Raw genomic sequence first — 216291 nt, 5'->3', positions numbered from 1 at the left:
CAACATGTATAAAAAGGATGATGTGATCAAAATACTCATTTGCCTAATAATTCTGCACACAGTGTACATACTCTGCCTGTGATCAGAGGGGCTGTTCCTGAATCGGTTTAGGCTTTTTAGCTCATTGTTAGGAAGATCAAGATTGACACAATCTGATCCAAAGTCAGCTGGATGTTATCTTAAAGTGAAAAGTACAACTTTACAAATAAATGCATGTGTTAAGTACCGTTTTGGGTTTTATTCATTTGTTCAGTTGAACACAACTAAAATCATCAACATCACGGAACTTCTTCGGCATGTAAAACTGCACACCTTGGAGGGAAAAAGCACATGTTCTCAAGCATCTTCATAGGCCTTCACACAATGGTACAATCTGAAAAAGCCGATGACATACTGGATTTTGACCCCATCACATTAGCCATGCTCCTCCTCATCTACATATATGTGATGACGTAATCATTCAGTGAGGGGAAAATTATGTGAGAATTTGGACACAAGCTGGCTTTCACTTGCTGTACACATCATAAATTAACAAGTCATTAAGAAGGAGCGATCAGTGCTCAAACAACGCTCTACACGACAGCTAAAATAACCAGTCCATGCTGTGGATTCTTAGATTACAGATTTTTGTGATGAAGCATCATGGCATAACTTTCAAATGATTCATGACAGAAATGAAAAACCTTCACTTTTTTTTTTATAACAGACCCATGCTTGTTTTCACAGCTTTAGGGAAAACCTTCAAAATTAACAAGCATCTCATTTACTGTTTATGCCTTTGCTGTTTAAAGAGAAAAAAAACAAAAAACAAAAAAAAACAAGCACCAGGTAAAATTAAAGCAACAACAACAAAAGACAAGGTGCCATCCAGCCTTAACATCTGGAAGGTTCTGGCTCTGTGGTGAATATATGAGGTGGTTTCAGTGTCCTCACAACTGTGAAGCCCTGGTTAGATGGCTAGAAAGTGAACATGATGACACTGTACAGACGTCACATCGCTCAGTACTACTCAGTCTTAAAATGCTCTGACGCACAACAAAGCATTTTTCCTCTGCACATTAGTGTTTTCTACACTGTTGAAAAAGGTTATAGATTCCAACCTGAAATGCACTGCAGTAAAGCTCCTGATGCTAGCATGTAGTCACCTCAAGTCAACGCTGCTTTCACAATAAGAATTGATAATTCTAGAAGAAACCAATGGCTGAGATGTTTGAGCGTAAATCATTTTCAAAGAGACTGCCATGAACACTGTACTTGATTATTTGTTCTTTTCTTTTTTTTCTTTTTTTTTTTAAACAAAGCACCAGCAACTAAAAAAAAAAAAAAAAAAAAAAAAAATTAAAAACGACAGCACTCTCAGCACTTCCTTTTTCCACAAACATCACTCAGGGTTAGTGGGTAAGGAAGTATGCTGTCCACTAAGCGGACACTGATGAGTCTTGAAGGCCTTGCCTGTATAACCGTTATGCCCAATCGCTTCCAAATGATACCGGACTTTGCTACACGTACACCATATTGCACCTCGTAGTGTTTTGCTCTGTAATCCAGGGTTACAGGCATGGTGTATTAACATGCAGTGCAATCGAGCAGACTAGAGAACTGTTATACACTATATGTGGTTTTTCATTTCTTCAAATTTAGTTGAATTTAAGAAGTCATATTTTGGATCAGGATTACTTTCTTTATAATTCTGTTATTTTTTTTGTGTTGCAACACACCTGACTCAGTTCCTTATTAAACCATTTTATCATAATTAAACCTGACTGGTTTAATTATGATAAAAATCACATTTTTTCTTCTTTTTGTATTTTAAAGCATATCCTCCTTCAGGCCACACTCAATTACACATACCTGCAATCACATCAACCAAAACAACCACCGCCTGTCCCCAACACGCACGGCAGAATTACGCTGTGATGTGACCCGATAAGACAACGCAAAAGTGTTGACTTATTGCTAATGTGCCGACCACAGTAGTGCAATAATTGACTGTGCAAAGGAGCAGAGTCTGAGTGCAGCTACTAAAGGCATTCCTTCTCCACACTCCACAGGATGGCTCCCACCCTTTGGATTCCAGTCGAGATCCAGTTGTGCGTGTCTTTGAACAAGAGTTTCAACCTCAACACTTGCTAAACTACCCAGCCGGTTGGTAGAACGAGCCAAAGTACCTCCACCAGGCATTTCCAGCTTCCGTTCTAACTCCTGGCAACTGATTTGGGAAGAATCCAGACGTCTCACCCAGAAAACATGCAGTTTCAATCTCTGTGTTTCAAAGTAGCATGGCTGAACAATCAAAAGGGACTTGTCTTTTTCTCAAATGAAAAGATTTAAATTGTCCTGAGATTTTAATTGTCAATGAACTATGCATAAGAGTCAAAGGAAAACAAATGCTTAGAAATAAAAGATAAAAAGCCCTTAATTTGGATTTGTGAGGTACTCAATAAATGCTACCTAGACACCCCCGGCATGGCAAAGCATTAACAAAAAAGGTAACAAACATCTTCAATCCAGTTCAACTTCATTCATGCTTGGATTTCGGGCTCAGGTTTCGGTACTAGAGTCAGACAGAGATATCGGATAATTCACAATATAGATGGAAAATGGTCTATAACCGTTACTGATCCGCAGACAAAAACAAACAAACAAACAAACAAACAAACAAACAAACAAACAGGCTCAGTTAACACAAAACTAAATTAAAAACAAACTAACAAAACAAAAAAATATATATACCAACTGAAAGTGTCCATGTGTCCGCATTTTGACATTCAGTGATATGCAGCTGCATTTGGTGAAAATTCTTACCTGTAAAGTTCAGCTATTACAAAAATGTTCTTGGTCAGTATTAGAGAAGAGTCTACAAAGCACAGCTACATTGCTGGTTATAGTCCAAACCAGCCATCTACAAAGAATTTGGCCAGATAACACAAAACAAGTCCTCCCTCTAGTTACAAGTAAACTAAAAAAAAAAGAAAAAACTGTGGAGTCTGAAGTGATGCTTTGTCAAAAAATCAGATGAACACAATTTTCTCTTTTAGCCAACACTTGCTTTCTTAGTTTTATAGTAAGAGGTGCAATGCTAATGGAAGCTTGTGGCCTCATGTGGTTTCTGGTAGTACATGACACTGGTGTCTATTAGGGATGCATAAACCACACAAAAACTCCATCTTTTGCTGTTTTTGACTTAGAATCGGGTAATTGTTCTTTAAAGCATGTCATGTTTTCATGATAAATGGACAAACAGAAAAGCTCCAAACTGACTTGAAAATAAAATGATTTTACAGAGACTTCCAATGAAAATTAGGAAGAAATTTTCCTTCTCCTATACAGTTGCCATTTTGGAGAAAATTTCAAAATACAGTGTTGTAAAAATGTATTTTTCCCCTTCCCAATGTGTCACTTTTGTAATTTTTTTCAGTTTATCCAACTATTATAAGATGAAGTAAACATAATTAAACACACGATGCAGCTTTAAAAATTTCATTCCATTTATTGAAAATAAAGAATTATTCAATACCTATATTACCCATGGGAAAAATTAAGGTGGGGAAAGTAAACCTAATAACTGATAGTGCCACTCATGGCAACAACTGCAACCAAGTGTTTGCAGTTTGGTTTCGATTACAGTAAAGGATTTTCTGCCCACTCTTTTTTGCTGAATTGTTTTCATTCGGCTACATTAAATTTTTTTGAGCATAAACTGTCGGGTAATAGGTAGCCCTAAGTGTCCTGATGGCCTCACACATTAGTCTCCTTTTTGCACGGTCCCTCAGTTTGTGAGGACGCCCTGCTCTAGGCAGATTTACACATGTGCCATATTCCTTCCATTCCTTCTCATGCATTGAGCTATACTCCAGGGGATGTTTAGTGACTTGGAATTTTTTAATTGTAACCATTCTTTGATTTATACTCTTCAATAAGGATTTGAGTTGTGTGGGGTGTTCTTTTGTGTCTTCTTGGTGTATTTGTAGCCAGGAATACTGATTAACCTGTGACTGGACCTTCTAGACAGGTATTATTAATTAATACATTAATACTACATTTAGTTGAGACACATTCACTGCACTTAGTAAGACCTCTGTTGACTTAGATCACAATTTTTATGCAATTAATTATTTACAAGTATTTTTATTTAATGGTCATTACTTTGTAGAAATCTGTTTTTACATTGACATTAACAAGTTTTTTTGCCACATTATACTGACCATGATTCCATTTACAAAGCAATTTCAAGAGAAACCATCCAAGGTGGTGAATACTTTTTATAGGCACTGTATGTTTTGAGTAAATCTTTATCTTCAATAAATGGAATGATCATTTACAAGCTGAATTTTATGAATGTTCAATCATGTTATTTTTTTAATATATAAATTTAAATTAGTTAAATGATTTGAAAGAAAATGAAATATATATATACACATACACACACAATTACATGTGATGCATGCAATGCAATTGTGTTGCAGATGTACTCACGGTGTCCACAATGTTAAGCATATTGTGACGGCTAGAAACAAGAATACAGGTATCCTGACACATACATTTTGATCATACGTTCAATCTTTAGATTACAGAATGTCACATAATACCGGAAACCACATGCACAATGCTTAATGGAAGCAAAAAGCTTCCATTATTTGTCAGCTCCAATGCAACGCTAAATAAGCACTTGGGACACTAAACATGTCTTTGTTATTCACTTACATCTGGAGTAAGCAGAGTAATGCACAAGTTTGATCTTTCGCCTAAGCATCGCTGTAAGAGGGAGGTGGAAGTCCTGCTTTCAGGACACCTCAATGATCTCCATGCTCCCAGAGAAGCTGGACTGGCTACCCACTTTGACCAGCTCCTCCCTGGAGCGGCTCTCTGTCATGCCGTCGCCAAACTCCATTTGGCAGCTGCGCCGCTTTAGCTGCTTCTCAAAGCTGCTCTCCTCATGCCAGCTGCGTCGCGAGTCTCCAAGGTCTCCGCTACGCTGACGTCCCCGCCTCCTCACTGCCTCCAGCCCCTGGCTGCAGCTGTACGCTGCTGCAAAGCTACCCTGGGTGCCTCCGCTGCTGCTGCTAAAGATGGCTGAAGTGGAGTAAAAGCGAGCTGACTCAGAGGAGAGGTACCAGCCCCCTCCGCTCAGCGAGGACGAGGAGACAGCCATAGAACCAAGGAGGATGTCCGAGTGCCAACCCTTGAGCGTTCCCAGTCCACCTTTGGTCAGCTTCTGCTGCGAACATGACAGGCCCAGCAGGAAGCTGGCAGCGCTTGGGGTTTCCTCCATGCTACCACTCCTGTGCAGAAGCTGTGGGCGGGCGGCAGGTGGAGGAGGAGCAGGAGGGGGCTTAGAGATTGTGGCTTGGGGTTTGGCAGGCGGATTAGTGTTGCTTGAGTTGCCATTTGCTGGGCTGTCTGCCTGCTCCTTATCTGGACTTTGCTCCGGCGTCGACTGCTCTGAAACCTCTTGCACTGGAGAGAACTGACAGGGCTTGGCTGCGGGGTCCTTGAAGGAGGACTGTTTATAGTAGTCCGGAGTGTATCCGCCACCCTCCCGGAGGATGGCTCCAGTGCTCGGCTCCCCAAACGACTTGATGTCCAAGGAGAAGGAGCGCTTCAGGCGGGTGTTGTCCTCCAGGCCCTCGCCCAGCTGCAGGCTACACAGAGCCTGAGCCAGCAGCTGCTCCTCAGGAACCCCAGCTAGTACACAAGGAAGGGTCAAAGGCTCTAGTGGGGCCACCATAGACAAGGTCTCTGTCCTAGCTGTGCTAGGCATGTCTGGAGCATGCCCCTCTAATTCTTGGCTGTGCTCTTCAGCCAGCTCTACCTGTTTGCATTGGGCCTCGATTTTCTCTGGGCTCTTAATCTTCTTCTCAAAGTCTAATAGCTGACCAAGGAAGTTGAAGTTAGGTGAGATGGTGGGCCTCTTCTCTTTTACAAACCTAGGGAGGTAAACATGTTGTTAGCCATTTGTGTCATGGTTTCTCATTAGCAAGCCTCACAGCACAAGCTTTAATTGGTGGTGACATTCATTTTAATGAGGGGATGCCTCGGCCAGAACAGAAAGTTGGACTTCATGAGACCAGAAAACCTGTCAAAAGTGGAAACCTTTAATAGAAATGTTCACTTCTGAGATTGCCCTCAATCACAGATGGTTAGTGATGGTTATAATCATACCTGTAGGCCTCATCTAAGGACATATCCATCCTCTTCATGATATAGGCAATGGCAATAGTGGCTGATCGCGAAATTCCTGCCAAGCAGTGGACTAGAACCCTGGCATTGCAAGCCTTTGCTTTTTCTGGGGGAGAAACATGAAAGTAAGTAGGCCACAAGTTAACTGGCACACAGCAAGGCTATTCTTCCAGCTTTAAATTGAGCTTTGGAGAGTACAGTGTTGCAGAACTTTGTAAAGCTATGAAATTCCTTTCTTAATGAACACTCTGATGTAAGCACCCTGCATTTAGATTCTGGCTACAGAAAATCCAAATGAAAGAAAGGGCAAAGAAAAGCAATGTCTCCGTATTCCCATGTGAGAATAGTTAATTATTCAATACTTATTCAAAACTTGTGGTTAGACAAGACCTGACCTATGAATTCCACTGATTTGTCCAGCCAGGGCAGGATCTTTTCGCAGAAGCTGTCATTGACTGGAACACGCAGGAAGTGGGACTCCGGAATGAAATCAGGCTTGGGACAGGTGTTACTGGCATTGAGCACGTATGCAATGTCGTTCTGCTGCATAAGGTCCTGCAGTAGGGGGATTAGACAGTGATGTAGTTTTGTGAGCCTTCAGTCATTACACTTTGTATTTACAGATTCACATCCTCATTTAAAATAAAAACAAAAATAAAACATTTCCAGTAATTGCTAACACCTAGCTGAAAGTCCCTACTAAAGGCTATAGGCATCAGCTAATTTAAGGCTTAGTAACTGCTTTCAAACTAATGCAAGGAATTAAGTTGATGCAAATGAGGAACTGACATGTTGCTCACATATGAACCATAGCAGCCTTGAGGACTTGAAAACCTGGCCGTAAAGCTTGTAACAGCCTGTGGCCTACAGTTGTCTGCATAATAATAATTGCATAATAAAAAAGTCTTATAAGCAAGTTGTAGACATTATGAATATTTGAATATGAATAAGTACCTGAATAACTACCTCAACCTACAGGATTGCGACAGGAAATTGTTTTGCAATATAGCTATGTCCTGATACATCTGCTAAGAAAAATGAGATAAACACACCTTGTTAAGCACGTCCCTCTGGCAGCCCAGGTACAGGTGGGGAAGAATGCGAGTGGGGCCACTGCTGTTGATAGGAAGGCAGGGCTGTGAGATACAGGATGGAACCAGCATGGACTTGCCCTCACAGAGGCCCGGAAACAGATGTGAGAACTCTGCAAACCCACCTGGAACAAACAAAGAATGAGACTTATGATTACTACACAAATCAGAGCAAATTTGGGTCCCTGTTTTACTGTTTGTTGGAGCCATGTTGTGGTAGTATAGAAAACTAATATTTACTAATAATACTAATAACAGCAATTTGACAGACAATTAATTGCTCTAACAACTTCATTTAAATGAACCAGGAACCAGCACAGGTTTGTAACTCTTAAAAAAGTTACTGCACATGATGAGCTCTAAAAAGAGGAATGTTTGTATGTGTAAAATACAAGACACATTTGGTATTTCAGACAATTATGAGTGTTTATTTTTTTTGCCATAGTATTATTTGGTATCAGCCATTGTGATACTACACAAAATTTTGGTATTGTGACATCCATAGTAAAATTACATTGTCTATATTTGCACAAAGCCTATCTTGAGAATAGGTTTTATGACATATTACTTATATTATTATAAGTCTTTATCTCAATTTTGTTAATTAATCAGTGCCATTTCTGTTTGATCATGTTTTTATGCTTTGTGTCACTGTTTATCATATCTTGTAGACAGTGTTTTTTCATATGCCTTTCTACACCTATGTATATTGGTAATGTTACTTCAAAAATATATAGAAATTTAATTACTTTTATTTTTTAAATGAATCAGCAGTTATTTAACAATTCTTAGTGAAGCATTTTGGAAAATGCTTAAATGCTTTGTTATTGTTCAGTTCAGTACATTTTTATTGTTTGGCCTTTAAATGACAGGATTAATCATCTAAGATGTTTCAGCCAATAAAGGAATCTACATAATTCCCTGTATCTCAAATGGCAACGTCACAGGATAAGGAGATAGCTTTCATAACTTTCAATGGAAGTCAATGGCTGTGACAGAAATGCATCTCTGCTCCCTAATTAGTATTGCACTATATTAAACATTAAACAACCACATTGAGCATTTGTGACTGGCACATATGGAATTTGGCTTCTGCATGTATCCCATTCGTAAAATGAACACACACATACACACCAGTGAAACACACATTGGACAGTGAGCACATGTGCACGAGTGGTGGGCAGCCATTGCTACAGCACCTGGGGAGCAGAAAAGGTGAAGGGCCTTGCTCAAGGGCCTAACAGTGGCAGCTTGCCGAGCCAGGGTATCGAACCCACAACCCTGTCATCAACAGCCCGAAGCTGAGCCACCACTGCCCCTTAATAGGGAGAGACTATTTTTACAAAGTAGTAATAGAAATACAAATTAATTCAGACACTTCCTCATCATCACAGGTTGCATAAACAAACACCAGAGTGGCAGAGCAGTGTTTAAACTCCATACAAAGACAAACTAAATTCTGAATTAAAGTTAGTAAAGCATTGCACTGTTCATGGGATAATATTTCACCGTTATGTTGTTAAGATACATAATCCTACCATGGGACTACACAGGAAAATAGGATCCTTTTCGTTCTATTGTCTGTTGCTTAGTAACAAGTGACTTGCAAAGCATTTTGGTCCACATTCAGCTCATGTTTACTGGGTTTAATGTTTACTATAATTTGTGTGCACTGTGGGAGATTATAGTGACCTGAAAATCATGATTCTGACACTGACAAATGGCCAACATACTCATCAGTGCCCTAAAATGTAAATAGGGATCCATTTCGGTCATTTTGAAGCATTTCTATTAGCCCATTTATCATGAAATGTATGTAGAAATGTAAAGAACTACCAGATTCACATTATATCAAAAGGTGAAAAAAAGGGTTTTGCGTGACAGCGACATGTAAGTGCATTTGTGTGTGTACCCTATAAGCTGACATACAATACTCCACCACCTGTGGGTGCCTGACAACCCACCTTGCTGTATCTCATGTTTCCTGGCCAGTTGCTCATATATATGGATACGTTCTTTGGCATTTTGCCATGCAATTTTTCTTCCTTAATATGAGAACTGTTTAGATTTTGATGATGTTGAAAAATAAATCTGTTTGTGGCTCATCAAATGCTTTGGATAAAAATATATCCAGTGGCAGAGGTCTGGCTTAATTTTGTCCTGCCTTCAGTAACCTTGTCTTTCACCTACTGCAGAGTCATCAGAGCAAATGCCACTGTTTTGACAGCGCTGTTGCCATAGCAACCAGTGCTCATTGTCAACAGTGAAGGCATTAAAACAGCAGTGACGCAGTAGTCGAGGCTCCTTTGACTGAACCGCTCTCCAAAACTGGCTGCTGATCACTCAGCTTTGCTATAAAACAGGGCACAGAATATGACATGAAAAGACAAAAGGCATTTAACACATAGTCCTAGATTTTATTTGACTTTCAAAGGGAGAGTGGTACACAGTGTTTTTTGGATTTTTTGGATAATTGAAGAGTTAATACTTAACTACAAGCAACCCACAAAAATCTGCTAAAAATGAAAAGTTTTTCAGTTCCTGCTGCTTATGAATAACTCAACAACTAATCAATAATGCCACAATGTCTTACTAGTGTCCTCCCAGCCAAGGGTGGTTATTCCCATTTATATTTATATATATATACATATATATATATATATATATATATATATATATATATATATATATATATATATATACGTACATACAGTGCCTTGCAAAAGTAATTTTTTTTTTTACATTTTGTCATATTTCAGGCTTAAAACATAATTATATGAAATTGTAATTTTTTGTGAAAAATCAACAAGTGGGACACAATCATGAAGTGGAACGAAATTTATTGGATATTTTTAACTTTTTTAAGAAATAAAAAACTGAAAAGTGGGCTGTGCAATATTATTTGGCCCCCTTGCGTTAATACTTTGTAGCGCCACCTTTTGCTGCGATTATAGCTGCAAGTTGCTTGGGGGTATGTCTCTATCAGTTTTGCACATCGACTGAAATTTTTGCCCATTCTTCCTTGCAAAACAGCTCGAGCTCAGTGACGTTGGATGGAGAGCGTTTGTGAACAGCAGTTTTCAGCTCTTTCCACAGATTCTCGATTGGATTCGATCTGGACTTTAACTTGGCCATTCTAACACCTGGATACGTTTATTTGTGAACCATTCCATTGTAGATTTTGCTTTATGTTTTGGATCACTGTCTTGTTGGAAGATAAATCTCCGTCCCAGTCTCAGGTCTTTTGCAGACTCCAACAGGTTTTCTTCCAGAATTGTCCTGCATTTGGCTCCATCCATCTTCCCATCAATTTTAACCATGTTCCCTGTCCTTGCTGAAGAAAAGCAGGCACCAAACCATGATGCTGCCACCACGTTTGACAGTGGGGATGGTGTGTTCAGGGTGATGAGCTGTGTTGCTTTTACGCCAAACATAACGTTTTGCATTGTGGCCAAAAAGGTGATTTTGGTTTCATCTGACCAGAGCACCTTCTTCCACATGTTTGGTGTGACTCCCAGGTGGCTTGTGGCAAACTTTAAAGTAGACCTTTAATAGAAATCTCTGAGAAATGGCTTTTCTCTTGCCACTCTTCCATAAAGCCCAGATTTGTGCAGTGTACAACTGATTGTTGTCCTATGGACAGAGTCTCTCACCTCAGCTGTAGATCTCTGCAGTTCATCCAGAGTGATCATGGGCCTCTTGGCTGCATCTCTGATCAGTCTTTTCCTTGTTTGAGCTAAAAGTTTAGAGGGACGGCTGGGTCTTGGTAGATTTGCTGTGGTCTGATACTCCTTCCATTTCAATATGATTGCTTGCACAGTGCTCCTTGAGATGTTTAAAGCTTGGGAAATCTTTTTGTATCCAAATCCGGCTTTAAACTTCTCCACAACAGTATCTCGGACCTGCCTGGTGTGTTTCTTGGTCTTCATAATGCTCTCTGCGCTTTAAACAGAACTCTAAGTCTATCACAGAGCAGGTGCATTTATACGGAGACTTGATTACACACAGGTGGATTCTATTTATCATCAGTCATTTAGGTCAACATTGGATAATTCAGAGATCCTCACTGAACTTCTGAAGTGAGTTTGCTGCACTGAAAGTAAAGGGGCCGAATAATATTGCACGCCCCACTTTTCATTTTTTTATTTCTAAAAAAAAGTTTAAAATATCCAATAAATTTCGTTCCACTACTTGAGTGTGTCCCACTTTCTTCACACAAAAAATTACAATTTCATATATTGAAGCCTGTATTCATACATATATATACATATGCGTGCCAATATAGATATTTAAATCAACTTCAAAAGATGACTGACTTTTTGTTTTGAACAGAAATGTATTAAAAACAGTAACCCTGTCTTTGTAGGTTTACTTTAAATCTGATGGATACAAAAATTGCCCAGGAGTCCTTGTGAAGCATGTGTGCACCAGGATGAATTACCCAGCAATAAATTTCATAATGTGCTTTTTTGTTGCCTAACGATATTACGGCATGTGAGAAACAGATTATGTTGAGGTTATAAAAGGTTCTGGAAGTCGGTTTCATTTCCTTTTGATTAAATTGCCCAGCCCATATATAAGTAAACAATTAACAGTGATGTGCTAAAAGGGATGTGCTGATCTGTTTGATAGGCTATTTTAGGCCTTTATTATTTAAAGAATATCCAATGTTCTCTTGGCTTATTTTGCGTATTTAGCATTTTTACGTAAATTAGGATATTGCTGTTGCCTATTACAGTTTAATGATTGTGCAATGCATAGCCTTATTGCTTTTTTTGCGTTTTTGCACTTAACATAAAAATGTTCATTTGTTCAGAAAGTATTTTATATTCCTAAACCTTGTTAAATTATATTAAAGTATAGGAAAGTAATTGAGACATCATTCTTATAACCTCATTCTTGTTTTAATCATTTGGAGTTCCATTCTTAAGAAACAGCTTTCTTAAATAAAAGGCCTATGCTTCTTCCATGTTGCACTGTTCATTAACATCATTCTGAACAGATTTCGGTCATTACAACTCGGAATTGTAGTAAAAAATCAGGATCAGACAGAATGTGCACAGGCTCGGGTAGGGTATTTTTTGGGCTCTACAGTCTCTACTGCCCAGGGTGGTTGCCATTTCTACTGTTTAATCTCTTCTCCTACATATCCCCAAATGCCTCACTGATGATACTGCATTTACTTAATATGCATGTAAAAGGTCAATCTGTGAACACTTTGGCATAAGTCTTAGTGGTAGAAATAGCATAGTGGCTAACAGTGTTTTTTGCGTGGCAGGCTCATTTACCCAATAAACAACAGTACTTGGGAAAGAGTTCTAATGCTACATCCTTCCACCTCTGTAAAAGGATTAGACATAATGGATTAGTGTGTGCTAAATGCCATTAATGAAGTTTGTAAGAATATTTCTTAATGTAGTCAATCCATGTGTGTTTTAAGACGTTTGACAGATCCTGTGTATGATGTTTCTGTGGACCTTCTATTTAATAATATTTACTGTTAAAAGTGTTTAGACTTATTCTTCATCTACTGTGGCCATTTTGCCACTTTTTGTCACTGCTTGAGAAACTTTTACAATATGATGTCTAAAACTGGGCTTATTTTCATATCCTCTATAGTCAACTATAGTCACTTTCCTCTTTTTTTTCTTTTTTCCCTCTTTTTTCTTTTTTTTTTATGCTGTTTTGGCATTCTGTTGTTTAGCCAAGCTTAAAACGGTGTCCCTTTAACACATGTTCACACACACACATACAGTTATGCAATGATGATGTAATGGCAAACCATTGGCTCTACATATAAAAAATTTTCACTTGTTAACTTGAAAATTTTAAATTTTCATCTTGGTTGGCTTGACTTCAAAAAAGACATTCAGAGTTTGTTCCTAGAATAGCCAACTGTGTTTGTGTAGAGAGAGAGAGAGAGAAAGAGAGAGAACATTACACTATGACTTTTGACAGCAAAAAATACTGGTTACTTAGTAACAGAGGGGTTATATTGGGTTTGCTAAATAATTCAAAAATAAAACACTTGGCCAAAGTGGCTAGACAATTTCTGACTTTTCTATCATAAGCATTTGCTGTATCTTCTGGCTGAAGAAGGAAATAGAACATTGGCTGTAGTAGTGATTTCACTGTATGTCAATGTGTTCACTTGGACATTTCCAAACCTCTCCTTTAGAAAGCATGGTATTATTTGTAGTTGTCTTACATTATTTGTAACTGACATTTCTAGCTCCTGGGTTTTCCCCGACAGTCAGGAAATGGAATTCATGCTTCGAGCAACCTTTAAAGGACATACTTTACACATGCATTTTACAAGTGCAAACTTAGAAATACAAAGCCCTCTAGCAGAAATATTCTCCCTATTACAGGTCACTGGAGCATCAACACAATTTTAAAGGTGTTATTTTAAGGTAAAAATGCTGATTTATAGCTTATGTGACAAACATGCATGTGCTGTCATAGTAAAGGGGGCAAATCAAACCTGAGAGCAGGTGGACGGAGGGAAAACACCTCTCTAGTTTAGCCAATAAAACGCTGAGGAAGGCCTCTGACGACAGAGAGGAGAGGTCAGATGAACTTTGGTCATACACCACCACTTCCTGACCTTGCAGTTCCAACTGAAACACACACACACACACACACACACACACACACACACACAATCAAAAACAGTCACAGAAACAGGAGAAATTCGAAAAAAAAAGTCTTACAAAAAGTCTTAAAAAGTTACAAAATGAAAAGGACCATGTAACAGGATTAATATAAGATATATAAGATTATGATATGGATAGTGTGGACTTAAACTGTTTACACAAAGTCACTTATTTTCTGAGATGGTTATCATACCATGAAAATCTCACTGTTACAACTCCCCTGTGGCTTTTTAAATCTTGTAATTGCATGTGCATTATGAAAACTACTTATGAATGCCACCACTAATATTATAACAGCTGCAGCAATCTGCCAGAGTGCTATGAAAATTGGAAAATGTCCTTCCTCTATATTCGCTCTCATGTCCACATTAAGAACTCTGGGTTCAAGGCCCTATTCGGATTGAAATGGTTTACCAGGAGGACTTTGTAATAAGATAAAAATAAGATAAAAAAACATATCTGGGCAGCAATAAAATTACCACAGTCCGAGCATAATTACTACCTGAATTGGACATTGGCTGTGTATATGAACATTGTCACATGTTCAAATACACAGCATTTTCATCCAAAAATTAGATGGCAATGTTGTAAAGCATGTATCTACTGATACTAATAGGATTCTATTATCACTGTAAATCCTTAAATTAAATGGCTATATTTATACTTATATATATATTATTACAGCACTATTTATACACTAAAAAACAGCTGTTCGCAGGTTATCAGCCTGCTCTTCATGTCACCACAACACATCAAGCAGAACATTTTTAATCCATTGCTAGCCGCCCAGGTGTGTCATTGACTGCTTTATTCAACTCTGACAAAAGCAAACAACAACAAAATACTTCGCAGAGACCACACACAACTCTCCAGGCTCAATTAGTGAACTCACTGTGGACTAAGCACACTTACAAATATTCACGCATGTGTCACATGAGTACTTTCTAGAATATTTATAGAAAGTACGGATTATGCACTCCAGCCACTCAAATCATAACATTAGTGCAGTAAAAAACACTGATTATCTTCATCCACAGTAGCATCTGTCATGGGGTGGGTCCTATTATGCAGCAAGTGAACAGTCGTTCTTGAAGGTAAATGTGCTGAGGCAGAAAAAATTAGCAAGCATAAGGATTCCCTTTAAGGAGTCCCTTTGACAAGGGTTGAACTGTGACAGTTAGACAACTGGGTGAGATCTCCAAAACATCTTGTGGGACATTCCTGGTATGCCGTGGTCAGTAGCAAGAAAGTACAGTATGTTCCAAGAAAGGACAACCAGTGAACTGACAACACAGTCATGGGCACCTAAGGCTCATTGATGCAATCCATGGAGGTCCCACCTCACAACTTACTGGGCTTAAATGAACCTACTGCTGACGTCTTGGTGCCAGATTACACAAGACACCTTCAGGGGTTATGTGGAGTCCATGCCTCAAATGGTCAGCTTTGTTGTGGCAGCACAAGCGGGCCGAACCCAAAATTAGGAGGGGGGTGTGTATACATATTTAGCAAAAACACATAGGCCTCAGAAAACACCCACACTTAATCAGAGCAGATCAGATGTCATAAGCATAAGATGACCTACTTCTAGGTTAGATTTAACCACTCAGACAGCATGTATTCTCAGCTAGGCTTTACATCTCCAATCAGTTCAAAACAGTTCTAGAAATGTGAAGCTCTAATGCTCCAAAGTCCCTCCACTACCTGTGAAAGTCTGTGGACAGTCAAAGTAGCATTAACAAAGCCCAGCCAGCTGAGATATACGGCATTGGGTTTCTCTAGCTTTACACACATTCAGACTGCTCTCTGCCCTGTGGCACGCTGCCACGTCTAGACAACGTAATGGAAATTATTGATTTATGAGCGGCTGGTTTCTGGTGTAGGCTTCAGGTGGAGCTCTGCCAGCTTAGTCCTACAGGAGCAAATCTGACCCACATAACTAAAGCTGATGTCCACACCTACAACATAGTTTAGTACAGGAGTGCGAACAAACTAAAACCTGTCAGGTTCTGCAAGCATTACCAACATGTTTATTTTGCCTGATCATATTGCAGTTCACTGATCATAATTAGTTTCCAACCCTGGTCTTGTAGTGGTCCTGCATTGCCCATTGTACTGTTCTCCCTGGTCTAGCAAACTTTCTTCAACACGGGAACCCAGTAACTCCTTTACCCTTAAAAGAATGTGTTAGTGTTTATTATTGCTTAGTTATGCTACTTAAAATCTAGTAGAATTAACTAATAACACGGACAGTTACATAACAGATTTTATTTACATTTGACTTGTATTCTGTATTCACAAGTTTGAGTCTGCACAATTTTTTCCATTTGTTTTTGTGTAAACTGTGACAAAAACACTGTACATATAACTTTATACCATTATAACTTTCCTACAAACATAATGTGATATTGATTAGTTTATTTTTCATAATTACACTTAATTGCATTTGATGAACTGGCTCAATGTTTTACCATTTAAAAAGAGGAACCAGTCACTTGGCTCCTGATGTCACGCATTCCAGTTCCTTCACTCAGCTCACAGGCTGTTTCACTCACAGGCTCTATTTCCCATAATGCATAACCCAATCATGTGATGCCAGCCATCAAACCGAACACAATTACCCCTCCTCAGTTTTCTTTGTCAATACCAGGCAATTCAGTTAGTTATGACCGTCTCTTGTCAGTTTCGACCCTTACATGTTTATTGAACTGCCCTCTATGCCTTATCCCATGTTTCGAGTAATGGTTCTACTGTGTATGATCTGGACTGGACTACTTCTTTTTTGGACTGTCCCACTTATGATAAACCTTATGGTTTAAGTGGCATAGCCATCAAAGCATTAGCACTATCGTCAGGGTATCATGGGTTCTATCCCTAGTGATGACAGAGCAACATAGCAGTCTAAGCAGTGTGAGTGTCTATTTGCTGATGTAATGCTATTTAGTACTGGCATTTAGCATTCTCCTTAAAGCACACAGAACTGTCCAATGACATTGTGCTAGCAGCAGTTTGAAAGAATGGGGTATAGTATAGTGTAGTTGGGCAACGTTGTCTCCTTGATTGTCTCGTTGATTCAAGGTGTGGGTGTGTGTGTACTCACTGCCCCTAGTTCACTAGTGTGTGTGAGTGTGTGTTCACTACCACAGATGGGTTAAATGTGGAGGACACATTTCGCTGTGCAGTGTACACTGTACAGTGACAAATACGTGCACCTTTACCTTTACCTTTACCTTTTATGTGTCAGACTTGGGTTTGATCTATATAACATGATATACTGGAGCACCAACCTATGTATTGTCACTGTCAAATGCAAAACATGTATCTGGTGACTTTACAGGAGAAGGAAAAATGGTCTTAACTTTGAATGGAGGTTAATGTAAAATACGATTTTCTATCCAAAATTATTTACACAGTGTACAGAGCAGCTACATGGTTCAAAAAGTGGAAGGGGGGAGTAAAAACAGGCAAAAATTGGAGATGCATGTTTTTCATTGGATAGCAGCAATATACATTATCTAAATGTATATACACAGCACTTAACATTAAAATACTGATGAGTCCTCTTATGAACATATTATGTTATAACTGAGATGACATTAGAAAAATGATTTCTCAAGCGTCAGGGTCTTATTACTGCCATACTGTCAGCAAGGCATAAGGGTCAGTCTCCCCATCACTCTCTCTGCACAAAATCTCTCCCACTCTTATCTCTCTCTCTCTCTCTCTCTCTTCTCACGCATTCCACAAAACAGCACAGTTCTGGCTCTGATGTCATCCATGTTGAGCAACTCTGCAGTGCTCTGTGTATCTGACCGGGAGAGCAGGACGTCTTCTGGCCTAGATAAGCGAGCACTGGCCAGGTGCCAAAAATACGGCTGAAATAAAGTCAAAACTCCCTGCCCCATCCTCTCACTGTGCAAGAACGAAAGAATGAAAGAAAGAAAGAAAGAAAGAAAGACAGACAGAGCTAAAATGACTATTCAATGACACTTGTCAAAATTCTGTTTACTTACTAAAACACACTAAAACATTTAACATTTGTCTGCAAGTAAATTACCTCTGTTCTGATTAACTGCCCTGTATTATTTTTTTAGAAACATTATACAGCTATCAGATGTCTGGATCCAGTGGCATATTTCTCAAATATTCAGCACTAATAACTCCGTTACAGACTTTAGCAACAACACTCCGCATCACTTCATCGCAAATGGACGGTCATATTCAAAGCTGAATTTCTGTCAATGTTCAATGCAAGTACTTGCTTCCAGGAACATTCTTAAAAAAGAGAATCTTCAAGGGTTCTTTAGGGGGGGACAGAGACAGATAGCACTGGGATGAGGTCACTCAGAAACCTGTTGCTAGGCCTCACAATGGCCCTTGTGAGAGGGGATGGCTTATTTAACTCCCATGTTCGCCTCAAACAAACTCCAACACCCCATTCTTGTCTGTGGTAAGGTCAGAGATACTAGGCCTCATTTATCAAGCATGATGTAAAAAACTGAAAATGTGAATGTATGAAATAAGAATTTAGAAAGGGGGACAGACTTGTATGATAATGCATTTCAACCCAGGTCTACAATTTATTTTGCTTAAATACTTGAAATGCATGACTTAGGTCAGTGCTACTAATAAGAAAGGAGTTACTGAACGTACAGTGCAGCACAGTTCCTCTTTATATTGGCCTTGAGTTTTATGTTTCATCACCCGGAGAAGAGGTGATGAACATACTCTCAGCTTTACAACTGACTATGTCTATAACTATGATCTTAAACAAATCTAGTCAGTGGCAACAGTGTTTTTGTGTAAACAATATCCCACAAACTCCAGAGGTAAAAATCTTTACTGGTCTGACATTCCAAAGATGACGATACCACTTCTTCAGCTTGTTCAAAAGTAGACTAATGTACACATGCTAATGTACATCATAGCACATTTACCCCACTACAAACAGTTTCTTCACCTCAGTAGTCCATATCAGTTCAGATATATAATTTTAAATGAGGTACCAGCATACACATCAAACACACCGTACCTAAATTGTGTGCCTGTATTATTTATAGAAACATAAAGATCGGCTTAGATTGCTATCGGCCCATACTCAGCATTAAGTTACCAGGATTGGATAGGAAGAAGAAAACTGAACTGAAACTAAAAATGAGCTAAAATACAAAATATATATAGTTTTGCACAAATACTCTATATGTACCCCTTCCTGAAGGGCAGTTAAGTATTTGAGCTGTTTGAGCCTACTTTAAGGTGGCATACTAGTTTTTTCTATCATGCTACCTCATTGAAACCTTGAATAGCCTTAAACTGAGCTTCCACAGCATCAACTGGACACTCTTCACCAGCACTCTATATTCCGCCCTTAAGTGAGAGATATTAAATATATTATATATAATATTATATATTATATTATTTTCAGCAGGCTGTCACTAATCAGCCTGCACTCAGGTGCAAAAGATTCAGGTGTAAGTGAGGACATGATGATGGCTGGAGGCTGGAATCAAAAATTAAGTAGTTGCAATGTTGGATGTTATTGGGAAAACAATAACATCGCAACAGTTCACAAGACATTTTCACTACACAATGAGGCACATGCTACATATAGACACATAACAGCATAAATTGTGTTTAGTTGTTCTGGGGACACACAATTTCAGCAAAAAAGTAATGCCACATTTACACATTCACATCCAAATTCATAGTCATATGCAAAACATTTAGGCACTCCTGTTCAAATCATGTTTTGTCGATCTCTACAGAATTCACTTCAATACAGCTTTTCCAGCTAATTCTACAGATACTTTTTACTTATTTGCTGAATTAAAAAAAATGTTTCATAACCTTTGCACATACCACATTTCCAGTTTTCCTTTTTTGTGCATTTTTCCCTTTTGAATGTGCATTATATATGTAGAAACTTGTTATCTGAAGGAGTAGTGTACTTAATTACACTTGCACAAATCAACAAAACCTACAATGGAGCAGGGGTGCCCATGCTTTTGCATACAACTGTATACCCACAATATGCTCACTGTGATAATGACATCATGTCATCATTAACCCGCCATAAACCTCTCAGTCACAGATCAGAGTAGGGAGCACAGGAATGACTAGTGGGGATGTCCCAATACCTGCTGTGTTCTTACGGCCTCACTAAACTGCTCTAAAAATAGGTAAAAACAACATGCCGCTTCTAGCAGTCAGATGACCGGAGCTTAACCATTCTAGGGGTTTCTGTTCACACAGCGTGCTAATATCACTTGTTATGAGCAACTGCAGTATTAGCTTAAACAAGCTAATATTTGCCTTTCTGAACAGAATCACAAGAAATTATGCTAATGTGTCAGGTATAGATTGTTTCGCTCACCTTAAATTCTGTGTACAGACCTAGATCTGGGTCTCTGAGGTGCCAAGATAAGTTTGGGGTGTTTTCCTCCTTTTTTCCGGATGCTCTGTGACAACGTTTTTTATACTGATCCCTATCATCCAACTCAACTCCTGACGCCATTCCACATATTATTGTTATGGTTACCTTCCTTCTTCTTCTTCCCCCACGTGTAGGCTTATTATGCTGCCCTCGTCAGTTCAGGAGTAATCACAGTCTTGTGGATCTACAACGGCTGCAGTTGTTTGGGTTCCTTTGTTACCATAGAAAACAAGTACTGTCAAGTTTTTAGAATGTTGGTATCGATTTGGCACAGAAGTGTTTGTTCTCATGACAGAGATGGCTAGATATTAGAGATGGCTTCTCAGTATTGGTGGGGTGACATTGGGGTGCTATCAGGCGAAAATGCTGGATCAGATATCAAATGGAAAAAAACAATGAATCCGATCTGATCCTTTACATGTCTATTCTGAAACAGCACACACTGGCATCACACACTGATGTGAGGTTATCTGTGTATTTCTTCCTATGGGGTAGTCTAATGTTTGAGTAGTTTGAGCATAGCAGCCTACCTTTAGATGCTCATGTTAAGTGAGGGTTTTTATTTAAACAGCATAGTAAAAACAGCTTCTGTATTGGAAAATCCTAAAAATATCAACAGTATATTCGATACTGGTAAAGAAAAAACGCTATTGCGTCATCTCTGGCGATGATGTATTCGGAACTTCCCACTCACCTTCTTCTTGGCTGAATGCTGCAGAAGCTCAGTGATCTGCACCTTGTCCTGCTGCAGTCTCCTCTTCATCAGCTTGGAGCAATTTACATTGACCGCCTCCAGGATGTGGGAGGCGTTATAGTCCACAAAGGGCCGACTGTCAATCAGAAGCACACGGTCTAGTCCACCCTCCAGCAGGGCCACCAGACCTTCTGGCCCGATGATTCTGACTGAGGCCAGTGCTGCCTCCCCAGAAGGCTCTGCCATTTCTACCACCACCTCTCTCTCCCTCTCTCACTCTTTCCCCTCACTGTTTCCTACTCTCTACCTTCTCCTTCTTTCTACCGGTCCCGTGGGCCTGGAGGTCCGGAGCAGTGACGCAGCCAGCCAGCGAGGGCCCTCAGGAGAAGAACGACCCCATTGTGACGGCAGCCGATGATGTCACCCTCGTGGCGTTTGGCTGGCGGGCCCAATGCCCGGCCCCAAAAAAAGCAAGTGAGTGAGAGTGAAAAAAGACAGAGATAGAAAGAAAGGGAAAATAAAAAGAAATTAAGCAGTCCTGAAAGAATGGAAAATAAATGGAAGGGTGGGCCCTGTCCACTATCTGTGCATGTGTGCGTGTTTGAAAAGACTCTGTAAGTGGTCTGTAAGGTATGTAGTTATGAAGTGTAAGGGGCACTGTCCTCGCTGCTATTTGTGTGTGTGTGCGCTTGAGAGAGTATGGATGCTGTAATGGGGTGTCTGTGCCAAACAGTGGGTCCACTTCAGCCCAATTTCAGTGGGCAGGCAGGGGGGAGGTGGCTGGCCTGTGTTTTGGGGGTATGCCGGGGAGAGAGAGTGGGGGGCTTTCTTTCACACCATTGCAGGGGTGCGACAAAAGAGGGCTTTTCTCCCTGGCCACAGCACCATTACATCATCCTTTGCCTTGCTCCTCGTCCTCATGTTCAAGCAGTTATCTTGCTGCAGACAGAGAAAGGACAGGGTGTGTTATTCAGGCTGCTCAAGATTCACACTGATGCAATTAACTTTGTTATGGAAAGTTAAAGTGTTAACAATGGAAGTTTTTTTTCTAACTCGACTGCTGGACATCTACTCTACTACAACATCTGGACATCTACTACTACTACACATTTCCACACACACATCATGTAGCTGTTAGGATGCTGGTCTATAATCGGTTCATGGACATATACTGCCGCTTAAAAGTACTGGGACACCTTCTTTTACATTTCTTTTTATCAGAGTTGTTTTTTGTTATTTGTGTTTTGCTGTATTGCTTGAATGTAATTAATTATGAATCATGCAGAAAATCAAACTGTGTGCTGAGGGATGAAGGGGTTGAAATTTCTGGCATTTGACATTATTCTCATTATTCCCCAAGAATTAAACCTGGCTATTTTTTATGATTACATTTTTAGCTTGCGGTGTAGAAGCACAGTTAAATCTCCTTTTAGACTCCACAGCTGCCTGTGTGATGCAATGCACTGACAAGAATTTGAAAAGAAACAGATTTTGTCAGAATGACACTTTAGTCAGACTTTATGAAAATATCTGTTTTTGACCTCCATCATAATGTTACAGGCTGAGAGGATTTTCTGATAGAATTCCTGGTTATGGTAATGATGTTGTCCAGTTCCTGCAGAAGCAAAGCAACCCAGACCATTACACTACCATCACCATGTTTTACTGTTGTAAAGGTACCCATGTTATTTAAAAAGTTCCAACATTAACTCACAAGTACACAGAATATTATCTCAAAAGTCTGGAGGGTCATTTAGATGTTTTTTGGCAAATGCAAGATGAGCTTTTGTGTTGTCTGTGCCTCACAACTCTCAACAAAGCTTTTTATAGCCTAGTTTTAGGTTCATTGTTGGGTTAATGGTCTTGAAGTGGAAAATAACACTTAATTGTTGTCAGTGGTGGACAGTAACAAAGTACTTGCCCTTTTTTTAAAGAAAAGGAAAATTAGCTGACCTACTGACCTACTAGACCAACTTGCGGTCAATTACATATCCTAACTTTTGTATTAATTCTTATTGTTAATCATCTACATGTCTTTATGTAATAGGCTAAAATGTAAAAAAAAAAATAACACAACATAAAGCATTTAAATTATATAATTTAAAATTTTAACTTAAATTTATGATACTGATATCGGCCACAGAAAGGTGTTAGTGATCGGTTAAAATGCCTTCAGATATGTTATCAATATATATAGTGGACAAAACACAATTTCTGTCTAGGCGAATGAAAAAAATGTAATGTAATGTAATGTAAATGTAAACTGAGCTCTGTGTGTGTCTGTGTGTGTTGAGTAATTTGAGAGGTCTGAGGTGTGTGTGTTTAAACACTTCAAGACATGTAAAATCTACGATTTAGGGAACGCTTTCTTCCTAGTAATGATGTAGATGGCAATGAATACAGCACTGTGGAAATTCCCTCAGCACTCTTCTCCTAAATGCAGTCATGAAAAAAATCCCCAGCACCAAGTTCCCTCTTCCAACAAGGCCCACACACAAAGACAATAAAACAAATTGTGCAGTAGGCTCCGTCAATAGCACGTGCCAAGACAAACTATCAAACCAGAGAAGCACTGGCCTTGGTGTGCTTCAAAACCCTGGGATACAACACCTTCCTACTGCCACTAGCGTTAGTCAAGACTGTTTAGTCTGGGAGCCTTGCAGTCTCTCAGTCTCAGAGAGCAAAATTCCAACCATGCTAATAATCAATAGCCAAGTTTCCCATATTTTGTGTGTGTGTGTGTTTGTGTGTGTGTGTGTGTGTGTGTGTGTGCGCGCGCTAGGGAAAGCTACTACATCACAGCACAGCAAAATTCAAATAACAGACGTCCAAATCAGTTACATGTAAATTGAGTTTTTGAAGAAAACAAAAAGTGTTGACTGTTACAGAATGCAGAATAAGAAGCACTAAGCCAGATGCAACCACTGAATATATTCTCTTTAGTGGCATTTACAAGAGCGTTAGTGAGGTCAGGATATTGGATGATCACCCCACCTCATCCTAGTATTGGCTGGAGCACGATCATTTCAGATAACACAGTTCCACTGCTCCACAGCTCAATGCTGGGGGGGTTATACCCATCTAGGCACAATGATTGTCATTAGGCACAGTGCCAATAGGTTCATATTTATCTGCTTCAGAGAGTTCTATTCTATTTGCAGTACTTCTTTACAGGGACTAGACAAGCTATGTGTGTGCATTTGCACATCTGGATCAGCAACCTAAAATAGCTGAATATTTTTATTAGAATGGGTATCCACAAAGAAAATAAATAGACAACCTTAAATCGACTCTCTATTCAACTTACAGTGTTTGCCATTGTTGGATGTCTTGTGTGGGATTCTTTCAACACAAATGAATTAATATATATATATATATATAAACATTTAGGCAACTGCTAAGATACAATTAACCTGGGACTCACCTACAGTTCTGGTCTGATGTGCTCACATTTCATAGTGAGGCAAATGGGGGAAAAGAGTTCATACTCAAGCCGGGCTATTCACTAAAGGAATTTTCTGAATGAAACTCAGTGGGTAGGAAAGAAGGATATGGCCCCTTTAAAATGAAACCAGCACTACCAATTAAACAGTCAAAATGTAACAGGCCACATTAAAGCAACACTGTGTAGCATTTCTACTTTGAAATAACATCTTTAAAATCATGTAAATGCTCCACTGTAATAGGTAGAATAGTGACACTGATTTTGACATTGTTTGCGAGAACTGCATAATGCTATGTGTCTAAAATGTTTCTGTAAAATCCTGTTTTGTTACTTTACTGTGACAGTCGACAAGATCCCTTACCTTCAATGACAGTTCTGTATCTTTCAGCTTGTCCAGAAATGCATCTGAAAGCGTGTTCTATAGAGGTGGCTCAAAGCGCATTACACTTCCCGACTCTATGGGGAAGCCAGGAGCAACAAATACTCACATAATGCTGCTTTAAAATAACCAAGCCACTATTAAAAGACACTACTGTATAAAATACCTTTAAGGTAGTGTTTTTTTTTCCAAGGTATGTACTGAAATATAAAACATTTATAAAATGCAGATCAACTGTTTCCCTGGTGACTAAAAATGTGAATGCAGAGTGTGCTAAGACCATCAAGCAAGAACAGCCCGGCCACAGAGGTATATTATAGTAGATCTGCAGAAGGAAATCCCTCATTACAAAGACCAACAACCACCTGAGAGTTCAGTGGTGTACAGACTGCAGGCACTTCTCTACAGAAATGTGGCAAATTCTGGTGATCTGGTCAGAAGAGTGAACCAACATATTCTCCACAGTGGGCAAGTGCATGTGTGGCGTACATAAACAAAATTATACAGGCCCAAAACCCTTATGCTGAGGTAGTCTGGTGGCTCCATTGTGCTATGGGAGAGCATTTTACTGGTATGGACTGTGCCCACTTGTCCCCAAAGAGGGAAGAGTCATTACAAATCAAAGGTATACTGACTAATTAATCCTGTGTTAAAAACACCTAAGGGAGATTTTTGACTGATGTATCTGATGGCACTCTGCACCAACTTCATCAAAACCAGTTAACATATATCCTTATGTGTTTTATATTTTTTAAAGGACTTTTTACTATTTCTATTAGTATTATTTTATGTTTGTATGCATGTCTACTTTAACACTTCGTACCTTCTGATTTCACCAAATGTTTGTGAAGCATGTTGAGCTATCAGAGAAGGTGCTATTTAAAGAAATGTATATGTTAAATGTATATTCTAGTTTTTGTTTTTTTAGTTTAGTTTAGATTAGATAGTTTAGATGTATTATTATTATTAAACAAACTCATTAAATATGTAACAGGACAGCATGTTTTGAAGCATGTGGGTAAGCATGAGATAGCATGAGAAGGTCTGCGAACCCCTGCTGTTGCTTTTAAAAACATTCACCATTATATTAGAGACTTATTAGAGACGAGTTACAGATAGGTACATTCCAAATGACATAATATCATCCTTAGATTGGGTAGTTTGGATGTCATAAAGTACAAGCTGTTTTATTTATGCTTAGCCTGTGTTTACAAATTGCACCTCTGTTGACCAGCTTTGTTAGATCACTAAGGAGATTGTTCTTTGGAACTGATGCCCCCAGTCTACATCCCTATTGGGTTTTAGTTTTTTTGTCCTGTAATTTTTTTTGTCAACTGTGTCTTAAACACAGTTCAGGACAGATGGAGAAGAAATATAAAGCGACATCATGCCACTGCTCCAAGGCATAGCCAGATAGCCAAACATGGCACACATAAAAGATGTGAATGGCACATGCAGAGATGAGAATATGCAATGCAAAACAGGTGTGTATTTTACATAGATGCTCAAGCAGAAGCCACTCTTAGTCAGGTTTTAAAACCACCCACACAAGACCATCCTTTAGCAGAGAGCCTCCTCAGAAGTAGCAAGGATTAAAATGTGTTCCTGTTCATTGTGTTTGTGTTGACAATAACAATAAAAATTAACAAATTGTTAATAAAAATAAAATAAAATAAAAAAAATATATATATATTTTTTAATTAACAAAGTGGTTGGTGTGGCGCAACAGATAACACCACTAGCTGTCTGTGAGCTACCACACCATGTGGGAGACTGGGGTTCGATTCCCAGTCTGGGTGACTATGCAGCGCTATACCAATAAGAGTCCTTGGGCAAGACTCCTAACACTACATTGGCCCACATCTGTAATACGTGTGACCTTGTAAGTCGCTCTGGATAAGAGCGTCAGCTAAATGCCATAAATGTAAATGCAAATGCAATTATAATGTTTAACTATTATGTACATCTAAATATATTTCATAGTATATATTACACTTTAATGAGTGTAATATTTCATAATGTTGTGTTTGTAAGTGGTTATTAATTTAAATTGTATTTTTTTTGTAATGTGTATGTAACAATTATGTAATTATTAACCATCTCTAACAACTTTTAGTTAATGATTATACTGCTATTTTTAGGGGCCTGAAAATCTCAGATCAAACATGGGTTAATTTTCACATTTCACAAGAGGGTTTAATTAAAAAACGTTTCACGTGGAGTATTAGTACAATTACTGGCAAAGGCAAGAAAACTGAATGGTTTGATTTTTAATTTACACCATTTGAAAATACACTGTGTGAATATTTCGTACTGAATGAGCCAATTAAACTAATCTAAACTCCCCTATAATACAGTCTCATTACTTTAACATTTTACATATTTTACATATCATTGCTGTCGGACAAACATCTTATACCTCCAAAAACTGTAACTTTACAGGATAATAAAATGCTTTCTAAACTTTCAAGGGAAGTCAGTGCTACAAATTTATTCCAAGTAATTTTGGAGCATTTCCATTGAAATTTAACACAATGTAAAAAAAAGAAAAGAAAGAAAAAAAAAAAGACTCATTGACAACATTGAAAAGGGACAAAATGGAGAAGTAAGGTTTTTGCGAGACAGTGGCAACATTAGGCATTTTTTCCTGATTCTATATAACCCTAATTTTAGATACAAAATACAGATACATTTGTTAAAAATTTGCATTTATGTGGAAATGATATTCACAACTGAATCAAGTATATTTAGCATATTACTGTTTTTCAGTATTAGTACTTGCGTCTGAAAACCTAATCAAAGCTGAGCTGTAGTATTCAAGAACATTTGCACAGAACATGAAGAATGCAATAAACAGTCCCACTGCAACCACCTAAAGATGTTTATCTTTTCAAACTCAGTTACAAAATACAGCAACGAAAAGTTCTAATTGCAAGTCAAACAACTCAAAGAGGTCGTGTTTTATATTTTATTCATCATTACAAAGTCAATAAGTCTAAATGCCAGTGTGACACACCATTTTTTCATATGTATTAAACAGGGAATTTGTAGTTTGTAGTAAGCCTGTGTAGTTTAAAAGCAATTGGTCTGCTAAACTTTGTGCCTCTCACAGTGAGGAAGTTACCCTCCTAATTTGCAATCCCCGACCTTCCTCTGCTTGTTTACAAAGGCAGAATCAATGCACAATGTTTGCTCCACGCTTTTGAAAGGTGGTGGAGTCAAATGGGCCTGGCACAAGTTTTCACTTGCTTGATTGAAGGCCCAGCCTGTCTAGCAGAGATAGCAACTCTAAGCAGACTTTACTCCATAGACTGACAGCCAGTTCAAAAGGGTGTAAAAAATTAGAACTAAACAAGGCTCAAAACGGCACCAGGCCGGCCTCTAATGTCAGCGCTGACCAGTGTATTATTCCAGAAGGTCAAGGAGACTGCAGAGTTATTAAAAATTCTTACAAATTTAAAAAACTCTCTTGGCCATAAGGAAAATGTGTGGGTACACAGTTGTTTGCTTTTATCAATCAGTGTATATTTATTTGCAAGAAATGGAAAGAACTTACAATAAAATGAAGTTTGACCACGGTGAACCTCCCAGTTTTAAGAGGGGGAAATTTTTTAATTCCTTAAGACATAACGGCTGAACATCACTTATGACATGCTACAATTTCCTCCAAGCAAGATTCCCAACCACAACAAACAGCTTGTTCAAAGGCATGCCCTTTACATGTGCTGCGCTTGCCAGATTGTAATAACAGCTCCTTCTCCAGAACGGTAGCAGGCTCTTTTTTTTTTTTTATAGCGGTACGCCATGGCTGATTCTGCTCAGGACCAAGTTGCCAAGTCTTGACAGATAACCCATAAAACCCCATGGGCCCTTGTCTAGTGTTACGGAGTGTCCTGTGTTCACCTCAAATGATCACTAATGTGGTATGGCAATATACAAAAAACAAGCCTGACTAAAATGGAAAGAATCCATAGATCTAAAACCAGCATCACATGATCCACGGATCAGAGATACCTAACTTAGCTTTTATGGCCTCCAGCAGAAGGTGAGATTTAGGGAATGAGTCTGGCCAAGAAAGGCATGGAATATAGCTGGAACAGATCTCAATATAAATACCTGGCATGGCAAATATCCCCAATGCTAAACATAGCAAATGACACTGGATATTCAGAAGCCTTTCGCAAAGATATTATAAATGACACATTACACAATGTTATAGATAAGGAGACTGAAAGCTCTGAATTTTTTTTTTTTTTTGTGGTTTGGTTAGCCTTAAAGCAGGATTTACTTTTACAACTTCCTCTATAGTGTGGCCTCTTTATGATCATGGATCTCCAGCTGAAAAGTCTTATGAGGCAATAAGGAAAATGTTAAAGGCGTCAGCTTTAGAAGCACAATTCGACTGCATAAAAAGGCAAATTAAAAATGAAACCTTTTAAAGGGAAGTTTGTGACAAACAAAAATATGTGAATAAACAATACTAAAACTTCCTCTTACGGACTCACGGGGAAGTCACGAACATGACAAACATGACAGTGCTGCTGGACTCTCCTGAAACTTGGTATACAGACAAAATTTCTTGCCGCATGTTTTTCTGTCCTAACACCGACTCTGATCAGACTGTGATGGCTCTACACGAGGCTACATGTACTGAAGCACACAAACCCTTCTGCCATACCCTACAGCGGCAGCCTCTGCTTCCACGTCACACAAGGTAACATTTTTTTTTTTTTTACCTTGTAGGCTGCATGTGGCCCAGAACCTGTTAATTCACACAGAGCACACTCCATCTACTTCACAAATACCATCATGAGTATGAATGTGTTATCTGTTAACCCTTAAGTCTTGAGTTAACACTGCTACTATATTAAAGACAAATGTTTCTAGTATGAGGTTCACATATGATGTTTGTGTGGTTTTATTTACCAGAAATTAAATTGTTTAAAATACAGAATTAATTTCAGATTAGGTTTTTCAGCCTTTCTTTATCCACACTATATGGACAAAGTATTGCTCATTCATCGTTTTTTTCCCTGAAATTCAAGGGTATTAAAAAAGAGAGTATTCTACTTTTTTAGAGTAACTATCTCTACTGTCCAGGCAAGGCTTTCTACTAGATTTCGAGCACTGTGGTGAGATTTTGTTCATGTGATTTTTGCTTCATCCAAAAGTACTGGATGAAGCATCATCATTCCATAGAACACAGTTCCACCGTTTCACATCTATTAAGAATGATGATGCTTCATCCAGTACTTTTGGATGAAGCAAAAATCACATAAACAAAATCTCACCACAGTGCTCGAAATCTAGCCATGCCTGGACAGTAGAGATAGTTACTCCAAAAAAGTAGAATACTCTCTTTTTAAATACCCTTTAATTTCAGGAAAAAAAAACGATGAATGAGCAATACTGGCGGGCTTCTTACCTCTCTAGCCCACACCTAGGCATTAGGCATATATGTGACTATTTTTATGTTTTTCTGCTCCAGAAAGTTCCATTCTATTGGCAATACTCCTCTACAGGGACTACATGACCAATGTCAGCAATAGGTGCAACATAAAGTAGCAAAATGCATTACTTAAAAAGGATGTTTTTGGACATATTGTGTACATGTGAATAAGCCCTGTTGCAGTCCGGGTTGAAACACTTTTTATAGCTTAAGTAAGAGTGAGTGGGGCTAAGATGCTGACCACACAGATAAATATAACAGTATTGTTTTTTGTCACATCACATAAACAATCATTTCAAGAAGAGCTGTTTTTGCAGATTAGTTTTGTAAATTGTAAACATTAACAAGTGTTAACAGCATTTACACTTAACACATAAAACTAGAAAAACATATGATCTGGGTTTAACAGGTTGGAGTGTGCACTTTTTTCTGCCAGTATCAAACAATGTCAAACAATGACGGACATATCAGCTGTATCGGTTGAGTGTTCATTACATAAAATTTTATATCTTTCACTTACAAATACAAATGTGTTGTACAGTAAAAGTGTAGAATCTGGACTCTGAATCTATAAAATTTCTCCTCTAGTTTTAACAAGCGACAAATAAGACAATAACTGCTGTTAAATGAATCAATGTTACTCAAAATGATTAAATAAAAAGATGATCTAGAGCTTTAAATGACAGTAAACAGAGACAGATAGCACCCCTTACGTTTCAGCTGCTCTTGGGTGGACACAGGGGTGCTGGTGGGTCTGCAAGTAGTTCTAGTCTGCCTGTCCCTGGTTGGAGACATCCACTTTTACTACAGCTAATTCAGGAGGTGTCACCGGACGCCTGGATACAATCTTCAGGCAGGCTCAGAGCTTATATAAGTGAATCAGACCAGTGAATTAAAAACGCAGTGGGGGGGGGGGGGGGGGGTAGCTGAGGCGGGGTGGTGAATGGTTTAATTTGGGAAGTGCTCTTTCACTGCTATGTCACACGCCCATGTGCGTATTAAGAGACCCAACTTCCTTCCCTCGACTCCTTGTCTCAGAGGCCACTTCCAGGACCATGAGGGGGAGTTTGTTTTTGTGTGTGTGGGGGGGTCTGGGGGTTCCAAAGGACAAGTTTGAGAACCACTGAATGAAAGGTAAAAGACTCAAATTCATTCTTTGCACAAAATATCAATAATATAATGTGCAAGATTCATCAAAATGTTTGCTTCAGCTCAAGGAAATCTGGTTTATGAGTGCTTTAATGTTAGTCTTTCACTACTTTAAATGCTGTAAAGGTTACTGTTCAAAAACAGACCAGTTATTAGGTCTAATTTATTTATTTTTTTGTTTTTAGAAATATTATATAGATTTTTGGTCAAATGATTCTCTTTCTTTTAAGCAACCAGTTGACAAGAAACAGAAAGAAAACTTGACCATCTAAAAATACACTGGAAAGAGGAAGGCACAGTGCCTGCCAAGAAAACACACTAACATTTTTCTTTCTAGACACTGCATGTTTTGGACCTCTGATAACAAACTGCAATACAGGAAATTTGCCAGTGTTTAAATAATAATACAAAAGTCATACATGTACTCAAAATTCTTAACGATTTGATAGACTTAAATTCACTACTTATCCAAACATGATTTAGTTTAGTTCAAAAGTGGCCAGACGTGCGCTCTCTCGTCAAGTAAGTATATTCACTGTCGAGCAAGTTGTTTTTCTTTTGAATGCAAATTAGACCCATGTCGATTAACTGAACCAATTTTCCCACTCAAACTGTTTTTTCCTCTTACATCCCTGTGTAAACACTACCAGGCTTATAATTTTTTTTTAAATAAGTGAAGCACTTTACACAAGAAGAGTATCTAAAAGTAGGCCATCATGCTCAAACTCCACTACCACACACGACGAAACAAACACCTAACAACATCACATCACACAGTCCTGTGGGCTAGATTTTTACAGCATTTGTTCTTTTTTCTCTTCAATATCCTTTTTTTTTTTTTTACTAATATCGGTCCAATAGCGATCCAGGCCGATGGGCCATTTCTATTGATAATCACTGTAAAACAGACTTTTCCGACATAATCAGTAATATCACCATAAAATCACCGTAAATCCATTGCAACAAGCCATGACTATTAGCTTACACATTATTGTTTACACATTATTTATAGATTTATACATCATAATGTCAATTGAAAACAAAACTAGGAGATAAATTAGTACACTGATGAATTAGGTAAGTTTTCAATAGACGTGGGAGTAAACTGACCACTCACGTATAACTGCATGTTCAAGTGTAACGACAAAGCTCAAGCCTTAGATTTAGAAATATTTCAAAATGATAATGTCAGTACTATGCAGCTAGTGATTTTGATGGACTACAGAAATTGCAAAAACTACCTGTAGGTTTAATGTGATGATGTCAACCTTAGCCTTGGTGATGTCATTGCTTAAATTCTGTTGTAACATTTCCTGGCTGTAGCATAATGTTTAAACACCAGTGATGAGGATGATGACTACGGGCCTGATGTCATATTGAGACACTGGGCTGAGCAAGAACGTTGGCAGCCCCACATCTGTTTCGCAGGCGCCTGTCGATGCGGTCATGAGGAGTGTACATGGCTGGTGACTGTATGACTGACTTCACACCTACTATTCTTATCTCCCAGCATGTGGACCAGACAGCTCCTCAGGAGTTAACCTACGACAACCACTGTTAGTACAAGAGTCTATTCGTCACAGAGCTTGTAGCTATATTCTGTGTAATGTCTATGAGTCAGGAAGTGGAAACGCATCATGACTTACACCAGTACAGTAAGAGACCATCCCCTATGAAGGCAGTAGCTGTCCATCTCTCAGTACACTGGTTTGCTACCGGTCATCTCGCTTACAGCACATTTGCCAGTGTTAAATCAACATAGTTAGTGTTAACACTTTGAGTGTTAAACTTGACCACTCAGTGTTGATTTAACAGTGGCATGGTCAAGCTGAGTCAAGTTTTTGCTCTTGTAAGGAGACCAAAACATCTGCTTACATGTTACAATGGCCTAAGACAGGTGAATCCATAGAGGGCTATGGTGTCTACTAACTGGCAAGAGGAAACATTTACATTTAACATCTGACCCACCCACACCATGAGCATCAGCAGACACCAATAACCCTCACACACGCATACATTTCTTTAAAATCTACTAACGTTGGAAATGAAGTACTTCGCTTAAAACAAGCATTTCAAAAAGTACTTCAAGCACTCAACTACCCCAGGAAGAAGTACACAACTAAAAACAATGCAGTGTGAGTGGGTGGGAGGAACAAACCAGGAAACTTTAGCTACATTTATGGCATTTGGCAAATGCACTCATCCACAGATGACAGTCCTAACCATGTCACAGGGCCAGGTGAAGACACTGATCATGTGTTACTGCTGTTTTTTCTCCCCTTATCATTTATCTCTAGCTCTTGTATGTTTTCAGGCACAGGAGGCTACTTCTCATCACCATTATTCCCTGATAAAGGCTTTAATTCTTTTTAATTCTTTTTCTAATTCTGTTGTCACCATTTAATGCCTACTAAGTTTGAAATAAGTTTTAGATAACTGCTTTGAGCTGCGAAACATTCACTGACAGAGAACTAAAGAGCCGGAGTTTTATAATGGGAAGAGTCTAGAATAACCCAGAACGGTTCGCAATGATAGCAAACACACTCAACCTAAGAAGCTCGATTGTCGTTAATACCCCAAAAAACATCAACGCTATGGTCTCTCTAGCTCAGCTGCCTGTCGCCTGAGATACAGTTGAGGGATTGGCTTTCTGTAATGTTGGTAAAACCCCACTTTTTTCAGAAAAGACACTGAAAGTGACCTTTTAACAGAGTGACAGTGTTTCGCGACCGTTAACCAGAGACGCACATCAAGTGTTTACCGACAGGAAAGGTCAGAGCTAAAACGGAAAGATTTAGCTACATACTATAACACTCCATAACGTGTTAATAAACCTAGCTAGCTAGTCAGGTTCGCTTTGAGGCATAAACAGGTCGGTCTGGTGTAGCGACTAGAACATGGTGTTACTTTCGCCTCTCCCGGGCTTCGCTAACTTAGACATTTCGCTAGCTAACTTCACTTACCGCCTCAGAAAGAGTCCAGCTGAGAACATTTCCGAAACAGCGTCTTCAGCTCCTGTTTCCAGAGACAGCGTTTTCAGATTTTCTTTTAAAGGTTCTATAAAACAGAAAGTTTTAAAAGTTTCCCTGGTCACTAAACTTCATCTTGACGATGAGGTCATCGGGTAAAAATAAAGGGATGGCGTCATTCGAGACCAGTCCCACAACGAGTGAGCTGAAGGAAAAGGCCTTCAAGAGACAACGACTAAACGGAGAACTTCGTCGACGAGAACTTCGAGTTGGTTTTCATGGTTTTCAATAACTATTTTAAAGAACTCTGTATCGTCACTGGCTAAAAACACAGAATCCATGTGCGAGCTTACTAAAGTAGTCTGTAAATAGTCTGCCCTGGTTGTGATCTATAGGCCCATTGGCTAGCATGGGTTTAAAGTTGGAGGCGGAGCTTCAATGAGCGGCGCAGTCAGTCATTAGGCTGTAAACCGTGAGCTTCGTTCTTAAGGTGATAGTTACTAGATTTATATATCCTATGGAAGAACTGTACATCAGTGAAGTGAAGTGGTCACTGGGTCAAAATCTGAAGTGTGGAGCATATAAAAGTAAATGCAAATTGATGTACGGAATGTATATCTTGGCACATTTTAAGGCTGTTGATACCAATCAATCATTGCAACAATTCCACAGCCTGTTTTAGTACTGTTGCTGTCCATGATGATCCCTTAATTGCTACAATAATCCCTGATAATCCCAATAATCTTCTAAAGGCAACCTCCAGCATGATAATGCACCATATCCACCATACCAATAAGCATTAAACATCTCCCTCAAAAGAACATCAGAGTCTTGTGAAATAAAGTTTTTCAGTGAGAAGTACCAACTGTGAGGAGTGCCAAAACTGCTTTTCTGGTGTACAGGAACTGAAGCATCCAGCATCTGTACCTTTCTCCTCATCTTCTTTCTTCTTGTAACCTTTTACAACTTAAATTCAGAAGGTTTCTAAATAAAGATTGTTTTATGATTTTAACTTGTTCATTTTAATGTTTGAACAGTAATGTATTTTTTTTAAATAAGCAAATGTGGTAAAATAACAAATAATTAACAACAATAGATACTGTGCTGTGTAATAAGGCACAGTGGCCAGCTGAGAACACAGACTGGCTGTCAGATAGGCTCAACGGGTGAGACAGTGATGTGATAGACTGTAGCTAGTATACTATAGTATGCTAACTTAACTGGGGAATGGAACTTTATTTTTCTGATCTCTGGAGGGGTGGAATATATCAAAGTGTGAAGACACCTAGTAGTATACTTTAAAGGGAAATCAAAGTAGTACACTGTGTGTAAAACCTGCAGTATAAAAACTATTAAACTACTAGTTTACATGGAGTATACTTGAAAGTGTACTTTTATTGACCAAAACTGGGGGCCAATTTACACTTACGAGTATATTACCTGTACACTGATATTAATACAGTAGCTATAAAAGGTTTACTTATATAATATATAGCTATATATATATATATATATATATATATATATATATATATATATATATATGAACTTCATTTAAGTTTACTTTTTTTTACAAGCGGTACAAATGGCATTTCTCAGTTTTCGACACCACTCAAACGCAGCATTAGCTTAGCTAATTATTGCCCTTCTTTCTGCGCAATTTTATGTGCTGTTTAATAGACAGTTGCAATTGAAGCGGTGTGGTTTAAGCTAACTTTGCCGGACCTAAACAATTACAAACAATTTAAATAAACAAATTATTTTTCTGACTTTGCTCGAAGTACACACTCCCGAACAATACCAAGTCCCAGCAGGCTTTGCGCGCAGAAGGCGTGACTAGTTGGTGAAAACAAGAAGTCTCTGGGCGGAAACGATGCTAAAAACATTGCCTGAACTCAGGGCTTGTTACGAGCGTTTTAAGTCTGAGTTTAAGAGAGATACAAAGATACAGAATACAGTAATCGGGACTATCTGATATTTACGCAGTCATCTACCTGGTCTACATACTGCCTGAAGAAAAATATACTTGTGAGTGTTGGTTGGTTAGCAAACAAGCTAGTGCTAGCTAGCTGTTTGGTTTCCCAGACGTGGGTTAGTCATCCAAAATGGATGACAGCAAGGTAAGCGAAACTTTACTTAAGCTAAGTAGCATTTGTGAAAATTGGTAATTAATATGTCGTGGTTAGTCACAAGGTTTGTTTTGTGCTTTTGGTTTTACTAGCTAGGGTGAGGTTAGCCAGCTTCTAGCTAGCTAATATCCTTCGAAATGACTTTCGTTTACTCGCCTGCTGTCTAAAGTTACTAAACGTTTCTTCACCTGAACATCTAGCTAGCTAGTTAAGAGCCCAAATAATGATGTAACCTGGTCCCTAACATATAATGAACGTAGCTGTACTTATTTTAAGACGTTCTGACTAGCTAATTAGCTAACAAATAACTAGCTAAATTATTCATGCTAGTTAAGCTCGTACACTATCTAGAGTTTTATCTCTTTAAAAACTATAGTTTTATTATTTATACTGCGAATATAATTAGCTAATAGATTTATACTTTTTCTTCACAGATGGTAGGTGGAAAAGTCAAGAAACCAGGAAAACGTGGACGTAAACCTGCCAAGATTGACCTGAAAGCCAAGTTGGAACGAAGCAGACAGAGTGCCAGAGAATGTCGGGCCAGGAAGAAACTGCGCTACCAGTATCTAGAAGAACTGGTGTCCAGCAAGGAGAGAGCCATCTGTGCTCTGAGAGAGGAGCTGGAGATGGTGGGTGTCTGGTTGACATATTCTTGAGGTCTAACAGCTGTTTCAAGAACTGCTGTTTTGTGTTCATCTAGGTTCTCTAACTAGTCCTCCCAGACAATCTGGGGGTCCCTGAGGACTGGTTTATAAACAACAATTGAAGAGATTCATTAATGTTGAAACAATGCCAGATTCATGCATTTTGATGTCTGTAAACCTTGGAAATATGCTATTGTAATTTGCTGTCTTGTTTTAAACCTCTAGTACAAGCAGTGGTGCTCTGCCATGGACCAGGGGAAAATCCCTTCCGAAATCAAGGCTCTATTAACAGGAGATGATCAGAAAACCCCTCAGAGTACCAGTACCAAAACACCGAAAAATGGGAAGTACAACTCAGCAGGTATCAGCCAGAGTAAGTCAGCGTAGGTTAAGTCAGACACATGTTCTGACAAGCTCTCTGTATAATGGAGACGATGAAAGGTGACATTAATCGTATAGAGCTGATTTAGGGGAAAGCTCACTTTATATGAAGGTAGGCAAGTTTTGGCTCAGTCAATATGTATGATTCATAGAACACCTGATAAAGAACACTAAACCTCTTGTTGTTAAAAATCACAGTATTGCCTTTATAATGCTCATTACTTGGGCCCATGCTTACCCAGAGAATTTGCAGTTATTCCCCTCAATTATTTCAGATGTAGAACAAGCTGTTAGAATGTACCTACATGTAGAAAAATAAAGTGTTAAGTTAAAAATTCTTCAAAAATTTCAATTAGTTGTGAGAAAAGGTTATGGGTACTTGGTAGCGAAAATGTGCAATAACTCACATACCCTTCAAAGACAAAAAAAAGGTGTGCACACCTTGGGTGTCGCCAAAATGACTCAACTTTGCTCTAAGCACTTTAAAGAATTCTGAAGATTTGCATAGCACTGGTTAAAGATCATATTTTTGTCTTTTTATTTTTTAAGGAGTGGCACAAAGTAATGGGTTGGGATCTATTTTTGGAGATATTTATTTCTTTAAATAAAACAAAAAGCACTTTCACTTTTTTCCATTTGAACTGAATTTGTATATTAATCCAACTGGCATGCTTGATGAGAAATGGCTCTGGCTTTGGTTACATTCTTAGAGAAGATGTATTTGCAATACAACAATGTTTCCTTATGTGAGATGACCATGAACCTCCTATCTTCAGGCCACAAAAATATGTAGTAATATGTAGTTATATTGTAGTTATACCACACCAACAACTGTGTGTCTGGTCTTTGTATTGTAAACTGTGTATTTACTATCATGTATTTTGTTTTGTCAAATTATAACTGCTTTCTCATTTAGACTGAGATATACGTTTGTTTGTTTTTTGTCTTTAACCATGTTTTAAAACTTGCCAGTCATTTAACCACTTCAAAACAAGTAAAATGAACAAACTAGTAAACCGTATTTGTTTCTGTATGTTCATTCACATCAGGGATGGTCAGACCTGGTCCTGGAGATGTACCAACCTGCAGTGTTTTGCTCTAAATTGATTCTCTTTAGAAGTATCTGAATTTTAGAGACAGACCCGTTGAATTAGAGCTCTTCAGGGTGGTAGATCCCCTGGACCAGGATGGACATCCTGTTTCACATCAATGTTCAGAATTTATTTGTATAGAATCTGCATATTCCGTGTGAACAGTGTACTGAAAGAGACTCTTGGCAGATACAGTACCATTCAAATGTTTGGAATCACTGTTTTAAATGATATAAAGACAATTTGTAGCAGACTCAGATAAAATTTCTGTGTTACTTAACAACTTTATACACTGGTTGCTTGGTCATGAGCTATAGTTTCAATTCAATAGAAAATTCTATTCAGAATGCTGTGTAGTCCAGGATGTTAAAATAAGATGTTATTTGATGTTTTGCTGAAATCTCAAAGCAGTTGACTTCTCATGGATTGATTGTAAATAAATAATTGTAGTTTATTATTTATTTTTCTTCTTGCTGTTCCCAAAACCCTTATGTTTTGATGTTTAGAATATAAAAATTTCATCTGAAACATACAGTCTTGCAAAAGTTTTTCATGTGTTTTGATTTTATAATTGAAATGTTCACATCCTCTGCAGAGAACACACTATGGCACATTCTTTATTTAACATTGAATGTGATATGTGTCAAATTAAAAGTTTGCTTTACTTTTCTTTTTTATATGGTTGATATAGACAATAAATAGGAATTTTGTCCAAAATCTGAAGAAAATCTTTAAATTTAAGGTGGTTTTCTTTAGATGATTGGTTTACTTGTTTAAATTGACCAAACGTGTCATTTGAGCAGGGGTGCCCAGACTTTTGCGTATGACTGTATATGTTCATATGAAATGAAATGGCAACAATTAATGGGACAAGTGATTCCAAACATTCGAGTGGATAAGTACTTATTCTTGGCATGGCCATTAAAATGACTAAAAAAATACATCACATCAACTGAAGCTTAATGACTGTGACTATAATTTGGCATCCAAGTACATAAAGATATGTGTGTTTTTAGATGCGTTGTCCCGTTATCATGCCTGTCCAATTCCAGCGATGTGACCTTGTTTAGCACAGAAATGTATATTTTTATATTTATATCTAGAGTTGTGTATAGATATGTTGGAGGTTGCTTAGAAGATTTGTACATGGAACCGGAATAACATGTTTGTGCAACTGCTTTGTTACCATAAAATCTGTCTAACTAAGGCTTTGTGGCTGTGCTTCTTTTCTCTGCTGGGTTTGTCCCTCTGTACAGAATCAGTTGGGTGCACCAATTTAATGTTAGATGTGCTCATATACACTGAGATGGTATGTGCAGCTACACTTACTTGGTATATTTAACTTATCCTTGCTCTGTTCATCAATGGGAAAAGACCACACCACTGACCAAAGGTTATTTGTGTAGGGGACTGATGTCACAGCAGCATTGCTGGTGGTGGTTTTTCCACACATCAGTTGCACTGCTGGATTGAGTGTAGTCCACCAACTAGTCAGCTGTGGTCCTGTTGTCAGAAACTGACAACTGAATCTGGAATGGTTGTTTGTTTATATCACTCTACTAACTGTACTCAGGATTTGTAAACCCACAAAGTGTGCCTATAAGGAAAACATGGACTGAGCTTAAACCCTATTCTGGAAACTGACCCTGTGATCATTATAAGCTCATTACATGATAAGTCTTATTTATTAGCGGAAAGCGTGAGAAATATAAAACTAGACTAATTGGACTGTTAAGACCCTAGGAATAGGAATATCACTGTCATATAGAGAGCTTTTTTTTCTATAATATGGAGAAATTGACCTTGCAGCTGATATGTGATCAAATTCTTTATTCATTGCTTACCACTGTTCAATGCAAAGTCTTGCAAACACAAATGTGGACATTTTCAGGACAGAAAATAATACTCTATGGTATTTAATGACCAGTCTACCTTCTGTTGGAATGTTGCTCAATTGTAATCTGTTGCCCAGTTGCAGTTGGTCTCACAGTCCAGACAAAATCCTAAGTTTAGAACACAACTAGACTACATGTACACAAAAACAGACATTGGCTCTAAATCCATTAAAAATAAATAAATAAAAATCATCCAAAATTCCAGATGTGCTTTGCATCATGAGATGACCTGTATGATCACAAGAAATGCAAGCAGTTTCATTTATTTTTATTTCCTACAGACAGAGACAACACAAGACAACACTAGCTGTTTTAGACAATTGGCTTCTTAACTCTGTCAAAATGACTGCAGTTCATTAAAGTACTGTATAACATTGGTGGTTGTCGATGCTAGGTTTGCTCCACAATGTCGCAAGTTTGAACCTGAGTTAGCATCATGCATTGTGCATTTACCATTTTGCTGATTTTGAGTTTGCTGTTTTGTTAAAGAGTCACCCTTGAAGCTTGGGATTCCAGGTTATACAAATGTGTTTGGTGGATTGACGCTTATAGGCCATGCCAGTTTTTTCTCTTTGGCCTCTCGGTCAAAAGTGTCGTAGACAGAATCTTTGATCAGAGTCTTTGCTGGCAAGTCTACAACCCCCACATAATTCTTTTTGGCAATTCGTGAACTGGCAGTGATGGTGTATGCATTGCTTCGGTAGCACTTCATAGATGACATGCAGAACGTCTCTCTCATGCCTCGCCTGAAGTTGGCATTGTACACTGAGTACAGTGTGGGTTTCGAAGCCGTGGAGCTGAATGACATCCAGGTGATTGCCACGAAAAAGAGTGCCCCCTGCCTGCTGGATCCAGTGGTCCCCTTAGGGTGCCATAGCTGGGCTACATAGAAAGGCATCCAGGTGAGAAGGAACACAGTATTGAGCATCAGGAACATCTTGATGGTTTTCACTTTAGTCCTGGGGACAATGTTCATGGTCCTGCGCACCGTGCGTCCGTCAGCACTGATCCTCCATATGTACCGTACTACTCGCTGGTAGAATGACAGAATAAGGAGTGATGGCACCAGGAACCCAAAAAGGAGGTGAATCAGAGCGTAGGCAAGGCCATCCCAAGAGTCTGAAATAAAAAAGTTGCAGTGCTTTTCTGCTATGGATGAGGACGAGCCATAGAAGAAGAGACATGGGGAGACAAAGACTGCATCGAAAAGCCAGGAAGCCAAAATCATGCGCTTGGCTTTCTCCCGGGACACTTTAAAGCTCAAGGGGTACACGATCGTGTAGAAGCGGTCCACGCAGATTGAGAGCAGCACATAGACCTGCACTCCTGGGCACAAGTGCTGGATATAACGCACTGCCTTGCAGGCCGCCGCACTCAAAGGCCAGTGTCCAGAAGAGACCTGGAGCAAGATGAATGGAGCACAGCCTAAGCTCAATAGCAGGTCTGCACAAGCCATGGACACCACAAAGTAATTTGTTGTGGACTGCGTTCTGCGGCTGCGGTGGATAACTAAACACACCAAGGTGTTTCCCAGGACGGAAACCAACCAGAGCACTCCAAAGATCAGCCCAAGAATGGTCACCTCCGCTGGGGTAAACTCATAGGAGGGCTGCGTCCCATTGGGCTGGAAAGAGAAAGACGTTGCGTCCAAATTGCAAATGGGTGTCAGTGAGCTGGCCAAAAATGCTGAGGAATTGTCTTTCTCTGAATTGTTCTGCATCAGGTATGAGAAGAGTCTGGAGTGCAGGGAGGGCTTCACTGCATCCATTGGCAGAGCATACACCATTTCTGTAGCTGTGTCAAATCACACCTGAAATGTAGACAAAGAGGAATGTCATTAATAAATGCCTTTCTGTTAAAACACAAAGCAAGTTAAAAAAAAAAAAGCTTGCTCCATATGCAAACACACACTGGTCTTCAAAAGTATAGCATCACTGATGTCAATTTGTTAACGATACATGTACAGTCAGGTCCATGCATTTTTGGACAGTGACAATCTTTATGATTTTGCCTCTGTACCCCACCTCAGTGACTCTGAAATGAAGAAATCATTGACTGTAGACTTGTGGACTTTCAGTTGTACTTAAAACATTTTTTTTCATAGTTTCTCCATTTTTTACAAGCCAATTAATTGATGAACAGTTTCAGGGCCATTTGTGGCCTATTCCCCCATTATTCTGGTCTGGAGTTGATTCCTAAGCTATGTTCCATTCACTATCGTCTACATGTGAAAATACAGATAACTATATAGAGCGCTATAGTGGCAGTCTTCGACAAGGTAGTGAACGATTTTAGGCATAATGTCATTTGAGTAAACCGCATAGACAGATTGAATGCTGGTCTTCTTCAGAGAAGCTGCAAGGAAATCTTCAAAGCAAACAACGCAAGGAATTATGGGTATTCAATGTACGTTCAGTGTTTCTCGTTTGTACACTACATATTAAGCTGCAATATGGGATTGTTACAGTGCACTGACAATTCGGAACTACATTTTCAGACACCACTACAAAATGGTGGATCCCCCAAGGTAATGCACTATATAGTAAAAAGAGAACAGCTGAAGTGTTGAGTTTGTATTTGGTAGTTGTTCATGGGAATTCTGTATATGTATAATTTAGTAAAGGCACAAGAAGGAGGCCATTATTAGTGTGCAACAGGGTCATTGGTGCGATCCATGAAAGCCCCACCCCGTAACTTACAGGACTTAATGGACCAACTGCATTCTGCAGCTTAGGCCTGACATGGCATTACAACTAACCCCACTGTGTGCTACATGCCTCTATTGTTATTAAAAATATATATATATATATAAATATATATATATATATATTTTTTTTTTTTTTTTTTTTTTTTATAACAATAGAGGCATGTAGCACACAGTGGGGTTAGTTGTAATGCCATGTCGACCTAAGCTGCAGAAGCTGCAGATTTCTCTCTCTCTCTCTCTCTCTCTCTCTATATATATATATATATATATATTGCAGTCACCAAGAGGATGATTACATTAATATAGTGAATCAGAAACAAATCAGGAACCTGACATATGTACATACACACACACACACACATATACATACAGTCATACAGTCAAATATGACAGCCAAATATGACACTCTTAAAATGAGTAAAGATGTCTCTAACAATCCTATAATGTCATACAGGTAGCTCTTGCCTGCCAGCTGAAGTCAAAGTACAACATCTACCATCAGAAAGAGACCACACACGTGTGTGTGCAAGGTGGAAACTCTTGCTGTCAAAACAAAACACCAAGACTAAAGAGCAAGACTAAAGCTTTCCAGAGAACACCTAGACCAAGATCAGGACCTCAGGAACAATGTGTTTTGGACAAATGAATCCAAAGTTTAATTATTTGGACACAGTAACAGATATATCCTAAACCATAAACATAAACCAGACACAAAAACCCATATTAACTGGGAAGCATGGAGGTGGAAATGTCATGGTTTGGGCTGCTTTTCTGCAGTAGGGCCTGGATAGCTCTCCAACATAGAATCTACCAACAATTCTTTAATGCATCAGGGGGCTGTTTGAGAAATCATTAGTCTAATATCTAAAGCTGAAACTTCAGCTCAAATAATTCTGCATGGAGGAGTGGGAAAAACATTCTCCCAGCTGATGTCAAACACTGGTAGATCATTATAGGAAACGTCTGTCTGAATTTATTTCTGCCAAAGGGCAAAGCTATTAGGCTATACAGGGTGTAACTTTTTCCATACAAGAAAATTGCATTTTTATTTAAATGCATTTTACAAATTATTTGCAAATGATTTAGTTATATTTAGTTTGACACATCAGTCAAATGTAATTGTCTATAATCATGTTTCTGCCCGTAACAATATGGTGCTAATATCAACATGCATTCCTAGTTGCAAATCCATTGCAATCAACGATGACTGTCTACAACCCATGTACACATCACTAAATCCTGCAATCTTCCCAGCTGCTTCCTGTTGACTTCTGACAGTTTTATTTGGTAATTTATTTAGGAATCAAATATTATTTAGCAATCACTGAAAACTTTTTTCAGCTTTTTAAAAATGCACTCCAGGGTAAAGATTGTTGTTGTATGGACGGGCAAAGGCTTTATGAAAACACCAACGTCCCAATGCATACATATTTTTAGCTGAATCTCTAATACCTTCTTATAAAACTACAATGTTTACATATGGACATATGGATAAATGTAAAAACTAGGGATGCATGGACCCATCTATCGATACCCGACGTCGATCAATACCATTGTTGAATTAATAAACCATATGCTTAAGACCTAAGGCATCAGGATTGACATTATCATTACTTTACTAACTTTGTAAAACAAACTAGAATAAATGAACACAGATATTAATAAAACCAATTTCTGTTTATTGATCACTAAAAGGAATAACTGTGCTGGACCTCGGCACAGTTTTTGTCTGGGCTCAGGACTTTTATTTTGAAATTCGTAGCCTGTGAGACTAAAGAGGAGCTAGCAGCTCTTTCCTTCTTGGCTCTCCTTATATGGAAGATAAGATGGATTACTCGCTTATAGTTGATGACAGGTCGAGGGCATGCTGGTTAGCAACCTAGGCCCTGGACCACATGCAGAACCTGAGTTTAAGAACACCCACTTGATCCACTTATAGGTGTATCATAGTCAGTGTCTGCAATCAAGAGATAAAATACACATGGGAAGTAAATACAGAGGGCTTACAACAAGATGTAAACATTGAAGACCAGGTCAGATTGGACTGGAACAAGATTCTTTGGACAGATGAAAGCAAGGTCAACTTTAGTATGGAGAGAGAAAGAAATGGTTAACTGCCAGTTGACTAATAATAAAAATATTAGGATGAATTCTGAAGTGTATAGAGCTCTATTTACTGCTTAGATTTAGTCAAATACTCCAAAACTTGTAGAATGGTGCTTCACAGTTCAACTGGATAATGACCTAAAACATAGCATGAAAGCAACCCAAGAGCTTCTCAAGTCAAAGAAATAGAATAATCTTAAATGGCAGAATCAGTTACCTGATCTCAACTCAATGCGCATGCTTTTCACTGACTGTAGACTAAACTGAAGGCAGAAATGCCTACAAAGAAGCTTAGCATTTGGTAATGTCTATGCAGGTTTCACAGAAATCAGTCCTGATTACCTGCATAGAGGCTGTAATACAGTACTTTTTGAAGCATGTAAATAACTCACGGTGAGAGCTAGCCAGGCTAAAGTACAGCCTCCACACAGATGTAGGCATTCACATGGCACAGATACCTCTGGTCATTCAAGTCTGTGGCAAATCTCAGTCATATCCAGGAAATGAGTCAAAGGCCTCCTCAGAGGTAAGTCATTGTGTAGTGTAGCCTATAGCTTACATATTTGTTATGGACATGTAGCTGCTATTATCCAAATCAAAATTTAATTATTACTATGAGTAAGATCACGTTTTTGGCGGTGACCGCAGTGCACAAGTCGAGTAGTCACTCCCATCTCATCCCATCTCAAGATTTCTTATCCCGTGCAAATCGGTCATAAGGCTGGAAAGTTCATGTGGCTGAAACAACATGGAACTGGGCTGAATGAATTGAGCTTGTATCAGTTTACCAGATTTGTAGTCACTTTTACACGTAGCCTCTCTAGCTGTAACAGTTAACCCTGTGAGGTAAACTGTGATGTTTGTGCATACTTATGCTGAATTCTCATAAATGAAAGGAGCCAGGAACAAAGTATATGCTTTTATTTGCAGCAGAGACATGCAAATTGCTTGTAGCTTTATTTTTATAAAATTAAAAAAAAAAATTAGATTAAAAAAAAGAGCTCTTGTCCACACCACACAGCGTTGAGCAAGCCATGATACACAGTCACCTAAAAAGAATACCGTGCCTAATGCTTGCGTTTTTCACAGGCAAATTTTACATTTTGTTACCCTAAATTACAAAACTGTGTGTCCATGTACTGTAGCAAAAACCTATTGCTCATTATTAGTAGTTCCACCATTTTCCCTTAAAGGGACCGGGCAAAATATGTTTCCATGGCAATAAAATACAGGCTCTATGTTGCACGCAGAACTGAACAACATTAGCCTTTTGAGGCCACAGTACATCCCACTGAGTCCTCAAAGTCCTTAAACTAAGCAGCAGCAGATCTGTAATCAGGACAATGTTTGTAGATCTTTTCGGTTAAGATTTCCCTGTCTCAGCTTGCTGCGGCATCTACTCATATGGGAGTTTTGGGAATAGAAACGTCAGGAGAAACTGCTTAATGAAGTTGTGCTGACACACTCCAGTAATGACTTTTGGGAAAAGCATGCTACGCTTCCTTTTGTAAATGTACTAATTTAGATGTGGAGACGGTGTCAGCACAAGCAGGTGGTAATTTCCTGTTGAAATCATAGTCGTTTCCATACTACAAAAAAAAAAATGTAAATTGCAGATTACAGATAAGCAGATGAATACATATAGGAGGAATTATTGGAAGTCTTCACATCTTTTGTCAGTGTAAAGCACCATGCTGAATGATTTTAAGGATTTAATAATGACATTGGCAAGTAATTTCATGATTTCGAATTTCTTTCGAAGACTTATTGTCTTTTTTTCCCCTTTTCTTTATGCTGCTGATATACAGTTGTATTTAGTGACACAGAGTTCAATCACAGAGAAATAAAGTAATTAACAGTGCTTTGGTGTGAAATGGTTAATTGTGGAGAAACATATGATCAAACTTAGACTCGGATTTCATTGATGATGATGAGATAATTTTAATTGTGGTAAAATAGTAGTAAAGTTTTATTTGGGGACTATTTTTGCTTCCAACAGCCTGCATGGACATTTCTGTAATTAATTAATTGTAATAATTAATGATAATGATTTTTTATTTTAAAAATCATTCTATGGAAAAACAGACATCCCAACATTTGTTCAATAAATAGCCTCTACATCACTAGATTCTCTGAGTTGTTTAAGAGTCATAATAAACTGTTCATCAGTTAGACATCAGTAAGCTACACTGATGTAAGGCAGGCTATCACCATTTTTGTAGTGTATATAAAACTGATTTTAGTTTGGTCATGTTAAGCAGTGTAGCCTAAGTGCATGTCAACTTGTAGGGCTTGTCAAAGCAAGTATTAGATAAAGAACAGATAACTGCCCTGTAACCTACATTACTTCCCAGATGAAAAAAAGCAGCTCAAGACCAGCTTATAGCTGGTTATAGATGATCCAAGCTAGTGAAGGTGGTCAAAAAGCTGGTCATCCAGACAAAAACATACGCTGGTAAGCAAGCTGGTTAAGATGATCTAGCAGCTTAGCTCTTGACCAGCACAGCATATTTTTTCATTTGAGTTTGATGGTCTATCAGCATGACCAACTTGACAAGCCTGATTGACCAGTGGTACTCAACAGAAAAAGCAACATCTTTAGAACATTTATGATTACCACAGAATAACTTTCATCATTTATGTTGTCATATAAATCTTTAAGAACTCACTGGAATATCATTCTTTATTTGTTTTGTTATTGTTTTACAGACAGTATAGGGATGCTGATCCTGAGCACAAAGCAGGGCTTTGCCAGAGAACTAACACAAAAAGGAAGAGAATAACCAATGTAAGTCCAAGGAGAAGAGAGCTGATTGAACTGTTACAAACCCAGAAATCTATAGACAACCAGAATTCAATATTACCAAATGTACACATACCCACATCGTTATGGTGGGACGTTTACATACACTTTACATAGACGTTATGGCAAAATGTGGTTTATATTGGAAACCAACAAACTGATTTGAAGTCTACCAGAAGCTTGTTGATGGCTACCACAACGACTGGCCTAGTCAGGGTTCAACCTGCTAATAGACTGTCAAACATTAATTGTGCTGTGTGTACTCTTACTATTTCTGTTTTCTGAGGGTGCATTGCCCAATCAATATCCATTTGCCAATGGAAACAAATTAAACTCAATTTAAATTAGTTGATCAACTCAAAAATCCAATTTGAATGTAGAAAAGACATATGTCATATGTGGGATATCTCCAGACTTACAGTGCCTATAAAAAGTATTCACCCCCTTGGATGTTTTCTCTTTTAATTTTCTTTTATAAAGTTAATCATGAACAATATAATTTGGCTTTTTAAAAAGAATGTACAGAGGAGTATCTGTGGCTTTGCCGTGTTATAACGGAGAAACAATTTTTATATTTCATTTTTTTTTATTGTTGTACAAAATACTTGGGTGTCCAACTGAACAAACAGCATCAAGTCACACTTTTAAAAAACTTGGATAAAATAAATAAAATCTCTTGATTTGTTCCAGAAGTGGAAATTTCTGTAGAATGACCCAAAACTTAAATCATTGCAGGAACAAGACAAGAATGGAACATTTAATTCTAGACCACTTTGTTTACATCCATCCAACAATTAAAAGTATTTTTAAATGTTCCCCTACTTATATATTTCAATTTAGATATCAGTAAAAAATAATGAGAAAGTGAAGACTTGCATTGAGTAAAGTTTCCCTTTACTCAGTACTTGAAATATATAGGTTGAGTAGGTTGAAGGACCTTTGGCATTGGTTACAGCCTCCAGTCGTTTTGGGTATGATGCCACAAGGTTTGCACAACTGGATTTGGGGATTTCTCTCAAGTTCTGTCAGGTTGGATGGGGACTGTCGATGGAAGACCACTTTCAGCAATGTTTGAATGGGTTCAAGTCAGGGCTCTGGCTGGGACATTCAAGGACAGAGTTGTCCTATGCCACTCCTGTGTTGTCTTGGCTGTGTGCTTATGGTCATTGTCTTGTTGGAAGGTGAACTGGATTTTCAAGAATATCACTGTACTACTCCATTCAGCTTTCCTGCAACCCTGACCAGTCTTTTCAGTTCCAGCTGCCCCACAGCATTATGCTACCACCACCATGCTTCACTTTAGAAATAGTATTGGACAGGTTATGAGCAGAGCCTGGTTTCCTTCAGACATGATACTTAGAACTGAGGCCAAAAAGTTAAATCTTGGTTTTATCAGACCAGAGAATCTTGTCTCTCACAGTCCTTTAGGTGCATTTTTGCAGACAGGCTTTCATGTCTCTGGCCACTTTGACATAAAGCCCAGATAGGTGGAGAGCTGTTGATGATTGACCACCTGAATTTTTTCCCCATCTGCTCATAGGATCTTTGGAGCTCAGCCAGAGTGGCCATTGGGTTCTCAGTCACCTCTCTTACCAAGGTCCTTCTCCCCCAATTATATAGTATGGTTTGGCGGCCAGCTCTTGGAAGAGTCCTGGTTGTAAACTTCTTCCATTTAAAAATTATGGAGGCCACTGTGCTCTTGGAAACTATGCCTTTGCCAGATCTGTGCCACCACACAATTCTGTCTCTGAGCTCTACAGACACTTCTTTCCTCCTCATGGCTTTTGCTCTGATATGTTCTGTCAGCTGTGAGACCTTATATAGACAGGGGTGTACCTTTGATTAGTCAACTGAATTTACTGCAGGTAGACTCCAATCAATGTGTAGAAACATTTCAAATATGATAAAGAAAAAAGGAAATCCCCCCAGAGCATAGTAAATTCTGTTTTCACATTGTCATTATGGAGTATTGAGATCGGATTGCTTGAGAAAACTTGACAAGAGAGACATCCCCAACTTCCCAACAAATCTCAAATGTACTGAAAGTAGCGCCATAATTCCAGAGAACATAGTTCCACTGATCCACAGTACACAATGAGGGGGGGGGGGGGTTATACTCCTCTAGCCCATTCCTGGCATTAGGCAAAGTGTTTCTTGTTTATCTGCTCCAGAAAGTCCTTTTCTATTGGCAATACGTTTCTACAGGTACTAGACAAGCTGTATGTGCATTTACACATCTGGGTCAGCAATGGGTGCAACTAGCTACATTTTTCATTAGATGGGGTTAAATCAACTCTCTATTCAAACTAAAGTGTTTGCCAATAGTGGATGCCTTGTGTGGGATTCTATAAACACAAATGAATCCAGGTACAGTTCATCTGGAACTCACCTTAAGTTCTGGTCAGGTGTGCTCATATATCACAGTGAGACAAACATGGACTAAAAATAGTTCATAGCCAAGCTGGTCTACTTACTGAATGACATTTCTGAATAAAACCAGCGCTCTCACATTCAGTATCTGTACTTTGCTGTCTCCTTACCTTCTCTACTAGTAATGCTGACCTTACTCTATTTATTCTATTAAGTGTCAGCGCCAAGAGAAAACGCTTATTTCCCAGTGGCATTGTCATCTGTGTTCGTGTGTGTGTTCCACATACACTTATGCATTTATCGTAGTGCCATGTTTACACGAGTGGCCCTCTCTGCTCTAGTCCCCTGGCAACCTCTCCCAGGTCTCCCAGCATGTCACATATTAGCAGCTCTCATTGGAGCACAATGTAGTGATAGTTTAACACAGCTGTTCCATTGGACTTAATGGCCCAGTTGAGCTCTTATATATTATCATTTTTTCTCAAAGGTTTAATTCAAGATTCACACTGAATTAAGAAATTCAGTTATATACAGAACAGTAAACAATAAGAAAGACACATAAATAGTTTTTGCCTGGTTTGTCTCTATGTATATGATATTTTTAAGAACCTATTTCCCCAAGTCAAGAACCCCTTTTTTTCTAAGATTATTGGTGACTCACATCCACCTTTAAAATAGTTGTTCTCCAAGGGTTATTTAGTAAAGACATATTTTCTGTATAGAAATAAACAATTTAAAGAACCCTTTGGGCACTTGTTTAAGTTGTTACTCTTTTCCCTGTAGAACTTTGACCACTCAAAACTGCTTAAACTGTTTTATGGTTAAAATGGCTGTTCCCTGTAATGAATAACTTGTAACATGTTGTAACATGGTTATTTACACCAAAAACAGGCTCCACTATTGTATTAGGTCAAATAACCTTTGTCTACTACTACTATTTAGAACCATTTTTGATAAGAGTATTGGTTCTTTACACATACCCTTTAAAAGGTAGTTCCTCAACTGTTCTTCAGTAAAAACAACAGTTACTTATAGAACTATGATAATTCAAAGTACCATTCAAGTAAGTAGATGCTTCTTCCCTGTGATATATATTGTGCTGTAGGTGTTTATTTTAAGAACATTTTAAACAATTATTCTATACAGCACTAAAAGGTCCTACTATCCTTACAAGTCAAAGGACCTTTTTTGGTACTACACTCTTTAAAACGGTATTCTTCAAAGATTGTTCATTAAAGACAATGACTTTATATACAAAACAAAGAATCATTTGAATACCTTTTAAGCTTTTACAATCTTTAAATATTTTCAAAAAGGGTTGCACTATTGTCATGAGCATTTTTTTCAGTACTACACAGAACCTTTTTGCTTAAGAGTGTGCCATTGGCGATTCACTATAGCTCCTTTTTTATTTGAACAATTATGTTTTTTGCTGTTTTGTTTACCACCTTGTTTATTTACCTTTGACGATCTACATGTTGTGTACAAGAATCTCTCGCCTCTTTTAATAGCAAACTGACCCTCACTAATGAGATTCAGAGCATTGTTGAGTGCGATCCTTTTTGGGGTTCAAATGTGAACCCCACTATGCATAGCATGATTTACGGGGTTTAAAGCAGGAGCTGCAAATGGTGTCATTTGGATGTGCGTGAATCCTGAACGTTCTTGGAGCCCCTTTGATATGGCCTTGCTTCTCCTGTCAGGTGAAAACGGGATGGAGCGTACGTAACGGGCCAACAAAAACGCGCAGCCCTTCATTGAAATTTTTGTAACAAAGAAAAAAAAACGCTGGCTTTACTCACCTCACCTCGTGGAGAAAGCCTCGTCTTTTTTCTCCTCTCGCGCTCTGGTAAGGCCCCTCGCTGCCGCGTCGTCTTCCCACAGCTTGCTCTCGTCTGCGCGCTCCACCATGCTTGGAAAATAAATCTTGCTCGCAACCTCAAGACGTCGACGATGCTGCGGTTGTCTCGCCGTCGATAGAACGGTCACTTCGTGGAGGAAGGAGTCAAGAGTTGTCCTTTTTTAGTGGAACGGCAGCGTCTGGTTAGTGGGTGGAAGCGGACGCGTCGTTCAGCACCGCGGACAGCGCTCACGCACGACGCGCCTCTGGGAGACAATGAGGGTGGCAGCACTGAGCCAGCCGCTCTCCTCATGCACAATTAGAGCACGGGGCCTTACCGTTTCACCTTCTTTCAACCTGCTTTCCTATACACTGAATAACCGAGCTGCTGAACATGTGGTAAAATAGCATTGAAGTACTGTTTACTTACAGTACACATACTGCTCATTAGGACGCATTAGTTTTAGAGGCGCAGAATAAATTACTATGGGGGCACAACTGCCCTTACCTAGTGAATGGCTGGCTGCTTAGCTTTAGTGCACACTCGATCCACTACCACACTGGCGAAAAGGGTTCTATATAGTTCTGGAAAATTTACTTTATACTTTTATGGCTTTTGGCTAAACCTCTTCTCAAGAGCTACTTGTGAAGTAGTGTGATATGCAAAAGGCATATTGTTTCCCCACTACTAAATCACACATCAACCTTTAACTCAGTTATTTATTTTTTGGTGCTATTTAGAACTAAACTTTTCTACAGTGTTAGGGAAGGGTTCTTCATGTAGGCATTTAAAAGATTATTTGAGTTGTCACTGTTCTATGCAAAACCATTGCCTTTATTTAGGAACTCTTAAAGAATTATTTGTCTTAAAACATTCATCTAGTGAACATCATTAAACAGACACATGTAGCAATAAAAAGGAACATGATAAAACATGACTATAACTAATAACTAATGCTTGGTATTTATTGCATCTAACATCAAACAACCTGCTTGTTTAGCAGATTAGCGCAATAAGCTTTCAAGTAAACATGTCTATTACAGGGACGGGGTTAACTTGCATGCAAAAGTGTTGGCACTCCTGATGATTAATTCTGTCCAAGATTGGTTTTGTTAGATTTTTTTTGTTTTCTATACTTTGATTTGAACTCCCAGATAACTTTTACCATGACCTTAATTAGCTTGTTCAGGTTGTTCACAGTCATTATTAGGAAAGGTCAGGTGATGCAAACAGATACATATACTCCTAAAACATTGTCTCAACAATTAGCAGCCATAGGTGAAAACCACCAAACATGATATAAAAAAAAATTGACTGCAAAAGATTGAACAGATTCTAGAGTGGTGGTGCACTGTTCTACTATGCAGCAATACAAATGTTAGCTTCATGGAAGAAACCTTTCCTGTGACCTTACCCCATAATTCAGCATCTAAACAGTTCTGATGCATTTTTAATTTCAATTAATTAACATTGTCCTGTGGACTAATGAGATTAAAATAAAACCTTTTGTACACAATGAGCAAATGTGTTTGGAGAAAAAACGGGGAAGGATTTCATGAATATAATACCTCTCCAACTGTTAGCATGAGAGTGGATCAATCATGCTTTAGGCTTCTGTTGCAGCCAGTGGCACAGGGAACATTTCATTAGAAGAGGAAAGAATAGATTTAATTAGGTACAAGCAACAAGAATGTTAATTCTCTTAGCCAAGAGGTAAAAGAAATAGCTCTAGTCATTTAGAAAATTATTATTTAGCTCCTCAGTTAACCCAAAACAAAAACTCAGTTCCTACTTCTCAGTGATCCATCTGAGGAGCTTACATAGAGATTTCAGTTATTTTGAGTAGGGTTGCAATATTCTGGAAATTTAAAATTAACCTGGAATTAACCATCCATTAATTCCAGTTTACATTTACATTTTCGGCATTTAGCAGACGCTCTTATCCAGAGCGACTTACAAAGTGCTTTGCTATTTACCCAAGAAAAACCTCAGCTAGTTAGAATTGACTAATAATACAAAAGATACCTCCAAGCTTAGACATTACTAAACAGTACAATAAGGCGACCATAGAACTATTCGTCCAAGTACTCTCTGAAGAGGTGGGTCTTCAGTCTGCGTTTGAAGACAGCGAGCGACTCGGCCGTTCGGACACCCAGGGACAGCTCGTTCCACCACTTTGGTGCCAGGACAGAAAAAAGCCTGGACGCTTGTCTTCCGCGGATTTTGAGGGATGGCGGGTCAAGCCGAGCCGTACTTGAAGCTCGAAGGGCTCTTGGTGCGGATCGGCTTTTGACCATTGCCATCAGATACGGAGGGGCTGGTCCGTTCTTGGCTTTGTAGGCCAGCGTCAGGGTTTTAAATCTGATGCGGGCAGCTACAGGAAGCCAGTGGAGAGAACGCAGCAGTGGAGTGACATGGCTAAATTTTGGGACATTGAAGACGACCCGTGCCGCTGCATTCTGGATGAGTTGCAGGGGCCTGATGGTGCGCAGAGGGAGACCAGCCAGAAGAGAGTTGCAGTAGTCAAGTCTGGAAGTGACGAGAGACTGAACAAGCACCTGGGTGGCCTCTCTAGAGAGGAAGGGTCGAATTCTCCGGATGTTGTACAGGAGAAATCTGCAGGACCGAGTTACGTTTGCAACATGACTTGAGAACGATAACTGATCATCCATCACTACACCAAGGCTTCGGGCTTCAGTAGAGGGAGTGACCAGTGAGTTCTCGAAGATGATGGCAAGATCGTTTCTTACCAGTTAATTACCTGTTTATTCCCATGGTAAACGTATTTGTATTGTTATGCCTTCATGTGTGCTGTTGACAAAAAAAAAAACCATTGATGATAGTTGGACGCGAGAGAGAGCTCCGCCTTAGTATTGCGGGAGCGCGGACGACACGAGATCGCAAACTGGAACCTGGCGAAGAACAGGGACCACCTAGCTTGCCGGGGGTTCAGACACTTGGCGTTTCTGAGGTATTCTAAGTTTTTGTGATCAGTTCGAACCATGAATGGTTGGGCAGCACCCTCTAACCAATGGCGCCATCCCCATCCTCTACCCCGTAGTTCCGTTCTCCTGAACTCCTGAACCCTTCCTTGCTCTGTGCAGCCGGACCGGTCTGCCTTCTGGGCCTGGCTGCAGAACCCCCAGCTCTCGGGGACCTGGGGTTAACAGGACGACTAAAGAGCTGATCAACTCCCGCTGCATACGTGGGTTAAGCCCATTGCGGAACAGGGCCATCTATACAAGGCCGGCTGGTTCCACCCACTGCCCGCGGCCAGAGTACGGAACTCTAGCGCATATTGGGCCGCCGACCTAGCGCCCTGCTCCATCCGCAGCAGGAGGTCGCCCTTCGTGAACCCTTCTCGGGGGTGTTGAAACTTTAACTGTTTAAGGTATTCTACGAAGAGCTTCTTATTGAGATCCTCCCAGGTGGCTGTGGTCCAATCGAGAGCTTTACCCGCGAGACTGGATACAAGGAAGGCGATCTTTGCCTGGTCAGATGATTCTTAAAAAAGACCGCACACTGTAGCAAGAACCCCTCGCAAAGCTCCGGATCGCCATGATACGTTTCCGGTTTAGCAACGGGATACGGGCTAGGGGAAGTCGTGACAGGGCTGGGGGACTAGGGGCCAGGGATGAGCCAGAACAATAACGCTAACCAAAACCTACAGGCCGTGCCTGGGTGAAACAGTGAAACACCCAGGCACGGCACTTCTGAACTGACTTGACTCCAGAGCTGAGGGAACCGGTACTACAATAGGGCTAGCTTCCCTGAATACAGGCGATACCTCGAGCCTGTACTTGAGCTAACGACGTGACTAAGCTTTGAACACGCTTTGAAGCTTGAATCACTCACATGAACTAGCCCCTACAGATCCTTACGGTACACTCTGTCCTTAGATAAGAGAGTCAGAACGGTTCGGCAGATACACAGGATTCCCTAGGCTAAGGAGGTTTGCCTCTATTCCAAAAGGCCGACGATGAGCCCAACGGATCCAGTCTGAGCAATGGCACACAAGATCCACCACTGAGTCAACCTGAGTTAAACAGAGTTAATTCTCGGCACTGACTGCTGGCGCTAGCCCTCCTTAAATACACCAGCCACAGGTGGAACGTATTAACAAAGTGTGAACATAAACACATCAACCCAACCATGAATCGTGAACATAACATGAATGTAAACTTCAACATAAGAGTCTGTAGTAAAACATGACGTGACCGTGACTGATAGACTGATAGTCTCATGAACTCCTGCGCGCTGCGGCTCGGCGCGGCAACGCGGGCGTGACGATAGTGTATGATATAGTTTAATTTAAATTACTTAAATGATCCAATATTTCCTACTAAATAAAATAAATAAACTAACTAAATAAATAGATGTTTAATTCATCTTAACAGCTGCTGACTATCAAGTGACAATTTTAATAGACAAACAGATGCTGTAGAATTGGTTGCACAGAAGTGCTCAGAGACGTCCAATGATGCGTAGGGTAACAAAGGCTCAACAATGAAGTGGTAAATCATACAAGCTCACAAAACACTCCACGTCCTCTAGAGTGCTGAATCACGCTTCACCGTCTGGCAGCAGAATAGGTCAGACAGATGCCAGTAGAAAGCTAACTTGAATGTAGCGTGCCAATTGTAAAGTTTACTGAATGAATAAGGGAGCGGCTGTGTGTTTTGAAAAGAAATGTAAATGCTGCATGAATTAAGATGCATGAAGTTGAATGTTTACTGTGAGGCAGACCTTATCGCCAAACCGCATTAACGCTCATATGGCTGAAAGGAAAAGTTTTATATGTTGAATATTGGTAAAATATGGCAAAGGGAACACTTGGAAGTGTGAAATTGTTCGGGTTGTAGGTTTGTGAGGGAAACCTAGTATGCTATGTTTCAGAGGGAATAGCATACTCTTATAATCAATAAATTACTTAAAATCAATAAAGTGACATAAATGAAATGTCAAATAAGTTAAATGTTAGAATTAGTTCACAAGTTTTGCTTGGATGTAATATGGAAATAAGATGTAAAACTACATTAGATTTTGCAAATAATCTCGAATCATGTTTTTATTCTAAGCATATCTGCCCCTGTCCCACTTATCCAGTAACATATGGTGTAAATAATAAGAGTATGACCTGGAAACTGGGACAGCCGCTCATATCGTTTAAAGGGGGCTCATGGGTGGAGGTCTCCTCAGAAGTAGATTGTGCTTATGTTTAAGTTTTCTGAAATAAACAACTGGAGCTGGACACATTTCTTGCCACACACAGACATATTAGCCATGTAAAATAATTTAAATATATATATATATATATATATATATATATATATATATAAACATTATGTCAATTATGTCAATTTAGAGTAAAGAAAACACATGAGTTTGTTTTTTTGTTTTGGAAAAGGATAAGACTGGTTGAAAGCCTTTTAGAAAGGTTCACTGTTTGATCACATGATGTATGGATTATGTACATAATGATTCTCCTTTAGCAACATTCACCCTACACAACAAAACAGTTAGTAGCAGTTAACATGAGTAGCAGTGTTTCAATAGCTAAACTTGTTCTCATTAAAGTTTGGTACAGTACCTTGTTACGTGACTACACTCCATGCTTACCTTGACGCAACTTCAGCTCTATTCTATCCCATCTGTTAATCAGTAAAACCACAAGACTGACTCATTGCTGGGACATCTTTGATGTCATGAGTTCAGGCTTACCACATTACGTGGCTGTGATCATCTGTTTCACTGTAGTCAGCAATGAATGGCCCTGCAGTTATAAGTAATGAAAAAATGGCACACAAGCAGCAACTTTTACACAATGCCTCTAGGGAGCAGACGTCATTTATTGAAATATGTCATCCTCTGGGTAGCCGGCCCCTGTAAAATGTGACGTTCTTGGCATGCCAAGCTTTTTATCATGAGCCTCTATTCATATGAAAAATGACTGAGAGGTATTTCCTTTATTTAAAAAATTGGTAAGATGGTATGGGACACCATCAGTGTTTTAAAATGGCTTCCAGCAGCCCTTTAGGCATGAGTGTTGCTTTATGCTTTAACTGAAGAGATTGTTGAGTTATGGGGTTTATACTGCGCTTGTACAATTATAGACTCTCCACGTCACGTGACGTTTCAGAAGTTCCCTTGTCATTGCATTTGTGTGTGTGTGTGTATTTTAACATCATAAAGCACTGATGTATCAAACCAGGTGTTGGATGATAGTGATGCAGTATTATGGGGCCACCATGATAAGAGCTTTATACATGGTTAAACAAACACAGAGATACATTTATAATATTTATTTATGATGTATATGTATGTTGTTAGATGTTATTTGTATTTATTCATATATTTGTTTTTACTGTTTACTTGTAAATAAACACTTGCTGCCCAAATAAGGAACTTTTTATTTATTCTTAATTAGTACATACACACACACACACACACACACACACACACACACACACACACACAATTTTATGTTCTACATAAAACATGACCCTGAGACCAAAGTGTCAGTAGACTATATATAAAAAAAATAATTATTATTTTTAATAATTTAATAATTTTTCCAGTTAGGGTGAACAAAAACACTGTTTTGTGTAACAAAATTACCTTTACTGATGTTCAATATAAGACACCATGATCTGTACTATGCTAAAAAGACACTCACGGCAGACCACATTTAAGTGTTTTAATGTGCATCAAAAAGAAAATCCTAGCTTTCTTGTGCCAGTCACCATTTAGAAATAACGGATGGAAAAACCAGACTATACATCTTCATTCAGAATCCTTATCGCTTTGGATAACAGTACTAGTTGGTTGTAATAGTCAAATCAACAAACAAAATCTCGTACTTCATAAGCAGCCTTTTTACCTGATTAGCTGTCATACCTTGTGCCTTTACATAAAAAACTATCACTTCTGGCGAGTCTGCAGTTTTTAAATGGTGGTTATGTGCAAAATTAAAAGGTGAATATAATAAAGTCCAATTCTCTGGAGGTCCTTTGTTGTCTACACAAATGAGGAAAAAATTATGACAGAAAAAAGCATTACATGAACATAGGTAAATGTAAAGATAAAGATAAAGGCTTAAAAGCAGGCAGCTCCTATTTAAGTTACACATATAATTAGAAACAATAAAGTAGATGAAATAAAAACTTGTCTAACTGTCTTAAATCAGTATTTACATTAACATTATATAGCATATATACAGTCACATATATTTGGCAATCTTCTAAGGTCTTGTTCACATCTGGACACAGCCCAAGGGACCTTGGCCTTAAGGAGTGCCATCTCATATCTAACTCTTCTCTCAGATTCGGTCCACATTTCTCAGTCCACCGTCTACTGTCAAAGTGCCAAACCTAAAATTAATCACACACAGCTCTAACTGAGTTATTCGGTAGCTTGAAGTGTTGACATGATGTGATGAGCAAATATGGAACAGTAAAGATGCACTTTCCAGAACAATTAATTACTAATTAATTATTAGTAATAACTAATTACCTCTCCAGGAAGAGATTGTTTTCTGCCAGCTCTTTAACCACTCCCTCCATCTCCTCTTTCAATTTCTTCATCCTGCAAGCCAAACATTAAATTGCAATGTGTTTATGCCGAAGTATCTGCCTATACTGATGATTTGTAGTTTCATCAGGATCAGTGGAAATACTGCATTGTGACACGGTTTAAACTTGTGATAATAGACCACTGAGAAGAACATATTACAAAACACATTTACATTATTCATATAAGTCAGAAGTAATAAACAGAAACCAAAAGTGCAAAGAATTATTGGTAGATTTGCCCCAAGTCTTTAGGACTGTGGGTTTCTGACAATTATATCTGTGATATGTAGGATAAATATAACTGTTTAACAGTGCACTTTCTGGCAAAATCAAGGGAGGAGGCCTGTACTGCTTATAGCTGCGAGCAAACCTTCAATTTGAATTCAAATTACGACAAATGTTGTCACAAAGCAGCTTTACAGAGGTCCGGGTCCGAGCCTCTTTTCAGCAAGCTAGTGGAAACAGTGGCAAGTAAAAAAAACCTATTGAGAGTAAGAAACCTTGAGAAGAACCAAGATGCTAAAAGGGGACCCATCCTCCTAAGGTTGACATCAGATAATAACAATAATAAGCAAAATAGGAATAAAAACAATAATAAAACAAAACTGAATAAAGAAAAAAAAAAGGTAAATGTGCCGTCAAGCCATACAAGATGAAAGCGTGAGCGAGACCGCGTGCAACAGGGTAGGGAAGAGCTTTCTAGACTACTACAGCAGTTTATTTAAGGCATAAATTCTTCAGCCAGTCAATTATGTTAGCATCACTTGATGTTTGATGAGCCTTCACAACAAACCAGACAGCATTGCATTTAATTCCAAAAGTACTGTTTTCTGATAAGTACAAGCCCAGGGGTACAATGTAGGATTACACACTCACCCCAGGGTCATCTCCACTAGAGTGCTCTGGCTGAGGTAGGCCTGGGGCTTGATGCTACTCGGAGTCATGGGAATGACCTTCTGTGGTAGCTGCTCTTGGAGCTAAACACACACACAAACACACATACAGGCTCCACATCAGATATAATTAGCCTTGCTTCTCCTTCCCTCCCCTTTGTTCCTTCCTCTCCATTCCCCCACAGTTCTTAACTCTTTCTCCTTTTCAACCCAGACAAAACAGATCATCACCATCACACATTCATCACCCCGTTGCCTTTACCTTGTAAATGCGCTGCATGATCATGGTTACTTCCTGTTCCATGTTGATGAACTGACCAGACAGTGACAGCAGCTGTTTTCTAACATGGTGTACCTTCCTGTGATGACATCACAATCATTAAAACCACTATTGGTAGGCGTGTGCATTTAAGAAATGTTATCTTTGCTCCGTATAAAAGACCTTCAGAAGTAGTAGCTCAGATGTCATTTACAAGATGGTTGTGTCTGAGGTTTTTGTGTGCGGTACTATGCAGAAGTCTTAGCAGTATTAATCTTAGTATTTGCCAAAAAAATCACTTAATTGCATTAGAATAAATAACAATAAGCATAAACACAGTATGTAGAATGTGTTGTTCTAAACAGCCATGCCCTCATTGCCAGTATCTCTGACTGATTGGCTCCTTCTGTACAATCGCCCCCAGAACATCTCTGGTCCAGTTTCCATGGCAACGGGCCAGACACGCTCAGCAACAGAAGACTAAGGGAGATTAAATGGAGGAGTCTCTTATGCAAGAGTGCCCTCTCACTCCCCTCTCTCTATCTCTACACTCATCACGCATCCCCATTTCTCTCTGTATGCCTCTTTTCTATTTCTGCATCCCTCCTGTGGTTGCAGCTTTTTTGCAGTCCTTAATAATTCACTGACTTGCTGATTTTCAGTCAGTCCTGTCACTAATTAGCTCATTAGAAAGGATGTCCTGCTGCTGATTTAAGCTCAGTAAATTTAGTACCTCATCCATTCCTCGCTCTTGGAGATGAAAAGACGGTACTTCATTGCACACTCGTCTGTAAACAGGGCGCGTGCTTTGGTGGCATGGAACACCAACTTCTGCCTTGGAGTTAAAGGGAAACGGAAAGATGTTACAAAGAGGGCAGAAACAATGTGTTCTGAAGTCTGCAGAAAGAGAGCTTTCCAGGAGCAGGGTTAGAGACAAATGAAGTAGACATAAACAGTAGGCACAACACTGCAACAAGGCTTACTTGTCAAATTTGTGGATCTGTTCTTCGTTGTAAGGTAGACCTGGAGAGAGAAACAATGACACTGTAGGGCTATAGTTGTTCTAATTGTGTAAGTAGCTCTAAAAATAAGATCAGAAGCTAAACTGATAAGGGACAGAATTGAGAGCTTGAAAATGATCTGCTGTACTCACGTCTTTCAGCTTTGTCTTTCTTAAACTGCTGGTAGATGGCCGTAATGGCATCAAGAAGAACTTTAATTTTCTCCACACTAGAAAGAGAACAAGTCAGAGACTTTGAATTGACGTCTCTTTTTAACAGGTCATTGTCAGATAATGGTCTTGTTTTCTTGATACTACTTATTCATGGATTAAACTGGCTCTCCTGAAGAACTGACACTGCTACAGTGTCATTTCTTAAACGAACAACAAGCCAAGTGCATACAGTATATAGACCGTTACACAGGAACAAAGATTTGTACTGGTGTTGACCCTGGAAATTCCTACACCACCACTCACTTTCTGTCTTTAGGGTGTGTGCCCACTTGCTGTGTCCACGTGTCGGTCAGTGTTCCTCCAGAGAGGAACTTGTTTTTGATGTCTTGCATAGTCTGATCCATGGAGGCCAGTGACCCAGACAGCTGGACGGAGAAAGTGTGAGAATGATAAAGAATCTTGTTTATTGAGATGTAACGCGAACCCATGTTTTTGTTCTAGCCAGCCCTTTTCAACACTGTATTAAACAGATGTGTTGCATTCGGCAAAGTGTTAAATGTTTTTCAATGGTTCCCCAAGACTTTTATTTCTATCTCTATCAAAGTATGTTTAAAATACAAGTACACTATGCACACGAATACATGCATGGTTTACATTCTCTACACATTTACAGTGCAATTTTGATTGGACTTCAGTTAAAGTTTATACTGTCAAAAATAATTCACATACAGCACTGTGCAATGGGCTCATGCATCTTTAAAGGATTAGAATTAGAATTAAAATGTTTCAGATCAAACTGTGATATTATTGAGCAGATACAAGTAAACACTAGGAAACAAACAGTAGTAGTCCATTTACACACCATGTCCTTTTCACACACATGCTAACCTTATAACATTATCACTAATGTTAGGGCTCACACATGGAGCCCTTTAACTGCATTTGACCAGGATGCATGCATTCAACATGAAAGTTCTGTTAAACAGGAAATACATCTTCAGCTTATGAATTTGTGTACAAACACATACAATAACAGTTTTGACTTAAAAAAAAATACAATAAAAAAAAAACATTTGCTCAAGGTTTTCATAGGAATTGTACTTTGTGGTCTTGTATAGGTAAATTGCCTCATCAATTTTACTAGAACGCTTTCATTACTAACGTTAAACTGCAGCAAAGTGTATGAAACAGGCTTGAATATTTGTATCTATTTAACTGCTGAAGGAGCGTTGATTTTGAGTAGATGTAAAATCTGAAGAAAAAAAATTGACAAAACAACAGTCACCAAATAGCATCTGTAATAATAATAGAGAATAATGCACTCTTACTCTCATGGATTTCTTGCGCAAGTCTGAGATTTCGTCATATTCTGTGGATAACATGTTTCCCTGCATTAACACTTCACACCTAAAATGAACACAAACATTCATTACTGTAACAGTCATTCAGATTACTTACACATGCAACATCACCTCATCATTTTATATGGTCAGTGCCATAAATGGCACATTATAGTGTATACATATATTGGTTAAGACAATAATGAGACAAGGTCTGGGGTTTCTTACAACTGTTCAGTTTTCTCCAGTGTCTGGTTGCAGTGGTTACACATGTGGAAAACCTCTGCCTTCTTATGTGCTGTCTCATTGAAGTCCTCCTTCATCAACTCACTGTGGAAACAGATAACTACTGATGATGTTTCAACTTTAGGTCATTATTTATTTCTTATTTGGCTGTAATTGCATAAAACAACCAGGGCTTATGTTTAGTATGAATGAAAACAAATGCATTTTTGCTTTCATTTTAATTAGATGTTTTCTTGCAATCCCTATGGAATACAGTTAGTTGCACATTGAGTTGGAAATTAAACAATGAGGTTAAAGTTCAGAACATCCCTAAGTGTTTCCTTTCAAATCTAAATGTGCTACAATACAGAGCGAAAATAATAAATGTGGCATTGACTGAGTGGAAAGACCCAAAGCTTGAATCCTCTTAATGGCTAAGGCCTAAAAATAAAAAAAATGTATACAGTAATACAGTTGGAAACCAGATGTTTACATACACTACATAAAAAGACACATATGTATTTTTTTCTCTCACTGTCTGACATGAAATCAGAACTAACTTTTTATGTTTTAGGTCAGTTAGCATTACCAAAATTATTTCTATTTGCTAAATGCCAGAATAATGAGAGAGTGATTTTTTTAAAGGCAATGTTTATTACTTTCTTTAAAGTCAAAAGTTTAAATACACTAAGATTACTATGCCTTTAAACAATTTGGGACAGCCCATATGATGATGTAGTGTCTTTACCAGCTTCAGTCAGAATCTTCACAGGGTCTTTTGCTTTTGTTCTTGGGTTGATGCACACTTTGGACCAAAGAACGTTCATCTCTGGGATACAGAACCTGTCTCCTTCCTGAGCGGTATGATGGCTGGACATTCCCAGCTTGTTTGTACTTGCGTATAATTGTTTGTACAGATGAATGAGGCACCTTCAGGCATCTGAAGGATGACCAAAGGATGAGCCAGACTTGTGAAAGGCCACAATTCTCTTCCTGATATCTTGGCTGATTTCTTTCGTTTGCAAATGCACACACGGACAAAGACCTTAATTTTCGGAGACATGTCCTGTGGTCTGATAAAACTAAAATTTAACTGTTTGGCCATAACGACCATTGTTACATTTGGAGGAAAAAAGGGGGAAGCTTGCAAGCCTGAGAACACCATCCCAACTGTAAAACACGGGGGTGGCAGCGTCATGTGGGGCAGTGGTGGCTCAGCGGTTAGAGCGCCGGGATATCGATAACAGGGTTGTGGGTTCGATTCCCGGGCTCGGCAAGCTGCCACTGTTGGGTCCTTGAGCAAGGCCCTTTACCCTCTCTGCTCCCCGGGCACTGGAGTTGGCTGCCCACCGCTCTGGGTGTGTGTGTACTCACTGCCCCTAACACATGTATGTGTGTGTTCACTACCAGATGGGTTAAATGCGGAGGACACATTTCGCTGTACAGTGCACACTGTACAGTGACAAATACGTGCACCTTTTTATGTTGTGGGGTTGTTTTGCAGCAGGAGGGAATGGTGCACTTCACAAAATAGATGGCATCATGAGAAAACAACATTATGTGGAAATACTGAAGCAACATCTCAAGACATCAGCTAGGAAGTTAAAGCTTGGGCGCAAATGGGTGTTCCAAATAGACAATGACCACAAAGTTACAAAAGGTTAAAGTGGCTTAAGGATAATGAAGTCCATGTTCTGGAGTCGCCGCCACAAAGTCCTGATCTCAATCCTATTGAAAATTTATGGGCAAAGCTGAAAAGGCATGTGCGAGCAAGGCGGCCTACAAGCATGACTCGGTTACACCAGTTCTGTCAGTAGGAATGGGCCAAAATTCCTGCCAACTATTGTGAGAAGCTTGTGAAAGGATATCCAATACTTTTTGTAAATTTACTAATTTTGGTAATCCTATGGACCTAATTTATCTACCTTTTATTCTAATGTCAGACAGTGAGAAAAAAAATGCATATTTGTCTTTTTATATAGTGTATGTAAACTACTGGTTTTAACTGTATGTCAGATTGATGAACGAGCATGTTGTCAGTTGGAACTCTTAGGACTTACATGAGACCCCTTACTCCTTTTCTCACCAGCTCTTGATAGACCAGTAACAACTCTGAGGTTTTCCACAGGTGGCCCACATCACCTGCGAATGTCTGAAGAAGATGATGGTCAAAATTAAGTTGGCACATTACTGTAATAGTTACTGTGAACATTACAACATTGCATTACACCTCCTGTCTTTTTCAATTAAATGACCAGCACTGCATTAAAATGGCTTTTTTATTCATGAAATGACTAAACAACATAGCAATCCATAATTATATAAAAAAATGAAAAATTAAAATTAAACCTTTTTCTTAACTCTGTTCAGCCTTTTATATTCTTTAACAAACAGTTTTGTCAGTCTTTCTAGTAAACTACTTTCTATGCGGTAAAAACAAAGGGCCCTTTAAGAGTTTGCATGAAAATTCATGAGCTATTCTAATATCAAATCCATCAAATCGATCTGGTTAACTGAGCTTACATAACTGATGCACTTGTGAATACCAAGACACACTACAGAGCTTCTGCGTCAGATGTTCAAATGTTCTTGGAACTGCAGCCTTTGTGTCTAGGTTTTAATTAAGGTATTGAGAGCTCCCTGCCTGTTGTTTCACACAGGCCAGATGACTCATGAAACGGGCCCAGTTTGCTATCGCCTTATGCAGTGTTTATGAGTTTGATAATGAACCAAAACCCTTGAAATTAAAAAACTTAAAATGGAAAATAAGTTCTCTGATCTAGTTTCATTAAACTTGCAACAATGCTGTCTTATTTATTCTTTTCTTACCTTAGCATAGCTGGCATCCAGGTCCAGGTCATATCGTGGCTGTACTTTGGGAGGGCTTGCTGCAGAGACAAATGTCCTAATTATAGAACAGCAATTGTTGCATTTTACAATGAAGTACATCTATTTACAGTATATGTATGGGGTCGACATGCAATGCTGGTTGATTTGAGCTCAAAAGCACACTTTAGAGATTAGATATGACTAATTGTTATATAGTTGCCACTAAAATGACTAAGTGCTATAGGTTTGAACGGCCAGAAAACATGAATGCTTTGATGAAACACTGACAGGTATGGTGTTTGTCAAATATTTATAGACGCATACACGTTTTGTTCAATTGTTTGTTGAATTTTGTACTGCCAATTTACCCGACCATTCATAGTTTCCTTCAGCATTAGCAATGCTCCCGACACTACATGCAAAGTCAGCCACCGCCTCACGACACACTCAGAGGAAAGAGCTGGGTCCCCAGTTTTACCGCAAAGGCTAACAGACATCAGACATTACAATATCTTTTTACTTGAAACTTTTATTTTTACCCATGCTCTCCCCTATTTGGATTGCTAAATCACCCAACCCATACATATTCTCCCCCATCATATGTACAGGAGGGTAAAGACCACAAACGCCTCCTCCAACATGTGCACAGCCAGCCATCACCTATTTTTCCAAACTACGTGGACTACCGCTGCCAGTGGACGCCAGTGCCGGTCAGCATTGCTGGGAAGTGATGTGGGGAGAACATGCCATCTACCCACCCTGGAGAGAGCAAGGCCATTTGTGCTCTCTCAGAAACCTGGCTTCCAATGGCTTGCAGCTAACCGTGATTCAAACCAGCCATCCTCTGGTCATAGTGACAGCATCTATTCCATTATAATAATAAAAAAAACATTCTGAAAAGCTACTGATATATGATGCCCTGAGGCAAAATGAAAGAGTCTCACGGTCTTCAAAGATGAGTCCGACAGTGGTGACCAGTTCTCTGCTGAGCAGCATAATGGGATTGTCCCTGGTGGTGCGGGGGAATGTCTGTGCCTGCCGATTGGGGTCCAGGATCAGACGTCTGCCCTCGTACAGTAGCTCCTGGTTGGGAGGGCAGATGTTGGTTCGTCTGAAGAGCAACTCTTGAAAAAGCGTAGCTCTGGAATAAGGAGGAACATGATCTGGGTCACAATATGAACAGTTTCTCGATGTGAAACCTTACTTTTTCTACTTTAGAGTATTCCAAGAAAAGCAGACTGTTACGGAACAAAAGACAGAACAAACTATGCCTGTACTATTGATTTCAGAAGAAACATTGAATAATGTCTTTTAATGTCTTTTTTCAAGGGTTTTTTCAACTTCTTGAGTATTGCTGTCATTAAAGAAATATTGAATTTGAAGAAGCATTAAATGTACACAGTTCCCCCACTGCGTCAAGTTGTCTCAAATAAACATGCGTATGCTTCATGATACATACAGGAGTTCCTTTAGCTCAGATGAAGCAATGGCTCTAGAATGTGACCATTACACATGAAAAAATTAATGGATTTAAAGTTCTTTCTTAAAATGGTACTCCAGGTACCTGGAACATCTGCACCATTTAAGAATAAAAATGGCGAATAAGAAAAGATGCTGGTCAATAAAAAGCTGTTTTTATCATGTCATAAATCACTTACTTTAGATCTAATGGCAAAAATGTTGCACTGAAATCAGATGACAGGATAAGACCAAATTATTACAACTGTGAACGGCAAAGCTGAACATTTCTGTGATGGTTTTTAGCAAGTTACTAGAACCAGAAACAGACAGCAATGTATTTTGAGCATGCTTCCTTAAAACACACGTAGCACTAACGAAAAGGACAGCTGTGCTCAACTGGTCTGAAAAGCAAACTTGTGACAGTTATCAGTTCAGTGTTTTAGGGTTATGTATACACTCAAGTAATGACGAGAAATAAAGCAACAAGATACATGCTGAACATTTGAATCCCACTGGTAGACCAGGTCTAATGGAAACAGATCCTGGAAAATCCTAGAAAATTAAAATTAGAAAAATCCTCTTCTGATAATGTGAGAGGTACAATTCACAAGTGATCTGATTTAAAGAGGAAGTGCTCGAGAGATGTACGTCCATGAGCACACTTGTGTTGTTGTGTTTGAAAGGCTTATTTTTCCCCACTAGCAGGCGACTGCATAGGTGAGATAGCAGTTGTGGCCTTGTCTACCTGTCCTTTTTAGACTGGGACAAATGTGTTTAATACATTTGTATTCAATTTATTCTATACATTCCTGTGTAGAAATGTCCTCGTACATCCTTGTATAGTCTATGTACACTGTGTATACTATTGTTCTCTCTATATTGTGTATTGTCTGTAAATTATATGTAGAGTGGTTGTATATTAGTTGTATATTGTGAGAGAAACTAACAACCAGAAACAAAATCCTTGTGTGAACACACTTGGCCAATAAATCTAATTCTAAATATTAATTTAAGCAGCATACTCACGTGTTGTATGTGTGAATGTAGACATGATGTAATGTAGCTTGCTGCAGACTGAAGACGTAGACCACAGTGCGGTGCAGTATGTCGCTGGTCTCAGCAAAGAACTGGTCGAAGCCCCAGCATTTTTCTTGGTCTGCTTCCAATATGTTTGCCAGCACTGGAGTTAGCAAACTCTGTAGGCCTCTGAATCAGTTGGAGAGGAAATATTTAATGCTCCTGTCTCTGCTGTACAATAAAACCTTAGACTACAGGACAGTGTAAAACAGGACCTTCCCTCAATAATTCTCAAGGTTTCTTTTTTTCTTTACACCAAAGCACAGCACAGATTGAAAGGAAGAACATTTATACTTGGAGAGGCTGCAGGACACTGGCATCTCTGTGCTCCACTCGATCTTGCCATTCTCAAACTTCTGGTGTCCTGAAATGGCCCCCGATGGCTTCTCTGTAATAATCTTATACCTGTGATATACATATATATTACATCAGTCATAAATAAATAAATTCATGAGATATGCAGTTTGACCTCACCTCAAGATTAACATCACACTCTATTGAACAGCAGTACAAGTAATTTAGCCTCTGCTAATTACTAATGCTAAGTGGCAGTGAACACACACAGCAGTAATTAGGGGCAGCGAGTGCACACACACACACACACACACAGAGCAGTGGCCAACAACCTTGCAGTTTGGTGGCTTGCTCAAGGGCACCAAAGTCGTGATTTTAAGGGGAACAGAAAGTGCTGTTCCTTCGCTGCACCCATCCCCCCCCCAGTTCCTGGTGGGCCAGGGAATCGAACCAGTGACTTTCCAATCACAAGCCCACTTCTCTGACATTTGGGCCAGAAGTACTTTACCTTACCTATTTTGTGCTAATCACATGTAGAGGCCTTACATGACTTCTTTGTTCCTGCGTGGTCCTTCAAAAGGTCTAAAGGGCAGGCTGCCTGTGGCCGCATGGTAGAATGTGACGCCGATGCTCCACAGGTCTACTGTGGCACCATACTTTTTCTGGTGATCTTTTCTCAGTACTGCCCGCTCGTACATGTCTGGGTGCTATTTCACACACACACACACACACACACACACACACACACACACACACACACACACACACACTAAATTCAAGGGATTACATTCAAACATATACATTTTACAATGCAATTCATTATTGAATATTCTATTATCATATCCCTCCTACCAATAATGCTGTGAACTGCCCTCATTTATATACCAGGATCTCAGATCCAACATCCTCTACATGTCTAGAATAATCAGTAGTCCACAACATATCATTAGTCCATGGCATTAACATTAGTCACTGGTTTAATTAATGGATATTTCCTGTATTTGATCTTACTGCCTGTCCGATTCAGGCTCATAATGTTGTAGTCTGTGCACAAAAGACCCCATGAAAATTTATGGAACACACATTAGTGTCACTGTAGAAACGAAACAAAACAGAAACCACACCCACAGGTACCATACCTGCAGCATTAATAATTAGAAGAAGCAGAGTTTATCACTTACCAGATATTCCTCTGTACCATAAAGCGACACAAACTGTTCATCATCTTCCAACTCTCGCGCTGCCCCGAAATCTGTCAGCTTGTAGACTGAGCATCCATCTTCACCTATCACACGCATGATGTTCCCCGGCTTAATGTCCCTGTGCACTATTCCGTACTCCCGCAGGTGGTTCATTCCAGCCACTGTGAACATGACAGCACAGAGATCACGTTATGGTTATGTTAGCAGAATGCCAAATAGATGAAAATAAACAAAATATTTAACAGAGAACAAAATAAAAAAAGACCACAACCTCATTGTATTTTACAATGTGATTCACCAATTATGGTTCTAGCTCATGTTCCCAAAATCATGGATTAGAAAAAAAAAACTTTATTCATTTTGGTTTACTTTGAACAGAAATTCATTTTTTTCTGCCCCATCGTTGTATATGACCGATCCACTTTTCAACAGGTAAGACCAAAATAAAAGAATGATAATAAGAGTCTTCTCATACAACATTAGGCCAGATAAACCACACCACGGGATTTACCATCATGTTAAAAGGAATAACACTTACATACATTTACAAACACAAGAACTGTTTGTGTGTTTTACTGCTTGCGTGAAAAGTGGTGCTATTGCACTTTTCCCTCATTTTCATGGTATGTTGGTATGTTGCAGTCAAGCATAAAGATCCACCCCATGTGATTGTAAATATACCAGCAAGCCAATTTATTGACCTTTTCTATAATGTTTTTAAATGCTTGGTTTAAGCCTGGTTCAGCTGATTAACTGACATATTTGAAAGGTTGTTTCTAATAATTATGAGCATTAATACAGATTAATACAGAGTCTGGAGAAGGCACAGACATATTTTGTTTCTGTTTGATGTTCTGTAAACATCTGTGAACTTTTGCTTTTAAATTTTGTTCTTAGCACACATACTAAAATAAACAAGACAAAACAATCTTCTGAGTTGAGGTAATAGTTACCGACATCCTGTAGCACAATCAGAAATTCGTCTTCAGGCAGTCCGTAAGCATTTGAGGGTTCCTCCAAAACTGTGTACAGACTGCCATACGGACAGTATTCCATTACCAGCACCTTGTGACGAGAGTTTGACTGCCAGGAATAACAACACATCAACAAATTGTGTGACTCTTTGAAAAAGCAGGTCTGAATTGAGTCTGAATTGAGTATGAATTACTCTGCGCCTCATAAAATAAAAACATGTTTTCAGATCTGACATTACTTCATAGCATTCATACTTACTACATACTTACTACATACATATTTACTACATTAACATGTTACACTGCTGCAAAATATCAGCCAAGACCACTTCTGTTTTAATTTACACAATACTTTGTTACAAGTGTATAACCAATTATTTTGAAAAGGCTCATGATTAACTGTCCAACAAATAATAAACAGTCTTAAGAAGTTGTTGGAAATGGATCCTTTCCACATTTCCATGTTCTTGCTTCCAATGGTTTCAGGTTGAACCAAAATAAATGATGCAGTCCTGCTTAAAAGCATTCTTGCTGTGTTGCTCAGTGCTCACTTGCTTGTGTGTTACAAAAGTGCACACTGTAAACCAAATAAACTAAAACTACAAACGATTTCTTAACAGTTCTGTTAACTTATCTTTGCCCTCCGACACAGTGATTTAGGCTATCCAAATATCCTGCCTGTTTCTGAAGGCAGCGCTACCTATAAAGATACAGCATGGTAGCACACATGACCAGGTAGCCAGGTAGTCTTTCATGGCTGCAGCCGTCACTTTGCAATAAGTGATGTCTCTTAAGAGTCCTTCAGTTCGATTCATGCTCAGAGGGTTCAAGCCCTGCCGTTTCTCATGGAATAACTTCAACATCAAAGAGGATGTAAACATAAACATAGACTGTGCGTCTCCATTCATTAGTACTGCAGCAAAGAATTGATTAGTTTCTAAAGATGCTCCACATATAGATATGCTAACCGGGTGTGATTTTACCTGTTCAGTCACTATTTCCTATTTCTATTTTCACAGCAATGGCATGTGAAAAGGGTCCATAAGCTTTACAAACAAGACATTTCTTAGCAACATTATGATTATCATCAAAAATGTTTTATATTTTGTGAAATTATATTTATTACAATGTAATGCATAATACCATAATGTTTAGTTGCTTTATCTCAACTGCTATAAAAAAATAATACATCTCTCATGACCTGCACTTTGGGTGATAATTATGGTGAGTCTAATGGCAGAATACTTATTTTTTCCTAGTGTGAAAAACATAGTGGCTTACTTGGCTGACCATTCCACTCAAATACTCTACCTCCTCCTCCACGGCGAAGAGTTTGACAATGTTCTTGTGGTTGAGCTTTTTCAGCACCTCAAACTCTCTCATCTGCACATCCAGAGGTCGCAAAAAGCTTAGGTTGTTGAACACTTTGACGGCATAGAGGTCACCTGTCTTCTGCAGGGGGAGAAAGGGAGAGACAAGTGGTGGGGTAAAGATCTTTGATCTAATTCAGTATTTCACTTGAACATTTAGCTACCCCTGATACACAGTAGGGTAGACTGTAGGGTTAACATGTTAAATTAAAATCACAGATTTTTCAGCATCACCATTTTCAAGGGCTGAGTCAAAGTTGGAGACATTGTTTCCAGCCACTGCCATGCTATTAATGCATTAATGTAATAGTAATATCAGTAACTTCGGCACTGGAGGATGCCTTCAGCAAATTATACTGAATAGCACTATGCAGCATAACTAGGAAAACACTACAAGCTGCAACAAAAAAACAATAGCTTTTAGGAAAGGAAAGGAATAAAAGGGAGAGACTACAATATTAGAGGAGCTAAACTACTGACAGGATAATATGTATGATGTAAAGTCTGGTAAATAATGGAATTATACGACTAAAAATAAGAAATTCTGATTATTCTGTCCACTCATACAGCTATAACAAAATGGTCTACTGTTGTCAACAACTTTTATTGGAAAGTAATTAAAGCCTGCTCCACACATGACTAATTAGCTAATTTCCCACTTCCTTCCCTGAATATAACATTAATTAAGTTTCATCTGCCTTGTCTGCTGGAATAAAGTACAATGTTTAGAAGTTTAGCAACAGGAAAGAAGTAAATCTCTGTGTGATACTGAGCAATTAACCAGTGATGACAAAAACTGCATTAAATCAAATTAAATTGTTAAAATTAAAACAAAGGAGTAGAAAACACTACAGATCAGTGACTGGACCTTGGCAACACTGTTTGCACAGAGTAGATGCAGAGAGAAAGGTGTGCCTCTCACTCACAGGGCAGTTTTGGTCACCATTTACAGAAAGCAGCTCTTACAGAAAGTGCAACAACTGTCGCTTGGAGCTATTTTTAAAAGCTACCAAAGTTGACAAAATAGACATTAAATCAGGCAACATAGTTGTTAAGTTGGCAATACTGAAATGCACTGCTTTTTAAATTTGAGCAAATAAAACAAATGTTTTACAAAATACACAGAACCTAGAGATTGTACCCTATGCCCTATATTCAACCACCAAATGAGTAGTACATATGGGAGATATAATTGGTAATATACAAATTGATGTCTGTAACGACTAAACTGATATTTAGGATCACAGTGTTTCTAAATATCCTCTGTGTTATAGTATCAGAGTGGGCAATATGTTTTATGCATTATATTAGATGATTAGATTAGATGAGGTGCAGCAGATTTTGAATATAAATGACTGTTCTCATTATGGGACAGTCTCTGGTTTGCAGTTTTTAAGGATCTAATGCTACTGATGCATTTTGTCTGCATGACAAAAATATATCACAGTAAATATCACATTTTGAAACTGTCTCTCAATATATTGTAATACAAATGTTAACCAGGTCACCCAACCCTACTGTAGTATTTAATCATCTTTAGAAAAAAGGCCCTTGACGCTGTACAAGTCAAAGTGAGAAAAATAATTACTGCAGCTAATGAAATAGCTTCTGTGTATGTCAACCTCATTAACATATGCTTTACATGTTTCAAGAGTGAGCCAAAAAAAAAAAAAAGGATTCTGCAGCTCTTCCTGATGACATAATGTAAAGGTAATGTACACAGTGTAATATCCCTGTATATGTAATGCTATGTCTTAGTGTTTGTGAACTAGTGTGCATGTAAAAAAGAAAGCACATCCATTTCATACATACTATTCGCGTGTTTAATCGTACAGATATGGGAAAGATGAATTGATAAGTGAAAAAAATGGCCATTGGATTTTGTGCATTCATTTTATCAGATTAGACCATACACGAATAATGACATGCAGAAATGATTTGAGCTGCAACAACACAACAGTTTTTTTTTTTATTCAAGATAATGCTAGATCCTTTTTGGCTGCACAGCCCTAAAATTAAACCTTCTTCATACTGCTACACATGTCCAACAGCTTAGATCATTATGCAGGCCATGAGAAGCTTTCAGCTTGCCCTCACTGTTGCATATATGTGCATCAAGAGGATATCCTACCAGACCACTTCTCTGTGGAAATCCCCCTTCAGTATATGTCACTACTGTTGGTTTACATGTGCCAAGGACCACATGACACAGCAGTACCACAAATGAAATGCATGTCTGTTGTGCACAGTCTGTGAGCTAGTCTGCCTATGAGGACAGATTAGCATGTCTTTTGCAGAGGCTATTTAAAAAAAGATTATATCAGATTATTGTTCATAGCAAGCTGTGTGCTTGTAAAAAAGTTAGAAGCATGTTATACATAAAACAGTTTACAGTATTGTGCACAGTTCTGAACAATAAGAATGCCCAGATAATGTATTCTTCTGTAATGTATGTGCACTACTGTACTCATTTACTTATTTTTGTAGTTTACTGTTGAAAACTTGACACAACCTGACACAATTATGCCATTCAAATCATTGCATTCTTAATAAATCAGCTTAGCTTGCAATTTTAATCCACCAGTCAATATACAGAAACAGTCTAAACATTCTCCACACAGGTAGCGATATTAGCCCTCAAACTGCTAAAGCCACTTTAGTAGCATCTTAAGAATTTATGACTGTTTGTAATTACAAATCGCATGTATAGGAAGTAAAAACTGAACATTTGCTGGGTGTAAGTGAAGTAAAACTGAATATGAAGTCAGAGGTTTTATTTACATAGACTGAACAGTTTGGAATTAAGCTAGAAAGAGTAACATTCAGTTCACTTTACTAAAGAATTTACTATAAAACACAAAATAAAAATATTTAACATGTATTAATGTATTTGTGTGCTAAATGCTTGGTGCTAATTATTACCACAACAGTGACACACAGGTTTTTGCTTTTGTTTAGCCTAAAAAAAGAACAAATTACTTGATGAATTGTGTAGACAATGAATACCGATGTACTTAGAAAACTGTAAGCATTTTAATCAAAATCTTCAAATCTTAAAGAAAATATATATCTTGATAGACTTGAAAGACAAATAAAGAATGAGGCCATAGATGAGCCAATGACTGTATAGGATTCATGTTCATTTCCTTTATATGACAAATAAGAAATGTCTGTATAAATCACAGAGATAGAATTGACTCCTGTATTCTATGCATCCCCATCACGCAAAATGAATTCACCTGACAGTTTAGTGCCTTTTCCATACTTAAGAAACCAGCAAAAACTCGCAGGATGTGATGAAATATTTACCGTTTACCGTTTTTATTTATTCATTTGTATTAATTACATTACCCAATTTTCCATTGTAAAACTAATCCCCTCCAAATAGGGCTTAATTCTGCAAGGCTCTACATGCTGATAAGTAGTGTTACAGCCTCCTGTTCTCCTGTACACCCGCTTACTGCGAGATGAAGTTTCCTTACGTGGCTTTCCTACCATTGATGTGCTGACTTAACTCATCCTTTCTTTTACTCTTTCTGGCACACAGTCCCGGCTCAGATCTTAGCAGGCCTAACTGAAATTTCATTGTGGATGGCATGTCTTCACCTAAAGCTCAACACAAGCAAAACAAAACTGCTCTACATTCCATAAGCTACAAGTCTTCACACTGATCTCTCCATTGACTGAAGCACATAGCCTTGGTGTAGTTGTTGATGACCACTTATCTTTCTCTATTATGTTGCAAACCTAGCCTACAAAGCTTAAAATGGTCAAGCTCCACCATGCCTGAGGGCAACGGTCAAAACCCAATCCATACTAAGAGCTCTTCATGCTTCAAGTAGGGATCGACTTGACAGAACATCTCTCAGGACCCATGAAAGATGAAGCACCCAGATTATTCTCTGTCCTGACACCAAGGTAATGGAACAAACTTCCTTTGAGTGTCCAAACAGCCGAATGACTTTTTTTTGGTTATTTTCAAATGTCAACCAAAGAACTATCTCCTTTGACATCTTTTGAGAATGCACTAATGTCTAATAAAACTGCACAATGCTTCGTTCTTCGCCACAGGTGTTGCACAGTCTAGTGATCTCTATATTCATGTTTTGGGAATTGAGAATTTGGGAACTGTGTATTGCCTCCAATTGGTTGCATTAGGGTTCCTGTGCTGCGTGTCAGAGCTCAAAAGTTTGCAGTCTATCAATAGCAGCTTTGGATACTCTGAGTAAATGACTACTTATGTAGGTCACTCTGGATCAGAGTGTCTGCTGAAGGCTGTAAAAATATAAATGTAATGTGTACAGTGTGTCACCTACTTTGCTTATCTCTACAAGCTGGATCTTGTATAAAGACACGGATTGGATGTTGCTAAGGAACACATGCTTGCGGTTTTCTTGTGTTCTAAATCGGGTTTGAAACATACAAACTCTACTGTCATTACCACATTCAGCAGCTGTACGCCACACAAACCACAGTAGGCTAGATTATCACAAATCCTGTTTGTGTGTACATGGTGTACAAAAGCACATGATCCGGTCTGTGCCTACCTTGTGCCTACCGCGGTACACATTGGCTGTGGCACCTTGCCCCAGCAGGTCTGAGATCAGCCACAGGTAGTTAGTTGTACTCTGCATGATGGCTTCAAGGGTGTCTGTAGAAAAATAACATAATTATTAAAGTCATTAGTGGGTATAGTGGCCTAAACATGTTCTAAAGTATGTAAGTACAAGTAAGTCTTGGTATTTCAATGAACAAACACTCAAGGAGAAGTAAATGTTGCTACTATCCAGCATCTATGATTTTTATTTTATTTTATTTTTTATGGGAAGAGTCAAAAACACTTAACGTGGCTTAAAGTACTTAAACAACAACCTAGGAGCATAAAATGTGGCATTTTATTTCAGAACAGACAAATATTTACAGTTACTGTTACAGTTACTGTTACTGTTTATGTTTATATGGCTGTTTAAAATGGAAGGATGTGCCTAATTCCTAATTCCAATTGTGCATAATATGCAGTTCCTATAACATAACTACAGTTCACATTCGCATACTGGGTACATTCTGATGTGTAATTGCAGTATCTTTGTTTATATTTTGTATACTAAATTAAAAACCATATTAAAGGTTAATGGTTAGAGCACAGGGCTATTAATGAGAGGGCCTTCACCCTACCTACCATTCCAGGCATATGTGCTCACTGTCACTGTGTGTGTGTGTGTGTGTGTTTGATCAATGCAAGAATGGGTTAAAGGCAAAATTCCAAGAAAAAGAACAAATGAACAAAACAAAATGAACCAGAGTGAACGAATGATAGTACATTCTAGATTCTCCACACTAATCTATGGTACGGAACACCAAACAAATGTTTTTGTTCATGATGGTGTAGTTAGGTAGCTGATTAAATAATACTACAAAGTAATGGTTAAGTACGAGTTAAACTGGTTTTGGGAAATAGCTAAATACGGTAAAGCTGATTAAAAATACAACCCTTTTCCTAACGGGAAAATGGTTAATGTAAAAATGGGTTCTTCCATTTAGCAGTAGAGAGAAATATAAATAGTAATTGCAAGACATTTGGTATAACTAGGTCATTGTTTACATTATGTTGTACATTAAGTCATGTTAAGCCTTTTTCATGTAAAGCGTTTTAGACTCTCCCAAAAAATGCCTGTTAGATGCTGTTCATCTTCATTTGTGATTGTTCTAACCTAAAATATAATGCAAACGTAAGATGTGTAAGCAACCACAAAGCAGTCCAGGAGCTGAACCTACAGAACAGAATTAAACACAAAACAATATTTAAAAGATAAAAGTAACTTGCTGAAATGTACTTTCAAAATCTATTTATTTCCTCTTAAATCCACTCTAGTAAAAATAAAAGTATAATCTGATTAAATGTAAATTAAAGATTGTGCTCATATTCTTGGAATTTTGTTGTGATGGTGACTATTGCTGCGACTGCCAGACTACTTGCAGATTGCTATCGAGACTTATCTTTGTCTCCTGCTAGACATCTTAGTAAGGCAATCAAATACAGGAGACTCATCAATGGTAGCATTTTGCTACAGTCTTCACTTTAACACGGGTAAAGACAGAATCGGTAACATTATCATATCCATCAATCTCCCCAGCTATAGTAAACATATTAATAACAGTGCGTGTTTTTGTTATTGTAACGCTACCGCTTACAAAAGTGAGAAATTATCACGCTCAAACTGAGGAACCTAAGGACCTTCGAGTTTCGATGTGACGTCACGGATGTGGGAAATTCCCACTGCAGCCAACATAAACTACGAATAAACTCGGTGATATAGCAATGTCGGTTTACCCTGGCTCTGATACTCAGTAAGCAACGAGTCTACACGGTTAACGGAAGCAGGCAGGAGTGTGTGAACCAATTCTCTCGCGGTACGGACTACTAGTTTTCGCTCAGTGAAATGAAAACGAAAGCTTACCTTTCACTAACAATACCCCCCCCCCCCCCCCCCCCCGGGAATAATGCGTGTCTTGACAATGAATAATAAACTTCACTCCGCATGTGCGAGAATTTATACAAGTTGTCATTTATCTAAACAAAGACACTACAATCACTGTCCAACTCGTGTCGTGTTTATGAGCAACAGTAGCGACTGCATACAGATACTGTCATGATAGCATGGACGTGTTTGACAAGAGATTCTGGCAGTATTCGTCTGCGTGCGTTCTCAGTAACAGTTAAATGTTGTCAGGTCGTATATATCGTGTAAATATCTATATACAATCACGACAAACCACATGCGATGTCAAAATCTACCATTTACAGTACAATGTTTTTTTGTTTATTTCCTTACCCGGAGAGCCCGAAACCCTCTTCCGTTCTGCGCAGTGACCTCACCAGGACACGTGAGATGAACGCTTCAATAGGAGAGCGGCCGCTTAACACTTACCGTACAGTCTACAATAGATGAGCACTCGCTAAGGACTAAAACACACAACGAAAATATTAGTTTGCGCCATATATACCTGCACATGTTGCCTATTCTTTGGTTAAACCAATGTAAATATGTATATACATTTTTATTGTAATTATTTTAATTAAAAATGTATTTATATATTAATGCAGTTTTATCTCAGGTAGCTAAATGCGCTAAAAACTGCGAACTGTGGATTGCAGAATGATCGGCATGGGCACCACCATGGTAACGGTGTGGGAAACCGATAGGTGGACAAGATCAGATCATGAACCTGGTGGTACATTTTATGATAATAACCGTTTTTTTTTTTTTGATAGTGTTAATTGCGTATTGACAGTTAACGTCGATTCATATATTCACTGATATAAATGTAAATATATTATTATAAAGAAATGAACAACACCTTAAAGTCACCTTCTGCTTCTTGTATATTATGAACCATTTAAGGTGGAACGGAACATTTCAGTAAGCAGCCGGAGAACTTGTTGGTGCAATACACTGCCACCTTAACCTACCACTGAAGGGCCGAAATGTTAAACTGAGGTCATGTGACAAGATCGATGAATTTCCAGAAGCACGGGTGACAAATCAGAACATTTCCGCATTGTTTTAACGATTGACGAAGGAAAGACATCACATAGGTGTATGTTAAGTGCAGAGCAATGTGCCTAACTTAGCACACAAATTTTTTTGAAGTGTTTTATGCTAGCTAACCATACACTAGACTAGACTTTACTCTGAAAATACTTTTTAAAGACTAGGGTCTGACTCTATTTCACAGCTAAAGACAATCTGTCATTAAGGTTTTTAACCACATAAAGATATTGTAAAGACAGATTACTGTCAATATCTGAAGATCCGAAATAAAAGTGACAAAGCAATGGTTCATGCAGCAGTTCTGTTCCATGCAAATGCAATTTCAATCGGATTTGTTCATATGCATTTCAGTCTGGTCGCTCAAATTGGATTTCAAAGTTTCAACAACCATGTCAAATCCTCCTACTTCCACATACACACACTCAGTTTTACTTAGTGCCTTCATCATTAGCCGTTAATTTTGTTAGTGCCTACGTCATTACCCGAACAATTCAAGCAGATAGGTTTATGATGTCCTGTGATTCGATCATTTCCAAATAACTTAAGTAAAATAATATTACCAGATCTGATTTGAGAAAACAAATCTGATTTACCTGCAGTCTGAACATAGCCAAAGTAGCCCAGATTCAGTGTGTTTTTGCTGTTTACAGATAACACGTCTGTGTCACAGATAACAAAAAAGATCAAATGTGGGTCATGTTTAGATTGCAGGCAAATCAGTTTTGTTTCCCAAGCAACACGGAACAGAATACAGTGTGTCCAACAAACAATCTGAACGTCGGTCTTCCACAGAGTAGCTGCGTGGTGCATTATGGGATTGTTAGAGTGCACCAAAAATTTGGCACTACGTTTTCGAACACCACTACAAAATGGCATAACCACAAAGTAGTGCACTATAAAGTGAACAGGGCACAGTTTCAGACACAGCAACTGAGATGCATCCATATACAAAGCCAGAGAGCCAGACACAGGTGTAAACCAGCAGTCCCAAAATGTACCATAGGTTTAGACATGCGCCACCTAGCGCCATGGGGTGTAACAGGAATGCTGTGTTTTTTAGGACGTTGGAGCAGTGTTTGCATTAAACGATAAAAGGGACTTATGCAATTGCTTGGTGAAGATACTGCTATCTCTCTATTAGAAATTGTCCAAATACCATTGTTAAAGTGTGATCAAATCTTTATCAAAAGTCTTAATTCAACTTTTCCCTTTTTGCCCAAATCTGAGAGTAATATACCTTGTTTGACTATAGGAGAATCTTAGGTGTTGTTACGAAGCGTAATTATAATAATCAGTAATAAAAAATTAGCTAATTTTAAATGAAACGCAAAATAGGGACTGCAGAGCATTCATTAGGAGGCAGAATGCCTATTGATTTGGTTTGCAGCTGACCACCTTAAAAAAAGAAACGACCTCCTGCAGAAAAGATTGAGTTATTTGGCCAAAGCTAGAGGTATGTTTGGACGAGTAAGGTGACGTATTTGACCTGCAGAACTCCAATAAACATTGTGATTGCATTATTTTACTTCTTATGTTACTGGCTCTCTTAAATCACTAACACAAAAATCCTTAATCAGCAAGTCATTAATAGGAATTAATGTGACTCAATATGAACTAGAATTACTATTTAAAAAGCTTGATTGTATTCCATTGTTTGTGTGTGTGTTGTCCTGCTGGAAGACTGATTAACTAATTCTGGCAGAAGCAGTCTCTGTATTCTATCAACACCCACTCTCTCGTGATTCATCACTAGGGGGCACTATAAGCACTGCAATAGAATGACGCTTTGCATCAGTGATCTTTACACAAATAGTGCTCCTCATATGAATATTAATGTTCTGTTTATGACAGAACTCAGATAGCAAGATGGTGGTACACCAGAGTCTGTCACTTGTGGTGCTTTTGCTCATTATTTTCCAAGTGGTCCGCTAGTGATTTATTTTTCAATGTTCATCTTTAACAATTCATTTACAATAAAGATTATAATTTGGGTGGCCTGAGAGTGGGCCATCAGTTGTGCCCTCCTTGTTAAATCCACAAATAAAACAACAACAATAGTAATAGGTGTGGGCCAAATTCTTTTACACACATCCTTTTATGGATTCTCTGACTTTTCCCATATTATAGATAGAGTGAAGTAGAGCCACGGCATATAGTATTGTACATAAGTGCAAAACCGATGTAGTATATATAAGGAACATAGGGGTACCGTTTAGGTCATTGACAATGCTATTTTTAAATACACCCCCAACACACACCCACACAAACTTGCTTGCCCAGGGTGTCAATAACTATGGAGTGTGCGTTTCATACACCTCTAGAGGGCGTTAATGGCGCGCCTTGCGGAAAGGTTAGACGGAGAGCTCTGAAACCCAAAAGAGTCAAGCTCATTCGCTCCTCATCTCGAGCGGTGATCGCCACGTTGTACCAGACCTTTTTTTTACTACTACTACTACACATTTTCTTGCTTAAATAGAAGCTTCGACTTCCCCGGAAGGCGCGGAGACGTTGACCGATGACCGAACATACTGGTTTATAACCATGAATTAACAGTTCTTTGCGCCATGATGCAGGAGTGACAAGTTGAGAAATAGCTTCATGTCCGTGTAGTAAGTACGCGTTTTTAACTACTCTGGAAGTGAATCTGTTACGGGTCTTGTTAACAACACATGTGTAGGTAGATCTCTGTTATGTGTAGCATGCCATAGGGCTATAGAGGTCATTTTCCTCCAAATGATCGCAAAACTACCTTCATGTTTTTTATTGCATTAGTTGGGATTAACAGGCGACGTATGAAAAGATTTGGTTAGATTTTGTATTTTTTTTTTACAAATGTGAGCAGTTCATTGTTTGTGTGAATGTTTGCTAGCGGCTGAATGGTGAGAACGGCTCACACACACCTGCCTAATGGTAACTAGCTCATCGGTTGCCATAGCAGAACCAATGCCTACTTCTCATTGCCCACCTGTTTTCTGACAAGTCCCGCCCTTCTTCTGTTGCAATTGGCTAGGAGCACCCCGCAAATAGTCGGTGTTTGGCTAATAGTTAACGCTCACGGGCACCAGCCAATCACAGGTGCACTAGCCGGGGTGTTTTATAAAAAGGGGTGGGAAACTGAAAAATAATCGTTCTCGTCTTCATTCGTAGTTGGTTGCGATCATTGGTCTCTTTTTGCTGGTATTTGGAATGGACTGGTCATCGGTTAGGTTCTGTTGTCTTAGGCAAAGTAAAATGTTTTCCTGGGGTTGTCAAATCTCAGTCTGTCACGTTAAGCAGGTGTGGTTTTGAACGCTGCTGCCTATAAGTTCTCATCTTAGATGGATAGAGGGGAGAAACGTGTCCTGCGTCAGTAATAGCCTACATTGTGTCTGTGTGACTTACCACGGCGTCTCGCTAAAGCCTCTTTATATCCACAGACATTTTAATTACGTACATTGCTAAGAACTGTTAACTTACTATTGGTATGCACGTGTACAGTTGTACACCCACTGTACTGTACACCCAATGTGGTGTCTGTTCTCTATTTAATGATTGTGTAGTCTTTTTTTTTTGTTTACAATGTATATAAATGTTCCAGTGTTTGTCTATATATGTCTTAGTCAAAGATACCTCTCACTACCATTTAGAGCTTTTCCCTCTTCTTGCTAATGAAAAGACGAAAGTGCTTTATGGATTTCCTGCAAGATGTGTAATGAGCAACTTAATAAGCCTTAGCAGCCCACTGTCAGTGTGCTGCTATGTTAAATCACTTGTTTTTTGGAAGCATAATGAACATAAATATCACTCACATCTTTACTAAGCAGTCAGTGTAGCCTATTTAAAGTTAGTTTTGTACTTCGGTCTTTATATTTTAAGGTCTTGTAGCAAACACTATTGGTTTATATACATATATATATACACACATAAGTGTTAGAGATACATTTGTAATAGTATAGGGTACTCCTAAGTGGCTTAACAATTTTAACAGTCTTTAGGCCTATTAGATGATGTCTCTGGTGTCCTCTCAGTAATTGGTGTCATGTGCAGGTTGGGTCCCAGTGGAAGAAGGTTAAATATGGAGGCAATCTACACAACTTGTGAATTTCCACTGTAGTTGTTCATCATTGCAGTATATCATGTCCTTTTAAAATGTAAAGAATTCTGTGAATCGGAATCCTGTGGATTGAGGAGCGCATTTCTTACATTTTATTATCCTTCCCTAAAGTTTCACTTTTGCATGGATTTATGTAACAACCATAGTCATACCGTGGATATAACTTCTCTCTTTATCTATTCGTTTTTTGTTACTTTATGACTGATACATGTAAATGAACTCTCTTATTTTGATTGACTGACTATTTTTTGATTATAGTTCAGCAGTAGTTCATAGTTACATAATAGTTTACATAATTCATCAAGTTCTTTTATAAAAAAACAAACAAACCATTTTTTAATATGTGGGCCCTTAAAAAAATAATTTTTAGGAGCCCTAAAGTCCAAAGCCCAAAGTTTTTTTATGTTTTAAAGACTGCAACAGCACAGTCTTTGCTTTTAGTGGATAATCAGCTCCCAAGATGAATCACTGTAAGACAAACAGCCAGAGCGGTCTCAGATCAGTGGCAAAGAACGCCTCCCACTACCACCAACACCACGTGGATGCCGAGGGCAATGAAACCAAAACCACAAGAGCACAGCTGTATGTGAGCGTGTCTCATCAGGGAGTGCAGTTTCCATGTGAAATCTTCATTTGGCCGCAGTCCCGGTATTCTGCAGGAGTATTTTTGGTTGTTCCCAGCTTTATTGTTGACAAACAAGATGCCCTTCAGAGCACTCCTCTCGATCACTATAACACAGATCTGCTGGATGCAGGAGGAGGAGGGGGTTTGTATTAGACACAACAGGGAAAAGCAACAAAACCCATCAAATGATTTCTCTTAATTTATTATTTTGTAAATTCAGTCAGGCAATTGTTCAACATGGTGCTGGATAGTTCTCCCTGAGGCAGTTTGTACAAGCAGTAAAATGTTATCCATAAACATACACTCTTGCATAGGATTTTTTTTTAAATATAGGGTAATGATACAAAAAACAAAAAAACAAATTAGCTCAACCCTCCCGCAGAAAAGACAGCACCCTTACTGTACTGAAAGAAGCAGGCAGGTCTACTAGAGCCGGTGTGTCATTTGCACTTACCGTAGTCAGATGCCAGTCAGCTTGAGATAAGCATTACGGTCATCAATCTATGCATATAGGCCTCTGTGTATTTTTTTTATAGATGCATGCACCAAACTGTAAAGTCTGTACTGTCAAGGTTCTGGATGAAGACATGTACTGTTAAACGCTATTTTTAGGGCTAGTACTTATAAAAATAAAAGAGAAAAAATACTAAAAATGTTAATATTGTTATCTTGGTATGATCTTCTAAATGAGTAAGAATTGAAAAGTAAGAAGTGTTCGAAGTTCTGCCTTTGCTGTTAATACTGGATTGAAGAATAGAAGCACACCAAGTTACTCGGGGAAGAAAAGCTGCTTTAGACACAGCACAAGTTACAACTATACTTGTCACTAACCCTAGTCTCATGTCCTGATTGGTAATGACCTTAATACGTGTTGAACACAATGTCCTCCTTTTTATGTCCATTGTGAAACCATATCTGACCCAAATATGACCCTAATATGTTTGTGCCTAAAGGATGCCTTATATGACAAATTTTGCAAGTTATAAGAGGCTAAATGAGCTAAAGCATAAATGAAGTGTTGGAACAAGAGAGCGATGGGTTTGTTACCCGAGGGGCTAAGAACTGTGGGTATTAGCTGAGGAGCAGCAGCCCTAATCTGCAGTTTACACAGAGAGCAGATGGTGTCAGGGAGTGAGTTTTGCTCGTGGCTCAAAACAAACAGCCATGCGTTCGTGTGCACAGACGTCTGCTGAGAATTATGCAACGCTCTCAACTGAAAAACCTGAAGTGTGTGTGTGTGTGTATATATATATATATATATATATATATATATATATATATATATATATATATATATATATATATATATATATATATTATTGCTCATTACATAAAATGTTATTTCTGAGTAATACTCAAGTTCCTGCTCACCTCCATGGCTAAAAAAAAAAAGCTTTTCTGTGACTAGATGATTAGAGCTAGAACTCATTGAGGATTAAAGCTCGGCACACATTGCTGTATCACCCTATGTCACTTTTGGCATGCATAAAAATGGATGTATATGCATTGCTGGTTTGTTAAGGATCAGGAAACTCATTCAAAGATGAAATCTCATAAACAACAACTGTAAGACCTTCTGACAACCATGATTGTTTTCTTCCTGTTGCCCCACATCGTCTCCTATTAGCTATTGCATGGGTATGCCAGCCTGTGCTCTGTCAAAAATACAATTCTGGTGAAACTTTTAAATGGATGACCGTAATGTTAATGCATTGCCATGCATTAGTGTTCGCTGTCAGTGCATCGGCCATTTTTTAGATCCATGGCAATTGAAGCATATTGATGCATACAGAAATGTAATGTGATTAACTAAGAACTTACTCCTTAAAATCTTTTTTAAATGTACATTATTTTGTAGTTTTTAGTTGTTTTATATGTTTTAACTTTATACCAGTAGTCTGCATGTAATTTCTGTAGTATCCCTAACAGTGTTAACACAGATTGTTCTACTGGAGGTATTGTTTTACGACCATCTCCATGGACGCCATTGATTCTGTTGGGTTTTACATGGCAGCAGAAACTAGGATTGGCTGCAGCCTTGGAAAGAAATGGCCAGACCAGATGTGGTCCTATTCAGGGAGTTTCCTCTATTCTTATCTTTGGTGTCATATAATGATCTTTATTGTTTTCTATTTTTAGCACTGCTGGCCTTTCTGTAGGTGATGGTGAGAGAGCACAGTCCTTTCTTTCTACTTCCTGTTGGGTTTGTGTTGAACAAAATGAAAATGTTAAAAGGGGCCCACCAGTGGGAGTAAGAGAGTGAGAGAACATTTAGGCTTCTGTCAGATCCATTTGATCTAGGATAAGCCATTCTGATGCGAGTGACCTGATGAAATTCTCTTTGTTTGGCTACTGTTAGCTACATTTTTGTAATTTCTGTCCTGTTGTTTTTGGTAGCCTATAACAAGCTTCTGGTAATATTCTAGTTAGATATTTGACCACTTCTGCCAGAATTGGTAGGGTTCAAATGAATGTGTTGGTGTGTTGTGTTACCTGACAAATGTTGTGTTACCTTACAAAGACCTGACTTTTAAGCACATTCCACATTTTTGAGGTCAGGACTTAGGAGGGCCGTTCTGAAACCTCAGTTTTGGTTTGCTTTATCTCATTCACAACCACTTTTGATGTTTTGGGTAATTGTTTTGTTGAAACACCCAGTTGTGTCCAAGTTTTAACTGTCTGTGTAATGGTTTGAGATTATACTGCAGAGGTAGTCCACATTCTTCATTATTCCATTCACTTTGTTTAATATACCAGTTCCACTGGCGGCAGAACAGCCTCAGTTGCTACCACCACCTTTGTCTCATGTGATCATACAACATTTCTCCAGAAGTCTTTTTCTGTGTCTGTGTGGTCATCTGGTCAGCCATCTACGGCAATGAAAAGGCCTTGGTGGTTATTGAGTGGTTCCTAACCATCCGAACCAGTTTTCTCTCAGCGGACCTTGGCAAAGAGACTACACCTCCCAATAACTTGTACTTACATTTGTGACAAATTATGTTACAAGTTACAAGTTTACAAGATAGCTTTCATGAAACATTCCATTCTGTTACCATCATTCTCAGATCCTGATTATGAGCTCCCACTGTAAAGTGTAGAGGTCAGTCCAATGGGTGCTGTCAAAAGAACCCTTTCCATGTACCAGCTGTAGTCAGTCATGATCACTAACAGGAGGTTAAGAGGCCTCGGCTTTAGCCAGTTAAAAGACATTCTGGGAATTTGCTGTGGGGAAAATGAAATGGAATGTTGTTTTTTGTTTTCTTTGTCGGACTCGTGCAGTAAAAAGTATCAGTACAGCTTCCAAAGAGTTTTCCTTTTTATTACTGCCTGTATGTTACTCATATGTCACTCATGTCACCTAATTAGATTTGACCAGAGCAATGACAAATTTGCATTTGTTGAACTAAGCTGTGCAGCTCATGTCAAGCCATGTCAAACCTATATACCCAAGCCATCTGCTTATTACTTGTGCTTATGTACTGACTGCAAGATAATGCAGTGCTGGCAAAACACTCTGAACATATTATTTGAACCAGGCTCGTTGAATAATGTATTACAATGCTTGAGGTGTACAGTGCCATGCTAAAGTTTGGACACCTCTGGTTGAAATGGGTTTTGTGAATGGCTAAACGAGTTAAAGATAACCTGATTCCCAAAAAGGCAAACAGTTAAATTACATATTTGTTTTAAGCAAGAGATCTTGCTAGCATAGAAAAATAGAAAGGGCATGAAGCCAAATTAGGGCACCCTGCATGGTATGTATTTAGTAAATTAAAATGCTTTTTTTTTTTTTTTTTTTAACCAGAGTTGGCTAAGAGCCTCTACTTTGTTTGAGGGATTTTTACCCGTTCACCCCTTTTACCCTTCCCTGCAAAAAATAGTTCTATGAGATTCTATATTGCGCTTGATGCCTAGTAAAATGTTCCCTGTCTGCAACACAAGCATGATCAGTCCATCCCTGTGGTTAAGGGTTGGAGATTTCTTTCCATGAGAATTCTTCACTTTTGCATGGTATTCCATTTACTAATATTGATTAACATATTGAGCACTTAATGGCGTTTATCTTTTGGTCACTTAACTATTCACAGTAACAAAAAGTTTTACATGGAGTGTTTGCATGCCACTGCCATTAGGATTGAAAAGCATTGTTGTTACAGGTGGTAAACCTTTAATTGCACGTCAGGCTTTTTTTTGTAACATTAGTATCATATACAGTGGGTTCTTTGGACTGCTGCCCTTAGGGAGTGCCAGTGGAAACACAGTGTGTCTTTTTATGCCCTGTTGCCCTTCCTTTGTCCTTTGGACTTCTGTTGGTAAGAAAACAGGCAGCAAGCAAACAGATAAAACCCCATGTGCAAATAGTTTTAAATGTTTTTTTGACAACGTACTGTTCCTTCCAGACATGTTCCCGACCCTGACCCTGTCTTATCCGAACCTAGACCTGTAACCAATAAACGAATGAAAAATATTTAATATTGGAGGACTGTTTTTTTTTTCCCCAGCTTCATTTCTTTGCCTTCACAATATAGTTTTATGGTCCAGGAAACTCTTACACCAATCACATGCGTTGTAAATATCACAAGTGACTGTGCCAATCAAATATGTGCTCAAGAAAGTGAGTCAGAGGAAAGTTAATTCACATGGCGTGTTCCAAAAAAGAGAAACATGGAGTGCGGAAACCGAATGAAAAAGATAGGCCAGACTCGCACCTTTCTTCTACCCACAGGCAGTTCTAAACCAGTATGTCTCAAATGCTCTGCTGAGACAGTGGTGAGTCCCAGGTCTCGGTCAGATTCAGTGAGCTGTTGCATTATCCAATCAGCAGTTCAAAGCAGCAGTGTCAAAATTAAGTTATTAATCACACTTATTTTTAAAGCATCCTCCTTTTTTAAAATTTACTTGAAATGAAAGAACATTAATTGAGAGTATTTATTAATAATTTGTCCTGTTCAGTGTGAAAACTGGCAATAACTATTGTTGAAATATAATAAATTGTGATTGAACTTGTAATTTGATTTGACATACACTTGTTGACTACGCAGACTTTTTATATAACTACTAGGCTACTTCAATATACAGGTTATTTCACTAAATCATAATGCAAGTTAGACGTCATGATGTTCCAGACCTTACTAGATACCCCATACTAGATAAATACCTTTGGCCAGGGGCCATTTGTAACAGTGTACTTAAACCACTGACAACACACTTGCACCAGCTGCCCCTGATAGACCTGATAGAGGTTTAAATAGCCTATAAATTCACAGCTTTATCTTTTTTACACAAAGAGGAGTTTGATGTAGAATGTAAACAGTATGTTCAAAACATATTGTTCACTCCATGCATTTGAAATATGGAAACTAAGCTATAAAATCAGCCATGTTTAGTGATGTCACAACCTACCTATAGTTCCACCCATTCAAGTGTAGGTTAAGCAGAGCGCTGAGCCACTTGAAGCCCCTACGTATCTTTTATTGAGGAGCTTTTTATAATGCTTTATAGCACCAAAGTAAAAGAACTTCTTTTTTGTTACTGGTGAGTTTAATGTTAATAGTATTGTTTTACAGTTATAGAAAAGAACAATCTATAACTATTCTAACCGAACAGTGTTTTCTATTGTGTAAGTGTGTAAGAAAAAATAAATAAAGGCAAAGACCTCACCGTTTAGAGCTTTATTGAAAGTGCTTTAATACTTTGGTTGTGTTCTTATTTGCTTATTCTCATATTATCTTATGACATAATTACTGTGTAGAGCAGCAGTTAGCACTGTTAGATATTTTTTACTCTCTCTCTCTCTGTTGGGCGTTGGTCAGTCACATGGCTGCAGTGCTGCAGTGAGAAAATATCACAGCACAACATGGAAGGTTCCATTTAGTCTCTCACTGAGCAGCATAGGTGGAAGCACTGTAGTGCATGTGTCCTCTACCCCTCTGGAGCTCACACAGACCGAAATGTAATGGTGTGTTTCATGCTGTGTACATGTGCATTCAGTGTAATCTGGTTGTATGAGGCCACCGGTAGAGAGTTGAGGGGGTGCAGAATCCTCTTTATCTCTCCTCTGTGGGTAGGCCTGCACACAGCAACGTGGTCATGAAAATTGGATCATGTCTTCAGTATAAAGGCTCATTTCACACCTTTGCCTTCCAGCTCCCGAAGGGCTTTCTGTCACACTGCTCTAACTAGCAGAGATACTCCAGCCACAGAGCGGAACAGCAAGCTTCTGGTATCTGAGAGAAAGCCAGTCTAGGACTGCTCATCCCTTCTTAGTGAGAGCCATGATCTACACCAATCAGTCATAACCTTCTAATGAATGCGTTCAGCTACTTTAAGTTACGTCCATTGCTGACATAGATGTGCTATAGCACACACAGCTTGTATAGTCCCTGTAAAGTCCCTGAGTTTTTCCAGTAGAATAGGACATTCTGGAGTAGATAAACATGAACCTTTTGGCACCTTGCATAATCCCAGGTGTGGGCTAGAGGGGTAAAAAGCATCCTTCAGCATTGAGTTGTGGAACAGTGGAATTGTGTTCTCTGGAATGATGTTGCTCCATTTAACACTTTTTGGATGAGTTGGGGAAGAGGTGGGGTGGTACATTAGTGCTATACTGTACTTGTCATATATCTTTTGGATGTGTGGCTTCTTTTGCTTTATAATTGAACTATGAGGCTAACGTAGCTAAGGATGCTTATACTTTACCAATTTGCATTTTGCCTACTGCATACCTAAATTAAGGTATAATAATTTTGTCTCTCCTTTGCCCATTTCTGTAGATGGCACCATGCCATACATTAGCAAAACAAAAACCAACAGACTTTAAACACCAAAATTATTATGACTGATTGACTACTTTAAGTGTCCCATAAAATAAATACCACAATAGGATTGTTCTTTTCAGTTAACGAAACTGGTTACCATACACGTTTGTTTCTGCTGCACAACAGTTATTGCTTGTTCAACTCTTTGTCATTGTCTCTACCTTGTTTGTCTGGTTTGCTTTAACATATGATTGGCTATTCTTCCAATCGTTTGGTGGGCCATAGAGCATGTACTGGTTTCAGTGCACCAATAAGATGATGCTCCAATGATGGCCCACTTTTACAGTGGGACTTGACATCTACAAACTGGCATGTAGGTTCAAGGTAAGGTGAATCAGTGTCCATTGTTCACCCAGATGCAGAGTTTATTCTTTGTCACCACACCCAAACAAATCGTCTGGTAGTTTAGGACATATGAAGACTGGGCAGGATAGATTAAAATAAGACTGTCACCATGCAGATGTTTGTATTCGTCATAGCTGTAAACCAGACTGCAGTAGCTCCATACACTGAAGTCACAAATTATTTATCCTTGGGATTTGTCGAAGAATTCTATCCAAAAGAAAATGCTTCCAGGCGGTTCTGCCATTATTCTCCCGTTTCTATGCAAAAAAAAGACCATGTCCCTCCAGATGATTTTATTAATCAATACAGTTGAACTGTTCAAATGAAAGTACTAAAGGAAGTATTTGCCCAATGTGGCTAAACTACCACCCTTTTCTTATTCCCTTTAATAAGCGTCCTTTGTGCTTTTGTGTATGAGCAGCAGTGTTGTTGACCACTGCCTGTCCACATGTATTTTGCTCACCAGCTTTCCTTTTTCACTCCCTTAAATGGTTGAAGTACAGCAGTGAAGAAGCATCTGTTTACACCTTGTCATTTCATGTGACTAGTATCTAATGTGTATCCTGATAAGATTTTGTCAAATGCGTTAGAACATGAACTTCTGTGTACAGTACATGTGTACATGAGACTATACTGGGTAGGGCATTTATTTGCTGGGTTATTTATATAGCCATTGGAAATGAGAAATGTGGATTAGTTGATATCTCTTAATTAAAAATGGCTTTATAGGCTTTGAGTGGCTTAAACCAGCAGCTGTTAAGGAAGTGGAGAGCTCTGGTCTGTTCTCTGGTTTGTAACCTCGCACTTTCTCTACTTTAGTTTAGTTTTTCTAAAGATTGGCTGCAATATTAAGTTTTATCCTCCTTCTGTTTACACTGTTTAATCATAGATTGAAAAGTATACAGACATGGTGAACAAAGTCTACTGACTATCTGACTTGCTTATTAAGCCTACCGTTTAATGGTCATGTGCTTACTGAGTGTAGTCACTCACCGCTGGGAGCTGTTTATGATCTTTAGGAAATGCTTGATGGTTCTAAGAATCAGTGAATTCTTTTGAACCCTTTAAAGACCTTTTGAAGACTGCACCCTATTTCCTCCCAAACTCGCTGCAGTTCAGGCTTGCAGGAACCCATTTGGCCACTGTTCAGATATACAATTATAGACAAATAATTACTGTTTGCTGATTTTGAATTTATGTACTGTTAAGTTGGATATACACTGACAGTCTATCACAAAATTCATTGATTTTTTTACCAATCCTAACAACTTGTGTTTCTTACTATTTTTTTTGTTTTGCAGACTCATAAGGGTTTCCACTATTACAACTAGGGCTGCAACAAACATCTATTTTAATAGTCAAATAATCTATTGATTTTGAAACATTATGAAACGCTCACTTACCAAGTAACTTTTACATATCTTATGTATGAGCTTTTATATTTAGCTGAAAGTTGTTTTATGCATTTGCTAACTAACAATGAAGACAATAAAATAACGTATTCAGTGGTTAGTCACTGAACTTTCCTATTAATAGAAAATATTTATAAAATGATCTTTTTCCTCTTCTGGCAAAATTTTAAATGATAATGTGCAAAATAGGAGCCAAAAAATGTAACAAAACGAAATCAATTTCCCCGTAATCAGTTTTCCATATTTTTTGTGATCAGCAAAAAGGAAAAAAGGGAGACAATGAGATGTACTGCAACATATGTATTAGTGACTTTTATTTGTGTCCACATGAGACCTCACCATACCTCACACTAATAAAACTCTGCTCTCCACTTGAACAAGGGAATTATTTTTGCAAAAAGTATGTATTCCAAAATGTTAAGTTTGGTGATTAATCAGTGGTTCATGTGCATCTGATCCATTCCAATTAGTGTGATGACATCATCAGTGATTAAAGTAGTTGCCAACTAATTTGGTCGTCGATTGTAGTCGACTAAGTCAGTTAGTCATTGCACCAATAAGTACAACTCTGGTCCTCGTATTAACAAACAGCAAACATAGATTCTATTGATGAAAAACTGAGACTAGACACATTTTGACATGTACAAATGCACTATTTGACCTATTGTCTTGTTACTATTATGCTGGCACTTAAAAACCCACATCTTTGAAATCTACAGAGTAAAGAAAAAAAACTGGCAATGTAAAAAAGCTGGCAATGTAAAAAAAGTTACCAAGTAACTTAGTAAGGTCTGGGAACATGATCTGGTCTTACTAGGTGGTGGCAACAACTTAGGATCTTGGGCCCATACCTTCATGGCCAAACTATGGCCACAATGTAATTTTATTTATGTGGGACATCACCAGCAGGGCTCTATACATTTGTAATTCCTACCCACTAGTCAGGACTCCTCTTGTCTCACAATGCTACCAGTGCCGGGAAGCGAAAGAATTGCATCCAACCCACAACATTTTTAGAACTGCTGCTAATGTAATGCCATTGGACAACTCTGTGCACTTGGAGCAGAATATAGGGCTCTATCTCTGTAATGAGGAGCGATTTACGCAAGTGATGAGTGCCTTGGCATATGCATCAGCTTGTTGGCATATCAAATTATATTTTGTGGCTATCCTCCAAAAACGGAGCGATAAACCCACCCAAAATAGTTTCATTGTATAAACATCTGAGCAACTCCTTTTGACTGACAATGTAAATATAGAACCCTTTTTGGATATAGAAATAAGTGCCTTATTCCAAAGGCCTTAAAACTGATCAGCAAGAGAACAAATGTTTCGACTATATTTGTTTTATGAAACGGTATCATTTTTCTGTGCAGCCAAGGACCCACCTTTTGTTCTCATGCTTGGCTGGCCTCGCTATCCGTGGCAGTGTCAGTTTCCTAAAGAATGCATAATTTTAAAGTACTTCACGCTTTTGAGACTGGAGCCATGTGCTGCCAGTGTTAGCTCAGGTCAGCCTCACTGCCCCGGCTTTCCACTCTGACAAGGCCTCTAATTAACAATCAAGGTCATAGCCATTTATTTTTTCTTGCCCATGTACACGCCAGAAGAGCACTGAACCATTTAACCGCCTGAAAGAATTACTCCTTCATGTAACTGCTTCTGGATGTACTTCTGACACTGACCTTGAATGTTCTGCAAATCATAGTAGAACAGTTAAAACAAATCGAGTTCATTGGCAGGGCTTGATACTAGGGATGCAAAAATGAGAGACAGAAATTACTGATATTTCAAACGTATATTTGTTGTTTTCATTGCACTTTGCAAGAGCAGAGAGTCCAGGTGATGTTGGATACTTTTTACTGCATTTATAACACTCGAGAAATATGTGTTATATTGTGTTTGAGTTCTCCTCCATGTTGCTTCCATGTTGCAGATTGGATGGGGCGGAGTCACATGACAACACCAATCGAAATAATTGACATAATCCACATGATGTTGATTAGAGGTTATGAATTTTGGTTTGTTAGTTGGGTTTGTTAAAGAGAATCAATCACTGTCTTTTAACAGCGCCTTTATTTTGAAATATTAAGGCATGGCTAATGCCAGCAGCGTTTGGTAGCTTGGTCAGTACTTGATTCAGAATGTAGAAAAACACATGAAGATGAGAAACTTGGCAGTTATGTCTCAATAGACGTCTAGGAACAGCTATTGATCATATTGACCTAAAACAACCCTTTCTGAGTTGTTCCACAAATTCTTCGTCTCTCATATGGGGCAAAGGCACTTGTGAGGCTGTAAAAAGTGCTTTTGCCTTTCACAGGCGTTCGTTTGCTGGTAGTCATGGTGATCTTTGTGTGTGTGTGTGTGTGTGTGTGTGTGTGTGTGTGTGTGTGTGTGTGTGTCAGCCTTCAGCACTGGCTTAAGTCTTTCACCAGTGTAGGCACGTCCACAGGCGCTAGAAGGCTTCGCTGTCCCCCGACTGCGTAACGAGGTAGAGGATTAAGTCCACTGATCTTGGAACAACAATAGATCCAAATCCTGAGAGCCGGCGCACTCTGGAGAGAACTCTGCGTCCGTTCAGACAGAGCTCAAAACTCTTGCGACTTGTTGGGTTTACCGTAATGGCGTTAGGACAATGTTGCTGACACATGCTGGTGTGTAATTAGCAAGCCCCTGATACTTACTGTTTCTTCACTGACTGTTCAGGTAAGCTGTAACTTACTGCATTAGGACATGTTAGAGTCATGTTAGATTTGCATAATAGGATCACATTGGCACATTGCCCCAGATGCTCATTAAAGTACATTACAATGAAATCTAAAAGTAGCTTGTGTTCTCATGCTAGAACCTGACATCCTCTTGTGCTTGTCCTAGCAGGGCTTTAAAGGTTAGTGTTAGGACAATTGGGGACACTAGGCGTCATAAACGTCATTCACCTTGACATTGTAAAGTTGACACATGCACACATTTTTTAAAGGTGGGGGCATGAACTAAAAGTACCTCATATCTGAGCTAACCTAAACACGACATGTGGAATCATTTTTACATACAAAAAAAAGTCAATGCATGCATGTCAACTGTGTGCACAGACACAAATCTCTAGATACATTAAATCTTATAATTCCTGTAATACTATGAAACTGATCATATGGGTTAATGCTAATGACTGTGTGCATAGTCATGGCGTTATAAAGTTCATTTTTGTTCAGAATTTAATTGATTTAATTGAATTTAAAGGTAAACTGTCACATATTTTATATTCACTACATGTGAAGTGACATTTCAGTTGAAATTTGTTTTACTTGTGGTCAGTATGGCTTACAGCTCCAATATAAACATCTAGAATAACTAGATAACTAGAATGTATATGCAGTAAATCTCTTATTTCATTGCCTGGAAGGGGAAATGTGGTGCAACAAACAAAAGAGATGGCCATAGCCGTGAGAGGATTTTTAAGAAAAGTCGACTCAAGCTTAGACTGAGGCTGGTGTCAGTGCATCAGCCACAACACACAGATCCAGCAAAGGAGCTACAACTGCTGCATTCCTAATATCAGGCCAGTTCTGAACCAGAAGCTTCTTTCCTGGGCTAAGGAGAAAGAGAACTGGACTGTTGCTCAGTGTTCCAAAATCCCCCTTTTTTAGATGAAAGTAAATTTTGCATTTCATTTGTGAAATCAGGGTCCTAGAGTCTGGAGGAAGAGTGAAGAGGCACAGAATCCAAGATGTCTGAAGTCCAGTGTGAAGTTTCTACAGTCTGTAATGAGTCTGGGTATCAAAACAAAGTGGACCAACAACAGCAGAGGAGTTGAGATGAAGCCAAAGTCAACATTGTAGCCTACCGCAAGATTCATTCTAGAGCACTTCATTCTTCCATCTGCTAACAAGCTTTATGGTGATGGCGATTTCCTTTTCCAGAAGGACTTGACACCTGTCCACAAAACCAAATGATTTGCTGACCATGATATTACTTTGCTTGATTGGCCAGATAACTGTCTGAACCGGAACCCCATGGAGATTTTATGAGATATTGTCAAGAGAAAGATGAGAAACACCTGATCCAGAAATACAAACAAGCTAAAGGCCACAGTCAGAGCAACCTGGGTTTCAGTAACATCTTAACAGTGCCACAAGCTGATCCAAGCCTCCATACAATGCCATGTCAATGCAGTATTCATGGGAAAGGAGCCCCAACCACATACAGAGTGTATAAATGAAGGTACATTTCTGTATTGTACATCATTTTCTGTTTGATCTATGAAATAGAAATGAAATATTCTGAGTGAGTTTTTTAATTTCAGAAGCTATACTGGCCAAAAGTAAACAAAAAAAGGCTTAAAATGTTTCTGCTTGAAAAATGTCACTGTATGTGTACTGAATATAAAATATGATAGTTTTCCTTTCCTTTTACATTTCATACTGAGATGCCAACATAAACATTACCACAACTACATTCTGTTGCTTTGTGAGGACAGGACTGCAGTAAAAAAAAACAACAACAACAAAAAAACAGGTTCTGGATCATTAGAAATCAATAGCTTTGCTCCAAATAGTATCAGGGCAGAGCTGGATTTAGAAGAGTGTGAATCAGGTCCATCACTTTGTTTGCACCTCTCAGACATGTGATAGCCTGATCCCTGATGGGCTTGCAGCAGATGGGTTTTCTGGTTAATGTTATGAAGGAGTCTTCTGGTTGCTTTTTAGGTTCTTAGGTTCTTTAATTATTATTTTCACAGTTTTTCCATGGTAAACGGTGGCTCCAGCACTGTGTAAGTGTGTAGCTTAAGCTTGTGTGATTTGTTGGTCAGTTCAGGCCTCCATATGGTACCTTTTCCTAAAAAAAAGGGTAAGAGAAATGGAAAGTGGTGCAGATTGACATGAACAGAGGGGTCCGTACCTTCATTGACTCAAAAGGCTAATCTCGGCCTGACATAAATGTGTGTGTTTATGCATGTATATATTTAAAACGAACTGCAACTTATATATTTACAACTTACAACATTTCATATTTAAAATTTAGAAGGGTATAACGGCATCCCTCAATTTGCATCATCTCATCATGCACAACAGAGATCAAGAGGAAATGAATATGCCCTCAGCATTGCTGTGTCTGTGTTCTGTGAGCAGATTGCAAATCGACTGTGAACAGAGGCAAATTTTCACGGCTCGCTCAAGATTCCCACACATAAGACGACGGGAGAATTTTAAAAAGCACCTCTCACACACATCCTTGTGCCTTCTCGGCAGGGAACGAAGACTTCCTGAGTACTTGTAGATTTAGGCTGCTGCATTTGGCAAGGCGCCACCATGTTAGTTTCTGAAAGGCTAGAGGAGGTGAAAAGGGGTAAGATGGTTAGTTAGTTTGGTTACAGTGAAAAATTAAAAGGGGAATTCCACTGAACTTTCATAATTTTTCAATCTAAAGTTTTTATTTCTTTTAAATGTATCATAGGTTCATGGCTCATTATAGAGAACCATTCCACAGTAGGGGTAATGGGCATGAGAGAGCAAGAGGGCCATCCAGAGAGAACAATGTCAGTTATGCTCTCTTGCACTCCTGGCCATGGATGGCTATGCCATAGTTTGGGGTTGCACTCATACTCTCCTGATGATGAGGCCAAAGAGCAAGACTCAGGAGATCCCAAGAATAGATGAAAAGAAAATCTGTTTTAGGCCAAAACTTGCACATAGCGTAAAACACTGCCTTGGACATTAGGTAGTGTATTTATAATCAGTGACAATCATTATGTAAATTTTCTGTGTTGTAGCTTTTAAAGGCATTCAACTCTTCACACTCTGGTTTCTGTGACCAGCTCTGTGAATAATTCTCCAGAACAAAGCATTTCACTGTGAACCACCCTGAATGACTGTTTATATACTGTTTACTCATATTTTAAATTCAGGGCTCCACACAAAAAATAACTTAAGGAGCCAGTGGCTCCTAAAACAAAACAAACACAAAAAATACAAATAATATACAAACCACTGTATGATAATGACACATCTTGTGCAGAGTTTATAGCTTTCAATATCTGTACTTTGACCTGGTCAGTGAAACCTATGAACTCTGCACAAGACGTGTCATTATCATAAACCCTCAATGCATCCTGTTTTTTTTGTGTTATCATGTAGGCTGCATTAAATTTCATGTTTCAGTTTCCATGTTTCAACTCGGTTTTTTTCTTATCCCTTTTTTTAAATGTATTTTTCTGCTACGTCATTTCCAATTTTTCATACTATGTTTTTTTTTGCTTTTTAACAGAGTTTGCAATATATGACCTGCTTTGTTATCATACCTGAGCCACGCAAATTCCTAAAGCCACAAAATTTTAAAATGTCCTGCTGTGGTTGTACTGTTGACTGTGGACTGTTGTTTAAAGTAGATCTTTGTCTGTGTCTTTTAGAAGTCCACTGGTGATGACAGAGCCATGTTCTACATGGTGATGTTCATTGCAGTCATGTTTTTAGTGGAAATTCCACAAGCACGCAGGCAGTTTTTTTTTAATGGTTATAATTTACCTTTTAAGATAAAGACATAACAAACACAAAAGTATTAAAGAAAGAGAAATAGAAATAAAACATACCCATAAAAATAATAATAAGTTGTCATGTATAACCAGTATTTAATTTATTAAAATTTATTAAATGACCAACTAGTATTTGGTTGCAATTGTAACCTTTTTAGTTGCAGTCAGGAACTCTGAAATTGGTGAAATTCCCTTTACTTTGTGATTAAGACCAGGACAACTCGAATTTCCGGATCACAGCTATGCAGTATTTGTTATTTGGACCCAGTACACCATGTAGTACGTCACTGGTTCTGTGCATTCGGAGTCACCAAAACACAGAGGTCTAAATGTATTTTAGATTATTCATTAAAAAAGGTTTCTGAAAATCGGAAATGTGACCCTCTCTCCCTGCACATCAGATATTGGCAATAGGCAAGGCTGAGAAGGGGGGGATAATACAATTAAGGATGATTACGCTTCACTGGGATTATGCTGACAGTGTAGATTCAGAATCAGCAACTGTGGCATTTTTGACGGCAACAGCTATGCATGTGAAAGAATGTCATGTCAAAAGAGAAGAGGATAATGATTGTTAGGCAGGTATTTGGACCGTTTAGGCCATTTCCACAGAAAAGCAATGTTTCCAGTTAATAACAGGACAGTGTTTCATCATGGCTGTTTGGGTTACACATTAACTAAGGTTATGAAGGTAGGGTTGGCTGAAAGCATACTGAAATAGTTTAACTGAGCGGCCTATAACATGCCTCTGGGGTACAACTGTGCATGTAGGTAATTGATTAGCAGTGCTGTTAGTTTGAATTGACCTGAACTAGCCTTGCCGCTGTGTTCATGGAATTCACTCAGTCATGGACTTGAGAGGTACTGTTACACTTATTTCGTTCAGGGCATCAGATATGTAGCATTGCTTTTGGGCAACACTTTACTTAGATAGTCCATTGTAGATATATTGTAATATGTAAATATTCAGTTGAATGTCAGGTGAGAAACTTCGAGGCACCTATGATGGACCATTCAAGTAAAGTACCCTTATTTGAATTTATAGTGTTTAGTATAGTATTTACACAGGTAAAGTTTCATTATGGTAAGGTTTCACTATTCTAACCGTAAACCAGTGAAACCAGTGCAAGAGGCAAGAAAACCCATAAATGTTTTTACCGAAAGGCACTTTATACACTTGGTCACAGTTTGTGTTCCGCAACGTGTTGAATCTACTAGTGGCAGTTACTTTATTCATTTTTCTGCTACCTGAAGAAGGTAGGATTTGGTGTTCTCACTTTTATGGCTCAGTCCCTCCTGTTCACATTGAACAGTGAAGAAGCACAATAAAACATTCACCCTGCACCCTTGGGTGAAAAATAAGACGAAGCTGCTGCAGGTAAACTCTACAAGCCCTGCATTACTGTTTTGTACAGGAAAGCTGTACCACATGACCGTAAAGCAGTTAACCATTGTAAAGTTGCACTTCTGTGCTGAATTGTGCTCTGTCATCTCATATCCCATTATCCTTTACTCAAGAGGAATGGGGTGTGGATTATCACAGACCTGTGTGTGTGCGTGTGTGAGTAAGTCTTCTTGCAAATCCTCTTTAATGTTCCATGGAACGAGGAACAGAGAAAGAGAAGAGCTTCTTCAGGGGGAGAGGAAAACTGCTTCTTTACCCTAAGCCCACCCAGCCCAGCTTTATTAGAGTTTGGAGCTCACTAGTGCTGCACTGAACTTTAGAAGCCTTAGATGTGCCCCAAATGTAGCATTTCTGTTTACACAAGGGTCAGAAAAACGAGTCCCAGAACTTGCCCTCTTTGTTGCTTTTAATGTTTAGCTATTTACATTTTATTTTTTTATTTTTATGTTATTTTATTTATCTATTTTTTCTCATTTATATCTAAACTTATTGTAAAGCACTCTGAATGACCTGTGTGTATAAAATGCTGCATTAAGTTCTATACTAATAAACGTTTCATACCTTTGCCTCAGCCAAGCAGGGCTGTGTACATAAGAGCAGCGCACCACATTCTATGCTCCTCTTTTTACAGCAGATTAAAGGTAAGGTTTTGTATAATTATTGACCTAGTGGGGTGGGTTGACATTTCTATGTGCTATAGACTTGGCTTTCGTGATGAATCATGATGAATATGTGAACAAATTCTAAAGATTCTAAAGAGAACAAAATCCAATTGAAATCACTGTGCAGGCAAATTCAAGCTCTTAATATTGTTGAATATGATGAGTCATGTACAGTGTAATGTACTTCTGTAGAGGTACAAATAAGTTAACATATTTTGGCACAGTAGTCCACTGTCACCACTATCCAATGGAGAACAATAAATTCATCAGCAAATACGGGCTCAAAATCTGTCAATTCGAAACATCTTTCCAGTGGCTATATAATTCATTCGTATGATCTTATCATCCTTAGCCTATTGTCCTTTTTGACTGGCAGTCTGTAACTAAGGTGGTATCGGGCAAGTAATTTGACTCTCGTCATGCCTGTAGTACGTTTCTTCCACATAGGTTCAACTGTTAGGCCTGGTTCTGTATTGTAATTGTTTTCTGTGCTGAAGCTTTTTGTGGGTGAAGTAGATAGCTTTCTTTGATGTCAGACACAAAGGCTGCTGTGATTGGGATTTGTGTTATAAACCTTTGCTCAAACAGGTGCAGGTAGAGTGTACATTACCTTTTAGTCAAGCCTGTCTTATATAGTTTTTGGGTGGGGTGTGAATCGTACTAATTCATTGTACCACAGCATAAGCTCATTTACAGACTTGATGGTGTTTTCACACTTTTTGAAAATGTTGGTGATTAAATTAAGATAAAAACACAGTGTTCCTGCATTAGGCCTGCTGTGTCCAGTCATTCACTGTGTGGGTGATCATCAGTCGTTCTGTGAATGAACTCACATTCTCACTTCATGGCTGAATTGCGCTGCAGGGGACCGTCAATAAGTAATCTGATTACTGCCCCATCTCTGATATTGGCAAACAGTCTTTGGAGAGCTGATCAAAACACTGCTTGTTAAGGCATCCAGATAAAGTGGATTTAGTCTGTGCTTCCTCTGCTGTATTTAAGTTGGCTGAGACTATTTTGGGAGATGCTGATGTCAAGTAATCCTGTGAAATAATCAGAATTCAAGTGTTGATGCTACATTGCCTGACATTGTGCCTATCTATCACTGAGTTGAGTTTAATGCATCTCTTTCAGACACAAAGTCGAGTGTTGCCTTGTTTATATGGGCCAGGCTTGAAAGATCCAGTGCTGAAATCTACAGCATACGAACAGTGCTGCAGTCAGTGTAATGGATGGGTCTTCTCCTCACATGGTTTCAGTTGCCATAGAAACTCTCCACAATGGCTCAGTCACCTGCTTTAAGGCTCCTTCTTTCAGTCACACACTCTCCCACTCTCTGTAGCACTAAAATTTCACACACAAGGAATGAGCACAGTTGGTTGTTTTGTTGTTGTTGTAGCCTCTGTGTCCAGTGTCTGTTATCCGAACAGTGAGATGTGACCGTGGCCCCATGGAAGCATCAATATATTTAAACAGTGTTTCCTGTACTTAGGTTTGGGGTCTGCTACATGGTCTACACCTCTGCATTTAGGTGTGCGTTGACTGCAGAAGAGTATTTTTGATGTCAGCATGTCACTGGCAGCTTTTCAATGGGAACCTTTTCTTCCTAAAGCATTTGTAGTCACAAGAAGCACTCGTATCACAAAACTTCTCGCAATCACAACTTGGAGTGCTGCTTGTTTTTCTTATTTATTATTTCCTTGTTAATGTGCTGTAAAAAGGAAACGTGTGGCATGATCAAACAGTGACACTGCTGTTTTCTAAGAACAGCGACTGTTCTTGCTTATTACCATGAAAGCAAATCTGCTTTTCACACTACCTCAGCGGCATGCAAACATGCACACTCCCGTGTTCTGCTGCAAATTTAGCATTTTAAACAATTCATATGCTGTTCACATGAATATTCATACACAGAATCCTGTATTTCCTCCAAATACGGCACATCAACAGCAGCTCAATTTCATTTTTATGGGACAGTCAGACCTTTGCCAAGATACTGCAGGATTGGAAGTGGGCCAAATTAACCTTTTTGTGCCCAGAGTTCAGTCTTAAAAAATGATTAGCTACATCAATCAGCTAATCAAGACAGCTAATAAGTTAGTTTTTACCTGAAACTGATGTAGAACACCTTGATTTTTTTTGTGGACTGCCGTAAATGCTATAAAAGCTTACATTATCTACTACTATTTGGATAGTGATGCTGGTATGTATATGTACAGGTAGTAGAGTCTCTTGACTGGCCTTGTAAGAGACCTTAGGTATGGAGGAGGTGATGATAAATGGAAATAGTTTGCTTTACTACAAGCATACATTCCTACTTGCCAAAGAATGCACTTGTTGAGTGCATTCCATTTTCTGTTGGGAAAAAAAGGCTAAGCTCTGCATTTATTGGCTGGTTTACGCCACCAAAATGGCTTACAGATGCCACGTTGCATAGCACAGTTTTTACAAAACTGTAACAAGAGCACAAATTATTTTTGTAATTCTAAAGTCAAGTCAAGTCAAGTCAAATTTATTTGTATAGCGCTTTTTACAACTGTTGTCGTCACAAAGCAGCTTTACATAATTAGTACTTAATAAAGAACAGAGACAGAGAAGAAAGAAGGAATAACATGAAGCGTCAAAGACCCCCGTGAGCAAGCCAACGGCGACAGTGGCAAGGAAAAACTCCCTCAGAGCTGGAGGAAGAAACCTTGGGAGGAACCAAGGCTCACAAGGGGGACCCATCCTCCTCTGGCCAGACTGTTTTAAACATTAATGATAAAAATTACCAAAGCAGATACAACAGAAAGTTAATAGTGGTGATATTAATAGTGTCAGACAGGCACGAGTCCATCTAGGTTTCAGCACGGCCACGGGGACCTCAGCGGGCAATCTTCCTGCAGATCGGGCTGGGTGGCCATTTACTCGGGGAAGGTAAAGAGAGAGAAGTTAGTTCTAAGAGGAATTTTATGGAGTGCAGAGAATGTTGAGAATCAGCATCTGGGTATGTCTGACGACTCCGGCAGGTCTGATTATCACAGCATAATTAAAAGGAGAGAGCCAGAAGGTAACACGGACACGGGCGTACCCTGAGAACACCTATCTATCTGCTCCACCGTCAACAAACCTAAAGTTATGCCAGATAGTGTTGCTGTCTCTTTCTGAATCTGAAGACATTGTAACCTGGTTAGCCTAGCACCTGCATACTTCCTTGGGTTTACCTTTGTGTTTGAGGTTTGAGTAGTATGTCACTTTCATGGACCAAATTCTCATTACTTTCCATTATTGAACCTTCTCCATTATTGTAGTGTGAGCTTGCTGCATTCCCATCAGTATCATGCACATCACAGATGCAGAGTACTGTGGGTCTTTGGCGAGGCACAAATGAGATATTTCTACTTGAAAAAAAAAACACTGGTTACTGCTCGCAGTCTGAGCAAGGATTTTGAATGGGTGTTGGCTCTGTTGACCTGTGTATGGATAGCGATAAGTAATGGCTTTTGTTTGAGATGCAGTAATTGTTCAAAAATGAGGCGCTAATAAGCCCTGTTACATAGATGTTTGTGCTGGTAATCAGGTTGTTGTTTTGGTCTGTCTGATTGGTGATGTTGTGGCGCAGTGACCCGCACATTAAAGGTGAGCCACATCCTCATCAATCTTTCAGCGGCCTCTATCAAAGTGTGCTAGCCAGGTGTCTTTCTCTCTCTCATTTCCTCTGGCCTTTCACCATGTCGCACAGCTTGCTGCACTGGTGCCAGGAGCTATCATGTGTTAAACTCTCATTAGTAGCTGAAAGGCTCAGCATTCAAACAAACTGAGAATTGATAGTTCTGGTCAAGCACTGTGGTTGATGTCTGGATGACTGGAGTTGCACTTTACACTGTGCTTGATGTCGAGGTGATCTGTATAGTGAATGGATCATTCTATGTCAAAGTACTTACAAAAACCAACAGTTGTAGATACTGGATAAAAAAATCAAGTAATCAAAAACAGAAAGGCACCAGAAAGGAGAACATGAACCAGTGGTAAAAAAAATAAAATTCAGAATGTTTTCTTCCAAATGTCACTTGATCCTCTGAATTATATAGCTGTTAAATGACAAAATTAGGTGTTGCTTCAAGTGAGATAACACTGCATAAGACTGGCAGCCTTAAACAAAATACCTCAAGAAAACCATCAAGCTTTGTGAAGTAAGGTTAGTGAAGTTGTCTGCTTGTAGCATGGTTGTAGCATCATTCATATCTGGCAACCTTAACAGTCTTGTAAATCTGATGATCCAATGATAATCTGAAGAAAAGTGTAGAAAGTGTAGATAATCTGAAGAAAAGGCTGTGACAGACACCATCACATTTTTCCTGTCTGGGAAAAATGCAAGTTAGACCTGACGTTTATTAAGACTAGCAAAACTGAGAAATGAGAATTAACAATATCAGATCAGCAGTACTATTTAAATTGTTTGTGGTGGGTAAGTTAACATATTGTGATCATCGGATATTGTGATCATCATATTGTTAGCTATTTCATCCATATTTCAGCCCTAATGGAACTTTCAAGTGCAGTTTTTGGGCAGTGGTGGCTCAGCGGTTAGAGCGCCAGGCTATCGATAACAGGGTTGTGGGTTCAATACCCGGGCTTGGCAAGCTGCCACTGTTGGGCCCTTGAGCAAGGCCCTTTACCTTCTCTGCTCCCCGGGCGCTGGAGTTGGCTGCCCACCGCTCTGGGTGTGTGTGTACTCACCCCTAGTTCACTAGTGTGTGTGTGTGTGTGTGTTCACTACCACAGATGGGTTAAATGCGGAGGACACATTTTGCTGTGCAGTGTACACTGTACAGTGACAAATACGTGCACCAAAAAAAAAAAAAAAAAAAAGTTTGGTTTGACCGCATTTTCTGATCCAGTATCTTCAACAGCTGCTTTTGTAAGACATAAAATGACCCATTCCCCATAGAGAAAAAACTCTGCTTTTTCTGCTTTTTCCCCTGCCCCCCAAATGGTGCACCTGGTAAAAGCTCAATGCAGCAGTGCAAAGCTGCTCTGTTCTGCAGGGATTAAGAATTCAGCTGCTGTCCCTGTGAGCTCCTCAGAGAATGTAATTGTCAGTGTTCACATAGTCTCTCGTTCCCACAAGGCTGAGCAATGTACTTGCCAACTGGATGCCTAAACAGTCCCATGACAGACAAGTGGTTAAACCTTCTCTCTCTCCTTTACACTCAATAAGCAGTTCAGATACAATACTCTGTGGCTGGTAGCTTGAAAGAGACAATGGTTTTACATAGATCTGTGTATGTATCCCTCATCATCTGTGACTTGTAGTGTGGATGTGAAATGGAATGCATTGAAAGACCTTGTAGCCCTGCAGTGTTGTGCACACAGTACTGTAGAATACATAGCAACAGTAGGGATGTATGTTTTGGCAAATGCTGTGACTGTATAACATGTCATATATTATATGACTGTGTTTGTCAGTAGTTTTATTAGTAGTATTTATAGATATTATCATTTCTAACCCTACAGAAATGCTATATTTCTAACCCAGAAATGCTGTATCCAGATCGATGTATATCCAGATTCTACATTTTATTCTAAATTTTATAGTGCTGCAGCAACTAACCCCATTATAGTGAGATTGTAGATTTGATGCCCATCTCTGTCCAGGATCCCAAGGCAGCTTACTCTCTGGCTACTTAATGGCTTAATGGCTCTTAATGGCTACTTTACTCTCTCTAAATTAAAATGTCTATTTTTACACAGTTGTCTCCCCAGTTTTAAGAGTGGCATTACTGTAGTGTTGGTGTAGTCAGCAGTATACCTGTATCATTATAGGATGCAGACAGTCATCAAAGTTACGCAGTGTGAAACAAGTAACTGGTTGCCTGCTAGATCATCTTGACCTGGACCACCTTAAACTTCTGACCTTCTGATCCCAGGTTTAGTGTGTTGCTTCCACACTGCTTACTTGATAATGGCATCACTCTGCTTCAGTCAAGGAGACTAGTGGCTTATTTTCCAAAATATAAGCTCTTCAAATGAGCTCAGCCTTTGACTAAAGGTTTCTGTCACCACCCTTAAGTTCTCCATTGAGTTTATTGTACTACAGAGTGTGTTTAATTAGCTGATCTTGTGGAGACCCGGATACAGTCTCTCACTATTTACACCAAGATCAATTATTCACTTATGGTACTGGTTGGGTTACGGAAAGGTGAAAGGCACGCTCTGGGCTGAATCAGAAATCTCTTGGAACATCAGAGCGTCGCCCCTGCCTGGGAAATCTAGAGCTTGAGCAACACCATGTCCAAGGTGACTCCTCCCAGTGTTCTTTGTGGGGAAGTGATGTGTCAGCTTGTTTAGTCTTTTGGACTCATACAATAATTTGTGAACTATTGGCAGAGACCTCTAGAGAAAAGTACTAAGGAATTCATTATTTAATTCAAAATTATTTAAGATTATCTTTAAGGACCTTGACTTACTTTTAACCTGGCATGAGTTTTTAAATAGTACAAATACTATACACTCTGCAGAAGATGACAATCTGGCAAGATACATTTTCTTGATAGCAGTCATTTATTTATTTATTTATTTATTTATTTGTCTTCTTATTTTCTTATTTATTTTTCTTATTTTGAGACCATTGTGACTGTTTTTGTGCTTTTCTATACATTCTACGTTTACTTGTTTTAAATAATTGAAAAAAAAATGTATTAACTATATTGGAAATGAGCTACATTATCTACAATGCCACAGAAATCCATTTAATACACCAGTTCAATCCATTTAATGCACCAGTTTTAAACAACACATCTTGTAACATGCTGTACACTGTACTGAAGGGCAGTGTTTGTAATGCTACATGAGGCCCATGAGAAGTCTTATGTGAAGTCCAATTTTTATTCCAATATTGCTACACCACCTGCAGAGGTAAAGATGTGGCACTGGGAAAATGTTTAGTTGGACTGTCTAGTTGCAGTGCCTTGTTTGTAGGGGCAGTGGTGGTTCAGTGGTTTGAGCCCTGGATTATTGATGACAGGGTTGTGGGTTTGATACCTTGGTTCAGCAAGCTGTCACTGTTGAGTCCCTAATCAAGGCCCTAAACCCTCTCTGCTCCCCTGGCGCCGCAGTGATTGTTGCCCACTGCTCTGGGCCTGTGCTCACTGTCCTCATTGTGTATGTGTGTTCACTGCATGTATGAGTTAAAGTTGGAAGGGACTTTAAGGTAAAATAACATCAACAAATTTAATTGACAAAAGCAGCCTTGTCTTTAAGTATGTAGGTTTATGTCAGTCATAAAAGGGGTGTAACCTTATAAATGCTCCCATCAGGAAAGTGTTACCAGATACATTGTTTTCACTTCTCATTATATTCTTTTGTTTGCAGTGTTAAATAAAAACTCATTACACACCTGGAATAAGAGGAAGCACCACACTGTTTGATGTTTGTGATAATAATCTTGTCCTGCTCATTATGGGTGTCTCAACATGGCTCAGTTGTGAGTATTTGAATATTTATCTTTGGCTGATGGAAATGTGTGCTGCCGTTGTGTTTGGTGGCCCAGCTTTTATTGCTGCTCAAACTGAAAATCCACAAACATTGGATTTCAGAAGTGCAAAGTTCAAAACGAGCTAATGGCAAATGCTTTCTTTCATTTAGCTCAAGGCAAAATTTCAGTGGTTCTCTTTAAGAAAAGGTGTCAGCTGTAGTTTTAATCCCCAAAGTGGATTCTGTTGTCGGACAGAACCGATCAGGTAGTACTCTCAATTTGGAGCACTGAAATCTTAGATGTGTTGGGATTCTTGCAGCTACTAAAATGCCAATCTCGCATGTTAATAGAAATGACAAATGTTTAGTTCTTCTGGCTCAGAAAACTCCTTGAAGAGGTGAGGTTAAGCAACTCTCTTAGAAAGGCTCTGCTGTTCATTAGGTGTCTTGCATGTGTCAGCAGTAATGGTTGAATAATAGGTCATTCCAGTCTCATGTATCCAAGCGATGTTACAGCGAAGGCCACAGAGCTGGTTCATGCGGGGGTGAGATTTCCTGCTTTAGAAAGAAAAAATGGGAGAAAAGAGAAGAAAAGCGCAGCCATGGGAAAAGTAATCACAGAGCAGAGAGACTGTACATTTGCTGTACACTTCTGATGAGGCTCCAGTATTTAAACCCATAGAGGATCCCCCACAGGTTAATAATACTTTTCCTCCTCCTCTCTGCGCCTCGTGTCCTGATTATCTTGCCCTGCAGGAGATTTGGAGGAGGTTTCATCAGGAAAGATTCATTATTTATTATATCATCAAGCAATGGACATATTTTATACAAAGTTCTCTGTTTATTTATGCGTTTAACAACTAATTTACTCTCTTTCTGTGTTTAAAGCGTGCAGGGGATTTGAGCATGTCACCTTTCTACTTGGATCTTATCGACACTGGAAGCAGGCCCGAGCTTAATGGCTACTTCAGTTAAAGTCAACATCATGGGGTTACCAAAATGGGCCTTAATGATTATAGGGCTGTGTTTGGACAGGGAAACCAAGCAAAATATCTTCATGTAAGATATCGCAAACAAATGGGCTTAACCTCTTGACTGAAACCAGTCACAATCATAGACACACAATCTAACTAAATTAATAACACAAACAGTTGTACTAGTCATGTCTTAATGAGCACATTGAAAAAACATCCACAGTGCAGGCTAGAAAAAGTAAGTAAAGCTCTGTGTTAATGGCTTCTCCAATAGCAAGTTCATAAAATATTTAAATGAAGTACATGAGATTAAAAGTGCGGATTTCAGGTACTGCCCATTAAATAAAGACACGCAAAGCCTAGTTACTGACTACTCTGTTTTTCTTAAGAATGGTTGGTTAGTGTGGACCATGCCTCAATGCTTTTAGAAGACCTCAAAAGATGTTATAGAGACGCATGAAGCAGGAAAAGGCTACAAAAGCATTGCTAAAGACCTGGGTGACCATGTCAGTCCACACAGATTTTTGGTACTGTACTACTGTGCCTAGGAATAAGGGGCCTGTTGAGATCCCTCCAAGAACTAAAAGAGTCAAGAAGGGCCAAAGGCTATCGAAGACTTGGGTATATGCAAACTCAACATTTGTTCCTGTGCAACACGATTGAAGGATGCGTTGTCTCAGGACCTGAAATCTTTGAGAGGGAATAGCGAATTCAGGTGTATCAGAACACTCTGGTTATCAGAACAGAAAACCGGAGAATGCATTTGGGTTATGCAACAAAACAATGGCCAATTGAACCCTATTGAGCTCTGTGGCATGATCTAAAGATGACTGTGCACACAAGGCTTACCAGAAATACTGATGCACTGGAACACTTAAGAGAATGGGGGATAATTGGTTCAAAAGTGTTAGTTGATCGATACTAAAGGTGGAGCTTCTTCAATATACATAACCTAAACTAGCCAGCTAGGGGAGCTAGCTGATGTTTGAGAAACATTCTGTTGGAAATATTTAAACATCTAATGTTTGAAGGAAAATGTGCTTGCTAACTTCTGTAGCGTGTAACTAAGCTAGTCATCCTTCAAGAGTTCAGATCCAGCAATGCTGGCTCTAATTTACATGACCTGGATCAAGTGCATTAGATTATGGTTGCCCCTGTTTGTATATGATATGCTTGGATATATGCAAGCAAAAGCTACTGTACATCAGTTGTTTGGTTAACTTCTAAAGCAACAAAATAATGCAGATATAACAGTTATTGTTTTTAACTGCAATTGGAAGGAATGCTGGTATGGTGGTGTAGTGGTTTCACATTATATATGTAGTGATGTCATCAGTTATGCATGTTTCTGCTATGTATATACCCTTTTAGTTGTGGCAGTGTGATCCAGTTTTGTTCTCTGCTGTTCATAGCATCCTGTAATGTTAGTCGTGCTGCCCTTGCTCTTGGAAAGACTTTTTTACTCTTCCTTGATTGACAGGACTTGCCCTTGAAGTCTGGGTTCAGATTATAATTAGCTCACTTGTCCTCCTGTGTGATTGCTATTCTGTGCCTCAGTTCACCGTATTTCCTGCTCCAGCTATGAGCCTCTCCTCTAAAGCTATTTTACCCTCCGGTCACTTGCTTCATTTGCCCTGATCCACATATAAGGAGCATAAGGCTCCCCCTAGCTTGAGCTCTCACCTCCTGCAGTGTACAGGAGCACAGAAAGTAGCTTAATCCTCTTTGCCTGTTTTAGCTTGGACTGGAAAGGCTGTTGCTGTAGTGTGAAGTCATCATTATATTTTATCATTATATAATTTACATGAGAAAAGCAGGGTTTCCTGCTTGTTTCCTGCTTGCTGATTTTCTGTAAAGACAGCTACCATTGCAGCATTTATTCTGTCTGTCCTGACCAATATAGACAGACCTGGATAAGGTGACTTCCAAGAATGCGGTACTATCTATAATACAGTTAGATTATTCATCATTTAACCGATGATCTTGTGACAAATTGCAGGATAAAACCCAACATGACATGTCTTAGAAAGTTGTTGGACCACTAGGTGTAGATTTCACAAGTCTCTGGCACTGACCTGATAGGATGCTTGTGGGCGGCACGGCGGCTTGGTGGTTAGGATCTCAACGGGTCTTGGATTCAAGTCCCTATCTGGGTGGAGTTTCCTCCGGGGAACTCCCACAGTTCAAAAACATGGAGATCAGGTGTATTGGTTACTGTATAAATGGTCTGGGTGTCTGTGAATGAGTGTGTATGTATGTTTTTAAGAATGAGTGCATGTCTGTGCTCCTAGATATGGCTTGGCACTCTGTCCTGGTAAACCACAAGTGCTCAATGCAGTCCTCCAGGTGGACGGTTGTTTCCGGTTAAGAGTACGCTGTTGTGTCTTGGAGTTCTGAGTATAAAGGATTGTGAAAAGTGACAGTTGTAAAGCGTCCTGTAAAACTACATAAGTGTAACTTAACTTTCATAATACACAGAAAATATTTTCTCAGGCAGTGTTTGATGAAGGTAGAGAGGTAGAAAGGTGAGTGCTGTCTGATACGCCAGTCCAGAATCTCTTAGAAGTGTTAAATGTGGTTGAAATTTGGTGACTGTGATTTAGTGAAAGGTGGTGACCCTAGCAGACAATTTCCATCATTTTCATTCTCATAAAACCATTCAGTGACATTTCATGCCGTGTGGATGTGGGCAGTTTCCCATTTTAGGGAAGTTTCCTCATTGTAGTGGTCAGGTGTTCAGACCTGTGCTATCTGCTACTTGGACTTGTAACTATCTGCTACTTGGACTCGTAACTATCTGCCATTATTAATATCACCATTATTAACTCTCTGTTATACCTGGTTTGGTCATTTTTATCATTAATGTTTAAATAGTTCTGACCAGAGGAGGATGGGTCCCCCTTGTGAGTCTTGGTTCCTCCCAAGGTTTCTTCCACCAGCTCTGAGGGAGTTTTTCCTTTCCACTGTCGCCGTTGGCTTGCTTACTGGGGGTCTTTGATCCATCATGCCTTACACTATTTTCTTGTTTCTTCTTTGTCTCTGTCTTTTATTAATCACTATTTATGTAAGGCTGCTTTGTGACGACAACAGTTGTAAAAAGCCCTATACAAATAAATCTGACTTGACTTGACTTGACTGTTCACTTGATGTATGACATCACATGCACTCACCCACTTGTGAAGGATGACTCACCTGATCAGATCTCTCCCTTTCCACACCTCTGTAGAGTTGTTTCTACACCACTGAACTCTCAGATGGTGGGTGGTCTTTGGAATAGTCCTCTGTGGGGGGGACTGTATTCACATACTCAGTCACCTGAGGAGCGGTCATGGAATAGCCCTCAAAAGTGTTCAAGTCACTTAGACTTTCTCATCTTGATCCAGAAGTTGGACCTCTCTTATGATCAGGGAGAAGTTTCTTTAAGATATTAGTATGAAGGAAGTTTGTCGGTTTGCCTATAAATCACATATTGAATTGCAGTGTGAGCAAATAGTACATTGTGTTATAGAGAAGAAAGCTATTTTAGTTAATATATTATGTATTTCAGCTTGAGTTGTAGTCATTCAGTTTGAGGTGGGCTTACTGTGGCATGTTGCTAATTTTCTACCAGCTTACAGCTTAAAGTTTCTCTGAACCATATTGTGCATACTTAGATGGTTGGAGATGAGTACACATAGTGCTCAGCTCTTAATTTTGTAACAAGGCTTTGCTTCTTGATTCTATGTAAATGCCTTATTCTCAAGGGAGATACAAGGGGATGCCATCCTTTGAGTCAGACAACAGCCAAAAACGTTTTAAACATATTTAAACATCTGTTCAATACTGAGACCGAAATGATCATTCTCTGCATTCCTACTGATGTGGACTTCTATGGGTCAATACCAGTTGACATCTATGATTAATATTTTAATTCTTTTGTCCTTAAGTCCTTTGTGTCATGCCCGCACTCAGATAAAAATGCTCAATTTTCATTGGTTATATGATTAAATATTTTTTCTGTAAAATGTTTTGACAATGCTTTACCATTCCTCCTTGCAGTCGGTGACCCCCTTTTGTGAAGTCCAAAATGAATGGCTATGCTCCTCCTACCCACCCTTCTGGAGGCTTCAGTTCCTACCCATCCCAACTAAAGTAAGTGACACACCCTTTTCCTCCCCAGTGTTTCACAAAACCACTTCCTCATGAACAGACACTGTCCCACACACACATTATTGAATTAGCTAAAAATAATCAGCATAACCCACAACCAACAAAGCAGGGCTCTTTATTGTGCTTGGCCAGATGCACCTATTACGCATCACTTAGTGCTGCCAAGATACACCAAAGACTTGGAGCCAAATAGTGAGCTAGAATGCCAGTACTGCTTTATTTTACCTTATTTAGTGCTTAAGTGTTTAAGTGATCTCTGAGACAGAATTGGCATTGAACGTTTAGAAGAAACTGAAGGAAGTCGCTCAGTGAAAAATCTTTTTTAATTTAAAGCAGGTTTGGTATTTGTGCCTTTGGTTTTACACGGGCTAATGCAACAAAAAAGCTTATACCTAATAATTAGTGCCATAAATAGCATATTGCTGAATCATCAAAGACTTTTTTTTATGTACATTGTATGATAAACTGTTGTCTACATTTACATTTACATTTAAGGCATTTAGCAGACACTCTTATCCAGAGCGACTCACAAAAGTGCTTTGCTATTTACTTAAGAATAACCTCCGCTAGTTTGAATAGGCTAAAATAGGATAGGATAAGATACCTATAAGTTTAGACACTACTAAACACAAGTCAGTAGGGTGAACACTCTACTTGGGCTAATCGCCCAAGTATTCTCTGAAGAGGTGGGTCTTCAGTCTGCGTTTGAAGACAGCGAGCGACTCTGCCGTTCGGACACCCAGGGGAAGCTCATTCCATCTCTTCCATGAATTTTGAGGGATGGCTGGTCGAGCCGAGCCGTACTTGAAGCTCGAAGGGCTCTTGGTGCAGATCGGCTGTTGACCATTGCCATCAAGTACAGAGGGGCTGGTCCGTTCTTGGCTTTGTAGGCCAGCGTCAGGGTTTTGAATCTCATTCGGGCAGCTACAGGAAGCCAGTGAAGAGAATGCAGCAGTGGAGTAACATGGCTGAATTTAGGACCATTGAATACGACCCGTGCCGCTGCGTTCTGGATAAGTTGCAGGGGTCTGATGGTGCGCAGAGGGAGACCAGCCAGAAGAGAGTTGCAGTAGTCAAGTCTTAAAGTGACGAGAGACTGAACAAGCACCTGGAAGGCCTCTCTGGAGAGGAAGGGTTGAATTCTCTGAGAAATCTGCATGAAATCTTTTTGTCTATATAAATAGGAAGCAGTCCAGACACAGTGTTGGCTTCATGAGGGCTGCTGCTGCTGTTTTTAGCTGTGGGTCATATTTTTTGTCTGTATTTATTGTAAACCTTGGCTGATCAACTTTTATTTCTGCTGACTGTGATTTTTGGAAACTGTGTAAATTAGACTTTTCACCAAGTGTTCCTTTATCTAGGACTATATGTCCAAATTTTTGTGGATACCCCTGCTAATGAATGCATGTAGCTATTTTAAGCTACACCCATTCCTGACACAGATGTGCAAAGAATAGAAGCTTGTCTAGTGCCCATAGAGTTGTATTGCCAATGAAGGGGTCTCTGGAGCAGGTAAACACCACCCCAAGGCACCATGCCCAATGCCTTAAATCCCTCCCAGCATTGAGCTGTGGAGCAGTGGAACTTTGTTCTCTGTAATGATTGTGCTCCATCTAATACATTTGAGATGAGTTGGGTGGGGTGGTGATCATCAGTCGGAGTGTATCAGTCAAAACATTAGACTTTATATATAGTGTACAAACAACATGCACAACAAACTTGAAATATCCAAAATTCAGGCATTGTTTGGATTGAAGATTTGCGTAGCTTCTCTGAGGAACACTGACGTTCAGGCAGTGAGCTCACACACATGACAAGCTGTCCGAAATAGTTCACTACCTTGTTGAGTTGGGTTCTCTTCTGAATTTTTACATGTAGGGTATGGTGAATAGGCCATAGTTTCAGACAGAGTTTATAAAAAATGGTTCAAATAACAAAAAATAAATAGTATGTAAAATAATAAATAGTATAGTATGTGTACATAATGAGTCTCTCTGTATGTCCATAACTCAGGTTGGACAGGGCGTGCCAGCAATTCTGATAAATACTTCCTCTAGCGCTACATTATTCATTTCTCCTTCAATTAGCGTGAGCAATAGAATCGAGCAATATCAAGTGTCCGGTTCTCCACTTGTTAGCACAGGTGACACCTGAGTCCACCTCAACACCAAAGAGCACTCACACACTCCTGTTCTCATATTCATGCTCTTGTTCTTGAGTAAACAGAATGGAGTTAACGGAGTCCTTGACGCATTTTTTCTTTAGCAGCCTAGCTACTGTAATGTAGATCAGAGGTTCTGAAACACTACAAAATTTTACTCCCTCATTAAAGGTTCATAGCTTATCAATAGGAGAGGGCTTAATTATGATCTCAGCAGTGGAAAAATATTGTTTGTTTATATACAGCAGAGATATACAGTTGAATTGCCATAAAATAACTGCCATCAGCTCCTCCTACCTCTGCTTTCTACTCTGTATCCACAATACGCTCTGAAAAGCTTTATCAGAATACCTCCAGTTACTCCAGGGGCAGATTTTGGGTGATGAATCCAAAGTCTCTGAATCTCTAAAAGCAACACAACATGTTGACCTATGTTTTTGTTCATTGTGTTTGTCTTGCAGTGGCCATGGCTCCCAGTCACCAGAGCTCCCAGCACGCAATGCCAAGTCCAGTGCAAAGGCTCTCTATGGTGGGTCTCCTTTCTTATTTTCCACTTTACTCAGACTGACCCCGAGAGAGAAATGGCTTGCTGATTGTAACATGTTTCAGTGGCTCCCTTTTCAGTGCTTGTTTTTCCTGAATCGCTCTATGATGGTACATTATTTGTATGTTATGCATTATGGACTAGGAGCAGCACATGTGCATGTACAGGTGCAGTCTCCACCTGCTGTCTGTTCAGTGTAGTGCATTGTTCACTTCCAGGTGTAATGGCTTATCTCTGTGTTCCAGGCTTTCCCACATCACACCTCTCCTGCTAATAATTGTTTGTCAGCTAGTCACCGCCTTATCTAATGCTGTGTGTGTCGTACCCTTCATACGACTCTGGGTGAGGGGGTCAACGAAAAGAGGAAACCTTTCAAAGAGGTTGAACAGGGGTTGAACCCTTTGTTTCCCCTCCCTGTCCGTCCATTTGCTCCACCTCCCTCCTTGTGCTATGAACAAATCGTTTTGTTTCCATGGCAACACACTGCCAGTTTGTTTTCCTCCACTCCCCTTGCTGCATTGGCTCTTCGATACTGCAGATGGATATATATCTGGCCACACCACCACCCTCTTAAGCCATCCCTTGGTGTAGTTACTGGCCCTATAAAGGTGGCTAATCTCCAGATGCCAAATTGGAGATTGCTAATTTTTCACTTAATCACCAGAATTGTACTGCCTGATTTAGATTTGTTTCCACCATCAAGACACATCTGTACATCTTTCTCGCAGCACAGCAGTTGTCTGCTCTGAGGCTAGGGGTGGACATGCAGAGCAAGGGTCTGTCTTGCTCAGCATGGGCACTCTGCAGTCTGTCTGTATGTGTACAAACATACATATAGACAGACACACAATAGATCTTAATGCCCATGGGTGTCCACTGGTCTTGGGGCGGAGCGCTTCCCAGCTCAGTTTAGTGTTTTTCCTGCTACTAACATAGCTCTAAACCTTTTTGAGCTACTTGCCTCCCAAAAGTATAGATTGAGGTTTATCTCAAGTGAAGGAAACTATAAACAGCAGAGATTGTTATGCTGGTATGGTATCACAATTGCAGCTGAGCTTAAACTAGCAGCAAGCTTACCTTAAAAACACCCTTGTTTAAAGACTTGACTAAAGTCATTGTTCTCAGTTTGTGTAAACCCAATTTGTGTAGAATATAATACGTGTGTGTGTGTGTGTGTGTGTGTGTGTGTGTGTGTGTGTGATAAATATATATATATATAAAATAATTAAAACATTAAATCATTACATATTTAAACATTATTAAGTAATATCAGAAGCTAGCCCAGTTGAAAATGATAGAATAATCAGAGAAAATATTGCTTATTGCTTAGCTAATATTGCTAGGTTTTGTAGCACTTGCCTATAATAACTTGTGGAGTCCATGCAGCTTGAGTGCACACCCTCATGAAAGCATAGGTGCACATTTGTATTGCATTTTGAGCTGTTGAGCTGTATGATTTGTAATGAATGAGTGGTGTCAGACGTAAGGGCCGTGCTGTACATGTATAAAAAGATGTATTGTGTGCTGTGATGTGATGAGGAGTGTTAAAACACGCTTATAGCTTTTATATAACTTTTACATTTATCAGCAACTGTAAAATGAGGGACTGTTAGATGTATCCATAATAAAGCGGATTTCATAATGACTGTAAAGTTGTAGAACACCTGAAATGTTATAAAAAAATAAACATTAACTGGAAGGCCTCAAATCTTGAGGCAAATAACACATAATTATTCTAAAGAGATCATTAAAGTGGATTATTTACTGTTGTAATGATTTGTTTGAAATGTCTTATAGTTTAGCTTATAATACTTCAATCTACAGTTTAGGGGTAGGCAAAAATGCCAACATTCTATGTAATGATTTTCACAATACCTAAACTGCATCACAGTAGTTTGACAAAGATGTAAAAAGCATGCCTAAAACCTGTTGGAAAACACTACACCTAATGAGAGAGAAGTAATTACGCACTTTATAGTAAAATACTCATTTGGTTCTCGTCCTTTAAGTACTGACACACATTATTACACATTATATTACCATTATATTAAGTCAAGTCAAGTCAAGTCAGATTTATTTGTATAGCGCTTTTTACAACTGTTGTCGTCACAAAGCAGCTTTACTTAAATAGTGATTAATAAAAGACAGAGACAAAGAAGAAACAAGAAAATAACATGATGGATCAAAGACCCCCAGTGAGCAAGCCAACGGTGACAATAATAAAACAACATAACAATGGGATATATTACAATAATAAAATAACATAACAATGGAAAGATTAGCAATGTCATTGTCTTCCATGTGTTTTGTAGCCATTGGGTATGCTAATGTCCTAATTACTAACTAATTCTGGTACTGCCTAAGCCTTGGTTTGGCACAGTGATTGTCCTGCTCAAACATACGCACTAAACCTGGTAATTAACTGCTCAATTGAATTAGCTGTGTTGGAGCAGACAAATCACCAGACCGATGTTCCTGAATGACCCCTGGCTGAGAGAGATTTAAGTTTTTAGGTGATGGCCTGTAGATTCCAAATGTCTGAGGTCAGAAAGGCTAGCCTTCATTCAGAGACTGAGATTTATCTGCTGGGCCAGAATGTGCCCTTCGTAATTCTCAGCCTGTGCTCTCTTTATATCACTGTTTCTCATTCAATCACTCCTCCACTGTTCACCACACCGCCCACGCTCTTCTCTCTGCCTGGTCATGCTCTCAGGGACAGAAGGACTATACTTCCTACGCACTTCCGCCAAACACAAAAAAAAAGGTAGAGCACAGTGGAGCATGGTGTGAGGAATGTGTGTGTGTGTGTGTGTGTGTGTGTGTGTGTGTGTGTGTGTGTGTGTGTGTGTGTGTGTGTGCTGTCCTGTGCTATTTCAGTTTAGAGCAATCTACCAGAGTAACTCCTTCCCCTTCCCGTTCCACTGGAGTATTTCCTTTTACCTTTTAGATCTGTGCTAATTCACTCTGTTCTGTATTCCAGTCCCCACACTTTATCAGGAAGGTGTGTTACAATGCACTGTAACCCAGGGCTGACCTTCACCTAGAAGAATTGGTCTCTCCCTCTCACTCTTTCTCTCTATAGCTCTCTCTCTCTATTGCTGACTCTCTCTATCAAAGTCTTTCAATTTCTCGATCTGTTTCTGTCTGTCCCTCTCTCCTTTATCTCTCTCTCTCTGTCTCCATCCTTTTTCTGTTTGTCCTGATTTCCTACATTTTTGTTCTTTTTTCTTTTTGTTTATTTATTATTTTTTTTTAACTTTCCCTTTTTAATTTTCTCTCACAAAGTTTAGACACACCTGGTTGAATGTGTGCTGAACATCATCTCGATCCTAGGGTGCTAGGGTGACCATATTTTTGTTTTCAAAAAAGAGGACACTGGGGACTTTTTTTTTTTTGAAAACACAAATATTGGATCAAATGATTATGATTGTGATCAGCACACATTCAACTTCTGCGCCCAGCATAACACAGCTTGAATATAAATTAATCTTCTTTCTCGCTGACTGACACAGAGCAGGACTGTAGATACATCACGTAACTGCACTCTTGCTGTGTTTTGGTTTTGCTCTCCATGTTTGAAGTGTTCTTGCTAGCTATTAGTGTGCACTTCACATTCTCTTTCCCTTCCGTCTTGCATTTGTTTTCCTGAAGATTATTTTAGGTTATATGAGCAACCTGGATAATAGAAGTCAAAAGTGCTGATTGTCCAGTTGAAGCCTTCCTAAGATGATCTTCTGTTGGACAAGTGTGACTTTGGCCTTAAATTGTTGCTTTTTGAAATGTCCCCCTGTCCTGCAGGGCTCTGTCATTTTTCTAATTGAAACTGATTGGACAGAATTTATAATCCTAGAAGTTCTCTTTTACATGGTGTCTTCTCATGTTTCCTCAGAGCAACGGAAAAGCTACACTAAAAACAGCATCAACAGCATGACCGACACATCACAGTATCATGTCGAAGTAAGAACTTTTAATTAAGCATGTGGATTAAAGGTACACTGTAAAACATGTTAACTTTAATGGGCTGCTTTAATGTTTTGTTTTACTTTAAACTACAAGTAATATGTTAACTAAATGTAGTGTACAGATTGTTGTTAACTTGCTAATTGAAGTTAATTAAAGTTATGGATTTCTTTATCAAACATGGATTTGCTCTGTTTGCTTCTCCGTACAAATACTAATTCTTCTTGCAGCATCTAACAACCTTTGTCATGGACCGCAAGGATGCCATGATTACCATAGAAGATGGCATTCGAAAACTGCGTCTGCTTGACGCTAAAGGAAAGGTGTGGACACAGGACATGCTGCTGCAGGTGGATGACAAAGCAGTCAGTCTCATTGACCCAGACACCAAGGTGAGAAAGTGTGACTCTGAATCAAAGCCGATATAGATAGAGGCTTGATTCTCTAAGCAGCAGAAAACAGCACTGCTACTTCTAGTGACTTGGCTTTTTTCACAGAAAGAAATAAACCTAGACGTTAGAAGCACTGACCAGCAAAGCGAGAGATTTCCTAGTCTGGATGATTATGCAGTGTGAAATCTTTCACAAATACTCTGAAAACAATGCAATGCATACTTATAGAGGAATGAATTGACCATACAGGATTCCAAAACTCCATGGTCCATGCTTTTATATCATCCCATTGTGATTATTGCAACTTTCTTTTCATTGGTATCCCAAACAAACCGAAATGCTCACTTCAATATGTCCAAAATTCAGCAACTGGATTTCTCTGGAATTTAAAGCAGCATTATGTGAGAATTTCTTGCTCCTGGGCTTACCTATGAATTTCTGCTTTCAGGGTGCTCTTTGGACAAGACGAGATACAGAATCATTGCTGAAAATAAAATAATCATGTGGACTGATGAAGTAATATTACAGGATTCTACACTAATACGACTCTGGTTATGTAGTTCTTAATCCTGTCTCAGCAAAGTATTTAAAGAAATGCTAGATAGTGTTGCTTTACAAAATAATTCCAACATCACCCTTATTCTGTTTCTGTTGCAATGGCTATCCATCCCACTACGCATTCAGTTGAAACTTTAAAATGATGAAAAACATTGCTAGGGTCGCTCATGTCTCATATATCAAGTAAGCAGTCTCCCCCTCCTCATTCCAGTTAATATCCTGTCAAAGTATTGTCAGAAGTTACAGTTGTGAATATTAAAGTCTGGAGTTTTATGGTCACTGTCGTGTTGATGCTGTGTGATTCTGCCCTGTAAGAATGTGTGAGGAATCTTGTTTGATTTTGCAACTGATATGATGTTTTACATCAGAATGAGCTGGAGAACTTCCCCTTGGGCACAGTGCAGCACTGCCAGGCCATCATGAACTCCTGCAATTACGACTCCATCCTGACACTGGTGTGTAAGGAGTCTGGGCAGGGCAAACCAGACCTGCACCTGTTCCAGTGTGATGACATCAAGGTGGTATAAAACATCTGCTTCAGCTATATGAGTGTCCTTCACTGCAGAAAATGATAGGCTAGTCTTGGTTAGTTAATATGTCTAATATTTCTGAGGCTAATGGAATGGTATTTCTAGACATTTTCAGCTTCTTGTAAAAGGCTAGTTTATCTTCAAAGACTACTGCACTTAATAAAGTTGCTTAAAACACATAGAACCTTTCCTGGAAAGAATTGAATTATTTTTAAGACAGTCCCAAATGTCATTAAAGGTACTTATTATTAATACTACTACTACTGCTACTGTTATATAACAATTATACAATTCTAATAATTTTATGTATTTATTTATTTATTGGTCTCTTTCTGTGTTTTGTTGCAATTTGTTGTGTATGTGTATTTCTTTCAACAGGCGAATTTGATACATGCAGATATTGATAGTGCCATCAGTGACCACAAAGGAGGAAAAGTCAAAAAGAGGCCAGAGACTCTGAAGTAAGCCACAGTGTCTGTTGATGATATACTAAAATTCTAATACTAAACTAATTCTTGAGTATATGTTAGTTTGGCATAGTGTGTAAAAAAAAGTAGACAGAACATAAAAAAGTATTACTACAAAAAGTAATCTACACTATACTTTTTCTTTTTTATGGCACAAAGCCGCAGCTAACACCCCTGGATTTGATCTAAGCTGTGATATTCACAGCATGCCTGCGGATAAATGATTGTATTTCCACGTTCACAGTTGCCATGGCGACTCTTTCTGTGTTCATCTTAGAATGATTCTGAAAAGCGATGGGGCTATTCCACCTCCTCCTGGTGGTCCGGCCCCCGAGCCCCCAGCCACTGTCAGTCAAGTGGACGTAAAGAGCAGAGTGGCAGCCTGGTCAGCGTGGGCCAATGAGCAGCAAGACTGTGAGTTCAGTGTACATTAGCATAAATATCATATACTGTTCAGTTCTTTCAGACATCCTATAGCAGTGTATGTGCTGTGTCGGTGCAGATGATAAACAAAGGCCATACGGTGAACAGGATGAATCTCCGGAGATGACTGCAGCACGTGTAGACAGAGATGTGGTGAGTATCATCAGCCTGTCACTCTCACCATTTCCTAGCCTAACAGATTACAGCTATCAGAACAAAATAACACCAGTAAAACATAGGCTGTCTGTCAGATGGCCACAGTATCAATACAGCACATCCTGTCATTGAAACTCTTCCTGGTGCACCCCACCCCACAGAGCACACATGACATTATCAGCTTCTCACAGTAGACCTAAATAATCTTTGCTCATATCCTGAAAATGATTATGTAGGATTATTTAGGATTAAAAACACAATGTAATGGTTTACTTACATTGCAAACATACAAACCATAACCAAACATTAGTTTTTAACTGTTTACATGCTGGGTAAATCCATGCCAACATTAATTCCACATTGTAATTAACACTTAACATGACTGTACACAAAAGTGGTCCATAAGGTGTGGTGTACATTTTAGGACTTCCTCAGACTGTAGCAGCAAGCCCCATATTTAATTCCATAATTGGCTGCAACAGCATTCCCATCTTCAAAAACAAATTTAATTTTGCAGAGGTATCTTTAGCTGTAATTAGCTTTGAGGCGCATCATGGCCTCTGTTTATTTACTTTACAGAAGCCTGACTCTGCTGTCCTGTTTCTGAGACAGTGCTTCTATATATGGTGAGACCATATATATAGAGCATGCATACAGATCCATACATGGGTATTAAGATAAGCGGCATTTCAATAGTGCAAACCACCAGAAGGGAGATAAATGATATTGGGATTCTGAAAGCACACATCAGCTTTTTCTAAAGTCAGCAGAGTTTTTTAATTGTCAACAAATGCATGGTGTGTGCACACTTATAGCTCTCTTCTTTTCACAGCAAATCCTGAACCACATTCTGGATGATATCGAGCACTTCGTCACCAAACTTCAAAAAGCTGCAGAGGCGTTTAATGAACTCTCCAAGAGGAAGAAATTGAAAAAGAGCAAAAAGAAGGGTCCGGGAGGTGGGCACTGATTTATGCTGTTTTATTCCACTGTGTGAGAGCCATGTTTAAATCAAACCAGTCAGGCACCTGCTATGCAGTCTGTTCCCTGTTCCCTGACTGGACAGATGCAAATTAGATCTGATCTCATGCTCCCTGCTGTAGCATCTGTTTTTTTACCTTGTTATAACCAGGGTTATTATCAATAACTAAAATTACTAGTAAGTAAAATGTTATTGTTAAGGTGTTTTTTTTTTTATTCTTTTCGGGATTGAATCATTAGACAATCAGAGCAGAGCAAACTAGAAATCAGTCTGTCTGTAAGGAAAGTTGCAGTCGTGCTAAGCTCAGTTTACCACTCTGCTAATCAAGCATTGCTACGAAAGCAGAACTCATCTGAACAAAACTACAGTCCAGATTGGCACCCTGAATACAAACTGTTTTCTGACCAATGTTGATATGTAACTGTAAGCAGTGATGGTAAAGAATATAGTAGAGCAGTGCTATAAGGGGCAGTGGTGGCTCAGCGGTTAGAGCGCCGGGATATTGATAACAGGGTTGTGGGTTCGATTCCCGGACTCGGCAAGCTGCCACTGTTGGGCCCTTGAGCAAGGCCCTTTACCCTCTCTGCTCCCCGGGCGCTGGAGTTGGCTGCCCACCGCTCTGGGTGTGTGTGTACTCACTGCCCCTAACACGTGTGTGTGTGAGTGTGTGTTCACTACCAGATGGGTTAAATGCTGAGGACACATTTCGCTGTACAGTGTACACTGTACAGTGACAAATACGTGCACCTTTACCTTTTTACTTTTTTACGTTTTTGCTAAAAGTGAATAATGCTGTACTGTGCTGTGTGTGTGTGTGTGTGTGTGTGTGTGTGTGTATATATATATATATATATATATAGCAATCTAGCAATCTAGCTCTTAATTTGTTTCCGGAGCTGTATATAAATATGTGGACTCTGTCACTTTAATGTATTAAAGTTTAATTTTGGGGTTGTAAAAAATAGTAAATAGAGTAAAATAGTTTACATAGAAAGGTAGTGATCTTTCTGCAATAATAAAATATCAAATTCCATCATAGCAATATGATGGAACTGGAACTAAATAGAAATATGACTGTAACTAAATAGAAAATAATTGCTTTTTAGCAATTTGCTGTTTTTTTGTTTTTTAACACTCTAGAGGGAGTGTTAACTCTGCGAGCGAAGCCGCCAGGACAGGAGGAGTTTGTTGACTGCTTTCAGAAATTTAAGCATGCCTTCAACTTGCTGGTGAGGGTTTTATTCATCAGACATATAGACAGTGATGGATGTTTAGCAGGTGACAGTCCAGTTGCTTACAATGCATTGTCCTCATACAGCACATGTCTTCTTTACACTGGTATAAAAGGTGCCTTGTAATGCTAAGTAATTGAATTTGCTGAACCCTGTGTTGAATGTATGAGGCAACACTGATTTTCATGCTGTCTTTTTTTGACTGCAGTCTGTGTGATGCTAATGTTATACAGTTAAATTGTGTTCTAATCCTAGGGAAAGTTGAAGAACCACATTCAAAACCCAAGCGCTGTGGATCTGGTCCACTTCCTCTTTGCACCACTCAAAATGGTACGTAGGGATGTTCGTTGGATGTTCACTTTCAGCTGTCTTCCAGCACTCTGTTTTTCTTTCAGGAAAGGAAGTCTAGTTACAAATGTAATTATAAAATACATGTAGTAGACTGTTTACCTTGTCTGTGAATTTGGCAGTGAAACATTATTTGAGGTAAGCTTTATCCATCTAGAAGTAGGTCTGTCTTTGCTGTGATGTCAAGTGAATTTGTTGTATAATACTCACTTAATACTACTGAAATGCATTATTGTGATCAGGGTTTGTGTATGGAAATGTTCATATTTTGTAGTGCTGCTGTTAAAGGCTAAGTCAATGCTTCCACCAATATTCCACCAGTGTTGATAATGTAATTGGCATATTCTGGCATGAGTTGAGTCGAGGTGCTGTGTTCGTTGTTACAGGTTATTCACACATCAGGAGGGGTGGACTTAGCAAAGAGTGTTGTGGTTCCCCTCCTCACCAGAGAGGCCATAGACTTTCTGCACTCAGCAGGCACCCCTGAGGAGCGCCACCTGTGGGTTACTCTGGGAGACGGCTGGACCAAATGCAGGTTACTGCCAGCACACTGTAAAATTACAGTCTACATTTACACATTGGCATTAATGCAAAATCAAAAATATAGAATTTTATGTTTGTATACCTGTGTTAACTAGAGTTGTTAATGCTTGTGTTTAATATATGATTTAAATGTGAATAAAATAATATTCTCAAAATGTTTGTTTCACTTTTAAATCTTAGGCTGGAGTGGCCTAAGGATCATTATTTCCCCCCTCACACACTGCGTTTCCGAGATGGCTGGGAGCCACCTGTGTTGGTGTCTAGGGAGCAGGACCTGACACAGCTGGCAGAAACGCTGGCTCAGGCCGAGATCCACAGACAGGAAGAAGTGAGCCGTAGACTCCACCATGAGGTAAGATTTTTTCTCCGCAACAAATATAACAGTTTAAGGAATGTTGATTTACACTAAAACTTCTGTTATTGGCATTATTGCAATATGATTACTCGATTAAAACAATATACAATATATATAATAACTACACAGTTACATGAGTAATTTCATCTTATACTATTAGTGGTGCTTTTCAATGAAAATTACATTAACTGTGAGGGAGTGTTCTTCTAGTTCCTGATTCTTACTTAAATTCTAATGTTTGTGTGTGATCTTTTTTTTTTTTTTTTTTGTCCTTTGCCTCCAGCAGCAGGCCAGCTTACAGGATTTCCCCTCAGTGGACGGGTATGCCCTCAGTAATACTGCCTACCAGCGCATGCACCTGCTGGACACAGACATGGCACTGGCTGCTTTTAAACAGGCAGTCAGCCGCCACGTAGATAGGTAAAACCCATCTGGGGTCACATGACTGCTGCAGGCCCTGGAGAACTGTCCTCCTTTGCACTTTTTACTTTGGGCTCAAATTTCTTTTGCTTTGGCTTGCCAACTAGGTAAAGACATTGGAAAACAAACACAGAAGGCTTTGACCTTTTAGCAGATAGTAGCTTCAAACTTTGACTTACTAATCTTTCTGCTTTTTCAGAAGTAAAAGTTCAGTTCAGCTCGCTTATCCCTGTTTAGCCTTATACTATGTTTAATACTTATACTTATACTTATACTGTTTAGTGTTATACTATGAGCTGGGTCCTCATTCTGTAGCAGAGCCTAAGCTAATGTCCTGTGTTACCTGGCAGGTGAGACACTACAAGTGAATACAACAGAGACTGTAATAAAGCTTATTGCTGATAAACATGGTTTTTGTTTTCAAAATGCTTTATGAAAGCATGCAAATGATACATTATCCAATTAAATATGTATATGTTTGCATCTAGGTTGTGGATTAAATTGTTTTTTGTCATAAGCTGTTTAAAAATATTTTGAGAGTTATCCTGTATCAAAGCCTTTATTAAACTTTATAACTTAAAATGTAGTCATACACAAGTAGTCAAAACACAAAACACTCTACTCTACTCTATTTCTGTTGAGATTTGACATTTTTATGGTTACAGGTTAGGAACAGACATGTCATGTGTTGTATCCAGATAGTATGTAGATATACTTTGAACAGTTTACTAAGAAACAAGAAACTAATTTCTTAACTGAAACTAATTTCTTCTGAGTTCTTAAAATCTTGCTTCTGTTGTTCTTCAGTCTTTGATCCAAGCTTTTGGACACTTCTCCATGGTTGTTGCAGTCAATGTAGATGTTTGTAGATTAGTTTAAAATGTGTTCAAATGTGTCTTAGCATTCAGAGTGTTATGTTACGCATAATGTTTATGTTCTCTGCTAGGAATAAAAGACAAAAAGTGCATTAATAAATAAAATTTCACCACAACAAAGCGTGCAATATATAATTTAGTACACTGACTGAGCAATTTATTAGGAACACTATATTACTACTGGGTAGGGATCATGTTTGCTATTAAAACAACTGCAGTTCTTTGGGATCTGAAAATCACAAATTTTCCTTTTAGATTCTGGTTCATGTTGACATGGTTGCGTCATGCAGTTTCTGCTAATGTTTAATGAGCATTTTTAATGATACAAATCTCTCGTTTCAACCACATCCCAAAAGTGTTCTTTTGAATTCAGATCAGTTGACTGAAGGACCACCGAAGAACACTAAACTCCTTGACATGTTTATCAAACCAGTTTGGGATGACACACTGTGTGACACAGTGTGTCATGATGCTGGAAGTAGCCATTAGATGAGTCAAGTGAGGTCATTAAGGTATGCACAAGGTTAGTAACAATACTCAAACAGGCTGTGGCATTCAAGCAGCAATTTGTTGGTATTAATGGCCCAAAGTGTGCCAAAAAAACATTCCACTAGCCTGTTAACATAAGGCAGATTTGGTTTATGGATTTAAGCGCTTGGTGGCAAAATGCTGACTATACCATCTGCGTGCCTCAGCAGAAATCAAGATTCATCAAACAGTGTACTCTTTCTAGTCTCCAGAAAATGTACTCTCCAGGTACAATGTAATCCCCTGTTTTGGTGAGCTTGTACCCACTGCAGCCTCAGCTTTCTGTTCTTGGCTGGCTGAAGTGAAATTTGGCATGTTGTTCTGCTGTTGTAGCAGACGTTCTGGGATGCATTTACATTTAAGGCATTTAGCATATGCTCTTATCCAGAGCGACTTACAAAAGTGCTTTGCTATTTACCCAAGAAAAACCAAGAAAAAAGTTTAAATAGCCAGTAATTTAAAGATACCTCTAAGCTTAGACATTACTAAACACAAGTCAGTAAGGTGACCACTCTGCTATTCGCCCAAGTATTCCCAGTGAGAAAATTAAGATGCTTTCCTGCTCATCACAATTGCACAAAATTGTTCTCAGAGTTACAGTAGTCTTTCTGTCTGGTTGTTCTCCCTTGAAATCTCTCATAAACAAGGCAAGTCTGCAGCTGCTGCCTGTATCTGCATGGTTTTGCACTCTATTGACTAATTTAGATAATTGCATACAGGTCTTCCTAATAAAATGCTCAGTGAGTGTGTGTGTATATATATATATATATATATATATATATATATATATATATATAGTTCTCAAAAATGTCCATTTACTTTCCAAACCTACACTTCATACTGCAGCTCTAAATGTGCAGTTTTGTTTGCCGATACAGTTTTTGGTTTTCTCATTTTAGAAGTTATGATGCCCATGGTAGAGGCCAGACAAGAAATTTTGCCAAATCTAAATATGACTTTGTGGCAAGGAATGGAACAGAACTCTCTGTGGTTAAGGACGAAGTGGTGGAGGTACAGTCATTCTTCATTTTATATAGTATAGGGTCATGCCCAGTGGAAGTTGTCAGTTGCATTAATTCTTGTGATAGGTTCTGGACGACAGGAAACAGTGGTGGAAGGTTCGAAATGGAACTGGGGCTACAGGATACGTGCCAAACAACATCCTTGAGATCAGCAGGGCGGTGGACATGACTGGACGCGGGGAACCAATTTACAGCCATACAATTCAGGTGAGTTCTCTGATTGTGTTGAGTATTGTGATGAGCAAGTGCATTGTCTAGCGGACTATCACTTTTTAGAAAAGCCTTTTTACATTGGTATAACTGTTTGGTGTTTAAATGGTTCCATGTCATGGCTATTTAATTATTATTTTTTTTATTCCTGTAGGTATTTATTATACTCATACTATCATGCCACAGTTGTATACAGTTTCTGTTAGGAGGTTGTGTCATGATTTCAAGTTATTTATAAATGCTCCGCCCTCATTAATTATGAATGGATTTGTTTAAAAGGTTTGAGCACTGGCACTATAGTTAGCACTGGTTGAATGGCTCATTTTATGTCTATGCTTCCACCCTTTTGTTTTCCTTTTTGTCTGTGTGTGTATTCATCTAAAAGCTAATGATGCCAAAGAAGGAGTTTGAGCTCTTTAAGGTAGGGCTTGATGGCTGTCTATTCAGCCTGGCTCTAGTTTGCTGCTTTTCTGAAGTATTCCTGCTCTTATACTGTTGTAGTGAATTTTCAAGTAGATAATTTTAGTGTTGTGCTTGCTATAGTGTGAGCGCAATGGCTTAGAGTTCCTAAACTCACACGCCGTTTGTGTCAGCCATCCTTTAGTCCTTAAATGGTCACTTTCTGACCATTAAGCCACAGCATGTCTGATACGGTGATACGATGACACACAGTGTTGCGGCTGTGTTAAAAATGGCGCACTATGCTACTTACATGTTGTTATCAAAATCTTAAGGGGCTAAAATAATTATAACTAATTTTGGCCAAAATAACTTCATATTTATATTTTAGATATCAACTATATGCTCCATTAGTTTTTCGGTACTGGAACACTACTGTTCCAGTAGTAAGGTTCTATACTGATTGATGTGATATTTCTGACTTGATATCATATTTCTCAAAAAAAAAAAAAAAACAGAACCAAGAAAAGTTTTCAAAAATAATAACAAGCATTGTAGCAGTAGGGATGAAGCGAAACAAATTATTTTAATGATAAATACAATTAATAACCGGTTATGTTCCCCAAAACTGATTAAAAACATGACCATCCAAAGTAGTATCAGCTGATTTTGTAGACCATGTTGGTCAGTCAACAACTTTCCATTAGTGAGAAACACACCAGTGATAAATTGGTTAGAGAGTGGCTGGTCTACAAGATGTAATTTTGTAATAACAGCCCTTTAAGGTAGGCGTAGTTAATGAAGTAGTCTGTAAGTGAAAGAACAAGGTATGTAAGTGTACCTAATAAAGTGGATGGTGAGTCTATATAGTTTAAAGGGCGGACTAGTGGATTTACAGTGTGTTCATTTTGTGTGATATTTGTTTAGTAAAAAATATTTAATAAAGAAATGTAAGGCTTGTAAAAGGTATATTTTATTTGGTAGTAAATGAGTTCTAAGTGCTGTCTGCTTTAGAATGTCCTAAAACCTCTCCCTCTCTAAGAACTAGGAGTGTGATCTTTCTCTGTGTGTTTGAAGTGAGTGTGTTGGTCTGAGTTTGTATTGTTTTTGAGAATTCATTTCCACATTTAATTTTTACCCCCCCCCCCCCCCCCCCCCTTCTTCAAGCAATTGCTGGGAGAATTAAACGAGGTAATGTTATGTACTTCTGCAAAGACTACGTTCATTTTGTAATATGCCACATCAATATGTTGAGGATAATACCATAATAGTATTATTGTTCATCCAGAACTAAATATGTATGCACCTTTTACTGTACACTGTGCAGTTCTCTAAAGGGCTCTAATGAGGATTTATTTGGAATTGGTGAGAATGTATGGATTCAGACTTAAAAATGCTTGTGTGCGTGTGTGCAAGTAATGTCACTGGCAATAGAATGCTAAGCGTTTGTGCTTAAAAGTGCTAATTCAGTTCTGAGCTTTTTTGTTGCAAAATGGTATTAAGATATGTTAGACATGCAGAGCGTATGACAAATATTTAATAGTACCCAGAATGAACTGTCACACTGGCCAGCACTAGGTTTAAGAATTGATTGAAAGAAAAAAAAAATGATTTGTGTGTTTCTAAGACTTTCCTGAGACACACAGAATGGGCTGTCCTGGCACAAAAGCATTCTAGGCACCTCTGCCATCTGCTGGCTGACAATGACATGCATATATACATACATGTTAAATCCAGATCCACCATAGACGTCAATTATTTTTATGTTTATAAACCTAAAATCTTATAATATTAACTATTAATATTATTAATATTAACTGTTGTAAAATTCCCAGTGAGGCTTATGTCTTACAAACTGAAGATTGTCTGACCCAAAGATAATTACCTCATATTTAATGATGTATTTACTTCTATTAAGAATCAAAAGTTAGTTAATGTTTCTGCAGCCTCTGACAAACTGCTCGTATGTCTCACTCCTCCTGCAGAAGCAGAGAACGGACTATGTACCTAAGCCAGCAGCGACAGCCATCCCTCCAGCCCCGACTCCACCTCCCCCAGCTCCTGCGCTGGTGCAGCTGCCCACTCCCCCGCTGCCCCCTGCGGCTGTCCCTCCAGCCACAGATCTCCAGAGGAACTCTCCCTCTAACGTCAGTCGCCAGAACAGCAGCAACTCCAGTGACAATGGCAGTGTCACAATGAGGGACCACCAAAAAGAACGCGCTGCCCCCTCTAACCGTACGCACTATATAGCTAAATGTGTTGTAGATCAGCTACATATCTTTCTCTAATGAGAACACTTAAAATGTATGTTTTGTTTTTGTTTTGTTTTTTTAATACATAGTTCACACTTATTTTTTAATATACACTGGTCTTAATGTCTGTTACTGTGAACAATTAAGTTGGTAGAAGGTGAACCGATCCCCAAAAGGCATGACGTTAAAAATGAAACACCCATTTACAATTTAAGCAAGATTAATGTGTTCATTTTATGTACAGTTGTGAAAAAAGAAAAGGAGCACCATGCAAAAGCACAACAAGAGAGTTGATCTCTCTGATACCTTTTTCAAAGGTCTCAGACCTTAATTAGCTTGTTGGGGTTATGGCTTATTCCCCGTATTTGTTATTATTGAAAGATGCATAATTTGGCCATTCCTGACACCTTAAACCTTAACGCCCCAACAGTGAGCAGCCATAGATTCCTCTAAGCAGCAGCCTAGCACTCATTACAATTATTGAGCATTACAATAATTGATTCCCACAAAGCAGGAGTAGGATATAAGAAGATAGCAGAGCATTTTCAGGTAGCGGTTTCCTCAGTTCGGAATGTGATAAAGTAATATTGTTAACAAAAATGTTAACAGGTCAAGTGGAGGTCTGGAAGACTAAGAAAACTTAGAGTGCACTGCTTTTGTTGGAGTAACTGCACTGAATGTCACTGACATTCAGAAGAGAAGAGACATTCAGTGACAAGAGCATTAGTGAGGACAGGATGTTTGATGATCACATCCCCAACTGATCCCCAACTCCCCAACTGATCCCCAACTCATCCCAAAAATATTTTTAGAGAACATTTCATATGTTCATATCACATTTCACACAGTTTCATATGTATTATGAAATGAAGTTATATGTATATACAGTTGAAACCAGAGGGATACATACTATAGTAGACTATATAAAAAGACACATGCATTTTTTTCTCACTGTCTGACATGAAATCAGAATAAACTTTTCCTGTTTTAGGTCAGTTAGGATTAGGATTAGGATTAGGCAGTTTTTATTACTTTCTTTACAGTCAACCGTTTAATTACACTAACATTACTATGCCTTTAAAAAAAATTGGGACAGCCCATATGATGATTTCATGTCTTTGGAAGCTTCAGATAGGTTTATTGGCAACATCGGAGTTAATTAGAGACACACCTGTGGATGTATTTTAAGGCACATTTAAAACACACTGCTTCTTTGTGTAAAAAAAGAAATCAGCCAAGATATCAGGAAGAGAATTGTGGACTTGCACAAGTCTGGCTCATCCTTGGGTGCAATTCCAGATGGCTAAAAGGTGCCTCATTCATCTGTACAAACAAGAACAAAAGCAAAAGACTTTGTGAAGATGCTGGCTGAAGCTGGTAAGAGTGTGTCATTAGCCACAGTGAAACGAGTACTGTATCGACATGGGTTTAAAGACACTCTGCCAGGAAGAAGCCATTACTCCAAAAGAAACATAAAAAGCCAGATTAATGTTTGCAAATGCACACACGGACAAAAACCTTAATTTTTGAAGACATGTCTGTCAGGAGGAATGGGCAAAAATTCCTGCTAACTATTGTGGGAAGTTTGTGGAAGAATATCCAAAACATTTGACCAAAGTACAGATATAATACAGATTAAAGGCAATGGTACCAAATACTAAATTTTTAACTTTGAAGAAAGTAATACAAATGGCCTCTTTCATTATTCTGAAAAGGTATCCATATACATTTGGACATATAGTGTGTTTCACCATTTTACTGGTAGCAGGAAAATGGATTTAATGAAATAAAAAAGTGTTTATAAAAAGTGTTTATAAACTGTGATCACCTTTGGAAAGTATGTTACTAAGTACTGACCATGCAGGGTGCCCAGACTTTTGCTTCACACCCTCTTGTTTTCCTATTTGGACGATAAAAGATATAAAAAACGTAACATTGCATACAATGTATGCTGTTTGGAAATCAGGTCATCTTTTATCAAAATTCATCAAAAAAACAAAACAAAACAAAAAAACAGGGTGCCCAAACCTTTGTATACCTACATATACAGGTTCGTTTAGGTCAGAGGTGCATTTCACACTAACAACAGTAAGGTTTACCCGCTCACAAGTGTAAACTCCCATGACAAAAAAAAGATCAGATCGCATTTGATCTGCCATTTAAAATGGTAAAGACAGTTTTCATATACAATTTACTGTAGTTTAAAATAATGCAATAAAAATGTCTTTGTATCCTCTAAGGCCGCAAGTCCAACATGGAGGAGGTCCAGGATGAGCTGATGCACAGGCTGACTCTGGGTCGCAGCGCTCAAAAGAAGTTCCAGGCTCCACCTCGTAGCACCAGCCTTCCCGCAGTCAACATCAGCTACGACTCCAACCCTGAGGAGGTCAAAGCTTGGCTTGAGGCCAAGGGCTTCAGCACTGTGTAAGATAAGATAATTTATTGATCCCAAAGGAAATTGCAGTGTCGCAGTACTGTACATATTGCACAAGGAAGCAGACAAACATTTTTAGAGTAACTACAACAAAAGTTACAGAAGAGCTAAGCGACGGAAGTTGAATGTAAGAGTGCCTGCACGGCCAGTGTCTCTCCACTGGCTGTTGTTTCCTTCTGTACATGAATATTAGGTTATAAGGCACAGGATTGGTGCAGTCTTATGCTGTGTTCCATTTTAATTGGGATGTTGGATTTTCAGAGCTCCAGGTAGGAAAGTTTAGCTGCAACGACTCCACAAGTTGGATTTTCTATTTGAAAATCCAGGAGAGCCTCACCAACCCAGAGTTCAAAATTTGTCAACAGTAATAAAAGCAGTAGTATTACACGTTTTATTATCACTTCTGTTTGTGTCTTATTAAATCAATCTGTGAACGTGTTTCCAAGATGGTTGGATGTGCAAAATATTGTATAATGCGTCATCAACTGGTGTCGCCAACAGTGGGGTATAAAAAGTGGGACATATTTTGGCATATGTTTCATAAAACACTGGTAAAGGATTGTCTAGCCAGACTAGTAAAGTCTGAAATTGTACGTAAACTGTTTTTTGGAAATGCTTTTACAATGGTGTAAAATTATTGGAATATTTATAATAATAACTAACATGGTCATATCTGGGGTGACGTTTTTCTCAGCTCTGACTTCTGAGGTAAATGAAATGCAGCATTAGTGCATCTCAATTGCAGTGTGAAGAGGGGAAAATGAGACCCTTACTGCCTAAGGACTAGAGAGTGCTATATTGTTTTCCATGCAGTGATATAGAAAATAGTCCAAAGATTTCTTTAAAACATAGCAAAATGTTTGGGTGCCAGTAGAAAGAAAGCAAAAGTAGAATTTCCATTATAGACAGTTTCCTCTCTATTTTATGTGTGCAGAACTGTAAACAGTTTGGGGGTCCTGACCGGAGCTCAGCTCTTCTCCCTCAACAAGGATGAGCTGAAGACTGTGTGTCCTGATGATGGAGCCAGAGTCTACAGCCAGGTCACTGTCCAGAAGGCTGCCCTTGAGGTGGGTAAAGTCGTCAGTAAATTCTGCTCATTTTAATCCTTATTTTCCTACGACTTTTTTATTTTACTATTTTACCAGCGAATATTCAAAGTGTTAGGCCCAAGATGCTCAATAGGGACTGTCTGGGATTTCAGAACCCCAGAACTGGTTCAGGTTATGCTTCATTCTCAAAATGTTTTAAGTCGAAGTCTGCCAACTCTGGCAAGGTTGCCTCTGGTTTCTTTCGTGTTCTTCTCATCTGCAGGTCTTCTTCTGAACCCTCCTATGATCCACTGATAAAGCTCTCAAGCAGTAAGGTATTTTAGTTCATCACAGAAAGGTATCTCTTCTCTGTTGGCTAGATTTAGTGTAATGTCACAAATGGCTCTAACTGTTGAGGTAATTGAGAATTGAGTTTGGGAACATTTTGGGGGGGATACATTGTAATGTAGGAAACCCTCTGTTGTTACTGTACGTCTAACCATAAAATGGTATGGCACAAGTTATTGCACAACTATGTCTTTAAATAAGCACACATGCTGTGCAATACACTTCAGATCATTTCAGGTCCGTGTTTTAGCCTGGTTATGGCCTGTAACACATTCTTTATCACAGCAAATCTGCCCAACAGAGAATGAGTAGAGCAGTGTAAGATAATGACCCTCACCCCTAAGATACCCCCGCACATAAATGATCTACTTAAGTAGCTTTTGCCCATTGTCCTTCCACCTGTACCTTTGGAGTAGGCACCAGTTCCTCTGATCCAGGAACACGGCTGTGACTACGGATGGCTACCCCTCTGACCCGTATATAGGCTCACGCTACATGTGTTTGGGTGTTTAGAACTGAGGTTAATGTTAGCATTGTTGCTATAATGTCCCTCGCTAGTTGAAGGATGAAACCCTCCTTTTGCCCTTAATGCCTGTTTTAAAGGTTTGTGATGTTGCATTCTTCAGTGCTTCTGTCCTCATGTCATGCAGAATTGTGACGTGTTAGTGGTAACCAGGTCTAACGTGTAGTCGATCAGCCAAGACATGTTCTGTGTCCAAAGTTTGCTTCTTTAGTTTTGCACTGGAGCTCTCACCCTTTGAATATTACTGTTATTTGTCCTGGTAATGGTCGGGCTTTGCATAATTCACACTGGTATTTTACTGGTATGCACACGCCTATACTTACCATGAACTTTAAGTAACGTGACACTCTCAGCATCAACAGCCAACAGCTGCCACATTTCTGTGTTATGTACAAAAATACATTCTGCATCCTAAAATATAAATATCCTTGTCTCGGTTTGTGTGGTTGTGTTTGATTACATTAAACAGTATAAAACATTTTATCCATGAACACAATTTTGGCTGGTCGATTTCATTTGTGGGAGAAACTAAATTAGATTTGTCAATCAACAATCCAGTGAATTTAATCCATGATCCTATTCTCTCTCTCTGTGTAGAGGAGCTCCGGCTCTGAGCTGCAGGAGATCATGAGGAGGAGGCAGGAGAAACTAGCGGCGGCGGCCAGCGACTCAGGAGTGGAGTCCTTTGATGAGGGCAGCAACCACTGACACCTCCTCCTCCCCTCTTGCCCTCTTTCATCCTTCTCACGTTGTCCTTTTCCAGGACGCATCCGAGCGCGCCCAGTTCGCAGCCATCATGCGCCGCAGACAGGAGCTCCTGGACCCGTCGGACAACGGAAGCACCTCGGATGTAGACTAAAACGTTTTACACCCCACCGTACTTGGTGAAATGAAGGAGTACTGTAGGCGTAGGTTTTTGTACACTACTCGCAACATTAGACCAAAATGATGCAGCCAAGATGATTTAAAAAAAAAATGTGAAGAACACATAGTTGTGGCGCCATCGGGTTAAGCATTAAATCCATGTTTTCAATCATTAATATTCTATTAAAAAAAGTGAATAGCCTGAATGTTCATTGTGTAGTCCTGCTGTAATTTGTTTGGGAGGAAAGATGGGACTGTCTCAGAAAGTATTGTGATGTGTGCTTGCAAACAAGTTGATGGCCGAGGTTGTGATATGTTGATGAGGGCACATTTAAACACTTATTTCAGTAGATTTTGGAAATTTACTTCCGGTGATGAAGGATGGCGGTTCAAAGATGTTGAGGAATTGATTTTCACAGGAACCTTTTTCCTGGAATGATATGGATACAAATGTCCACTGTGAATGTGAACCCTCACATTGGTAAGGTGGGTTATTAGCTCAGAATGTAGTCTTCTGGAACAGTGCTCTATTATGGGTGTGATGGGAAAGAGAAGATAGTTGGCGGCTATCTTTGTGTACATTGTTGTTTGCTGGCAGAGAGTGGATATTTATGTAAATTATCATTTCTATTTAAGCATAATGCCAAAAGAGTAACTTTATATTGACTTACAGTTGAGCAGAAACAGAGGAAAGAGGCACATTCTTTATAAGGTGTGCAGAAGACGTGGCTACGATAAGAGTACCCATTTGAATTCGCCTTCAGCTGTAGATTATGTTTTCAGGGAATTTTTCATACTCGCTTGCCTCTTAAGCCTACAAAGACTATGGTTCGATTCCTCCAACAGCTGCATGATTTCATCATTTCTGTTTTTAATAATATAATCATTTTTCTGGAATTATTTTGAAATTATCTTTATCATTTTGGACATGTACCATTTACCATACAATCAATCATATTTTGGATTTGAAATGTTTACTTTCCCAGAAAGATGTTACTTGTATGGATGAATTTATCAGTTTTGCCCACTTTTTTAGATGGTGTCTCTTGTATCTCAAGTGCCATGATCCTTTTTTTTTTTGAGGGGGGGGGGCACGCATATCCTCACTCCCACTGAAACATCAGTTGTCTCGTTACATTTAAAATGGTCAAAGCCTTACAAAAGGCTCCTTTGTTCATTTATCTGACAAGCCATTTACTCACTGTGAGAATCCACAGTTCATGTTGCTCTCTTTTCAAATCTGTTTAGTTATGTTATGCTGTGTGAAAGCAGTACAGTTCACTATGTGCTTTGGCTAAAGGACTGCTGTTATCTGATAGCTGAGTGGGAAATGGGAACAACTTCAACAATAAGAGTTATGCTGATGATGTACAGAATAAATGGATACATATACAGTTGTCTTTTGCCTTATTTTCTTCTTTTACTGCTAATGGTCAGTGTCGGATGGCATTGTTGTGTTTTATGGAACAGTCATAAAATAAGAAGAAAGGGTGCTCTACAACCCAGGATTCCTCTAAGTGGAATAAGCAAGGCAGGTAAGTGTGGGGTGGCTGTTCTTTCTAATAGAGTTCAGACTGCAGGACAGTTTAAACCCTTAGCAGAGGACATTCTTTTCCATTTACTTTACATTATTCTTCACCACACATATACTAATACTAAGAAAAGTCACTTGATTTACCCAGAAAGACATATTTGCATTTATTGTTTTATTTCCAATAACCACACACATTAAAACTCTGTGAAGACGATCTGCGATCGCCCCTCTAGTTTAAGGGACACATTGCACAAAAAATGGCACCAAAGACAAACTGGACGCAAGTCTGAACTCGACGCACACTACATAAAAAGAAAATAAAAAAAAGAAAAAAAAAAGAAAAAAGTGAGACAGTCCATTTTCCTTCTGTTCTGTAACATGTGCCTGCCTGTGCTGGGGAGAACCGTCCTGGCCAATACACAACATTCCGGCTCTCCGAGCAGGAAAGGTGAGGTGACTCTCTCAAATAATCTTTAAGAAATCCTTCCCAAGTATCTGTGTAGCTTTCTAGTGTGTTGGACATTAGCTCAGGTCATTTTTCTCCATATGCTGTTGAGAGATCGTTACAATATTGTACAATATGCAGTGTCATACTTGGAACATTTTTTTTTAGAAAAAGCTGCTGTATTTATTTACAACAATAAACACCAAATTGATGTTAAATTGAAGAACACTATAGAGACAGATTTTATCCCAATTGTTTAGCACATAATGAGAGACATGGTGTTTTCTTACAGGCTTTGTATACGAAGCCTACTGTTTGAGCTCTTTGCAGACCTCTGCAAGTGGAACTGATTATACAGGCATGTCTAACATGAGGGCAAGCTTTTAGTTTTTCTTCAGTGGCATGCATTGTACCCTAGTCTATGTCCTGTATTGGCAAATAGCTGAGGGATTCCTTATCAAATCATTACTCTACCCCAATTACAATTCTCAGGCTGTGCACTGCCAGTGACAGCTATACCTTTTTCTTTAAAGAGGAATTCCACTGACTTTTCAAAATCTTATTTCTTAATAAGAACATTAAGAAATGTATTTAGGGTGGTTTGCTCTGAAGTCTGAATCATGCACAGTGATGGTGATAGGAACTAGAAAACTTGAGTGTTTAATGTACCTAAAACCTACATCACAACGTTATCACATGAAATCTGAAAGTGCCTGATGCCTGAAATGCTGTTTTACAGATTTGGCCTAAAATGTCATTTTTAAAATACATTCATGGTGGAGGGATACATGTCTAAAGTCTAAATATGTTTCAGATTTGATTTTACAACTGTCAACTTTACATATAAAACACACATGTGAGTTCACTGGATAGTAGTTGTAGACAGTGTTATTGGTTCCATTCACCACCACGGTAAAAAAGATCTGTGCATGTTTCTCTACAATTGATCATTTCAACCCAAACTGTTCTGAACTGCTTTATTTACATCTTGAAAAATCTGTGGAATTCCCTCTTTGAGAGAGTGCCCTATAATTTCGTATACAGTGTGTGCAAGAGACTCTGCAGCTAAGCTAGAAGACCAAGAACAATGACTTCAGAATGTACTCAAGCATCAGCAGTGCTATACTGGTGCTGGAGAATCGGTTTCGGTGTATAGCAAAAGAGAACTTGCACTTTGAGTCACTGTGGTGCAAACCTCAGACACAAGTTTAAAAAGGAAACGTTAAAGATGAGAAGACCAGTATATCAGACTTCTTGACCATTAAAGATATTTTCACATCGGCTGATACAGTTGCAAATACTGCTGTTGCACATTTTGTACATTGTAAGCACAAACATGGGTGATAACGGTTGGAATATCCAACAGCTTCACTTTCAGGCCCCCGTACATGAAGGACCCATCCGCATCATGCAGCTCTTCTGGAACAGATATGTGTCTTGTGTGAGTTAACTTAACAAATCCTGGAGTTCCCTTTTGTTTTTTGTTATTTTAGCATTCACAGTCTCTGCGTCAGCTAGTGTTGATTATGCGTAAGAAGATTGATATGCACATTCCTGCTCTGGACACTTTGGATTTCCACAGCTTGGAAAATGGTCCTCTGCGCAAGTCCAAGCTTGGGTCTTCTTCTTGATCTTGTTCTTCTACCACAGAACTGATAAAACAATCCAACTAGAAGATGTTGTGAAGAGAAATGCTGTAGCTCAGTACAGTCTCCACAGTGGCATAACACAGCTGACCATCAGCATAGCAGCGCTTAGCATACAGTACAGAGAATACAGTGCAAATCGTACAGTACCGAATGTGGGCAGTTTTGAACCGTGCCTCGTCACCTCAACAAATCTTATATCCAGCTGGGGCCTTGTACCAAAGAGTGTGTGTGTGTGTGTGTATGTGGAGAAAGTAGTACAGCAGTAGATAATGCACGCATACTCACACGCACACGCACACGCACATAAACGTTTCACTTATACGGAATGTTCCCCTGTGGGGAGTGGCAGTGTGACAGTTAAGAGTCCGACACAGCTGGCTTTAGCACTTTAGCACAACGCAGCTGCAGAAACCAAGGCAATGAATACTAACACTATTCCATGTGTAAGGGTTACAATGTGTGTGAAAAGAGCACACAAAATTACACTCAACAACAGCCTAGAACATACTTGGAGACTTTAAACCCCTGGACAAACGCATGGTCCTCCTCTCCCCTTTGCTGTGCACACAGCCGTGTCCACTGCCAGGGTTATATTGATAACTCCTGAGAGAAAAAAAACCCAAATAAACCAAAAAACAAACAAAAAAACAAAAAAAAAAAACAATCCTAACACTAAACCAAGTTTCTTTTTCTTGCCTCCACTAGAGGGTGCCAGCGCTTCAACATGCTCTTGCCTCAAAGGCTCCCGCTAAAACTTCTCGCAGTCACTCCCTACTCATGACTAAAGTTGCAGAAAGCAGCCTGGCTTGTGGACGGTGATGTAGATTCCTTAAGGCAAATCTTTTGTCCTGTCATGCTTTCACCAATTTGAACAACAGAATGAGGGGTGGTGTCTTTCTCTCCTTGGCTGTAGTTTTCTTCTTTTTTTGTAGGCCTCTAAGCAGAGAACAGATGCCTGAAGCAAAGGAGAGTGAAGTGCTTTGCCACAGCCTGCAAAATACATAGAGCCACACATGGATTAGTTTTAGCAAAACATCAACAATCAACATGGTGAAATTATACAAAGGTATAAAATTATACAGTATGTATTTTTTTTGCAAAGCTAAAGCTGTAGTTAGCAGGTACTGTCTAAAACATGTTTCATTTAGCTAAGTGTATTAGAGATGGGCCACAAATATCCACTAGGACAGGGTTTCTTAAGCTTTTTACCTTAAGGTCTACTTGTGTATAAAATTGCAATTAACCCCCCCCCCCTTATTGTAAATTAGGTTTATTAGAAACGTTTACACACTTTCAGCTGCAATAAACCAATCAAACGAGACCAAAATAAATAGCGCAACACAACTAACAGAACAAGTGTCTGCAAGCAGTGTCTTCAAATCCCACAAAAGATTTTCTTTGTGGTTTAAGTCAGGCGAAAACAAACCTGGGTGAACTTTGAGGTATGTTTGGGATCACTGTCCTGAAAGAAAGTCCAATAACAACCAAGGCGCAGCATCCTCAAAGAAGTCATGATGTTTTTCTACTAGAATTTCCTGATACTTGCTTGAATATGATATGATTTTATCTATCCTTCTTTAACTTTATTTTTAAAAAATCTTGGTAGGGTTCTTACTGTTAACCAGAATTCAAGCTATTGTCTTCTCTTGAGCAGGCTCATGGACCACCAGAGAGTGCTTCACTGCCAACCTGTGGCCTAATTCAACATTTACTTAAACCATAAAAATATTTCATTTTGCAATCTGCATACATACTTGTCCTTGTCGTCGTTAAGACTTTGTGACATTCTCATAGATCACATCACTGGTGAGACTCTGCAGTTTTTTCTTCTTCCACATAAGTAGGACACATTGATGAATGAAGACATACTGCTCCTGCACAGAGAGAAATTACTGAATTATTTATGAACAAAGGTTCAACAATTCTTGTATACAATATTCACACCAATTAAAAAAAATGGCTCCAGGCTTTAATAATAAAGAACAAAATTTAACTCATTAGAAAATAATTCAGTGGCTGTTAATAGCCACTGTAGAGATAAGAAAGAAATCAAAACACTGTCATTACCTCTGTTTGCACCATGGAGAGCCGATGGGAGCGCATCTCTGATACCATACCCAAAATATCAGCGTACTCATGCTCCCGAATGTGCTGCATCAAGCGGTCCAGAGCAATGAACGTGCCTGTCCGACCCACTCCAGCGCTGCAAAAGGAAAACACAAAACTGAAGCATTGAGATCCTTCTTTCTTTAGTCTGTCTGATTTATAGGGGCTTTGAATATTCCTTCTTTGAGTTCATTCATAAACATCTAGATTTTTTTAATGTTGTTTTATAAATGTCAGGTGGTGGGGTGTGTGTGTGTGTTTGGGGGACTTTATCCTTAATAAGTTAACTGGAGGAATACACTGTGATGTAGCAGTACAAGGGCACACAAAGGTCACAGTTTGGTCATACCACTGTTTAGACCTAATAGTTCAGTAAGAATATGGAACACCTGAAAAAGGCAACAACTTGGATCCACATTACGACACTGATGTAGGATAAGACGCCTTGGCTTACTGCAGTTTGATGCGAATTCACATCCCGTTACACCCCTACTGTGATGTAAACAATAGATCCACTTATATGGACACCTACAGCAACCTTTATAACAACATTCTACAAGATTTTGGAGTGCTTTGGATACATACATCTCTCCAAAACGTCTTTGGACCACTTCATCTGACGCTTGCCACTGTGCTTGATAATGTAAAGTGTGCATGCAGCTGCTTGGCCATGGAAGCTCCCAGCACAGTTTTTATGCTGTTAATGGCAGAGGAACTCTGCAGTTATTGAGTCAGCATGTGCCTCAGCAATCAGCAACCCCTGCTCTGTAATGTTACGCGAGTTGCTGTGTTTCCCAAACGCTTCCACTTTTCAATAACACCACTTACAGCTGATTGTAGGATATTTGGAAGGAAAGAAATTTCACCAATTGACGTGTTGCAACGGTGGCATCCTTTTACAGTACCATGCTGGAATTCAGTGAGCTCTTTAGAACCACCTATTTTTTCACAAGTGTGTGTAAAGGCAGACTGCACGGCTAGGTGCTTGGTGTTATATACCTGTGGTAATGGGACTCAATGAAACGTCTGTATTTGTCTATTAATAGGTGCGTCCAAATACTAACTCAGTGTATTAAAAGCATTACATTATAAATAACCTCCACCAGTTACAACCACACACACACCCAGCTATCTTGAATGTGCCTGATGATGGAGGTCAGAGAAAGATACTGCATACCTTCCTTACTAACAGCAGGTGCTTGACAGCAAAACCAGCATGAGCCAAATCAAGCCAGTGTCCAGCTGGTACATTTAACCTCAGGCCTGAAAGTGTGACAGCAAGCCTGTCTGAGCTGAAGGCTCACTGAAAGCTTTGTAGAAAACTGAACTACAGCCAACAAGATTCAACAGCAGCAAAAGAGAAAGAAAGCTTAACTACTACTGCAAATGTAATGTTTTTGCTCTTATGGATATGGATAACCCATTTTTTAATTCCCTGTCAATCAATAATAATAATAATAATCAATATCCATACCCTCCCTTTGTCAGTGGGACAAGTCTTGACTAACACCATCAAGGCAAAAGATTATAAAAAAGGAAAAAAGCTAACCCCCAATTGCTTCCCCGGCACTGAGGTGATTTTCCACTGCTCCAAGTGTGTATTCTTACTGCAGTAATCAACAGTGGATTTGTGTGTTCACTGCCACCAATGTGTAAAACACAGAGGCTCAATTTTGCTGTACTGTTGTGCAATGGTTGTAAAGTGTATATCCAAAATGTTATTTTAAGATTATTTGTCAATACTGAGATTATACTTTATTACATTACCATTAATAAGAATATTTTAGCATATCAAACAGAACCCTTTATAATGCAAGATTACCTAATTGTTGCTTTCTATGATTTTCACCAAATTGCACTGACAACAGATGTAGTGTATGATGAATAAAATGGCACATGTTTGTAGTCACGACACTACCACTGTTTGGCATGTGTTGCATCAGTTTTCGCCTTGATGCAGTCTCTGTAACATCCTCTTAACCAAACTCATCTGCCTCACAGTGAATCAATAGCTGGCAACCAGCCACAACGATTACAACCGGTCTGCCAGTCCACTTTGTAACTGTAGTCCACAGTACTGTAAATTAGCCTACAGCCTAAGAGTTCAGTAAAAGACAAAAAAAAAGGTCTCTAACATCAACAGAGCTCTCAAACTCCACTTGTTTCAGACTGGCTTTCTCTGAATGGCCACTAAATGCCACCAAGTATCAAATGACTGCAGTTTTTTTTGTGGCTCATGACTTCAACTATTATCTGTCACAGTTACTGCCTCTTGCTAGCTAACGTCAAACTGCAGTTCAATGACGACAAACTGAATGGAGTCGTTGAAGCATCCAGAGAGAATCACATTACCCTCTGAACTGCTTGATGCTTTAACTACTACACTGCATTCTGTGAATGGTTTCATTGTTCTCAGCCTTTTCTACTGAAATAATCCAATCCCTTATAAAAAGGACTAAACAGGGGTACTAAAGTAAAAATCAAGTGTAGAACTCTCTACAGAGCTGTAGAAGAACGTCAGTGTGTTTTTCTCTCACACGCAACTGGTAGTGACTAGTTACAATTACTTAGTAGAGTGAATCTACTTTTCACTCAATTCCAAGTTTTTGATTGCTCACTGTTATCTCATTTGCTATTCTTAGTAGTATTTCTATACTACTCTGATAGTTCTTTCAGAATAACATAATGTGTAATCTCAAGAGCAACCTTTCAAAAGGTAACCTTTCAGAAAACGCAGTGTGGTAGTGGCAGCATAAAGCAATTAGGAGTCATTATTTTAATGATGTTACAGCATTTTTATTTTAATGTGTCATACTTAATAGTGGATTTTCAAAACCTAAAAAAAAAAAAAAGATTTCCAGAGGGCTTTTCTAAAGCAGAACAGTGCTCACCTGCAGTGGACTATAACTGGACCTTTAGTCCTGTTGACCTGCTGACGGACAATCTGCACAAACTGCAGGATGCTCTCGATGGCATTCACTGTGGGGACCCCGTGGTCGGGCCAAGATGTGTAGTTAAAATGCAGAACATCCTGCGTCTCATCTGCCTGTAGGGGCCAAAAGCAACAGAGACACTGAGAGGAAGTCATGAGACAGAAGACCACAAGACACCAACCTGATTCCTCAGGCAACTCTTAAGAGCTGTGACTCACAACAGACACTACTAGCTGTTAGCATAAGCTATTTAAAAAAGCTGGCCACACCTATGTAGGTCACATATAATTTAAGCAATGTGATTGTCGAAAAGAAACAGCTACTAGAGTGACACTGAGCACTGAGTATCAGCATTTAACATTATAAATGAATATAAATATAATAAATAAAATCATTACATTTACTCGCTGTTATGAGTCCAATTTTCCTATAGCAAACAATGATGACAACTGATCATTTAGTACCCTATGTTTAGCTTGTGCAAGTGCTTCTGAATGAGTAGTTATTAGTGCTGAGCCATCTATTTTAACTTATTCAAACAGAGAATAGTAGATAACACCTCTGCCCCACACACTGGAGACTAATGGACAGATTTTGTGAAAGAGGGGGGTGAGCAGTGTAGCATGTTATTTACTAAGAACTTCATAGCAACTTTATAATTAACATATGACCAATGCGTTCTTCTACAAACAACGTTCTAACAGTTTTTTAGATGTGTTTCAGGTTCAATGATTACTCATAGGTCAAAATAATGTTTTTTGAAAAATAGTTCAATCAATTACTTTTTTACTTTCTTTTTCAAAACACACTGAGTTTCAGCAGGTGGTTTCAGTGCTTCTCTACTGATAAAGCAACAAACTCAACTGCACTGAGTTACATGGTGCATTCTTGTCTCTCCTTTCTATTTTCTGTCCCTCAAATACTCACATATCCCAGTCGGAAGTTCCTGATAGTCCACTCAGGAGACTCACTCTCAGATAGCATCTCCACTGTGATCTCACCGTATGACACAGGCTCATCTGTAAATGGCCAATAGTGATCACACTTCACCTGCATGAGAAACCATAGGTTAAATGTATAAAAAGACTAGGAATATTTTTACAATATGCAATTAACAATACCATATACTATACAATTAAAATGTGGTTGCTAAAGTTTCTTTATTCTTTAATTTTTCTTTTTAATACTTTAGAATAATAGTGGAGAGATTTTAACACATGTGGTTACCAAAAAAAGTGTAGCCATTGCCTTGGTGCAGCACATATGCTAAAACCTTCTTGGCTTCTAAAAACTTCTGGCTGGGAGGGATTTCAACATTTTGTTTAATAAAAAAATGTTTTAAACATATATCAAGACATCAGCATCAACGTTAGAAAAGTAACATTTAAAAAACATATATTTGTATAAAACATATATTAAAAAGTTCATTATAAATGGACCAAAAGAAATTCTCAAAAATTTTCCTTTCTCTTGTAAAGTTGCAACTTTGGACAAACAGCTCAGATGTATGACATGTATGAGCTGTATGGGCTGGGGAGTGAACAGTTCATTTTGAAACACTGACATGCTACAAAATGTATATTTTATTTTATTTCATAAAACTTAGAAAAGTTTGATTTTTCACAATCTGGCCCTTTTAAGATGATTAAGACATATATTCAGTTTGACGTGTTTTGATTTAAATGGTATTGTACCATTGTTACATTAAAAAAATCAATCAGCCACAGAGCTGCCAGTACACACTGTTTAAAGACGTGCAATCATACAATCATACTAAACAGAAATCAAGTTCAGATTATCCTCTTTTTCCCCCTAATGATTTTGGGCTTGAGTTAAGCAAGGCTGTCACGTTCTGTGCTCATTAATTACAGAGCCATGGGGTCCAGAAGAATAAAGGACAGGCTCAAATAGGTTGCCATGGGAACTGACCCTCCTGCGCTCGTTGCACTGAGTCAACATGACGATGACGTGTGAGTTCTGTTGCAGCACCATCTTCCAGAAATCGTTGCGTGTCTCTGGGAGCGGCCCCTGCGTGGCGATGTACTCACGAGGAGACTTATATCCCTGTCAAGACCACAGTGAAGAGATGAATGTTCACCTGTTCAGTAATACTGTCTAGCTTAGGCTTGTTTCTTTCATGTTTCTGTTATTGTTTGGCAAACTGAAAGCAGTTAGATAAGCAGACTTGCACTTGTCAATATAGAAGTAAATCCAATGCAAATTTACTTATTAAAAATATATTTTATTTATATTTTTAAATATATTATATTTATATTTTATTATATTTAAACAGAAGAACAAAAGTACTCTAAACTTCAAATGAGTAATGTTTAGTGTAGTGTTTATGTGACCACAGAAATGGCAGGTGAGTACTCACAGGGATGTAGTTGGCATTGATGTAGTCTGAACCTTCGTCATTGTGCATAGAGATAAGCTTCACTCGGCTGAAGTCATCTGTGTGAAAAACAGGCACCTCATCAATGTCAATGATAGCAGCCAGTGTAATAATAAACACAACAGACATAACACTGCAAATTATAGTCAGCTTCATCTTAACGCTATACTGTGTGTGTGTGTGTGTGTGTGTGTGTGTGTGTGTGTGTGTGTGTGTGTGTGTGTGTGACATACTGTCTGTGGTGAGTGCTTGTAGTGTCACCGCAGCTCTGCCTAATGAGAATATGATAGAGGCATACTCACAGGGCAAAATGTTGGTGTAGCGGTTTTTGGGTCTGTTTACTGGCAGATCAGCAGCATCATGGGAAAGGTCCAGCCCAACACTCTTTAATTCCTGTAACCAGAAAAAATATATCCAAGATAGACTAAGTGCAGATTTGGGTAAAATATCATGTGGGTCAGTGTTCAGAAATTATATTAATTAAGGTAAGCAGCTCTAAAAGAAAAGCCAAATAAAGAGCATGTAATTGCTGTTTATAAGATTATAACTAAATCTGTATATGTATGTTAATGTAGAGCAAAGGTGCCAAAGCATTTTTTCTTGGGTTGTCAAAATGTTTATGGTGGCATGGGGGTCGAAAAAAACATACACAAATAATATAAGTAGGTCATTTTTTAATCCAGTGTCTAATAATGCTTTTCTCTTTAGGCAAGATGGATGGGAAGGCCAAGTTTGGTATGCTCTAGTGAAATACAATTTTAGAATTTTCGATTCATCATTTAATGTTCACACAATATAAAGAACAACAGGTGTTTTTTTTTTTTTTTTTACCAGAAAGGCAAGCAAACTGAGTTCTAAATTGGGCACTCCTGGACATGGATGGCTGTAGCATCATCAGTGGTTGAGCAAGTGCTTAGACAGTTATGCAAACTGGGAGCCAAATAGTGCCATTTTTAAATAAAGCCCTTTACTTAAGATAAGAGAAGACTATCATATGCTTAAACTGGATGTGCTGCATGAGCGAACTGCCTTCTTTCTTTTTACACTCTGGTGTCTATTCCAGCATTTCCTGCTGTTATCAGACCCACTGATTCTGATATGCCACCTCTAGTCACAAGGTTTTGATATGCGAGATGAGAAGCACTTCAGATTTTTTTAAAGAATTGTTAGAATGTGTTTTCTCACCTCAAACTGTAGGGAGAACTTGTATGCAGAGTCTTTGCTCATGTCTTTGATGTAGGCCTCAAAGTCATCTAACTGAACTGGGCTGCACACAGAAGAGGAGCATCCACATTTCAAACAGTGACATTTTTTTCAACAAACGGAACTGTGAAGAAAACACTACATGCTACTTTCTATCACTGCTACATAATCTGTATTTTTCCTTTTTATGCATCATTAAAACAGCCTTCTTCACCACATCATGCAGCATGTCATGCCAAGAGTTTCTATTAAAATTCTCAGAACTATTCCACTCTAAATGGAGTGTTAGGGGACTTTAGTTTTAGTAAAGCAGCTCAGGTTTAATGCAAAAGAATCTCAAAAACATTAAAAAAACGAACATGGACGGACACAGGACAAAAAGCAAGACACATGTGTAGAGATGCAAAAATACACACAGAATCTGTTAGTTAGTATTACCTTGTTAGCTTCCTTTTCTTTAGAGCAGTCTTGCTCCTACAGGCACAGAAATGAGTGGAACACTTCAATACACTGAAACCTTCTTTACTTTATTTATAATTTGGGTCCAAAAGTCTGAGGTTGCTATTCTTCTCTAATTTAATATGTTAACAATCTGACTAAAATGCAGAGTCACTTTTTATTAACGGCAGTGGGGACTCATGCTGCATGGACTCAGGAAGTTTGTGGAAAAGCCTCCAAGGTGTAGTGAAACCCACCTTAAGATCGATTTATGCTTCTGTGTCTGCCGTAGCCTGTGCAAATGGCCTATGCTGTTGTGAGCATTTATACTTGTGTGCTGGTGTGTATGAGTCACTCTACAATTACACACTGCCAAAACACTAGTCTGGCGATGGGGTTTCTATGCAGCTGTGTTGTCTTTGACTTACTGCAAATTATGGCAGCAAAAACTGAGCGGATTATGTTGAGTTGGAGCTACAGCTGTTAAAAAAATTCTGAGGAGAGAAGAGTCTGCATGGCCACTGAACCGATTGAGGCAGAAGGAATGTATTTTCTGTGAAGATTGAAGGTGGAAATATGATGCTACCAAGCGGACCAGCTACAGTGGTTGCAGTCAGCATCCCCACAAGGCTTAGTTACATTCCTGGGGAGGTGCGTGTCAGACTAGATCTACGGAGAAGCATAAATTGGTCTTTACAGTTATCTGAACACAAGCTTCATGGGAAGAGAACAGACTAAAAAACATCTGATGGTTTAGTAGAATGGCATTAATGGTCATGGTTAAATTTGAGTATTTACCTAGAAATCCTCAATAATACTTAATTTACTTGTCCTTTCTTAGTTTTAAAACTTCAGCTGTTCAGTTTCAGCTTTAAATAAGAACAGGGGTCTCAGACTTTTGGACCTCGGTCTTACATTAATTCCCCCTCTATGTTATTGCACCATATCAGGGTGTTCTACATAATTTATCCAGTAGGATCAAATGAGATCATCATGTGTACAAGCTAGAAACTACAAGCCTCAGGATGTTTCGTCAGATATGACAAGGCATTTTGTTCTGCACAGATATTTAGTAGTAAAGTCTGGCTTTTCTGGAAGCATGCACGTCTCTCTACAGTTCACACATGTTCACACTTAGTTCATACCCATATTCACATTCACATTATCGGCTATAGAGATCCATTACATCTAGGAAACAACACATGCAAAACATAGGACCAAAAACTGTAAATCCTAGATCTACTCTGTATCATTGCACACTGCTAGTATTACTATGAAATGGTTAGTCTTCTGGTGTTTAGCAAGCATGCAGCTTGTGTTAGCTGTAAGAAAACACTTAATATGCTATAATATAACCTTCTCATGCTACTTGTTGTGTCATTTTGTTAGCACCATGCTATTAGTGAATATGCTAGATTACTTCCAGTGTTCAGGAACAACCATAGACAGAGCATTTTGCTGAGAGGTACCAACAAAGATCCAAAACAGCTTTGAATCCTTGTTGTGAGCAGAGCATGAAAGCTCTAGATTAAAGGAATCAACATTTTTTCCCACTATTTAGCCTGGAAAATGGGCGTCTGAGCATTGTGCATCATTATTAGAGAAATGCTTCTCACTGTGCCAGTGCTACACTCTTAAAAACCGAAACAGTTCTTTAGAGCAATTCCATGAAAAACATTTTCCCCCAAATTCAAATGGATACTTCTTTTAAGAATCACTATTGTAAGTGCACACAACGTACAGGTTTTTATACCAAATCTACACGGCTGTGGGGGTGGGGGGTTGGGGGAGCTGTATACCATAGCGTTTTCCCACAACTGAATGTCCAGAGAACAATTTAGGAACTTAGGAGTGTGCTTTTTAGCAAGAAAATGAAATGTGTGAGGATGTGCTGCTGCTGTGTCTATGGTCGCCACCGGCACAGGCTGTGGGCCTCTCAAACATGCCTCCATGATGCAGCATCTTTTTTTCTGTCAGCGCTTTTACTTACCACGGATTAATATAAAAAGCCAAAAGATAGTCAGTCCAAAGGCAGGATGGCAGAAGAGTAAGGAAGGCAAAGAGGCTCCTTCGCCTGAAGGGGTTCAAATAAAGGAAAAAAAAAAGAAAAGAAATAAAAAAATAAAGAAAAAATAAATAAAGAAAAAAAAAATAAAGAAAATAAAAACACCAAGGGCGAAAAGTTGGGGACAAAACATGGTGCTCCATTAGTAATAGTGACAGACAGTGATGACTGAGACGTACTTAATTAGTGCTTCATACAGGGTTAATTAATGCCTCATGCAGTCCACAGTGTCATTAGCTTATAAACTGCACGTATGGGCGTGTGTGGTCAATGGCGCATTAACAGCAGATGCGGATTTTAACCCTCAAAAAAACCCCCCAAAAAACCCCAAAAACATTTATTCTACGCAGCTGCAGAGAGGACGATTAACTGCTATGAAATGTTCAAATTTTATATTTAACACGCACTTAGTGCTACTCTGGGCCACTCTGCTCTACCTTGATAAAGCTTAAACACAACAACACTAATGATCACTGTAGCAGCAGACAGATATAAGACATTTACATAAACACTGTACAGAATGCATTTTCTGATAATGGGAATGGGAAAAATGCTTTTTTGGACGAAAAAGTCGCCAAAGAGAAGGAGGTCTTTAACTTTCCGAATGAGAACAACAGCTCAATTTGACTTTGGTGAAAGCCACAATCTGCCTTAACTGACTGTCTTTAAGCTGTTATATTAATCACACGCATATGCAAACGCCCACAGTGTCCTTACGGGATCAGTGTGTGTGCTGTGTGTGTGTGTAACAAAAATTCAGCAGAGTTCTGGAAACCTCCTAAAAAAGAGATACAGTGAACTGTGACTAATGAAAGACCCTATTTACACTCTAATTCAACCAGCTATGCCCAAAAAGCCACATCACTTGGGGAGATTCCTTATTTTCTCTTCTGCGTGGGGAGTTATTCTGGTAAATCCCTGATCTGTCATATCCTAATTCCCTTAATCTGTAAGGGTTATTAGGCTGGGCGTTCCAGGCCGCTGTGGATATTCTACAACCGCGCCGTTTCGTGCGAAGATGCAAACAAAGCCACGTGCGTTTCAGTTTAAGGGCCAGATTAAAAATTCCAATCCCACTGCTTTCGGCCTCTCAATCTCTCTCTCTTTTTCTCTCTATCTGTGAATAGCTGATGTGTGTGACTAATATAGTCTCCTGTCTCTGTCATTTATGTTTTGACAATTTCAACTTTATTGAACTCTTATTTGTACTCCACAGGAATAAAGGGGACTCATACCAATTGTAGGGAAGTTTGCCATCCCGCTCAAAAGAGGCAAAGTTGACAAAGGTTTCTGCTCCACACTCCCTGCAATAAAACCAAACACATCAGTGCAGCCTTTTAGAAACTCATTTCAAACCAGTGTAAGATAGCAAAAGCAAAGTTCAAAATAATGAAGGTAATCGGTGTGACTGAAATATTAAAATTTATAAGAACAAGAGTTAAGTTGTAGATACATACATTAAGCAAGCACTTTATTAGGAACACTACTTTAATACTGAGCAGGGTTTCCTTCTGCTCTCAAAACGTCTTTGTGTTCCTGTAGGTTTTCAGGGGCACTTTCATGCTGCAAATCTCCCATTCTACCATATCCCAAATGTGTTCTATTGGATTCAAATCTGGTAATCTGAAAAGTTTACCAGACAACTTTTGCTTTGAGACATTGTTCATTATCATGCTGGAAGTAGTCATTAGAAGATGGGTAAATTGTGGCTATGAAGGGACACACATGGTCAGCACCAATATTTAAACAGGAAATTGATGATCAACTGGTTTTATGCTGTTGTAGCCCATCTGTCTCAAAGTTCAACATGTTCATCCCGAAAAGGATTACAAAGTCTAAGAATGGAAACTGGATTCAAGGTCCAGATTTGAAGACATCTGCTATAGAGACAGCTGTACTAAAATCCTACATATATAGAAATACTTAAACCAGCATATCTAATACCAACAATCATACCACACTTAGAATCACTGAGATTGTTTTCCATTTTATTGGTTGCTGTCATGTGGTAACTGCATAAATAATTGTACTCCATGAAAATGGAGTTAAAATTGTGAAATATGACAATTTTAGAATTAATTTCCACCACCCAGTTTAGTTTAGTTTAATTTAGTCAACAAAAGTTTGTTTTGCTTTTAAATCATTATAAAGAAATATTAGTGCAATAACAAGAAACAAAACAAATGATTTGAAAACAGTAGTCAATATCTTCTAAGTTTAGTTTGGTTTCAGATTCCTTGATGCTCACAGCCATCACATGTATAAACTGCTCCTGTTTACTAATGCCCCCAGCCTTTAACATAATATCTTATGCTGTGATATCCTTTGTTGTTTGAGCTAAATTAACAATGAATCATTTCATGTAAAATATCTATTATTTACTTTCAATGATACAGTCTGGGCAGCAGCCCCTGTTGTTATGCTTTTCAGGTGATCATTATGTTTAAAATAACAAGCATCTATAAAATGCATCCAAACTCAAATGTTTGCATAAAAATAAAGTCAACTATGTTTCACAATGCTAAAAAAGAAAACATATAGTGTCAAGAGGTAATACAAGGCAGCACTAAGGAAATTGCAAACTACGGTTGACGCAGCAAAGTCTATTACACACATTCTCCACTTTGGCAATGATAGCTCAGGCAAAAATTAAAACCAGGCATTTCAGATCTGAAGCCAGACATTTTTTCTTGAGCGACAAGCAGCAGCACTGCACTTCTTGAGACAATATAAATGTCAAAAAGGAACCAGGCACCATTTGAGAAGGAAGTTATCAACTTTCAACTGTTTATGCCATGACTACTGGTGAGAAAAACTAAAACATTTAGACAGAAGCAGCTTTTGCATAGAAGCCCCACTTTGACACCTTGACAGCTCAGATGTGGATCAAATCAAGGTACTTTAGATGTCAGACATTTTACAGTGATTTTCAAGTGGCCAGTGGTTATTGTAATTTTGGGACACAAAACATTTAAAGGCAAGAGGAGAGATTGTTAACCAGTGGCTCTAAAAGACAGTGAGAGAGCTGTGTTCAGCAACACCGAACATTAACAGAGCTATTCTAACATCTCTCTTTCTCTCTGCTCACATGAGAGTGCACAAACACCTGGACTTTCTGACCGCACTGCAGTGATCTCCTTAGGGTAGAACTGCATTTAAACACTTTTTTGTATTCTTTTTAAAGTTCAATAGTCATAAAGCTTCAAAAGCTGTGTTTTAAAGATTAAAACATTTTATATGTACTACGGTTGTTAAAGATGTGTATTTATAGTATAGTATTTTCTTATAATCTATGTACTCTTGGAACAAAAACAAGCTGCAAACCTATTGAATGTCCAAGTGATGGAAAAATGTGATATACCGTGAAACCGCCAAAATAAAAACTTTTTTTGCCCATACTGCCCAGCCATACATGACAAAAGCAAACCATGTATTCTGGAGCTGCCTCTGACACATCAACGACCAGCTGAATGTGCTTGCCGGAGAATATAAAGTGCCAGTTCTGTTACGTCAGATAACAGACGGCTGCACTGGCTAGTACTGCATTGAGGGAGGGTCATCCTACCCACCAGAGAGAACAAGGCCAACTATTTACACCTAATTATACAAAGAAAGTAAACTGAATGAATCATGCTGACTACACAGTCAGCCTGTGTTTTGTGAATAACTGTGTTGATTTAATTAAGATCTACAGTTGTCAAAACAGCCAAAAAAGATACTACTATATATAACTATATAGAACTAAAAAGAAAACCATAAATACAATAAATAAGCTGTGGCTAGTAAAAGACTAGACATTCTAATTTAACTCTAATTCCCCAGTCTTGCTTTTGCGTCATACTGGCAAATCTCGGTTCTTTTAATGTGTAAAGCTGAAGTCATAGTGATCTAACAATAACACAGTATTAGTAAAGCTCTCACCTGGTCATCTGCATATGCTTTTTGCGCAACACCAGCAGGAAGAGCACCAGCAGACTGATAAGAAGCACACTGAGCACAGCCAGTGCCGAGATAGCAGCTACACTGGGGTTCATCTCCCGGGCTGTTATGCAAAAACACAGACATCATTTAATACCAGCTCCAAAAGAGGATAGACAGAATACTAGGTCACTGTGGCAAATGGACAGTTTGTAAAACAGTACAGAACAGTGACTTGCAACATCTGAAAACACAAATTTAGGGAGACTGATTGACTAAGCTGTTACTATTTTAAAGGGGTGCTCTTTCTCATAATGTGACTTAAACCTGGAAGGAATACAGAAAGAGTGATTTTTTTAGGGGTTGTACAGAAAGTACTGGAGATAATAAAAATACTTTACAATGTAAACAGAATCTGCTAAAACCAAATTTAATCTACATTTTGTAGATACCTCAGCTGCATAGTTGCTACATCAAAGTTAGCCTTAAAGACATTTTACTTAAATAGCTAGGTTTTGGTGTCTTAAATGCACTACTTTTATCCTTTATATTTCTCCAACATGTGCAAAGAAGCCTAGCTCTCTTTGTTTTTGGGACTCCTGGAATTTTTTCTACAGCAGTTATGCACTCCCACAATTCGTGCAGGTAACTACTGTAGAAACACTGGCATTACTAACAAAAAAATGACCTCTAAGCCGTAAAACTGCTTGCTAACGCCTGCAAACATGCCTCATGTTTCACAAGTTGTGGGGAAAAAAACGTTTGTCACTTCTGTTACAGTGGCATGAAGTACAGTAGGTTAAAATAGAAATGACAGGAAGTGGGCCAGGCTTAATGTAGCACAACGGTAGCAAACACATGCATGAGGATATCTGGCCTGCAAAATAAACCTAAAATCCATGTTCTCAACTGTTCTCTTTTTAATCGAGTTCAGCTGCTTATTAAAAGAAATACACTGTCCCTAAACTGCTTTGACAGTGACCTATAGGCACAAACAGGCCAAGTGTCAAACAAGTGTCAGCAGAATCTCTACTTCAGCTGGGGGTGGGAAAGGCAAAAACTCTGAGGTACGAGCAATAAAAACCTCCATTTCTGTGAGGGTAGGGGATGGTGAAACCAGAGCAAATTCTGACTCAGTAAGAGAACTGCATTAACCCTGTAAATGCTTTTACTGCGATCACAGTTGGTCACAGTTTGTGTTCCACACTGTTTAAAATGTACTAAATGGCCATAATTTTTACATTGCTCCCGTGTTATTCAGAGATTTTAGCTAGCACAGTTAGAGTACTGTCATTTGTAGTACCATCTTCTATCAGTGAGATAAAGTTGTCAATTTTCTTGTACAGAAAATCCTTATGACACCCCCATGTTTAAAATACCTAAAATTAGAATCGGGTGCAACACATCAACTCCATGTAATAAGAACATTGTTAAAGCAGTTTTAAAAGAGCCTTAGTTAGAGTCTTAGTTAAACCTTTTGTAGTGAGTAGTTTATCAGTCAAAGAAAGTTGCCGTTTGTTCACATTTTTCACTTTTAATGTGTTAATAATATGTAACTCTTTAATAGGAAACTAGAACTTTATTCCTTTTTTTGTAAAGAAGTGGACACAGTGATCTTGTAAGTTACCCAGGGTGGAGATGGTAATGTAGGCTGGTTCGCTGGGTGTGCTATAGCTGAAACTGGTCACACTGCAGTTGTAGGAGGTGGAGGGCTGCAGGTTGCTCAGAGTCAAAACATGAGCAAGAGCTGTCTGGGGCTCGCCAGCCTGTGAAGGGACAAAGATTATTCAAATATATATACACACATCACAGGGCACGCTATCCCTGTGTAGGGCCTCTATGCTAGCCTGGTCTGTTGACATAAGGCAGGTTGGGGCCTTGGAATCATGTTCTGTTGGCTGCAAATTCTTATCCTAACATCAGGTGTGCAGGAATCGAGATTTATTGGACAAGGCTATGTTCTGCCAGTTTTCAACTGTTCATTTTGGTAAGCCTTGTGTCTGCTACAGCCTCAGCTTTCTGTTCTTAGCTGACAGAGCTGAAACCTGATGTGGTATTTTGTTGTTGTAACCCATTAGTCTAATGGTTCAACATGTTGTGAATTTTGAAAAGCGTTTTGCTCATCATAATTGTACAACATTATTCTGTCCAGTAGTCTTTGAGTCAGCTCAAATAGATGTTTTCTTCTTTATGCTTGTTTTTTTTTTCTTTGTAGCACCATTTTGAGTAAGCTGTGCATATAAATTCCAGGTCAGGAGTTATATAAATACTCAAACCAGCCCATCTGGCATCAACAATCACATCAAAATCACTAATACCATGTTGTCCGTTCAGACGGTTAATGTGAACATTACGTCAAGATGAAATTCACAAAACAAATTACACAAATTACAAAGTACAGCATCTACTAGTTCTTTTTTATGGGAGCAATCCCTTACTGTCAAAAAAATAAACAAACAAAAGAAAACACCAGAGTAAGACTTAAGTTTGCCAAAAAACACCTAGGGAAAGACCAAGAATATTATTTCGATACAGTAACAGGATCCTGCAGCAGGGCCTGGTAAGCTCTGCACCATAAAATCCACTGTGAATTCTTTATTGTATCAGAGGGTGCTTAAAGAAAATGTCCATCTGTCCAAAAAATAATGTTGAAGCAAAGGTGGGCCATGCAACATGATGATAACTAAGTAAAACCACAAAGTAATGGCTCAAAGGACCAAGGATTCTGGAATGACCAACTCAAAGCTCAGAAATGAATTCTATTGAGATGCTGTGGGGTGATTTTGTCTAAAAATAGAACTAAATATTTAATAGGGTGTCCCAAATATTTTACATGACTTTATATTCTCATTTGCACTCAATAAAAACAATTTATTAGGAAGCAGGAGTAGGAATCTCTAGGCACCTCATGATTCAATTCAATTACGATAAAGAGGGCTGCAATACGATGATAAAACTATTGAAAACTATTGATGCATCCTGATGCAGGTTTTTTTCTTTCTCACTGTGTGACTCTACGCGATACTTTTAAAGCAAAGTATTTATAATAATTAATAATGGATTTATTCCCAATACATATACATATACAAAACAAATGGAAGCTGGAAATCTTTGTAGTGCAGCTCACCATCCCTAGTAGCCCTGACACAGTGAACAACTTGAGCACTTGTTGAAAGGACAGGTTTAACATGTGTGCATAGAACTTCACGTTTCACTGTTCTTGTTTGGAGCACATGAAACTATAGCTGCAATACTGTGGTAATGGATGTCCATGCATCACGTTACAGTTGGGTCTTGTTGTAGAGTGTGGGGATCACTGTGTCAGTAAAATGTCTTTGAGACGAGACGCTGTCTCTCGGGCAAGAAGTACGCTACAAAAAAAAGCGAAAGCCCTGGTTGTCAATGACTGAATGTGGGCACAAATCCTTGACAATAAAAGTAGCAATAGAGTTTGTAATTTGCTTCACCCTTTCCTTTCATCAGGTTTCTGGTATGAGAGAAGCCCCGGTTATGGCTGGAGAAGATCCATGCTAATGACGCAGTGTGGGCATACAAAGAAAAAGAACAGCCGTCACGCCCGCGATCCCCTAGGCATTTGGTTTTCTGCTGCCGTGGTAACCGAGTGAATCATCCGCGTGAAGCTTGCTACTTTTTTAATGACTCTAATAAACTACAGACCCCTCTGACGGTCCCTGGAGGTGTCGTGACTGTTCTTTGGCCTTGGTGCACAATGTCTAAAAGGATGGAACAGCCTGGCGGTGTACATACTTCCCTCTGCGTTTATTACAAAACGTCTGACTAACCTGGTAGAGGCAGTAGCCTGTAGGTGGCCCTTAAGCTTTAGCCTGGCAGAGGGAGAAGTGCACACAAGACTAATGAGTTTGTACACTGAGGTGGGTGGACGGCATATGTAGTACACTCTAATTCTACGGCAGTTTACCGGTCCCTGTTGGTTCTTTATGTCCACAAGACCTTTTCTCAAAAATCTCTCTTTTTATAAAACTGTAATTTGGCCATTCTGTCTGATTTGCATCTTGCAGTGTAGCCTCTGTATTTCTGTTCATGGCATCTCTTACTGATAGTAGTGTTCACACCTTACACCTGCCTCCGCTGTTTCTGATTTGTCAGACAGACAATTGAAGAATTTTCTGAACGATAGTGAAGATTCTTCTGTCATCAGCAGTAGAGGTCTTCCTTGGCCTTACAGTCCCTTTGTGATTAATGAGCTCACCAGTGCTTTCTTCTTTATGATATTCCACAGAGTTGGAAATATCAAGGTCTTGCCCTTATGTTGAACAATGGCAAATACAGATTCAAGGTGTTTGGAGGCTTAGAAGCAAGTATTGCTATCTTTTGCCTGTGCTAATGAATGCAATGAAACACATCTGAGTAAACACCTGTGAAGCCAAATGTCCCAAACATGATAGCGTCCTGAAATGAGGGAGAGTGTGTAAAAAATAGTTTCAATAATTACGATAAATTTAAAACAATACTCTTAAATTAGAGTCTGGAATGTGTACTTTAATCACCTGTGACACATAAAATGTGTCTTTGTCCCAAGCATCATGGAGGGCACTGTACATATAAATTTTTAGTGCTATAGATCTTAATGTTGTTCATATCGACAGATATGGACAACATTAAATGGAGGAAAAGGATATCAAGGATATCACATTCACATTTGATTTACACACTAAACAGGGTTGACTCTACATTTCAGTCTTTTTCTGCTTGTATCTCTAGCCAGCTCTTGTGCATTTGTACATTTGTTTTTGCTGCTTACCCACGCACCAGCCAAATCCAATCATACAATTAGGTTTCTATAGTAACAAGCTTAATTAATGCAGCAGGGAACTGGAGTTGTTGTCTAATCAGAGCTAACTGTAACTGGAAACATCCCTTTACTGTAACTCCATACCTTGAGCTGTTTGTTGGGTCCAAGTTGCTTGCAGTTGACCTGGTAAAAGTCCACTACTCCCTCTTCAGTCCAGAGCAAGGTGACGGCAGAGTGTGTGGCATTGACTGCATACAGGGACTTGGGTGGTGCTGGCTCTGTTACAGTGAAAAAAATGTGTGCTGATTACGCTACATGCTAAGTAACTTCCTCACAACAAAGCAGAATTTTAAAAACTGAAGTACAGCAAAAAAGATACAGAGGGAAAATGGCTTCGGTGGTCACTTTTGCTGAGGGAGAACTGAAATCCTAAACCAATGATTTTCTTGCAAGTTTCACTTTCATCTGCTTGTACATGGCTTTAACAATCTGTTAAAGGTATTTATCAAAAACATTCACTTTAGAAAAAATGTGAAACTAAATAAATAAACAACACACTGTGATTTGATGTGTGTGATAGTACTATCATAACTATTACTAAACCTCTTCTTGAGGAAGGTTAGTACTTACCGTTCCCATCAAATACCTAGTTTTAAGTAAATGAGGTGAGCTGGTAGTGGATCTGAACAAATCCATACAATGGCTGGAGCGAATAGAGAACTGTGAAACATGTTCTTCTAACTTATACATCAACAGTTTAATAAAAACAGCACATTCTGCCTTCTGCCTTATTTCTAAATGTATTTACTATAATGTTATATTTAGTATTTGTACACATGTAAGTATTCTGTACACTTACTGATAAATAGAGACAAAGAGTATTTTTTTGCACAGTACTGTATATGGACACCATGCATAAAAGTGATAATATAAATTATTAGTTTATATATCATTATTAAAACTCACAATAAAAATAATAAGATGCTAGAAATATACTCATACAAGATTTACACACACACATATACACATCTATAAATATTCAGTTTTTCATGCTCTCACAGCTATACTCTGTGGCCACTCTGTCCTACAGAAACTGAAACATGGCCTTAGAGGAACCGATAGCTGGATCTCTAATATAAGCCTGGTCTGTGGTTTCAGTACACTCTGCATATCTCTCTAAGGCAGAAAAGCAGTTTTTTTACATGCTAATATTTTCATGTTGGTTGTGGCCTACCAATGCATCAAAGAATTATTTGTTGTGTTTGATACTGGGCTATTTTCAGCTCACTGATATTTCTGTTTAACTTTTTTCCTTCAGAAAAATCTGATCTTTCAGGTTCTGAGAGCAAAGTAAAGTGATGCGTAGAGTGTGAAGATGAAGAAGATTCTGACTGAACATCAAGAGAGAATTTTCTCTGCTCTACAGCTGTAACGTTAACTGAGTAACACCCTTGCTTTAAGAGGAAGACTGGTTGACACTAAGAGAGAGCTGTCGAGAAGGCGGAGGTCAACTACTGACCTAGTTTCATGATGTGCGGCATGGAGGTATTGCGACTTCGCTCAGTACATGCGGTGACTGTCAGGTTGTAGATGTCGCCAGGAGGGAGAGCTAGCGTGGCCTTCATCATGTTACGTGTCACCTGTGGAGGAGAGAAAAAGAACAGGGAAAATAACTAATAGCTCTAAAGTAAAAACATAGCTAAAGCTGGAACTATTACTCCCAGTCCACAGAAGCTCTCAAAGTCAGAGAGCAGTGGGAGGTATTCCAAAAAGTGCCAGTAAATGAAAATTACAGGCTAGTATTCAACTTGAAATTCAGAGCTGTTCCAATGGTTGCTGAAGGCAACTCTAATTTGCAATATTTTAGATTTAAACGTTTCCCAAGACAATAAACACAATTTCCACTCCACAAATAACCTAATAGCAGGCAGTTTTCTGTGTCCATCCATATCATCATACGAGTAGTAGCATCTTAAGACTTCATTGTCATTGCTCAGTACAAGTACAAGGTCAAAGAAATACAGTTAGCATCTACCAGAAGTGCAAATAGTACCACTGTGCAAAAAACAGAACAGATTGTAGTGGTGCGGATATTGGTGTCAATACTGAGAGAATGTGTGAGAGGCAGCTATGCACTCTAGCGGTTGTGATGAACCCCTGTGAGAACCCCTGGGTTAGGGCAGTTTATTTTGAAAGTATTTCGCAAACTCAAGTTACATTTATGTTTTGTCTTTTTCTTTTGTTTTATTTTTGTAATAAAGGTACACTCAGCGCATCATATTTGCAATTATGATTAGTGAGTCATGAAAGTAGCATGCTATCTGTAGCTATTTGTGAAGCATATGGCTATTTTGGCAGAATTGTTAATGTTATATTTTACATTTTCAGGATTGGGGCAGTGGGGTGGTTATGCCATTTTATATTTCTTTTAATGGGGCCCAAAATCTTTGGCAGTGTCCCTGGAATGGGGAGCCAAAAAAAACTATTTTTGCATAATGCTGCTTTTAACTAATGACTTTATCAAAAGGAAGTCAAGGAATGCAATTTAGATAGAAAGTTGTGTGAACGACTAACAAAAAAGTTATGCAAATATAGATAAACCAGTGACATTTAACAAAAGAGCAATGTCCAACTAATAAATGACAAATATTTTTGTATTCAATAATGACATTAAACATCTGCCACATGTGCAGCATTACAAACTAAGATAATAAATACAGCATTGATAGCTAAAATATTCTTTGTGGCTCAATAATATTTATAGCCATGTTTTATTATTTTCCAGTAGTTCCAATGACTCTACATTTCCAGGTTTTTCTGAATTTCCAGAAAATCCTGAAAATCCCTCATTTGAGATAGGGTTTTCCTGTTTTCTTTTTTTCCCTCGACACAATATATTACAGTTGCAATCAAAATTATTCACTCACTGTTTATTGCAAATTAGATTTTCTTCAAAAAGAACATAAAGCAGTGTTTTGTAAACGATCAGGAGACTGCTGGTTGAAAAAGATCAATGATGCCACTTAGTTCAAATACACAAGGACTAAACAAACGGGCTATACAAAAGTGCATCTACAATAATCCTTCCTTAGCTCCTTCTGAGTAAGAAACACAGGCATTGGCCAGCAAAGCTGGTGGGCGGCTAGCCATCTCTGACTATCTCTGTCTGGAAACATTTAGCAGTCTCTAATTAATCCTTTTGCACTGTGTTAGATAAATATGTGTGTTGAGTAATTGGATTCATTACAGGCTACTGCCAGAGAGCTGAGAGAGCGGAGGAAGGCACCAGCGCCGCCCTGCGCCTTTTTAATTAGGCCTCAAAAGTACATCAAGAAAGTAATTAACAGTACCTTCTCATCATTAGCTAACCGTCTGAAGATGCTCTATCAGAGCTCAGACCAGACAGATCAGATGTTGCTCTTAGACCACTGGACTTTTTATGGCTTAGCAGCACCATAGAATGGTGATGGTGAGAAAGATTACCAGCAACTGATGGTAATGGTGGCGGTAAATCAAGGCAGGATGCAGATTATGGAGGTCCAGTTACTAACCACACAAACCTTTAAAACCAGCCATTGTTTTTTTATTATTTTTTTCCCCTCAAATGTGTCCTAAACAAAATTCATATATACACTCCATGTCCAATGTCCATGTCCAAAATGCACACACATGCCCACTGTTTTTTTTGCTCAAATGTGTCCTAAACAAAATTTATATATACACTCCATGTCCAATGTCCATGTCCAAAATGCACACACACGCCCATTGTTTTTTTGCTCAAATGTGTCCTAAACAAAATTTATATATACACTCCATGTCCAATGTCAAAAATGCACACACACACACAGCTTGTCTAGTCCCTGTAGAGCAGTACTGTCAATAGAATAGGACACTCGGGAGCAGATACAGATGAACCCATTCGCACCATGTATATTGCCAGGTGTAGGCTAGAGGGCTATAAAGTCCTCCAGCATTGAGCTGTGGAGCAGTGAAACTACGTTCTCTGGAATCATGGTGCTCTGTCCAATACTTTTGGGAGGAGTTGTAGAGTTGAGGATGAGGTGGGGTGGTGAACATCCAACACCCTGCTCTTGTTGCTAAATGCAATACAATCTTCACAGCAGTAGAGAGTAAGATAAATACCTCTTTTAATAACTTTGATTTTGGAAGAAAAAAAAGAATGAGCAGGTGTCCCAATACTTTTGTCCATATAGCAAATGTAAACTATAGTCATCACTGTGTTTGTATGCAGGGAAACTAAGGGCTACCACACATGCAAGTGAAATTACCATAATGTAACTGATGTTAGCAGAGCACTTCTGCTGCCTAGGTATTACATAAACGATTATGCAACAAAGCAGAATAGATTAAATGCTGCTGTCCGAAGACTTACATCTACGGAGAAGCGTCTCTTAGAGCCCTTCTTGCCCTCAGCCACCACCTGCCAGTGGAGCATTCTGGAGTGAGAGAGGTCAGTGAAAAGGTCCCCGTAGGTCCAGCGCACGTACAAGACCCCATGGGAATAATCCACTGAAGAGATGTGGGGGGCCTCAGGAGCTGAGAAAAAATGTATAATACATTCATTTTTTTGCTGTTGCATGTTGCTATGAGTCTTACAATACAATATGTCCTATAAAGAACAAGCCATCATCATCTAACCCAAATGTTACAGTTATGTCATTGGCCCCTTAGTAAAATAGTACTTAAGTATGATTTGAGTGACAATTTCTGACTCTGACGTCTGCATGTACTTAGCATGATCAAATAATATGCGGAAATAAATGGTTTTCTTAATCTATAGGACAGTATGACAGTACTACAACCTGCCAGAATTCATAATGCATTTACTGACCATATAACCATGAAGAAACACAGCGTTTATGCCATATGCATTAGATATGCAAAGGTATTTTTTCTTGTTTCTCTGACCAGGTTTTGATATTAATACCCTAAACTGTAGGCCTAGCTGTAATGCTGCTTCATCTCTGTAGCATATCTGTTTAGGTCCTGCATAAAAGATGGAGCCCAGGTGTAATGTGCAGATGCTGAAGGACTGATGGTGTTGAGTGTCGTTTAACCTACCAGTAATAAAGCTCACAGTGGAGCCATCGCAGCAGCTGAGGGGTGGGTCACCCCAGGTCACCATGGTCACCCGGAAGTTGTAGTACCATGCAGGCAACAGGTCCGTCACTCTCTGTTAGTAGAGAAAGAAAGTGGGAAAAGGTTAAAAGTTACTTTTATTAAGACTTTATGACTTTTACAATATATTATAGTTTGCACTTTCTTGGGAGTGCTTTCATCCGTGCATAAAGTTGCTTTTAAGCTTGCAGTCATGGCTGAAGAACATTATCATAAGGGATATTTCTTTCCAACAAAAGCTCCATTATTACTCTTACGTTAATACCCTTTACTAAAGCAATTCCTTGTGTCTCTCTCTGTCTCCCTGTAGCACTGCCACTTCACTCAGCCGTTCAGGATCAGGTGGGATGACTGGCCTTTGCACTCATTGATCTGTTTCTGTATCACATTACACCGTCTGATTTAATTAACTTGTAAGCTGCGTCCTCAACCCTGACCTTGTTTAAACTGCTGTATTGTGTTCCTACTTCACTGCTTCAGCAGCCTTTAATTCTCACTTTAGGCCAATAAACACCCCCGTTGTTCCACCACCAAAACTGTGCAAGAGTAATTTAGATCATGCAGCAAGTGATTAAGCATGAATATAATAATTATGTAAAGAAAAAAAAAATGCTCGCTGGGATATCATTTATGTATTAGCATGACCAATTACCTCAGAAGATGAGGTTAAAGCTCAACAATTCTTCATTTCTTATTTGAGTTCGTCAGTATTTAGATTGTCATATCATATCATATCATATCATAGTCCAATATACACTACTGAATAAATCTAGCGCTTCACTTGACTGGTTACATTTTCATTCATTTGCCAAAAGCTGTTATGACACAGGTCAGAAACATAAGGAACAACTACTGAAACACAACTGCTTCAAGCTGCGCAAAACTGATTTAATGCGCCACTGGATTCTGACTGCTGCTGTAAGGGGCGCTATAACAGGCATTAACTACACTCTTATTTAACATATTCATTGTTACTGTGGCTACTGTCACCCATATCTCCATTTATGCATCGTCTTATCTGCTTCTTCCTGGTAACTATCCGGAGCCTATTTGGAATCACTGGGCGGAAGGCAGGAATACCCTCTGGACAGGGCACCAGTATTCACTCCCCTATTCACTGAAACACTCAGACCAAGGGGTAACTGGCCATAGCCCATTCACCTACAATGTGTCTTTTTGGAGGCAGAAGGATACCTGACCGGAGCGAGGACCGAACCCACAACCCCAGGCCCCTGGAGCTCCGCGACACACACACACAATTTGTGACGCCATTATACGGCCCACAAGATTTATTAGTTCAGCTAGATAATTTAAGCCTGAGTCTAGCCTATTCAAAAAGAGTACCGCTAATGGGGCATTTGTATTGGGCAGTCCTCACCTATTGGGCTATAAGTAATAAGTAATTATACTTTAAGTAATTTAATTATTACCACAGAGGCGATGACGGAGGCAGTCGCTGTGATCTCGTAGTAAGTGGTCCACTGGGACGTTTGCGTAGCAGAGTTGAAGAAGAAGGTCTGCAGCACGTATTTACGGAAGGCAACATGGTAGGGCCTCTGCCAACTTAATATGACCGCAGTGGGACTCAGCGAATATACCACCAAGTCTCGCACTCCCGTTGGCTCTGCCAAAGAAACAGGGGTCAGAATTAGGCAAGCATGATCAGGTAAACAATAGCCAGTTATGGAACCAGCGTATTTGAGTGTAAGTAATAAAGTAAAAGGATATGAGGTGTACTGTTCACCAAAAGAGCAAGATAGCTACTACTAAATGTTCCTACAGTTGAAGGCAAATGTTTGGAAGCCTCTGGTCAGACCAGAAGTCTTTTTTGATTTTTAAAGTATAAATAAAAACACATTCTCTACAGAGAACACGTCTGCACATTTTATTGTTTACTTGTTAAATGTAACATTGTAGGGCTGGGGAGGACTTGTTGATGCAATTTTCATCATCATTATGGAAATATGGCACACTACACCGCAAACTAACACACTAAAATATTTGACAAAAAAACAGTCAATGTAGCAAGCAAAGAATAAAAGTGTGTGGTTTGGGATGCAGCCATGACATTTTCCAAAGGCATCTAAATTGTGGGAGTATTTTGGACAGAGACCCAACAATATGGTGCAATAACTTGCAATGTGTAAATGTCTTCTAGTGAATTGCATAGCATAACAGCACCGTAAATGCTTCATCGCCCTGTATTAAGAGTAATTTCTGTTCGCTACCGTAATTTTGCTCAAGCGCTTTACATGTTTACTTTAATGGCTATGTACAAGTGAGTGAATAGTTTATGTTAACATCACAGCCTGCTGCTACAGCCTGTAAATCTGTTAATTATTTTCCTGGCACTGCACTGATACAAAAATATATTTTCCAGTGATTATCTTACATATACTAAGTGATTAAATAATTTCAAGTTTTAACCATTTTAAGTTTGTAGCATTTTAGTAAACATATTGATACTCCAGTTCAGGAAAGAGGTTGCTGTGACATAAAACTATTATTATCTGTTAACACTGAGGTATTTTTTATTTTTTTTGCAAAATAATGCCCTATGTGTTCATAAGAGATAATGATCAAAAAAACATTGAAATATTAAAATAAGTATTGATTTTTTCATTATTATGGTTCAATTATTTTATAATTGAGAACTTAATTACACTTAATTATTAATATATTCATAAGATTAGTTAACTAATAGAAAGAATAATTGCACATGACTGCAAAACAGAAATAATTATTGTATATGATATAATCTTCTTTTAATAAACCTGATCCGAAACTCCAAAATTCTACCTACAAATGCTTACCTATATCAATAATAACTGGGTCAGAGGGTGGGCTAATTAGAGGTCCATTGGTGTGGTATACCACCACTCTGTACTGAGCACCTGGGGTAAGGTTGGTGATGATATCACTTGTGGTGTTTTCCTGTAAAACAAAATCAAATCCATTTTGAGGAATCATTCAAAGAACCAGATAAACATAGTGACATTCATTTTACCATTAGAGCATACTGTGGACTTTAGGAATGGTTTTGAATGAGTTCTCAATAATATTTTTTTTTATGTTCCTGCCTTCTATGCGATACTAACATAGACTATGAAAAAACGTTCCGATCTTAAGAAACCATATGTTGCTATTTCGTCAAGAAAACCCAAAACCCACTTAACACAGAGGTTCTGTTGTCATTATCTGTGCTCCTAGAGTTTCCCCTTCCCTGTGCATTTGAAAGTTCTTCCTGCTCTACCACACTCACTTCAACAAGGGCTTGTCAATTAGCTGATTAGTTGCATCAGGTGTTACGGCTGGGGAGGCACTACAGTCTTTGAAAACCACTTAAAAAAGAAAATGTTGAGAAAAAATGTCTGTAGAAGGCAAATGTTATACCTCGGAGCAGTAGGTGTTCTCCATGCGCTGGCTGAGGCTGGGCTTGAGGCAGGTCAGAGACAGAACTGAGACCAGGCTGCCATTGTGGCTCTGAGTGGATGGAGCCCAGGACACAGAGGCAGTGCTTGTACCTAACATCTTTATGCTTACTGCCAGCGGACGCTCCTTTGGCTGCTCCAGCCACTCACCTGTGGGGCCTGCGGCACAGAGACACTGATGAAAAAATCTGCTACACACACATAGATATATGTATATATATATAGATTATTTCTTTGTTGTAACAATGCTTCTTGGCAATAAATGTTCTACCGTTGCAAAACCTGTTAATTTCCATTTTACATGGAACATGGGCCCTCCTGCAGTGGTCAGTAGGTGTTTGCTCCAACAATCGGCATGCCATGTTTGACTGATGTGAATAGGGCCTGTGTGATAAGGCAATTTGTGGTGTTCTGCAAAACCAAGTCGTACCATCTCCAAATTAAAGGCCAAGTTCCAAATATAACAGGGATGTCGGAGACAGACTCAGAACTCATCGGGCTGTCAGGAGGCCTGCCATGACTGCCCTTTACCGTCAATCTTGTTGCTCTGGTGTCGGCAACACATGCACTGAAACCTGAACATGGGGAGGAACGTTACATTCAGCGATGAGTCCAGATTTTGCCTACGGAACTTGGATCTTAGGGTCAAAGTGTGGAGAAGCTATGCAGATTGCTGCACCAATAAAGTAACATCTTTTGGTGGAGGCAGTGTGATGGTGTGAGGCGGCATCTCGCTCACTGGAAAAACGGGGCCTGCCACTGGAGGCAAATTCAAAGCAAGAAAGATATTGAGATGAAATTCTGCAACCAGTGGCAATCCCATATCTCCACAGTCTGGGACCAAACTCAATCCTCCAAAATGACAATGCTTGCCCCCAGCAGTCCTGACCTCAACCCCATTGAACACTTGTGGGATCAGCTTGGCCGTGCTGTTCGTGCCAGACTGACCAACACAACCACGTTGGCTGACTTGCGACAAATGCTGATTGAAGAATGGGATGCCATGCCATGGGATGCAACATTTAAAAAGGAAATTAACAGGCTTTCCAACGGTATGAGATTTACTAATAAGAAGCATTGATACAACAAAGAAAAAATCTATCAAACACAAATTTACTTACTTTCTGTGCTAAGTTAAAATAGCAGTGGCAGCTCACCCAAAAACTGAAACATGTGCTTTTGTTATACAGTGCATGATCAATTAGCCGAAAACTCTTCAGAGACACATAAAAGCCGGAATTAATCCCCCCCCCCCAGAAAAAGGGCCCAAAAACAATGGATTGACGACTTCTCTCTGGTAAGATATATGTCCATCAGCTTCAATTAAAAGGGTGCAAAGAGCATACACAATTGGTAAGACTAGCTGGCTTAAAAACACGTCACAGTCCATAATTACCAGATTAACAAATTACAGTTCTCTACTAAGCTAAATTAGGGAGGTGAAGCAGATATATTATTGCTCTGTTAAATAAGGCTGTAATATTTGAACATTAACGCTGCTAAAGCTCATTTACTTGCAATGTTTGAAAAATAAGAACTTTTGTGATGCTGCTACTACAATTTGCACATCTGACCTGACCTCTACCTACTACCATTGTATCTACTTATGTATACGTCTACTACCACACCTACGCTTTGTGATTAACTGTAAAGGGCAGTACGCACTGAGGTAGAAGGTGAATCCTGTGTGTGAAGCACTCTCCCTAGGCTCGCAGTCTCCTGAGGAGCTAATGGTGGTGACCAGCACACGATACGTTCCAGGCTCAGACATCTCAGTAAAGAATTCGTGAGTGTTTTCATCCACTGTAGCTGTCTCAGTTGAGTTACCTAAAGGAGTAAGAGTTTTTTTTTTATCTTGATTTTCAGAAATTATTCTAATAATCAAAATAAAAACAACATAATTTCTTACATAGTAATGTCTTACATTCAAGCCAGCACTGATGTTTAAAAGAACAATAATATTAGACTAACAGGATACAAATGGAAGTAAATAAACTGTAATACACCACTACCTTTGTGGCAATTATTAGCTTTATTAGTAGCTATATGTTTTGACATGTATGATGCTGAGCAGCAGAATGTTTAGGTGATATAAATCTAAATAATAAATAAATATAAATAAATCTAAAAATACCTGCATATTATTTAATTTTTTATTTGTAACTTTACAGAAATTGTTTCTTAACTGTGCTTAAAATTCAAAAGGAAAAGGAATTGCTGCCAAAGGTCATTCATTGGAGGGAAAGTTGGGAGACCTAACTTACCATCCCGATAGATGTAGATATTAAAGCCATCAAATGCAGTGGGAGGGCGAGGGGGCAGCCAGCGGAGCTCCAGCAAAATTGGGGGCAGTTTGGTGGGTATGACCGTGGGCTCTGGGGTGAGGTCCATGGCTGAGCCGGGCTCATTTGAGTCTTCATACTCTGAAACAACTGCATTCACAAACTCATCGTCGGTTGGTGAGGGGCTTCCTGCCGGCTCTGGCCACGTAGCATCTGTCGGGTCCTCATCTTTTGAAGTGTTGCTGGTGTTAGTGTTAACAAGTGTGTCAATAGTTGTGTATTCAGCAGTACTCAGAATTTGTGCTAAGCTGCTGTTTACATTGTGAGGTGGCTGGGTGACTGTTTTAGTGTCCTCTTCGCGATGTGGCTCCTCGTTTCGTTCATGAACATCCTTATCTTCCTGTTCCTCAATTAGGGGGATATCACGCGTCCTCCGTGAAATGTGGGCTTCTCGGGCTGTCTTCCGCTCGCGCAAGTTAGTCACTGGCAAGCCTCTTCCACTGAGATGAACAATCTTCAGAGACACGTTGAGAGGAGCACTGGGTACTACAGAAAGGAAAGAGAGAAGCTAAGTACTGCAGCTGTGTTTCACAGCAAATAAAGTGAGGGTTATTTTATCAATAAGTAATGATCTTCTCTGGGAAGCAGCAAATTTAATAGCATCTCGTTATGAGGATAATTAACTCAATGCAGGTCACAGTGACTCTGATGGGTGCTCTGAGTTCACTTTTACTAGCATTCAAATTGGCCTGAATAATTAATTAAAGGTGTTGACCCATGGGGAACTGTGACAGATCTGTCCACACACCTCTCACACAGTAAATGTTTTGACTGACGAACCAAATATGTTAATTCTGAACTAACAACAGATGTTTTACCAAACCTCTACCGCTATTATCCACAAACATGCAGATTTAGATCTAATTTCTGGCTTAAATGTTAACACTGTCAGCCATAGTCTAACCATAGCATAAGAACACTTTAACCCTGACCACTACCCACCACAAACCAAACAAAACTCCACATTCCAAATACTGGTGCCTGTTAGGTTACAAATTTAGCAATCACTGAACTCTGTTAAGCTTATAGGATCTAGGTACTGAAATGTACCTGTTCTGTGGTACCGTGCCTCAGTGCTCACTTCACTCTTCTTTACCAGGGTGCTTTTGTTGACAGTAGCTTCTGAGATCAGCTGGAAGGTGATGTTGCTGTAACACGTTCCAGGCAGCCAGTGCTTGAACACAGTTTTTCCTTTCAGGAAATCTGGGTAAAAAAAAAAAAAAAACAGTTGGCCATTAATTCCAGGACTCAAAGACAAGACTGACAGATCATGAAAAGATTGCAGTCATAAAATGTCCAAAAATATAAACTATAATAATACATTTACAAATTAAAGTTAATGTTAACATATCGGCTAAAAGGCACTAATGGGAAAACTGTATGAACAAAACAAAATAAACCAGTTAGATCCATTTTCATCTATTTCAATTAATTTACCAAGTACAGTCTTTTTTTTCTACATATTCCCTGTTGGACAGGATTTTAATTGAATTTTTTTCTGCATGAGTTAATGACCCCAGTAAGCACAATCCATCTGTTCTCCCCAAAGTCTGACCTTTGTAGAGCATAGATCGTGGTTCGTGGCCCTCAAAGTAGCTGATGTTCACTCTGCTGAAGGTGTTTCTATCAGGGGAGATGAGCTCAAACACTACTCCAGTCTCTGGAGTTGCCTGGTAGTCTGAAATCTGCACACTCTCCAGTGAGAGAGGCTCTGTAAAAGAAAAAGAGCAATGTGTAAGATGACCATGTGGCAGAGAGCAATGTTGTGGCAGAGAGCAATGTCGATTAGTCTACTGACTTACTTATTTGCACAATTTATAAAGATAAAATATTTTTTTGCAGAAGGTCTCCAGTTCTGAGATTGTCTTGCATGCACAGCTCAGCTTATTTAATGTCTATCCACAAATCTTGTATACTATAAGGTATTTCCCAAACTTATATGACTTATTCTGGGGCATCCTTAAAGTTGAGGTTATTTCCTGAATATTGTTTTGTACCAACAAACGTGCACAGTGGAATGTTGCAGAACTACTCCTGACCTCCAGCTGGTTCTTAACAGCCATTAAAGGTTTCGATTTAACTGTCTTACCAGCATACAATCAGACCTCCACAATCCTCCTGAACTGGTCTTTCCTAAAAACATTCTGCACTGTGAAAAACCGCAAGCTTAACATGCATGGCCATCTTCTTAGCATCAATTACTTTCGTTTTCAGATCTTTGGACAGTTGCATAGACTGTTAGCTCATGGTTGCTGAGTGTAAGCACAAAGTTCGAAGAGTTCGAGAGAGCTTGGAATTTTGATGCAGCTGACAGTTCCTTGTTATAACTAGTGACATGCCTCAGGTCAGATTTGCTAATCAAGGTCTGAGACTGTAACAGTGACCAAACTGAGCCTTAGAGTGCCCAAACATTTTTACAGGTCACAGAGATGATTTTGATTTTTTAGTTTAATGAAAGATTTGGCATTTTAAGTTTGATGAGCTACAAACACTATGTTTACTACCAAGTCACATACTAGTACATACAGTCTTTTGTGTTTTGGCACCCCTTGACAAATTGTATTTATTCACTATTTGATCACACTATACAAATGAAGTGAGAGTATTTTGATCAAGCAGTTTAATCAAGTTTTAAAGGCAGCCAAAGATAAAAGGAAGAATAATGGTCCACATTACTGCTGTCTAGCAGTTTCAACCCTTGAGCTGTCTTACTTGTTAGTAAAGTCACAGTCCTGACTGGTTTGGACCAGGTGACACCATTGTTCATCAGGAGGCTAATTGTGTAGCAGAGCCCATGGTAGGATGCATTATAAAGAAGGGTTGCTGGGGCCAATTGGCTGTTGTTGGCACTCTGAAAGGGCAGGATGTGGTTGTGCGGCTCCCCAGATATCTTTGCAGCATATGCAGTGACGTTTTCCCTCAGATCAGAGGGTTCCAAGGTCATAGTGATGTAGCTGTCATCCTGTAACGTAACCTGAAAAGGAGTCACGCTCTGAGGAGCAAAGACAAAAGAGAGAGAGAAAAAAATGTTAAATGATTTGATATTACTGTACAGATGAGACAGAAGGTTAAATATAATATACACCCATGGACAAAATTGCTGGTACTCTTCAGTTAATGAAAGAAAAACCCACAATGGTCACAGAAACAACTTGCATCTGATAATAATAATAAATAAAAATGCTATGAAAATTAACCAATGAATGTCAGACATTGCTTTTCAACTATGCTTCCACATAATTATTTTTAAAAATTAACTAATGAAACAGGCCTGGACAGAAATGATGGTACCCTTAACTTAATATTTTGTTGCACAACCTTTTGAGGCAACCACTGCAATTAAATGATTACTGTAACTGTCAATGGGACTTTGAAGGGGGTTTGAAGGGTGCCTTTACCAGACGAAATGTTTCAGCTCCTTCCAAAGAAATTCTTGGGTGTTTTTAGCTGTGTGTTTTGGGTCATTATCCTGTTGCAAGACCCATGACCTGCGACTGAGACCAAGCTTTCTGACACTGGGCAGCACATTTCTCTCTAGAATCCCTTGATAGTCTTGAGATTTCATTGTAACCTGCACAGATTTAAGACACCCTGTGCCAGATGCAGCAAAGCAGCCCCAGAACATACAACAACAGAGTACCATAATTGTTGTCCAGGCCTGTTTAATGAGTTTACTTTTTAAAATAATTCTGCTGAAGCATGGTTCAAAATCAATGTCGGATTTTTATTTGTTCATTTATATATTTATATTGTAGGTTTTTCTTTCATTAACCGAGGGGTACCAGCAATTTTGTCTGTGTGTGTATATACAGTGCCCTCCATAATTATTGGCACCCCTGGTTAAGATGTGTTGTTTGGCTTCTAATAAATTGAGTTTTTTTCTAAATAATATAAGACCACGATGGAAAAAAGAGTAAAATCCAACCTTTAACTCAAGTGAATTTGAAGGAAAAAAAAAAAAACCCTGACTAAGAAATAATTATTCTTCATAAAATCACCTGTTCCACAATTATTGGCACCCCTAACATTTCTTAGGAAATAAATGTAATTAAAGTATTTCTGTCAATTCTACAGTAGTTTCCGAAGTTGATTAGAGCATGTAGGAACATTTAATTAGTAATTCACAACTTCCTGTCTCCCTGGGGTATAAATATGACGTGACACAGAGGCCATTTCTCTTCAACATGGGAAAGACAAAGGAACATACCATTCAAGTAAGGCAGATGTGTGTTGACCTCCACAAGTCAGGCAATGGCTACAAGAAAATAGCCACTCACCTCCACCTGTCCATATCTACTGTCAGAGGAATTATTAAGAAGTTTAAAACAACTGGAACAGTGGTAAATAAGCCTGGACGAGGACGCAAGTTTATTTTGCCACCACGCACAGTGAGGAGGATGATAAGAGAAATAAAAAGGTCTCCAAAGCTCACTGTTACAGAATTGCAACAAATGGTAGCTTCTTGGGGTCACAAAGTCATTAAAACAACCATCAGGCGCTATCTGCATGCCAACAAGCTGTTTGGGAGGCATGCATGGAAAAAACCTTTTCTCACTCACAATCATAAATGCAAACGTTTAAAGTTTGCTAAGCAGTACTGGAACTTCAACTGGGACCGTGTGCTTTGGTCAGATGAAACTAAGATTTTTGGCAACAAATGCTCTAAGTGGGTCTGGCGTAACATAAGAGCTGAGTATGCAGAAAAGCACCTCATGCCCACTGTGAAATATGGGGGAGGATCAGTGATGCTGTGGGCCTGTTTCTCTTCCAAAGGCCCTGGGAACCTTGTTAGGGTGCATGGCATCATGAATGCTTTTAAAAACCAGGACATTTTAAAACAAAATCTGGTGGCTTCTGCCCAAAATCTGAAGATGGGTCGTCACTGGGTCTTTCAGCAAGATAATGACCCAAAACATATGGCCAAATCTACACAGAAATGGTTCACCACACACAGAATCAAGCTCCTCCCATGGCCATCTCAGTCCCCAGACCTCAACCCCATTAAAAACCTGTGGGGTGAGCTGAAGAGGAGAGTGCAGAGGAGAGGACCCAGGTTGCTGGATGATTTAGAGAGATTGTGCAAAGAGGAATGGTCAAAGATCCCTCTATCTGTATTCTCCCATCTTGTGAAACATTATAAGAGAAGATTAGGTGCTGTTTTGTTGGCAAAAGGGGGTTGTACAAAGTATTAACATCAGGGGTGCCAATAATTGTGGCACACATGATTTGATGTTAAACAATTATTTCTTAATGTGGGATTTTTTTCCTACAGAATAAATTCACTTGAGTTAAAGGTTGGATTTTACTCTTTTTTTTCCATCGTGGCCCTATATTATTTAGAATTTATTAGAAGCTAAAGAACACATCTTAACCAGGGGTGCCAATAATTATGGAGGGCACTGTATATATATATATATATATATATATATATATATATTTTTATATATATATATATATACAGTTTATATATATATTCAAGCACAGATTTGCTCAAACAGACCACAATGCTTCAAATTGGACAATATTTTTAATGTGTGTAACAGCAGAAGGTTTTATTCCAAAAATTCTTGTTTTGAAATATTTCCAGAACTGTAAGAAATTTAACATAGAACAGCCTTAGATCCACAAATCCACAATCACAAGTTTTAGGATGCAGAAAACACACACACACACACACTTTCCCCTTACCCACCCACGTAATCCCTACTGTCACCAGCGATGCAGGAAATTTCAATGAACACAGGGACTGAGGGCAACTACTGCTGCAGGAGGAAACAGGCCCAAATGATATCAGCCATCAATACTGGAAAGCAGACGGCTCCTATGGTGACAAGCTCTACACTCTTTAAAGAGTGAGAAAGGCTCCTAAACCGTTTTTAATGGTATTATCAATATGGTCATTTAAATCCATTAAACTGAGAATCATTTTTTCTGTATGCATTTCCTGCATGCATGTTAAATAAAGTGGGCAATCACTGTTATTAAAAAAACAAAGACAATATAATTGATTAGGAAAAATATAGCCACTATGGATCACTCCCAGTTTACACAGCTAGATTAATGGTCCTGTTTCACAGAGGCCTCTCACATGTTCTAACTTTAAGTTTTTTTTTTAAATATAATTTTAGGAAAAAATATGCTCTCCTTTCCCTCTTTTTATCTCCTTTGAATATGGTTCGGTTAATTGCTGAAAATGTGCCTTCCCTTAAGTAAAAGTGCTTGTTTATTTTCATTAAAGTAATAGCTGTTGATTTTCTATTTGGGTACATTTCTAGTCCACCACAACTAAGATGGTCTTAAAATTAGCGGAGCCACTGTGCATGGGGGCTAAGTAGCATTGGACAGATGATTTCTCAGTCATGGTCAAACTACAGCCCCAACAAACAATGATTTATCTTTCCCTGCGAGTACTAAATCTAAAGCGTTATCCCCTACTGAAGATAAACTATTGGTAATTGTTGCAAATTAGAGCAAGAAGAGGGTTCTTCTACTTTTCCAGACCATTACTGAAAATACATAAATCCTTACATATCTTCTTAATTCTGCTCATTCCATGTTTTTCCAAAAACATTAAGCCTATGCTCAGAATAGAAATCACATCTAGAAAGTGGCACTGGGTCCAAAGCCTACCCGGATTAATTGGACACAAGGCAGGAATATTCCCTGGACAGGTCGCCGGTTCACCATGGGGTACCACTTACACCTTGGGGCAATTTAGCATAGCCAATTCACATACCGACACAACCACACTGCCTGCTGATCTACTGTGCTGCCCCTTAGCTTCCTAGCCAAAAGACTTTTTAACTCATTCAAATGAATCACACTGGATAACACTTCTGCCCTTCCTCATATACATTTCTATACTAACAGTGCCAAGGCAGGACTCCAGAAGCTACATTCACATACCACTGTAGGTGACTCTCTAAAAGAATGTGAATATTTACATATGGAGCAAAAACCTTGCATATTCAAAGTGACAACGTTTTCATGAGAGTTACAGTGAAGGTTCCACAGTGCATGTCTGACGTAAATCCATCATTAAGCACTGGAAGTCCACTCCTAAGCCATTTGCTGTTGTAGCCACAGTGCTAAATTGCAGACTGTTTAGCCAGATGCTCTACTGGCTAACTGAATATTAATTATTATTTTTTTGTTTTGTTTTTGTACTTCTGAATTCTCCAGCGTTACACATTTCCTTATTAAACTATTCCTTATTTCGTTATTATCATCCATCACAAAACAATGCACACAACTTTCATCCAAGATCATCACTTACAGTTTCTAACTAGGGTGAGGGAATATCTGGAAACATATAGATAATCTGTTGCATTTATTCACACAATTCATTGGCGAATTTACATGTGCAGGGTGCATTCTGACATGGTAATTTTCATGTTAATTCCATTGGCCACTAAATTAACGTCACATGCACTTTTAATGGATGTTAATGTAAACAGATTTTACTTCCTCTCTTATAATCTTTTTCACATAAGTGAAAAGTAACGGTAATGTATACTTTTTAATAAGTTTTTGTTCTGTCAGTGACAATATAATAACACAAGACAGTATTTCACCACCCAGCCAAACTTATGGGCCATGCCACACAGCAACTGACTGGAAATGAAACGAGAAAGGGTAAGATGCAGCATGGTGCGATCTACCTGCATAAGACCCACAATTATCACACAACCACATACCATACCATTTTTTGTGCATGTGTGGTTGTTACAGTGCAAACGTTATGCAGCATTGCTTTAACTCTTTGCATCCCTGATTTGAGGGCTTGGTTGCATTGCAGGCCAATGTCATAATAACCAATATATACTGTTAATAAAACATATATTGTGTAACCCTACAGTAGACTCCTCAACCTAGTCTAAAGGCTAAAGTGGATTAAGTCATCTCTGCAACCATAGGCAAAGCAACGTTTAAGGACTGACTTCGCCAGAGGAGAACATAAAGCGAGAGTCTCGTGCTCTCAGCATTCTGTCTGCGTCTCGTTTCCATAACCTCCCTTGGGCCACTTCCAGTACAGACAGCTGGATCAATGGCATCAAAGAGTGCTCCATCACATGTGCTTAGCAAGATACTGAGAGAAAGAAGAGGGAGAAGAGGGCCCTCAAAGTCAAACACAGGCTTCCTCAGCTTAGCTTAATGTCCTCGGGGAGGCAATTTTGCGGCTATGAGCCATGTCTTCCTTCACTTCAAACACTATTTTTATTCAAACGGGGAGGCTCTGGGGTGGCGAAAGCAAACAGCAAAAAGCCCTCTCTGCTTTCTGGATACACTAGGATCTGTCTGATTCCACCGGGAAGCACTTGACTGACCTCTGGTTTGTTTTGTTTCTCGGCAAGTTGGTCTTAACGCTACACCAAATGCCTGCCTCTTCTCACAGTCCCCAGCCAGTCTACTGCTCTAAGCTGCTGCCCCCAGCAACTCAAAATTGCGGCCAATAAAATCCATGTTAAGAACAATGCAATGTAAGAAGCAGGGCACTGAATGTGTTTTTTTACCCTGAGTTTATAATGATGCTATTGGCTAATACAGAGTACAAGCAGAGCTCTGTAAAACGTTCAGGTACAAATTGTTTGTGATGTTTTAAGCCATGATCCTTAACCAATTTAGTGATTTGGGTATATGAGTATATGGGTATATTGAGTATATTTACACCACCACAGCCATGCAAAAATACACTTCTGCCATGTTTGTCACTCACAAGTTAAGACTTGCTAAAAATAAAAGAATCATGAAAACATTATTTTTTCAGCTGACAATGCTATACACAGCTTCTAGTGTAAAACTGAACTAAAAATGAGCAGCTAGATCATTCAATATTAACAAGGAGTCAATAAAAAACAAATTATACCAGGCTATACCAGTGTGGTAGCCAAATTCTGAAGTTGGTCATTAAATTAATATAAAAAATGTAAGAAGTGGTTTAAAAAAATAAAAATAAAATAGGTGGAAACATAGCATTATTAGAATTTTTATGCAACAGGCTAGCATGATATGTGGGAACATTAAAAGCTGGACAAAGGCATTTAAAAAAAAGAAAGATGGAGAAAGATAGAACCTTTCATTCAAAGAAGATCCTTTCATTTTAAAGCCCTTCTGCAAATGAAAGGATCTAAGATAAGAATGCATACATTCAGTTCAGCACATGCATGAATTATTAAATATCATGTGCTGTAAACAAGATAATGACAATGTATACATCTCATTAAAGTAGACTCAGATTTAGAGATGGGATATTAGCAATTGCTATTAGCAATTTGAGTCAGATATGAAAGTTAGAACAAGTTAAGACAAATCCACACAGGACATTTCCACAGAAGCCAATTAGTTTCAGTGCAACCTGCAGGTGAATCTGTCACAACTGCAAATGTAGAGGTCCAAGGCACCATATGCCACACACAGACAAGCTTTACAGTAAATACCCAACAATTCAGTGAAACACTGTTTAAAAAGGTATTAACTCTGTTTTGAGAGCATGGCTTTAAAGACTCACAATTATGCATATATTTATGATAAATTGCATTATATCACACTTTGCTGGTATAAAACACATGAGCCATAACATAAATTATTAAAAAAATTACATTTGGCCATTTCTCTATATCTGCCTGGAGAAATTATGCCATTAAAGTCATAATGGGATTCAAAGATTAATTTTTAAAGATTAAAGATTAAAATTACTAGCATCACAGGAAACACTCTGTGCCATTTAAGATGATCTTAGTACAACAGAGCTGTTGAGAAAATGAGCTTGTCAGATCACCATTACTGTCAGTACTGGTTTCACTGGTGTACCAAAAATATATATAATAATAGTTCAGCAGCAGGGAGTTCAAGTTTTCACACAGACAAGCGTTTTAAGCAAGACTGCATGCTCAAGATTTCCCATGTCAGGAACCACTAGTCTGTTTGCTAGCGTTTGTGACAATTATTTAGGACAAATGAATATATGGTATATTTATATACACAAACCCTTAAAATTGTGTATGTGTCCTGTATTTAGGTATGTTGCATCACTTGTCAATATACACTGGTGCTGGCCAATCATTGGGGTCTGGTAAGCACTAAGTAAAGAAAAATATGTACAAAATTATAAACATTTTGAGGTTATATGCAATTTTATGGTGAGACACCAAACGAAGGGATGATGCTAAAAAATATTACACTGATTTTATACTACACACTGTCGATTAAAATCAGTCATCGTCTTATTCTATCTGATAAGGCTCTATATTGCACATTCCCTGTCTGACAATGACAATGCTGCAAGGGAAGTATAGTGTTATTTTGTCTCAGATAAGGTGGATTCCTGTAGGACAGACAGTGCTGTGGGGAGCAGGCAGAGATAAGATGCTCTTTCATTAACTCAAACAGTGGGGATGGTTCCAGCTCGGAGCCCTTGGCAGGAGGTGCCAAAATGAAGCCACGGAGCATCTGTGTTGAGGTCGCTGTTAAAGGTACACTGTGTCCTTCCTAAAAAGATCCACACTCATAATGCCAGGTTAGGTGAAAAAACAGGATGCGTGCAATGTGTTAAACCGAAACGGAACCAAAGAAAAGTAGTACATTTCGGTATTTCAGTTAGGTTTCCAAATGTTTCGATCAGGTTGGAGAGTCTGGAACATTTAGCCGCTTTGCATGACCAAGAATGGCCTATTTTGACAAGAAAAGACGTTTGACTGACATGCAAACTTACCAACCTGCAGTTGCAGGTGAATTTCAAAACATGGCTAAAAGAAAATCACATCAGGATGTGTCGACAATGATGTGGAGATTAGTGGGCATGTGTCCTGTCAGACTGTTACAATGGGTAATGAACCATGGATATCAGAAAATGGGTTAGAAAATGCGATTTAGGGTTAGGGTTTATAGGTTAGAAATGTGATTTTTGTGCATTGGTGTGATCTGTAAGGAAAAACAAAAAAGGAGCAGTTCCTTCTCATGTCAGTAAGAACAGTCCATCCACAACTAGAAACAACAGAAAGGTAGTGCTGGGCGATCAAAATCAAAATCACAATTAAACATTTTACCTCGTGAAATAACAATTAAATAGGCTGATCAAGTTGCTTCCAAGTCACAGACTGGCTGGGAGCCACAAGAACTCACACACACAGTGGGGAAAAGTACTAACAGAAATAAAATAAATAAATAAATAATTGAGATGGGCAAGATTACGTCGATTAGGGTCTGAATGTTGGTTTGAAATATTTGTCAATTACTACCCATGCTTGAGCCACATTCCCCCATTCTGATGGTTGATGTTAACATTAACAGAAGCTGCTGATCTGTATCTGTGCGAGTTTATGCACTGCACTGCTGCCACACGACTGGCCGATTAGATATATTGCATGAATGAGTAGGTGCATGGGTGTTCCTGACTCAAGGGAGGATGAATGCATGGTTGGACGGACAGAAAAGGCCTATTCAGCATTTCACCCTAGTGTACAATTTCCAAAGTGAAAAGATTAAGTCTGAATTGTACAAGCTCCATTAGGAAAATGCGAAGAACTCTTAAGGGTTATCATTGAGATTCTCAGCAAATTAATTCAGCAACAGTAACAGATACAAATCACAGCTGCCCACAGGGGGTTCCCCAATTACTGACTGATAAAAAGAAGCGTGATTAAAAGAGGATGACACTTGGGGGAATCGAAGGTTATCAGTCAGCCCTCCCTCCCTCTCTTATTCCCACTCTCTCTCCCTCACTTTCTCTAAGTAGTAAAAGATTTGATAAATCAATCGATGTTCTGTGATCTGGTGAACTCCTCCTAAAGGATCTCTCTGCCACAGCACAGCAAAGGAAGGTTTTGATCACTAATTGAGGATTCTCTAGTGCAGAGGAAAGGCACTCTGTTCTGCTAGGTTGGGGTGTGGAGGTCTACTGACACTTTTGAAGAGTACAAAGCTCAAAGGCAAAAGTACCACACAGAGATACAGACTGCCAGAAATGAGGGCTCCACACAATCTCTTCATTCTTCTTATGATATCAGATTCTCAAGAAACAGGACTTTAATATCAACATTGGAAATAAGCCTCTATAAGACCAAGAATACCTAAGACAAGACGTAACTCATTTGGGTCAGAAACACTGCATGCCAGCATTAACAACATCAGTCAAAAAGCCTTAAAAAAAGGCTACCATACTATAAGAAAACAGAATTCCATTCCAAACAAAATGGAACAGAGTATACCAGACCACACAAACACACACACCACATTAGGGACTAAGAGAATATTTTATAAGGAGATTAAGAAGCCTCTCTTTACATATTACAGGAACATCTATAGATGAACAACAGTATGTTAGATATGTACACACATGAGGGGACACATGGTACACACTGATAGCATAAAAAGCATCTGCTTTTTACTGGAACTGGCAGTTACTGTTCAGGGGAGTGTATTCAGGTGTCCAGTGAAGTTATGTTACCAGCAGCGTGAAAGGATGTGGTGACGCTTGATGTGTCGGAGGTAACGCATCTCAGTTTTAACTCTCACAGTTTTGGTAGCGAGTGAAACATTTGAACGAGAAGACAGAAGGAGAGATGAGTACAATACAGGAGAATCCCAGGAGAACGGAAGGGTTGGCAGGAATGCTACTGAAGGGAAACTGGGTAAAAATCTAAATCATAATAAATTATCAGAAAATATCAGGCTAATACTTGTTAATATATTTCCTTGCTCTCCAGAAAACATGATGCTGCACTACTGCAGTAAATATCTACATTTTATGAATTTTACTGCATTTGTAATACTACAGAATTACATGTTATATCTTGTAAATTGGATTATCCAGTTGGAATAAACAGTTTATAAATATTTAATCAGTATCAGAACTGCAGGTATGTATGCAAAACATATTGAACACTGGTACGCTCGTCTCTAAAACAAAGCACAGGACAAAAGTAGAATCCCCCTGAATTCACACCATTCTGAGATTACATCAAATAATCCTTATGCCTTGTAATAGAATGAATATGATGTTTTTAAGTTGTTGACGCATCAATTCAGGCCAAGCAAAACTGTCAATACTGGATAAGTATGGCTTGTTTTATGTAACTGCGCTCCAACTGCCTGACTGAATAAGTGACGTGGATTGGATATGAGGATATGTTACAGCATTGGTGTTTATTTACAAATGTGAAATTGCTCCATAGTGTGGGCAGTAGTTTGTCATCACGCAGAATGCAAGATCAAGATCACATTATTACTGTTGCCAAGTCTTACAGGGGAGTGTGCGGGTGGGCTGGATATAAATCACTCACACATATGCATATATTAAAATACCCCTGACAACAAAACCACAACCTCACTTCTATGCTTCAGGTAGCTTTAATGAATCATAATACACATCACCATGTGCAGTTTTACTAAAGTTTGCAAACGCGTTGTGCCAATACAACAGTGCAACAGTAGGGCTCCATTTAATACAGGATAACAAATCTAGTGTTTGCAAAAATAAAAAATCACTTGCATTTATCACATGACACAACGGGCTAGTTCAAATGTCACAAAACTAAGAAACTGTGGCAAGTTTTTTGTGTAGCTTGTGTACCATTGTCCATAAGGAGGGCTTTAGGCTTAGTTTGTAATTACAACAAACAAACTGTAAACCTGAAATACACTCCACAGCTGTAAAAAAAAAAAAAAAACAATCTTCAAATATCTTAAAAGCTTTGTTTAGAAACAAAAAAGATTAGAACCTCACCTCAATGAAAAGTGTCCCATATTTCTAGATGCCTTTTTTTGGCCTAGTAATAAACAACTGGGAGTGTATGGAAATGTAATTTGGTTGCCACTATTGTCCTATTTAGTGCTCTTATAGAACTTTATAACACTTGTGTGGTAGGCTAAATTTATTGTCTGTAATATAATATTTTCACACACATACATAGTCTACTGTAGAGCTGTTATAGTACATTTTAAATAATTGTGTGATTTTCAGTGATAAAACATATAAGTTTTTATTATTAAATCAGTATTACTTATCATAATACTGATTTGTATAATATTTATCTGGTACTTTAGTGTAACTTCAACCCTTATCAGAATAGATGCATACAGATCTTTGTACAAAATGCATTTTTTAACAAATGTTCTGTTTTGTTTTTAATTTTCCATTTTTAAGACGCATAGCTATGGCTTCTGACACACATGCACAGTCCAAATGGGTTAGCGTTGAAAAGTGTATCTTGCATGCATGCTAGTGTGTGATTTTGGATAGCCAGCATTAACTATTTATCTACGTCAATCGAGAGCCAGCAGCATCAACCAGGGTTAAGACATCCTGAGCTTTTAAGCTTAACTTAACATACATACTTAACATATGTAACAGTTAGTGGAGCAGGTGTTTGCAAACATTTTATGAACATGTTACAAGAAAATCTGTAAAGAAAAACAAAAAACAAAAAAAAAACATGCATCTAAGGTTAATAACTTTAGTGTTCATAAACGTTCAGAAGATGTGTTTTAAAGTAATGTCAGGTTTTTCTGTTTAGTTTTGTTTTGCACAATAAAAAAATTTATTACTCACAAATAATATTTACAACAGTTGATAAATGTGTGTTAGATGATGAAATAATATTTTTTTATATTCTTAGTACTTCTGAATAAGACACAATAAGCAATATATCTCTATAAAGTCTCCCTTATGCCAAAAAAACACAAATTGCTCTTTTGAATCTGGATTCAGTTCTGTGTTACGAGGTTGGTTTGATATGACAGTGTGTTATCCTGATAATTTACTCCACAACATGCTTTTCTGAGTACAAGTATTATCAGTATCAAATCACTTGCCTACAGCATGCTCATTAACAAGAACACACAGTGCAATTAATGTAAAGCACTGAAAACAATGAATTCTAAATTTAACTAAATACAATTAACACAGTGATGCATGTTCAATTTCGTATAAGACAGTATATAAGACAGTATATATATATATATATATATATATATATATATATATATAATGTCTTATATACTGTATATACATATACAAGAATATGTTAGATTTATGCCATATTTATTCACCTTAGTTAGTCTCTATTTCTAGTGTATTTTCTTCCTGCCTTTAACTGCCAATATGCTTTAAGGCTTAAATACACATTGGCAAATGGGCAAAACTGTCTGCTTAGTAATTATGACTACTTCACTCTTGTCTCTCTTACTCACCCATTGCTTTTGAAAATGACTGCAGTTGCTCAGCCAGAAAATACCACAGCGCTGTAATGAACCTAAACTGCTGTCTGCCAAAGCCTTTTTAAAAGGTCAGTGCAGCTTTTTTGTGAGGGTAGGCCTCAATGAAAAACAAGTGGAACTTGCTGAAGAAGGATGTTCTTCACTAACCATGTAAAATATTCTGACTCGTATTTTTACAGCACAGCATTATTGGGAGACTACAATATCTCATTTAGGAGACCCTATGAATATGATAATGATGTGATATGATTCCAATAATAGTATTTGTGTACAGTATGAACATACACAACAGAGTTGGCCAACATCATGATATTTATTACACCACATTATTACCGATTATTTTACACTACAATAGTAATGATTTACAATAACTTTAAAATTAATTAAAAATATCTCTATATTATTATATTTCTATCTCTCTCTACATACACACAGACAAACGTAGGGTTGCTAAACATGCTACATTAAGGTTGAAAAACTATAGGCTTTAAACACTTTTTTTCAATGTTTACTTAAACAGGGTCTACATGTTCAACTGTATGATAAACACTTCAGTTCTTAAGTATGTGTGTTAGTAGTAAAATAAGCCACGGTAAACCTACAAAAACAGGTTTATTGTCAGTTTTCAACATCAACTTCAACAGATTTCCTGTGATATGATTTTTTGTTAATTCTGCCCTCTACTAGGAGAGCCAAGGGAATAGTCATTTCAATACTTGAATATATAAATAATTTATGATTGCATATATGGTGTCATTTTGTGAAGCAAAGCAAACCTCTATAATACTGAACGCCTTCATTTCATACATGATGAAATTAAGTGTTTTATACTATAGTCTATAGAGTATAAATAAGAATAAGCTATAGACTCAGTCATAAATAAATAAATAAAATACTGTGATGTTTTGTGAAACCGCCAAAATCTGTAATGCGATACTGTAATGCAAATGTTTGGTAATATCTCCCAGCCCTTCATTGCAATAAGCCAAGGTTATATTTGCATAAGGTTAAGACTATTAACTACTTTATTCATCAATAAAGTTGAAGGGAGCCAATTCCAATATAACTGGCATGCTTGTATTTTCATATTTACATCAAATTTAAATCATGTGAGAGGAGACAAGAGGGGCTCTAAGGACAACCTGAATGTGCAATTATATCCTTGCTTGCCCTTTTCCCACCTTAATAAGGTTGACCCTGGAAAGGATAAGCTATTCAAAACCCAATAATTAGCACATTGGACCCATTTCGAATTTTCACGAGGCCTGGTGTTTTCTTCAAGGAACCTATAAATACGTACTGCTGAGAGGGTAGGTGTAATCATTGGAAGCTGGTGACTTATGCTCCAGAGCCTCCAGAGCCTGTTCGTCAGAAAATGCCTGCCAATATAATATAATATGATTGCCAACAAATTTAGACAAACGTCACATTCAATATCCTTTTCTGAAATGAGGAGCTAGACCGAAAATTGACCCCAGCCTCTTTAAGTGATACATTCTTCCTGAAGACAAATGGCTCACACAATGCATGTGGGACAGCTTTAAGGACAATGACTCATTTTGCTGCAATTTGTACACAGACAGAAATGACATCCTAATGCCACCATATAAACATAGTCCTAGGGTTATTCACAGAATACCGGTACTGAGGGAGCATTAGTCATTTATCATTCTAATATGAAGTCATTTGGACAGATTAAATTATTAAAGTCCAATATAAAGTTATGAATAACACTGGTCTACCTACTGTGAATACCTACTGGTCTACAATGACAGCACAACTTGGACTGATTATTAATGCATGAATATGAGAGTTATCATAATGAAAAGGGACCCAAGAGACACTAAAATTAAAAAAAATACTTATTTTATTATGTACTAGAGCTGCACAGTATGGAAATAAAAACAATTTTTCTAAAACAAAAAGGATGTTGAATATCGAGACTAATATGAGAAGAAATACACTTAAAAAAATAAAGTTAAACACTATGACAGCTCAGTATATGGGGGTGATGTACTATAAACCTACAATAAATATTGTTATCTCTTACTTGGAAAAAAAACCTGCCATAAACCAAACAGTGTTGTACAACTTGCTAATTCCAAAACTGTTGTTACATAACAGTTTAGGAATTAGCAAGTTGTACAACACTGTCTTGACACATTACATTTAGTCTCTCAAAATTTACATACACTCTACACTCAAGAAAAAAAGCATTTTGAGCAATGCGGTAAGAGATCATTTGGTGTTGTTGATACATTTAGTCACTTTTTCAGAGACAATCTTAGCTACCATTGTGCACCAGTAACATTCGAGAACATGTATATCACTACCAGACTTAACAGCTTGTTATAGGAAATGCAAGTGTTAATGGAAGGGTAACTGAAGTTTTGGCAAGTGAAGAAATTAAATCCGTGAGTGAGTCTGTGCTAAGTTACAGCCCTAGCAAACCAGCTTTTACTATCTCTTCACTTGAAACCCCCTTGAAAATAAACTGGACCAACTCAAAATTTTTATGCTAAGCAAGAAAGCCAAACCCGGGAAAAGCAATATGCACAGCTATGGAGACAATATAACTGTTTAATGTTGACATAGTGGCTGCCTTCGAATTGCATTTTAAATGTAATTCAAATGTACTCGGCTGTTTATCACAGTGCTGCCTTCTAAGGGTTGACTTATTCGACAGCATAGGCAACAATTGTACACATGTAATGTAATTTGATGAAATGTATGGTATTCTTGACAAAAATCATATTGCGGTAAAACTGAACTCTTATTCATTGCAAGGCACTAGCTTTAGGATTTTCTGCAGTGCTACAAACACTTAACTGTCTCAGAGTGGAAAAAGCCTCATTGTCAGTTGAGAGTGCATCGACCGTGACTCTTGTAAGCAGTCACTCTGATTTTCTTGAGCAGCACCACAGCAGAAGCCCACATTTTCAGCCTCTTGCCTCGCCTCTGCTCAGGCACCCATGGTAGGAGCACTGTTTGACATGAGTTGTCTGATAGTTTCTGTTCCTTTCAGATGACACAAAGCACGGAGGAATGACATCCTTGGCTGAACCTGTGGAAAAAAGTGCCGCTCAAAGCCTTTGTTATCTTGTCAAGGCCCACTGCTTTCTACCAAGTGTCCAACAGACGAAATAAGAAGAAAACATTGAAAACATAGAAATGGAAGTCGGATGAGCAAAAAAACGGCATGCACTAGCCAAATTCTTCAGGAATTTCATCCATCGTCTATGCGTTCACTGCTCAGGGAAACAATTTATCAGACAAATCAGTCATTGTCCTGTAGCTAATCAAATCAAACATTTAGCGGAAGTTCTTTAGTGGGAGGTCATGTGATTCACTAAGCCCAGGCAATTTGAATTCAGTTTCTTTCACAAAGAAAAAGGCATGAGCCTTTTACTGCTACCTTGATTAAACGGAACAGTAATAGGTGCTCGATTTTCTTAATCGGGTCCTGAATGTGGGTCATGCATGTCGGGAAAAATGTACCATTCGTATTATGAAACTTGAAACTTCTACATGCAGATACACTTGAGCATGGATGTGGATGAGGTGAGGTGGATGTACACTTTCCAGGAGATAAAGACTCTGAATTGGTGGTGGAACAACGGTTCTGCAAGCTGGTGAAGCCAGTGTCTGTGACATGAACATGTTTTTTTTTATTCATTTATTTTTTGTCTCTTAGAGCGCACATACAAACACTCCTCTTCCACAGTTAAAAACGGAAAAGCACTAAATTTGACTGTAATCAAAGGCCTCTCTAATCAGCTGCTGAGTTGAGTCGGGTGCATTAAATGATGAGGAATGCTGAGTTATCCAGTGCTTTTCCCAATAGGACAGCTATCTGACATGTGTACTAAACACAGAAGACTCACAGTTCTCTCAAAGCGACTATACTATAGTTTATACATGCACTCCTGGATAGGATGCTAAACATTTTCGGAACACATTACAACAATGTTGAGAAACTAAAGGTTTTCTGAGGTAAAACTGCACTTTTTAAAAACAAGTTCAGTGTTAATAAACTTTAAAAAGACGGCAGTAATTAAAGGTTTATCTAGTAATTGTTTAGTTTTGTTCTGCACACTAATTTTTTTTGCTGTATACTTCAGTTGTAAAATGTGTTAGTAGTAAATAAGCCACTGTTAGCCTACAAAGAAAGTAAATTTAAATATCACGTGATATGAATTTTCCCACCCACTACTAGAAGAGTCATGGGATTGTGACTGATTAAGAGCCGTTTTAATGCTTGTATATAACAATTATTATGATTTACATTCTTCAGCTGTTACATACACAGTGATTGATTATAATGATGAATTTAAAACATTTTATATTCTTTGTACTCTTGAAAATAGAATGAGCCATAAACTTGTCTGCCAGCTCCAGTTATAAAAAATAATAAATAAATAAACAAAAATACTGTGATATAGCAGGAAACTGACAAGTCACTTGACAACAGTGTAAGGATATGACAGATTTAATAAACACACGGTTTTGTTGGAGGAGTGAATTTAGGTAAACATGTAATCTCATGAACAAACCTGTAATTAGGTGTGCGCAATAAACATGATCCAATAATCTAAAATGTACAATATTAGGGTACATGAGCTCATATCCAGAGGAAATCAAATATGTATATAATGCTTAAATAATTCTCAAGCTTTTTCACTGAAAGCTTACTAAATATTCCAGCTTGTTTATAAACAGTGATGTTACTTAGCTGTCAGGTTTAAAAAAACTGCCTTTTCTTTGCTGCATAACTATTTTTTAGTTAGTTGCATAATAATTTATTAGGGCTGCTTCAGTTATTAAAGAGGTTTTTAAAAGTTTCCAAAGACCCAAGGCATCAAATGTATGGGAATGCTTAAGTTTTGAACTAAAGAAAGGCTAGAATCTGGGGTTCTTCAATAATTGACAGAGCTAATGTGTGTTGTGTGTTTGGGCTTGTTGGGACATAACTTATTTAATCGTCTGTCATTCATTTAAGTACATTTGCTTGTTTACAGAATGCCATGAATACAATAGATCACATATAGAAAGGGTAGATCTAGAACACTAGAAACCAGAAAAGGGTTGCACTGCTTTGTAGTTATTTTGTAGTTGCACTGCTGAAGTAGTACTTGGCAGTGTCCTTAAGATGTTACTTACCACAAAAATGACAATTTGATGGAAACCATATTGACAAGGTGTTGATAAACCCAGATTACAACAACAGTTTCATAGAGTATGCCAGGGACATTAAATGTTTAAGCTGAGTGCCAAAAACAAAATATTATAAATAAATAAAACATGTATTTTAAACAGTATTCTCACTGGGTCTGACTGATGCTGAAAAACATGACCAGCTCGAGGGACTTGCTTCAAACAAACAGCATCCTGTAACACTGAAATGACACATTGAGTACATGGCTAAAAGGTTATCTCTTTCTACTTACAGTGATGGCAGGCAGAGTATAAGCAGAGAGTGCTAATGTTTATTCAGACACCCCACACGCGCACACACACATACGTGCAAACACATAAGGCCCACAGTAGGTTGAAAGAGGAAGAGAGTGAACCTAGTTTGTGGAATGAATGTGGGGTCACTCAGTGAAAGAATGAGAGCAGTGCCCACAGACAGCTGCCAATATTATCATGCAAACATGAGTGTATTCTTCCTCCCAGAGCCCCCGAGCCAGAGAGCCAAAGGAGAAGACTGGCTAGAGTACAATAGAAATCCGCCTCAGTCAACCCCCCAACCCCCCCCCGGGGCCCTGCAGGCAACTTCAACTTAACTGAACAATTTGACAACTTAGGCTCCATTAGTTTAAGACTGAGACCCCCTCATGGGCCAGAACACTTGGAGTGGCATGTTCTTTTCCTCATGATGCAAAGTTTCCAACAACATGCCCATCATCCCCTCTCAAAGTTTAATAAGGTTAAAACAAAGGAGAATATCTGTGCACAAACACAGACAAGCGAATTTCCATAATATTGTTGAGACTATTTAAATAGTCTCTATTTAAGGCTATGATATCCTATAGTTGCAAATACTATTAAATACTAATTGCAAATTAGGTTTATAAGTAAAATATGCAAACTTTTTCATGACTACTGCAGAATTATTCAAGCCCTTCATTACAAGCTTAGTAGAGCACCCTTTTGCTCTTATGACCTGCTAGGCTGTTTGCACACACAGAGTAAGTTTGGTCCACCACATTGGAAAAAGTCTAGATGCTTGTCTTCCATACATCTTGAAGGGATTTTGGTAGGAACAGGGTTTTGACCATCAGCTAGGGAGGGCATGGTTCATTTTTGGCTTTGTAGACCAGCTACAAGAAGCCAGTAAATAAAACGCAGATCACCATGACTATGAATAGCTTTCACAAATGGTGCAGCTGGCATTTTTACATATATACGATATTTTTCACAATATTTCGTCCCGTAGACAAAATGCACCAACAGCATTACAAGCTGCTATCCAAATACTCTCCCATACTGAGTACTGTGATTTGTACTCAAAACATGCTGAACTCCATTTAATTAAATAAGACTGATTACACTCTTTGCAATGAAACGTGCAGATAATCAATGCTCTTTAAGCACTGATGATATCCATGATACACTCATAAAAGCATATTGTGTACCACGATAACTAAATTTATCACGATCAATACTCTGGACCACTTCTGCTCAAACATACTAAACTCCAGGGACAAAGAAAGCTCACTATACTGTTTCTACATTAGGATACACATTCCATTACTGCCAGTACTGAGCACTGCATTCCAGTGTTGAAGCAGACTGGCCATTAATGTAACAATTACGGCTAAACGCTCCAATAACTGCACAGACCAGCTGAGGCGGGCGTACCTGATGTTTGATTTGTGATGGGGAGGAGGTGTCAGTCACCGCCGGGTTGCAGCTCCTCTGGCATTTAATTAAAAGCAAACATAAAGGAATGTGCACCATGCTGACAGTTGGACACAGGGAGGACACGACCAGCCCCCCACCAATTACCCAGCAAAGAAAACAAAGAGTCCTCCATGGAAGTGGCTGGCCGCCCACTGCCCAACTAAATGGAAGGCCACTACAATGGCTCTTTTTTGCACACTCATCGCTACAAGTTTCAAGCAGCCTCTTAGCAGGGCTGGAGAAGCAAGACAAGAAATTGCTCTGCTTTATGCTCCAGCAGTTCTTTCTCCTCCACCTATGACCAGTCCAGTCATATTATCTCATTGCCATCAGCCTGATTCAGCACTGTCCATTAGGTACTGTATGTATGCTAGTTCCACCAAAAGTGGAGATGTAGTACTAATATGGAACTACAATGTTTTTTATAGACTTTGTACATATTTTTATTTAACTTCCGTTTAAATGTCAATGCTGATGCATAAACATCTGTAAAATGTAGAAGGCTTAAAGGTTAATAGATGTATGCATTTTGTATTTACGTTAAAATATAAGCATGTACATACACTGGTCAATAACATACTTCCAAACCTACATAGACAGGTTTAAAATATATAAATGGCATGGATATAACTGGAATTAGGATTTAAAACGTCCACCCCACCTTTCAGCTATGCACAGATGTTTCTTTATTGTTTTATTGTCATACCGTGTTCTAAACCACACTGACTTGTCTTTGTGAAACAAATGAAGATGTGGGTGCTTTTTAAGTGGGTTGAGAGACGTTTCTGGGCATGTATTTGCAGAGATTGGGTAAGTCCAGTGTCCAGTCTAGCATCTTCTGTTTTAAACTAAAGAAGAAAAAGCAAACATTTCAAGCCTTGACAGTTCGACTGCATCTAGGGTACAAGATAAATCATGTTCATTTGACAGTTTGTCAAACTATTCCTCTAACTGGCTGTTAATAGTTTTGGGGTTTGGGGTATACAGCATCTTGATCTAAGTTTCTTAAAAGCATCTCCCAGCGCTCAGGTACATAAAAAGAAGCTGCCAGCAGAGTTTTTCTGAAGGATGATAGAAACATTGCAAGCTGTTTGACTTCTCCATATGCGTGTGCTGAGTCTCAAGGGAACTTACATTTAGGGCTGCGTGGTAGCTGCCAGCATGGGGGCTACAAGCATGGGGCTCCCAGCAAGGGGGCTTCCAGCGATCAATTCAAAGGTGCCCCAGCTGTGACTCAGACTGTTAGCCTCAGGATCAGAAATCACCAAGAAACACCGGAAATAGTTCTTCAGTATGTCTTCAGAATTCTTTGTACTGCTTTAACCTTTTTTGCATGAAGAATTTCAGTCAGGCGCTCTAACTTAGCTACTTAGCTACAAGAACTCTACAATAAGCATGGCAGATGCCTGTCTATATCGTACATGAGCTATGAGCTATGAGCTCTATGTTGGCCCATTTAACACCCCTCATTTTTGGCGCCACCAATGGAGGCCAGAGAGGCATGTGGACACAAAAAAACGTAAATCTTTGGCAACCTCCCGATGCTTTTCTTTAGGTGCTCTGTGCTCAAACGTGGGCCTCATGTGCCAGCTCCCATCATGCCACAGAAGGCATAATGTCCCCAGACACCCCAGAAAGACTCAATGAGCATTCTGTGCACTCGGGAGGACGAGGAGAGAAAGACGAGGCCGCCACCCAAATTTTACTTGCAGAGTCTTTGAAAGGCAGCTTGGGAACAGTGCTGCATAACTGATTACAGAATGTTTTGCAAACATTTGTAATTGCAGTTATTTGTGCAAGGACGCAAAAAATGCATTCCAGACGTGTTCTTGCTGAATGACAACTATGCTTCTAATACCATTTTATTTCTACACTGATCTCACATATTCTGCACGCATCGTAACAGATCACAGATTTGTCTGTGTGCAAACCGACAACCACAGTGTTAAAACATCCAAAGCAATGCTAATCACAGTTACTAAACACAATAAGGGCTGCAATGGCCACAACAACACTGTGATTGGGGTATTTTAGTCACTTTTGGAACTACAAATAATTAAATTCTATTTAATTCTTATTTTTAAACTTGTAACAATTTTCTTCACTCTGTCTGGTGTTCTCTCATCTGAACGCTAGCTGTTATACTTATTCCTTATTCCTGCACTGTACAATTGTTTACATATGTGATGCTGATTACAATTATTATTATTTTTTTACTATTTGTATAGTAACATAATTTGGATCTTAAACACCCAGCCTTCATGCACACAATTGCATATTTACATGCACATATTTGTACTTTTTTTATATTTATTGCATTTATTGTCTTTTTATTGACAGTAATGTTCAATTAAATTAAATTTACTAATAGGTAAAAACACAATCAGAGATGCAAGGTTTTGTTCTAATGATAAATTTAATTGTATTGTGCTTTTCACAACGGGTGTAGTCACAAACTATCTTTACAGAAATTATTTACAGCAACTGTTACATTTACTGATTGACATGTAGTACATACATTTATTTGTTCTTCTGGGACTGGGTAGTCTATCTTTGATGAATTTTTATATGTATGTACGTCTTAATACAGACAGATGCTTCTATCACACTCTGAAAGGATAAGCCGATGTGCTGAGTGCAAAGATAGATTTATTCTCTCTGATGTACCATCATTAAATGAAGAGAAGGATGTGCTGTGCAAAAATGAATGCCAACCAAAGACTCTGAGACCATGCTTTGATTGGTTATTCATGACATTTGCCTTTGTAGCCCACATTTATAATGCATTTTATTAAACATCTTATTTTCCATGACCTGACATCAGATTCCATCTGATTAAAATGAACTTGGAGCAGGGGGAGATAACACAACAGTTCAAAGTGATGGGAAAACAGCAGTGTCCTCATGAGACAGTTCTTTGATGAACTTTTCATGTGCTAAGCAAACATACGTCTGTCTGGCACACCCAGGCTGAACAAATCTATATACCTTTAAATTCAGGGCAAAATGCTTTCAGAGTTCCACATTTACTTCTCGAGATCATTTATTTGAGGCTAATTGATGTGTTACGAGGTCTAGCTGGGTCTAGCGAGTTGTTTACATGCTTCAAAATTGTGCTGTTACAGCCAATCAAAACAGAGATAATATGGGAATGAATTGTGTTACTTACACATACTTAGTAACCAAAATACCTGATAATAAGTAAAAGTTTTAAAGTAAAAAAACCCTAATCAAAACTGGTGAAACCTGGGAAATTCAGATACAAAAAGTTCAAAGATGTTCTGTGTGAATGAGAAGATATGAGATGACCAAAAGCATGTTTAACTTTAACTACATAAGAAAATGTGATACATTTCACCCTGCATTACTTTGTGCCCACTCTCCCCTACTAAGGATGTTTTGCCTTTTTAAGCTTTAAACCTACTAGTCATTCTCCATTCTACTGACAACTGTTTCAAACAATCATAAAGTTACATTTATTGTGTTGTTTGTTTATTAATTCTATGTAAAGTGCTTTCAGATGCATTATAGGCATGAAAAGTGTTTTACTTATTTTAAAAAATCATCATTATTAGAGCAGATTTGTTGTTTTAGCCTAAGGGGCTGAGGCTTAACAGAAAAAGATAAAGAGGTGATGTGTTATGGTCTAATGGGGGCTTAGGAGGTGCTAATCAGATTGTTATTGTGCTAATCTTTCTGACTTGTCTTCTCTTAATGGATGAAGGAGCAGACTGGGCTCATCAGGGACATCTCTGAAACAAACCATTCTGTGCAAAACAGCATTATTGTAAAAGATGCAAACAGATATCATACACTGTAAAATTCTGTAAAAAGTCCTTAAAAAATCAATTCATGATGTGTTTTTAATCCACAGAATTATTCGCAGCTCAGCTCCGATAATGATGGGTCCCTTCCTAAATAAACAAACCCTAAATAAGAACCATGCTAGAAACTGTGTATGTGTTTAGAAGAAAGTTCTTCTTAAGAATGGTTGGGGAATAAGCCCCAATAATTTTGGCCCAAAATAGGACCAATTATTATATGTACCTTATTACAAAGCAGCTATCAGATGAATAGAGAAGGGAGATCAAATGAGACCTCTCCTGTCTGCAACAACACATGCAGAGCCGCGCTTGTCCCCTTTGCTTTCCTCTCCAAAGAATTAATCAGAGAGACAGTCTGTGGGCCCAGCAGAGTAATATTTTAAGCCCTATAAAACCCACTTCCTCTTTTTTCTCTCTTTAGCCAGCAATCATAGCAGAACATAACAAGGTTTACTTTCCCAAATGCAACCTCCATCAACAGTCAAAAGTGACCATGAAACCAAAGTGAAAATACAAACATAGATAGATGATACAGACAGTGACAATCATGACATCTGTTTGTGTTTTGACTGGCTGAGCCTCGTTCAAAGTCATTTTGTCTTACTACCCTTTGTCTTTTTTCAGCTGGGAGTGTGTAGGAGCATCAGGAATGACCTGTGACACCAAACGTTTCTAAACTTCAGAGCAGCCAAAAACAGCTGTGAACCATCGAGGTCTTGAACATCCATGACTCTGACCCAGCTTGTCTGACCCAGCTGTCTTGCCATCGCAATTTGGCCCTTGTCAAAGTCGCTCAGATTCTTACCCATTTTTTCTGCTTCCAATATGTATTGGAATATATCTCACTCTATCACTCATATTAAAACAGAAAATGAGTTTGACATGTACATTTTCTCTGTCATCACTGCAAGGGAACATCAGTGCAGAAATGCGCAGTAACACAACTGATTGGATGTCTGCTTTCTCCTCCATTATCTTCTTTAATCATTAATTTGCTTCTTACATAGTTTATTTTTGCCTGAACTGGACTAAGACCAACATAAGGCATATCATGAAAATGTCTTCATGTGATGTCCCCCCCCCTTAACCCTCAAAAGGCTAGTGGAGTTGTTTTCATAGTCTAATACTGACAGTTTTATTACTACTACGAGCCCAACTTATTGACAGCAAACCTCTAGAAATGTCTAGAAAGTCTGGTCCACCAAATCATCAAGGTATATGAGAAATAAAACTTTATGTATTGTCCTAATTGTAATGTGCTGCATACTCAAGCGCTGTTCTTTCTCAAATGTGAGCAACACATGAAAATAAGTTCTGTATGTTTTTAGAATTCCATTAGTATAAAGCAGGCATATTCACAGCACTTCTACAATCTGTCCACCAGTGCATTAGTGGTCTCTGACATGCATTATAGCTTTTAAACACATCGTAAAATGATAAATCTCTGGAACAAGCCCACCTACATTTACAGCATTCCCTCCAGGGACCAACAAACCCAGCGAAAATGGACACCATAAAAATGTGTTTAGGCTGCCGGTCAGAACATGCATGTAAACCAAACCATGACTCTTTGTCAAATAAACGCTGGAACTGATGAGATGAATAAATGCAGAAAAAATAAGTGTTCTGTCCTGATGTGCAGATGACCTAAATGCAGAGGATCATACTGTCAGCAGACCACAACTAAATACGCCTCTTCTTCAGCAATGACTGGCACTGACGGCCCAGTCTCTTTATTACACAACACAAAGCAATTAATCCACAAGCAGCCCCTGTACAAAGGAGGTAGTGTCCACAAGGACAGTGTGTAGCGTTCAATCTCTTTTCATGAAAGTCAAAAATAAATAAATAAATCACTGTCACTAATTCACAAATCACTGATGGCAGATTCCAAATAAATCATTAGAGAGTAAATATGTAAGATGATTTGCTTGTTGAATTGATGCACTGGTGTGAATTATTGCCAATTACACAAGATAAAGCCTCTAAATGTAACAGTACTTGTACTTGGCAGTAGGGAAGCCTGAAATGCTCTAATCAATGGAACTGAATCAAACATTTTGCAGCGCAAAATCAGCATTGTGAAATTACCACATACACTGGCACAACCTAACTAACTACTTCAGCTTTAAATGCACTCTGTAAGGGTTCACATAAGACTAGAGAAGTTACTGTGTTAAGAAATAGGTTATGGAGTGAATGAATCAGCTTGGAAACACACATATACATTTGCATTGTTATAACACCAAGAAACGGACCAGAAGAATCTGGCTGTTATTTTAAGAATAATTCAAATAAACACTTATTATCAAGTTATGAACTAGTGTAAGGGTTTAACATTAAAACGTTAAAAATTGTATCTATTCGATACAGTGATGTCTCTATAGGATTTTCACAATTCTAGTGTTTATTCTAGTGCCTTAGCTGATTGACTGCATCTGGGATAAGTAATAAATCATGTTCATTTGATTTTCAGAGTTCACTGAACTCTGACTGCACTAATTTACTGTATACACAAACACAGCAACCGATACACAGTGTGTATTTTGTGCTTGATTGCTTTCTGACTAATTTTGATATTCAAGTATCCACAAGAGATAATGAATAGATATCCAGTTAACCACTGGGAAAATAAAAACAAGCACAAAGCAAGCAGATAAAAAAATAAATAAAACCCTAGACAAACAGATACATAATACACACAGATAAAAGTAGCTGCCTCTTAAGGTGTGAGTTAAAACTACGGATAACCGGTAAACTAGAGGCTAATGAGGACTTCTTTTTTTCTTCACAAGGTCATGTCTTCTTAGTGTATGATGTGCAAACATATTGGTTTGGAAGAGAAATATATTCACTGTCACTGTTTCTGGACGTAGCAAACGTCAGCCGCAGCAGTTGACATCTCACTAATATCAGCTGCAGTAGTAACAGCTGCACCATCTTTGCCTTCTTAGACACATCCTTAACAGCATTTGTCATGTCAATCTTTTAACTTTCTTATTTTGAAATACCACAGTTTACAGAGTAGTCAAGTACCCATGCTCACTCCAAGACTATGACAGAGAGTTCTTCTCCTGATGTTTGTTTTCCTGCCGTCTTGCTCTACAGCCACTGATAACTAGTATAATACTAGCTAACAACTATGTAAGACGTGGCAGTTTGATGCACAAGTATGGCAATGGCAATGGCTCCCAACTGTACCCAAGACGAGTGCAAGATTAAAATTCCTTCATCCAGTTCTGGATCTGTCTCTGGGTCTCCATCCAGCAGGGTGTGCCTGGAACAGCTCCAGTGGCAGATCTTTTTACCTTATCATACCTGCTGTATTTATGACTTTACTCTTTTGCTTACTTCCCATATCTCGTGACCTTAGGTGAGAAAAGGGATGTAGATCAACCAGCAGACAAAGAGCTTCACTTGTAGGATAAGCTCCTGTTTCCTCACTATGGAGCAGTACAGCAATTCCCTGTTCTATTTTTCCATTATTTGTGAATTTTCTCCACTCACCCAGAGGGAGCGTCCAGATTTTTTCTAGAATAGCCATGGCCTCAGATTTGAAGGTGCTGACTTTCGTGGTGTTTCACACTACAAAATGTTCAAGAACATCAGTAGAGTTTGACTGACATATTTTACTTAAGGCCTTTAGGCCAGTTTTAGGTTATTCAGTTACAGAGTGAATGGTCAAATGGTGTGTTTACAGTTGGTGGACATAAGCACAGATGTTGGTATAATGGTCTCTAAAAGGCACAGTTTGCTCACCTATCCAGACCACACTACACCACTAGCTCACCTATTATAGATAATGTATCATGTCACACAGTACCCCCTGCTATTGCCATTCCAAAATGTTCACAGAAAAAACAAGCCCAACTCAAACTCATACATGATCATGATCAGTAAACACCTTTTTAGCCAGTACCCCTGATGGCGAACTATGCCATGACTTTTGGAATGATCAGATGAGTGCAAGACATATGTCAAGTGTCTTATGCAGGCAAATTAAGGCAGACTATTTTGCTATGAAAGCAACAAGATCTTATCTGCTCTAATGGCCAGCTATTGGGTAGCTACGATAACATTCCACATGGCTGCACATGCAGCAACTCTGACTCTGGTACATAATTCACAGTAAATGTTTTGGGGAAAATCTATAAGAAATATCTGTAATATGACACACAGGAATTAGAAACACAATAATGAATCAAGCAGAATCAACATTTTAACGGTTCTCTTCTAAACCAGTTAGAACATAAAACATGAAAAAGTGGTTACTTCTGTTTTTCTTTAAAGAGGCTCATCATAGGCCTAATGTACTATTAGATTCTGCAGTTTTTACTTGGACCAATCCAGGCATTTTTATTGGATTGAGTATCGGCCTTTAAAGTTCTGATCCTGTTTGTTAATATGTCAGAACAGGACGATCTAAACCACTCTTCGATACAATGTTTGTTTATTTTTTTGCCATTTTTGTTCACGCTGCCAAAACCACAAAGTTTGCTTGCAGTTGTGCAACAACAAAGATATTTAATTTTATTGTATTCATTTGGGAGATTCAACATTACTTCCATCCCATCTTTATTCTTGAATTACGAATCCTTCACGGAAACGCTTTGTTCTACTAGCAAGAGAACCACATTATTTCTTTGATTCTAAACCAGCTCCGAACAACTTGTTTAGAACTGAGAAGAAGATTAATGTACACTATAAAAGCAAATCATAGCTCATTCAGTCTTGGCCAGGGTTCACTTCTAAAAGAGTTTTAATCTCAATGTGACCCTGCTTAAATGAGCTTTAAAAAAACAAACAAACCATAAATTAGTTACACATCAGTAGTCGACAAACCGCAACTGCTATCAGTTCAGAGTGTGTACCTATACGCACACAAAGTGACTTTACTGCAGAGTTGTAAAGGACATGGGAGATGAATGGTCAGATAGGTTAGTCATTCCTGATTATAAGATATTAAATACACTAGAACATTAAAATACAGCTCTTTAAAAAGTTGCAACCAAACATCAATTTAAAATTGATGTTTATAGAAACTTTTCACTAAAAACACAGTGATTTTACTTGTGTTTATTACTATTTAATTGTTATAGTAGTTTATTATATTGGTATATTATTATACTTTATTATTATAGTGGTTGTTATTATATTATTACACTAATATATTATTTACAGAAACACAAAGACCAGAGGTGTGTATATGACTGTAGAGATTTACAATAATGGTTGCTATGAAATATCAAAATAAGCTCAATAGCAATGTTTGCAAAATTCCTGCTTAAAAGGCCTCTGCTGCAAAGAACCATAGAACTATAAACTGAATGAAGTCATGAGAGATGCCTGGATGTTTGAGCTAAGACATAAAAAAATAAGCTAGTGGGTTACACAAAACACAAAAGTTTTCAATTTAATATTTCAGTAGAATATTGCAGTGGAATGTAGCAAAATGCAGCTCATTTACGGTTGTCGTTCCTCAAAATGATTCTGAGAGAAAATGACACTTTTCATGTGCTGCACTTTTCTTGGTCACTGCTGAAAAGTGCTCATGCATTTTCAGTGCTAACTGCTTCATCATGCAGGCCTAAACATACCACAACTTTGCACGTTAGAAATAAGGAGAGACGCGAATGTGAGAAGAAGCCAGCCTGAATGTCATTTATTACGCAAATTTTTACACAGAACCATAGCTTCACTTTTTTGTCACTTAAACAATTCAAATTTAACAATTGACAGTCAATCCTTAAGTCTGTATCTGGCTACTGTCGTGTTTACAGTTGCAATTTAAATTATTGAAACCCCCCTTGCAAATTAGGTTTAGCAAAAGGTTTAGATGAATAGCCTGACACTAGCTCCTGTTCCAGTTCCTGAGGCAACTTAGCCCATTCCTTATGGGCAATAGCCTCCAGTTCACTAATATTATTGCCTTTGCATGCTACCACCACTTTCTTCAAATCCCACGAAAATTTTTCTATAGGTTTTAAGTCAGGCAACGGATACTCCAGAATCTTCTAGGACTTCTAAAAACCAAGCCTTGGTGGACTCTGAGGTATGTTTGGAATTATTGTACTGACTGAAGGTACAATGACACCCAAGCTTCATCACTGCCATGACTATATTAAGTTATACTACACCTTAATTATTATATTGTCATTATGAATATGTTGCACACCTGAGCAGTTATTATTATTATGAGCAGCGTAATTTATTATGAGGGGTTGAATCATTTTGACTGCAACTGCATGGTGCTTTACGCTTTCATACTTTACATTATAGTGTGCCAAAAGTAGATCTATCTGTACTTGAGGCTACTCTTTACAGAGCTGGTTCAAAGCCCAGTTTTTGTGTTTAGCGTGGTCCTTGTCCAAACATTTAAATATCATCTTTGTGTTAAATGCTTTCACAAAACCCAGGCCTGAGCCAGCATTTTGATGCCAGTACTGACTTGACACAGATAGACCAGCTCGACACGTTGCCCTCTCTAATGCTTTAAATTTATGAACTGCCAACCCAGTTAAAAGATAGCACATTTTAACTTTCATAACTTATCACTATGTCGGCATTAAAATGGCTTTGTAACAGGCACTGATTTGACATCTATGTTGGTATGTTCTTATGCTCGACTTTAAGCTCTCAGACACTCGCTCTTTACAGGGTGCTGGAAACTGATATTGCACATCTTTTTCACGTTATCAAAAGGTGCAGCTGATATGACCCACAAAGTAGTAACAAACAATAATCTTTAATCTGACGACCCCAAAATGGCCCCAGCCCTGGCCCGTGCTCTATTATTAATGCCTGACTTATGTGCAGAGCCCTGTTACCATGGTTACCAGGCTCAGGTGCGATTGTGAACAATGATGTCACCACCAGGGAAACAGCCTTAACCACGGTTTTAACACCTAAAAATAGTGACAGACGTCAGGACGCATCAGCAAAAATAACAAATTACTAAATGTAGCCAAGCACCTATAAGCAAGATCATTAGTAACTAGATGCAGCACTAATCCTTAGAACTTAGTTGTGTTGAAACAGCTTTCCAATGTGACATCTCTGTTGAAATGCAGGATATCTGTTTATGAAGGAGCAAAGTGTGCCATATGGTTCAAGATCAGCTGCAGGCCCTCAACATCTTTGACACATGCTGATGCAATCAAAGCAAATCAGGGAGAAATTCCAAAACCAAGGGCTTTAGAAAAAACAGCAGAGAGTGAATTCAGAGCTGCACACATTCAGCATATTTTCAAACACTAATGGGTATTGAGGCCTGCATATTGAAAAATGTACTCTGTTCAAATGTTTATATTGCAGAGATGCACCCAAAATGGGAATTCTGGGTCGTTGCAAATGTCTAATATTTTTTACATACATAAAGTGGCACCCAAAGGTTTGGGCACTCCTAATTGAAAGATCTGATTTCCAAAAGGCAGGTTAAAGATGCCACATTTCTTTAATATTTTAAGATGTAGTTTTCTTTACATCATTTACAGTTTTGACATAACAAAAAAAAGATGCTTGCTGCATTGTTCGGTACTTAATAACCTCACCTTTGTTAAGTATCAGTGTTTGTAAACACTGTTAGTATCAAGACATCAACATTTCAACTTTTCATTCTTGTTTGAGGGATTTTTGTCCATTCTTCCTTGCAAAAAGCTTCTTGTTCTGTGAGATTCCAAGGCTGCCTTGCATGCACTGCTTATTTGAGGTCTATCCACATTTTTTTGATGATGTTTAAGATAAGAGAGACTGTGAGGGCCATGGCAAACTCTGCAGATTCACCTCTTGAAGTAGTCCATTGTGGATTTTGAGGTGTGTATAGTAGCATTGCCCTGCTGTAGAAGCCATCCTCTTTTCATCTTCTTGTTACAGAGAGTGTGATGTTTGCTTCCAGACTTTGCTGATATTTTATTGAATCCATTTTTCTACCAGGGAGATGTTCCCTGTGCCACTAGCTGCAATGAAATTCTGTATCCTTTTTTCTACACATATCACATCTCATTGCAGTCATACTTGTGCAGTTGTTGCTGCACAGCAGACAAAGTCTAGCAAATCCTCCTAAAAAAACGGTTAAGAAACAGTCCTATTCACTGCTGTTTCTTAATTCCATTATGAACTGAGGAAACGGCTACCTGAAAACACACTGCTATCTTCTGAGAGTCTCCTCCTGCTTTGTTGGCATCAGTTACTATAGTTTTCAGTTTTAGACAGCTTCTTACACAAAAACACTAAATCTGCAATTTTCTGGGCAGATAACACAATAAATATGCAAGCAAAAATTTCAAGGCTAATTTAAAATAAGTCTCAGTGTTCTTTGAAATTCATGCAATAGCCAAGCATTAGAAATTGGCAATTTAAATAAACCACCATTCAAATTAATGCCAGATATATAAAAAAAATTTTAAAGAAACAAATAGTCAAATAATCATATTTAACAAACAAATCTGATTCGACTGTTAAAACTCCGAGTAAGGTACAGCTCTAGAAATGTAACTATTTATTGCAGGGATGCACTGGTACTGGAATTGTGGGCCACTGCCGATAACTGACCAAAAATACAGAAACAGGAATTAAGTCCTAGATCAGCATCACAGAGAAATACCACATTTATTTCTTTAGGCTTACAAATATATTAGCCTGAATGAAACGTTTATCATGAAAGGTTCAGCATAATTAGTAGTTTGGTTCCATAAGAATTAAATGTAGCACTTTAAAAAAAAGTTAGTGGCTTTTGACTTGCTTTTGGTATATTTTAGTATACAATAGTCAAGTGAAATCAATGTACATATTAGAATACACAACCCCACATTTGTTTTTTAAATCAATGCTGAAATTATGCGTATGTATATGATTTCAACATCAACTATTTTCATTTGTTCACTGGTCGGTCAATTCAACTAAATTCAAATAAGTACAGTAAATCACTGAAACGATTTGTGAAGTGAGTCTTTTTCCTTATTACAGAAGGATAAACTGTGCTTGATGTGAGTTATCAATATGATTATTGTTGTTATTATTATTATTAAGATAACATGAGAGATTACAGATAATAAACTATTTGTAGCAGGAAAAATAAATGAATTTGGACCACAATTTGATTTTCATGTTATTAAAAGAGTTCAAACCTGTTCTTTCATTCCAACAGAAACTCATGTTGAGCACTGGCTCTAACTTTGTAGTGAATTGTGAACTGGGCCTTTTGAACCTCTGCAGCCAAAGCAGTTCTGTCCACAGTCAGGTGGACCTCTTTAACAGGTTTCAAAGCTGAGATTAAGGGGCAAGTGATGAAAAAATTCTCTCAAAAGCATCATTTATAGCCTGCTCTGCTTCCAGACTGCTCAGAACTACTCCTGTCCAGTGTTAGACTTTGCAGTGGCAGGAGCAGATCCTCAGGCAGAGAGCTTCAGCTGGAATGACCCAATTTTGCCTCAAGAAACATCAGCCTATGGGGAACCGCATGGCAAAAGGCAAATACGATCAGCTCGAGCGCACCATAAAAGCGGCTGGAGATGGAGAAGTGGTCGATTTAGCTTCTGGAGGAATTATCAAGCAGATAAAACCGAGGCAAACGGATATCGAGCAGGCAGTTTTCCTCAGAAACGCCTGTTCGGTAATGGTAAAGTAGACAGACAGGGCATATGGCTCCCCCTCCTCCTCCACTTCATCTGAGGGGAGGAGGGAAACAACGCTGCGAAGAAAAAGACTGTAATCTACCTGGATGCTGAGGAGGAGGGAAAAGACATAAGGCAGTGTTGCAGTCATCCTAGCTTCGCTCTGCGTCGAAAGGGTGTTCTTGTGCTACTTTTGCTCGATTCCCAACGCTGCTCGGCGCCTCGCACATCCGAACAATGGCGAATTTTCTGCAGCATCAGACCGCTCGGTCCCCCAGCCCCGGTGGACCACCAGTGTTAACCAACCCCCACCACCTCAGCGCGGTTAGCTCGACGCGCTACGACTCCTCCTGGCTGTGTGCCAGCGCAGAAGAAGTCCTAATTCCGTCCATGTGCTTCTTTTGGGTCCGACGGAGGCTGTTCGAAGCGCTGACCATCGGTTTTAGGAAACAGCGGAGAACACACGGGTTGAATGGCTTTTTCTGTCTGCCTCTCTCTCACTCACTCTCTCGCTCTCTCTGTCTCGCTCTCTCCCCTCGAGGCCCCGCCCTTCTCGCTGATTGGCAGGAAGGCGGCAGCGCCAGGCAGAGCGGCTAGAGACGGGAAAGTCGATTCAGTTTAGCCGAACCGATTCTTTAGAACTGCTCGTTAAAAATGGATAGAAACTGTTCAACGAATCGTTTTGCTTCTACGATCTTCTTAGACCTATAACATGAAAAGGACACTCATGACTAGATTAAAGTAGGGCTAAACATTCCTTAAAACTACACCGTGAATGGGTGGAGATCAACACTGCTGTTACGGCGTGAATCAGAGGGTCTAATAGTTTTTTTTTAATTGAGTGCAAATTGACTTTGGTAAACATTCTATATTATTAGAAAATCAAAGCAAAGAATATAAGATGGTATGACTGCAGCCGGGGGAAGAGCGAGAAAAATAAATTCATAATAAACAAAAACAAAAAATGATTTAAACAAAAATTCAGAGCACAGGTTCCAGGTTTTAACAGTTTGTCGGATGTAGGCTTATTACATGCTTATATGCACATTATCAATTAGCTCAAATATTTAACCTAAATGGACAGAAAACTGAAGAGTGCTACATCAAAATACTCCTTCGTTTAGATGAGGGCTCTCATTTTTAAAGAAACCTAAAGAAGCAGAAGACATAATATTGTAGAGAAACACTATCCATGCATTCGCATAGTATTATTATTCATTCTCATACCATATACAGTGCTTAGTCAAGTTTATTTATGAAATGGTATAAACAAACAGAAAAAGAAAAAGAGCTACACACTGCAAACGGATAGATTTTATGTGCAAACTAAAATAACTTATTTTTAGCATGGTATTGTGTTATGCTGTGAAATAGTGTAGTGAAATAAGACAGAGACAGAGGAATTCGGTTGGACTTGTGAGTCGGTTCCTCCGATTTATCGTGAAGAATCGGTTCGAAAGAAGGAGCCGGACATCGAGAGTGAGGGGAGGAGAAATGGCGGGGGTGTAGCGGGGGAGAGGCTCGGCCACATGCTTTTCTTCTAGTGGCTAAGGCTAACCCAGGCTGTTGGTTTTTAATCAGTTGTCCTTATTTTTACTACCCTACAACGGCGAAAACAGTGAAGCAAAACGCGAAACCTAAAGAGCAGAAGTCGTTTTTCACTCACAACTCAAACGAACGAGTGAAGCCTGACCGGTCAGTTCTGATTTTAATGGTTGAGGATACTTAGAGCACATCTATGAAGCGCTGTGATCAAGCCACAAAAATACGAATACAATAAAAAAAACACTGTTTTAAAAAAGTTAACATTCAGCTTAAATTGAGACTGAGCACAGTGCTGATAATTAGCTAATGTTTGGACTTTATAGCAGAATACCCTATTCCTACTCATTCCCATGATAGTTTAGGACAAAAAACACCATTGTGGTCTCTCTTTCCCAGAATGTTGACAAGTATCCAAGAGGATAAGATAAAACTAAGGGAAGATAAATATAGGAAATGCAATACCATTAACAGACAAAAGGGTACATCAAAAACCACTGTGGAATGAGTTCAAATGGAATACCTGAATATGTACATATGTAAATCTGAGGAAACATAAAATCTGACTATGTACAGTATGTTACATAATTATAGGAACATTTGTACAGCTATGCAAAGGTGACTTGGAGTCGCATTAAGGATGGTGTAAAGGTCTGTAAAGATTTATGGTGTGAGGTGTCCACTGCGGATATGCCCTGAAATGTTGGCAAAGCAAATAATCCTCTCTGCTCTCTGTTTTATTTTTTTTTATTTTTTACATTCAGCAAATAAATAGTAAATGTGTTAAATGTGCAGAGAATAAATATTTAAGTCCAGTACAGGAAACGTTATTTTCAGGCTTTTGAATATGACCCATTTTAGACAGGTGTTGCAGTTGGTTTATAATGATTGGGTTCTGAGTAGTGAGACTTTGTGCCCTGTTAGAATACAAGAAAATGTTGTCATTGTATACCAAACACTACTAATCAGAATCACATTCGCTCTCTTTAGCATTTAATAGCATTTAGCATTTACGCCTTACCCACATACCCACGGCTTGTTAGCAAAAGTCAAACATTGTTTAACTATAAAAATTTTGGGAGACTTTAAATTCAACAGGCAGGTAGAAGAGTGACAGCCAAGAGGTGACCATACCTCCATATTGTAGAAAGAGGCAATTTTAAATGTCCACAATTTATCATAAGTCCAGTGATTCTACACTTGAGTCCCTCATTCTCATAACTCGTTTTATGGTATTTACTGAATAATTGATAATGATTACTAAATTATAAGCCCTAAAGTGAATAATTGAATGATAATCCTGCAGTGTAGAGCTCACTTAAATATCTTCACTTTTGATTGAAATTATTTGAATTGATGTTTTAAAATCAAAAATTTTCTCAGTTCAGGGCCATATTTAGGTTGATTTGTAATGTACCCTGGACTGAAGTGCACAAGCCCATGAGACCACATGACCTCTTCTTTAGACCGCTAATGGACGCAATATTTCAATTTGCATTAAAAGTGTGGGATTTAAATTTATGGGAAATCAAAAATAGCCTCTGGTTGACTTTTGGTGACTTTTTGTAAAATCCAGTCCAAATAATAATTAGAATTAGGTCATAGTGTATGACACATGGGGTTGGGTTTACAGCATGCATTTACAGATTTGTAAGGTACTTGCTCCACCCTTCTTTCAAGGTCTCACAAGGAGTGCAGTGCAAAATTATCTTTCAAAACATATATAATAAAGAGCATGACTGAGATTAGGAGAATCATCACTTAGAATCAGAGCTAGTTAATTGGTGTAATGTTTCAAAATGATTGAATATACATGGTAATAAAATTGTAATAGTAGTAATAGCTTCAAGATCATCAGTTGAGTTGTCCATTGTGTTGGCCCTTTAACACATCGCACCCTGTGTAAAAGGCCCAACAGTGCCTCCACTTCCTCTGAGGATCGAGAAGAGCCAATCAGCCACAAGTTAGTACCTCTGCATCTTTTACAGGTTCATGGTGGAGTGTATTCTAACTGGCTGCATGACTGTATGGTATGAAAGCACCACTGCTGCTGAAAGCAAGGCCCTACAGAGGGTGCAACATTAATGATTCAGAATTGTCAGAAGACAATTATATATTGCTTAATATGGTTTGCAAGTGTTCTTGTAAAATATATTTGCTATATTCTACAATCTACCATCTAACCTGCAGTACTGTTTCGCACATTTTGTACTCACTGTCTACGCACATATTGTCCTTGTCTTGTGTATTGTCTTTGCACTAGCGTTCTTGTTTATAGCCGAATAGTGTTTTGTTATGCTGCACAACCCTGTATTTATACAATGACATTGAAGTAAAATTGAATTGAATTAAAAGAAAGTAATGCCTGCATAAAATGTAATCTGTACATTAACATCTGGGCCCTTTTATGGCACCAAATCAACTGTATATGTGGTACTGTAATGATGACAGCATGTATAAGACATTAGGTTCAAGTTAACTTAGTCAGTTGAATAATTTATATTAGTCACTGTAGTTGGTAAAGTAAAAAACTTTGTTTCATGATTACTTGTAAATCTCTGTAACAGACATGATTATTAATAAAGGTTCCTTTTATTATTCTAAGCTGGAACTCTGGACTGGTCCAGTCAACAAAGAAACTAGTTCCACTGTTCTAATCCATAATTCTGCATAGGTCAGTCGTTGAGATGTAAGCAAAATCTTTCCGATTGATATGGTACGAAATTTCTGTGATCTCGAAATATTTACTGACAGGGATTTCTTTACAGTGGGGTTTACAGAAACATGGAGTCACCGTTATTACAATACCAATACTAATTGTAATATCCAAAATGCCCAGTGAATCTGCATGAATGGTAAAACAGTGGTAAATATACTGTTATTCCTTATACAGTTAGTTCCGACCTCACAATCTGATATCCAGTCACACAAGACCAGGCTCCCATCTTTTTAAAAGGGAGAGACCAAAATACTGGAAACTGAAGGTCAAATTATAATTAAAAAATAAAATATTTGAAATCATTAATAAAATATAGTAGGGGGCTTTTCACACTAGTACTTTGACCTTTCTTCTGCTGGCAGCGGAACCAGCAAGCTGATTTGGCTCTTTTTCCTGAAAGGCAGGACTCAGACGCCACACTGAGCGTTACGAAAACTCCCATTCATATGTCAACCAGTGTCTTCTTGTTGTTCTTGTTCTCGTCTTTTGCTTAACTTTGACAGTTGTTCTATGGTTCTATTTACAAAAAGTGAGCCTAAAAGTATCAGCATTTTTCTTGGCATGCATAAAGAGCTCAAAGAAAAAGAAAGAAAAATTCCACTTAGATGGTCCTTGTGTTTTGAAATTGAAGTGTGAAATCCACAGGTTCCTCGGTTTACTTTGTGTATTTGAAAAAAAAAACTTAAAAAGAACACTTAAGGTCACGTGTTATTCGCAATTACACACCCTCTTGTGTTCTATAACTTAACTATACCACCTGGTATGTACGTCTCATTAGGTGTATTTTCACAGATGTATGTTCTGTAAGGCATTTAACTCTTCAGATAAGAACAATTCTCCCGAAATTCTAATAGAATTAAACTAAAATTTCTATAGAATTGATAATTTTACACCAAACCTTTCTGAATAACCCTGTTTTTTTGTGTACGCCACTGCACAAATTAAGCATGCTTGATCATATCATATAATTTAATAATTTGAAATGAATCATTCTTGTTTCCCTGCCATCCACCCAACCCTCATCTAACAAAAACACTCAGTTCACTCAGAAACTTTGATGCATGACTGAATATGCGAACCCTTACACTTAACACCATAAATATTTGGGGGACAGACTAAAGAACCATAAATGAATGTAAATACATGTAATAATCCAACCCCTGTGACCTGACTTTTCATATCCACAGTAATTATTTGCAACATGACAGAGAGGCAACAATAGATGGATGGGGATGATATTGTGATGACGATGACGATGATGGCCTGCTTAAGAAATCCCAATGTGACAGAAGCCAACTGCTGCCCCTTGCCAGCAACAAGGATTAAGAGTGCTGGCCAATCACATCCGAGTTGTTTAATTAGACAAATGCTTAGCAGCCATTGGCTGGTGAACGGGTCTTCCTCTGAAAGAGTGTTGGCATGTGAAGAAAGAGCACGTGAATGCGAGATCACCCCCTATCGCTTCTACCATAATATTTGGGGAAGAATTGTGAAATCAGTTATATTGCAGTTGGAAGTGCAATACTCTTGTTTGTCGTAATTAGATTTTTTAAGGCTCATTTGTTGAAGTAACGCACTTTCTCGGCAGGTGTTGCAGAATATCGACAGAAAGTCAGTTCTGCTATTAGTCATTTTGTAGCGCGATTCCTTTTGTGTATTGCAATAGATAAGGCTGGGATCGCCTCCTAGTGGTGCTCTACAGAAACCTACAGAACCCCGCTGAATGCCAAAACAAATATCTACAATCTTAGGGGAATTTTTAAAACTGCATAAAAAAACAGCCATCAACTCTTGCCCTCTTTTAGACAGTTATAGGGGTTGGATAGTTGGGAGTTCGCCACTGCGGGAATGTGGTGTGGCAGGGCTTCTGATGCGAGCCATGCGGTTCTTGTACTCTCGGTGTGAGAGCTGTGTCAGTATTCCCAGCACTACGTCAAACTTGTTCAGTGTTGGTGTTGGGCTGCGCCAGGACCGTGCCTTGACTCCGCTCCTGCTAGAGATATTAATGGACAGGGTAGCAAGCAGGAGGGGGTCGCGTCTCTTCTGTTTGCAGACTGCGCTGCCCTGCTGGCTTCTATCTATGTGGGAAGCAGTCAGTATGAGAATCAGCACCTCCAAGTCTAAGGCCATGGTGGTGTCCCAGTAAAGGATGGCATGCTCCCTCCTGGTAGTGGGAGTGTGAACCTATCCCAAGTGGAGGTCTAAGTATCTCATTTTTCGGTGCAAAGCGGAAGTGACCGAAAGAACGGAATCGCAGATACAAGCGATCAAAATCAAAAATCTCTTTAGGATAGCTGGGCTCACTCTTCGTGACAGAACGAGAAACTCTGTTATCCAGGAGAGGCTCGAAGTAAAGCCACTGCTTATTCGCGTTGTGTGCCAGCTGATGTGGTTCCTGCATCTGACAATGACGACCAACCGGTAGGAGACCCCGAGGAAGACGCACGACCACTGCAGGTATTATATTTTCCGGTTGGCCTGGGAGCGCCTCGGGATCCCCCAGCAGGAGCTGAGGCCTGGGATGTCTGGGCACCGCGACCCGGAACTGAATTAAGGAAAAGTTGATGACGATAATCTCTAGCAGTGAGCTGTGGACACAGTGACAACGTCAAGACGTATTGTCGTGATCCGGTTACATAGACCTTCATCACTGCGCTGCCTTCTACAGCACTGACATGTGAGACAGCGTGGGCAGCAAGGCGTCAGTCAGCTCCCTCTAGTTTCAGACACAGCTATATATCCTCGCTGTCACGTAAAACTCGTGTATCATTTTTACCGTTTTTCACCTTTGTGACAGTTTGAATCTGGCAAGTTGTTCTTTACATTGTGCCCAATATTTCTGGAGACTGCACCAATAGAAATACTTAAAATGACGTGAAAGTTTTTTTTCTTTAAAGTTGCCATAATATTATATATATGACGTTTTTGACAGTGACAATATTTAACGGAAATACAGGTACATTTTTAAAAATACGTTTTCTCTGGGGATTTTACATCCCGCACCGTGAATGACTTTTGGTCAAAATCGTCTATAAGAATTATTGTAAAACAAGGTCTCAGGCTTCAGACAACTCTTAGAGACAGGTAAATTAGGTAATTACCCTGATTACAATATCCAGGGTGTGTAGCTTAAACCCTCCACTTATCTAACCTCCACTTATCACCATCTAAAAACAAATATTTTTGGGGGCCCATTTTGGTCTGAAATAAAGTTAACCTCAACAGGTAGAACAGGTTATTTCAAATATATGTCAGTGGATTATTAATTATGTGAGCCACCCTCTGCCCTATTAATCACAGGTCGGTTTGTGACAACAGGACCACTGTTGTTCATATGACCAAATGAAAAACACATTCATCCTAAAATTGAAGATTACATTATGAATCATCATTTTGAAAAAAAAAAAAAAAAGGCCGTGAAATAATCGCTGTGTTGCATATAC

General features: G+C 38.7%; 6 protein-coding genes across 16 annotated transcripts; 2 read left to right on the top strand and 4 right to left on the bottom strand.

Moving 5' to 3' along the window:
• Positions 1 to 210: 210 nt before the first annotated feature.
• dusp16 (dual specificity phosphatase 16) lies at positions 211 to 34831 on the bottom strand. Its single transcript, XM_072672676.1, has 7 exons — positions 34440 to 34831; positions 21055 to 21993; positions 13756 to 13891; positions 7233 to 7396; positions 6576 to 6735; positions 6163 to 6286; positions 211 to 5927 (listed from the first exon to the last, which is right to left on the bottom strand). The coding sequence occupies exons 2-7, from the start codon at positions 21298 to 21300 to the stop codon at positions 4784 to 4786; spliced, it is 1974 nt and encodes a 657-aa protein (XP_072528777.1). The 5' UTR covers positions 21301 to 21993; positions 34440 to 34831; the 3' UTR covers positions 211 to 4783.
• Positions 34832 to 36290: 1459 nt separating this feature from the next.
• On the top strand, positions 36291 to 39900 carry crebl2 (cAMP responsive element binding protein-like 2). The gene is made up of 3 exons (XM_072673865.1): positions 36291 to 36565; positions 37009 to 37206; positions 37447 to 39900. The coding sequence occupies exons 1-3, from the start codon at positions 36551 to 36553 to the stop codon at positions 37606 to 37608; spliced, it is 375 nt and encodes a 124-aa protein (XP_072529966.1). The 5' UTR covers positions 36291 to 36550; the 3' UTR covers positions 37609 to 39900.
• A 941-nt stretch (positions 39901 to 40841) lies between these two features.
• On the bottom strand, positions 40842 to 52680 carry gpr19 (G protein-coupled receptor 19). Of its 2 annotated transcripts, none has more exons than XM_072672677.1 (2): positions 52377 to 52680; positions 40842 to 42398 (listed from the first exon to the last, which is right to left on the bottom strand). In XM_072672677.1, exon 2 carries the CDS (start codon positions 42372 to 42374, stop codon positions 41106 to 41108), a length of 1269 nt encoding a protein of 422 aa, XP_072528778.1. In that variant the 5' UTR covers positions 42375 to 42398; positions 52377 to 52680; the 3' UTR covers positions 40842 to 41105. The 2 variants fall into 2 exon arrangements, with proteins under 2 accessions (XP_072528778.1, XP_072528779.1); XM_072672678.1 differs by having other exon boundaries at positions 52382 to 52680.
• A 6418-nt stretch (positions 52681 to 59098) lies between these two features.
• On the bottom strand, positions 59099 to 80008 carry tbk1 (TANK-binding kinase 1). 2 transcript variants are annotated; one of them, XM_072672674.1, is made up of 21 exons: positions 79918 to 80008; positions 77632 to 77735; positions 72996 to 73166; positions 71694 to 71823; positions 70720 to 70901; positions 70085 to 70245; positions 69539 to 69649; positions 69194 to 69373; positions 67651 to 67847; positions 66707 to 66765; positions 65938 to 66029; positions 63881 to 63982; positions 63641 to 63719; positions 62616 to 62737; positions 62292 to 62368; positions 62122 to 62161; positions 61872 to 61973; positions 61142 to 61238; positions 60863 to 60963; positions 59928 to 59999; positions 59099 to 59785 (listed from the first exon to the last, which is right to left on the bottom strand). In XM_072672674.1, exons 2-21 carry the CDS (start codon positions 77716 to 77718, stop codon positions 59734 to 59736), a joined length of 2214 nt encoding a protein of 737 aa, XP_072528775.1. In that variant the 5' UTR covers positions 77719 to 77735; positions 79918 to 80008; the 3' UTR covers positions 59099 to 59733. The 2 variants fall into 2 exon arrangements, with proteins under 2 accessions (XP_072528775.1, XP_072528776.1); XM_072672675.1 differs by having other exon boundaries at positions 73026 to 73166.
• A 3006-nt stretch (positions 80009 to 83014) lies between these two features.
• Positions 83015 to 140050, top strand: eps8a (EGFR pathway substrate 8a, signaling adaptor). Of its 8 annotated transcripts, none has more exons than XM_072672671.1 (22): positions 83015 to 83246; positions 114994 to 115086; positions 117727 to 117794; positions 121699 to 121766; positions 122000 to 122161; positions 123088 to 123237; positions 123628 to 123710; positions 123994 to 124130; positions 124219 to 124292; positions 125128 to 125254; positions 126418 to 126506; positions 126765 to 126839; positions 127244 to 127392; positions 127581 to 127752; positions 128042 to 128076; positions 130478 to 130589; positions 130667 to 130807; positions 132377 to 132400; positions 133195 to 133444; positions 135702 to 135885; positions 136830 to 136962; positions 138392 to 140050. In XM_072672671.1, the coding sequence occupies exons 2-22, from the start codon at positions 115022 to 115024 to the stop codon at positions 138500 to 138502; spliced, it is 2409 nt and encodes an 802-aa protein (XP_072528772.1). In that variant the 5' UTR covers positions 83015 to 83246; positions 114994 to 115021; the 3' UTR covers positions 138503 to 140050. The 8 variants fall into 8 exon arrangements, with proteins under 8 accessions (XP_072528772.1, XP_072528771.1, XP_072528769.1 ...); XM_072672670.1 differs by having other exon boundaries at positions 128039 to 128076; XM_072672668.1 differs by having other exon boundaries at positions 123961 to 124130.
• Positions 140051 to 140351: 301 nt separating this feature from the next.
• Positions 140352 to 209111, bottom strand: ptpro (protein tyrosine phosphatase receptor type O). Of its 2 annotated transcripts, XM_072672662.1 has the most exons (27): positions 208691 to 209111; positions 175743 to 176022; positions 174586 to 174741; positions 174081 to 174233; positions 172953 to 173516; positions 172354 to 172515; positions 170651 to 170847; positions 170071 to 170191; positions 168688 to 168881; positions 167201 to 167312; positions 166512 to 166675; positions 163638 to 163758; positions 162263 to 162396; positions 158972 to 159110; positions 157348 to 157468; positions 154662 to 154730; positions 153352 to 153435; positions 151362 to 151397; positions 150906 to 150987; positions 150023 to 150113; positions 149703 to 149779; positions 149255 to 149389; positions 148253 to 148375; positions 147284 to 147438; positions 144354 to 144489; positions 144041 to 144160; positions 140352 to 143276 (listed from the first exon to the last, which is right to left on the bottom strand). In XM_072672662.1, exons 1-26 carry the CDS (start codon positions 208736 to 208738, stop codon positions 144056 to 144058), a joined length of 3759 nt encoding a protein of 1252 aa, XP_072528763.1. In that variant the 5' UTR covers positions 208739 to 209111; the 3' UTR covers positions 140352 to 143276; positions 144041 to 144055. The 2 variants fall into 2 exon arrangements, with proteins under 2 accessions (XP_072528763.1, XP_072528764.1); XM_072672663.1 differs by lacking the exon at positions 153352 to 153435.
• Between the last annotated feature and the right edge of the window lie 7180 nt (positions 209112 to 216291).

This window comes from Salminus brasiliensis, chromosome 2, assembly GCF_030463535.1.
Source record: "Salminus brasiliensis chromosome 2, fSalBra1.hap2, whole genome shotgun sequence".
Lineage (NCBI taxonomy): Eukaryota > Metazoa > Chordata > Actinopteri > Characiformes > Bryconidae > Salminus > Salminus brasiliensis.
This window is presented reverse-complemented; position numbering and strand designations above follow the sequence as displayed.

Bases quoted from the DNA above. Each gene is read 5' to 3' on its own strand.
- gpr19 (XM_072672677.1), bottom strand. From the start codon at position 42,374: ATGGTGTATGCTCTGCCAATGGATGCAGTGAAGCCCTCCCTGCACTCC.
- eps8a (XM_072672665.1), top strand. From the start codon at position 115,022: ATGAATGGCTATGCTCCTCCTACCCACCCTTCTGGAGGCTTCAGTTCC. The intron at 115,087-117,726 runs GTAAGTGACACA...TTTGTCTTGCAG, and splicing joins TCCTACCCATCCCAACTAAA to TGGCCATGGCTCCCAGTCAC. The intron at 133,445-135,701 runs GTACGCACTATA...GTATCCTCTAAG, and splicing joins ACGCGCTGCCCCCTCTAACC to GCCGCAAGTCCAACATGGAG.
- tbk1 (XM_072672674.1), bottom strand. From the start codon at position 77,718: ATGCAGAGTACAACTAACTACCTGTGGCTGATCTCAGACCTGCTGGGG. The intron at 71,824-72,995 runs GTAAGCCACTAT...TATTCCTGGCAG, and splicing joins TGAGTGGAATGGTCAGCCAA to TCAAACTCTCGTCACAAGGT. The intron at 60,000-60,862 runs GTGAGTGTGTAA...TTTGGCTTGCAG, and splicing joins CTAGTGGAGATGACCCTGGG to GATGAAGAAATTGAAAGAGG.
- crebl2 (XM_072673865.1), top strand. The intron at 37,207-37,446 runs GTGGGTGTCTGG...TTAAACCTCTAG, and splicing joins TGAGAGAGGAGCTGGAGATG to TACAAGCAGTGGTGCTCTGC.
- dusp16 (XM_072672676.1), bottom strand. From the start codon at position 21,300: ATGGCAGAGCCTTCTGGGGAGGCAGCACTGGCCTCAGTCAGAATCATC. The intron at 6,736-7,232 runs GTGTGTTTATCT...CCCCTACTGCAG, and splicing joins AGAGGGACGTGCTTAACAAG to GACCTTATGCAGCAGAACGA. The intron at 5,928-6,162 runs GTATGATTATAA...TTACCTCCCTAG, and splicing joins TCCTTAGATGAGGCCTACAG to GTTTGTAAAAGAGAAGAGGC.
- ptpro (XM_072672662.1), bottom strand. From the start codon at position 208,738: ATGACTGCAACACTGCCTTATGTCTTTTCCCTCCTCCTCAGCATCCAG. The intron at 163,759-166,511 runs GTAAGTCTTCGG...TCTCCTCCACAG, and splicing joins AGAGACGCTTCTCCGTAGAT to GTGACACGTAACATGATGAA. The intron at 144,490-147,283 runs GTGAGCACTGTT...TTCCTTTTGCAG, and splicing joins CCAGTTATAGTCCACTGCAG to CGCTGGAGTGGGTCGGACAG.